General features: G+C 43.7%; 1 protein-coding gene and 3 long non-coding RNA genes across 8 annotated transcripts; 2 read left to right on the top strand and 2 right to left on the bottom strand.

Moving 5' to 3' along the window:
* Window positions 1-7,249: 7,249 nt before the first annotated feature.
* On the bottom strand, window positions 7,250-79,639 carry LOC134160990 (uncharacterized). Of its 2 annotated transcripts, none has more exons than XR_009963779.1 (3): window positions 79,450-79,639; window positions 8,949-9,060; window positions 7,250-7,968 (listed from the first exon to the last, which is right to left on the bottom strand). It is a non-coding gene; the product is annotated as an uncharacterized LOC134160990 (long non-coding RNA). The 2 variants fall into 2 exon arrangements; XR_009963778.1 differs by lacking the exon at window positions 79,450-79,639 and adding an exon at window positions 10,823-10,968.
* LOC134160989 (uncharacterized) lies at window positions 36,701-51,082 on the top strand. The gene is made up of 2 exons (XR_009963777.1): window positions 36,701-37,700; window positions 50,926-51,082. It is a non-coding gene; the product is annotated as an uncharacterized LOC134160989 (long non-coding RNA).
* Window positions 79,640-93,363: 13,724 nt separating the features above from the next.
* On the bottom strand, window positions 93,364-269,804 carry FGFRL1 (fibroblast growth factor receptor like 1). 4 transcript variants are annotated; one of them, XM_062613500.1, is made up of 7 exons: window positions 269,313-269,804; window positions 268,164-268,273; window positions 180,224-180,496; window positions 107,973-108,053; window positions 102,340-102,624; window positions 97,995-98,348; window positions 93,364-95,186 (listed from the first exon to the last, which is right to left on the bottom strand). In XM_062613500.1, the coding sequence occupies exons 2-7, from the start codon at window positions 268,222-268,224 to the stop codon at window positions 94,777-94,779; spliced, it is 1,464 nt and encodes a 487-aa protein (XP_062469484.1). In that variant the 5' UTR covers window positions 268,225-268,273; window positions 269,313-269,804; the 3' UTR covers window positions 93,364-94,776. The 4 variants fall into 4 exon arrangements, with proteins under 4 accessions (XP_062469484.1, XP_062469483.1, XP_062469485.1 ...); XM_062613499.1 differs by lacking the exon at window positions 269,313-269,804 and adding an exon at window positions 268,976-269,055; XM_062613501.1 differs by lacking the exon at window positions 269,313-269,804 and adding an exon at window positions 268,854-268,874.
* On the top strand, window positions 268,631-270,236 carry LOC134161011 (uncharacterized). The gene is made up of 3 exons (XR_009963787.1): window positions 268,631-268,896; window positions 269,015-269,098; window positions 269,892-270,236. It is a non-coding gene; the product is annotated as an uncharacterized LOC134161011 (long non-coding RNA).
* Window positions 270,237-288,358: the final 18,122 nt, after the last annotated feature.

Below are 288,358 nucleotides of genomic sequence, written 5' to 3'. Positions count from 1 at the left end.
CCTGTCTGGCAAAAAAAAAGAGAAAAATTGCATTTTTCTTCCTAATGTAATCCAAAACATTCCAAACCACAGACAAATATAATGGAAACACTGACAAGCCTTTACTCACAGTGTCGCTGAGACATCATTGATGATTTAACTGCAACTACAAACGATTAAATATGCCACTTCTAATAATTTCTTATGGCGTGGTATCTCTATAATATTGTACGTAGGGACATGTTGGCATGTGTAAAAACTTATCCCTACTAAGTGCATGTCAAGATGAAAGTGATTTCTTCCATACATCTCTATGAGAGACATGATTCTTCCTGGCAAACAGAGGAGGAGCAGCAAGATGAGTGAGAGATGTGACTTTACCTCTATTAAAAGCTTTAATTAGACAGATCTTGGAATACTATGTCTGTTTGTAGCATCCACATTTTAGTAAAGATGCTATGAGATGGGAAAGAGGTCGAGGGGGAAGAAAAAGATTTTATTGCAGCACATTTTTTTTCACAGCCAAAGAAAATAATTTATAATGAGGGATTTATGAAGCAAGTTCTTAGGTTATCAGAAGAAGGCTGAAAATAAAGGTCACAAGATGAATTAATATCAGTCTGTGCATTCTTTCACACAGAGAAATGTACTGAGACTAGCGGTCCCTCCACTCTTATGGGCAGAGGTGCAGCCAAGTTGAAGGCAGACATATTTTTACAGAAGAACAACTAAACCTAGGGATAATTTCCCACGAGAAGTGACTGTATTCCTCCACCTCCTGCTGTTCTTGGAAGTGTCTTCTGCCAGTGCTGCTGGAAGACCTGCAGAGAGCAAAGGCAAGTCACCAAACTCACTTGTGTGACAAAAGAACAAGCATCCATGTCACATGGATACACTGATACAACGGATGCTCTTCTCTCAAACCCCATGAACGAGAAGTCAGCAGCAAACTTAGTGCTCCTGTGTAGATGCAATAGTTTCAAGTCATAACAGTGACTCCGATGTTGTGGTCAAATCAAACTTAGGTTTATGTTCATACCCTTTTGGGCGGAACTGGAGGTATCCCTCAACCATTGCAAAGGAGTCCTTTAATATGGCCACCAAATAAAACTCAAGAGAAATCTTCTGAAGCACAAGATTTAAACACACACCCCACTCCATGCTTTTAAGGATTAACTTCAACATAGCGCAAAGCCTGCTATATTTCATTTGCCAGCTTTTTACCAAACAAGAGCAATCCTCACACCCAAGGAATACATCTTAGTCCTTGACTTAAAGACATCTGTAGTGACTGAGGCAATGGAAGAGAGAAATCCAACAATGACCTGTTTATTCAGTAGAAGAACAGTAATTTCTTTCTGTCAGCAACAGAAACAGAAAATCTTTGTAAGCATACACATATACAAGGCTACTGCTTCCAACCAAGCAGCTTGAGTGCCAATATTTAGAGATGGACACAGGGCTGCCTTTTATAACTGTTAAAATACTGATGCTGTTCCTAAATAAGGCTGTTATTTTGGCTATGAGATCTAACTGGAAAAATTGGCTAGACAATGAATGGGATACTCGTCTGATTTCTACATATGAATAGGGAGAGACTATAGCTCAGAAGGAAAACACCCATGGAAGTGTCTGCACTTTTGACAGTGCCTATTCTAATTAAATATTCATAGCACTTTGAAAAGGGTTGGACCAGTGTCATACAAGCAGTTTTCCATGTGTCTGCCTGGGGTGTTTCTAGATTTTGCAATTTCAAGCAAGCAAAGAATGTTGAAAATTGGATCGTTATTCACTTGTCCTCTGCTGTGGAAAAAACCCTAAATAAACTGGAGAAAACTTCTAAATTACAAACGAGGTCTTGTCAAAGGAACTGTAATGTCTTTTTCTCTATGTTCCAGCCTGTGATCAAGGGAAGTTTCCTGGCTTTGGAGTAATGTATGGCTTGTAGCAAGAGACTGCAACATGCAGCTGCTGAATAGGATTTCAAGTTAAAGAGATAAGCTGGAAGAAGAGTGCTGCCTTGTGTTTTAGGGGTGGGAACTGAGGCAGACAGGATGGTTTGTTGCAGATGATAGCAAAAGACTGACCAATTGTCCTGGTTTCAGCTGGGAGTTAGTTTTATTCCTAATAGCTGCTGCAGCGTTGTGTTTTGGCTTTAGTCTGAGAGCAGTGCTGATCACACCCTGACATTTTAGTTGTTGCTCAACAGCACTTACCCTGATCGAGGCTTTTCAAGTCTCTCATGCTCTGCAAGCGCAGAGGGGCACAAGAAGGTGTTATCCAGGTTTGCTGTTGATGGAGGTGCCTCCAGAGAGTGAACATTCCTCTCCCTTCCCTCTCATCCTATCCCACTGCTGGAGTGAGTGATGAATTGTTGGTTCAAAAATCACTGGTTGTTCATGCTGTGATACTGTAAATGGGAGCTCCAGGGCAGGTGAGAGGAAGCAGGAGAAGGTTTACATGAATCCAGAGCAGCACTGACTGTGCCTTGTACATCTGTGCTGGTATGACACTGGGAAATGGACAGGTTGTGCTATCACTGTGGAGAGTTGTCCTGGATCAGTGCTCTGACCCAGGACAACTCAATCACATTTGGAGGTGTTGCCCTGTGGTCCAGGCACAGCCCGAGTTTGCTCTGATGTGGTGCAGATGAGGGAAACACCTATTTAAATTGGGCTAAAGCCTTACACATCCTTAGAAGTCCTGTCACTGTAATTTGAAATACTTCTGTGGAACTGGACCCACGCTTCCCATGTTAGCAACCAAATGTGCACATCACTTGCATTCATGCACACTAAATCTGAAGCTGGGGTGAGAAGTTGCACTAATTTATTGTTCTTGCAAATCTGATACGCACTGCAGCTCACAGCAAAATAGAGGCTGTGTGAGGGACCAGGTTTTGAAAGCGTGGGCGCATGTGTGTAACTTGGCTGAAAGATCAATAAAGTGTTGGTACAATAACCACCATAAATATCTGACAGGTGTCAACATCAAGGTCTAGATTTTACCCACAGATGCCAGCACAATGTTTCCATTGATTAGCTGGTCTGTAATATAAACCTGGGTGTGGAAAACGTGTGTTGAAAAGAGTCGCACATGGATAATGCCAGGATTGCACTTCCTCTGCTTCAGTTGCATCAGTCAGGGCTGACTCAACCCACTGGAAGCTTGCATTTTTTTTTTTATCACAAGTTAAAATTAGGATGTTATTGTAAATAAATAAATAAATAAATGCTGGCCTGACTGTGGCTTGGAAGAGGATCATTATTTGGTTCTATCATGTCCTGGATAACATTCTCTGTCGATTAACCGGTCAGCAAGCAGCTTTAACCGCTATAAGACTCATTAAGGGTGTTAATATCTCTTGTATGTGAATATTGAACTGGAGGTTATTCTCTGTCTATTGAGCTACTTGCATTGTGTAAGTGTGCTCAAATCTCTTCTGAACACTCACGAGTTTCAAATCTTTGTTGCTATTCATGCATTTAAGCTGGGTTTGATGCTGTGCATCTTTTTAACACCTGTATGTACAAAAAGCCACCTGTCACATTTATGGCAGAGGTGGGAGCACAGATTGGATCTTGAGTCTGCAGTCTTATGTTCCAACTCAATAAAGCAGTTAACACATGCTGCCTCGTTTCATGATGGAAAAGGGTCCTGTTAGACCCATTAACTCTGCGAAGCTAATTCTGCGTTTGAAGTTAGCTGTGTACCATATCTAATGCCATACCTAATGGAAACTGGTCCTCAACTGCTTTGCTAATTATTCTCAGCCTGTGATGCTCACACATAGTCTCACCATTAATAAAAAGCACTTTCCATGGAAAATGCTTTCCACATGCACATAATTAATGCCCCTATCTTATTATCAAAGAAGTAGTCAGAGAAATTTTGAAAGAACAAAATTAGGTTGAATTAGATGCCAAAAGTAATTAGTTGCCTATCATAAGAAAATTAATAAAATGTTATAGAAGAATTATGGACATTTAGACATGGAGCCCTCTATCCTTTTATTTTGAAACGTGGTTTTATTTCGATCTCCTTTACTTTGCATAGCAGTAGCCTTTAAAAATGTTGAAATTAAATGATGCTTTTAAAAAAATAAAATATTTCAGTGAACTAAAACGATCATCTTTGGGATAATTTCTCCTTCATGTAGAATCCTGAAGTATTTGGGGTTTGCTTCGATTTGGGCAGAAACACGTCTGGAATTTCCAAGCTCTTTCACAAAGTGAAAGTCTGGGGCTTCCGTCTCCATGAAACTTTATTACAAAATTACTCAGTAAAGCCCAGAGAGAGGAACCAATGCATTTTTCAGTTTATTTTCCATTTGAATTGAGTCATGACTGAAGCTGTTCCAGGTCATATTGAACACAACTTCAGAATAATGGGTTTGGTTAAAGAAGAATTAGAGATTCAAACCAGTCCCTTCCCTAAAAAACTACAGGAACCTTACTAATAATTTAGTGCCGTCAGCCAACAATGATCTCCATCTAGTGTTATGAAACTGTGGTCTAGGCTGAACTAAGCCGCTCCAGTCCGTTTAATCCATTCGGCATTGAAATGACATCCTTACAATTAAAATATTAAAGAACTGGTTAGTTTGGGCTGTGTTTTTGTTTCTTTGTTTTATCTTACAGCAGTTAATGCACCCGCAGATTTGTACCCAACAGGAATAGTGTCCAGATTTTACACGCACAGGAAATACCCCATAAAGCATTTAATTAGGTTACAAATGGTTCTAAAGGTTGTTAATATTTACCCTGCAGATGACTGGCTTCCTCTGTTTGCCGACCTTGATGTGAAAATCGTTTTGACCCCATTGAGAATAATGGTGGTGATGTTTTGTTCATGGTGTTGGCACAGGGACGAGATAGAGGTGCCCTTTTATCAAGCCCCATGTCTCTGGTGAGTGGCAGGGTGACATGCAGTGAGTGACATGCAGTGGGTGGCTGGGTCTCACTTGTCCTGGAGAGCATCAAGCTTTGAGTGAGGGATAAGGAACCTGCAGGCAGCTGCTGGTGGATGCAAAACAAGAGCAGTGCAGCTGCAGACTGCAAACCTGTTCTGATCACAGTAGCTTTAATTTAACAGGCTCTTTGGGTGAACATTATCTGTCTGTTAGCAAGGAAACCCTCAGCTGGCCTCCACGCTGTACAGCAGCAGAGAAAACCCCAGGTGGGTCCCCAGCAGCCTCTGTATTTTGAGATGTAGGAGACAAACTGGTTTGGGCATTTTTATGTGTGCTGTGTGTTCTTTCAGGTTGCTTTATTGCCCTTGGAAGTGCCTCATCTTCCTGTAAAAATCAGAGCTCCCTGGGCCTTGTGCACATGTTGTGGAAGAGCCAAAGCATCACCATCAGGCACTTCTGCAGCCTCTGTGCTCAGCAAGGATTTCCTCCCAAAGCTATGAACTCTCACACCAGTGGGGATGGTGGTCCTGGTTTCACCATACCACCATGCGCCTTGGGACTGTTCACACTAACCTATCTGGGCTGTCACAATTCAGGGGGACCTAAAGTAATGTTAGAGGTGCTTTGGATGCTGTCTGTAGGTATGCTGAGAAGTGTGAAGAGATGGTGCCACGTTCTGTGTCCATGTTTAGTCCAAAAGAAATAGAAGACCTTTCCTAATCATTAGAGCAATGAGAACAGCCTTCTAGTCAGAGTGAAATAGATAAAGTGTCAAAACAGCCTGCAAATGAAGCACGAGTGGCAGTGGAGGATACTCATCATCACTTGGGCCTGTGTCAGAGGTGAGTGAACAAACCCCTTTTCACTTTTGTGCAAGATGAGGGTAGCCAGGTCGATATCTCTCATATCGCTGCCTGTAGGAGCAAAAATCTCTGACAGATGATGTCAGGGTAGTAATGCTGAGATGGTGTCGCTTCTAACTGTGGATGAGTGCAAACCCACCTGTGTTATTAGCATTTGCATTTATGTTTTAAGCAATTTCGTGCAGTGATTCCAGATCCCTCTAGGTCTTCAAGGTTCCTTTCTAGATCTCTGTGTACTGCAGCAGGTACCTGAAAATGATGCCACTTACTGTACAGTACATCTAGCGTTCACTCTGTCAGAGCTTGGCCATTAGGCAACACAGATCTTGAAACAGAAACTCTTTCAAAGAGGTATACTGGCCTCTCTGATTAAATGTGCACTTAAAATGCTATTTTCAGAAGGTTCTGGGGTTAAACTCCACAATTAAAGGTGTATTCTCTTAACAAGCAAAAAGGCTGGGGAAACTTGTTTCAAAGAGTGATAAATCACAGCAATAAATACCATTCCTGAGGGAGGAATGGAGAGCTTGCAGTACTCCACAGGGGCAAAGTAACAGAGACACTGGAAAGTGTAGTAGGCGAAATACTCATGCTGCCTTGGGGAAGAGGGGAAGGTGGCCTCTTAAATCCCTTCCTACTCTTTATTTCTGTGACTCATCCAGACCTGTCTGTAATGGGCTGTTGCATTGCAGCATTGTTAGTTTAACTTCTTTGTATCCTGAACAGCCCGTGGGTCAGTAAAAGAAGCTCTTTGTGCCTTTGGTTGGAGAGAATGGCACCAGGATTGTTCTTGGAAGAGGCCCAGGGAAAGTGAGGGGGGAGAAAGGAGTAAAAAGAAAATCCACAGAAAAGGGAAAAAAAAAAGGGAAAAAGGTGTCCGTTTCTCAAACCCTGACCTGCAGCAGAACTGCCATTTCCGGAGGCTGAACAGAATGTACGGACCCACCGCGCTCCCATGCCAGGCAAAGGGGGATGGAGCTACACATTGGCTGCACTGCAGTGCTGGCTTCCCTGGGAAAAGCTGATGGGCGGCCAGTTCAATGAGTACCTGGGTCTGTACCGTGGAGAGCAGTGCAAGCTGAGCAGTAATGCTTTGCTTGGCTTGAAGTAGAAGAAGCAGCCACAAGCAATAACCATTGCCTTTCACACGAGAGGCTGAAATGGCAGCATTTCCAGCAGCTGTGTTGTCTTTGAAACGTGCTGCAAACAGGCTGAATAAAACCTACCCTATGTAATTACTACGTCTCCTGATGAGGTGAGCCCTTGGAGAGCAATTTGGACCTCCCTTCTCTGATAAACTTTTTGCTCTCTGGTGCTTCATGGGTAAATGTGCTGAGAGAAGGAAACAGGTCAAATTGCTTGGAGTATAAAGAAGATCTGGGGTTATTCCAAGAAGAACAGCCAAGTCAGATGGGGACCATCTTTCTGGTAATGGAGTCCAAGCAGGGAATAGTCAGGGAGGAGCCTTATCAGTTCAAAATAACTTTATTCTCTCTGCTTCAGAGAACAATGCATTTATTTGGGTCAGCGATGACACTGTTAATGCTGGGAAGGAATGGTGGGAGGGAACGTCTACATGCCATGTTCCAACAGCCTTTCTTCAGAGCCAACAATGGACAATAGCGGATTTTTACCACCAACAGTTTTCCTGGAAAACTTTAAGGTTTCATATTAGATAGAAATGAGTCCTGAAATCTCATAGAAACTGAAAGCTTCATGGCTGAGAGTGAACGGGTGTTATAATTAGAGAATGAACACTACCCCCAGAAAGACAATGGAGCCAACAGCCATTGCTTCTTAAGGGCTGCTAGGTCTTCCTTTCCTCCTGCAATCACTGGACACAATAACGTGCCAGAACAAGAAACTGAGCAGAATATCATCAGAGAGATCTCTTCTTTCCTCTTCTGTTTCACAGAAATGTGTTGCTTTTCTGCATAAAAACAGGACAGCCTTTTGAGGGGGGGGTGCGGGCCTTGTCTTTCCTGGTGGCTGGAGGTTCTGAAGAGTGAGGTCCTTCCAGAACGTGAGGTGTCTGTGTTCCAGTTCCAGCTCTGACTCAGAAAATACAAATTCCTCGTTACTTGCAAGACAAAGCAAACAGAGAATAGTTCAGACGTCTTCCATGTTCTGTATTATTTCTTCTAGTGTGAATCCTACATTTTTCCATGGCTCAAAATAATGGTGAACATCTGCTTGGCTAAGATATCTGGGACACTGCAGGAAAGAGGGAAATATCTTGAGAGGTGTCATAATCTACATCAATCATGGATGTCATGTTGCTATGTTATGATTTCATAGTTTACGCCAAATTTCTCACCAAACCCCTCCAGAAATTAAATGGAAACACCCAAAATGTGGGAACCTTTCCCAGCTTCTAGGTCTTGGGCTGCATTTACCATGTGCGCACATCTGATTGCCTGCCGTGGTTTCCAGATGAGGGTAATATGGATAACTAGGCAACTTGGAATGGCAAAATGTGGTGAAGCTCAGCCTCCCTGCAGCTAAGACACGGCCAAAATCAGCGCAGACAGAGACGAGCAAATTGCCTTTGGCACAGATATGCTAATTGTTACAAACACCAAAACATGGATGTCTGTAAAAGATGGGAATTTGCCTGGTCCTCCCTCTGTTCTTCTCCTCAAATAAGAAATAGTTCCTACCGCAGATAAAGCCTTAATAAGCTGTTGTGTCCCTATGCCTGGTCTCCTTAGGTACTCATGTAGGTGCACTGAGCCATGCTTTTATCACTGTGACGTGTGGTATCTGTGCCCAACCACTGCATTTTAGCTGCTATCTATGTCAGCTGATCCAAAACAAAACGATCCAGCACAGTAAACCTCCTGGTTTAGGTCCCCCAGCACTTTTCTGCCATGGCACAGTAAGACCAACCAGAACCATGCTAGCCTACAGCACAGCAAGTCAGTCCTCATACCTGACTGCCATTCCAAGCTGCTCCCACCAGTTAGCCCTGCTGGCTCTACAGCTAAGTCATAAATCACATTTCGGAGCGGCTTTCATCTCTAAACCACATCATAAACATTAATCTTAACATCCCTGTTAGATACCAGTAGGTTCAATGGTCAAAATTTAATAACTTGCAGACATTCTATTATTCAAGACAGCAGTTTCCCACTGTGCAGAGCTGAAAGTAACCTGGCACATAAATGATAATATTTACTACAATAAAGTGTTACCTTATGAGAGATCCTGACCGATGTTTCAGGACATGCATCTGTTTGGATGCCAGCATTCAGAATTCTGTCCCCTGTCCAGAGTATTAAAACCAGGTGCTCAAATATGTGAAAACTGAAAAATAATAATTAAAAAATGACATTTTAAACCCAATACAGGTAAGCTAGATTTTGCTTGCTTGTGCTAGCAATAATCCATTGATTTCATGCAGTGTTACATGTAGAAGGGATTCTGTTCATGACTGAAGGAAAGCCATAACACCAGAAGTCAATCTTGGAAGTGTAGCTGGATGCCAGTGGTCATCCTGCGAGGCTGAAGGTTGGTCTAAGACAAATCAGATCACTGTGCAGCATCATGTGCAGCAATGTCCTTTTGCGAGGGAAAGGCCAGAGACTTCTCCAAAGTAAGAATAGATTTCGATGCCATATGTATAAAGCCATCCTGAGCAAAAGTCCACAAAAAATGGGGGTTTGGCATTCATTGGGTTGCAGAATGTTACCCAGCTGGATTTTGCTCACATCAAGCTAGCAAGCTGCCTTGAAAACCTCTACTTCTTTGATCCCAGTCCTAGCAATACTGTTGGACCTCTGCTGCACAATGAGCTCGAGGTCAGTAAAACATTCTTCAGTTGTGGTGGAAGCATTTAAGTTGGAATTTGTTAAATCAGGGGCACAATTCCACGGGTAGAAATTGAACTCTATGTGTGACATTTCTCTTCTTATTACACTTTCAAGTATTAAATCGCGCAGGTTTTTACTTCCATTAAAAACAAGTTGCCAGATTTAGCATTTTGTTACTTTGAAGTTCTTCTTTTATTCTCCCCCAAAGGGCTTTAACTTTCAGACAGGGTTGTCCTTAATATATTTTAAATGTTGGTTTTGAAACCTTACAAAGGATATGGCATTGGAGAAATTCAGGATGGAACGACTTTCTCAAGGGCAACAGCAAAATATCTCCATTTTTCTTCCACCTCCACATTTCCCTTCTGTTTCCAGTGTATTTAATTGGCTGCCAGCTCTTTCCACCTCCTGTACGCAGTTTAGCGATGAACTTTTAGGTAAGTTGTTCTTAGGATTAGTTCCTACTGAAACTGGTTCCAGAGAATTTGCCTCATCTCAGCAGCAATCTCAGTTAGCAACATCTGTGGCTGTTCCTTTGTTAACATAACCATAATTAATATGTTACTGCAACACTACTAAAATATTGAAAAGCAAGCCAAACTCTTATAGATCACTGTGTGATTTGTTGTAATGCATAAGAACAGGGAAGTCTCACTGTCTTCACTCAGTCTTCACTCTGAGACCCCAGACATGTGAGAAGCACTTAGCTGGGTGCTCCTTGATAGCTGTAGGAAGAGGGACAGGCTATGGAGAAAGTCTCCTCAGAGCAGCCAGCTGATTTGGTTTTATCATCACTTCAGACAGAGAGCTGTGGGAAATGCACAGAGAAACAAAGAGTACCCAAAGGGATGATTACAGACCTTCCACCTATGTGTTCAATCACAGGAAAGGCCGCAGACATGGCTCTGACTGCACTGGCTCTGGAGTCCATGTGAAAAGCATCTATCATTGCAAGGACATCCACACAGCAGTCTGCCATCTCTAATGCCACTCTCCTCCACCTCACTCATACAGTGCCTTCAAATCTTACTCCAGCTCCTTCTACATGATAAGAGGGCATAGGACCAGGGTTGATCATCACCTGGCTTGCATTATCTTCCATCTTCAAAGAGAATAATCCATCATCCTGTTTTTTCTTAGGTTATCCTGGCTTAGCCACAACCTTCTTGCTTCTGATGGAAATGTGAATAGAACTGTTGTGGAAATGGCCCACCAAAACCCAACTGGAATATATGTGTTAGTGAGCCAAGGTTTACCTTCTGCACAGCCTGGAAAGTCTTGAGCACCATCAATGACATGACTATAATGCCAGTTAGAGGAGACAGGAACTGCCATACACTTCTGGGGTGTTTCACAATGATCACCTCCAAGCAGAGCCCTTCTTTGCAGAGACCTCAGTGCCTGTACCCATTGGAAGATGACCTGGTAAGAAACTTAACTGAAGAAATCCTACTGACACCTTTCTTTCTATATCCTTTTTCCCCACTAGCAGTTGGGGAAGTAGAAAACTTTCTTTATAATAATCTACCCAGTAGCATTTCAAGCCTTCAGTCTCTTTGCAGCCACTGCTATCATTTCTATGCTGTACTTACGAAAAAATAATACAAATGGTTTATGATTACAGCAACATAGGAGAAGAAACAATTTATGGATGTACATATGTAATGTATGGATTACATATGGACTACATGGGTGTAATTCTTTTTTCTTTTAAGATGAAATATGGTTCTAGAGATATATAATTCCAAACTACTTTAAATTCCCCCAGGTAACATTTAGAGGGGGATGACTTTGCCTGGTGCCAGCTCTCAATTGTGAGATATCTTTACAGACTTACAGTGTATTAACTTTTATTTTTCTTTTTTTTCCCCAAAATATAGTTTATTTTAGGTGAAACTAACCCCAACTCAGAGAGCAGCATCTCTGCTTCTCAGGCTTGCCAAATCACATTTCTTTTGTAAACTCAGAAGTCACGTGTAATCTCCTTCTGTATCTAATTTTCCTTTCCCTTGTTATCCTCCTTAGTAAAGCTTTAACAGATAAATCTTTCAGTCTTTGGGTTGTTTGACATTCACAAGGCAGTGACAGCAGTCCTTCAGTCTGGACTTTTCCATAACTTCATATGAAGTTCAAGTCAAAAGTAAATGCACCAGTAAGTTTGCCTCACCTGATGGGGTAATAATTTTGGGGGGTGGAATGGTCTTTCTCATGTTTTTCTTCTCTTGCTTGATCTCTTGTTCTGAGATATCACAGATCCCAGGGGCCTCACTTGAATGCGAGGCTTGGAGCTTTGCACACTCACTGTGATACTAAATATGGCAAGAAGTGCTAAAGGAAAATTCAGCTTAAAACTGTGCAGAAGTAATTCAGCAAAGAAAGCTAACATTGCTCAGGTTGTGCTTTGTACAAAGACCCTTTATAGGCAGGATGGGATTATTAGCAATGTTTTCCTCTTACTCAGATGTCTGCAGTGCATCTCTTCTGCATGCTAAGACACCTTTTTTATACATGCAGGAAGTGGAGAGGTTGCTGAGCTGTTTGCTCACATCTTTATATACTTCCCTGACAAACATCTTCATGTGTCCTTTGTCTTTTTTAATTGACCCACCTGTGGAATGCAAAGGCTTTGAGCTACTGCATAATGTAGAAAATAATAAGAGAATTGATTAACATGAAGTATGCAAGAGTCTGAACAAAAGGCAGGAGGTGGAATGTGGGTGTTTAAGGTGGGAATGCAAAGTCTGAGGAAGAGTAAAAAATGTCAGTTTTTTGCACTTGGAAGAGAAGCTAAAGAAACCACATGAGAAGCAATAAGGAGAGAAAGGGGCCAGAGTTAGGGGAAGGTTAGATGTGGATGGAACTGTGCCTGAAGATTTGGGAAGACTTGTCCTCTTGCATCAGAAGCAGACAGAGCCTTGGCAAAGCCAAAGAACAATGTATCACAGTTTCACAGTATGAAGCAGGAACACCTGTGTCCAGGCGGGCTTTGAATGTCTCACCCAACCTCCCTGGGCAGCCTGTTCCAGTGTTCCGTCACAGCAAGAACTTGTGTTCCAGTTTGTACCCATTAACCCTTGTCCTATCATTGTTTGCCACTGCCTCTCCATCCTCGCACTCCCCCTTTATATATTTATAGAGGCTGCCTCTTCTCCAAACTATAGAGACCCAGCTCCCTCAGTCTTTCCTCATAAGGGAGATGCTCCACTCCCTTAATCATCTTGGTTGCCCTGCGCTGGACTCTCTCCAGCAGCTCCCTGTCCTTCTTGAACTGAGGGGCCCAGGATGTAGTACCACCCCATGACAGCAGAACTTCAGGATATGTGCTGCTCCTGCTCTGAGGCTGCCTCCTGCATGTCTCTCAGGACCCTTATGGTGAGCAAAGTGGTCCCACTCCCATTATTCTGTGGTTTCACAAGAAGACAGGGCTATAGCTCTGTTTTTCTCATGTCTATTTTAGGTGCCTTGCCTTGCAAGGGGTCAGAGAAGTGGTTTGCCCTGGGAGAATAGTAGCATCTTGGTAGCGTTCCTTTCTGTCCTTCATTCAGTCACTAATTCTGCTTACTTAAGTGTCTTAGTAGGTAGATGGAGCAAGGTTTTTTAACTGAAAACAACTCACCAAGCTGTGTGACCTGGGTGGTAAGAACAAAAAATATCCATGGGTATTTTTCACTGCCCCATAAAAAACGTAAAATTGCCTTTTAAGAGAGGAAGAACTGGAGAAGGAGCACATATGAATAATCTTCTTCAACAGAACTGGCCTTTGCATGTTGCCAAAGATAGGAAGGGGATCTTCCAAAAAGATTCAAATGAGTCGTCCCGACAAGAAAAGTAAATGCAATTGTTGTAATGATGAGTAATCGCGCTGGGATCCAAGAGCAGGTTTTTTGAGAAATGGCAAGGAAACCAGTTTGAATGAGGTTAAGGTTTTATAAAGTGACACACTGGTCCCTATCACTCAGGATGTTATCATCAGTCAAGGAAATTGCAAGCTCTTTCATCCTTTCTCATAAAGACTCTGGGGTTATGATTGTGTTGGTTGGATGATTATCTAAGGAGCAACAGTCAAGATTCCTTTTCCTCTCCAAGACTCAATTAGTACAGGAATGCTCTTGGTAACTTTATCAGATGTTTGTGAAAACATAAATAATAAAGTCAGTCCTAACTTACTTGTGTCCATTCTAGATAGTGTCTCAGCATGCTCTGATATGCACTCAGAATAGCTGGCTTCTTATAATATAGCTGCTTATCCCAAGCCTTTGATCATGTAACTGTGACACTGTCTGGAAGAATGAAAATAGCAATGCTCATCATTTTCTTCCCTGCATCTTTACTACCATTATCCACTATCCAGAGTGAGTTACGTTTTCAACTACTGACAACAGTCCCCATCAGTCAGCATGAACTGGCTAACAAGGAATCCCAAAACTCCTAATTCACAACCAGTCATCTCAGAGAGCATGCAGAAATGCTTCTGATAAATTAAGTAAACACCTTATGGTACCTTGACACAAGACAAGTCGATAAATGACTGAGTGAAGAGACAGTGGATACAATAAAATGGTATTTCCATTTTTTAACATGGTAGCTTTGCACCTTTTCAGAAGAGGAACCAGGGACTTCCTAACCTTTAGCTTACAAATGAAAAATACAGATAGAGTGAAGCAGTGAATTTAACCTCCAAGTCAGTATGTGTTAATTTCAGTTCCTGAGAGTGTGCTGTATCAAACTGGTCTTGACAGAACTTAATAGGAATTTTGGATATTGTACATTAATAAATAAGTCCTACCTTTGTTATTTTAAGTTCAGTGGTTTTCTTTAGTTGAGAAAGCCTGGACTCTCACTTGATTTATATGATGCTGTGTTAAAAAAAGGCAGTAATGATACATGTGTTATTCATGTATTTGGAAGTCTCAAAGGATTTTAAATAGATCTTGACATGTATGCTCATAAATCGTGTCTAAGGTAGACATTTTGGCAAACTGACTATGGAATTAATGTTCCTGAGACTTCCAAACATCATTGATCAAAAATACTTTCAAAATTATCCAGAACTCCAAACTGATTTCTTTTGAACCCACCTGTGTGTTCAGTGCACCATCTATCAAATTGTCTTCAGCTTAGAGACATGGTTCATGGGCCCAGGCTGTGTTTCAGTGCAAATTCTTCCCATCATAAAGGCTTGATTTCAACAGTTTGAGATGGAGCAGTTGAGCATGAGTCTCTAATGAAGCAATATAAAGAGTGAAATGTGAGTGAGTACAGAGCTCAGCATTCCAAATGTGTCTGTGTTTATGAGCTTCTCAGTGATGATCTTTTTACACCCAGTCTAAAGTGTGAAATGCAAAAGCTTTTGCAAACGGCGTGTTTACTTTAAGCAGTGAGCCACACAGTTTCTGTGGGATGGATTTGGAAGGATGCTCTTGGGAAGATTTGGAGAGGCAGAATCAAACACAGCGGTGGGCTGGCAGAGGGATTCTGGTTTTGCTTCGCTCTCTGTGTATGGGCTTAAACCTTCTGGACATTTTTCTACAAATCTCATGTAACTGTTAATATTATAGACTGTTTAGGGCACTAAGAATAATCATTCCTTACTATCTGTGTTGTGCTGGCAGCTGTTTGTAGCCTTCAGGTAAGAGTGTAATTCCAATAAGCATTGCTGCATTCTGGTCTATATGGTTAACCCAAGTGGGGGCCATGAGGGTTATTTTTCCTTAGGAAAAGCAGATGGCAACCTAATATTTCATTGGCAGAAAGCATTATTGTGGATGCAGCATTAACAAGACTGAAGTCAGTTCCCTTGCTTACAGTTCCAAGCCCTTTCCAGATTAGTCCCCCTCCCAAAATCTGTCCTTGATGTCTCTCCAGGTGTGCCACAAGTCATTCCCTACCTACTGCCTTTCTGGTGCTTTCTGCAGCTGGATATTTCCAGCTCTTGCAGACCAGCGTGCTATGCTTATCTCCATACCACAGCACACTTCCACTGTAATTTAGAGAAGATAAAGATTCAGTTATTTATAACAGGGTTTATATGTTTTTTCCCCTCGAAGGCCATTCTAGCTCCCACAGATCTAGCCAAATCTGATTCAAACCTTCTTCTTATGTGATTACCTTTTCAGCATGTGGAAATGGTCTTTCTGTGTATCTCTGATGGATCTCCATTATTTTTGCAAACTCTGCTCTGTTTAGCTCCTGGAGATAATTTCTTTCTAGTACAACCATTTCAGTCTCTGAAATGATACAAGAACTCTGCTTCTTGTGACAGAAACCTGAAATAATCCCGTGACATTTTTGGGGGTGACTGCAGCATTCAGAGTTGTCTTCCAAGTGTTATTCAGCCTGTTCTTTCTCATGGCTCTGCCCCCACCAAACAAAATACTTCTCCTACAGGTTTCCTGTTTGAATGTGTGAGAAACCTTTTATAAATTGGAAATATCTTCCTCAGCAGAAGTGAGCATTGTTTTCAGTTTTGCGATGTAGAAAGCTTGTAAAAGATCCACACTTCTGTGTTTCTTTTCAGGAACCACATATGCAGGACTTGAGTTTAGGCAGCAATATGGAAAATGCTGTGATGTATTTTACTGTCTTTCTGGGGTGTTTTTTTTTTCTATTCAAAGGAATGGAATATACTGTTCCCAGTCTTTTTGGGGAAGTTTGATGCATGTAACCACTTGAACTGCTATAGAACTTTACTGCCATGCAGTCAGATTGCTGGTGCAGAGGTGAGTGTGGGATTTCTAGATTCACAGAATCTAACAAACCATACAAAAAACTTCAAAACCAATGTTTAAAAGGCTCAGGACGTATCTCCAGCATTCGTGTACCTGTGTTTATATATTTCTTTCAGGGAGCACACATGCTAGTGCTTACTGTGCGAGGACAGTATTCACATATGAACAGAAAGGACTGGGAGTAGAATTTGATTTATTGCAGGGAAGTAAATTTCCCAAGGACAGCCTGTTACTTTACCTGGCAGTGCCAAAATCTATATCACATTTTCTGCATGACTTGTATGTAAAGTCAAAACCCCATGGAAGCCAAAAATGCCACAGAAAACTGTCTATTGAAAAATATTTGTACAACTGATTCTTCCAGAGAGCCTCTGTTTTCTTTCTGTAAGAGGAGATTTCTCCTTCCCACTGGGTTTTATTGCAAATATCTTCTTAAGCTAACTCACGTTTCTCTGCACTCACTTTCTTATTGACAGCCCACTTGCTTTGCCATCAGAGAGCAGTAGTGAAAATAAGAAGTTCTGCTCAAAGGCTTTAAAATGCTCCAAGGTATTATCTGGATTGAAAATAATGTTCTCAACGCGGCGGGCTTAGCCATCCAAAACCAGCTCCATGAGCCTCCCAGACGGCACGGGCTCTTTCCTCAGGGCAAAAAGCTGTCACTTTATATCACTACAGGTCTTGTTCTGGTGTATTCTCTCCTCATTTGCTGCATTTTCCATTTTTAAGAGCAGCACACTACAGCAGACGGGGTGTCCCCTATTCCTAAACAAACACATAACGTTCTGTGCTTCAGGCTGAATTGACCCCTGCCGCTCCTTCAAGCCAGCTCCTTCCTGAAGTTTCATTTCCCTCTGTCCAGCTCCCTGGGTAGAAAAGAAGCTTCCATGAAGACACATGATGCTCTGCCTGGCGAGCCAGAGATGCGTAACAGTCTTGGCCATGAAACAAAGAAATTTCATAACAATAACTTCTATCTGGTCCATTTGCTGAATTTTGAGAGTTTGCCAACTTTTCTCCTCAATCCTGCTCTCTCTCTTTAAAAAAATAATGAAAAAAGAAATTAAGAAATTCAGTTTTATTGTTTCCCTGTTATCTCAGAGAAGCTGCGAGCCAAGTCCCTTGTTGCCAAGGATGGAGCAGTCCATCAGGGCTCACGGATGCCATCTTCCAGCCTCCTTGCTACAGTGGGTCCTTCTCCCATTATGGAGCTGTTGACTGGAGCACCACAGCAACTTCTTCCATGCCCTGAGGTATCCTGAGACTTTCTTCTCTGATTAAAGAGGCATGTTTGAATTCAGACAAACATCTATAGACTATGTTAGTGTTTTATGCTTTGCAAGTCTTTCTCTGAATCAAAGCCTATGCAAGCCAAGGTTGCACAGGTCTCTTTGGACTTTCTCCTTGACCTAAGTTCTTCTTCTCCCATGGTTTCCATCCAACTGTGGCCTGTTATCTGTCTAGCTCAGACTGGTGGCAGATCTCAAGCAGGTTTAGATTAGCAATACAATACCTGTGTTGTGTACAATTTTCAAAGCAGGATGTTTAGGGTAATTCTGTTCTGACTGGCATGATAAAACCCCCAGCCAGCCTTTCAGGATGTGAGATTGGCTGAGTTGTGTACGCCTTCACAAAAGCCTGACTCTGAGCTGACACATGCCTTCTCTCTCCTGTGTTGTTTCTAAATGGAAGCTGGAGTACAAAAAAGTCACTAAAGTCCTTTAGATGATCCAAGTCCACATTTGATTTATTTAGAAAGCTGGCTTTTAATTTTTAATGTTATTTTTAATTTTCAGCTCCCTGAGCCCTGCTTCAGTTGAAATGCTTTGGTAAATTACAGCTGAAAAGGCCTCCCATTTTTTTGTGAGGAGCTCTTTATGAGTGCTGCATCATACCCCATTGCTCAGCATTATGTTGATCCATTACTGAGTGTGACTCAAAAGTCCCATTAAAAGCTGAGTGCCAGAATCTATGACAGCAGAGCAGAGGTAGAGGAATTACCTTCTAGGTTGGGGCTTTTTCACACTTCTGCCTGAAATTGCTAATGTTGGCTGCTGTTGAAGAAAGGATACTGTGCTACATGAATCTTTAGTTTGTCTTAGTGCAGCTTTCTAAATTCCTTTATATGTGCTGGTCAAAATAGTCTTTATTTTAGCAGGGTTTTTCAATCTGCTCAGCCTTTCATGCTGCTCCCAAAGACCCGGTCTCATTTTTATCTTTTCTGGGAAACTATGGAATTTTGACTCTGTTCCTTTTCAGAGGTCTCCAACAATTGTTTAGATATTGTTTTAATTATTTTCTGGCCATTGCTGAGTTTTGTGAGGACCTCCATTATTTGTTCCAGTTTGATTGCAGATATCAGTTCCACCTTTCTCTCCTGGGAAACTTCATTCCTCTGCTGATATTTGCCTGCTCGTGGCCAATATTTTTGGTATGCAAGATTATTTTCACTAGAAGGAGAAATTGGTAACAGGTATTTTTACAATGCAATAATGTTTTCTTATGGAGAATTGAGAGAGACCTGAAACAATGGGCTAGGAGTCAGTGTCCTTGGTCATAATGTCAAGATAGAATGCTTTTCGTGACATTTTCTACCTGCCATTGGTTCTTTCTGTGCAGACACATACAGGTCTGCCAAAATATAAGCAAAGTTCCTGGTGTGTATTCAGATCTCAACCAAACCACTAAAGACAGCTTAATAGATACATATGTCATCTAGATTAGTTATATGATCAGTAACTTCCATTGTTAAACAAAAAAAGCATTTTTTCTGCTCTCCCAGTTTCCCTGAATAAAGGCTGCTACCAGGGCCATCATCTTCATAGACATTTAGAAATGTTCATATATCAAAGATACTACCCTTTGAAGTATTGAATCTTCCAGCAGAATAATGAGAGAAATTTGCCTCTATCCCAAACCTTCAACCAACCTATTGGGTGCTGATAGTGTCTTAGGCTTATATGCCTTATTTTCCTATTCAGAGGTACTGAGATAGCAGTGATTAGGTAGCCATAAATCTATAGATAGTAGCATCTATGGAATGCATTTAGGCCTTTCACTGTAATCAGTCTAAAATTGCAAAACTACATTGTTTAATCAGAATGGTGACAGGCATGTTTTGTAGGTTACAAGCAGATACATGTATTTTTTTTATGCCATTTTCTTTGTACTAGAGGAGACACTCTGCAGATATCAGAGGCGGCTTGTTCTTTCTGAGCCTTCCAGTCTTTCTCTATTGAGCTTGTGAGAAATCAGCTCTGCAGTGTTGCTTCATCTGGAACAAATATTCCAAGGAGTCAGATCTGAAGAACTGTCCTTTGCATGTCTTTCCCCCTCCATATTTAAAAGCTTTGCTCTGTTCTAGATATGTAAGACAATTATGCAGCTATCAAAGAGGAACGAATTAATTCAACTAAGCAACAAGTCATTAACTAAGAACAACAATGTCATAAATGCACAACTGAAGAAGTTTATAAATTTGGAGTAATACCTTAACTTGTAGTGAAAATGTGAGTGCATGTTCGTGATGTAGGGAAACAAAGGAGTATTCTCTCAGTAATGTTTTCTCATGTAATAACAAGAATAAAGCCAAATTAATCTATAGAATAAAACAAAACTAAATCTATAGCTGTTTGTCTAATGGCAACAAGAGTTCTGTTAAAGTTTCCACCCTGTGCTGACCTGAGGGTTTGGATAGCTGAATGACGGTCCTTTGCATCCAGAGGTTTTGCAGAAAAGATGCTGTGTTAACTTCCCCCCAGGTCAATGCTTGCTCTGCTCACGAGGCCAAGCCCTTGTTGCTGACCCATTCATCTGCTGGTGCCAGCACACATTCATTCCCCTGCATGCTGTATCTCTGGGGTCAGCATGACCTGGGCTGTGGCTGCAACAGCAGCTCCCAGCTATCCCTGCCTGTTTGGCCCAAATAAGCCCTTTGTCACTGAAGCTCATATTTTTAATGCTTTAACCCAGCAGTTCCTTCTCTTAATGAATTTCTTATCTTGATCCTTGTTCTCTGCTTGCTTGGTCTGAACAGATACTTTTTGCTCAGCTAGTGAATAATGGAGGATGGTGTTTGGCCTCTAGCTCACTGATATCTCTGGTTCCACCCTTAACGTCCTGCTTGAGGCTCTAAACTTCCCCTCTAAACCCTTTCCTCTCTCCTGTGACTGTTTTAGGTCTCCTTCCATTTATTTTTTTTCCAGATTTTCAGCTTTATGTCCTTTCCCTGTTTTAGGATGTTCTTTTCCACCAAACTGTAAACCCTTCCTTTGCCTTTACCATTCTCTTTTGCTTCTTCAAGCCCAGAAGCACTTGCTCTGGGGATGGCTCTGAAACATCTTCTTTCTCCTCTTGTATTATCTTGTGAAGGAAACTGGCTCTGAACTGACACTGACCTTTTCCCAAGTGGCCAGGGCACGTGTTTGAATTTCAGCCTTTAAGTGACAAACATGTCCCAAAACACAGACAAGTTTTTTCTAAACTGTCATCTCTAATTGTTTTCAGATATAAAATACGCATCTCAAAACTCACAACTCATTAGAAACTGAAGGAACTTTTGGCATGTAAATATCGTGTTTAAATGCTGAGAGGAATCTGGCAGAACATTACTGCCCTACCTTTCCAAATGTTGCAAGATATTCTTGGCTTATTGCATATTATATAACAGAGCTTTTAAACACGGATTATCTTTAGAAAGAAAGTCAGTGATTACTGTCAAACCTCAGTGATGCATTAGCTGAAGTTGATGAGATGCGTTTGCAAAAGGAACTGACCAAGAGAAGGGAGAAGTAGCCAGCCTGTTTCGGGAATAACAGTGTTCTTAAAGATAAGTAAATAATACATGTGAGCCCACATTTATTGTTCTCTTGGAATGCTTTTTTCTGACTTTGGAATAAATAGAAATGTTGTTTACATTATGCCTGTCTGCTTTTCATAGGGCTAAGTAAGGACTTCTTGCCTGTCAGTGTAGCAAAACAATTGGTCCAAACTGGGGCCATGGCAAGATAAAATATCTCCAGTTTTCTGTTGGCAGTCCTGCCATACAAGCAATTTCTGAACAGTGTAGCTCATGTTTTTCTAGGATTTTTACTGGCATCAGGAGGAGACCTGTATTAGGAGCAAAGTTAAAGGAACAGACTCTTTATGCTTTTATTTGCTTGTGTATTTTAAAGAGATGCTATCTCTGAGTGTTAAGATTTTAGGCTTCAAAAAGAATAAAAGAAGTATCTTGGGTGAATAATCTCATGCTCCTTGTAAGGGTATTTGTGCACTCTAATCTGACATAAAAATCCCAATTTTAAACCTGCGAATACTTTACCCAGTTTCTCACTTGATTTATTATTACAGGTTTATGATTTCTGAAAGGAGTAAAATATATCCCAGTTCTGTTATGAATCTTTAATAATTTGATCTTTTTCTAATGTTTAATGTACAGGTTAAATGTGAGTCTAACCAAAACTCCCATTCCTGCTGGTGAGATTTTGCCCTACTTGTAACTAGCAGCTTGCCAAAGAATGTGGTGGATTCTCTGTTGCTTATAATCTTTAAATCAGACCGAATGTCTTTCCGAGAAAGATGCCCTGAGTCAACCGCAACTTATTGGAACTGGTTTAGGAATTGCTGGGCAACCTTCTCTGGGCTATGCTCTGCAGATGTCAGAGAAGGTGACTGCACAGTTTCCATATAGATCTTAAAATCTACAAATACGGGGTTGATCTTTGAAATACCAGGGTCTTAAAAAACTTTTTATTTTTTCATCAAGGAGCTTTAAAGGCCTTTGATGTGTTAATGATCGGAGTAGTCTGGCTAGATGATAAATCTCAGATGAAAGAAAGAGATGGTGAGTTAAGAGTTCTTTCTCACCTCTGCCTGGGAGCCATGGCACATCTTAGTAACTTCCTTAATAAACAGTATGTGTGTTCATGGGATTGGGCATGATTTTAATTGCAGCTCAGTAGGAGGCTGTTTTCCTGTTTTATGAAAGCTCCCTTGATTTTTCAAGATGTCCTCATGCTTTGCAGAGCTGATATTGTACCAGCCTTACAGCTCCTTCTAGCTGAAAGCCCAGGGTTTAAGACTCTGGGATTGTAATGTCAGTTCTTGCTCTGGGCCAGATGGATCTTTTGTCTTCCAAGTCTTTCTGTAGAAGCTGGGCTGGGGACTATGGACTGCTTCCTGGAAAAAGTCCATCTCCTCCTTATTTTGAACATCAACTCTATTCTGGACCCTGAAACTTTCCCTGGGGAAAATGGCCAGTGCTTGTTGGTGTAAATGTCACTTTTTATAATTTGATATTTTTCAGCAAACACCTTCCTCCACAAATAGTAAAATATTTGGTCAGCAAATTCATGGGCAAGTCTACAAGCAACGATCACGAAAAAAAGCTACACTCAGAGATCACGCAAAGCTATGATGCTTTAAGAATCTCAAGGACTTTGTAGACCACCAGAGATAATGAATCATAGCAACCATGGAGGGCAAGATGAAAACGCAACATCAACTAGAAAACAAATTGCATCCTCTCTCTTAAGTGCTCAGAAGTATTTTAATGATGATGCTTACATACTTTTAAATCAGAATTTTCTGTCAGTGCCAGTGTATACATAGGCGGAGAAAAAGGAACAAAAGTTTTTCTTCTCAAAACCAGATTTATTAAGTATAAACAATGTCCTTCCCAGTCTGTCTTCAGCCGCCAGTGCTAAACTTTAACTTGCAGAAAGTATTTAACATAATGTGTGTAAATATTATGTTAAAGTTTTCACGTCCTGTTTTGAACAGTGGCAAAAATTTCCTTTCAGCCTTTAGGTTTTCCACTAATTTCTTTCATATTAAATCAGCGCAGGCTAAAAAATCTGCTGATCAGATTTTAACTGAGCTTTATTGTAATGTAGTTTAAGTGGATGCAGACGGCTGGTTTTTCTTTTTCTTTAGTTTTTCATTTTTTCCCTCCATGTCTGAAATATTATCTGGGAGACCGAATTTCTTGTGGCATTAACATGAGAGTCTCAAAATGGGCCAAAAAAATAAATATTGTAAAAATATGTCATCCAAATCAAATACTGTGTGAATAAGGGAAACTGGAGAGGTTACAATTGTGGTTCAAGGTTTTACATGCAAGGTACCTCAAAAGTTAGCTAAATACATTTCAGATGGATGTGAAATGCAGAGGAAATGTGTTAAGTATCTTCCCTCGGTGAGATCTGGAGCCTGGCTCAAATAACAGCCTTGAAGGTCAAGTTCCCATGTGGTTACCTATGGGGTGATGAAAATAGGCTCAGATCCCCATCTCCCTTTGACAACAGCATCCACCTGGTAAAAAGGTAGAGGATCTGCTACTGCCTAACAGTGAGTGCATGGTGGACACTGTAATACTCATCTGCAATCAAAACCCTGAGGGTGCCCAAGAAGTATATTGCAGTGTACAGAGCCCTTGGGTTTCCTTACACTGGGCAAAAGCTTTAGCTACCGACTGCTCATGGTGTTTAACTGTATAATTGTCTTAATTATGTTAAATTGCACTGTGTAGTCCCTTAACAATTATGTGGGTTAGCAACAGTATTAAATGACAGAAGAGACATTAATGTAATCATAGCATTGTCTAGCAGAAGCATGAAAGTCAGTAAATACCAGGCTCTGCACAGGTTTCCCATGAGGAACTGCTTTCACCCTTGCACACACGCTGGCAACTGCATGAGACTTCAGCATAGGGGATGATCATTTACACATCACTGATTATGTGATATGTAGAAAGTCTTTGCTTATGGGACAGCTCTACCAAAATGTTTACTTTAAAATACTCATTGAACAGTGAATGTTTGGGCAAAGAGCTTTCACACAGTGGTTTTCATCAAAGTGCTGATGTTGGCTATCAGACTGAAGGGTTTTCAGCTGGTTTTGAGTATGACAGAAACCTTACCATTACTATCACTGAGCTGGTTCAATTCAGTATTCCAGGGCAGTTTTTATGAACAGGGTATTTTCAGGGTGCTGTTCTGATCAGCTCTTTGACCATATTGCTTTGCCTGGGAGCCAGGAACACAGCCTTGAAATGAGAATCTCAGCACTGAAAATCAAAGAAGATTGCACAGAAAATATGGGGTGTAAAATCTCAACCTTTTTTGTCTAGTTTGTTATTCTGCTAAGGTCTTCCTGTTGACTCAGTTACTGCAGAGCAGTTTCCTTCCTGCCCAGGCCAAGGCAACAGAGATGTCTATAGCAGCCTCCCCATCCGTATGGATGGACTCTTGCTTAAAGATGTTATAGGTATGAAATAGCACAGCCACATCGATGAATCCCATCTAATATTAGCGAAACATTTATTCTTGCTGTCCTAAAATGTTGCTAAAATCCAGAGAAATGCCCTTCAGTTAAGCTACTTGACTGTCTCTGCCAGCAAAACCATTTGTACAGCTAGGATTAATTTATATTATTTCAAAGTAATAACAAATTGTGGAGAAATATTTTTTCACTTAACCATCTATGGAAAAATCAGTGCATTCCTCTTCTCATGTTTGGGGGTAAGCTATAAATTAATTCCTTAGGTATTTATAAGGATAGCTCAGTGTGTGGGATTTGCTAATATACCCTCCTGAATTCTAGTTTGGGTTTCCTCTGGTGAAGCGAGCATGCATATCCCCAAGTAAGCCATCTGGACAGACCATGTTCAGTCTGAAGAATTTAGCACTCCTGTAAAGTTAAAGCATTCCTAGAAAATTTTGGATTCCCTTACAAATTATATTTACATTTTTTCTCAGTGTAAGTGTAGCCAAGAAGGACTTTATCTGGAAGAGGTCTCCCATTTATCAACTGAATACCCATGCTTTGAGTGGTGAAAAGGGCAAAATTTAGAAAAGCAAAGAAAATCTGTTTGCAAGGAAGAAAGAGAGGTATTTTCTTAAGATGGCAGGCCTCCTTGCATTTGAAGTCAGATCTTATAGGATATTTGGCTAAAGTTCAACATGATGTGGTTTGAACCTGGCTTCCTTCTGTAAATAAAAGGGTATATTCAATGGATAGACCTTACTTTAATTTGAAATTCAGACACAAAGTCCCTCCGGAATTTGGGGAATTGTGCTCCCAGGGTTCTGACCAGTAAGTTGAATAAGGAGGGAGCTGTATACAAAGCTCCAGGGTCTCATATTTTGGGTTGAGGACATCTCTACCATTTAAAAATCCTTCCAAGTGACTACAAAAAAGGTTACAGAAACATATTGACAAATGAATGCTCTGTTTGTATGTGGGTGTTTGTCATTTTAAATCTCAGTCTGTCCTCCCGACAGCACTCAGTAGTGCCTTTGACAGCACTCATAAAATGTCGCAGTTAAAGAATTGCTTTATCAGCCAAAACTATCTATTAAAGAAACTTGAGGATTTTTCTGTTGAATAAAATATTGTACTGCAAATATTTGCTCTGCTTTAACCTGGCATTGTTCCTGCTCTGAATCTATTGACACGTTGTAGCTTTGAGCTGTGTCTCCGTATTCCTGATCTAGTTTCTTTACAGAACGTATTACAGCAGCAATTCATTTGGTACTTTGGTACAAGTGGAAGAGTGTGTCAGCTCTATTGCTTTGCAAAATACCTTTGCTGTGGACACAGATCTCAGTGAGTGCAGCTCATTTAAAGCCAGAAAACTTTATCTGGTCCCAGCATTACTCAGCTCCCACATTTAATGTCTCCATCGGTTGCACTCTTGGCAATTACTCTTGTCCAAAAAGAGATTAGAAAAAAGGGATAATTTACTGTTTGAAAAAGTGATTTATTTTAAAGAACTAATTACTGCAGTGCACTGTAGGTGTAGCTGGGGAGGGAGTAAGGATTAGGAGCCTTGCCAGGGTCCCAAAGAGATCTATCTTAAGCAGCTCAATGCCTCATTTTGACTGCAATTTTATCTATGTGTATTCCACATTTTGGGTGTCTGCTGCTCGTTGTGGATCCCTCTGGGTTTGTGGCAGCTTCAGAAAACTAATAGTCAGCCTCAACCCCTGGGGTAGTTGGTAGTAAGGAGCACTTTGCTTTTTTTCCTCTGTAAGCCACAGTCTCCAGCCTGAGAGAGAGATCTGTACAGTCCAAGCTTTCTCTTGCCCTACCACTCTCCAAACTAATTTTACAGGGCTCATAGGTTAATTTACTTGTTAGTAAGAGACATTCCCTTGAGAGAATGGGCTGGATTCATAACTCCCATTCAAATCTGGAGTAATGGCTTTTGTCTTGGAAACCACTCTATTTTATGCTGCTGCATAACCAGGAGTTGACTACTGTGTTGATCTTTCCAATCACCATTCTAGTTCCAGCACATACTTGTATGTGTTCTGCAGTAAAATTAAAGAAAGAAACACCAGGCAAATAAAACAATTGCTAAATAGATGTTACCCACTGGCCCTGGTTTCACACTCAGGATATTTAAAACAAATGTTCCCTTGCTATTGAGATCTTGACATGTTTGTGTTTAGATCGTGGGGTCAGCTGAAATCACTTGTGTTCACAGTGATCCCTGATGAGAGATGCTTTGAGACACAGATTATTTAGACTATTCTCAGTATGGGGTACAACTCAAAGCTCCTTAGCAGCGTGACTCTCATAACAATGATATAACCCAACAGCAGGTTCTCTGACCTGCCAACACGCCCGTCACTTCCAGGGAATTTGTGCAGCTAAACAAAATATTTATGAACTAGTGAGAAAACAGGAGCCACCTGCAATGAATTTGTCTTTATTTTAAGGACAGAAAGCACTCTGTGACCTCTCCTGATTTCCTGGCATGTGGTACCAGGGTTCGTGTGGAAATGGATCCCATCTCAAGAGATGCCAACAGTTTTCTTTTCATCTTGTCTCCTCTTGACTTACCTCTTGTTGCTGAACCCATCTCTCCTTCCATCCCTTCTTTTCTTCCTCTTCTAACACAAAACCTTCCCAGCAAATCCAGCTTCCCCAAACAAGACCAACCATTCCTCTCAACCTAGAACAGTGTAGGAAGTTGCTCTTCCCTCTTGCCCAGTCTTAGATCACTTTGTCCTTGTTAATACAAACAGGAGCAGGTAGATGATGTGTCCTGAAGGAAGTACTTGGCTTTTCCATGCGTGATTCATTCCTCACATGTAGTATGCATCTTTTTCTCTAGACAATCCACCTTTTCCTTCATGTCTCTCCTTTGTGTGGTGCTTTGAAGACTGTCAAACCCACAGCTTGCAGTAGGCTGTACTCAGTTATTTGAGTACAATTCTGGCTTTATAACATGTTCTTACCTGACACCTCTCTCTCTTTTCTAGTGTCCAGCTAAGGCTGGCTTTCTGGATGAGAGTCACAATAATCTGAGGTGTTGTTTGATTTTGTTTATTTTAAATTTATTGGAATCGTTTCACCATCCAGGAAAGACTAAATCAGTCTTGGTAGGATCCATGGGGCCTCAACCCAAAAGAAGCAAAGAATTCATCCTCAGCCAGTCCCAATCATTTTAGTAGATCTGTGTTCTACCAGAACATGCAAATTTGGTCAAAATGAAACACTTCAGGAAGCATACTGTTTTTGTCAGTAATTTGGTTTAAGAAAATAGGAAGGAGGAAGAATTGCCATTCTGTTGAAATATGCTGTTTTAAAAATACTGCTATTTTGGCTTTGTTCTCATTTTAGAGAAACCCTTCTTTGGCATTTTAACATTGTGTTGGTTTTGGTTTTTTCCTAAGATAATCAAAGTAAAAATCAGAAAAAGACTGGTCTTCTGTGTTGAATTCTGAAGCTTGTAGGCTTGATTTTGAAAGAAATGAAAGTATGTATCTAGATCAACAGCAATCAGAATTTGTTTCAGCAGACATCTGCTAGAAGCTGAAAAGCTTCATCAATATCCCTATCATCTCCTGTCATCCAGCTCTGTCTGGGGAAAGAGGGACTGCGGAGGATTCAAATAACAAATTAACATGGAATCATTACGAGTAATTTAACTTTTGTAATGAAGCATTTTTACACGAACAATAGATACAGCTTGAGCTCCCTCCTTTCCCGCAACTGTCAAACATGCTTGTTTTCAGGAGGCCTGGGATGAAATTCAGTTTGACTTCTCGATAACATCTTTTTGGTATCAAAGCGAGTGAATGTGGCAGAGATTCTGGAAAACTGCTGTGCACAGGAAAAATCCAAACCAACTTTTCCATCAGCTTTTTATTGTCCCTGAATTTCTCTTCACCTCCCCTTTTATATCAAGATTTAAAGACTTTTCTTGGTTTAAACATTTAATCTAAACAACAACAACAAAGCTACTGAAGAAGACACGGTTTTATCAAAATCTGTTGATGCTGACAGTTGATGACTTCTGAGTGATCATTTTTAAGTGATCAGTGCAAAGTAAAGCATCTGACAACTTTTTCAGGCTGCACATGAGGAAATAGACACAGTCATATCAGTAACAACGGAAAGTGCATATCCAATTCTTCTTATGGCATCACAGTAAAATCAGTCCTTAATAATAACAGCATTACAGCAAGATAGGTAGTTTTATTATTCTTAACAGCATGGGAGAGTATGGGAGAGTATGGGACAGAAAAAGTCGATTGAGTCTGAATAATATCTGCTGTCCTTACAATTAAAAAATACCATTGGGGAAGTCCAGCAAGAGCAATGTATTTGTGTGTCATCCCATTATTCTGTCTGTATTAATGTGCAATTAAAGTCTAGCCACGTTGACGGAAGTGAACATTATTAGGAGTGAAAACTCACTGTGCCCCAGAAGTTTTGTTTCAATTCATAAAAGGATCTGGTTGTTTAATTAAGGATCAGAGGCAAAATCAGATTCATCATGTATTTTAATTCATGAATCAAGCTTTTGTTTAACCAAAAGAAAGAAAAGTTGTGATTTACTTTAGTGGCATGAGAGTTGGACAACCTGATCTCATTAGGACTAATCACTTTCCAGGAAACACGGAGCGCCCTGCAAAGTCTCACACAGCATCTCCCAGAAATGATCACTATTTTGCAGCGCTGAGCTCAGTGTTTAATGCAACTGCTGCAAGAATCTGTCATTAGCCATGTTAGGGAGGACAAAATGGGGACAGAAGGCCACTGCTCTTGTGAGTGTGGCAATCCATGCTCACAAAAATTCCTCTTGCTCATTAAAACCACAGTTGGCCATCTTACCCCAACAGAGGCTTGAAGGAAAAACTGATCTTTATAACAAAAAGAAATAACAGATGGTAACTCCAAACAAACAAGGAAGTTGAGCAGGAAGAGATCAGATTTGGAGAACATGGAGCACAGACATCTTCAGGAGCTAATACATTGGCATGGGAACAGTCACCAAAGGCAAAAGAGGGTGTCGTTGTGACAGTCGTGTAAGCCTTGGTGGGGATGGTTTTCCCCTGTAAACTCCAAGATCTAGTAATAAAACACAATGAAGTATGTTTATTTATAAAACTCTGAGAATTGATTTGCATGGCAGTCCTGGCAATGCAGGCAGAAAGGCATTGCACATGTTTTAATATATATACATGGAAAAATAAATATACGTATATATTGTTGCAGGGTATGCATAAATACAAAACCCCACACCTCCTGGGTGGGCTGCGGTAATTGACTTCAGCACATGTTCTTTCCCATCTTCATCTGCAATCCATCCGCTAATTTCTTGATCTGGCAACCTTTAGGCTCCAGTTAAGCCCTGTCTCTTTCCCCCTCCCCAGTGCTTTGGCATTGAAAGATCTCCCTACAAATCTACTCTGGCTCATGGTCCAGCAGATCAAAGTACTCAGTCATTGACAGCATTTGTTTATAGTAAAAAATGCCATAGCTTCATATCCAGATTTAGCCTTCATCTCTTAGTGCTGTAGAAAAGGGACATTTTTAGATATCGGTGCTCATTCCTGGCTCTCAAGTTATCAGAATTTGCAGTTGTAATGTTCTTATGAAGAGTGAATGCTATTTTTGGCCAGAATGAAGGCCCGTCATGGAACAAGCCATTAAGACCCCTTACTTTATTAACAAGAGGGTAAAAAATAGTCCTAATTAAATATTTTTCAGCTCTCCTAAACATTGCTAAAATAGCTCCTTCGCTATGGGAGGGGACATAAGCAGAGGGTGTCAGGGGGAACCCCTTTAGCTGCCTGCATAATTCATACCGCTTGTTATGTGCCCAGCCCAAAGCTCATCTGCTAAAAACCAGTCCCGCTCTGCCACATGCAGCAATTCCTTCACACTGCAGAAGAAACTTGGTGAGAAAAATCACTGATGCCCTTCAAAGACCTCAAGGTCTTAAAAGCTTAAGAGAAGCTGAGCTGTGCAAATGCTGGTGTAAAGACACCATTGTACAAACAAGAGCTGCATTCCAAAGACACTGCCACCTTGGATTTCCCTAAAAAGAACATTATAGAACATCTCTCTTATGAGGAGAGGCTGAGGGAGCTGGGGCTCTTTACCTTGGAGAAGAGGAGGCTGAGGGGTGACCTCCTCAATGTTTACAAATATGTAAAGGGTGAGTGTCAGGATGATGGAGCTAGTTTTTTTTCAGTGATGTCCAGTGATAGGACAAGGGGCAATGGGTGTCAACTGGAGCATAGGAGGCTCCATGTGAACATCAGGAAAAATTTCTTTACTGTGAGAGTGACAGAGCACTGGAACAGGTTGCCCAGGGGGGTTGTGGAGTCTCCTACATTGGAGATGTTCAAGGCCCGCATGGACAAGTTCCTGTGTGATGTACTCTAGGTTACCCTGCTCTTGCAGGAGGGTTGGACTAGATGATCTTCTAAGGTCCCTTCCAACCCTTAGGATTCTGTGATCCCCCATTGCAGCTGCTGAATTATTTAGACTGTGAATCCTCAGGACAGGCAATCTCTATTTTGAACCTTCTACTCTACAAGTCCTGCAGGCTCATGATCTCTTCTCCTAACAGAGGTATGGGCTGTATTGTTGCAGTACAGATTTAGCACAAGTTTTGGTTACTGTCTGTGTTGAATGGCGAGACAGACTCAGGTAATGACAGGTCCCATTTGCTGTCTATGGAATGGATATATTCCATACAGTTTGTTGGGTGCACAACAATGAGATCAATTAGGTTCCTAACTAGTTTAAGAGTGTTGAAGTTTTGGCCCTGGAATATATTTGAGCAGAATTATGTACTTAAGGGACAAAGCCACGTGCCATGCAAGTTGTTCCCTCTACAAGCAGAGTCCCATCAAAGTGCCACTGATGACAGCACAGAGAATGAAAACTACACACAGTGTTTCAGTGAAAAACAACATGAAAAAACACTTCTGTCAGAGAATAACTTATGTCTTTTTTTGCATAGATGCATCTGGAAACATTGTTTTCCCTTGAGTTTTGCTTTTCAGGTGAAGAGGATCAGGCCTGTAATGAAAAATGACTTGTGGAGGGAGAAGTAGTGTGAAAAGGTCCAAAATATACACAAGAAGGATCTAAAGCTGTCAATGGGTTAGAGGTAGAGCTGCACACTTCTGCTCCTATGGCAAGTGTCCCAAAGATGACTGAGAAGCTTTCAAACTTGAAAAAGACAGGTTTTCTTTGAACACCTGAGTGATTAACTTCTAAGAAATGAAAACCCAATGTGACTAGGGAAGTCAGAAGAGAAATGGTAAAGTTTCTCCTCCAACCCTGTGCCAAACACCGGTACATGCATGTTGAATGTGAACTTAAGCCCAATCCATAAGCTCCCCCAGGACAGCCTCTAATGGCCAGGACAAATAAGAACACAGTATTAGCTCCAGCACTCTTACTTGCAGTGTTCAGGGACATTTTGGATGGGGCTTTGAGCAACCTGGTCTAGTGGAAGGTGTCCAGGTCCGTGGCAGGGGTGTTGGAATTAGATGATCTTTAAGGTTCCTTCTAATGTAAAGCGTTCTATGATTCTGTGAACTTGCTTGTTGAGGGTCTTCATCCACATTGCTTTCTTTGCTAGCAAGCAGTGGTGTGTTGTTGGACCAATGAACAAGCCAGGCAACCGACCATTGCCACAACACCATGGGACTGGCAACATAACCCCATGTTTTTTAATGTCAGTCACCTAAAACAAAACTCATGTTGGTGCAGGGGAGCTGTGCACGGCCACCTGTTGAAATTTGTACGAGCTTTTATCATCGGCCAGATTTGTCTTTGGAGCAAAGGATACTCCCCCGTTCAGACCTTCAAAAGTTAAACTGGTGCTTAATGTTGCCAACCTCACCCTTCCTGTCCCCTCCTCACCTGCCTTTGATGGTAAGCCAGGTATTGTTTGGATGATTTATACACCCAGTTCTGTTTCTTCACCACCGAAATGCCATCAGCTATTTCTTTACCGGAGCACACTGTGTTCATGAGGACTGATAATTATGGTTGTTTTCCTCTTCTATAAATCCTGTGGAATTTATACTCACAGGTGCTCTCTGAAAATGCTGTGGAAGCAAAGAGTCACCATATTCTCTCTGAGTTTACAGCAGGGACAATCAGTGTAAGTGGGAAAAGTGCCATCTTCTTGGACGTGCACCCTTGAAAGAGACATGAGCACCTATATGGTTTCTCTCTGAACCAAGATATTGCTTGAGGTCTGAAGTGCCTGGGTTTATCTTTTCCATGTGCTCACATTCTGTTTTGCTATAACTTTCCATTGAATCATAGAATCATAGAATGATAGAATGGTTTGGGTTGGAAAGGACCTTAAGATCATCCAGTTCCAACCACCCTGCCATGGGCAGGGACACCACACAATAAACCATGTCACCCAAGGCTCTGTCCAGCCTGGCCTTGAACACTGCCAGGGATGGAGCATTCACAACTTCATCTTCTTCTGTCCTAAAACTGAGTCAAACCTGGAAATTCTATCCTACGGAAAATTCTGGCATTTCACATGTTTCCATTCCCAGTCAAAATTGAAAGAATATGTTTAGAAATTCCAGCTTGGAAAAAAAACCCCAACAACTATTGCCCATCACCTGAGCCATCCCCATTGGAATATAGCTGACATGTTTTTGCCAAACATTTTATTTTCTTTTTCTATCACAATAGAGAAAGGATATTTAAAAAAAATCCCTTTAATCTTTAACAAGTTAATCAAAATTGTCAGATGACCTTTTGTTTTGATAAAACAGTATTATTCTGACCAAAAAGCACTAAGCATTTAGCCAGAAGGTATAATCTAAGCCTATTCTTTTCCTCCCCTATTCTTTCCTCCTGTGCCAAATTCATGAACACAGAGACACGGAGGAGACCCACATTCTTCTAAAGGTCTTCTTGCCACAGAGAAACCCTTTGCCACAAAAATCCTTTCCTGTCAATAAGGCCATTCACTGATTTGACATTATTGGCACTCTCCTGCCTGGTAACAAAAGCCTCCATAAAGAGTCATTCCCAAACAGAGCGATTTATATAGTTTGGGAAACAGTTGGCTGTGGCCAAGATGCTCAGTCTGTCTCACCTACAGAACTGCACCTTCACTTGAAACCCTAGCACTTAACATTACACCTAGTCTGCTACGTTACATTCATCCTATGATCTGGAATACCACAAAACCCCAAACAAAATGGTGTATTGCTGCGTCTGTGAGAAATGCTGTGTAATCAGAGACATTTCCCAGAAAGGGCTGCTATCATTCTGTGCAAAAGCACAGTTGGGCTTTTTCTTTATGCTGGAGATCCTTTTGCCTTTTCCAAAGAGCATTTGGACAAGAGAGTTCAGGAAAAATAGAAGCTAAGACAGTTGCACTACACTTATAATAACTTTCAAATAGGATAATATTAAATGACATGAACAACATGCTAAATTTGCAAACCTGTGAACAATCACAATTTACTGACATACTCCACCCCTGCTGAAACATCTGAAATACACGCAGATCGTGACGCTACTTCCCACTAGCACAGTGATGTGGCCTTACTGCTCCTAGAATTGAGAGTGAAGGTTTAAACCTGACCGAAAGGGAGAAGATCCAGATAGACCAATTTTTGGAAGGAAAGGATACTTAGGAAATCATCTATAAACCATAATCATGAGTTTTCTCTCCAGGACATTTAGGTTAAATATTAGACAACTGCAATCATCGTTGAATACAATAGGAAAAAAGTGTACTAAACCTTGATAGATCCATTTATGTGCTCTTCCCAGTGAAAAAGCTGGAGGGGTGTGAAGTGATACCTCTCTGCCATGCTACATATTGCCCTGGCATATGGGTCTCTGCTGGTGAACCTTAGCGATTAAACCCGCTGCAACTTCAGCTTAGCCACAGTGCCAAGGACAAACCGGAGCATGAGGTCACTGAAAGAGAAACACATGTTCATGAGTTTGTCAGCTCTTTAGCTAATTATCTGTCAGATCTTGAAGCTCTCAAATCCTCTGGGGCTCACACGCAAAAGGAAGGTGGTGCCCTTCTTGTCCCATCTTTCAGCAGGGAATCCATGGACTTTCTCTGGAAGATTATCCACATGCCACATTCTGTCCATGCATCAATCACGTGCCATTATCTAGCTGCCGTTGGCTGGGGTCCTGTCTCCAGGGACTTTGGTAGAAAAGGCCCCAAATGACCTTAATGGATCAGGATCCAGTCTTAGTATGTAAGAAAAAAGCATCTCTCCTTTCTTTTTGTGTCATAATCCCTCACTAGGCACACATGGAAGATTTATTTTAATAGGAATTCTTTATAGATGTCAAAGATTACTTTATAAATGTCTCCAAAACACCTTTGTAGCCAAAGCACTTTATGTTTTTATCTCTCTCTGTATTTTTGTGTACATACACAGATATATGTAGCATAGGATCGCACAGTATCTAAACAAGAGTGTATTTTGGTTTTGTCAGAGCTCAACCGTAATACAATAAGAGTTAATCTCACCATTGAAAAGTCAGCTCTTCATCTAACTTTCTGTCTTACACAAATGCTATGTCATCTCCTGAGCCACGCAGGATGGATGATCAGCCATAGCATTACCAAACGAGGCCGCAAGCTATAAGCTGGCTGCAGCAGTGTGGTTGCCTGAGGCAGGGGGAATTATTACTTGCTCTGTGGTATCTGTCAGCATCTTGCCATGAGCTTTTATTCTATAGTTATGAAAAGGACCTGAGGCACAGCAGGCATTATGCATGATCTGCTGCATAAAAAAGGATCATGCCCTTATCAGTTTTCTACAGTAATTTGCTAAATGTCATTGCTCTAACCCAGGTCTCATCCTGCAGAGCCCTGGCATGCTGTGGTCCTGATAAATGCAGTCTGTCCTTCCCCTCACACTCATGTGAGTGTTTGCTCTGTCATGGGATCTTCTGAATTCTGGATGTCTGATAGGCCAGTTAGCTGCCTGCATAAATATTTTCACTTTCTTATAGTCAATGCTGAAACAAAAACTTTAACTGAAAATAGCTTGGGGTAGTTATCATTGTCTTAAAATTAATTTCATAATGCATTCTGTTCATGGACTCATTGATTAGTGCTCCTGTGCTGGCTTTTGAAGTTCAGATGGCAATATTGCTTTTGAATTGCAGAGTACAATGTTGCAGAGAAATAACATTTTTACCACCAGAAGCATTACATTTTAGTTGTGTTTATATCTGGAAGGCTATCCTAAGCTGCTCATGGAAAAGTAAAGCTAAACATTCTAGCTCAGAAACAGTGATACATGTTTATTGCTAACAGATTTGACTGTGTGACTTAAAGGGCTGATTATCATTGCTATCTACTTTTTCTGCATCCTAAAGAGATTTGAAATGATAAAAAGAAAATAGTAGGCTCGACTCTACCAGCTGCAGATTTAAGGAGAACATTTTAAAACCTCAATAAGAGTTTTAAATAAGAAGAAGGTGAGATCCTAGTTTGGATGGTGAGCTATTTTTGACGTTATTTGATGTAAGAACTCAACATGGATCTTTTTGAAATATGGTTCTTATTACCATTTGGACAAAGCACATTTCCTTTTCTTGATTCAATCATGAAAAAATTCCACTTACAGATAGTCCATACATTAGTGCAGCCTCTTTCACACATTACTACATCATAATACAGTTGGCTGCACTTGCCTCGAGCAGGTCCACTCTATCCATATGGCCTGGCTTTATTATTTCTTGCTCCCATCTGTTTTAAGTTACCTTCTTTGGTCTACTTTTTTCCAAGAGATGCTCTTCAAATATGTGCAGAAAGGCTGTTTCTGTGAGAAAATGTGAACAGGGGACTTTTCCACCCTCACATCTGTGCAAGGTTCACTGAAGTCAATGGAGCCTACTGGTGTAGATTTTGGCTTTCTGGAGTCTGTTAAACCCCATTTTGTCTGCATGGCCTAAGTTTGCATTGCAAAACCCTAGAGGCCTGGTTTTGAAATCCTTTATTCATATGAATATCCCTGCTGGAGAGCAGCATCTTGCAAAAAGATGTCTTTCATTTGCATTTTCACGTTCACATTCACCTTTTTTTCCCCTCCTTATCTCTCCCCAGAGGGTCAGTGAGTACTGAACACACCCTCCACGTGGGAGTAGTAAAGCAAAAGCCCTGAAGCTTTTCCATCCTTACAGACAAGTTAAACCATCAAAACCTAGATGATATTTCTACTGACTTCCACAAGCTTTTGATGAGCCTCAGCATGGGCTGGGAAGCCCAGAGAAGCAAATCCAGCTCACAAGACCTTCTACCATCCACGCTCACTAGATGGTCAGCCCATCAAAGCCACTTCCTTGTTAGGGAGTCCATAATCTTCTCCTTTCTTGTTCTCTCCTGAAACTCGATGTTCCCAACATAGTGATGCCATTTGACATTGCTGATCCCTCCTAAACACCTGCTATCAAATGCATCAAATCTTTTCTTGTCAGCTTGCGTAATGCCCCAGGTCTTTGCAGTATCAAGCAAAACTGATACCACACAGCTGTTGTAGAGCCTTATTTTTTGTTTTGCGGACATGTCACTGCCCCATACTTTTGCCCTTGAATTTATTTACATTGATCTTCACCTTATACTGGTCAAGCTTAAAATGACATCAGGCAAAATCCGGGGAGAGTGGACCAGAACTCTGGGAATGGGAATAATACAAAAACACGAACGCTGCCACGATTACGACTGACCTCAAAGAGGAAGGACAAATCCAGTGTTCCTATTCCTCAACAGACCCAAAGTCATGATTTAACCGAAAGCTTTGATATTTGTTTCCTCTGAAAGTTTCAATTTTTAGGAACTTTTTTAAACGTGATCGCTAGCCTTTGGGCTCACCAAAGAGGAGCCAAGACTCTAATACTTGTTAATAGCTCAACATGCTGTATTGTGAATCCCCTTAGGGACAGAAGACAGTGGATCTTAAATAACGCATTAAGGATGAAGGATGGGTTTTCTTTTTCAAAAGAGAAAACTTGTGATACAGCTGAATTTATTGATGAAGTTCTGCAGTGAAATTTAAAAAGGAAATAACAGAGGGGGGAAAAAGTGGAAGTAAAAGCTCTGTGCATAATTGTTTTCATTTGTCCAGAGGTAGGTAACACCATTTATCACAATTTCTAAACCACCTTCTGACTATTTTTAAGTTACATAGAAAGTCTAAAAGCAAAGAGACATAGATTGATCCTGTTGAGTTTTAAATTAATTTAAATTAACCTTTCCTGATTTGCTTTCTCTGCTGTTTAAACTTTCTTTGTGTGAGTGTGGAGAAACAATAAAGTGTGTCTGGATATTTGTGGAATAAATGGAATAAGGAAATAATTTTAAAATAATTGGAAATAATAATATGGAAATAATTTGAAATAAATTAAAAAAAATCTTTTGAAAAAGCCTAGATCTGTGTAGAATGTCTTTTTTTTATAGACAAATTTCAGGAAACGTCCACAATTGCACAATCAGGCTATGCCAGCACATGCAGAGCACTGCATATATTCATTCAAGGTAATATTATGCCACAAAATAAAGAAATATTCCTTCCTAGAATAGTAGAATTTTATGAGAAAAAATTAACACAATATGATCAGACATAAAAGAATATATTAAGCCTAAAGAATTAAAAAGTTTAACGTTTTCTCCAGTATTGAAGAGGGCATTAATAGGACATTAATAATATGAACAATAAATGTTAAAATGTATTTTAAATAATAATATCTAATATAACTACAATTATATAGTTACATTATATTATATATATAATACATAAATTATTATAATATCTTTTTTATAATCATCATAATAGTATTTCAACAGTAGGTTTGAAAATAACTGTTAAAACAAATATGCAAAAATAATTTTCAATTTTTAAATAATTCTGTATTACTAATTATTAATTATATTTTACATAGTATACTTATTATTTTTATTTATATATTTTAATATGTAAATGTAATTAATATGTATATTAATATGTATTTAATTTACACATTACATGCGTGAATAAACTGCTTGCAGTTTGCAAACACACCTTTCTGGCAATTAACATGAGACTCTGGGGTATTTTAATTTTTTCCTCATAATTAAAAGCCATGTGCATACAAACTATCCAGCATCAAATTGAGTCTAGCTGTAACTTCATAATTTTCATCTAATTCCTATTAACTGTGACCAGGCTCGTGTTCTATGAGAATCCTGGAATATTTTTATCTTCCAAAGGAATAAAGTTAGCATGCAGCTAAGGAACGAGTCAATAACTGCACTTGACAGTTCAACATGAGGAATTTTTCTGTGATCATTTTTTACATAGCTTATTCTAAACATTGTTTTTATTGTTTACATATTTAAATAAACATAAATGTAAATGTAAACGTAAATGTCAATAGAAATATATGCAAATAGAAATACAATTATAATTGTAAATAGGAATAAAATTATAAATGTAAATCGAAATACAATTAGAAGTAGAAATAGAAATATAAATATTAATATAAATATTAATGTATTAATATAAATATAAATATTAATGTAAATATTAATGCAAATAGAAGTATTAGTATAAATATACAGATAAAACATATAATTCAAACATAAGTGTGTGATTAAAAAGCACATTTGAGAAGCTATTCCTTAATTACAAGATGATTAAATCAAAGTTGAAAAGATTTACAGCCTCATCTACAAACCTTCTCTAGAGCAAAGATTTCTATTCATAGGAACAGATACTGTAAGTTTTAGGGCTCATTCTAGATTCTGGTCCTGACAGGAGACATAGACCCATCATGCCTGTTGGGATAAAATCTGTCCATAAGCAGTTATCAGAATAGTCCTATTTTTTTTGTGCTAGAGAACAGTCTTTGCCATCCAAGATTCAAGGGATTTATTCTTCTGAAGTTAATAAAAAAAAAATCATCTTCATTTGAACTTCTAAAAAATTAATTCAGATACTTGAGTTGCAGTTTTAAATGGGGGTGATTTAGGGGAGAAATAATAACTTCAGTGCAACTAATAATATGAGTAATCATAGAATCAACTAGGTTGGAGAAGACCACTACGACATCTCCGATTTGCAAGTAAGGATGCATCCTTTCTCTATGAAAAATGCACTTTTTTATGACAGTGAAATTAGGTTTTTAACTCTTCCAGGGTTGGCTTGTTTGGTTTTTTTTTCATGAAATGGCACTCTGTCATTAGCTGGTTAAATCCCACTTCAGCTGAATTTGCTTTGAACCCAAAAGTAGCACCGTAATGAGAAAACACATTTTAAAACCTTTAAAACATGGGCTGGACCCTTTACAGAATGTGTCTTTTAATAGCAACAGTGACATAAGATAGCGGTGCCTTTCAACTATGGGGCTATTTTTTGCCAAGATCATGTCAAATCAACTAAAAAGAGGCCAATTGATAATGAGCTTGTGTATGTCTGAGGTCATTATTTCTGGGCAATGAGGTATCAAATTCTGAGCAGCAGTTACCTGCGTAAAGAGCAGTAAAACAGAGGTGATTTTAACTAGAGCATTAATAGCATGCAATGTGATCCTTTTTCATTGAAATCATGAGGGTTTGGGGTTTTTCCTGCCACCCTGTTTCCTTTTTTTAAATGTTAGGACTCTTTGAATGTGGCCAACAGGAGCAGCACATCTCTGTCCCAGCCCCAGTCCATGACTGGCTGAGAGCCATCCTTGGCCTGGAAAGAGGTCCTGGCATCAGACAGGGATAAGGACAAGCTCAGCCTTGGTAGATTAGGGTATGGATAAAGGAAATACATCCCACCCCAAAAGGTGGGAGCAGCACAGTGAAGGTGGCACAGAGGGTCAGTGGAAAGACCCCTCAGTGTCCAGCTTTGGAGGATGACTGAGCTGAAATAGCTGTTCCACCAGTGAGATGAAGATGTTGGGCAAGAGAGCATGAGGCTCCATGAAGCTGCGCATGGGCAGACCTGACTGTATATCAGACTAACTGATTTCTGGTGGAAATGAGTTTGCAAACACACAGACATGTGGACACTGTGCCCAGGCTGAAACATATGATCTAGAATAACAGTAAAAGAATACATCTGGGCAGGGAATTCAAAGCTGTCCAGCTGAATTGTTTCCCAGGAGACAGGCAGCATGGGCAGAGGTCCTCTATAGAGGCTGATGCCCATAAAGCTGGTTATCTGAATCAGAGCCCAACTCCTCATGTGATGCCAGCTTTGATCTCCAGAGCTGATATCCCTCTTAGCTGAGCAGCTGCTCGCAGGGAATTTTCCAAGAGCAGTCTTGTCTCTGTTCGTTAGCCCTTCTCATGGCATAATATCATGATGTGTTGACTTTGGGTAGCCAGCTAGTGTCATTTAGGGAATAGTGCCATGTGTATGACTTTGTACTTCGCACAAGAAACCTGGTGAGCCAGAGGCAGATAAAGGGTGTAGTCAGGTATGACACCAGAAGGATGCAGGTCCCAACATTGTTTTGTTTCCATGTGAATAACACCAGAACATGTGTTTAGGCAGGGGTCACCCACAAAAGCAAAATACAATGCTCCCTGTCTTTCAAACTGCTGAAACTGTCATCTGTCTCAAATAGGAATATACGTTTTGTATTTACTTTTGGGCCACATAGGAAGCCACACTACAAAACCTCTCTCTACCAGTGAGCATGGGGGATGGACTGAAAAGAAATGCAGTAACAACTGGTCCTAAGCAATGGTAGCAGAAGGAAGGTCCATGAAAATGCAATCAAAGCAAATGGGACAAAAATTGTCAGTGCACACAAAATGCCATCAAGATAAAGCAGCTTCACCCATAGCTAGACCATTGATTAAACTACATAGGTATAAAGAACTCCAGCTCAGTACAAACTCTCCCTTCCCTATTCAGTATCCCATAAAGCTGTATTCACCAATGTCCTCTCCCTGTGCCAAAGACATCAGCAAGAGCTGAACCTTGGCAGTATTCCGCTCCAGAAATCACATGGGACTGGGACTGGGAGAGCACAGAAACTGGCTACTGTTCTGGATTCAGAATAAAGCTCTGAGGTCTCAAAAAGCAGATTTGGTGCCATTGCTCTTAAATGCAAGAGACATTAGGGTCAGCAGCGGGGATGCTGCAGGCAACATGGAGCAATTATGTTCTGTGAATTCTGCCCTGCAGAGCTTACTCAGGTGGACAGACTCATTAACAACAATTAACATCCCATTTCCAGGCATGGCTTGTAAAAGGGTAATCACTGACTCAAAGCTGAAGTAACATTTAAAAGTCAGGTTTACTGCACGTCCAAGTCAAACAAACCAGATCTGAGTTTCTGCAGACGCTCAGTAGTCTCATGTGCTGTTTCTGGGCAACAGGGAGGCTGTTACACAAACAGCTCCAGCGGGCTGAAACCATGCTTTATTCAACCCATTTCTGAGCAGTGCCCAGCTGCATTCTGCCTCCCTGCTTATTTATTATTCAGCATTAGGTGACCTTGTTACCAGAGCAGTTTTGCTTGGAAAACATTAAGGGGAGGTTCAGAAGTTATTGGAGCTTTCTTATCGCGTAGCCAACATGATTTCCTAATCAGTACACATCTGCCTTGCATTTTGTGAATTTTAGCACACTGTGGCCAGAAAAGCTTTTCTGGAGCCTGCTTGGTTGTTATACACTCAAGTCACTGCTGCTTCACATCCTGGTCCTCCAAACGCTCAAGTACTTGAGTTACTTTGAATGTCTAAGCAGTCCCATTAACCTAGTGGGAATATCTGAGTGGGTAAGCGTCTGCAAGATCCTAAATCTGAAGTGAGGCTGAAAAGCATAGGTGAAAAGGGGCCAGAGAGAAGGGAGGAGATGATAAAACCACACTAAGTAGTGAGCAACCTTGGGCTGTGAAATTGGGTGTTACTATTTAGCTCCACATGGTAGAACAATGGGGAACTTCTTGTAGCACAGGTAAGATAACAAACTGAGAAATGACAGAAGGAAATACTAGCTTTCAATCAAGTCCTGTAATACTCTCTTCATCACAAAACTAATTCATGCTGGAAATTAATCAAAACATACAACAAAGGGAACTGTTGTACTTCTCCCTAGCTATGGAAGAACAATACATGTGTTGGGTGATTATATGAGGAAAGAGATAGAGTGGCAATAATAGGACAGTTCTTCAGCACAAACTAGGAGATGTTATTAAATCGATTGGCACTGATTTTAGATGCTAGCTAAGACATATTATGGATTTAAAATGAAACATGACAAATATTGTTGGACTGGGGAGAACAGCAGCAGCTGAGACAGAGAAGTTTGTGCTCATTAGTCCTAAAAGCAGTTTGAGGTGGGGATTTGAACTGTGATATGTTTCTACTCCACCCTTGCAATCTATTACCAAGAAGTATTATTAAACCAGAAAATGCTGGTTAAAGACAAAAAAAATAGATCATTTTTTGTAAATAATACCATTGAACGCCTTCATGCTCAGGGGTATCATTGCTCATTCAGGGTTTAAATTGACTTGCCAAGATTAGAGACACGGCAAAATAAGCCCTTCCATTACTACAGGCAGCCCACCATGAGACACAAGGGTGTAGGTGTCAGTTCTGGTGTCATGCCCTGATCTGAGCTGATGTGACTCATTACTGCTCTACAGAAATGCAGTTTCCTGGTTGCTGGGCTATGAGCTGTTTGTCCTCTTGCAATCCTTTTCCATTCACCTCCCTTTATGGTATAGCAGTAGAGTTGAAGTGTATATTTGCTGGAAGAACACCACTGGCAAAGCCTGCCCAAGTCCCCTGCTACTTTCACATCCTAAAACCACAGTGTGATGAATTTAAATGGAAAAAAAACACTTTCTCCCTCACCTCCCAGACCAATCCAGATGATTGCTATAATAGAGACACTAAGAGTTAATGACAAATGTGGCTTTGATGGTGTCTGAGCCTTTGATGTGCCATCACATGTCAGTTTGTGGGTGCTGCTGAGCCCCTGTATTCGAAAGCCCATCAGGCAGGAGCTGGTGAGCCACGCCCAGAGCTACAGCTCCTGTCATTAACAAATGCAATCAGAAGCACAATTAGAATAGAGAATATGGGAGCAGAGAGAGCAGCAGCCTTTCAGTGGGAAAAATGCCTGTTTGCTGAAACGCTTTGCAGCAGCTTTCAGGTTTTGACAACCACCTGCAACAGTGCAAGGTGGAGTTTGGGAGGACCCAACAGCTTCACCTCTCTTCTGGCACCAAAGGGTTACTGATGTGTTTATGTATAATGGCCAGGATGTGCTGATTGCAGTTTTGTAAGGTTTTTTTTTGTAAGAGGAGTAATAATCTGGGTGGCTCCATGCTCAGGGGATCACATCTGGATGCCCTGAGGTGCTGAGCATCAAATCTTTGACTAATCAGGGCTCAGCAGAAATAAGCAAATTCAAATCCCTTCACTTATTTGTTTCTGCAATGCTTGGAGGACCCCCCTGTTAGCATGGGTTCATGATGCTGCCAGGCTTAGGTGAGAAACTGCCAGCTTCTGTGCGTTAACATAGATCTTTGTAGACTTTATGTTAGCAATTCTCTTGCTATCTCTCCTTTTCTTTCCACTGTGTCATTTAAGTATTTAAAACCGCTACATATAAATTTCTTTCGTGTATTTCCACATTAAGATACTTCAGAATCTTACACTTAAATTATCAATGACTTTGCCAACACACCATCTCAGACATGACTGAGTGGCGAAATATATTAAACTTAGGAGAGTACCTATTTCTCCCCCTGTCCCTCTTGAGCTCTGGTAATTCCTTATGTAAGCTCCTGGGCAACTCACTGTAACTTTTTGCACCTCATTTCTTTAATCTATTTCACAGAGCTCCAATAAATTCTTTCTCAAAATGTTTGTGTGCAACTAAAATCATTAGCTTCCTTTTGGGTGATGAAACACAAACTATTACCACTTATTGAGCCTGGTAATCAAAGATAATTTGAATATAATGTGGCCTCAAAATTAATAGCCCTGAAACAAATAAGAATCATAGAGTCTGCAGAAAATTACCATAATATGAGCACAGCGGGCTCACTTTAAATGTGTCTTTAGAAATAAATTGCGTACTAATAATCCTATTATTCAGTGGAAAAAAGAATCTTTCTGTGTTTATTAGATACTCTGGAAAAACCACAGACTTTTATAATACTGTTTCTCACAAATCACTTCAGTTTAATGACAAGATATTGTACTTCATCTCACATTTAAGTAAATATGTTTATTTCATCCTGGAGAGAGATTTTCTTTTAACTTTATAATTTCTACTAAGCTCATCATAGAACAACATGAGCACTGCCAAATGGAAATACATACCACACCCCCCCCCCCCGTACGTTTAAAACTCAAGGGTTTTTTCTTTCCTCCAGCACAGAAAAATACTTATTTATTCTGACAAAGAAGCAAAAGAGAGCGATCAGGGACACTAAATTTAACTGCTGCCTGAAGTCATAAACATCTGGTGGCTATTTTAATTGCATTGTGAACTAACCACAAAATGCTCCGCTAAAAGAATAGAAATATTTCCCCTGTGCAATATTGTATTTTAGAATTCCTCTCTTCTGAATCAATGTCAGACGTGATTACAGCACAATGAAGTCTGTGTTTTCATGCCTGCATATTGCCGAAAACGCCGCATACCCTTATTACAATTACAGCGTTACTCAAAGATTCGCAGACAGATGAATTATTCAGGTTATTGCTGCAATCGCTGACTTAAATATAAAACAGGACATTCACATCGTTGTCATTATTTTGCAAGTAGGTTAGTAGATTAGTAAGTCTGTATACAAATACTGGACATTAGAAAGCCCTCAGATAGTCACACAAGAACACAAGTTTGCGTATTGAAGAATGTATGCATATATATACACAAACACACAGATACTTGTAGAGATATGTATATACATATATGTAGGATGCATTTAGGAAGTAGTAACACAACCTACCTAAATGTGAGTAGAAATTGTTGTTAATAAAATACTTGCACGAGTTGTACAGGGACCTTCTAAATGTCTGTGCTTCCTGGGGAGACCAAATGACCTCTTTTTTACAGATACCAAGATCAAAGCTCTTGCTTTAGATACTCCAGCTGTCTCTCTCGTTGGCATTTGACATGCAACCCGGTCCATTTAAAATCAGGGGGCATGTAAACATTTTAACCCTTGGCAGCAGTATCTGAGAAAGATGGTAGCAATAAATGGTCATAACTGCCTGCGCCAAATCACATTTGGTGTCCTCCCTTTGAAGTCCATGCAGGCACTGTACCCTATGGCTTTGACAAAGAGCCAAGTCCAAAAAAAGGATGTAGGCTCTCGGAGCTGGCCGGATGTGGACTTTGGGATCCAGAGTGGCTCCGTGCAGCTGAACGGTTGCCTCCAAACACAATGCAGCCCTCCTTGCCTGACCTTGGAGGGTCTTTGCCTGCTTTGGTGCACTGCCTGCATCGCCCCAGCACTCAAATAGCTATTTTTTCACCTAAGCAGAGGGGCACCTTCATCCCTTGTGAAATCTCCTTTGGTGGGTGTGCACATGGGTAACGCATGCTGGCAGGATTAGACCCTGCCCTTAATAGTCACAGCTATTTTCTCTTTTCTAAATCACTGCCACAGGAGGGTGCCATTTTTCTGTTTAAGCCCCATCTGGTCAAGTCCCTTACTCAGAACTGAGCCACAGGGTTCAAATCCTTCTTGAGATCCATCATGTCCCAGAAGAGCAGGAGATGATGGATGTGAGCCCAGAAAAGGTGTCCTCGCATGCCCACACCCTTAATAAAGAAGTCAAATCAAGTTGCTTAGGATAAGCAAGCAGACAACATCAAAAAGATCCTATGGGCAAAAGCCCTTCTTCTGCAGACTTGTGGTCCTCACTGCCAGATTGATTTCTGTCCTATTTTTGTAAGAGAGAGGGTAATGGAAAACCAGCACCCACCTCTTCTCAGCCATGTTTTAAAAGAGTAAGACTCTCTTTCTTTCCAGGTTTTGACTAAACAGTGGTGAACCCCATCCCATTTGACTCTTGAAGCCACCTGCCTCCTGCAGCTGCACACCCAGATAAAATATTTTGGTTTGTCTGTGTGTTGAATGCCATTCTCCCCATGCAGGGAGCCCAGTCACTTAACCCAGATTCATTTTGGGTTCACGTGCTTAAATTTTTTTTCCCTTAAAATCCCAAAGTGCCCGAAGTGCCCCAGATGTGGCGCAAAGGCCCTAAGATGGGCTGATGTGATACTAGTTATCAGAGGGGCAGAGCAGACCTGTGGCACATAAGGTGACACAGAACTTGTTCAACACCACATGGTGCTTGTGGGGAAGAGGAGGAGGGCTCTGAAGACCTGGGTACATCCTCCACAGAGACACCCTCATTGTAAGGTGGATGCTGGAAAGTCAACTCTCACATTTATTGCCTGGGAGCAGAGTGGGGAGCCATGTATGTGGATGAGGTGATAGGATCTGGTTCTCAAGGAGAGATCCGTTTCCTTCTTGGAGAGCAGTTGATGTAGTCAGCTGAAGGGGCAGAAACAATCCTGGTGGCAGAAGCCAAAGATTTCCGTTCTCCAACCACAAAGCAGCTCCTACTGCACTCACCCATCTGCTTGGTTTCTGCAGACAGCTGAGTTTCAGGTACATCCCCCCCATTGCTCCTTCTGGTGCCATTTTCCTTCTGGACAGCCACTTCCATGAGTGATTTGTGTCCCCATGCCTGGACAAGCTAGTTAGATATCTACCCCATGTGACCTCCCTCCTTGGGTCTCTGCTGGTAGCAATCAGGCATCCTCATGAGCATCCTTGTGCCTTGGACCCACTGTCCATGCACAAATGTATCTAAACACAGACATTTTATGGAGCAAATACTGCTGACTGGTTTATACCCACATTGCTTTCCTTCCTGCTCTATTTTACCCTCAGAGATGCATCCAAGTTGGAAATTCCTTCAGCTCTGTGCATGTCTCCCCATTGCATGCGCACAGCCGCTCAGGTTGGGATGGTTTCTCCATTATTAAACTCAAAAGTACTTAAAACTACATTCAGAGATTAATTAGCAAGATTTAATTCAAACTGACTTCAATTGACTTTCAGCACATTTGAGTATTTAAAGGCAATGGCAGTCACTACTGATTGCAAATAAAGCTATTAGTGTAATTGTAAGTGCTGGAGAATATATTTGCATTCAACATCTATTGTTGGTAATCATGTGATTATTTTATACCAACAAAGATCTTGGCAAACACGATATAAAGGGGTCATTGAAAGGGGAAATTATAAAATAATGTTAACTTCTGTTTTTTTTTCATTATTCTTTCTTATAGAGCTGCAACTACTAAAGTGCCTTGTTAAATGTGGCTTAAGTGCCCACTAACACAAAATTTACTGTGCCTTAATATTCTTTTAAAAGTTATACTTGTACAAAGAGATAAAACAATCCAACTGCACTATTTCAGAGTTTAAACAAATACACTCTTGAGCTGTATTGGCAAGATTCGGTTGCTGTTAGCTGACTGTAATTGTGTCAGTGCATTTATTTCCACTTCCAGATGATGTTACAGAAAACCATCAGGGAAGGATTTCCTAATAGTGCAAGTGTAAGTGGAAATATTAAAAGAAACAGTATGCTGAATTTCTGTAATTAATACAGAGTTCACTACAGGTGTTTGTAGTCAAGAAGTTGAAGAAATAGCATGACACCTTTAGCATTGCTAATGTTCAGGAATTGCAACCTAACCAGAAAGACTGAAACCTGGATTCCAAGCGTACCAATCCTGCAGTTCGCTATCAATTGCTGATATGGATCACTGGTCACAGCTCTAATTGACTGATTACACAAAAGCACTTTGCAAAATCAAGACTAAGCCTCTACAAAGTATGAGCTGCAGTTCCTAGCCACTGGCCTCAATGGAGCTTCAAAGTTTGCATAGAGTCACCAAAATTGAATTTGCTGACTTAAAAGCAAAACTCGGGGGACTTGTCCTGTGCATTTACAGAGTTTGAAGGAATAATGAATAGAAACAGAACAGTGAAATGAAATGTTTAATGCCATGGTATAAATTGAGCAGCAGTGTTTAAAAATACATTTTGTGTCTGGCTTCAATTGAAAAAAGGATTTAGATTAGAATGGGTGTTAAGGTTGGAAAATCAGCTTTTGATTTGCCGATAGCAAAATTCAGATGAATTTCAGGAAAAAAAAAAAAGTTAGGACAAACTAGCATGCTTCTGGAATATGGTTTCATTGATGGGGCTGTTAGCTTGTTTTTCTTTTACTTATTTCAAAACTAATTAAATTAACTGGTACCACATCTACCTATTTACATTGCAATCTCAAATCTAATTCTGCAGAAGGCCTTGAGACATCTTTTTGTCTGTTGCCTTGAAAAGAGGAAGAAAAGCAGAGGCAGAGAAAGGGAAGCATAATCAATATTCCTGGTAGTAACGGAAGATCTGAATATGAAACTGCTTCGTTGTCACTGTTATTTAGAAACAAGCCATCTCACTTTCAGTGTGCGCTATGATCTTACATGGCAAATGGTGGAATATCAGATCAGGGATGCAGAATTTATGTCATAAATTAGTCACATCAGGCATAATCAGATTTTGTGTTCTATTTCTGCAGCACCACTCTACCCATTTCATGAAGGCTAGGTTATGTTTAAAAAGACCCTCAGTTTTCATGGACATTTCAGCAGCCCAAGAACAGAAGCCGTTATACCATTGCAACCTAATAAATTCTACCAAACCAGTAGGTTTTTCTTCTTCTTCTTTGGAAATTCAGAGAGGAGATAAATGACTTAAAATAACAAGGAGGAAAATTACCTTCCCGTAAATCTTTGTCAGCTTCTAGTTTATGGAAAAAGACAAATGTAATTTGGGACAGCAGATTTGTATTAAAATGTGACCCTTTACAACTGGAATGTCCATAACGGGTAGCAGTTGAAAGATCTGTTTTATAACCCCGTCACTTCTTTAACAGCCTTGCATGCAATAATTTCTACATTCAATTTCCTGTACATGTGTACAACAGCTTGCCCAAGGGAATTGGGTTCCCTTACGATCCTCTTTCTTTTCCTGAGCATTTGCAATTTTTAGCCAGCTGAGGAAAAAAAGGGAGAAAAAACCCTCAATATTTAAACCCTTCACAATAACATATACAGTATTCATGAAACAGTGAAGAAGTTTCTGCTTCCTGCAGAATGGAAAAAATGGCTTGATCCCACCAGGCTGTGCCACAACTCTGTCAGCTGGAGGACGAGCCTTCCTCACCATAGAGCTGTCCCTCATGGAAGCTGTCAGATCCAGATGCAAAATGCTGCATTCCCCTTTCCCTTTCCACCTTTTCCAGTTGAGAATGGAAGAAGAAAGAGAAGGAAAAAGAATAGAGCCAAACCCTAACAGCTAACAGGAATAGTCCTGAGCCAGCTACAACAGGAGATGGTAAAGATGTCATTCAGTTTTAATATAAATCTTCTTCACAGTAGTCCTGGATTGTCATGGCACACACTGTATAACTTACAATTTATTATTTGGCATGGGAAATCATAAGGAAATCCTTTACTTAACAATGGAAAGTGTTTTCAGCCCGTTAGATAACTGACACTTCCTTGCCTATTGTTGTTGGTTTGATGCGGAACTGCTGGAGGGAATCAGTAGCCCAGGCTATGCCCAGAGGACTCACTTAGACAACTGATTAATCTCCTCTGGATGTGTAGTTCATTCTGAGCAATAAAAATAAATCAACCATTCAACTACATAAGGAAATTTTATACACTTGGTTATCTCTGCTAACTAATGCTCCTGGCTTTTGGAGCTGGCTTTGGGAGGATAAGGAGCCTTAGTGCTTTCAGGAAAATCATTTATGCCCTCTGCTAGGCATGAGCATTAGCCTTGCCAGGGCTTTGAAGGGACGTGTCATGCAGCTCTTGTGGACTTGAGGTCATCTATCTTGTGGTGGATGATAGTACTTCCACCCAAACACTGCCAGTAGATGAAATGGTAGTCATTCCAGTTTGCGAATGTAGGTCAGTCTATATTTGAAACCTGCTTGTGCATATAGATCTGTATCTAGATATATGAAGTCTATAATATTTAACAGCTCCTCAGCCTTAAGTGTAATAGTGGTGCTAATGCTTTGAGCAAAGACCAGATCCATTTACGGTTTTGTAAAAAGAGGTCACCTCTCTTTTTGGCAGTGACATTCTCCTGGAGCAATTTAATGTCCCTTTGCCTTTTGGGGGGTGAGGATGGTTCCCAGCATTACACTCCAAGGGACCTGAAGGTGTAATTGAAGCACAGATGGTGGTAATAGCTCCAAAACATTAAGCACACTTTTTCTTTTGCTTTTCTTGCTTTTTTTCCAACAGACAATAACCATCTCAGAAATCATTCGGCCAGGCAGTGCTGCTCACTGCACCAAAACACAATAAGAAATCCAACAAAGACATCAAGATATTAATCAATTTTCTCAATTCCTGTAAAAAACACCTAGCAACAAAGCAAAATAAACTCCCATCTGGTTAATTTGCGTTGACACAGAAGATGCCTTCTTTGATTTGTTTTATTCAGCAGTGAAGTAAATGGGTCTTAGCTCTCTGGCTACATTATCAGTGAGAACATTAGCATGGATGCTGTGCCATTTATCTCCTGTGCTTTCTGACACGTCCTTCGTCCTGCTGTCACAACAGATATTTCTGCAGCTAGAGACATTCTGCAGTGAGTATAGCAACCCAAAGCAGGTACACCTACAGCAAAGGGAAACGGGAGACACAGCGCATCCTGAGAAGACAAAGGTGGTGGTTTCACCTTTAGCTCCTGGGAAGGCAAAACCATGCTGACAGTACCCTTTATACCACAGAAACTACTTCTGCACCTAGGAAGGGCATTGCTTAAGCAGCCCTCAGCAGTTTGAGAAGATGGGGAGCAGTGTTGTGCATGAAATGCTATTTATTTGCATCAGAAAAAGGAGTAAGCCCTGCTGTGCTTTACATTTCCTTAAATATTCTCAAAGATAAAGAGACTCCAGACACTTACACCAGGACCAAGGCACCAACACAGCATGTTTTGGCAGCTGTAAAAATGTTTAAGAGTTTTCAAGTGACCTGTCACAAAATCACAAATTGGTTGAGGTTGGAAAGGATCTCAGTAAATCATCTTATCCAACTCCCCTGCTCAAGCATGGACACCTGGGGTTGTTCCTTTCCAAGGGCAGGATTTTGCACTTCTTGTTGACCTTCATGAGGTTCCTTCTGGACCATTTCTCCAGCCTGTTGAGGTCCCTCTGTATGGCAGCACACAATCATCTGGCAAAGTGCTAAGGGCATTCGTTGCCCTGTCAACCAGATCATTAAGTTAAACGGGAGTGGACAAAGTTTTGGCCCCTAAGGTACTATTTCTGTACCTGACCCCTACTTTCTGCCCTTCATCTAGACTTTGTGTCACTAATGACCACTCCAGTTGTTCAGCCAGTTTTCAACCCTTTCAATACCCATTAACTGCCCTCATTAGTGTTCAACATCTTAGAACACAAGTACATCTTAGAACACAAGAATTGAGTGGTCAATGGCTCAATGTCCAGCTGGAGACCAGTAACGAGTGGTGTCCCTCAGGGATCGGTGTTGGGACCGGTCTTGTTCAACATCTTTGTCAGTGACATGGACAGTGGGATTGAGTGCGCCCTCAGCAAGTTTGCCGATGACACCAAGCTGTGTGGTTCGGTTGATACCCTGGAGGGAAGGAATGCCATCCAGAGGGACCTCGACACGCTTGTGAGGTGGGCTGATGCCAACCTCATGAAGTTTAACCATGCCAAGTGCAAGGTCCTACACCTGGGTCAGAGCAATCCCAGGCACAGCTGCAGGCTGGGCAGAGAAAAGATTCAGAGCAGCCCTGCAGAGAAGGACTTGGGGGTGTTGGTTGATGAGAAAATGAACATGAGCCGGCTGCAGTGTGCACTTGCAGCCCAGAAAGCCAACCATATCCTGGGCTGCATCAAAAGGAGTGTGACCAGCAGGTCGAAGGAGGTGATCCTGCCCCTCTACTCTGCTCTCGTGAGACCTCACCTGGAGCATTGTGTGCAGTTCTGGTGTCCTCAACATAAAAAGGACATGGAACTGTTGGAACAAGTCCAGAGGAGGCCACAAGGATGATCGGGGACTGAAGCACCTCCTGTATGAAGACAGGCTGAGAAAGTCGGGGCTGTTCAGCCTGGAGAAGAGAAGGCTGCATGGAGACCTCATAGCAGCCTTCCAGTATCTGAAGGGGGCCTCTAAGGATGCTGGAGAGGGACTCTTCGTTAGGGACTGTAGTGATAGGACAAGGGGTAACGGGTTAAAACTTAAACAGGGGAAGTTTAGATTGGATATAAGGAGGAAATTCTTTACTGTGAGGGTGATGAGGCACTGGAATGGGTTGCCCAGGGAAGCTGTGAATGCTCCATCCCTGGCAGTGTTCAAGACCAGGTCGAACAAGGCCTCGGGTGACATGGTTTAGTGTGAGGTGTCCCTGCGCATGGCAGGGGGGTTGGAACTGGATGATCTTAAGGTCCTTTCCAACCCTAACTATTCCATGATTCTATGATTCTATAATAGCCTACTAAGATAACCCTCAAAACTGCAAATCTTGCACTTAAAACTGAAGAGTACAGATGTTTTATGACCTCTTCCAAAGTGCCTGAAAGGTCATTCTGCATTGCACTGCTGTGTGATGCAGATGAGGCACTGGACACATTACACAATCAGATAGACTTGGTGCAGAGTAAGGGACTTAATCTCCACCTGTGCAACAAGGCATCCGACCCTGGTAGCCACCCCCATGCAAGGAGAGGGGAAAGAGTCAGGCATTTCTTTTAGGGGAGAAATGTGGCAAAAGGAGCAGAACGAAGGTGCTTTTAACAGGCTTGTTATCCTTCTAGAAAAGCAGCTTTTCAGAACAAGATGTTTTTTTCTTTTCTTTCTTTCTTGATGCAGGATTTCATTTGGTGCACTGCTATAATGGAGAGGCTCTAGAATGCCAAAAATGTCTCCCTTTACCCCTGTCCATAACACTCACAAGCTGTCAGTCCCCCTACTGTGAGCTTGTTTTTCATGTCAAGTGTAGTGCTGACCACTGGTGCTAGCTAAAGAACTGCAGCACTTGGTGCCAGAGGCAAACCTGCAACCAGACTAGTTACAGCTGTTGAGCTTCCACAGCGAAAGTCTCCCTTTGCGGAGCTGCTGGCATACAGCATGCATGTTCTCTGTACTACCCTATCCAGACCATCACACACATCCACATTTCCATGATGTTTTCAATGCAATCTGTGTTAGTCCCTTGTGTTATTGGGCTCCCAAAGCGCTGACAACAGAGCCTAGAATCCAAACCTGAGCCAGATGGACTTTTTTTTGCCAATTTTTATCCATTCACAATGTGCTGATTGAAAGCTGCATTCTGATGATCAACAGGCAAATTTCACAGGGTGGGTATATGTAGCTGATACACTAGCACAGCTGGCTGCTGTCTCGCCACCACATCTGGAGCCACCAAATTGCTCCCTTGCATGAGGATTCAGCTGCTGTCTCTACAGTTTGTACAGTCACGGGTTAAAGTGCACAGGTTTTTTGTGTAACCATATGGATAGAAGATGTCAAGGTCATCATTGCCAACTTCATGTCACCAGTCAGGTAGCTTGGCACCGATAATGATTGGATGTGTATTTACCAGGTCGGATCCTGAACAAACAGGGATAGCTTTCTAATGTTAAAAAAACCCCAACCCACCAACCAACTTGATAGAAGCTTTTGTTTCTGACTTTTAAAACATGAATCCTGAGAACTACAAATACTTTGAGGAGCCTAGGATCTGTTTAGGAAAGCAGCAGGGATTAAAATGCTTGAGTAACAGAGAGGCACGAAGCACCTTTTTGCTCCAAGGCCTAAAATGCTATTGATACAAGGGATTGCCAGCAGACTTACTCTGAGAAATTATTTATTCAGTTATTCTGAATTGTTACATTTTGTTCTGGTTGTGGATGCAACGGTGAAATTCAAACAGACAACTTACCCGTTCCACAGTGAATTAAACACTAATGTGCTTTGGAAAGCAATAGTGTGGGATGGTGTGGGATTTAGCAGACCTGGGTTTATTTCATGTTCATTCCCAAATTCTTTATTCATTTGTGGGCAAATCATCTTCTTAGTTTGAGTCTTCATTGCCTAACTATAAAAATATTTCCTTTCTCTGCAGTCCTGTCTGTTTAGCTTGTAAGTTTTCTCTATGTAAATACAGCGTGTAGTAGCATTGACAGGACTCCAATATTAGATGGCAATTCTAACACTATTGCAATAATAACTGTAGCCAGCTCACATTAAATCACCATATAGTTTATGTAGCAGTGACAGTTTCAGTGGAATTAGGCTAGAGAGAAATTTATCCAAGAGTCTTTAGCAGTGATTTAGACATGAATGTTCTTTTTATGTAAAGCGATAGTTGGAAGGATTAAGATGGGGAGGTTAATCTTTCCTAACGGCTAACTCATTGTTTTCTCACGATTCCAAAAATTCTTTGGTAAGAGACATGGTCTGGACAGCTCACCATGAGCAATTTTGGAATGGAAAGTTAACCGCAAAATAGTCAGAGCTGGATATCTTGCAAAACTCACTCAAATCCTGATCTCTTTCTGAGTCTTTCTTTTAAAGATGCCAGACACATTCCTATCCATGTCCAACAACTCTGTTTTCTGAAACAGGAACGCTTACACATACACGAGTATCCGCGCAGAGACACACACACTCAAAAGAGGCAACTGGAAATCATTGCCAAAGAACACGTATGCTGGAAAATATATCGATTAGAAAGCATGTCTTCTTATCTAACCTTAGCTTAGCCCTTGTTAGAAAAGGTGTTGCTTGAAGGGGAGTCTAACATCAAAGTTCATATTAATTAATTAGAAATAAATAATATTGTTCCTTTTCCTTTGGTTTCTGAAATGGGAAATCATTCCAACAAATATTTGGGATGGAAAGGAATTGTGTTGCTAGTCCTTTCCAGGAGGATAAAGACATTCTGTCAAAGAACTGCTGGAAGGCAACAGGGAAGGTGCCATAGCTCTTTCTCCTCTCCATGAATACTTTCTGACTTAAATCCCAATGTCTGGAACTTAAAATGAACCCTCTTGCTACTCTGCTAATGCATAACGGGTATTAGTCTGTTTCCAACCTCTGTTTGCAAATTTTGCCCTTAAATCCAGCCATGTAACAAGTTAATGAAAGCTTTTTGTTTCCAGTAGCTTTCTCTTTGGTCTTGCTGAAATAAGTCTGTGATTCAGCTTTGCGTCTATTGGACACCCTGTCTGTCCACATTCCCTCCCAGACACTTCTGTTACGGTCTTGCCATTTGGTGGTTGCATGGTCCTAGGTTCAAGGGACCCTGCTTTTGCCAGGGAAAACTTTCCTCCATGAACATTCGAGCATACTTATAGGCAAATATAGAGGGGGCTGGTGTTTTTTAGGGGTATATCTTTAATATATCAAAGGTCTGATGACTTCTGGGCAGCTTGTGGTCATAGGTGACCTGGTATAGAGGATGCTGCTCATGCTTCCACATAATCAGTTCAAACCATATGCAGAATACATTTAGGGACAGGATTTATAAAGCAGCCTTGTATTAGGCAACATCTGCCTCCATGGCAATATCCGAGTGGTACATGCACATAAATGGAGCAGTGCTAGGCCAGCTCTTGGGAAACAGCCAGAGTACACAGTCATGGGATGACATTTCTCAGTCGTGCCCCAAATCCTTATATCCTTCTAGAAGTGAAAGTCCTGTTACCTGGAAAATGTTACTTATGCTTCCAGTTCCTAAACAACTATTAAAAGGGGCTATCTCAGGTTATTTATGGCATAGCTGAAATCAGAAAAGATGGCTGTAAAAGTGCCATTGTGGAGATGTGGTTCAGGAGCAGCTCTCTTTGCTCTGTTTACAAATCGGGAGTTTTTAGCCTCACAAACTCAGCCAGGGAACTGAGATTTAAATGGGGTAATTTCTGGCTCAATAATCATTAGCATTACTGTACTTTCCTCAAGATAGAGTTCTCCATCTAGGCACAGATTTATATCGGTAAGATCAGAGCCTCCAGCACATAAATTCTGCACTGACTACATTTATGTTTCGAAAGTATCTCACTCAAAGGGACCATATTACATTGGAATTAAATGTCATTTTTAAATCAATGTGTTCCTGAATCAGTTTGGGCCAACACAGACATTACTGTTGATAGAAAAACAATCATTTAATTTTACTAGCTAATTCATTCTGGACATCATTAAATGAAATAGTGACCTGATGTCCTCTGAGACTGGTGGAGAGACAGAACAAATACAGGAGAGAAAAATCTTTGAAGCTTCAACTAGGAAGTCCAAATTTGGAGGATTTTGTGCTATACAAATTTGGTTATTGAGGGTTTGGGACTGAATTGTATCATTATTTTTTATAGTGCTATAAAATGAAAAACTCTTTTTAATGAATCTGGTTTCTAGCTGTCCCTTTTGGGTTGTGGAGTCCAAGCATACTGTGTGCAGGATATAATTAGCCTGATGTACAAGCTAGTGAAATAAATGGACTTTTAATGATGCTCAGGATGCTCAAAGAAAAGAGTAGCAAATCCAAAAAAATGCATTAGAACTGGAAGTCAACTGAAGTTGCTTCTTGCCAAGTAACTTTCTGGCTTCTACTCTTATTTTGTCTGTTTGTTTCTCCTTACCCCTGGGCCAAGGTGGCTGTGGGCTGAGGATGCTGCGCCTCAGCAGTGGTGGGGGTCAGGAGACCTCTGATATGCCCCCTCTTCACTGTGCAGGAATGTCTTTCAAGTTGCAGTCTTGCTTTTTTTCCTTGGAATAGAAAAACTCTTCTGGATCCCACTGACTTCTGCTTCTGGACCTTTCCCTTTAAGAAAAAGAAAGTTCTCACTTGATCTTCAAGAACTCTTTGTTTAGGAGATGTCGTTTTAAGAAAAACCTGTCTGAATGAAATGACTTCAGTTCTTAAGTGCACATAGTTTGTAAAGAGCGTAAGTTTTATGCTAACTACACACATCCTGTGGACGTTCATATTGAAGGGCCATCCTTCTTCCACAAGGTACTGAAAAAGGGAAATGAATCACAAAACACAAGCCTCCATGAGCTGAACAAAGTACAAATATCTCCATATCTTCGTTCAAAGAAACTTTTGGCTCTAATCTGTAGGTCCATTTGAACTGGTGGCAACTTTCCTACTGCCTCCAATGGCACTGAATTTGGCCCTTGGATATTTATGCGCTTAAATGGAGCTAATAATCCTTGGGTGAGCCAGGAGAAAGATCCTTCCAGCCCACAGGGTCATAGGGTCTGACTCTCACTTACTCAAACTTGCAAAACAACACTATCAAAAGCTCATAAACAGCAGCGAAGTTTGGAGGTTAAAAGAAATGTCTGATGTTTCACAGAAACCCAAAAGCAGTTGTGCAACTGCAAACACATTAAAGCATGAGTCAGACCGGCGTTTGGAGGGAAAACGCATCCCATGGTGGACAGATACAGTGGGTAGATGGACCACATGGCCCACTGCCATTCTAAACTGCTGCTATTTTAGATCTCTTATACATTATTTGCAAAACAACCCTTTCAAAATGACTTTTGTGCCATGAAGGAGGGTGTAACTTCCCTGTAGGTTGCGTTTCTGCCCCGGTTCTCATTATTTCTCCTGTTACACTCTCAGTTTTCTACTTGCCTTTTCTATGATTCTGCTCCCATTTTTCTTAACACTCCCATTTCTGGACCTGCCTTCTCCTCCCTACTCACACCTTCTTAATCCCAATCTTTGCAATTACTTGTAAGTCTTGTTACTTTTCCATCAGTCAGTATCCTTCAGTCCAGACAATCAAGTCATTTATGGAGCTCTGCTTAAATGTTGCTTTCTTCTCACCTGATCCCACACTCCATGTTTTCTTCAACTATGTGTCAGCATTGGTGCACAATTATTTGTGCTATTATTATTAACTAGTCTGGTACATGCCCATATTTATCATAGAATCATAGACTGTTTTGTGTTGGAAAGGACCTTAAGATCATCTAGTGCCAATCCCCAGTTTATGCTGGGTTTTTTTCCCAGCTCAATCACTACCCTCACTTACCGAGTCTTATGAACTCTTCCTTTGCTTTTCTAAGGAGCTTCTTTGTTAAATGCTCTTTTCCTAACCCCCTTTATGGATTATCCAACCTGGTGGAAGCGGAGTTGTTAAAGATCTTATTTGGGAAGAACTGGAAAAGTGCATGTGAATCATGACACTGATGCAAGATTGCTTCATAAGCAGTGTTCAGCTGGTCACCTTCTACTTACAGGTGAAGTCAGAATCCCCTTGCTCACCTCATCACACAGCTGTAAACCTCATGCACCTTATGACAACATCTACAGCAGTCAGTATGTGGGAGAAATACAATTTCGGCTCTAAAATTTTACACACTGTTGTTATGAACTGTGAAACTATGGCAGCTTTCCATTCAGAAACAGCTGGACTTGCATGTGGATGAAGTAAGTCCTGTATTTTACATCTATACTTGTCTTACCTACCATAAGGTAAGGGTTTCTGGAAAATGGATCAGTTGCTGCATTAATACAGAAAAGCATGTTGCTATCCTCAAAGTAAGTGTCATGGAAAATAATGAAATTATCATACATATCCCATGATCCATTTACATGTAGCTTTTCAAACCCAGCTTGGCATATTTTCTTGGAAAATGTGAGTTTTTAGGTGAATGAGCTGTTTAGTTGTTAAAATGCTGCCTTTTTGCTAAGCATGATTGAATGTGTCTTGGATGCCAATAAGTTTGCTCAGTGAAGAGAAAGACCAGACAAAACTCCTGGAGTGTTAAAAAGCTCCTTAGCTGTTATCCACCTTCCTGCTTTCCTTAAGCAGGCGGCCTGGAAGGGAGCTGGTTTGTCTCTCCTTGGGCATGGTGCAGTGCAAGGTTTGAGCAAAGCAGCTTCCAGCAGAAGCATGCTGGTTCTTAGCTGAGAACATGACTAAATTCGGTGAAGACAGAAATGACAAATGAAAGGTTAATATTTTGGCTCCAAGGTCCTTCTGGCAGACTTGGGATTAACTTTGGATGTGTCAAGAAAAGCTTTCAGGACAGACCCCAGAGCCAAACGTTTCTGAAGTGACAAGCAGTTTTGGGAAACTCAGCTGTGACATTCCCAGTGTAAGAAGGATCTGAAAACTCACCCTGGGAGAAATCAGGTCCCTTTGGAGGGATGGAAGGAAATACCTCTGTCCCCCACAGACATAAGGACATGGCAAGCTTGAACCTGTGTTCATTGGTGAGGCCTCAAAGTTGGCTCCATAGAGAAAAAACAACTCTCCCTTCCCCATAGGGCAAATGAGGTGTTCCTTCTGAAATCAGCGGGGTAAAAATAGTACAACTCAAAAGAAAGTCTGCCTCAAAAACTCATCCTTTTAAGGCTGTATTCTGGTTTGATATACACTAGCTTGCATCTGGGTTGTGTCTGAGACAAGTACTCTTCAACCTAAAACTAGCACTTAAATGTGGAGGCAGATCTTAGTAGTACATTGAATAAAATTGACACAGCAAATTAAATATTGCCATGCAGCTGGGCACGTAACACAGTTGTGAATCCTCTGCTACTGTAAGGTCTTCAAGGCTGGTCTGCCTTTCCTCCAAACTGTCTTATATAGCCTTGGGATGAGAACATGAACCTGAAATCTGGGATTTGAAAACAATATTCCTCCTCCTGCTCATCTCTCCCTGTCTCCCCTGACCTGATGAATATTTTACTGTGTACGGACAATGAGAAAGCTTTGTAGGGGTGCGTTGCTTTAATATCCTAAAGGCTATCTGACCTTGCAAACAAAGCATGAACTGATAGCCTAGCTTCAGGGGAACTGGAGGGGCTGTGGCCAACTCTGTATGGCCACATGAGTCACTCAGCTGACCCCAGAGGCCATGCCCCAGCAGTATCTGAAGCCCCCTGAACTTTGAATCGTAGGCAGGAGAGGGAGAGGAATAGCTGGTATGGGAATACCTTGAGGTTCATGTACATCACCAGGTACTTTAGCTTTGCCAGTGTTTGGCAGGTTTACTTAGACTTTCTGGAAGAAAATTAGGCACCTGCTGTGTCAGGCATTCACCTGTCAGAGCTCAGATTCAGATGGCAAAAACCCCAGGGAACTCTGCTACACCACCACTTCTCCAAGCGCCATAGTGCAGAGGTGCATGATGTGGAAGGTGCACACCTCTTCACACTGGTTTTTCAACCCAGTGCACTGTACAAGCTAATTACGTTTAGAATCATAGAATCGTAGAATAGTTTGGGTTGGAAAGGACCTGAAGATCATCCAGTTCCAGCCCCCCTGCCACGGGCAGGGACACCTCACACTAAACCATGTCACCCAAGGCTCTGTCCAACCTGGCCTTGAACGCTGCCAGGGATGGAGCATTCACAACTTCCCTGAGCAACCCATTCCAGTGCCTCACCACCCTTACAGTAAAGAACTTCTTCCTTATATCTAACCTGAACTTCCCCTGTTTAAGTTTTAACCCATTACCCCTTGTCCTATCACTACAGTCCCTAATGAAGAGTCCCTCCCCAGCATCCCTATAGGCCCCCTTCAGATACTGGAAGGCTGCTATGAGGTCTCCACTCAGCCTTCTCTTCTCCAGGCTGAACAGCCCCAACTTTCTCAGCCTGTCTTCATACGGGAGGTGCTCCAGTCCCCTGATCATCCTCGTGGCCCTCCTCTGGACTTGTTCCAAAGAACATTCCTTCTAACAACTCATCGGGACAGGGAGAGATGCATTTGTTAATCTGGGAGAAAATTTTGATTATTAATCCTTTGTGGATGTATCAGAGCAATAGCAACTCAGCTGCTGCAGCAATGCATAAGCTCCAGACTTCAAGTTGGCTGCTGCCTGCTTCTATGACACTCTCAACACTCAGCCTGTTTGGGTCTTTATTCACCCCCAGACATTGGCAGCAGAGCGATGGAAAACAGAACATGTTCAACATACAGGAGTGTTTACTCTTGTCATGACACAATTTGGGATTTTCCATTTAAGCTTGAAAAACAAACTCTAAACAGAATTTATTAGGAAAATGGTAGCTATGAGGTAAACTTACGCCAACAAATGCCAAGAGGTCAAACAGACGACGCATGACATTTTGGTTGAATATTCTGTGTGTTCCTAGAAGCAGTGTGAAAACTGGCTCACGAGGTACGTGCTGGAGTGTTATAGTGACTGGGGAATAGGGAAAGTCCAGAAGGTTTCTGAAAGCAAAGCCTTATTCTGCTTTGTAGTAACAGAGGTCTTTTCTTTATGCACTAAACCTGAGTGCTCCGAATGTCAAGGCTGGGGAATGACACCAGCACGGCCACGTCACCCACAGGAGCCAGAGGATGCAGGACAGGCTGGTGCCAGGGACATCCCCGCTCCAGCCTGGGTGGAGAATAACTGACTTTTTCCATGCTGCTTCCAAATAAAGTGGTCACAATTCCTTCCCAGACCAGTCCTAACCATCCCGAAGTGAGAGATTTGCAGTCGTTTCTCATGAAGATGCTCTGCTCTCATTTACAGAGGCAGAAATCTGCTCAGCTAGCAAAAGAGGAAGCAAGACTAATGGTGAAAGCTTAATATGAGGAAGAGGAGAGAAACCATCTTGTTTCAAGTAAGGTTCATGTGTTGTCCTTAACAATCAGGAACCTGTATGATGCATTTTTACTTCACTCAATTTTACTCACTCATTTTTATGTCATACTAATTTTTAGTCTCTCAGCTTGTTTTTAACTCCCTTAGTTGTGCTTTGAAGAAGACTTTCGCATGACTTTAGATGTATGATGAATATCACAAATCAGACCATTCCTCTATTTAGGCAGCAGCTGGAGACTGGGTAAATCCTGTGTTGTCAGAGCTCTGGCATTTCTGGGTTAGCTGCTGCCTACCAAAATCTTTCCCATGTCCATGTTCAGGATGTCCTGACATCATCTGAATAGAAATCTTTAATACATAAAATATCACAGGTAACAATAAGTCTTAACAGTTATTCTGCTTTAGCATATTCCAATAACTCTGCAAGACTAACAGTTATACATGTTATGTCCTCTTTCTTCCTATTCTGCTTTTCTTTCTTGGTGTTAATAATGCCATTTCCAGGTGTGCGTGTGCAGAAATTATTCTCCCTGGTTTCCACTGCAGCACACAGTGTTTGCAGCTGGTGAATAAAATGTACCGAGATTATGGGGGGAGATTAGAAGAAAGTCACCAACCAAGACAAACAGAGCACCCCAAAGAAGTTAAGTCTTAAATTGTGTAGAACTATTTTGCAGAGAGGCAACTCACTCCTCTCAGTAAATGGGGAAACCACTCATATAGACACATGCTATTCATAGAGTATGGATTGAAACCCCGTAATTCAGGAGAACTCACATACCACAATTAGGTGTGCAAGTTTTCATGGCTGTGATAACTGCACTGTGATGGGCATATCCCAACAGATCGCTCATAACCTACAAACGCTATGTTAACACTGCAGTGTGAACAGGGGCCCCTAGAAGATACCTCAGCACTATTCAACATTTTGCTGTGTATCTATCTCTCATATGAGCTCCAAATTCACACACTTTATGAGACTTAATTTACAATGCTGGAAAACTGGAAAATAGGTAAAAAAGTTCTTTACTATGAAAGTGGGGAGGCACTGGAACAGGTTGTCCAGAGAAGTTGTGGCTGCCCCATCCCTGGCAGTGTTCAAGGACAGGTTGGACAAGGCTTGGAGCGACTTGCTCTAGTGTGAGGCATTCCCACACGTTCTGTGATTCTATGTAAGGGTTTCCATTCTTTGGATGAATATTGAATTGAGATGCTTTAATCACTGGGCTACCACTGCCCCAAGTTTCAAGAGGTACAAGACTGCAAACACAGACCCATATTTAGCTTTTCCTTGGGGTTAATTAGGGTGGCTACCCATGTGTTAGCTGGTCTGCATCCTTTCTTAAATGATCTGTAAAGTATATGAGCCACAGTCCCCAGCTCAGAGGTCTGGTTTGCTCTCTAGCAGATAAACATCTAAGGTAGGTTCTTAAGTGACTGACCTTTTTCAGTCTAAATCCTTTATCAGTTCAAGCTCTGAACCTCCAAATACACCTACTGATTTGATGACTAGATTCAGGGAAGATCTTACTCCTTCCTGTGAAGGGCTGCATCCACATCTCTGCAACACCAGCATATATTTCTTTCAGAGACTGAGTGGTTGGGTGAGACATCCATCAGTGGCAGATTCAATTTTGAGTATGGTACATTTAGAGCTTTAGCATGTCAAATCTGAGTTGCTAGATCCAGCCACTGCTGACATGGGATAGCATAGAGCTGTAGGTCTAGGGTAAGTTGTCCCTGCCCATAACAGGGGGTTGGAACTAGATGATCTTAAGGTCCTCTCCAACCCAAACTATTCTGTGATTCTATGATTCTATGATTCTGTGACTCTGTGATTCTATGATTCTATGATTCTATGAACAGGATAACACAATCTGGTCCTCTCAAGTGCGTGAGAATAGAGAGCTTCCAGCAGAGCTCATATCCTGCCTTGGGCACCCTGGCCAGAGCTGGCTAGTGTGTGGAAGCATTCCTAACAGAATCCCAAAGTGGATCCCAATAAAAAGACAAATGGAGGTCAACGCGCTTCCCCACCCTGCCATTCTTTGATGCTAGTACCCCTCCCTCCATTCACCCACACAAACCCTTGATGTAAATGGGTCAAGACTCACTCTCCATATGGGGCAGTGCTTGCTATTTTTAATTTTTGAAAGTTAAACCAGCTCTGAAGCTGGATTAGTGGTGGCAGATCCCCCTAAACTATAGGCACGTAAACTGAGGGTGGACAGCTGCTCCGACGTTCCTGGCTTGGAATCCAACCCTTAAAACATACTAGATGTACATACATGGCTTCTTGGCTGCCCCATTTATGCCCATCTGTTATGATGGCACTCTGCCTGCTTAGAAGTTGGTCAGATCTTTGCCCTTGGGTACTATACCAGGCAATGATGGATATATAAGGACAGCCTGCATACGGTGGCAAGAGAGCTCTTCTCCAGGAAGTGCCTTCTCCTGCTATGGCTGAGCCTTGCACTCTGGTGCAGTGGTACATCCTTGCACTCCAAGCACACCTGTTTCATTACTGGCCTCCTAATAAGTAAGCAAGCCGAGGAGAAGAAAAGGGGCTTGTGGACTTCATGGAAAGTTTTGACTGTCAACAATGAGGCAGGTTGTATTACAGAGCATTCCCGAAATACAAGCGGTCACCAATGGGGACATCAACATGACAGTTCCACCCACTGCCACTCTGCATAACAGGCAACAGGACCAAGGGACAAATCAAATTTCAAAGGATTGCATACATCGGAGCCTAAGATACCACTTGTATATTTGCCTCAAGAAGAGAGCCAAGGGACATAACCCTTCCTGGTCTTTAGTAGGGTACATGATGCCCTTTCAGATGGGATCACAATGGCATTAATAACTATGTCGGGTGAAAAGTGGGGATTTTCTTCTGTTCCTTTAAGATATGTCCATTTACCTTTGCATAAAGTGGGAGAACAGCCATAAAATGAATACTGAGAATTTTTATGGCACTCACCCCCAATGTTTTTTTGCCAGAAACAAAGATTTCAGGTCTGTAGGGCAAGTAATACTTGGCTTGATACAGAAGAGTGCATGCACTGATCAGACTTTGTATTTGCAGTAACACTTAAATGTTACTGAGATTGAAGCCCTAGCTACTCTTCAGGACAGCTTCTGTCCCAGGAAGCATAAAATATAAGCACACAGTATGGAAGAAGGCAAAAGAAGAATATTATCCTGCAGTTAACTACCAAGAACTGGATAAAGTGCCTTATCTGTGCTCACAAAGTTTTATTTTAGCAAAGCCCCTATAAATCCCTCACTCTCACTTTATGTAGAAGTCATCCTAGTTTGTAGCTGTCTTGCATACATTTGCACTAGTGCAGGTTGGTAACATGCAGCACCTTTTTTGCTGCCTTTCTCTCTAAACCTTTTCCACCACTTCATGATTCTACTTTAAGTGCATTTATTTAGTCCAGCAAAAGGTTAAGAAAAACAGAATTGTTCTTATGTCACCTTGGGAGACATTGTTAGGGGAACACTTCCCCAGGATCCAGGATGCTGACTCAGGAGATCAGAAGAATGGTTCAGTGGATGGTGCCAGTGAGGATGCTACAACTCTCTCACCCTATTCTACTCTCCTGGTGGATCTGCAGCTATTTCCACACTGCCTGCAGAGCAGCTTCCAAACCCTGTGTGCGCTCTGGTGCCCATAGGAACGCAGCAGGTCAGTGCACCAGTGCAAGCGCGCTCCGGCTCCACCACCTCGAGGACAGGCGGTTGGCAGCCCTTCAGAGGCCATTCCTGCATGATGATACACATGTTCCCAGGGGTAGGTCTTGGAAGGGTAACTGAACATCTAGATCCTGCTGAAATCCTATAGTCTCCTTGTCCCCCAGGCCCCCATATAAATTGGGAATAACAGGAAATCTGTAGCTTAGAGGAGTGCTGAGGTGCTTAGATGCTGATGTAATTACAGCCATTTATGTACTTCAGGTGGACGGCTCTGATGTATTACCCGCGATGGCCCTCTTAGTGTCCAAACCAGCCTCCAGCTTGTGTACATTTCGCTGCAACACCCTGGCCTGCATCCCACTGCTAAGAGCTTTTTAGAGGGCGCTTGGAGACTTCCTGGTGAAACTACCATGCAGTCACCAGGATGAGATAGCGTTTTAATGACAGAGAAAGCCCACAGTTTTCTCACCACTGCCAGTGAGAAGCCCTTGGTGTGAACTCCTGCCTCTGGGATTTTGGTGCAGGGTGCTGACCCACTGACCTCTGAGCCTGGCTCAGCCCCAGAAGCCAGGAGTGGACAATGTATGCAGTTTCTGACCATAGGCCATTTCTCTCACTCTAATTAATTCTGACAAGCCCAGTTTCTCCTTACACATTGACCTCACATGTTCCCATATGAGAAAATCTTATTCCAGCTGCCATTGTAAAATCAGAAGTATTATAGTTTTTGTTCTTCCTTGCCAGACAGTGTTTTTTTCTCTAATTGGATCCATAAGAATGCCCTTACTCCTGAGATGAGACAGACTTTTGTGAAGACTAATGTTTGCAGAGAGGACCTAACCTCATTTATGCCTCACAAAGTCGTGCTTTTAATCCAGCAAGAGGATTTTACCATTGTATTGTCTGAATGAGTGATATGAGGCAGAAGCCACCTAAATGACCTGATAACTCCTGAGTAGCTCATGGCATTAAGTTTTCTTCCTAGAAAATCTTTTTTCATTCTCATCTGTGCTGGCAGCATTTTATGAGTTGCCCTCCTAACAGATGCCCTGTAAACACCAGTGGGTGCACATCTTGCTGGTGGAACAGCTAGAGCCATGCCTCTTGTGCGCACTCTGGCAGGACTTAGCTGGAAGTGAGATGCGTCAGTGTCCAGCATCTTCAAAGTTTATCTGGATGCACACAGGATGCACTTGGTATATTCATGTATACACTTGGGTACCCAGCAAACCATCCCTAACTTCTGGCAAAACATGTACCAGGTAGCTCACAGTAGACCTGTCCCAGCTTTTCAGCCCTTTGCTGTTCTTAGGCACAATATTCATCTAAAGGACCCCTCCTTTCCTAATGGTACCACTCTGTATGTCTGGACAACTGTGAAATGAAAAACTAGGTCATTCACACATCTGAACACCTGAAAGTCCATGTCCGGATGCAAATCATATCCCAAGACTTCAGTAGCGAACACAGACAGCAGCTGAGAGAGGGCTGGAGAATTTCAGTTTTGCTCCTAGGACCACAGGGAGTTTCCTATTCATTTTTGTGGAGCCAGGTCAAGAGCACAGATACTTCTTTTTCAAAATGCCTCCTACTCTTTAAATTATATTTCTGTTGGCAGCTGAGGGCTTTTGACCTCTCTGGGCAGCATGTTTTTTCCAGAAGAAAGTTTATATGTAGACTGACTAGTTCATTACCACACAAAGGACCGCTTCCTTGTTGAGAATAGACAGTACTTGAGCAGGGTTAAAAACAAAACCATGAAGAAAACTGGTCCGTTTTGGGCAGGAATTCATGGACATTGCCTTCGGCTCCGAGTGAAGTCACTGAACTGTTGCTTCTTACGGTGGCATAAGACAGGAAAGGCACAATACAAAGGTGCAATGTGATGCTGCCAGATGATTGCTAGGGTTGGAATCACTCCTGAATGAAAGAGCCAGAGAACCAAGACCTAAAGACTGCCAGTGTTGTCTGAACCATTTCTTAAAGATTTTATGCCAAACAGATCTAGAAGGGCTTTTAGAGCTAAAGTGGCTTTGAGAAACTATCCTACTGAACACTTGCATGTGGCTATGCTACAGCTTCAGGCTGACTAAAGAAATGATGCAGAAGGGAAGGGGGGAAGCACAGGGATATGTCCAGGATGTCTGCTTTACACAATACCTTCCAGAAGAAAGGCCAAGATTTCTAACTTCTTGGATGTACTCACCCAAAAACCTGCCAAAGTTTTTCATTCTCTGTGCTGTGAACAGGAATAAGGTAATGGTAACAGGAGGCAAAATTCAATTAGGTGGAACAAAAGGGACCTTTTATGGATTTTCCATCATAAATCCTTTACTCAGATTTTTTTTTATTTGGGGGGGGGGATAGCAAATCATAGTGTTTAAAGAAATGAGGCATAACATATAAACCAGTAATGGTGATTAAATAAACATAAATCAGTACTTAGTGAAAAGTTGGTGCAAATGCTATAGCAGCACAATATGTCATTGTCCTTTTGCCAGGAAGACTGCTTAAAAGTAATGGGTGAAAAACTGCTCTTATTTAGGCATCATCTAGGCACCAGATGGATGCCAAATAACATTTGGGATTTTAAATCACAGCCTACGTTTAATGCACTAAATTCAATGAATCTCAAGCAAGGGACCACTTCCATTCCTTAGACCTTCCACACTTTTTTCATGCTGACTTCCAACTTTTCCTGTCCCAATATGATGAGGCATTAAAAAGCATAAATCTGGGCTTTGTCCACTGATATTGAGGAGATTAACTTAGGTCCTACTAATGTCAGGGCAGCTGCTGCAGATTTAGACCCTGACCAGCCTCTTCACTACATCATTTTAGATTTTCCCCTGGCACATGTCAGAACCCTTTAATAGTATAAATATTGCCAGACTGATGTATGTATGCCACTGTATAAATCAGTCATGCATCTACATCAGAAAAAGTTTATCCCCTCCCCTTCAAAAAGCCCCAAGTAGTAAAATGAGGAAAGTGTCCATGCAGGACCTCTGTTTTCCTTCCTTTCCTCACCCTTAGGTACCAGATCCAGGAAGAACAGGGTCATGATCCCACCAAAGACTTCTGACAAGTGGCTCAGGTTTATCTGGTAGTGTTACCAAAGTCCTTGTGAGATCTCTAGGGGGCTTCTGGCACTGGAGTTTTCTGTCTTTCCCTACTGGACCAAGGAGGATGATATTAACAACATCTCCTACATCCCATCAGCCAGATTTACACTCCCCCAAGGGCCCCAAGAAAACTTTATCAGAGCCATGGTCTCCATACCACCCCCTTGAGCCTTTAAGGCCTTTGGATCATTGATTTTCTACTTCAGCCCCAGTCAGGAATTGGTTCACTGCTCAGCACCTTTTGCACAGCATAGTCTGCCAGATTCCCTGGCACTGCAGTCAGTCACAGAAGGTGATATGAGCACTGGCTATTTCCTCAGGTGATGAATGAACCAAAGCCATGGCCCCCAAGAAGCGTGCAGGTGTGGGGAGGGTGGCCCTGTTAATGGAGGCATTCAGCAATAGCCAGAGTGATCGTCAGCTCCATCACCATCATCTGCTTCTCTGCAATGTATATCCCAGTATCACTGGCATGTAATGAAACATTGAACAGTGCTGTCAGGAAGAGTGTTTGCATGGTTAGTTAATCACAGTGATTAGACCCTGAGAGCACTGTATGTCGTGGGGTTGATCTACCTTCAGTGATCTTCCACTTTTCCTCTGGGAGAGTGGTTGTCAGCAGAAAAGCAGAAGACATCTGGAGCTTAATGAGGAAGAGCTTAGGTCAGTGTTAACACAGGCACTAGGTCACAGGAGTGAAGTGCTCAGAGCCTTTGGCTCCATCTATACCAGCTGACAAACCAACCCAAGCAGCACTCTCAGTTGAGGCAATTTTGTTGTCTTTACTGTGGATTGCTAGAACAGCCCCACTGTCATGATTATGTCCAGGGCTGGCTAGCATTGCTGTAGACAGTTTTTGGGTGTAAGCCAGGAGTCAGCAGCTCCCAGTGAGCAGTTTTGTCATGGCCACCACTTGGAAGACATAGAGAGAGTGACTGGGATTATTTGGTAAAGTCAAGTCTCAGTGCCAAAGATCAAACGCACACTTATTCACCACTACATACATAGCACTGACAGTCAGCAATTTTGACAAAGAAGAGAATGGCTGGAGTCCTCAAACCATTTTTGCTATGCCAGCTTCTCTCAAGGCCAGGACATGTGTGACAGTCTCTTCAGTTAACAGCAGTGTCACAGAAGGTCCCATAAAAAGGTCCCATAAAAGCTGCATCATGGATGGAAATGCAAATGCACATACCTATCCCAGGTATAGCGACATCAGACTCATCCCTGTTTAAAGATGCAAATGAATATGGCCCAAAGCTTTCATCTGTGAACTCCGAGACCTGAGTCAAGAAGCTCCATGCTTTCTGACTGATGGAAAACCTGCACAGAAGCAGTGTTACTGGGCCTTTGAAATGGCTTTATGTGGAGGCTATGGCCTAGAGGCTGTGGAGGAGGAAGACCTCTCTATACCGTCTCTGCTTTTAGTCATATGATTTAGTTATAGGTAGTCCTGCAAGGAACAGGGAATTGGACTTGATGATCCTTATGGGTTTCTTCCATTTTGAAATATTCTATGATTCTATGTTTTCACCCCTATTGCCATACTGGGTCATGATAGTCCTTATTGCCCTCAGGTGAAAATGAAATAGGTCCTGCACTGATTAGGTACCTTAAATTTCCCTTCCCTGATGAAGTGAATATTGCAATGGGAATGTCTGTCTTCTTGTAGGTTCCAAATCCCTTAGGCAGTGCAGTTTTTGTACACAAAAACAACACATACACTGCATTATAGAAAATCAAGCCCCACAGACATCAGACGAAGGGATATTTTGCCTCTTCTCCAGGAGCCCACAGCAGCCCAAGCCTTGGATGGGGAGGATGTGGGCACACCAGTCACCCACCATCAGGCAGCATTTACTGGTCCTGCCCACAGGCAGAGACATGCTGGTCACACGTATGCAAGAGCTCGGAGGATGGCCCATGGCAAAGTCTGCAATTTAAAACCCATCCAGTTACATTCTTGGAAACATTCTTCCCTAAGTCAAACCAAGAAAAATATGTATTCCAAATACCAGGAGGCACAAGGAATTGCATCATTCTCCTATAGCTTCAAGGTTGCAGCGTGGCCAAAGAAGAAGGCGTGGGAAGGGCTGGATGCAAAACTACACCCCGAATTGTTACCCAGGAGGAGGTTTGGGGTCCTTGGGTTCAAGCAGGAGAGGTTACAGCACTGCACCAGAACTCTCCTCAGAAACCAAACCAGCATATCAGCCATAAAGATGGCAAGTGGACTTCATGCAAGACACAATCTTGCTCTCAGTGAAATCAGCGCCAAGACTTTTCTGATTCTTACTGAATTAAAGGCTCAACTAGAACCAAATACAATTTTGCATCAGTAGGGCCACCAGAGTTCGGTTGTCTACACAGCAGCACACCAATGCACTGGTAACACAGTGAGACCACAACAGACATGCAGTTATGCATCCACATATTCACACATTCACAGATGTATGGAAATATGTATTTATGTAAATATGTGTGTATGTAAATAATGGTTTTAAAGATGATGATGGAAGTAAGCTATGTACCTTTAAGAAGATGAGGGCTTCTTTTAGAAGAACTTTTTTTCTCATCTTTTCAAAGTGTGAACAAAAGAGTGGTAGGTTTCATTAATGTTCTTTTCTTGCAGTGGTCATTATTTGCAATTTCAAGAATAGAGATCTTAAAAAGAAAAATCAAATTCAACCTGTTCTTTAATCCTGCCTTTGAATCTCTTCTTTCTTTGTAGACATGTCCACTAGTCCTTAACCTGATTTACGTGATTGGTCAATTGTGAGTTAATGAAGGGGATAAAATGTTTTCTGGAATGCTAGTATAATCGACAAATGGCAATGACCAGTGACTGGACCACGGCCAAGACAGGAACTTAATCCCCTGAAGTCCAAGGGCATTGTGAAGTTGCACTGAAGTGGGAACTGAAAGAAACCAGTTACATCATTCCTTAGATTGGGACAAATGAGCTCACTACAGAAAGTATATTTGAAGACTAATTATATGGGGAGAAAACAATTATATGGGGAGAAAACAAGTTAGGAAGGAATGTCTCTGCTTCTAGACATATGTGATTTCAAGTGTGGTTTAAGGGGTTTAATCCTCTTCTTCTCTGGTAACATGTTACTGTTTGATGCATTCAGTGCAGGTTGTTTCTTCTAGGGGTCACACACTCTTGCCCCTTACCTCTGCTTTCCTTAATGATGCTGAGCAGTTCCTTCGCCCTCTCTAACGTTTTGCTTGAATTCTCAGTAGAAACACAAGATCTGAATGGTTCAGTTGCAAGGATTAAAGAGGTGGGTTTAAAATGTATATAACTTTCAAGTGTAAAATTTAAATTAGAACAGAGAGACAACCTTGCTTGCTGTGCTTTGGATTTCGTGTGAAGGTCAGAATTCATCACTGCTGGAGTCCTACTGAAGTTAAGCAGTTTTGCTACTCTATCAAGCCAAGGTTTCTCAGCCTGGATCTTTCTGGTTTTGAACACACACCTCAAGACATGTGGGTGACAAAGGATTTTCATGTGGTTGGTACACAGCCATTGAATTTAAAGGTTGAAACTATTCACATGAAGCCCTGATGGATGCTTACAAGTTCAGCACCTAGACAGGGACTGAAGCACAGCACCTGTGAGACCACCAGGACTGAGTTATCATGCTTTTGGTAGAGGGAAGAGGGTGGGCTACAGGCAGCAGACTGGTGATAGTGAGAGGAGAAGAGTCACTTTAAAGTATCTTCTCTGCTTTGGTGGGTATCACCTGCACTGAGGAGCTTGCCAGGAGGGAGGACAACCCATTTTTTGCCTTAGGCCCCTGGTTCTGAGAAGTTAGACCAGCTGTCCAGTTTGTTACACAATGTATGTTAGTACAAAGAGGTTCAGGTCAAAAAGGTTCAGTACAAAAAGGTCAGTCCTTCAACTAGGACTATGCAACACATAACGTTATAGGATATTGCAGGATGACCCCTGCACTCTGAACAACACCCAGATGCTCAGTAACATTTCCTCCTATACACATCATCTTCTCAGATCTTAGATCTTGATAGAATAAAAAAAACCTATAAACAAACTGAAGTGACAGAAACTCTTCATGGACTTCCAAGCTAGCACCCTCCCATGTGTTTCTGTGCCGCTTAGGCTCACTTTTCCTTCAATGAGTGGTTAATTTTTATACCATTTTAATGGTATTTTTCCGACAGGAGGCTCTGGAGAGCCAATGTTGCACATGCAGGTGGATTGTAAATTTGCTGGGGAAAGGGATGAGGTTTACTTGCTTCATTTGCACCTCAGACAGTGGGTCCTCATTTCACTGCTATGCCTAATTCATGTAATTGATGGTCAAGTAATTGAACAGCTTAAAACGCCTGGGAAGGCCCAGGAGAAGATTCAAATGGGTCCATTGCTTTTCTTACAAGAACAGTCGGGGTCTGTAATGATGTGAGCTTTGAAGGGAGCAAGAGATGGTGTTTGTGGTAATGAGATTTCCAGAGCCAGAGGACCACGGGGAATCATAAAGAAGAGAGTGAAGTGAGACATGAAGAGTGAGGAGAGATTAATTAGAGGCAAGAAACATCCTCTTGGTAGTCTTTAATAAGCCAAACCACTCAAATATGTAAGAACTCTGTTAATAGCCCATGGCGAAGCACCGGATGGGCCAGCACCACGGTCTACACCCAAGTGCAGCAGCTCTGGAGAAGTCCTGCTGCTCCTCTCACTGTCTGGCTCTGATCTGAATCTGCAGACTCCGAGCCTTCTGACCATATCCCCAATGGAGTCAGGTTCCTCTTCCATCTCCCCTGGCTCCTCCACACGGCTGTCTTTATGCTCCAGCCTTGCTCTGTGTATTGCATCAGCAATCTTGCCTCTTCATTAGTATTTCAGCAAGCTAATTGCTGTCCTCCCTTGAGCTGCCTGGATCACTGTATCTGCTCAGCAGCTGCATCTCTCTTGTGTTTAGGGATTTGTTGATTAAAAAGATTACCTCATCCAGTTTGACCCTATCAGCTCCAGCTTCCTTTGCTGCTGATGAGAAGCACATGCTGGTGGGCCTGGATCATTTCATACCAGAGCTCATCGGCAAGGCAAGGGGTTGGACAACAAGCAGGTGGGCTCTGGCAGTGCAAATTCTTCCTTGCCATGGGTTCAAGACATCCATAGGGACTAATGGTAACCACCAGCATAGAAAACTGCTGCTAGCTCAGGATCCCATTTAAGACAAGATTCAGAAAGGTAGCTTTAGAAGACATGGTCCTTCTAAAGAAAGACTGAAAACAATGGTGTTGGTTGGGTGAGGTCTAGGAAGTTAAGGGTAAAGAGTTGGTATTTAGCTCTAATTTGCTACAAAGACTTAACAATTATTGTAGAAATGCCTTGTGAAGAAATAATTCTTTTTATCAGGTTTGTGTGTGGTTTGCTAAGGACATCTACTAATATATTGCATAAATTCAGGACAGTTGTGTCTATATATCAGAGGTTTCAGATGAAGCTTTTGTTACTAGTCAGCTTTCCAACTGTCTGAATGAAGCTATATCTGATTAGGTTGCAGCCTAAGCTGCCGAATCGCATTTCCACACCCTTTTAGTCAAAGAAAAGGCCTGGAGGAGAGGTCCAGGAAGGTTTTATTTATTCCTTTTCCTTCAATCCTTAAAAGCTATGCTAAAGTACAGACAAGGTCTAATCTGAATTGGGTTTAAATCAGGACAATTGCTCTGAAAGACAGAATGTCCAGCAATAAATGTCTATGATACCTCAGTTCAAAGCCTGGTCCTCCTGTGTCAGGTTTTGCCATTAGAAACCTTCCTATGCAGTTCCAGCACTTGCGTACTCGTTGAGTTACAGAGCTTTCTGGTGTTCAGCAAATCTGATTCTTTCATTTGTCCATGATTTTTCCATATATCTTCTCCTCTATCATTTGGATCTAGTGTATCTGAGGTACTTATTGCTTAAACTGTAGTGCCTGAAGCTGAACAAAGTGCTCCATATGTCTTAGATATGCCTCTCTCAATTAAAACTATAAACTAGAGCTGCCAAGTGCTGACTTAATAACATATCTATTAATAGTGACTGTTATTGGGGAAATGGGAAGAACAGCAGACAGATAGAAAGAGAAAAACAGTATCAAATTAGACATTTCTCTGAAAATACACTCCAACTTAACCACAAACTTCAGCCAGATAACCTACAGAGTTATGGCTATGTGGGTGATAAGCCTCCCTTTAATTTTTGCACAGGAAACTGTGCTTCAGATTAACTTTTCAGAAGGGATAACAAAAGTGATTTACTCCTACACGCATAAAACCCCACACTAGCATGTTTGCTTATTGCCACGGGCAAAGTGCCTTCCAGACACTCAAGACTGCTCCCTTCTACAAGCGCTGTGCAGACCAAAGGCTGTTTTTGTTGCTTACTCGGCTGTAACAGCGGATTATTAAATTTGTAACAAAATCTCAGGTAACATAAATATTTAGAAACAGCAATCCAGAGGGATTAAACAAACACAGAGCCGGGCTCTCACAGGTTTTACCCTGTGTTGTTATTCAACTCGCACATTTCAGAGATAGGAAAACCAAACTGTGCAGTGCTGCACGGATTACTCCTGAAGACTAAATGCCCATACATATGGGACTAGATTCATGGGAAGGATTAAAGGATCAGTATTAGACCCTGTTCCTAAATCCTAATTAGGTAATTCCTAAGGATTGTAGTTCACAAACCCCAGCACCCTGAGCACGGCTCTGCCTAGTACCAGACCTTCAATAAAAGAAAACCCAGGAAAATGCTGAAGAGGAGAAATTTCATGTGGAATTAACAACTGGAGGCTTTTTCTTTAATCTAAGTGCTGAATCAGGTCAGTTATTCTTCTCCCTCCCCTCTAAAAGTACTAGAGTTGGGGTATCATGTGAAGACCTGTCCTGCACCAAATGTTAGCCTCCACATCTCTGACATGATACCCCCTTCAATGAAGACCATCTTAAGAGTTTGGGTCATTAGGACTTCGGGTGTAATCATTGAGGGTTTTTCATGCAGAAGGGATGGGGCTGTGGTGTGTTGGGGAGTGTAAGGGGAGAGGGACAGCCTTTCTGCAATAGACCACGGGATATGTACAATCATAGAATCATAGACTAGTTAGGGTTGGAAAGCCCCTTAAGCCCACCAAGTTCCAACCCCCCTGCCGTGGGCAGGGACACCTCACACTACTCACAATGTACTTTGTCTCTGTCTTGCTTTTCCCATCCATGGCCCAAAAAAAACCCTAAACTCCAGCTCAGAGTGGAGGGAGGCAGTTTTATGTGGTGAGCCACTGGGCTCATACACAATGAACCCTATTTTGGGTGGAAAAGCTTCAGTTCCAGCTCCAGAAACATGCTAGCATCAGGGGACTGACCAAGTTATAATTGAATCTCTTTGTGTTATTGGTCCCTTGGCCTTCCTAAACTGAAGCAAGCTACATTTGATTTCTTTGGCATCGTCTAGCATGTGTACTGCCAGCGTGTTGCCCTTGGTGCCTTGCGTAAGCCAAACTGGCCGCTTCTGTGACCTCTTGTTCCTTCTATACATGGAACATATTTCAATGATTTTATAACTCCTCAAATAAGGTCTCTTTTATTCTTAATCTGAATGCCCTGTTAACTTGGTTTTGGATCCTCTCCCAGTCTCTAGAATACCTGATGCTTTATATTTTGGATATACCGGACTGCCTGTTGCTCCAGGTTATGACAGTGTCTGGTTCATATAATTCTCCCTTTAGATGTTAGACTACTTATTCCAGTTCCCCTCACCACTTAAAAGAAAAAAAAGGGGGTGAGGAGTGGAATAAACAGCTTCCTTCGTAATTCTCAGTGCAAAAGCTGCCTACCAGCTCTCATACGCTGTCTCATCAGCTAGCAAAAACAAGAAGTTCCTCCTGCTGCTCACTTCAGCTTGTCCAGCCCATATAAATGGACTGATTTTGAATCAAGAAAGCTCATTGTGTGTTGTTTCAACTCAGGTCTAAGGGCAATGTTTGAGGCACGGGGTACAGAGATAAGGATCCCTCAAGCAAGAAACTGGCATGAGAAAAGACATATTTCCTGGAAACTGAGTTTTTATAAGCTAACCTGCTTGCAGGAATATTTGGGTAGAGAAGAATCTGCAGACAAAACAGTTTTAAACTAAGCTTTTCTATTTGCCATAATGTTCTCTCTATCTCTCTCTTTCTTTTTCCCCTTAAATGAAGCATCTCTTTTGATTCTAAACCACCTTTGAAATTGCAGTGCTCTCAACTTTTCAAAAGTTTTTCATTATCTTTAGATATCAGACCTGAAATAAGCTGCTCCCATATGCTTCAGATTAAAAATTTCAGTGGAACCAATGTGAAACTGGAGTGGGGAGAGCTTGGCTTGCAGAGTTTTACTTGTTCTTATTTATTACAGGAGGGGAAAAATGAAAGCTCTGAAACCTCTCACAGGATGGGGAACAAGTTTCCTACTTACTTGAGGGGGCCAAGTTCTCCAGGCAAAGCTGCTCTCGCAGCAAAACCAGCCCTAGTGAAGGTTTCTTTCCATCAACAGATGGAGAAGAAATACTCCCCTCAAATATAAACTGGTGATGGAGGGTATAGTGAAAATGGAGAGTAGAATTAGCTGAAGGGATTGACTCTTTCTCTCATTCTCAACTCAGCTTTCTCCTCTTCCTTCTGATTAATTTGTTCCTTTGTACATCTCCTGCTTAGTACTAAGAATGCAGGTGTAGCTCCTGTGGTGCTGGAAGATAAGGTGCAGTTACAATAAATTATAACAATTGATCCCAAACTTATCCTGCATTTTATGCTCTTATGGTTGCTTTCATCTTCTCCCTCTATCTCTGGCCTTGGCCATTTATTCCTTGAACTTCACCCTCAAAAAGGCCTCTCAAATCCTGAAACAGCCTCTTGCCTCTCCCTCATCTGCAGCTTTTCCAGTTGAAGAATCCCAGACCATGCCAAGCTGGATGTTTTTTAGGAAAGCCTCCCAGAGGGAAGATTCAAGTGTTACCCCTTGCTCTCCCCCCACTCCTCTTTACACCTATTTTTTCAATGGTTTGAATTCTGGGCTGTATCATCTCTGCAGCCAGTAAATTATCCAGGAATTCAGCATAAATGCATTCAGCAGCATGTGGCTTCCTATCCGTTTCTTTGCCATGCTCTACTGCAGCAGTCAGGAAAAAGCAGTGCTTTTAGCAGAATAAAAGCAGGGTGAGCAGCCCCAAGTGCCTTGCTGTGACGCTGGGAGGTGCTTAGCAAAGACTACTGGACATCCAGGCCTTCAGCTTCATTATGGACATAACTGATGAGTTTCTAAAGGGTCATGAGGTCTTGGAAGTGTGCACAAGTCTGTCTGCCACTCTCAGAAGCTTTTAGAAAACCAATGTCAGTCTCTGTTGAGGTGTTACCATTGTCAGGCACTGGAACAGGCTTCCAGGGAAGTGATAGAATAACCATCCCTACAAGTGTTCAGAAAACATGTAGATGAGGCCTTAGTAACATGGTTTAGTGATGGACTTGGCAGTGCTGGGGTAAAGGTTGGACTTGATGATCCCAAAGGTCTTTTCCAACTTGGTTGATCCTATGTTTCTTCGAAAGCATGCCATTACTTCTTAATTTCTCATCCCTTATGAACATTCTTTTTCACACAGATTATTCAATACAGTCTTTATTGCCTATCTAAAGTCTTCAGTCAAGAAAAACTCTACTAATTGGAAACCAAGGAGACCTTGGCAAGAGAGCACACCACTCTCCAACCCAGCAGCTTCAGCAAAGGCAACATGGAGCCCAGGATGACTTCCTCTACATCTGCTGAGGAAATTGCTCCAGGTAGAAGATATGACTGGATAACTCCAGGTTGTCCTCCAAAAGTCATGCCGAGGAAATTGCTCCAGGTAGAAGATATGACTGGATAACTCCAGGTTGTCCTCCAAAAGTCATGCCATGTTGGCAGAGGATGACTCACTGCCATGCAAAGTGGCATCGTGTGCACTGGGACCAAATGCTGCTTGCAGAAATCCCTGCCGTGATTTACATCCATAATCCTGGGCAGTAGAAAAGCTGGAGTTCCCACAGGAGTCCTGTAACCAGCCAAAATCATGGCAATGAAGAATGTGCAGTGACCAGGACAGGTCAAGGAAGGCTTCAGTGGTATCCTACAAGCACTAGGAAGATATCTCTAAAGCTACTACTAAAATACAACTCACTTTTCAGCTCTAAACCCTTTTCTTCACAGAGAGGGATTTTTTCTGGGCATTATTGCAAGGGTGATTCTGAAAGGGCAGGGAAGTGTGAAGGGCTAAGAGGAGGTCAGGGACAGAGAGACATGGCAACATGGGACTGGTCTGGACCAGAAATACAAGGCAACATGGAATGGAAAGGATTAGGTATCTTACCTAATCTTCCAGGTGAGGATAATATCCAGGTTTTCCAAGCCATCTCCATTTAGAAATAAGGAAAAGAGAGAATTGTAATCACTCTATCACTACAAGTCACTGATGTTCTGAAGCTTAAAATAATAGCCTGAAATCCCAAGTAAGGAAGCAATTACTGATTATAAATATATTATATAAAACATGTTTTAGAAAAAAATCCCAGTTCCTCTTTCCTTTTCTCACAAATCATTCCCTGAATTTTGTACAAGTATTTGCTAATCATTAACATTCATTTAAAAAAAAAAGAGCAATACCTTCAGGCAGTAGGATGCCTGTGAACTGTACTCTTAAAACAGCCTATATGATTTCCTAGTAAGAGCTGGCCACACTGTCATTTGCAGTGTCAGTGGCCAGCTGAACCTTGTGAAATGAGCTGTACTACAGCATGAGGTGTGCTAAGGGGTGAATGAAATGATTCTGTTGTCAGAAATTAGTGGTTAAGGACATGTAAGCACTTTAAGAAACCCCCAGAGGCTGCCGCATGTGTTTGTGAATATGTTATTGAATTATCTGATGAGCTCTGGGTTGCTATGGGAACTTGATGAACTTGGAGAGACACAAAAACGAGTCCTTTCCATTTGGGACAGTGATGTCTTTGGTCCCAAGCACATCACGATGTACTGTAATTATGTTAATGCCAACAGAGCAATGATATCATGCAAAGGCATGACAGGTCATACTTTTTTCATATTAGGAGAGAGAGCTGGAACATGTGCATATGTGTATAGGAGTCTGTAATGAAACTGCCATTATGGGGCCCTTGTGTGCTTGCAGTCTCATTTCACTGAGTTAAGAGTACTTACTTTTCTTAATGCTTGCTTAATGTGTTTACTTAAACATGTTTAATAGTCTATGGAGTCCATTCCCATTTACTGTTGGAGGTTTTTTTAGAGCATCACAGTGGCACAGCTGCTTAAGATACCTGTGAAAGTAATGACAACGTATTGAAAGGGGGCCTAAAGGATGATGGGGATGGATTCTTCATTAGGGACTGTAGTGACAGGACAAGGGGTAACGGGTGCAAACTTAAACAGGGGAAGTTTAGATTGGATACAGGGAGGAAGTTCTTTCCTGTTAGGGTGGTGAGGCACTAGAATGGGTTGCCCAGGGAGGTTGTGAATGCTCCATCCCTGGCAGTGTTCAAGGTCAGGTTGGACGAAGCCTTGGGTGAGATGGTTTAGTGTGAGGTGTCCCTGCCCATGGCAGGGGGGTTGGAACTGGATGATCATAAGGTCCTTTCCAACCCAAACTATTCTATGATTCTATGATTCTATGAAAGTCCTGGATGTTCAGGATGTAGGAGGGCAACCTTCAGTTTTGTAATGCAAATAAGTAAATGGGGAAACTGGAGGCACATATTAAAATAGAGCAAGCAGCCAGGAAAGTAACAAATTGCTTTATGTACACAAATGGAAAGAGTGAAGAAGGCCAATTTCTTCTTTCAGATGTTGCTCATTGTGGAAGCAATAAATGCCCAGTTTGGAAAAAAATGTAATAACAGTACAACATATTGCTCTCTGTGCTCCCTGTTCCCCATCTGACCTCATCATTATTGCATTCCTGGCAGCAAGCCAGCTTGGCTTCAAGGAAAAGGCTGGATAGGTCTCAAAAACCTCTGTGACCTGGTGGTTAGGACACTCACTTAGTCTGAAGGAAGGAAGGTCTAGGGCCCCTTTGCCTCAACAATAAACTCTTTCTTCCTAGAGGAATGCAGGAGCATGCAAACAGCAGCCATTACCAAGAGGAAAGGCAAGAGGTCCACACACTGGGAACCTTCTCTGGGTGGCCTTGGGTTGATGTGGCTGACTGACTGAGATTGTGATGGAGCTCTAGTTGGGAGATCACCGCCTGGTTTTACCATCACAGGCTGTTCTGACCCTGTCTGAAGACTAAAGCTAAGCATCAAGGGAAATGTCAGGTGAAGTTGCTGCAGCTATTCTCATTCATAGGTCAGTATACAGGAAACTCTGCTCAGTGACCTAGGGGAAGAGAGGCAGCAGAAGAGACTAAAAGCCTTGAAGCAGAGGCACCAAGCAATTGAGAATCCACCCTTAAACTGCAGGAATAGTAAGGGATTTTACACTCACCCCTTCTGTATTTCAGTACGGGGAGTCCTGCTGTTCCTTCTAGGGGCATATATATGTTAGAAGAGCAGGTTCTGGTGGCAAGGGACACAATGATCTCTTCAGAAGGGTCCCAGCTGCCTTTCCCTGTTGAGTGACACTCACACTGCTGGGCCTGGGGAGCCAGTGCTCATGCATGTAAAATCACTCTTTTCAATTTTCTGTTTCTGTAACATGACCTATTACTATACTACATCTTCGTGAGGCAGAGCTGTCTGGAGAACATCTGTTGCAGTCCCAGCTGTTCGGGTACTTCCTCCGTCTGATGTTTCAGCCCTGATATGTACAAATCACTGACAGTAATACATCCCTCAGTTCCTCCTACAAATCCCATTTTCTCTGTTCTCACAAGCAGGGTGGGAGGGGGGGAAATAAAAAGATGCTTTGCATGGTTAAATACAGGCTAGATGCTTTATTCTCACCAAATTGCACCAGTAAGGTCATTGTGGACTGACTCATACCAGACAGACAGTAAAAACCATCCCAGTGTTTATTCCCCTTGGAACCTATATAATTAAAGCTGCCCACCTGCTCCTGAACTTTGCTGTCATTTTTTGATGTTATGGGCAATGTGATACTCAGTTATTATCATAAACTATGTTAAGCTCTACCCACTATGGGGTTTATGACAACAATTCTTGAGAAAACTGTAATCCTCTGTGCTCAAGTATATCTCCTTGTTATAATGCTTATGATTCTTGGCTTGAGATGATGGCAGATGATGTCCATGAAAGACTTCCAAATATGGGTCCTGGCAAGTCGCTCTCTCCCTAGCTTGCCTGCACTAGATACGTTAGATGAAACCATTTTCAGACCATCTTTTCCAGCCTTTCAGCATAGCCATCATTCCTTTCAGCACGACTGAGAGATGTGGTAGCCTGTCCCAGGGTAATAAGGTCTCCCTCCTCTCCAAACGCAGCCTGCACATACCTGCTGAGGATCCAGGGGGGAATCGAGGTATCTGCAAGGAGGTAGGAGGGTCCAGGTTGTCACCTAAACAGCTCTCATACAGATTCACCATGGACTTTACAGTCGCTTGCCTCCTTTCCCTTCCTGGTCCACAACTCTTGTTCTCATCCCCATGCGAGGGGAAACATCAGGATGCCTAGCCAAAGGGTGCTCAGTGAGTCAAGATTTGGGGTAATTTACAGGGCTTTGGCTGGAAAAAATTGCAGGGATTGGAGTGTACAGAGCCCTTCTCCCACACCTTGAGTGAGAGTTACAACCCCCCTGTTATCACATTAAATGGTGGCAAACCTTTTGAGTGTGTTTGAAAAGGAAACACTGCTTGAATTTTGAGAGGTGTTGTATGAAGAGCACTCCGGGCTGTGGGTCCCATGCAGACTGATGGAGTTGGGATGTTTCCAGTGTCCAACATTTCCTCTTGGAAAAATGGTAATTATTGACTAGTCCTCCATACACACTGCACAGACATTGACAAAGACCAAAAACACATCTCCAATACTAAATATTCAACCAACTACATTTGAAAAAACATCTATCTTCTGAGCTCCAAACACTGTGGACTAACCAAAGGACATCAACTTGCAGTATGACAAGTACAAGCATGGGACAGCTCAAATATTAGACAGCCCTGGAAACAATAAAATGGGTTTCCCTATCACTCAATACTGGTGACATATTTATTAAAGCAACCATCATAAAATGATTACTCTAACTTTATGATAGAAAACAGTAATCATAGAATAGTTAGGGTTGGAAAGGAGCTTAAGGTCATCAAGTTCCAACCCCCCTGCCATGGGCAGGGACACCTCACACTAAACCGTATCACCCAAGGCCTCGTGTTTTGTATTGTAAACTCTCTTCATCGGCTTCTGGAAAATTAAAATCTACCAAGAATATGTCTTTATACTGAAGCTTTTTAGATGGTACAAGCACTGAAGGGTTTGGAAGTTCAATTTGAGTTCTGAAGCACCAAACATTTCAAAATTCAACACTACCTGCTTACAAAAAATCCACATCTGATACAGTTTTCCCCATACCTGTGCCTCCAGCTACAATCTTGGCAACAAAAACCTATCAAGATTAACAATCCAAACATGCTTCCAAGACAGTTGGGTCATCCACAGTTTTTGGAAGCAGCCACTTCTCTTCACTGCCAAAATATTGTCTATCATTTGTTGCCTGATACTCCTGGAGGGACTTACCCAGTGTTTATTAAATAATTTGAATCTGTATGGCAAAACTTCCATTTAATGCTAGTTGAAATATGAATTATTTATCATGATTCCCACCCCCATCCCCCCTTCCCCAGCTTTCTTAAAGACAACACATGGGTTTTGATAAAAGCTTCTGAATACTGGATGTGCATAAGCCACACACAACCAACTTTCTGTAGTAGCTGTAGGACAAAGGTTTGACGCTAACACCTCTTGCACAGTCCCTCCAGGATGTTCAAAGCATGTTTTCCCCTCATATTCCTCTTGCGCACAGTTGCTTAAGAAAAAGAGGGGAATAAAGAGCCGTTGCTCAGTGCTGATGACAGCAGCTGTCAGAAAGCTTCTAGCTTCTTAAGGAGAATGAGCTATTCTCTCAAATAGTCAAGTCTAAGTCTCCCAGTGACTTCCATGAGGACAAATTCAACCCGAAGCACACTGATGGCCTCCCTCAATGGCCGGGGAAACAGTTTCACTTTATAGACCGTGTTTTGGGAGAAGCAAGGTTAAGTCAAGGCCCTGAATGGCATAACAAACCAGCTGTGCCTTCCACTGACTGAGAAACAGGGCTCAGCTCTGGGACAGAGCCACCCCAGTGCGGCCACCAGTATCTTCACTCTGTCACCAGCTCCTGTTTGGGAAATAATTGACCTTGGTCTTGGTTTGCTCTCCTGGATGCTCTGAAAGACAGTCAGTGTCCTGTGATGCCCTGTGCCAAAGAAGCACTACTGATATAATGAGGAGGGTGATGGCTTCAGGCAGACTTTAATTTGGTGCATGGATCCAAGCCCAAATCTCAGCTCTTCCTGCCTTAAAAAAAAAACACTATAATTTCTCAGTATTGCAATATCTCTCCTACAAAGAGAGAGTAACAATTGCAAGAATTCACAGGGATGTAATAAGAATAAGTGGGCAAAGCTGGAAGTGTGGAGAGGCACTCAGTCATTTACTTACACAATGTGTATTATCTTTTCTCCTAAAATTATTAAACAAGTAGGTTATTTTAAAATGCCATTTTGACTTTGTTTGGCCTATGTAATTTTATGCCTTTGAGTTTGTAGGTGTCAGTTCTAGCAAAGATGGCAAATGAGATGACTAAATGCTGAAGGGGCTGGCATTTTAAATGCTGGCCACAGAGCCATGTTTGCACAGAGGCCCCAGCAGCACTGTCAAGGAACCAAAACAGCAAATGCAAACAGAGCTGTGCTGACTTTATGGCCCCTTACAAATCTTTTCTGGCATATGGGAGTATTAGGCCTTGAGGCACCAAAACGAGAGAAAAGTGTTTAATCAGGTCTCTGTGATAACGGGTTAAACTTGTCCTTGTCCTTGTAATGCAGCCTCCATTGTGCAGGCGCGTAGTTGCAGATAAACATCAAAATGTGCCTCTTCTGATGTCAAGCTGGTGAGCTCCGACTGAACCATGACATAGGGCACTTTGTGTCCCCCTGGCAGCATAAGGCTGGGGCCAGCAACTGGTGACAGGAGCCATGCAACGAGAGCAAGGGCTTGTGGAACATGAGCCTCTCAGGCTCAGTAGGATGCTGCAGGACAGAGCAGCATAAGGGAAGACACAACTCCTTGCTGAGGTCTTGCAAGATTTGGGGAAATTTAATGTAAATGGGCACTTCACAGTGTTGCTACTTATTTTTGTAAGTTTCCACCGCTGTGTTTCAGTGCCAAAGCCAGGCTCATCCTTTTGTTTTATGGTATCTGGGTGACAAATTTAGGTTATCTTGTTGGCTTTACTGCAACAGTAAACACCATTTGGGTCTTTCTCTCCACCCAGCTATAAAACCACCTGTGGGAAGTGGCCAGTTTCTCTTCTGTAGTAAAAGAAGCTCATGATTACTCTGTCCCTAACTTTGCTGCTTCAGGAGTGTGAATCTAGGTCTTAAAACACATCCAACAAGAAATCTGAAGAGGAACATTTTGCAAGGGTGTGAGTGACAGGATGAGAGGGAATGGCTTTAAACTGACAGAGGGGAGATTGAGATGGGATCTTGGGAAGAAGTTCTTCCCTGTGAGGGTGCTGAGGCACTGGCACAGGGTGCCCAGAGAAGCTGTGGCTGCCCCATCCCTGGCAGTGTTCAAGGCCAGGTTGGACACAGGGACTTGGAGCAAGCTGCTCTAGTGGAAGGGGTCCCTGCCCATGGCAGGGGTTGGAACTGGATGAGCTTTAAGGTCCCTTCCAACCCAAAGCATTCTGTGATTCTATGATCCTTATTTCTCTTCGAAATCCAGGCAAGGCAAGAGCATGCTTTGAATGAAAGGAGTTCTGCAGTGATGTACTCAAACAAAACTGCCCGTTTCAGGTGGCATTGAGTGCTCTGGTTTATCCTGGGTCTGAGGGCAGCAGCCTTCCAGGTTCCAACCCATGCAGACCATTCAAAGCAATGACTTGACCTTACCCTGGAAACCTCCTGCGACATCACCTCTCCCCCTCTTTTTTAATGGCTGTTTCTCGCCATTCATGATGCTTTCCACATTCACCTTCTGTCTTAGATATTAATGAAAATATTTTCATTAATGAAAAGATATTAATGAAAATAATTGATTAAATTATTTAAAGAAATTTTCAATTAATGAAAATATTTTCACTTTTCAGTATTAATAACATTAACATTGAAGTAACTTAGAAAAATTTGCCTTGACCCCTTACCCAGGTCCTCAGCAATATTTCAATTCCCAGCTCCCACCGGTTTCAGGATCTGGGCCTCCATCCTTATCTCTCTGATTAAATCATTTGCTTTAAAACCCTTCACCATTTCAACCCGATAAGAAAGCACAGGAAAACTGTGACTGTAAGCTTCATGAATATTTATTTTTTCAACAGTGAAGGAGCAAGTTTACCTAACAGCTTTGCTAACTGATTGTCTGCAGAACAAGGAAGTTATGGCCGTGTTAACGCAAGCAGTAGTTTATTGTTTTAGTAGACACTTCTTTTTCCTTCCTTTTGAATAAACACACTGCAGGGTCTGGGAGGACGCGTGCCAAGAGCATTACTGAGCGCAGCAACAGCCGAACAAAGCGCGGCAAAAGCACAATCCTAATCATAACAGAGCGAGAGAGTATTGTTACAAACGTTCTCTTTAGTATGGAAATGAGCCAGGGGTAATAAAAACACCATAAAAACGTCAAAATGACCGATCACCGCAAAGCATTGGCCTTTTTATAACCAAAACTTGCAATGAATGTAAAAAAATTCCTGTGTTAAGAGAAATGCCATTTTTACTTGACTTTATGGGTTGACTTCTCCCTACTTCGCTACACAAGTTAAATGACCGCAGAAGAGAACAACTTCAGAAGGGCATCAGTAAAGGTCTGATTGATATTAAATGGCACAGGAGCATGATGATGGACTCTGGATGGAAACAAATCATTAACCAGGGCACTGCTACTGCCTCTTTATGAGAATATGGGGCATATTTAGGTACTAATTGTTTGAACAGAAGCAATAAAACATAATGCTTAATAACATACAAATGAAGAGCTGAGTAACTCATGTAATTCCATCAGAAAAAGCTCAGGAGCAGCAGCTTGACTTTAATTACTCAGATCAAAGGAAAAAAGGCATTTTGAAGTCTGGTCTAAAGTGTTATTTGTTACTGCTTTCACTAAAGCATAGATCAGCTCGGATAGAAATAGCACTTTGGACTGGATTTAGTTATAGAAAATGGGAAAAAAATGAACATTCATTGCTTTGCTGATGTCCACGTGTACTGGGGGATATGTTTAATCCTAATTACAATAGACTGGCAGAAATGGGAAGAGAAAATAAAATGTGAAAGCTAAAATAAGGACAAATCAAGGTCACAGCTCCATGTATTGCTCTCAGAGACCTGAAGGCGGTAAATACACACAGAGGTGTCTTGGCTAAGCGCAAAGTGTAAAATGGGCATCCTCGTTCTTCGACTATGCAATAAGCATGTGCCACTTAACAGTAAATGCAACATGAGTATTTTAAACATGGTTTTATCAGCCATTATTTCCTATTTTCAACTATGACAATCCACATTATTGGTGGTGGGGTTTATGCTTGGGGTTTTTTTTTGACATTTGTAGCAAACCTTTACAAGCTGAGAATCTTGGTCCAAGAAATGCTTTGCTGCTAAGATAAGGTCAGGAGAAAGTCTGAAATACCTACAGCTTCCTAATTATCAGCACTTTCTAGCAGGTCCAGAGTACAGAACTGACCTGGCAGGTGACCTGTGTGCATCCCAGAACATTTGGATGACGAACCCTAATCCTGGCCAGCATGTTCTCACCCCATTTCTTTTTCTGTGAAATTGTTGCTGAGATCTATAGATGAGACCTGCTCCATAAAGCTAGGTGGTTTTGGGACTATGCCTGTCGCAACCTCGCTACATCCATCAATCCTGAAAGAAACTGAAAAGAAACCTAAAAGAAATTAGAAGAGGCTATATTTAGAGCAGATATAAGAAGCTCTTCCCTGTGAGGGTGCTGAGGTGCTGGCCTAGGTTGCCCAGAGAAGCTGTGGCTGCCCCATCCCTCGCAGTGTTCAGTCCAGGTTGGATGGGGCTTGGAGCAAGCTGCTCTAGTGGAAGGTGTCCCTGCACATGGCAGGGGTTGGAACTGGATGAGCTTTAAGGTCCCTTCTAACCCAAACCAGTCTGTGATTCTATGATCCACAAACACACACAAGTGCTCTCTCTGTGGGTCTTGCACCCCCTGGGTTCCCATGCATTTAGACCTGCAGGATCACTTTGGCCAAACTGTACAACACAACATATAACCCCTCATGTCTGAATGAGTGTGCTGGGGGGAGCTTTGCCCATCTCAGGGCTAGGGCAGGATCCTGGTTTCCTCTCATGCATGGCAAATAGGGAATTTGGGAATACTTACGCCTATAGTAACAAGTTTATGCAACTGAGCAGGCCATTAAGCGCATGTGTTAACATTCAGATTCACATGTAAATCCTTTGTGACACTAACTGCAGCAAATCCAGCAGGATTTTCTGAAATGCTACTGGAGGAGGGCTGTGTGTACACACAGGCTGCACTGCTGTTTACACAAGGGGTTCCTTGCAGACACAGTAAATGTCGGTGCACAGCCCTAGTTTGTATAAATAACACCACGACTGTACTAATACTCTGGGAAGTGCTGAGATCACGCAGTTACTTACAGTCTAGAAGCAAGTGGAGCTGCGTGTGCAGCCTGAACAGGGCTGCCATGTGCCAAATGCTGCTGTAAGCTCTGGGGTGCACGTGTACAGATACAGCTCCAGCCAGGACCAGTGCTTGCATCGCCTTCTCTCTGCAGCTTAACTACAATTACTTAGGGGCAGAAGGGACCACTGCATGACCCCATCTGGACCAGATGTATCCCTTTATCCTAATAACATTCCCCAAGCCTTGCATCTAAGCGAAACACACTGTCCACAAAGCACCCAGCCTTGTTTTGAAGATTTTGGAAGATGCAGTGTCTACCCCTTCCTTTGAGAGCTCCTTCCAAAATGTGTGTATTTCCCATTTAAATGTATCTGGCTTCATACTCTGGACACTAACTCCTGCCACATCTTTCTCTACCAACGGGTCAGCCAGAGCAAAGATGTAAAAACCTTGCAATGACTCCATGCATCCCATTGATTTCCCAACGGACATTACAGGGATTTTTTCCCACTGGCCTCTGCAAGAGCTGGAACGGGCTCTGTATGTGGAATAATCATTGACTTCGGATAATTTGGAGTCCTGAATACACTCAGCATATCCCATGCAGACAGGGGTGATGCCCAAATGGGAAAGCCATGATAAATACCCCATTAACCTTTGACCACATCCTAGCTTTTGCTCACCGCCAAATCCCCCCTGGGGTTTTATTCCAATATTTCACATGTCTAAAGAGTTTCAGACAGCCACAGAAATGAAGCCAGGGAGAAATATTTCCTCTTTCTCACCCCAAGTGTGCAATTTCTGTGCAAGGCTCTTTGGGTCCGAGGTCCAGGTCAGGTCAAGATGAAGTTTGGGTGAGGGCCAGCTTTTCTGATCTTAAAATGTCCCAGCTTGGACATTTGCTGCCTATGGAGTGAGCAGTGAGACACTCATATGTTTGCCTTGAAGGTGCCGGGCTCGACCTTGAAATCCCTACTCCACTGTAGGCACCCCAAAACTAATTGCAGTTTGGCTTCTAGTGCAACTATTGCGTTTAGCTCTGGAAGTGATCAAAAATTGTCCCTTTTCACTAAAAAAAGAGAAGCCTTTTCCAGTAGTACCTCTGGTAGGTCCATAGCACCTTCACAGAACAGCAGACCAAGCTGTGCCTCGCCAACACGTATTCCTGATGTGTGCTAACACATCACATGCACACCTTCACACACACAGAGCCATCCTTCCCTTCAAAACACAGTAACTTTACAGAACTCTGTCATCTATTAACACAATTCCAGGCTTTTATTCCTTTTTTTCTGCAGTTTTTATTACACAGCCACAGACATCGACACGCTCTTCCATCCCGTCTCATTTTGATGTGTTCAGTTACTGTATTTGCCACCAATTGAAAACCACAGAATCCTTTATATTTTCAATGCCTGATAAAAGTTTTCAGTTTGAAAGGGGCTGACTGAGCAAAGATTGTCCATACAAGGTTTAAAAATTGGCTTGGAAGGCCATGTTTGATCTGTAATGCAAATAGAATAAACAAAGAAGGTGAGTTTTAAGCCTAAAATTCCTTTGATCTTTGAAGCCCCATGGCTTTAAAAGCATAACCACCTTCCACATCACAGCCTGGCGTGTACATCTATATGTATATGCGTACATATAAAACTTCTGTGTTCAAAATAGGGTCAGTAGCTAACAGCAAGACCATGCTTTTCTGTAAACACACTCTGTTCATGGGTGAAGATGAGTCCAAATCTTGTCCCATTGAAGAAAAAACAAATTTAAACACCAACAGGACCTGACTGAATTTATTTAGACGAAGGAAGACTTTGCAGTACATGCAAGGCACAATCAAGCCCTGAAAATAAATGGCATGCAGTAGGGCATGGGATGGGACAGAGTGACTCTTAAGAGCACTTACAGGTACCCAGTGAAGGCAAAATAGTTCCTCAGTAACACAAATCCCACTCAGGTACAGCAAGCCAGTGCAAGGCCCAGACAATACATACAGCTCCTCTTAAACAGGGCATATGATGATATATTCCTAGGGGGAAATTTCACACCATTTTGGGTGCCCAAGAGGAGGTGCTTAAAGAGGGAGTTGTTATCCAAGGCAGGATGAAAACCCCATGCTTTCTGCAAATCAAGACCTTTATATCACCTCATATAGCGCATCCAGAACCATGGTTGAGAGCTGCTGCTGTGCTGGGCTGTTCCATTGCTCATGCTGGGTGGTTTACTGAAATGTTTGCCTTTGGAGATCTCTCTACCAGCATCATTAGACATTTATCTCTAAAGGCAGGAGCTTTAAAAGGCAGGAAGAGACCACTCCATCCACGAGCCATCTGGTTATATATGAAGTTTTTAGCTCTGTGATACAACACAATGGAGCTGGATCACAAAGGGTAGAAGGCACTGGTGGAGAGCATTATGCTCAGCATGGAAGACTGTGCTGCATAGGAAATGCAGGATTGCTTCTTTTAACCCACTAACCCTCTCTCTGAGGGTCAGTGATACAGCTGCCATCTAAAAAAGTGCCATAAGACAGTGTTTTAGGGTTTTCTTAGGGCTGAACCATACAAAACCAGTGTTTACCTCCACCTTTGAAGCTAGTATCAGCACTGCTAAGACAGGATGTGTTAGAAGAGCCCTCTCTCTGCAGCATGGCAGAGAGAACAGAGGAGGGCCACGGGCTTACAGGTTAATCCTGCCCTCTGCCATGCCCCAAATGCTGTTCAAACGTGCAGCAGCTTGAGAAGTATTGTGATCAGCAAGTAGCTTCTCATAGGCACGACATGAGATGTAACCCTTAGTGTCTCTCATGGGAATATCCACCTACTGCCTTTTTAAAATAAAGGGGATGCACTTAATGTATAAGCTTTTTACTTTTTTTTGCAATGAGATGACTCAATAAGCTAGAACCATTAAGAACTCCTGCCTAAATCATGTCTTGTATCCAAACAGAGCCTCCAGTGCTCACATTTGAGACTCCCCAAAGCTGAGGGGATGCATAAAGTTCAGCTTTTATGGACTTCATAGATTTGTGTTAACAAAGCTTAACTGAACCCTCCTGCTGAGAACAAAATGAATAAAAATAGCAACGAGTTGCTTTATTATAACCTCTACAGGAAAATCATCCCTGAAGATGGTCTTCCTGTAGAGGTTATAACATGGATTTCCTACTACAGCAGTCAGGAAAGCAGCAGTGTGCTATGCAGTGCTGTATTGCAACAGTGCCAGTTGGTAAACTCCATGTGAGTAGGAAAGTATTCCTCCTCTAATTCTGCCTCCTCCTTTTCCTTCTTTTCCTCCTTCTCTTCCCCTTTCCCAGAGTTATGGGTGGCTCCAGGCAGAACCAGTGCAGTGGGCAGGGATGGAGCCACTGATCCAGGTGGCTAAGGCAAAAAAAGGGACTTTTTGGAGCACCATGTACTGGTAAAGTGAAAGAGAAGCTTACATGTTTCACCGAGTTAGGGCCCCAGCTCATAGCGCTGCGGCTGAGCAAACAAGGAGCTGTTTGGTTTGCTGCTGATTCAAACAAGCCAGCAGAAAAATCACTGCAGGTCAACCCAGAGCAAATACCTTCAGAAACATTTAGCGAAAAGCAAAGCACTGTTTTGGTTCAGGTTAAATAGAGCGCTTCACTTTTAAACGGAGCAGCTGGTTTGTTAAGGATCTCTTTCGTGGAAAAGGCTGTGAGAGAGAAGTAGTTTCAAACCTAAAAATTAGCACATTTCAATTTTTCAGGTTTTTTTTTTACCAGCAAACTTGAAGTGAAATGCAATGAAGTGAATGCTGAACCTGCCTTCTCTAAAGAACGTTTTAGCCACTAAAGAGTTGGGTGCCTCTCTGTAGCATGCAGCAGAATGATGGTGTGAGCAGCTCCCCACACGCTCTTCTTATTGCACTCACCTCACCCTCCACTGGCTCCTTCAGCAGCTGCATTTACAAATGAAGTGTTTCATTTGCATTTCATATTTCCCCCTTCCCAAGCACCCTGAGGCCAAAGTTCATTTTACAGGCACACAAATTATTACGTTTTGATTTACTGAATTTGCTTTTTAAAAGAAACCCCACTGAAGGTTTGTGCTTAAAAAACTAATGCAATCTCCTTCCCTTCCCCTCCCCAACCCCCCCCCCCCCCCCCCCCCCCCCCCCCCCCCCCCCCCCCCAAAAAAAAAAAAAGCATAGTGAAACAGCTTTCCCTGTGAGCAGAAAACTTTGTAATGAAGATGACAAGGGATCCATGAGAAGTCATCTGGCCACTGCAGACCTTCACAGGCAGAATATAACCAGTTGAAAAGGTCAGATGGCAAGGATGGCACCAGCGGTACCTGAGATGATGCTAGGAGATTGCACATGGATAATGTAAAAAAGCATAGAGATAGATGACCCTCCAGGCTGGGAGAAGTACAGTTGGTCACATGCTACATCGAGCGTATTCTGAGCATGCCATCTATAGAACCTGGAAAAAACAAAATCTTTATTTTTTTTGATCAAAAATATGTATAGAAATGCCTGTTTTGAGGAAAATATCATACATTTTTTTCTTGTTTAACAAAATAAATTAAATATACATGACTTCTGTTTAAACTCTATATAGAATTACAAAGGTTTTATATTTGCAATTGGATTCATCTCCAGTCTATATAGGTATTTAATATGGTCCTTATTTATTTTCTCTTCTTTCTGTCTTTGCTGTTGTTTGAGCTGCAATGAAGCTGTATCATTTGCAAACTGTTATCTGAGGGGAGGGGACCACCACACACAACCTAGGTGAATATTTCTCAAATTCATTGTTTCCTACAAGCTTATTATTTCATTCTCTTCTTTTCTTACTTTTTTTTTCCTAATGTTCTCATGTATTTTGCATTGACATAGAAAATCCAGTAGCTTGTCATTGTGAGCCATCAGAGGACAGTGTGTTTTGCTTTCTTCACCATCAGCAGTTCAGTTATTATTATTATTAATTATTATTATTTCTTAAATATAAATATAAAGGTGTTCTGTACAATGTTCCTCTTTCCTTCTTTCCTTTTTCCTGGCAGTGGCACTGAGTCCTAGGACCAGGGGATTGGAGCAATTCTGGTTTGATCTGCAGAACACCACACGGGAATCATGATGCCTTCACCTTGCAGATACCAAGCCAATCAGCTTGGCTAGTATTTCAGACCAAATGACCGTGACTGAGAAGCATTCAGCATTTCATATTGTGAATAGAAATTAGATGTTCCAGACTCTCTTGTGTTATATTTTTGCCCTGGAAGAGGTGAATTGGTTATGTCTCCTGGTGCTTTGGCACTAAACCTCAGTCATCCAGAGTGGGACAGGTCTGGGGGCTTCCCACCAAAACAAGTGATGTGAAGCAGGCACAGGAACAGCAGTGCCCATCCAGAGAAGCACCATGGTCACCTCTTGTTCTTCTTGCTCCTGTAGCAACACAAGGAAGGAGGCGGTTGTTCATGTCCCTGTATCCTGTCTCACTTGTTGCCACCTCGGTTAAGAGATCCGGGAAGGCTCCGCTGTTGGAGATGGCTGCCTCTCTGCTGAGATCTGGAGTTCCTTCATTATTCCTTGGCTACATCCTGATTGCAATAATTAAAAACAAAACAAAAAAAATCTCTTTTCTCTTTTTGTCTTTCTCTATTATATATATATTTAGATAGATATAGATATATACACATATATATATACACACATACACACACGCATATACAATTATATATATATGTATATATATATTTAAAATTATATATATAATCTTTTCTGTCTGCTTTGCCTATTGCTGGCAGTGTGAGCTGACTTGGAGCAGTCTCTTCTGAGGTACCACGAGGAAAAGCCCAAACGAGCTACTGTACACGGCCACCCTCTTAGCACTGGTACTGAATGTGCTGGTGCTGATGGACTTTCCCTTCCACATGTGAGTGGGTATGGGTGTGGATGTCCGTGTAAATCTTTGGGTACATTTTGGATGCCATGGCAGGGGCAAGTGCAGGCCCTTGGGACAGTAAATGCTGCTGTTGGGCAACGTATTCCTCATAGTTTATGGAGGAGATGCAGTCTTTGTCGGGGACTTGGGAGACACAGATCCTGTCCCGGGGCTGCGACCGGTGCACAGGTGCAGCGGCTGGAGGGGAGCAGGGTTTCTTCTTAGTCTGGCAAAGCCACAAGAGGATTGTCCCAAAGATGAAGACAGCTCCGGCAGGGATGCCGATGATCACAGGCCAGGGCAGGCTGCTGGCTGAGGAAGGGGGTACAGGTGCACTCGGAGGTTTGGGATCTGGACATTAAGGCAGGAAAGAGACAGAAAGAGTTAATTAAGTGCAGGCAAAGTGGATTCAAAACAGATGTCACACTTGGGCTGGCTTTTGTACAGGCTGTCTGGCAACCCTGCCAGACCAAGTAACAAGGGAAAAATCAAGCCAGCACATGATGTTTGGTAACTGCTTTGCTTTTCAGTGCTCCTGGAAGGACAAACAACTAATTTTCTATGGTTTTGGGGTCAGGAGGGGAGCCTTTGGGGGATTTTTTCATTTTCTTATCCAAGCTTTAATGGATGCACTAGAGCCAGCCCAAGAGTTTCCCTAACACACTCACTCTGTGATGGAGTGGGCTTTGCTGCCCAGGCTGGAGCACTCAACACGTGTCAGCAGCCAGGAGGCATGATCAGGTTGTGCAGAGCCATGGCACGTTCCCCACTTACATCTGCCATATGTAGCTGTGTTTGTATGGGCTTTAGACACTCTTTAGTATCCCTGCCTAGCGATAATATAACTACTCAAGCAATGCTCTGCCATAGCAGAGAGCATGAATGTGGTGTTTTGGAGGTGTCATCTTGAGTTTCTTGTGTGGCTGGAAGGAAAGCTGAAGGATGGGGAAAACAGATGAGCTGGTGTCCCTCCTTGGTGTCCAAGCCACGGAGTCCACATGGCATTAAAGTGTGCATCCAGCTCCCTATGCCAAATGGGCTCTACCTCCAACAATCTCTTTGGAGACACTGGTGGCTTTCTAAGGGCAGCAAATCCAGCTACCAGAGGAGATAAGGTGCTTCAAACAGCATCTTTCAGGCTTACCTCCCCCCTCCCCTGTCTGCTGTTGGCAGCATGTACATCCTTGGGTAGCCTCAGCTTGGGTTAGCCTGGTAGTTCTCAGATTGATATCCTGATTTATAGACCCAAAAGGAGACCTGGGTAGGATCTTAGCTATTAAAATCCCTATCTAGATAGCTATCAGCTACTATTTCCAAAGCCCTGAAAAATACCTAGGCACTGGATTCAGCTTGCAGGGAGACACTCAAGAAACTTCTAAAACCACAGGCTACCCAAATAGCCCAATATGTTATAGTCAAACATATGTCAAGTCAAACTTCTTTAAGACAGTAATGTCTTTTTCTTTCCTTGACAAATAGACCTAGTATGAAATATTAAATATATACCATGTGGTCTCTTTGAAGTCAGAAGGACCTATACTGTTGACTTTAACAGATAAAACTTTGATTCACCAACACTGCAAATCACAGAATAATTTAGGCTGGAAGGGAACTCTGGAGGTCATCTGGTCCAGCCCCCTGTGCAAAGCAAGGCAGGATCAGAGAACTGACCCATCAATTGACCACAAAAACAACAGTGTTCATGATGGTTGGCAGAAATCCTCTGCTGGGCTGAAACGAAAGTGTTCTGATATTCATCCATGCTGCTCTTTGGAGATGTCTATGTCAAATCTGGTAGATTTACAAGCAAAATGGTGTTTTTAGCTCATGGCCTTGCAGCCACATCTTTGCTTCTGAGGGCAAGCTGGGTTCTCCTTCTCTGTCACTGCCAATAACAACAGGCCTCCAGGCTCTGGTTCTGGTATGAGGTCTCATTATAATCCCATTTAAATCAATGGAAAGTCTCCCACTGGCTGCAGTGGGAGCTGGATCAGACCCTCATAGTTTAGAAACCCCCAGAGGCTTTGAGTCATATCCCACCCACGCAGCTTTTCCTTGGGATTGACAGGTCTTCTAGTCGGAGTTTAGTCCCAAATCTAAGAGATACAGAAGAAGATGCCAAGAGCATTCTCCTACTTGGCAACCTGATGTCAGTATCTAAATTCAAGCTAGTGACTCTCGGAGGCTGCCTGAATGCAGAGCTTTGGCAATCAGTGAGCAGAATAAGCCATGCTGCCTTAGTTACAAGAGCATTTTCCCCACTACCTACACAGAAAACCAGCTCTAACAACCTAGGAGAATTAATGATTTCTGTCTCTCACTGGTGTCTTTGACTGCAGACACTACATTAGACCTGACATCTAAAATGAAGGGAAGAAAGGGCAGTAAGATTGATTTTTGTCCTAAAACAAGTGGATCTGAAGCTGGATTCACACAGCAAGATGAGGTAGAAAGAAATGCCCTTAACAACAAAAACTATCGGGGCAGAACTTCAAAATCAGGAGTAAATGGCAAAAGATGGTGTGCCTTAAAACAGCCTCAGTTGGACATGGCCACCAGCTCTGAGGCCTGTGGAGAGAAGGAAGCAGCTGTGAGTCTGGTGCAAGGGTCTCCAGGAGATCACTAAGCAAGAATTTCACTAATCAATCATTCTCTCTTTCACACTTACTATTTTCCTTTCCCTGTGACCGGGACAGTTTTTATTCTTCTCTCATTGTATGGGCCTGTATCATTGTCTCCTTTTACCAGTAAAAGCAATATAAATAAGAGCAAGAGAAAGGAGAAATATAAAGGAATGGGGTTGCAAGCTGTACTGCTATTCAGTAGCTCTCATGTCCTCCACCCTACCACGAAAGTGATGTAGTGCCTGCAACTGCAGCATCCTTTCCCAGCTCCTTTTCCATACAGGGACAGATCATTCATTTTATTTCACCTTGCTGGAATCATTATTCAACATGAAGGGAGAAAAGAAAACATCCTACAGAGGATTTCAGCAGGAGCTAATTTAATCTGGGTTGATTTAGTCTCACATTCATTCTTATCAGAATTGGGCCAGCCTAAATCAGCAGAGAGCCATGGAGCCCAACAAGCATCAGTGTTGTATTAATACTATGATGCAGACCATTGGTTCAGATGTGGGGAAAAAAAGGCATAACTCACCTGGCAGGACTGTGAGAAAAGCACTGCGGAAGCTGTAGCCCATGGTGTTTGCCCCTAGGCAAATGTACATCCCTGCATCTTCTTCCTTGGCTCGAGTAATCATCAATTTATTCAGGTAGGAGCCATCGGGCCGGGACCAGACCTCCCCCGTGGGCAGCACAACAAACTTCTGTCCCCCAACATCGATGGTTGAGTTGTACTTGCTCTCTGTGCCGTACTCCACCCTCTTCAGCCACTGGATGACGGGTTTGACATCGCTGCGGACTTTACACTGGAAGGACGTGGTCCCACCGTAGTCCACCGTCGTGTTGACGGGGTGCGTCCCTGTCAGGATGGGCTTGGACCTCGTCCTCTCTGCACAAAAACACAGGGAACTCCATGTTTGCCAATGTGTGATTGCCGGAACATAGGAAAAAGGTGTGGAAAGGATCAAAAATAATTGTCTTAGTCCAATTCCCTACACTAAAACAGGCTGAGATTTCTGCAAATCAATCCTGATATAAATGTGCCCAGCCTCTGCCAAAGCCTCTAATGGTAGATGCTGTCCAGTTTCTTTGTCTGAGGCTTAGCAAGTCTTTTCTCACACTCAACTTGAATCTTCCTGTTTTCTTTATCTGCATCAGACCTGGAGAAAAGTTTGCTCTCCATCTTAGCCCTTATATTTTGGAAGATTTTCTTCAGCCCTTTTATGTACACTGAACTCCTAAGCAAAAAGGGTCCTAGGAATTTTTCTGTCTTTGTGGTATTTTTTGCCCTCACAGGTCACTCAAGAAGCATTTAGATCTGGGTACTCAGTTTGTGGTGGTATTACTTGACAAGACACAAGTCACACCTGGCCTTTCTGCTCTTTGGCAAGTCCAGTCTGGACTGCTGAATTTCCCCGTTCCCTTGCTCGTATGATTCAGCTATGAGATGACAAAAAGGGCCATCTTTCCTTGTACTCCCACTTATCCTCATGTCTCAGGGACCATATCCTAGAGTAATGGGATCTTAATGATGTACTTTGACCTACAGGGTCAGAAGCTGCAGTGATCTTTCCCGAGTCTTGAACAGAGGAAGATAAATGGCCTGATACAAGCCAAAACGTCACAACCTATTTCAGGATTATATTTGGGCAATAGTACAGGTCTGAACACAAATGAAGACGATTATTTCACTGCAAATGTTCACTTGATATTGACTCTGATGATGTCTTATCAATGTTTCTAAGTATCTCAAAGGTGGGTGTAAGGGAGAGGAAGCCTTTTTTCAGTGGTGCCCAGGGACAGGACCAAGGGCAATGGGCATGAACAGAAACACAGGAGGATGCTTTGAACATCAGGAAACACATTTTTACTCTGAAGGTGAGCAAGCACTGGCACAGGTTGCCCCAGAAATATTGTGGCATCTCCATTCTTGGTGATATTCAAAAGCCATCTGGATATGCTCTTGGGCAACTGGGTCTAGGTGGTGCTGCTTGAGCAATGGGGATGCACCAGACAACTCCCAGAGGTCACTTCCAGCACCATGTGATTGTGTGATGCTTTGTCTCTTATCACCATGTCTGGTAGGGTGCAATTTACAGGTGAATATGACAGAATCTTACATATTCTTGGGCAGGACCTCAGACTTTTACCAGACTATTTACAAGTACCTATCTATTAACAGTCCACACCAGAATCACTGTGGCTACCCCAGTCTGGGGACAGTGAGGGGCAGGGTAAGACATATTTCTTCTCCTTTTGGTCTTCCCAATGTTCCCTAAGGACAGACAAAATCGGATAGGAAAAAGCTGCTTCTTTCACAGACTAACGGCAGGCTGTGGATATTGTCTGATTTTTGTCTGGGAGTCCTTCAGGAGATACCTGTCATCTCTGTTGCTGAGCCTGCAGTGAGAAAACTCTACTGAAGTTATCCCATGCCATATCATCCACTGCTGGGGGAGATGAAACTGCAGTCAGTATCAGTGAGGGATATCTTCACTCCATCCTTACCTCCCTGCTTTTGTTTTTCCTTCCTTCAGTCTAATCATCCCCACACTCACTCTGGAGCAAATTTTTGTGGAGGAAGAGCTCAAAAGGCTTTTGTCTTTCTAACCAATAAGAAATGTTTCTCACAAATCTTTTGCCTCAGCTGATCAAGGAAACAAGATGGTAGGAAAGGAAATCAAACGCAAGAGGCTCACAAGGCCATTCTTTCCAGCATGATTCTAAGCTTTAGGTTGTGTCAACACCACATAAAGTCAAAGGAAAAATCTATCCCCCATTCTAAGGAATGTTTGGACTTTTTTTGTGTTAGCATCAGAGAAATCAGTCACAGTTTCTAGACAAGGAGGTGCTGCAAACCCCTATCCTAGGCACAGAGAGAAATTATGGTATCACAGTGGGTGGTAACTGCTGGCAATCATCAACTGCTTTTGACAGCAAACACTGTTGGATTGAGCGTGTAACAAAACAGCTCTCACCAGCACTGGCTTTGGGGTGAGAGGAAGGAACAATGGACCCTCTTTCAAAAACTCAGGATACTTTCAATAATGAGGGCTGCTTGGGAAACAAAAATACCACAGTGGTCTCTATAGGCTTTGCCTTGGGACTACGAGTGGAATCACAGCTGGGGAGACTGAGTCTCAGATAAGCAGGACTCAGGAGTGGAGGCTCAGGGCAGCGGGAAAAGGAGGAAATTGAATAAAACCTGTAATGCTGCACAGAATGATGTTAAAAATAGAAAGATGTCTGAAAATTGCTTAATGCCCTTATCTCCTTGACTCTGCTTCCAGCTTTGGTTACTGTTTTCACTCCTAGCCAGCAAAAGCTAATGAAAACAAAGGTTACATACATCTTTAAGTTGATAAAAACCAAGATAAACAGGGACACAGAAAGGGGCTTGTTCCTGGCGCTGTCTGGTTTTGATGAAGTGAAAATGCCACAGCTGCCATTAGGATGGGGCTTGATTCATTTCCCTGTCTCTGCTCCTGTTTTTAGTGTAAACATATGTTTTTACTGTCTCCACACAGCTGCATCTTTATCAATCCCAGATGTCCAGCAGGTTTGTGCCTTCGGAGCCCAACAGAGCTCCACACATGTGCTTTTAATTCCTGCGATTCTAGAGAAAGGACTTATCAGAGAACGGATCTTTACCTTTAAGAACAGTCTTTCACACTGGGATAAACTTTCTCATGCTAAAATGTATGCACAGGCAGACAAACAACATGCTTTCCATGTGGCTGGAAATCGCTCCTCGTGCCCTTACTCATCATTAATGAAGGCTGTTCAGTCTTCCCTCCACTCAGATCATCTTCTCCACTTTCTTGAGTTGGCTGTTCTGTACATTTCCATGACTACTTATGATGATGTCATAGAAAAAGCACAATAATTTAAGAATAAGATCTCTTCTCTGGTAGGATTTGAGTGTAATTAACTTCCGTAATAACAGGGGAAACAGGAGGTTGGAGAGCAAGAATCAGGATAGCTAGATAGCAGGAAGGGCAGTTTACCCCACCACAATGCAGGGTAATCCCCCACAGCTCATCTTCTAAGGCTTGAATCTTTAAAGCTTTGTAGGCATCTAAAGACATAGATAGGACATTAGTGAGACTTCTCTTTTTTAGTATCTCATTTATACCCACCTGAACCTTCAGATGTCCAATTGTTTTTGAAAATCTGGCCCTAAAGCCTTGTCTGCCTAATCTCTCTATATTTTTACTAATTCCCTTAGGGTATTTCTCTAATGAAGCAGGCCTCTTATTACAGCTATCTAGACTAAATTTTCAGGTAAAGAATCATACAGAATGGTTTGGATTGGAAGGGACCTTAAAGCTCATCCAGTTCCAACCCCCTGTGCTGGGCAGGGACACCTTCTACTGAGCACTTTGCTCCAAGCCCTGTCCAACCTGACTTTGGTAGGCTTTGAATTGGTCAAGACAATTGTTGGGTTTCACCCTATAACCACTCTGATGGATCAGTCTGGGCCATCCTAAACATTTACACACACATACATACCTGCCATGGTACGTGAAAGGGCTTTCTCAGTTATTTCTCCATCTCCCCTTAAATTGACTGTTTTGGTAGTGTAAGACTGCACCACACAATACTTAACTTTTACCACACAGCTGCCCTTAGAGATGACTGTTTTCTAAGTATCTCTCCTTATTTCATCTACATTGCATTGTTGTTGCTCTGTGTTGACTAGGTGTTAGGTTTATTCTAGACTTTCAGTGATGTTTTCGCTGTCTCTGATGATGCTTTAACACTTCCCCATTTCTGTGTCCAGCTATCAGCACTGCACACTTGCCATCGCACTTTCTTTACCCAGCCAAGCCCTTCCCAAAGCTCCCTCCCTGGCTTTCCACCCTACAGGCTGCACTTACGGATTACTTCAACTTTGTACGTTGCATTGATTTCTCCGACTTTGTTAAACACTCGGCATGTGTATTTCCCACTGTCCTCTGGCTTCAGGTTCTTCAGGTTTAGTGTCCACTTCTTCTTCTTGTTCTCCCCAATCTCTTGGGGTGTGAGAGGCTTATTGTCCTTTAGCCATGTGATGTCTGGCCGTGGGTTCCCACTAGCCACACACTTCAGGCGGATGGAGCTGCCGACGGGACGGGCGATCACTCTCCGTCTCATCTTGGCAGGCTGCGTGAACCTGGGCCGGGCTGTAAAAGGCATGAAATATTGACTGTGATGAGGAAAGGGCATGCAAAGAAGGATGCTGCTGTCAAGTGTTATGGTGAAAGTCACTTGAGAGTGACTTTGGCAGCTTGACACGTAGCAGTGTATCGCTCATATCAGCTCAAACTGATTTCCTTTAGAAAGGAGACATTCAGCCTGATGCAATCAAATGTCTTATTGCACTGGCCGCAGCATTAGCTTTCTGCATAGCACAACCCTAAAATTTCTCAGTGTCTGTAAGGCAACAGCATCAAACCATCTCACAAAATAACACCAAAATCACATTGTTGTAGCTGAAGTCCAAATGTGGCCCCATAATCACATTATAATTGTTACCATGTTCCATGCCACAAATGCAAGCCCTTGGCCAAGACCAAAGGAAAAACCTCAGATTCCTGTCAGGCTGACCATTTTCTCAGTCTTTTGCTGGTCACTTGAAGCTTCATTTTCTGAAGATGTTTTGCCCCTTAGTTCTCACTGGCATTCATAAGACTTAAGAAGAGTCAACATCATTTCAATATGTAGGTAAGTCTTAGAAGTATGCCAGACTTTTGTATGTTGATCTGAACTTAAAAGTATGCAATTGATTCAGCATTAATTTATGAAGCATTCACACTGAAAGGCTTCAAAAGAAGCAAACAAACAATAAAAAGTCAATAAAACCCCCTTGAGTTTGTTCATTAGAAGGTACGCCATGCTAGTCCATCCCAGAAATTGAGAAGCTGAAGCAATAGATGCTGGTGGACAGAATCATGGGTTAAGATAGTCACCTTGTCTTAGCAAGGAAATCACCAGTACTTTCAATGGCAGTAACAAGAACACTAGAGAAATGAAAGGTCCCCACCTGGCAAAATCTGCCCCAACATTAAATCAGATTATGCCAGAATTCCAGGGGGAAAAGAGGTGGCACTTTCACACACTAGCAGCTTTACTGACACTGCAGAGAATCTTCCTGTGAAGTCATGAGTTGGTCTTACAAATAAAAATTCCATAGAAAGAAAAAGATCTTTGCAGAAACTTTTAAGACAGTTGAAACAAGAGAACATGATCTGTTGCAAGGCAACAGCTTGTCTAATAGTATCCTGTGCTAAAGAATTCAAAAGACATTACACGTTTCTCACAGTTACTTCAGTTATGCAGTGCCAGTCCAGGAGCACAGATGTGCAATCTCCTGCTGAGATTAACACCACTTCTGACTCCCACTTGGCACTCTCCCCCTACATCCAAATTACTCCTGCCAAATTCACCTGTCTTTTTATTTTAGCAAAGCCAGTTTCTCCTCCATTTCTACAACAGATTTCTCCACTTGCTTTTGAACCCTATTTTTTCTTACGAGGATGTTACCCTTCAGGCCCAAAGGACTTTCCCCCTGCATTTTTGCACTCCCCTTGTAAATTCTCCCTGATCTTTTCCTAGGGAAATAAGAGAAATAGGTAAAGAGTGGCCTGCACTGTGGCACACTGGGTTGAATTATGCCCACCAGCCACCGCCTTCAGCAATGGCAACTGGAAAGCCACAACCTCAGTGGCAAATAAAACATGAAAGCAAGCTGAGAATGCTCTGCTTCAGGTAACAAAGAAGTTAGCAACAGGATGGCACGGTGGGACTCTGTTAGAGAGCCAGCGCTTCTGCCCAAGGCAGAGGGCCAGAAGCTCAGGGATGTACATTATAATGGAGCTTTGCTGGATGGAGGAGGCTGGTTTGCAGCTTCCTCTCTCCAAGCACTAAGGAATGGCAATCATTACCCTCTGAGGTCTGTGAATATATCCCATAGCCCTCACCCCCCTGCAGACTTGCTCAACATCCCTCCCTCTCGGAAGAAGACACCCTTTGGCATACCCCTGCCTTCAGAATCCTTTTCTGTAGGGGGAAACCATCTGTCTCCACAGCCTTCCCTTGTCCCCTTGGCTGTCATTTTGGGTCCCAGCCATTTAATGTTATTTCAAACTCTTGCTCAGAAATGCTTTACTCTCCATAGAGAGGCTTTCATGTGTAATCTAATGAACTGGAGCAACTCCGGCACTGAAAGTCCTTGCCGTGACAGCTGAGCAGCAAGTGTGACATACTAACCCACTCCATAGGTCCTGCTGCGTAAATCGCTGGGTATTCCCTTGGGGGTCTGCTGCAAGAGGAGGCCCCCTCCCAGTAAAACCAATCACCCTCCCATAGAGACAATTAACCCTGTCAGAGCTGCATGTTGTGAGCAATGACATGCCGAAGTTGGAGTCTGAGCTCAGGGAAATGTGCTGATAAAGGCTGTCATTGTGGAAATGGAGTAAATGCTTGCAAGGTGCATGGAGACATTAGGAACCAGCCGGGAAATGGGTCTAAACAATTATCCTCTAACTTGGCAGTAATTTATTCTGAGATCAGGAACTGCAGGTCCAGGCTGGGGTAGATCCGTGCCAGATGGGATTCCTTGGATGGGACTAGCATATCAAAGAGCAGGTTGGAGACAGGACAGTCACACTGCTTTTGCAGAGTGAAGAGTCAAATGAGTGGTTCTAAGCTCTCACTTTACCTCTTCCCTGTTTCCACAGCCATATTTCAGAAGGACTTGGTATCCCTGCTCAGTAAGAGCGTTGTAACACAGAAACTCTCTTTCCTTCCCAAAAAGCCAGGCCTGTAACATTTGCTTTTCCTGCCACTGTGACTCCCATGAATCTGTCTGGAGTTTTGCATTCACTCCTCGTACACTGTTGCCCAGATACATATCAAACTACAGGTAAAGCTAAACTACTTTGGTTCTTTCTGTCTTCCTTTCTTCTTCTGTTAAAAGAAGGTGAAGTGATTATGTGGGCTCAAAAGCTACTCCAAGCTGTGTGCAATATGCTGAAACCAGATCCCATTTACAGAGGCCTGAATGTTTCCTTGACAAAAGCCTGAATTGCACAAGTTTAGAAAAGCCAGTTAACCCAAAAGGAGAAAGAGAGACACACACACACAAGAGAGAAAAAGAGACCCAGCAACCACAAAGGAGAAAGAGGAAGAGGCAGCAGTGAGAGAGGCAGAAAAAGTCTCTTTTGAGTGGCTGCTAGTAAATGTGTCCCCAAATCTGTGCCATTTACAGAAGTTTTGCTTGTTGAAGTGCCAGAGAAGGCCATTACAAAGTGCCTCTGTGTTATTTATACTTCACATGCTTGTTCTCCTCCACATCACTTGGCGTTTGCTTCACAAACATGAACCACACATTTGTACAGTATAAATTATGCCACACACAAGAGCAAGGGAAAACACAAGTGGATGGGGACAAAGAGGCAGTGTTGTGTACGGGTTCCTTGATGAAATGCTGTTTACCATCAAGATTTATTCAAGCTAATGAAAATTAAGTGAAACAGAAGGCTGTCAGCACAAAGACTGGGGAAGGAAATCAGCAGTCTCCTCTCCCTGGGGGACACCTTGAGGTGCATGGATTAGTCCCAGAGGCTCCTGTCAGCATTGGTCACACAGAGTGAGGCTGAAACATGTAGGGTGCTGCAATCTGCCATAATTACCTCTACACAGTGATGGTCAATACCACCTTCATGAGACTTATACAAAATGTGTCATGATACAACTGAGTGTAGAAATACTTTCAAGTCAGTTGTGGGAAGATGTGGATGGGGGTATCTATCTTTCCCCACATCAACTTCCTGCTGTTGATGGGGGCAGGACCTCCTACCACAGTGATACCACTGTATGGTGGCAGCAGGAAAGCAAAGTGGAGCTTTTTCTTATCATGCTTCTCCTCTCCCACTTCTCTAAGGCCCAAGACTCTGCAAACACAAACTTCTTTCACCTATTGTGCTCCACAGACCTGCAGGCACACACACTGACCCTCCCTGCACACCAGCTCACACGAGTGGTTTGCTGGAAAACACTGCTGGATAGAAAGGGCTTGTGTGTGTGGCCTGCTCCAGCATTTTTCTGCTTGGGGAGAGGGAACAGGAGGGAGGAAAAAGGGAAAAAGCAGAGGTGCAGGATCACTGCAGCACAAAGGACTGAGCCTGGGCAGATTAAGCCAGGGCACAGATTAAGACACAATCTGATATGAGATTGTTACTGCCCACTAATTTTAGTAGTGCTTACATCTTTTGTCATAACATAATTGTGGTATTGATCCATCATTCACCAGTTCTACCAGGAGTGCATCAGATGTGGCATGCAACATCTGCTTCTATCTCCACTCAGATAATGAAGAGTGGGGAGATGTTAGCCTTTCATTCTAGCAGCTGAATCCCTCCTGAAAGACTCCTGACCTGTAGTTTATCTAAACCATCCTTTCTCTACCTCTAAAATGTTGTCACCCTTTCCCAGAATAAGTGGAGGTTACCTTCCTCTCCTGGTGCATGTTCAATCTCAGGTGAATCTGTTAACTCAAAGCTATTACGGCTCTGCCTCCTCCAAGTGTGGTCTGGGCTATACCACAGCACACAACATCCCTTGTTTTCCAGCCTCTGAAGAAAACTGGCCTCAGCTCAAGTGATGGGGACTCATACAGTGAAAACTTCACAGGTTCCACCCCCCATCACTGCTATGAGGTTACTCCCTGGCCACAAATGTAGTACAAAACCACCTCCATATTACAAAATTGAAAGGAGGGATGTACTGCGAGAGCAGAATGGAAACGCCGTGCTTCATCTCTCGAGGTCATAAACTCACATTGTACTCCTCTCAGTAATGGCCAAAAGCTGTTTGGCATCAGCCTGACAACTTATTGTCCTTCCAGGAGTGCTTGGACCAAACACTGGACCTGCAAGTCTTGCGGTGATTCAGAACCTCTTCCAAGTGAGATTTCAGCAGTTCCCCAAAGCTCAGCAACAGCATCAAAATCCTATTCTTAAAAAGCCCAGGGTTTAGAGAAGTTCATGCAGGTGTCTAAAAGAGAAGGTAATTTTAAGAAATACTCAGCTTTGGCCTAACATTAATTCTCCTGAAGTGAAGTCAGACCTCCCCTTTTCCCTCAGTGGGGAGCACTGTTGTGTTGGCACTGAAGGCTTTTGGAATTATTGCTGTAAAAGTCAATATGCCTTTTATAGAGAGTCTATGAAAGCTGTAATAGCTGCACATGCAACAGAAAGTCCCTGCCCAGAAAAACAAATGCAAAGGAGAACCATGCTGGGGTATATGGCAGGGGGCCCTAGAGTGGATCATGGGCTGCCTTTTGTAGAAAGACCCTTGGATGGGATCACACCATGTTCAGCTAACGCTCTGTTTATTATTTGACCATCTTTGGGGAGAACTCGCTCCAGTCACTCTGCTTTTCCCTTCCTTCAGCAACTGAGAAATGTGCCACGTGAACAGCACTCAACCAAGAGCCAAGGAAAACACAAAACCATACACTGCTCCTTACCCCATTGCTTCCCTGAATGATCTTCATATTCTCCATTGGAGCCATCGGGTACCTGGCTGTCCTTTCCTGAGCTGGCATCATCTGCAAAGGAAAGGAAAGGGATGATGAGGGTATATTTAGATTAGGTATTCGAAAGAAATTCTTTAGTGTGAGGGTGCTAAGGCACTGGCACAGGGTGCCCAGAGAAGCTGTGGCTGCCCCATCCCTGGCAGTGTTCAAGGCCAGGTTGGATGGGGCTTGGACCAAGCTGCTCTAGTGTGAGGTGTCCCTGCCCATGGCAGTGGCTAGAACTGGATGAGCTTTAAGGTCTCTTCCAACCCGAATGAGTCTGGGATTCTCTGATATGATTCTGATGATTAAGCAGGTCTCCTGCAGTGCAGCAGTACAATAACAAGGGTCTGCATTTGCTCCTGGAGACACCATGCATCTGAAACACACTCAGCATACATTTGGCATCCACATCCTGGCACTTACAGCCTGGCCAGTTTAACGAACAGTTTAGTTTGTAACTTTATGTGCTTTTTGGCAGGCTACCAAAGCAATAGGAGATTAATCAGCATTTCATTAATAGCTGGCAAAAGCCTCTTTGTTTATGCTTACAGGTTGCTGTTCCCTAGGAGGAGCTGATCTGATGCAAATAATGGTATAAATCAAAATTACAGATAATTAAACCTAGGAGCTGAGGCAAGACTTATGTGATCTGTCACACAGAGCACAAGCAGTGGAATTAGGGCCACTAATTCACCTTTCAGCTTCCATACAAAATCAGGAAAGCAAGTAGGCCTGGGGTCAAATGAGCCCTCAAGGGATGCTGACAGCAAAGCTATGGCTGGAGAAGGCAACATTGAATTGAAAAGCTGTTTGTGTTTTGTTGTGGGTTTGATGTTTTCTGTTTTCATTAAGACCACCCATCTACCTGTGTAAACGACATACCACTTTGTCCTTATCACCCCAGTTGCCTATACCAGTACTACAGAGCAGCATCAACTCTGTTCCCAGTACTCTTAGGAGAAATGGAAATCACCAAAAGGCTAAACCTCCACCTCTTCAGCAGCTCCCACCTCAAGCTGCCACCGCGGCATGGGCACCTACAAGGTCTCTACATGGGTCAAGGGAGCAGGAGAGTGTCCTGAGCCTTGTTCTGCAACCCTGGTGATGCTGGGGGCCTTACACCTCTGCAGTGCCCAGACGTGAAGCTTTTTCTTCCTCCAGTAACAGCTTGACCTCTCCTGCACAAACACTCAACTCAGAGCCACCCTTCCTAGCTATGCATCACACCATGTGCACCTGAGGGACTTCAGGCACCTACAGGTGATGGTGCAGCAAAGAATGGCTCTTCCAAGGCTAATTCTCTGCTCTACAGATGGCACAGCCCCATACACCAGCTGGATTTAAGGTGAAGAGCTACGCACTTCTAGTTAAAGCATACTGAAGCGTGTAAAGTTTGATTTTCAGAGATAGGTCAGGTAAAGGCTGGGAGAAAGTTCACCTCAATAAAGAACTATTCCACAACGGTGTATAAAAACCCCACAAAATCAAGAGAAGTGGAAATACCTGAACCCCTCTAAACACCCAAGTCTAAAACCCATATGAAAAAGGTTTCATGAGCAAACGACAGGAAATTTCTTCCTGTAATCTCTGTAGCAGAGGAAAAACTTAGTTTATACATGAGCACCACCATCACCCCCCCCCAAACAAAAGAAAATGTACAAATAGCAGAACTGCTCTTTAGAAGCTGGTTTGTGCTTAAGCAGCATTTAGTGCATAAACACGTGTGCAGTCCTTGTGCAAGAAGAATGTGTGTTTAACCCCATCCTCACCCCAGTTTCTTGCTATTTTGGAAAATCATCCCAGCTCTTCAGCATGGGGCATTTTATGCCAACACATGCTCTGCTCTCATTTGCTGCTGTCCCTTAAGGGGGGAGGCTGTGATACCATATGGATTTGTCCCCCCTCGACCCTGGTGGACTTTTCCCTTCTCCTTGTGGTTACTTCGGTGCAGTTTCCCCTGGAGGTATGTACAGCTGTCACTTCGAGGGGAAAAGAAAATCGTCAGGGCAGCAGCACTCCATGCTCTTACTTGAGCAGCTCACTCCAGCTGACTGCCCCTTCCCACCTCCCTCTCAAACTCCATCCATTGCTGGAAACCCAACGGCTTTCCCTGGTGCCCCAGTCAGCTTCCATCCCAAACCATAGAGAAATGGCATAAACCACAATCACCCGTAGGAACATCAGCTCTCATGCAGTGCCATGAGTGCAAAAGCACCATCCAATCTCCACCAAGGCTGGCCTGTGTTACAGAGGAGGTGAATAACTCATGTGTTTAGCAAATTTATTTTCACAACCTTGGCAAACTGAGTGCAGGGAATACAAATACACTCATTCTGTATGATGGCTTGCATACGACAGATTGTCTCCTTTCAGTCAAAATACTGAATTGATTATCTTCTGGCACCTGCACATTTTTATTCACATAAATATCAGTAGTGCTATGAATTAAATCTCGGATGCTCTCTGACAGAGAACTTGGTAAGTCCCTTAGCAAAATTGGAGAAATATATTTATTGAGTAATGCAGAAGAAAGGAAACCTGTGGTCAGGGATGTAGGATTCCTGCCCATTGTTAACTGCTGAATATCTAAAAAGCGGTTAAGATGTTTAAGTGGCAATGTTCTGTCAATTATATCTTAATCCTACTCAGCTTGATGTACAAAGAGCAGTATATCCTCTCTTGCCTCCTGCCTCATGTTACAGTATGTCAGCCTATGTGCACTCCTCCTGCCTACACACAAGGAGTGACTGGTGTTCTCAACACCTCTTGACGTGCTGCCAAGCTTTTGATGTAAGTAAAATTGTCCTGAATCTGTTTGATCCTTTGAAGATACTTCTTCAGTTGTTATCCTGCCAAATCGCCAACCTGCGGAGTAACCCACCAAACCCAGAAAAAGACATCTGGGGGGAAGAGATCAGGACAAATAATGCTGAACTACGAAACAGATAATGTGGCAGAGGAGCAAGACTGAAATAAATAACTGGAATTATTCAGGCATGTTGGTTTGGATCCACTGGAACTCATTCCATCAACAAGACATAGCAGAAGTCTCAAGGAGGCGAAAATGTCATAAACATGGAAACTCATGAAGGGCAAAGCTGCTCCTGCCCATCTCCGGTGTTGTACACTGGGTGAGGGATGCTACAGCAGTCTTCCTTCTGACTGCAATATGCAGCGAACTGGGCTCTTACTGTACCTGAATGTTCACACTTGAGAACTGTAGGGGAAAACTGATTTATGAGACTCAGAAACTGGGTGAAACTCATTTTGGGAAGATTCCCTGAAACTCAGGAATCTCCAGTCAAACTTAAAAGTATGAGTGAGGCAGCAGAACAGCCAGTGACAGATACAGTGATAAAGTGTTAATCTGGGATGTGGGTGACCCAAGGTCAATTCCCTCTTCTGCTTCATTCAGAGAGGGATTTGAACCTCCCCTCTTGCACCTTGGGTTAGTGTCTTAAGCTCTAAACTGTGGTCTCAGAGAGACAAGAAAAAGAGCTTATTATTACATAAAGTGGAACAGCACTGTGGGAGACGGATATCTCAGGAAGACCTTTCAAATGGAAGGCCTCTGTCTAGCTCAGGTATCACCAAGATTCAAATTCCAAAGTTAAATCCAAAGTTAGTTCTGAGGCTGGATGGAAAAGAATCTGTCTCTCCCTGTTTTGAAGAACCTCTTTATACTTTTAAATTTAACATCAGGTGGCTTCCTAGTGTAGGGAAACACTTGAACAGTCATTCTAGTCCCTGTGCTAGCAAGGATGGGTACCTTCCTATACCACAAACATACCTTGGTCAGCTTACTCACTCCTAGGGAGGAACCTACAACACTGAAAGCAAAGCCAAGTTTCCCGAGAGTTCAGAGGCATCTGATTCAGCCCAAACCTGCAGCCTGAAGCATGGTTAATAGTGCCAGCCGTGAAGACCTGCTCTTTGCATTTCACCCCAAGCTTTACAAATGCAACTGGCCTGATAATATTCTTATTTGATAGAGTGGACCTGAGAAAAACGAGCCACATTCAGACGTGTATGACCAGCATACAAAATGAGTTAGTAGCTGGAATCACATGAGTCTTAGCTATATTCAAAAATGACCTAATAAGCGGATTTCTTACTCATGCTTTTGTCACCTCCCGCAGAGGCAGGCAGGTCAGGGTGATAAGTACACACAGAAAACCCAGCCTGCAGCCAAAGGGCAGCAGGGACCGGCTATGCAGCATTGCCAGCTTTGCTGCCAGCAGATTACCGCAAGAGGCAGGTCTAAGAGGGATGAGCTGCTGAAGTTTCCTACAAGCTCCCTTTTCTGTGACCTATATTGGAAGGTCATCCTGTACTGTCCTTCTTGGAGAGTATCACAGGCTTAGGAGAGCAGCCAGTTGGAAGACGAAGTGGAAAACCTGCCTTGAAAAATAATCACTGACTAATTTTATGTCACGAGTATCTGAGGCTAAGAAAACACACACATGATTTAGGTGTCCTCACTGTGCAATTTGGTTTCATGGTATTACAAAGCATGCTGGCTGGCTGAGAAACCAGCCTCAATATCACGTCAGGTGATAGACTTGGAGACATGGGACAAACTCATGTAGCCCTTTCCCTCCAAATACCACACCTACCCACACAAGACAGAGCCACAATTGATCCAGGAGCATCAGACCATTGCTCAGGAATGTCATCCCAGTGTCATGATGCCCGGCTGCTCTCCAGCCATTGCCTCTTTCTTGCTTCAGAATCTTGATCCCAGCTGGCTTCTATGTCTGAGATGCTATGGGACTGAGATGCTGGGGAAGTGTGGTGGGGCTGAAAGAGGCAGTCTTGGACTGGTTTTGTATGAGGCTTGATGTATCTGAGTGTATAAGGCCTTGATTACCAACGCTGATGTCATCGGCCAAATTGCCCTTTCTCAACCCAGAAAGCACGATGCTGTATTGGTATCTCCTGCCATGTGTGTTTTTGGTCTACTCCGTGTCCCAAAACAGGCTGGATTTCTGCAGAAAAGGGCTTTCCAGATGTAACTCCACTAATTGATGAAGCATTTTGGGGTCCTATGGGGCAAAGAGTACCTATGGGGTAAAAGAGTACCTATGGGGCAAAGAGGTCCTATGGGGTGTAGTTACAGTTTATTACCATAGCAGAATTGTTCCATGCCTTCTTACAAGTTAAAAGAAATGGAAAATTCTGCATAACTGTCCGGCTCTGAAGGAAACTGATGGGAATTATGCACAGACTGTTACCAAGCCAGGATCAAATCTTATTTACCCACAGACTCCCCATGAAGGCTTCGTGTTTTAGCCAAATGGATATAACTGGTTTTCAGGCCAATACTACGTGCTGAGCGTCCAACCAGGAGTCAAACCAACCATTTTTGAAGCAAAAAAATCTAGCTGTAATATCTCCCTATAACTCACAAAGTTGCTTTAATTTGTTATAATGCAAGGCCCGTCCCTGCTCTGACTTGATGGGACCGGCTTTGGAGTCTTTGATGTCAGAGGCCTTGAAAGCCCCATTTCACAGATGAGCCAGCTTTGCATAAATAAACAAAGTGACCTCTGAACTGGAGCCTGAGACCTGAGCACACTTCAAAGCACTGGGGGACGTGATGGGGGGGCAATGGGGAATGAAGCGATCAGCATGCATCATTAAGGGAGCCCCCGCTCAACGCAGCCACCGAACAAGGGGTGTAAATAAAAGGAGGGAGGTAAGCAGGGAGGGAGTGAAATGAGGGGGAAAGTGATGTAATCCTGTCAGGCTTGAACAATTATAATGAGGCTTTCTCCCATGGATGAATGAAAGAGATCTCTCTGTATGCCAGCTTTAAGAGTTGACTCTCGCATTTACCCAGATGCATCATATCTGCACATCATATTTGTTCCCCAATGTCCTTCACTGCTGCAGATGCCTAGTGAGTGACAAAACGCAAGCTGTTTGTGGGAGGTGGGTCTTGGGCCTTCCAAGGGGTTAAATCAGAATTTGTTCTGGTGAGCCTAACCAGTAAAACTGAGGGATGGGAACACATCATAGACTTAGACCAGGCGGTGATTTGACTTATTTTTCAACAGTCTTGATGGTGTAGCAGATGGAAGATAAACACACATGAAAGTAAGGATGATCTGAAAAAGTAGGTCTCTGCAGTTTATCTCAGATAAACTCAGGAATTTAAGGGGAAACATAACTTAAAGATAATTTTGCATTTTGTTTTAGGGAGTCCTCTGTTATCTTGACTGGCTCGTCTGACACCCAGATGAATGGTCCACGAGGTATGTATGTAGGCAGTCAGTAACAATTTTATCACTGGGTTTGTACGGATTAAGGCACTTGTTTTCCTCAGATCTCCTTAATGTGGATTAACACTCCAGGTTTCACTAGAATTTCAGCTGGTATTAACCCCCAGTGACCAAGGAAACATATCAAACCTATTGGGATGATTTCCCTTTCAAAACTACCAGGCTGCCAGCTGCCAGAATTTTATGGTTTCATCTTGTGATATCTGAGGTGTTTCTGGAGGACCTTGATCCTGACAAGTGACTATTTGGGAATCTATTTTTTTTGTTGTTATTGAATAACAGTTTTTAACATCTGTGATTGTAAAGAATGACTCTGCACAAACATACCCTAAAAGCTTGAAGGAAAAGGAACAAAACGTTCATTTTTGAGACCTTGTGATTTTTTTCAGCTTGCTTAGTGAAGTCTGTATTATGCCTTCAGGACCCTTGGGACTGGTGATCCATAGATGAATCCCAAGGCTGATTAGAAATCACGACAAAGATCAAGATGCAAAGTCCTCATCTTCATTGCTTCTGAATTTCCTCCTGTCGACGAGTTCTAATTTTGCAAACCTCCTCACTGAACCCTTTTGTCTGTTAAACGCAGACGGGTCAAAACTCCAATGAACTCATCCCACTAACACAAACCTGGTGTGACTCTTAGATATTACTTTGAATGTTTTTCATGGTTCATCCATCAAGCCTTCATCTCATGCTCACTATTCCTCAACCTGCTTACTATATTAACAGTGTCACCTACTGTATTAACAGTGCTATGAAAAGACAGGAAATGTGTGTAGAATTTATCTGGAAAGGCACAGTGAAAGCAAAGAGATCAGGAATATCTGGAGGGAAATAAAAAGGTCTCATGGAGGAACCCCCGCTCCTTAGGCCCAGCCAAACAAAACCCCTCAAGATGAAAAAGAAGAAACCCACTCAGAGGATTGCACAGCCAAGGAACACTCCACTTCTCTCAAAAAGAGCCCACAACAAAACCAACACAAACTAAAAGGTTACTGGTAGAGAATTTGCCTCTGTAATGGACACTGAAGACTTTACTGCCTACTGCCTCTGTCTCCAAAAATAACCAGAGGTATTGATATTGGAATTTCCTGAAAATGAAAATAAAAATAAAAAATGGTTCTGCCAGTGGTTTTTTGGTATTTTCAGCTCTGGCTATTTTCATGAAAATTTCCATGCAAAAAGTTTTCATGGCTTTCACTTGAGCCCCAGCACTGTTGATCTCTCTGTAAGAAGGATGCTTTGCAAAAGAAATGTTTGCAGCCCACCAGCCTCCTGAAACACTGGAGAGGCGCCACAGTCTACAGACCAAAGCTTCATAGTGAAGGAGCAAGACTTCTGTCCTCAGCTACATCAGTAGCTCACGTTTTTAAGTTACGATGATGTACAGGCTCATCCTATTACCTGTAGATTATGAAGGTCTTATACGGTGGTTATTGCTGCTCCCCACATCTCAACACACAGGTGAACATACATCAAAAGCAACTGCTTTAAGACCAAAAATACTTAACTCCCTTCCACAGAATGAATGAAGGAGGGACTACGGGATAGCATAGACATATTAGAGCCAGCTTATATTATGAGCTGGTACTGAGTTCATCTCTCTCCTCCCTTTCCTTATGCCCATGTCTCTGTATCCAGTTCAGATCTGCATCTCCTTTCTAACTCTTTCTCCCCCTTATTCCTCAACCCCTTTCCATAAAGTTGTGGAGGGAAAAGCCTTCTTGAAGATTTAGCTCTTCCCTTGCTCCTTGTGGTCTATTGCTACCCACAGAGCTCACAAAGTCATTTGAGACATTCTCAGCCATGGCACATCTGTACATATGGGTGCTCCAGCTTCTTCTGCAACCACACAAAGAACCACAATGAGAAATGGTTGGAGCTTTTCACTGAACCGCTGCAATTCCCTGGCCTACCATTATGACAATTACATTGAAAAGGCAATCACAGGCCTTCCACCATGTCGACTCCTCCAGACACCAGGACCTCCTGCCTGACTTCAGGTCTCCATTCCATAGGGGGCAAGAAAACAATTCTTCCTTCTTTGTTGTTGTTGTTGAGGTTACTTTTTACCAGCACACACAGACAGCAGCCCTGACAGCCCTGCACCACAGGCACCAGTCTGTGGTTATATTCTTGATCTACTACTGGAGAGGATGAAAGGGAGAAGAAATCACAGAAGACAAGTGGTTAGGCTTTTGCCTTGTCACCAGCACATTCTCAGCATGAAATCGTATCACCAAAAAGGCAGCAACTGCCAATCAGCTTTTCCAGACTTTGAACAAACTGGTAATATTTCCCACTATTTTTAATTGTTACTTGCACCATGATAGAATCATGGATTTCTTAGAGACAGGTTCCCACTATTAGACATTGGTCACACACAGCACAAAAGGCAGCCCCAGTTTAAAGAGTCTACTGCCTTGTCATTGCAGTCATTACATGTATTAAGGTGTCTCAAGAAACACATTTCTTAGCACCATCCGGTTGTTAGGGGAATGATGGTGGTCTTGCAGAGTTGATAAGAAAAGCTTAATTTATAACACCAATCACCCTATCTTAATTTATAATAATTTTATTGCATTCATTATTTATATATTTATATGTATATTTATATTTATATTTATATTTATTATTACTCGCAATATGTTTATTAACATATGGAAGAATTATGTGAATTTAATTGTTATCTGACAAATAAAGATGTTGAAATAATCCTTTACTTTAGAAAGCTACTTCTAATGCCCTAGTTAGGAGTGAGAATGAAAAGAAGGTCAGGTTGACATCTACCTCTCTTCCCTGACTGCCAAAGAGATGATGGAGGGGGCCTCAGACACATGGTTGCCAAAAATGAGGTGGTATGAACACTCCACTCAAGAACATCTGCCAAAATTCCATCTTCAACAATCATAAATTGCTTAGGGCTGGGGGAGGGAGGCATGCCACTGAAAAGACTAATGCAAGGTTAATGATAAGAAGAAGATTACAGCAGAGCCAAGGATAAACTGATAAGACCTGGCTCTCGGCCTTCTATTTTAACCACTATGCAGCTGCTGTTCCCCATAACGTTATACCTCTATCATTCCCCTTCCTAGTAGCACTGATCAATCTGTATTATTTCCTTCACCAAGACATGCAGGAACATCATCGATACATGTTCTATTTCCCTTCACATGTTCAAAATAGCCAGCACAAAGAAATTTCCAGAGGAGTTGGAAAGAGAGGTCATATATGCCAGTGACTGAGTACACAAATTATTTTTGAATGGTATGTATAATCAAACAAAAATAATCAATCATACTATCCTGTCCCTTCCAAATACTGAGTTAATTCCTTAGTGTGGAATTACCCAATCCATCATGATGAACTGGGAATTGTAGTACTGGACTTTACAGACAGGAATGTGGATCCAGCTGTTTCTTCAACAACAGAATAAAAATTATTGAAACAATCTTTATGGGCTTACATATATCACAGTCTTCTGGTAGAACAGTAAAAATAACTCCTATGGAAGAAAATGAAACATCTTATAGAGTATGACAATTACCAAACGAAGCAAACTCTCAGAGAGGACTGTTGCTTAACATCTTTAATGGGAAAAGTAAGCCCCATGTGAGCTTGCTTGAGGGAAGAAATCACACCTCATCAAGATCCATCATTAGCCTATTATGCTTTAACTTTGATTTCAAGAAATAACAGCACCTATAAATGGAAGGTGCTAAAAGATCAACAAAGGATGACAGCTTTTAATTGGATGTTACAGAACACATAAAAACCTTGTCTAAGATGTTAGTCATATTCAGTAAGGCACAGAACGTTGTCAGGGAATCTCTCTGACCACTATGCTTTATAGCATGACAAGAAGCTAAAGAAACTAACATTTTAGGGTCCAATCATAAAAGACAGAAAGTAGCCTCCGTGTCTGAAGATGTCACGCCTTTGAACATTGTCCCCATGTGCTGTTAAATACAAAGTGCCATGTACCCTTTACATAACATTCAATGAATAAATAATACACCTATACCTCTGGACCATTGTCAGACTAATAATAAACTACTTTAAGTAGCAAAATGTTACCACTTTCACAATTCTGTCCAAGAACAACTCTGGACAAGTGGCAATTTTGTTGGCTCCCAAAACAAACGGAATACTTGGCACCTCACCTAACGTGAGGATTAGAGTATATTACATGGGATAATATGAGCCTGTGTCTCGCCAAAATTAAACCTAACCTGATTACTTGGAGTAAATTACAGCTTTCCATGTGGGGTAAAACACAAATTGTAAAAATGGTTGCTCCACAATTAACTATATAATCCCAGTGCTGTCATTACAAATTCCTAAAACACTCTTCAAACAATGACTACTGTAGTACAGTCATTCCTGTGGGATGGAAATAAATTCCCTTGTGCTTTTCTGCACTGTATTTATTTAGTTTTTTAAAAGCCTGTCCTAGCACATGACCAGCAGTGTATGCGAACAACCACCAGTGTAGGACCAGAAGGGAACAAAGATAGAAGCTACGTAAGAAAACATGCTAAACACAAGGTTATTTTAGCTAGAATTCAAGAGCTTTTGGGTGCTCAGTCTCAGAGTTACTCAATGTTTTGGAGAGTCTGTGTAAAGTTCTCCTCAACACTCAGAACCCTCTACAGTCAGAGATGCAACACACCCCATGCTAGTGCACTTCATATCTTGAACCTCTTTTAAAGGTTTCACTGGGAAGAAGAAAGAATGTCAGAATTTACATGAGTAATAACATTTTGCAGATAGGGAAAAAAGGCATGAAGACCATACAGATGCATTGAGAAGACAGACTAGGGCTGCAATGATTTCAGTTCCTGTTAATGAACCACAGCTAGCAAACACCTAACCAAAGCTAGCTGTTACCTAAAGTCTTACATAGAAGATCCATCAATGACTTTTTCCAAGGAGCATTTCACCTTATTTGATATTTAGAAGCTAAAGTAGGTGCAATTTATTAGCTTTCTATGAAATTTATCCCATAAGGACTGCTCTTGTAGAGCACTGGCAGCCACAGTGTGCACCAAGGGTGCAAAAGGGAACATTTAAGTCCTCTATTCAAAACACAAAGAATATATCTCAATATTATCTGTGTGTGGGGGAAAACACTTATTTTTTACTATTAAACAGTGTTTTCTCCAAAACCTCTACTTACTCTAACAAGCACTGCAGTTACACAACATATTTTTTTGACTGTGCTAATGTATACTATTATTAACATACTCATATGAATATTGCATACTGAATGTATCCCACAAGCTGTTGGCTATTTTAAACAACAGATGTGAGAGGGATTTAAATGCCAATTTTAAAACTGTGCAGTTGATTAAAATCCTGTGAGCCATTCATAGATTGCCAGATATTCTATTTACACGTATTCCTCCCATGTAAGTAAAATACTTCAGGGAATACTCTAGACCCTGGCATATGGTTTAGAATGATGATAACTGATGTTGGAGATGCCACACAGACAACAGGACATATTATCTGGTTACATCTGTGTGTAAAATGCTTCGAGATTTTTTGATGGAAGGAGTTATGAATGCGTAAGGCTGAGATGTTGCATTTACGTCCCTCTAAATCATGCTCAGAGATAACAGGCGGTTAGAGCCCCATCAGTACAAAACCAAGCACTTTTATGAATGCATTTCATTGCATCCATGTGCTGTTATCCCCTTGGGTAATTATGACTTGTGGGTGAACCTTGAAAAATTGCCGAGGATCAGTTTAAAAGGAGAACTCCAATGCCAAAACGCATCCAAACCTTGAAAACGGAAACCTTGTGAGTACAGCCTGTGCGCAGTCAGATTGCGGCGTACTCACGGCTTACTCTGCTTCTCCTGACACCGGGGAAACCCCTATCCATGCCACAAATCTGACTGACTTCAACTTCTGCATCTGTACCCTTGCAAATCCCACAGGCCCGAAACTCCCACGCTCTAGAGCAGAGGCCCTGCCTGACAGATTACATGCAAATGTTACAAATACATCACAGGTTATAGCAGAGGAATGTTCGCAGTCCTGCAGACGCATTCAAGGAAAAGAGATCCAGCAAGACCCCTTGGTAAATACATCCCGAATGAGGGACTCTATTGTGCAAAAATGTTCCTAGTAATTCCTTCTGTTTTCATTAATAACATTAAATTTCCTGCTTCTGGGGTACCCTTTTGCTTTAACAAGCACAGCTTTTTGTCCTGTTCTCTGACAAACTGCACCACTGTAGTCTATTACTGCTATTTATGCTGAAGTTGTCTCAATGGACCAGGCACCCACATCCAAAATCAGCAATTTGCAAGCCATAATCTCATACCAGCCAGATTAATGCGACACCTGAGATGTGTTTTCTTTCATGATGTAGGAATCTGAATGGTTGAAAGTGTCAGAAATGCATGGAAAACCTCTTTCTGCTTCAGAAACATAGATGCAGTTGATTCTGTGGTGCTTGTAAGTGACCTTTGGTGATTTCTTTCTTGACAAACAGACAACTAAAATGGAATCAAAGTGCAATGGGCCAATGGTTTGAAATCACTAGTTAAAAAAAAAGAAAGGAGCTGTTTTCTTACTATTGGAAATATCTCATTCTGGCCCAGAAATAATTAGGGATGGATCAGTTATCTGGTCTATGATTTTCTCCGGCATATTATTTTACTCATGCCTTTCTTCTGCCTCTGCAGGGGGTGCTTGTGGTCATATTGTTCTTTTATTTATGGCTCACAGCCTTTTCAGTGGCAGCATGCACACCAAGGGCAGGCACAGGGTGGGAATGCAAATTCCTCATGAGGTAACCAAGAAGAGAAAAATGCCCCCAACCATGCCAAATCTTTACAAGAACAGCGGTTAAACAGAAAACTATACCCTTAAAAATAACCCCAAAACCTGGGAAACAACAGCGCTTCATTAGAATATCACCATTTGTATATTTACAAGCTTTAAATATAAGACCTGGCTCCCTTTTGAAGCCTAATTGGTTCTTTTGAATTTCTCTTATAAAACAGCGTTCATCTTATCCAGCTGATCCATCCCCCTATTTATTTTTGCTCAATGGTGACTTGCTTCCACTTTGAACCGGTCGCTCCCAGGACTGCTCTCTGGCTCAGCTTTCAAGCTGATTTCTCTGACAAGCTGGCAGCAATAAAATAACTCATTCCAGAGGCTGAGAGAATCACCCGCAGCATATACTGCGAGTATCGTCTGGCAGCAGTACAGAGGCCTACGCAATGGGAAGCCTGGGGTAAACCCTGTGCCGGGACGCATGAATGCTGCAGGGAGGAGGGAGGGCTGCGGGAATTCGACCAGGAATAAAGGCAGCATCATGGCAGTGGGATGAGAGGAACGCTGGAGAGGGGCTGCTCTGAAGAAGACTCATTGAGAAGAGGAAGAGCAACTAATGATATTTTGGATAGAAGCAGAATTTCCAAGAGAAGTAAGTTTTCAACCTGCGGTTTGCACAGCCGTGAGTGCTTTTGAAGGCTCGGGGAAGATAACTGAGGAGGGCAAGCCAAACAGCTCTTGCAATGATTTGATATAGTTTTGTCTGTGTTTCTGCTGGAAATGCTGGGATTCACAAGCTGAAAGAAGAGATATTTGTGCTAAACAAGTAGGGAGTCTTATAACTATGAAGCTCTGAAAAACATGAAAGAGCAGATCCCTTCCTGTTCAAAAACATAAAGGTAAACTCTTCAGAACCTAGCAAGAGTGCAGGCTTTTGGGTCATATCTGTGGCCAAAATATCATATTTTCTATATGAAAAATAGGCTTGAGATGCTACATCTCACTGCTGAAGTCACTGGATCTCTGATTGTCTGAGGCAGTCAGGATGCTCCTGTATCAGTATGACTTGCAATGGACTTGCCCAATATCTCACTGAACAATCATCAGCCTGTTGCAAGGAATTCTGACTACAAATCCCCGTGTACTTCCAAGCCAACCACATCTGGGCACAGATTAGTCACTGTTTTTACAGTAAACTCCTGGACTAAGATCTACTGTCTGATGCATTTCCAAGGGCTAGAAACCCCACTACCTGTATGCCCTGAATCTTGTGTTAGCAGCAGCCGCAGCTGACTCCCACAGGCTCCCTTGGAGTCCCATATAGGAGGAGGAAAGTCAGGGTGATTTGGCAAATCCCCTTTGAGATAACACAGCAGGAAAGCAGGATTTAACTGTGCTGGCTTTGCTCTTTGAGCACTCAGAAATTATACCGCTGGAAAACTGTATCGGCCTCCACATGAATCTTCCTTAATTTGACTTCTGGATGGTGTAACGATAATTTGTCGGCATCTCAAACTGCAAGAAGTCTCTTCCACAAGACCCTCTCATAACAGAGAGAGCTGGCCCTCCTGCACAGGCAGCTCAGCAGGCAGATTTCCACTGGCTCTGTTTAAACTTGCCCACATTGTCCTGGCCCAGTCTATATAATGTTCCTCAATCCCTAAGGATAGCCAAGGTCAACTGCCTGACCTGGGGCTAGAACGGCTCTCCAGAGAAGCTGTCTAGAAGGTGATGCACCACATTACCCCTTCACAAGCAAGAGCTAATGCAGCTGCTCTGTCAGTACACCAGAGATGCAAAACAGGCTTCATAATACATCATTCAATCATAAAGCACCACACTGAAACCTTTCCATTGGATTGCCAGGCTGAAGTTGGCTGAATTTGGGATTACATTTTAAATGAAGCAGGAAAGTGCCTCTATTTTATTTCCAAGCTACATGTTACTCAAGTGACCAGATATTCCAGATGAAAACTGTGTTGGAAACTTCCCAGAAACTGAGGTGTGGCATCAATTCCATATAAAACAGAGCAGAAGGCAGCTATCTCCTTTCCATAGCAAGAGTGGTTAGTTGGTGCCCAGCAGTCTTAAGAAGATTAAAGATCACCTTAATTTCAGAAGCCTTCTGCTCTGGCTATAAAAAATCTACAACTTCAATAATAATAATAATAATACTGATTGTAAAACTTGAATGTTTGGCTTGGATTAACACCGTTGCTACTTTATTCCACGGGGAAAGTAGTGCAGTGGGTTTGACGTGTTATCTCCTCCAGACAAGACGGGTTAATTACCCATTATTTGTTACAGTAGTTATGTTTTTGCCTGTTCCATGGAAAAATTACTTCGTTTTCTGCTTTATGAGCAATGGGTTAATCTTATCAAAAGAAAACGAATTACCTCCAAAAGAGATTTTTTTCTATTAGCCTTTTTTTAAAAAGAAAGAACATAAAAAAGTGAAAAAGCATTTTTAGGTACTGATTAAAAAAAGGAAGAAGTTAAAAAGCTAATTTGGAGTCAGTAAAGCTGGGGAACACATACTCACCTCCATGGGTAAACAATATATGACCATTGTGCTGGAAATATCTCTCAAAAGAGAGCTTGGCCAGCAAAGCCTCTTGCCCTTCCTCGCCTTCAAAGAGGAATAGCGGAGCAGGAAGGACAGCCTTAGCCAGGCTCTAGGTTCTTCTCTACCACCTTCCCTGCTGCTGGCCCAGGACCTCGCCTGTGAAACCAGGACCAATGAGTTCCCACCAACTGGGAGTAATATGAGGATAAACACAGCCAAATTGGGAGCCTCTCTGCTACAAGCACAGACGCACAGACAGGCCTGTTGTTGTGTGTATGACACTGTGTATAACTCACTTAAATTTACCATGCAGTTTCAACTTGCAATCCCATATTTCCTGTCCTAATCTCATATACAATGTGGGGTTTGTACTGTTAAAAAGTTTCCTCTGTCGTTGCTCCACAGCAATAGGCAAATTGATACCTATATGGAAGGCCAGGCTCTGCTTTCAGATCCATATACTGCTTCCACTGGTCTGAAATGGGAGTAGCTGGTGTGTTCAAGAACAACTGGTGGAAGCATAAGGCGTAGGTATAAGGCACAGAGGAGCTGATGGCTTCTCAGCTCTGCCCAATGCAAGTTATTTACTCTTCTTACTGCCTCAAATTTTTATCCATGGTAAATCAATTCTGCCTTTTCTGTTGTTATTAAGATTACATGTTCTTTGGGCAAGGGTTGACCAACCGCTCACAACCAGTTGTGCAACAGGACCCTACTATAAGGAGTTAGTAATACCTAAGAGCAATACTGGCATTCATTTGGAGGAGTGGCTAAATACAAACTGCTTTTAACAACCTGTATAGCATGACAGCAGCTTTACACAACTATCACAGGCCTGATCAAAGCACACTAAAGCCAATTAAAATGTTTCATTGGCTTCAAAGTAGAATGGATGAAGAGCATTGTTAGGGATGGATGTGACCAACACTGAAAGACCCAATAATCTGAAACTGCTCTCCAATGGCATATCCTCGAAGGGCTGAAATGGTCACTGTTGTATATTAAGGAATTATATCAGCAGGACTGAAGCAATGCCTTTGCAAAGAGAAAAAAAAACAAAAACAAAACCAAAAAACAATGTAAAGCACAAGCTGTAGAACATCCCAGCCAAAGGAACAATACAAATTACTTATGAAAAAAGCCTGGATAAAATTGCCACCTTCACCCTTCGAAGTCTCTGCCTGAAAACCAACATAAATCACACCGCTGCTGCACAGGGATATTATTGGATGGGAAGGTGAAATATCTAGTTAGCAGCAGCAATACAAAGAGAGGCGATGGAAGATGCAAAACCATCTGTTTAGTAACATGCTGCCTTAGGACAATGGATGTTATGTAGGTTATTTGTCTGAGTTCTTTGCAACCTGATTTGATCTACACCTTGGGGTTTTTTGAGCTTAACAAGTAGTAGGCCTTATGATAAATCCTGATCTGCATACATAGTCAAAGGCCCCATTTGTAATATGACCAGAAAGGTCGCATTCTTAGGGAACATGGTTATCACAGTTGCTGCTTTAAAAGAGAAGTATTGTTTGTCTGCACACTGTAGATAAGTAGACACTGGTTTGTGCTTCCATCATCTAACCAAAGGACAAGCGTCCAACATCATCCACCAAATCAGGTAGTACACAAGCATGCTACCATGTGCTACTGGGAAAGGGACAAGCCCATGTAAGATAAACACCACCTGGCCCTAAGTGTTTCTCTGTGCTTGTGATTCCTGAACACAAGCCACTCATCTTTGCCATGGCCACAAAGCACATTTCTAAGGAACCTTTTCAACCTCCTGCCTACCAGAGCTGAGAAAGTGACAAGTGCTTTCCCTTCAGCACGAAATATTCCCTGCAGGAATGGTGGACAGCGTGAAGCCACTCCAGCATGGGCAATTTACCCGATAAAAGAGTGACAATCTTGCAACAGGGACAAGAGTGGGAATGGATGAAATTCTGTTTGATGGAACTGAGCAGGCATCAATTAGTCTCAGAGAGGTGAGGATTTAATTGTCTAGATAGGAGGGAGACTGGACAACTAGTTTAATACCTCTCTCCTTTGCCAAGGTGAAAGATAAATTGAAGGGTTGCCTTTTTCTAGCAAAATCACTGCATTTCACAAGGGCCTTGGTTGCTGGATTTTTAATCATACATCCTCAAGATCTAAGATCAGGAACTGGTTATTAAAATGGCAGCAGCTACAAGTGAACACAGTTGACAAGTATAGCTCAGGAGGGAGGGGAGAGCTGGCTTTTATGTCATACATTACTGCTTCTGAGCAAAGAAAACATAACTGGGAATAAATTACAATGAAAAGAAACAAGCTGATCAAATACTCAGCACTGAAAAGATTGTCATTAAGAAGAAACTAATTTAACCAGCCACAGTGTAGTTCATAATGACACATTTGAGCTTCACCCTGTGAAAAGCAAAAGAGATGCTCTCAGAAAATGAATTAAATGCCTCATAACTTAGAGAACATAAAGGCAGAGAACATAAAAGTAGTGTAAAGTCACAGCTGAGAACATTTTGAGTATCAAAACCAGGTTCACAAATAGCAGGACAGAAAAGAGGTTTCTTTTTCTTACGTCTTAACTGTTGCATACTCAGCATGGAAGTAGATTCCTGCCTCCTTCACTCCAGTCTGACCAAGCAGGACAGCCCGGAGCCAAATGTGAGAAGTGGGGCATCACTGAAAAACTAGCTGCATAAAGACTCGCCTCAGATCCCCTGGGATAATCTAGCAGGTCTAAAGACTGATTCATAGTTCAAGCAAGGTTAGATTAAACAAACTCTATAGAAGCCAAAAACTATCAGAAGAAAGCAACAGAAAACAAAAACCAGTGCAGTTGCTTTGGAGCAAAGACTTTTGTATTGGCTGACTGCAAAAGCAGCCCCTTTCTCCAAAGAATGTTTGCAAACGACTTTCTAATATTGCAGGTAGGATTCTTCTCTAATACTGCAGAAAGTATTGGCAATGTAGAGAAGTTCCAGACTTCCCCCCCAAACCCCACCTCTGCTATTAATACATTTCTTGTCTTTCTGCCCAGATCCAGGTAAAATTCAAATCTACCTAAAAATGAGGCAGGTCAGACCCAAATGCCTGCCTCTATCACACTTACAGCTCCAACACTAACTATCTGCCACTGTCTGCTATTAAAGCACCTATTGACATTTTTCTCTCTGGAGCTATCTGCATGGTGGGTTTCTTCTGCGCAAGCATCTATTAGCACAACATGCAGAGTGCTCCAGGAGAAAAGCGGAAGGATTATGCTACAAACAGTTCAGCAGCCTTCAAAAGCCTTCACTATGTTAATAGCCTTTAAAGTGACATTTCAGAGCACCAATGGCACCTGGTCCAGCTGCTTGCGGCTCCACTTCCATCCAAACCCCTCATTGCTCATCTCCCAACCCCATGGGCCAAGGTGAGGGGGGCTTGTGCCTGCCTACTCAGTGGTAAAATTTATTGGAGAGGACACAGGATTCTCCTTTGGTTTCTTGTGCACATTCTCCTCTACAGCTGCTGAACGTAACTTTAGCAAACATCAAGGAGAACAGGAGGCTTTACTGAATTAAAATATTTAACATACTGGCTAGTCATCGTTCCCTTTGAAACCAATACCCATCTGGGATTTGACTTCATGAAGACTGCTACAGTCTTTCCATGCCATGTCCCAAAAAAGTTCAGAAGGGAAGCACATTGTTGTATACTTGCTATAGGCTCACAGGAAGATTTGGTTGGGAGTGTACATGCACACAAAAGCTTTTTATCTCCAGGGACCTAACCTTTGATAACTGTCATTGCAAGCATTTTATTTTGCTCACTTAAGTAGTGCTATCAATAACTGCCTTTTGCTCTGAAGACCAACATGGTCTGCTTTTCCAAGCAAATGAAAACAAATTAAAGACTTAAAACACCCATCGGTTGTTCACTTCAGCAATCTGATCACTATCGGGGCTTTTATTCTTTATTTCCAGAAGACCCTTCAGGCCAGATAATAGTTCCTCACTCCCTGCAACGCCGCACTTGAGTCCACAGCATGTGTATTTTTTTGAGAGCTTCAGTGAAATATGAGCGAGAAGCACAGATTAGAATCTGGCCTGGAATTACGGTTTGAACTCTGCAAAAACGGATACAGCAGGTCAAATTCTCCTCTCAGTTACACCAGAGAAGCATTCCAATGAAGGACAGAAAATCCATGTTTTCAGCCCTCATTTTTTCTAGGTTATTTACACAACCCGGAATGATGGAGAGTTTTTAGAAGGATTAAAATGATTTGTAAGAAAGCCGTGGCGAGCTGCATGTGTGCAGCTCATTGGTGCCTCAGCCGAATACATGACTGAAGAATAGGAAAGTGTGTGGCTCTGTGTCATTCAGGAGAAGTCAGATAGGTCTTACTGCCTTGCATGTCTTATGGGTCTCTGTGGCAATTCCTGGAGCTTGGATGAGTTCAGAGGAAGCTCTTTAGGCAGCACAGAGTTTAACAGGGGAGATTTTCCTGAAATACTTAAGATCCTTCAGTTCTTCTGATTTATTCTGCCTAACAGTATGATAAGATACACAGACTTTCATGTCACTGTGGCTAGATAGACACTGCTCCCCATGATATCTATTCTAACTGCATCTGTCATCACCCCATTGCACTCAAGACAAATTGTGGAGGCACACCCCCGAAAACAGGGAGAGGAACTTGACATTTACTTTTCAATGGGATGAAATGACACAAATGTAGTGGCAAAGAATAACACCTAAGGAGCCCTGTGCAACAGAGTCTAGTGTGGGAGCAATGCAAGGTATTTCTGATGCAAGGCACACAATAAAAGAGACATTTGGAGCCCCAAGCACATGTGGCCTTGAGTGGGTGCAAAGGTGAATTGAACTCACATGCACCCATGTGTACGTGAGAAAGGGAACTGGGCACAAACCTCTCTTGTGGTGTTGAACTCTGGTCCTGCCATAGATGGCATTTATTGGCCCTGTTCTGCTCGCTTACAGTGGACACACATCAGGGATAAATTTCATTCTGTGATGCTAAGCAGCTGGCCAATACAATAAACCTGCAAACTGTAAACACGCTCAGACTTCTTTTTCCTCCCCCCTCCCAACAGGTAATAACTTTTCCTTACATACACACATGCACATTGTTCAGAAATATTGGCTATATCTCTCCTGCTCCAGCTCCGGTAAGTCAGGTAATTGAAGCTTCAAAGGAGAATCATGGTTTAATGGAGCTGTGCTTGCCAAAGAAGACAAAGGACTTTCATTAGATTTCTTCCAGCTTATTTACATGACTTATCTTTTTATAAATGCCACTTCCTTCCAAAGTTGATAATGAGGTGCCTTGAAAACAAGAAAGAAATGGAAGGGTTTATTTTGTCGCAAGACAAGTGATTATTTTTTGATAGAGTATGTCTGGTCTAAAGTTCAAAAACAATGGCGGTAATAGTCTTGAGGCAAAGCACATAACTGTTCCTGATAACAGCTTACCAGGAAAAAAAGGCATTTTTCAGGATTCTGCATAATAGCATTGACAAATACCTTCCAGAAGCTGCTGTCATGGTTAATTTCTGCTCGAAGATCTAAAACCAGGGATGGATTTTCAATCAGACATTATTCATAACTCCTTTTGCGTTTTAATTCTTTCGGCTGAGTAGAGAACAGACATTTCCGAGACAGGAAAAGAACCATTAACATATGAGATTAACATGTTTCCATGCATTTCAGCCCTTGTCATTCTGACTTGGACACAAATATATACAGCTTCTCCACTGCGGAGTCCTCATAAAATCACAGGCATGCTGCTGTTTTCCTAAACTCTCTAAAGTGTGGCAATGAGCCTTGTCAATATGGAGATTTAGTGAGGGAAAAAGAGAATCAGAGCAATTGGATAATTTGAAATAATGATGGAAGTTACTTTCTAGGTAATAAGCAATCAAAAACCAGGCAAAGTGATTTGCCCTGATTTGTCAGTCAGCAGCTGGGATGCATGGAGATTCTCCCAAAACAACAGAAGGGGACAGATGATCAGAAGAAGGATGGAGCAAAGCATCCTCCCCTCTGCAGGGAGTCAGCTTCGGCACTTAAACTAACTGCTTCTTTATGGTTTGCATAAAGCCCTGACAAACAAGCACTCACCCATGGCATCTGACAAACTAATTTGAGTGTCTACCCGTGTGAATTTATCCTGAATAACTGCAACAGTTAAATCATGGCTTAGCTGAATCTCAGTTCACTTGAGAAGCAAGTTCTGGCCCCAGGCTTCTTGTTCCCAAACTTTTTCAATATATACATCAGCAAATGAACAGCTCGTATGTTTGGGTTTCATTCAGCAGCAAAATAAAGAGAAATTCCATGTCACGAAATAAAAACATTAAAGCAAAACTATGTCTAAAATAATTAAACAAAAATAAAAAGCTCGAGCATACTTGGGCAGACAACCTAAAAATAGTTTCCAATGAGATTCTCAACATTTCTAAAAATAAAAGCTGTCATAATAAGAGCATGTTGCAATAGCAAATCTTGCTGGAAAAAGTTCTGAACCTCATGTCTGTGAACTGAAAGAAACTAAAGGAAGAATTTTTACAAGTCACTTGACTCAATATTATGGTACATTAACCTTGATTTTTATTACTGCTTAGCATTTTTGCTTTTGAACCAGACCAAACTCCAGAAATCCAAGGGAATACACATATGGGGGCAGGGAGTAGAGAAACAGGAGGATTTGGGTTGGAATCACTGCAAAAATGCACTATGAGTTCTGTGCTAAAACCCAAGAGGGCTGTCATTTTATCTTATTAGCTCCATCCACAATTAAAATGCAACTTTCTCCCTACAGGCTAGGAATCAAAACTGTGTCTGAGAACAGTGGGAGGCACAACCCAAGATGGGACACAAGCTTAGACTCAGGGCCCAAGTCAGCCTCACTCCATTCAGGACTAGACTCAGGATGAAAGTAACTTTCCAAACCACCCATTTAACTGACCACCTCTTATACAGTGGAATATCACATTTGTAAATAAAATGGCTGAAAATAATAAAAAAGGTAGCTGCTCTGCCTTTGCACTGATGGGAAAGGCAGATGTTCCCTGTAGCCTTACTCACCACAACAATATTCTCAGTTTACCCACCACCTTCTGTTTTATGGCTCACCCTGCGGTAAAATACTGGAAGTCAGAGCTGTTGGTTGCTAGTATGAGCCTTGTGCTGGTGTTTACAGTGCCTCATACCAGCAGCCCTTGCTGGAAAACACTTTGGAAAAATATGAAAAACATTCTCCAGTCATTCCAGTGGGAACCCATGAGAGCTCTGAATTAACCTTGGCCAAAAAGGAAGCAAAAAGGGAAACAAAGAAAACAAGTGAAGATAGCATTTCTGATAACGCATTCAGTTTATGTGCCTAAATCCTGCCCTTAGACAGAAATTGGCAACTGAGCTGCTAAACAAATGCTTAAGCAAAAGGATTTGGCACCCGTGTTTCTAACCACAGGTCACTGCAAAGCAAATCACCTTTGCTGCTCTTCGCAGCACTGGGAAAGGTCATTTCCCAAAGATGCAAGGCCCTAAGGGTGCTCTAAGTGAGCCAGAAGACCCCAGAAGCACTGCAATAGAGCACGAAAGGCAGCATGAAGAAGCAGCAAAATCAGTTCATCTCAGTCTCTTCTGAAGGCAACTGAGTATTTCTACAACCTTCCAGGTATGACTAAAAGCTGCTTGTATTTTAACGAGATGCCAGTGGTGTGGCGGATGTCCCAGCCTTTACAGGCTTCCTCTCACCTTGTTCATTAGGAATCTAATGATCTCATCGCACATTCATCCTGTTTCACAGATTTAAGCTATGCCAACACAGTGTGGATCCTCTTTCCCACCCCGCTGGCACACCTTTGCATTTGTCTGCAATCAAATGTCAATGTGTTAACACGGGAATTCTGTAGCATAAATGTTTGAATTGTGATTGCTCCTAGTAACAGAGCGAGTTCCTGCACTGGTTTGTGTGAACACTGTTCTTCCATATCGTGTAAGATCATGAGTAAATAGGCGGATGCGTTTTAAAGAAGCCAGATTACAACAAACACACTGGCACCCATAACTAGGAGGCAAAACACTAAAAGGTTAGCCCAGATTTCTTTAGTCAAACTGACATGAGTTGTTCAGCTGTGGCTCATCCCTAGTGGAAATGCAGCATATGCTGAGTATTTCAATGATGCGGTGAATGCAGTTAGCACAGAAATGCAAGGCCAGAGTAGCACATGTTTGGTTTTACATGGTCTCATCTCGAAAAGACTCCCATCATCTTCATCCCATCTTCATCTATCCCAATAATTTTTAAAGATGCCTAAACTGCCTAATGGTCAGCTGTATATCCCCTTATCCATAGAAGTGTGCATCCATTTATCAGAAGAGGCTACACACAGGTGAAAATAAACAACTACAACTTCTAACTTGCCCTTGTTTTGCTCCTAATTGGAAGTATTCTTTGTATTACTCATCTGTGGCTCTTTCATTAAGCTAAATTATTTGGATGCCTTTATGTAGGCATGGTGAGGCAGCGAGACCGGACCTCCAGGCCCACCAAAACTCCCACTGCTCCAGAGGAAATAGCTCTGAGAGCATCTGTGCTTGGAGTTGGTTCCGGAAAAAGTATCTTGCCATCAGCCCCATGGCAATACTGTTGTTGCCAAGCTCTAAGCCAAGATACGGAATGAGTGGTGAGCTGAGACCCCCGGGAAGAGGCATTTGCACTCCAGAATCAATGTCTAACAACGAGTTTATGCCATGATACCTTTTCCAGAAGTTTCCAAGTGCTCGTGCAAGGGAAGCAAAGCAGGCTCCCCAGTCAGCTCCCTGTGCCAGCTAAAGCTGAAGCAATTCTGCATTGGATCATACTCCCCTGAAAGAACAAAACTATTTTGGTTGCAAAAAGAATGCTCCGTAGGAACAGCAGGAGGCAAACCCTGGTGCCTTGACTTGCCTGTTATAGTGATGAATACTCAGCCAAGGTTCCCGGCAAGGACAGAGGGAATTTACCTGCACACAAAATTCATGTTTTAGCCCTAAGGGACTATTGATACCTAAAAAAAAAAACCCTCTGCCTACAAAGCAGGAACATTTGGGAATCAAGGGGAAGTCTGAAAGCTCCTAACGAAGGGAAACATTTCTATGGAGAAACTCTTCAGTGCGGGCAAATTAGAACTGGAAAAAATCAAAGCTCTGGAGGGGTTTTATGCAACAGTAGCCAAAACCTTGAAAGAAAACATTGTTAAAGGTTCGTATTTTCTCTTTTCTTCGAGGGGACTGTTTCTCCTGGAGTGGCCTACATTCTCAGGCCTGAATGCTCCCAAATTAATTGCTTTGCATCCTCTTCCCTCCCCCCCCTTTTCTTTCTCTCTCTTTAGCTTAGTCCCAGGCTGGTGGAGTCTTGGCTGGGGCCCGTAATGAACTGGCAGAATGATAAAGAGATGCTGGGTTGAAGGGAGGTGGGGGACCCAAAGCCCGCTAATAAGACCAGGATCCCCTACTTACGCCGTGCCCCACCGCAGGGAAGCCATTAAAGACCCACAGAATAGAAGAGAAAAGGAAGAAAGTTCTTACACAGAGAGACATCCCCTCCCCGGGCCCTCTCCAGCACTTGTTCAGAACAGAGCTCTCGACATGGCTAATCCCTCCACTGCTTAATGAACTACAAGCTTCCCTTTCACTCGGACAAAAGTTTCTTTCCTTTCTCGGGCCTAATCGCAGACAAATGGTCCCCCCACCATGATGCCTGTTAAAAACCCATTCCCTTTTTTGAGGCTGCGAGGCAGGAGGAATGTCACTGGCAAGAATAGGTACCCTTGAAACGAGCTCCTTCTGCACTTCTGAGAGATAAGTGGGAGATGACATTGGAGCTATAATGGAAAAAATATTTTTGCAAGGCAGCATCTGTTGTTTCAGTGGATGCAGCCCCATTTTTGTTCCAGAATGCTTCTGTGCATCTGTCTATATCTTTTCTGTCAGTGAAACAATTACCTCCCGCCCGCCCTCCCTCTACACACACATATATTACTGATAGGAATGTTGTGGGGCTGCACAGTAAAACTGCCACAGCCTGTGCTGAGTTTCGTACAGGCAAAAGCTTACTGCACGAGAGTAATTGCTTTGCTTCCAAAATGAAATAGTAGGCATGACTTTTACAATTTATTACTTTACATGTGTAGGATGAGCTTAAGTATTGCCAGTTCCATACAGGACAAGGAAGATATGCAATCTAATTGACTATAAAACAGTGGAGCATCCAGATTTTATTTTGGGACATATATAATTATCCTTATTTCAGGATAACAAAGAGGGAAAGTGTTTGCAGCTCTCACTTCTGCCAAGCAACAATATACCCAGGTCATTTACACATAAACGATACAAAGTGTTTAACCTTCCAAATACAGTATGAATATTTCATCTTGGATAACTTTTTAAAGGACCATTCTAAGTTAATTTCCCCAAGTTTATAAAATAGACCAGTATCAGAGCTGGGAATGTGCCAGGCCTGCCAAGCCTCCCTCCAGAGCTATGTCCTCTGTCTCACACTCCTGTGTGACAAGAAGATGTATAGGCTTTAAAGCAAGTAGGGACTGTTTGAACATCTAATCTGAACTCCCATCTAGTCAGTGCTGCTGTATTTGGCAAAAACATTTTCCAGGAAAGCTTCCAGAAATAAGCTGAAGACATCAAAAGGTGGAAAGTCCATCCTTCCCCTCGGCACTTTGTCCCAGGGGTTTTTCACCTCCACTGCCTGCTAGTTTCTACCTTGCTTTTGTCCAGCCTCACCTTTTAGCTCTTATATCGGCTTATGCCTTTCTTTTGCTAAATTAAAGAGCTGTTTAATACCCTGTATCTTCCGCCCATGAAGTACTCGCACACTGCAATTAAGTCACCTCTCAATCTTCCTGTTGATAAGGTTTACAGCTGGAGTTCTTTAAACTTCTTTCTTTAAGGCCCTGTCTTCATCCTGTCAACATTTTTGTGGCCTTTTATATAGCCCTCGATATATCAGTGTGCTTTTTGAGGCATGGGCCTGTTGGTTGTGAGCAACATTTCTCTATCTGATCAATGCTATTCACACGGCAAAACAACCTACTGCTTCCGACAAATGAGACCACATTAGCCCTTCTGCAATGGCATCATTTACATCAATATACAATCATTTTTAACATACAGAGAGAGGTACTCAGCATATAAAAATGCATTTCTGCAGATCCTTCTTTATTTCTATACCTGAATTGAGGAAAAAAAGCAGACTTCATTTGTTGGCAAGACAGTATTTAGTTACCGGATTTGACTGGAAGGGAAGAGAGAAGGAAAAACTCCCAAACTTATCCCAGCGCAGAGCATTGAGACACACGCTTCTCTATGCTCCCATTAGGAGCAGGTGCTGGAGTTTGAACCCATGTGTTAGTAGACTTCATATCCAGTTGGTTTATATTTTAAAAGGAGAAAAACAATAGCTGTGTGTGGATTACATGAACAGTTGTTAATCAGTTAAGACCAAATGCTCACAATGGATAAGTTTGCATCAATGAACAGGTCAAATAAGACCCAAAGCATGTCTCTGGGCCATCACACATTCAGCATGTCCTTTCCTACTACAAACCAGCGCAGCAATAGTAACTGCAGCTTCCTAACAGGCCCCTCTATAGATACCCAGAGTTTTGGGTATAGCACCAACAGCCTGTTCAGAGTGTCACAGACACAGACACATTTTCCCCTGCAGTATTACCAGCAGCTCTTGCTCCTGCTGCGATCTCCTACAGCTATACTTCTGCCTGTGCTCTGGGTAGAACCAACAAATGCAGAAGCAATTGAGGAGATGGCAAATAGGAACACTAACACGATCAGAGCTGTGCAAAGCAATATCACATCACTGTGTAGTGCAGAGGAAAAGCTGAAACACACTGGTGTGAATAGGAGCTCTGTGGCTCTGAGCCCACCTTGAACAACCACATTTATCTAAAACAAGGGTGATGACATGCATTTGGACCAGTGAGGTTTAAACTGAACTAGCAACAGCTATACAGGAAAATGCATTTTTGACAGAAGAGGTCTCTTCTAAGGTTATTTCCCACTACTACACTACTGAATTATGGCTCTCTTAGGAAAGGCTCTCCCCATTCAAGTGGCAGAGCCCCCCTGGTATCCACCTTACTCTAGGCTTTTGCAAAAGTAGCTCAGAGCTTATCAGCACTGACTTGCAGAGTTCACACCACAGTCTAGGTAAATCTTTGCCAATGTCTGCAAAGCACCTAGGATGTGAGAAGTGACAAGTATTACTACTTTCAACTGTGCATTTCTGACTGCCCAGAGCAGGCTCAGTTTCAGAGGGCTGGATTCGGTCCTTATTTCTCTCAAGCTTGTCTGCCCATCAGTACTTGCAGGCTCAGGCATAGGAGGAGGGGACCTCTACCCAGCAAATCAAGCAGCTACAAAACAAAAGGAATCCCATTCAATTATTTCCAGCAAGCGGATTAAGCAATGAAAGCGACATATGAGTCCTTTGTGTGGTATTTTTGCAATTATGTCCATTTTTCCTACATTACTAATATGCTACTAGAAACCAGACACCATGCCCAATAATGGGAAAACAAGACAAAAGACTGGAGCCAAGAAGGGAAGAAACAGAGTGGAAAATGCAAAACAGTAAACTATTCCTCTTAGCAAATGTTAAGCACCAGCAAGGGCACACTATAGCCAGGGCCCCCAGACTAATGCAGCAATGAAGTAGAAGCAAAGCAGCAGATGGTGATGCAGCAGATTAGAAATTGCTACCAACTGCCTGTCTGGAGAGCTTTGCTTGGGAATATCGACTTGAGGGTAGAGCAAAAGCCAGTAGTATGAGACATCAAAACGTAGGCATCCTCGAAACAGAAAGGGACCAGGCTTCACAGAGATTTAATCTGCCCATGTGGAGTCAATCCTGCCAGTGCCAGGGAAAGCAGACAGAAAGGTTTTGTGAATGTGTTACTAGGAGAAGTTAATTAGATCATGTTACTGTTGTGAATCAGTGCAGCTGCACCAGCACCAGCAGACCTAAGTCGAAACGTACTATCTGAGATTTAGGCTTCAGGCACCAGGCAAAAACTGATGAAGGCGATTGTCTTGTGATGGGCTTACAAAGGAGTGGGAACGAAAAAAAACACCATGGTGTATATATGTCCTAGTAGGAAACACTGAAAAGGGATTGCATGCTTGTGTTTTGTTTTAAAGACCTCTTGCATACCCTGACCAGGTAGGACTGGAGCTGCTCTGACAGGTATCATCATCTTTCTTTGTCCTTTCAGAGCCTGGTGTGCTGTGTGCTGAACTCTCCATGTGTCCTTCTGCTTTCTGCCCTCAAGGATTCAATGTGTTAAGACTTCTAGTACAGATATATAGTGGAAGAGTTTTGAGCATACCAAAGTGTTTATACAGTGCTCCTTTCTGTGGAAATCAACCATAAATTCTCCTTTACCCATCTATCCCCATTGTCTTCCAGGTGTAATTGCAGAGTGATACATTAGCATTTCCCAATTAAAGTGCAATTACAGAACAATACATTTCTTCTAAAGTGCTGATAAAAAGAGATGTACAACATTTGAGGGATGATTACTGTTGACTGCTTGGAATAGTGACAGCAGCACAGCTACTGAGAACAGAGAGTATTGCAGCACTCTTTACTGTGCAGTAAGTGTCTAACAAACTATTTCATTCAGAATTTCATTCACAAGGTCACCCTCATGTTAAATGGTTCTCAAATAAATTCCTGTTAACTACCAGCAGCTGCTAGGATATCAGTGCATCCCTAACTACAAGGTGACAAACAACACAGCTAAGCATGAACTAAAAGAGGGCAAAGGAACAGACTTTAGACTTCACTGGGTATAGCCTTTCTCTTGTACGGCCAGAGGTATTTTCCAAAGCAAAAGTTAGATGAAAGCTTGGGAGGAGATCTACTGTATCAGGATGGGTGAATGTGCATGTATGCATATATCTATCGCTGCAGTCCTCCCAAGGACTCAAAGTGCCTTCTGCAGAGGGATACAGTTTCTTTACTGGGTGATGTCCAAGCATCAACTTCTGTCGTTGGCTTTAACTAATGAAACATTCTGACAATAAACTGCAGCAAGTTGCATGTCGCATCCATCGTGCTGAACCAGTGTGTGTTCAGCACACACATGTTTAAAAGCACATTTTCCTCTTTGAGCCTGTAATTCGATTCAGTGGGTCAGTGCAATGTGTGCTAAATGGGATGAGAGAGTCTTTCACGGTATCATTCACATGACCAAAAGATCTGAAGCGAATCTATTAAACACATTATGTTATTCCAGAAATTTAGCTGTGGAAACAAGATCAGGACCTGGCTTATGATCACAAGAAAAATGCCCTTTATGACCTTTGTCTTTCAAGAGTGAGGGGAAAATTCTGCCACTTGAACATATATAAGGTTTACTGATATAGATTTCAACCTGGACCAAACAGGACCTAATGAGCGGGCCAAGTGTTAAACTAAAGTGTATTAGTATCTTACACCAGTTCAGATTTGGGGCTCCAGTTGTCAATCCAACCAAATGTTGATCTCTTTCTGTTCCAGCATCTTCCAATCAAAGCAACACAGACTTCCCAGTCTTTCTTGGGAATGCAAAGCTCCAAGTGGCCTTGGAGTTTTACTGTATAATACCTATGTGCATATACTTTAGAACTGCACCATTGCATTAGCATGAGCCCATTAGGTTTATGAGAAAGTATCTTCATAAAATTGTTTTTAAAATAGAGTGAGAAAGGGATTCTCCTCCCATAAATGCTGCCCCACACTCATGAAGGAAGCCCAGTCCCCTGCAAGGTAGCTGCTCACTGTTGTAGAGCAGAGATACAAGGTGAAATACCTGTCTAGTTCAGCACTAACTCTTTACTGCCACACACACATACATACAAATGTTATATATAGAGACAAAATGCGTATTTATATATGTCTGATAGATTTGACACACATGAAAACATTTCCCCTTAGTACAGCTGTTCGGAAAGCTGGTATTTTCTCATTGTATTTGTCAACAAAATAGGATTTTGCTGGGAAATAAATAAAGCACAAACTGCTTTTCCCAAGACAACTGGCGACACGAGCAGCAAGACATGTCACCAACTGCTGCCACGAGGGACAGTTAGTGGGTCAGATCCTGCCAGCGATGCCATGCAGTATACCCCACCAGTGCACACTGTGAGCTATGGGAACGGAGCAGTCAGGGTTTATTGGCATTTCCATGAGGAATAAACCCTGATTAGACTGGCCAAGGCAAACGTTGGCCTGGCCTCCCACCTGCCACAAAGGTCAAGGCTGGTGGGGCCAAGTGCTGGCTGTCATCTGCTGAACCTGTGCCATTCCCCACGCAGACAAGGCTCTGCTTTTCCAATACACAGTGACAGCCAGGCCTGGCAGATGCTCTCTGCTGGTGATGCCAGGACTTTCTCCTTGGCTTGGCTTCTCCCATTTGGATGGGAGTCATCTTTAGCAGCAGACAGGCTGACGCCTGATGAGGACTGCCCTGCAGGCAGGATGTGACCCACTGGCGATGACCAAGGGCTCCCTTTTCGATTGCCTCTGAGTCCATGCTCCAACCCCAGAGGCAGAAAAGAGACAAGCCTGTGGTGCACAAGGGTGCTAGGTTTACTCCTTGCTGAACAGCACATGGAGGCAAGAAATGTGGTCACTCCATCTGCTGCAGAGAACTCCAGTCTATAAATGTCCTGGTTTTGGCTGAGATACCATGACAATAAAGAGCTGGCAAAGCTTCTTTTACAGCCACTGCTCTTTGTAATGAAGGTAAAATAAATCTATTAAATGAAAACCTGAATTATAATGGTCTCTTTACATCAAAAGAGAATTTAGTACCTTTGTTGCTTCCACAATAATAATAAAAAAAGAATCACTTTTCAGGAGGCACAAGTTAAATATTTGTCTTCTTTGCTGATAGAAGGGGTGAGGTTTCTCTTATCTGCTGCACAAGTAATTTGTGCATGCTCCCCTCGTGTAACACTACCCCTCTCCACCATCAAAGCAGTGTGGGTAGATTTTAATCACTGCCCTTACTTACTCTGCTTACAGGCCTTGCTTTAGAAGACAGGTCTCCCTTCAGAGATGGATTTTACCACCAAATCCCTCTTTTCAATGACACACCCACTGCACAAGATCACAAAGAAAGGAGATTGTTCAAACACAAAACCACAACTGTTTGATCACAGCAGTGTTATCACTTATAAATACTGCAGAATCTTCCAAGTCTCCAGGTATTTATGCAAGCTCTGCTCCATGTCTTAAGACATATTATTCCCTCTTCTCCAAAGAGAATTGACTCAAGCTGGGAAAAAGAGAATGCCACTTATATGCATAACAAATAAATTATACTCCCTTTTTTATGCATTAAAGATCTACTTAAAGATTAGCACAAGCCAACAGCCAGGATCTAAACAACCTCAGGTTGTGAAAACACGTGAATCTAACAGAATTAAGGACAATCTCTAGTAGCATATCAGGAGTATACCCTGCAGAAAAAAAACTAGGGACCTCTTCCTCATCTGAACCAGACAGAATTTCTAGCAGTCTTTCCTTCAGGTTAAATGGCTTTCTGGAACATTAGTATTAGTTCTGCATTATTTCTGATGCAAGCACCATGCAAACCTGTAAGTTCATAGAACTGAAAGTGGAAGATGGAAAAATTTAGGGACGAAATATACAAAATATCTTGAAATAAATAATGCATGGTTATAGCCCAGTGACCTTAGAAAGACCTGTGTTAGAAGTATGCAAAAGTGACTAACACAGAGTTCTTGAGACAACTTTGGGGATGGAACAAACTGAAGAACATGGAAATATCCAGAATTTCCACTCTATGGAAAGTTCTGACATTTCAACACTTGTTTTATATCCTGGGTTTAAAATGTTTACACCTCTTAATATTGTCTAACGAACCAAAACATCAAACTATCTCATTTTCATGTTCTTAAATCCAAACAAAACATGCTAATGCTCTAAAAAATTCAACAGCCTATTTTCATGCATTGGAAAAGCCCCAAATGCTTCATTTCTTGTTATCTTGACACTAGACTGCCTTCTCCTCCTCTTGCACATTGCCTTATGGGAGCTGTAGTTCCCAGCCATACTTCATCTTCTAATAGGTATGCAGAAGGACTGATTCTTGCAATGGATCAAACAAGTTTGGGCAGGAGATACAGGTATTGCATTATGAAAACAGCCCATGGGAAAAAGTGTAGGACTGAAGCATAACTGCTGGAAGGTGCTTGCTGCATTAATAGAAGCAACTTAATACCCTATTGAACTGACTCAAAGCAAAGTAAATTGAATCAGATTCAATAAAATAAAATATTTTAATTTGAATCATGCATACTTAAATAAAATTTCTTTGGGATTTTCGCAACAGAGGAGCTGATATTTTTGGCATAATCAGAAGTTTTCTGAATTAATGGATTTATAATGTTATGGAAATTTCATTTTCCATTTGAAAACGTCACTGGGAAAAAGTTTCCAGATAGCTTTCACAAACTCTGTTAGTTGAGGCCTCAATCATCTTTCTATTCACTGCACAATGGCTAGTGTAATAGAGGCCCGCCTTGTGCTGAGGCTCTTAGAAATTACCTTGTTTCCAGTATAATTAAATACTAGAAAAAATACACTCCCATTGCCTTGTTTTGTAACAGCTTTTTTGGTTTCTTGTGACATACTTCTTTCATCTCCAAGTCATAAGTCAATTTGAAATTCATGAGGTTTCTTGCATTGCCAGATAAAGAACTTGTCTTTGGATCATGAAAGAAGCTGGCAAGGCTTACTACCCCTGGCAAACCTTTTTGAACATGCCTCAAACGCCAGATTTACTATGAAAACACCCAGAAGAGAAGCCTCGCATTGGTTTATTTTATACTTCATTGACACAGCACCAAATAGGTCCACTCCTGTGGCTAGCAATTCATAGGCAGGAGAATAAGGGGTATGTTTTTTGCTGAGCTTCATTCTCATGGCGCACACCTACTCCTCCAGGCAAGAGAAGTTCTTTTCTGGGCCTGGAGGAAAGTATTTGACAGTAACTGATCAGGACGAATGGCTGCTGTGTGCCTCTCCAAGTCACTGAAATGTGGTAACGCGCCATCCACAGTTTGTAATACCACAGCTTAAAACACATTAGGAAAATAGCCCGATCAATAAATCCTCAATGAACGCTCCAGCACATCGCTGCTTTATCAAACAACAAATGTGTCACTGCAGTGATTGTTTGATGTGAAATCAGGTGGAACGCCTCATTTGGAGAGCAGCCCGGTCGGCCTCTCTGAAAACGATCCCCTCCGCGCCATGTTAACGAAGGCCGGAGCGTGAAATCCAACCTCGCATCTGCGCTGCTGCAATCTCATTCTGTGCCCGCTACGTGTCAGCGTCTGTTTTTATTTCCTGGCACCTTGAGCAAGTGTTGGAGACTCTAAATAATCAGTGACACGCCGACACTTTGCTGGGAACAAGCACCTGGACGGGAGCACGGCGTTCATTAAACCGCAACACATTCACCCTCTGCACTCTTTTCAGTCCCTTCCTTTCTTCCCTTTACCACACGATTACTCATGTGCCTGCTGGCAATGTGAGAAATGGAAAATATAGCATGCCCCACTGGCCTAACAACTGGACCATGATTCCAGCAAAACTCTCCTCCTCTAAGGTCCCTTTTATCCTTTCTGCACTGCACATTTAATAAAACCACAGGCACACCTTGGTCAGCTTCCTCATTAGAGAAGATTAGGCACTTATTTTTTCTTCACGGCATTAATCCCAGGGATGCTATACACAGGTGCAGTCAAGCTAAAAGGGCATGTGTGTTTTGCTTTAGATGAGAAAACAAACTTCAGGGGAAGTTAACTCCATCTACACAAAAAGCCTGAAGTTTTGATGCGCATCTTCCATGAAGTTAAACTTCAGAGAAGGAAACTAACAGTGTCCAGCATGATGTTCTTGAGACTTCTAAGTGCTCTCTTATCCTGTATAACTGCTCACTCACCACTACAGCATGACTAGGGAAGGAAAGGAGGAGACATTCTAGTCAATCATTTGACAGACTTGAGGAGGTAAATTAACATTGAAATCTGTACTCGTGTAGAAAACAAAACAAATGTCCCTTGTGTGCTTGACTGGTCTAGCCTACACCATCTGAGTTTGTAATAAAATACAGACGAACTAAAAGTATTACTCTTTACAAATGAAGAACCTAAAGCGGCTTTCACTTTTAGCTTCAGATTCCAGTTTCTACAGCTGATGAATCAACAGAGAGATGCAGAATTAACTTGTGGGTGATCAGGAAGTTGCCGGGAGTCCTCCCCACAGGATATGCTGAATTAGACATCTACTATCCTCCAAAGATAAACCTGTGTCTGGAAGGCTGGAGGGATTATAATGGCTGCGCCATTCTGCACTAAACATCTCCAGACCATGTGAAGGAGGAAGAGAGATTTACAGTCTTTACCTACAGCAAGTTCAGCCCAATTTGCTGGGACAACCATGGGGATTTTTCATAGAGCATCTATTTTCAATGGCAAATCATTCCCTGCCATTAACAAAGACAATGACTGCTCCTTAAGCCTTTAACATAGCATTTGTTTTGTTTCAGGGTTTTTAAAGAAAAAAGAAGTTTCCGGAGATTAGTTGAAGTATTTACTAGGGCACCCCATGCAGCCTGAACTTCCGTAGTGGCAAAAAAACCCTGTCTTGGCTGAAATGATGTGTGAAAGTAATACTAAAACATTAAGAAAAAGCATATATATACAGGTTCCTTGAAAAGCAAGAAGATTGATGAAAAATGCCATTAGTCTTTAAAAAACACAGCCTGCAAAAAACTCAAGTTAAAAGACTGAAACACCAGGGACTCATCAAGCCAACATCAATAATGCAGCATTTAAAAACTCATTTCTAGTTCAGGATAAGCCTGCTGCTGTATGGGGAAGGAAAAACTATCAGTACTAGCACTGAAAGGACAGAAGCAAAAGCAAACTGTGGAAACTGTATATAGAATCATAGAATAGTTAGGGTTGGAAAGGACCTTAAGATCATCCAGTTCCAACCCCCTGCCAGGTGCAGGGACACCTCACACTAAACCATGTCACCCAAGGCTCTCTCCAACCTGCCCTTGAACACCGCCAGGGATGGAGCATTCACAACTTCCCTGGGCAACCCATTCCAGTGCTTCACCACCCTCACAGTAAAGAACTTCTTCCTTATATCCAATCTAAACTTCCCCTGTTTAAGTTTCAACCCATTACCGCTTGTCCTATCACTACAGTCCCTAAAGAAGGACTGTATGTCCTGAGAAGAGAGATAAACGTTAGGGCATAAAGTGCATCATCCACCAAATAGGTGACCATTTGGCAGGTCTATGCAGTGTGCGTGAGGCTGGAACAGTGCAAAGCTTCAGTCTTCAAAAGCAGAGACATTAGGGTGACAGTTCAACTTGAACTCTCAGGCAAAATCTGTGGCAAAGCCAGCTAATGCATTATTTGGATACAAGGAGAATATTACAGAAGTGGATAGGTGACCTGACTGTATACACAATAGTATCTCAGAATTCTGGTTCCAGACTTGAGCAAAGTGAGCCATTAACAATTAAGAGAACAGGAGAAAACACTTGAAAGCATTAAAGTACTCAATATATCCTAATAGAAAGAAGGCTGAGAAGAGAGTCCCCTTAAAAGATACTACTACATAACCAAAACATAAAACTGGGGCCTCTGCAATCTTGGTGAACCAGAGGATATATAAGCCACTGGTGATGGAAGTCACCAAATGACAAAGGAGAATTTGTAGCAGTATAATTTTTACGTTTCATTCAGCAGCATCTTCACACCCTTGAGTAAACAAGTTTTCCAGCCTTTTCCTGGACACATACATAGATGTAGAGCTGTTATGTGGGACTGAAGAAGCTTTTTCAGAGCAAATCTTTCGTGGGTTCTTAAACCTGTCACTTTTCATTAACTTCCATCTTGGCAGACAGCAATATTTAACCCTAATTTCTTACAATAAATAATTTTAAAAGGCAAAACCCCAAAAAACAAAGCCAAAAATTTCACCATTTTTCCAAAAAAAAAAAAAAAAAAAGGAGCTTATGTAGCATAGGTAGCAATTGTGATGACATTTGGGTTTATCCTTTAATCCAGTTTCAAACTTCAAGCTAGAGAGTGGAGACGGGATGGTTTGAAATTCATGAAGCTGTTTGATTTTAAGGGCAAATAAAAGGCAGTTAGGCCAATAACACCAAATTTGCTGTACAATGCATAGTACGCTGGATCCAGATTTTATACGTGCCCTCTGTGTGCTTACTCTGATATAAACAGTTACAGCAAACCAGAAATATGTGCTGTCTGTGCAAGATGGACTGGAATTCTGTCCTTGCTCATGTCCTGATCTGTTCTCACAAAGAAGTCAGCAGGACCAGCCAAAGGAAGAGAAGTTCTCAAGACAGAAGGTATTTAACAACAACAACAAAAAAACCCTACAAAATTTGATCATGAAGGAGGAAAGGTCATGGAGAGCAGAGTACACGTCTTTATATTCTTTGTATCATATTGTAGTGTGTGACTAGCTTTTGTCCACTAACTTAATCAGGAAGACATATTTTAGAGGGTGACAAGTAAGAATGAATACAGTCGGTCTTGTTTTCACACAGGACACAGAGATTGGCTTTGGATGTCGTTTGGAAACATCCATTTGCCAGGCAGAATGGCAGCCTGAGGGCAGGAGGCTTCAAAAAGGGAAAAAATATATATCCCCAAAGTCATCTAAAATACAGGGCTACACTGTCAGCTAGCGTAAATGAATGTAACTCCACTAATGAGAAGGAGCATCTGTAGTATAAACCAGAGGAAGACCTGTCCCTGACAGACTGAAATTGTGCCCTTGGTCACATCTGATCTATTCACAAAAGTATGCATGCCTTCTGGGGCAAATTTTACTATCTGCTCGAGTTTGTTTGGGGAGTATGTGCAGCTATGTCTGCTGGGAGAACCAGGAGGGGCAGTGGGAGTGCTCTGGCATAAAAAGCACTACATCATTAAACATCTCGAGAAGCAAATTCCACCCTCGGCTGCACAGAGGACAATTAACCCCATCTGGAGCTCCAGACAATCAATCCAGTGCCCAGCTCTCACCATTCTTGCTAGAGCCATGCTCTCTCAACACCGTGTTGGAACAAAATAGGAACAACTTTGTTGAAACAACCATTCTACCATAAAGCTGATCTGCCTGCTAAAGGGGAATGCAACTAGAAATAAAAGAGAATTTATCTGTCACGAGTGGCAGAGAGCTCCAGTTCAGAGCAAATTCCTTGTCATTTACGCATGCAGCTCTGTGTGGTTTTAACCTTAGCATAGTTGCTGGTAAGTCAATAGTAACAGAAGGGCTGGGGGGCAGAATGATTTATTTTTCCTTCTTGCTGCTGCAGAGCAACTGCATATTTTCCTTGTCAACAGCTGTGGTTCATATCCACTACAGAGATAGGCAGAAAGAGGAAAAATACCCCACCCAATAAACAAGAAGTAGGACTCTGAGAAATCGTTGTTACATGTTGAGCATGCCAATATAATGCTATTCACAGTCTTCTCTCTAGGTCACTAGAGATTCCAGTGTCCTTTGTCCAAGACAGTTGCTCTTCCCCAGGAGCCTGTGCAAGTCTTCGTCTTTCTGCTGTTACTACTGCTAAGCCCCAATGGAGGTTTCAACCAAGGAAGGGTGAACAAGTCCCACTTGTGCACCTCATTCCAGTGCCTCTGCTCTTCACACCAAATTATCACGTGTATGTCGACCCTCTTCCTTTGTATCCCTCTTCCACGCTTCTTTACTGCTGCCTTCTATGTGACCGCTCCTGTCTGTAATTACTTCCCAGTCCCAGTCCTCTAATGCCTTCCACACGCTTCTGCTGGGAGGTTTTACTGCTGGTAGAATCCACAGGGATGCATAATCTCAACACTGACATGCAGTGACATTCCTACTTGCTTTTTACCGTCTCCGTACACAGCATCTTGTTTATGGCTTAGGATGTTGGCAACTCCAAAAGAACAACTCTGGCTACACTCTCTTTTAGCATAAAGGCTCATAACCAAACACATTGGAGCTGCTTTATCTATCACAGCCACTGCTTTGTCACAGTAAATAATCACTGTCTACCCCACTAGCAAATTAAACATGGAAATCTAAACTGCTGTGAATGTGATGGCATAGAAATGCTGTTTTGGCTACCGCAGCTCAGCCAATGAAGGTTTGCTCATTGGCTATCACACCACCATTGTTCAACCAAAGCCTGGGATTTTAAGTTGCCTGAATTTAGCTGTAAATTCACTAGCACTTTACTGGCATGAAAATACAAATGAATTCAGACTCAGCCCTCTGCCTCAGCTTTCTTCTGGGTAGGATAACAAATACCATCAGCTGTCTATGAACACCAAACGCAAGTGCTGACCTAAACCTTCACCCCCCATCTGAGCCAAACTAAAACTGTATGCAAGGGGGAAGGGAGTCCTTGCTTTATTCCAAAAAATGTCTTGAATGATTCTGGCACATTTCAAGAAAGCTGATGTCCCAGTTTCATGATAGGGGCTGTTCACTTAAAAGTTAATGAGCATTTATGTTGTGATAGTGCCTTAAAAAAACCTCTGTCAGGTCCCCACCGTGTGTAGCACCCTGTAGCCAGCTGAAACACCAAATCATTTTACCTGGCTGAAGCTGGGAAGGACAAGAAATGAAGGTAACTTAATTAGAGTAATGGCTAAACCCAAGCAAACCTTTTTATATGTGCAGTTATGAGCTGATTTTTTTCTGTAGAGGAGCCCATAGAAGTTGAGGTCAGTAGAAAGAACAGAAATTGTCTTCCTTCACCAGCAAGATATTTTTGGGAAAAATAACAGACTATCTGAGCTTCTCAGAGCAACCATGCTATCCAAGTTTTTCAGTCTGAGATCCCATTTCATGTGTGTAATACTGGCTTCATAAATGGCTCTTGGAGAAAATCATGTTACAAATACGAATGTATCGGGAACAGATGCAGTCCTGAAGAAAACTAGCTGTTCTCAGGTGGAAGAATAGAGCACCCAGACCAATTTCAATATTCATCTTCATAAGTAAATAGCAAATAGTGAGAGTCACAGTGGTCCTGATGCCAGGCTGAAACCTGACTTCAAACTAAACGCTGTGGAAAAGCGAGCAGCCCTGCTGGCATTTCCACAATGCAGGTTGGAAGGAATGCTATAACCACTGATTGACACTTGATTCCTTCCAAATAACCTCCAGGAGTTGCACAAAAACAACATCTCTCTGCACCCACTTGCCTTCCACTCCCGCTCACCAGAGAAGTACATTGCATCCTCCCAGATGGGCTGTAGTGTGATACTGGCACCTGCACCAATGAGAACAACAAAACACAAAACAGCTCCTGGGCTAGGCACCGAGCTCTGCCTACGTGCCTGGAGCCGGATACTTCCCTGCCTGGCTTTCATAATGCCAGATTCTCTTTTGTTGTGCAGCACGTCTTGCACAAGGAACCGTGTATCTGCTTTCATTCGCAAAGGAAGATCACCCACAGAGCGGGACCTCCATGTATCTGGAGGGAAATCTTCCTCTTTCACTTGGTGGGCTTTATGAGGGCTGTCTTCCAGTTTGCACAGCAAACATATGGCCTGATCCAAAGGTCATTCAAGTCAACAGAAAGGCTCCTCTTGACTTCTATATACTTTGGCTCTTGCTGCTCTGGAGAGCTAGGAACTGTAGTCTTCATAATAAGGCTCTGGGCCAAAAATAGGGTCGCACACATGACATGACTCTCACCCCAACCCCATTCTCACCCCCCACCTGCTTCTACAGGTCACAGCTTTGTAGCCACAGGAAGATGTTTACATCAAGGTCCTATTGACACAGGTCAGAGTTCAAGGAAGCCCAGTAAATCATGAGTCTAAATAGGGTAGAGCTGGGGCCATGCAGAGGAGAGAGGGGAAGTAATGAGAGCAGAGCCATTTCTTTGAAGAAGAACAAATGTGAATGTTTACAGTCCCCCGGTGCATTCTCCCCCTGCTGAAAACATGTTCAGACGTTGGTTGGCTAATCTGCCTTCTGAGAAGTTGTGCTGAATGGCAAGGAGCCCTATTTATGCCATCAACAAGATCTTAGCCTATGCTTCAGTTTACTCTGCAAAAATCCTAGTGGCATGGAAGGGAGCCAGAACATCAGTCCTGTATTTTCATATGCACTGTACCAAAGAGGCTGAACTATGCATTGTGTATTCCCAAAAGTTTGGTAAATCAGACTTAGTCCTGGAACAATGTGGGATCATTCTCAAAAGGGAGAAAACAAAAAAACCCCACACAAAACCACCAAAACCCCAGTTAGCAAACAGGGCACCATCCTGTACTCAACAACAGCATATAGTTTAACAACCTTTCACAGACCTTCTTCATTTATCACTAATCCGAACGCATCTTCTTTTTCCCCAGTAGAGGATGTAACATCCAGCTCCTTTATACCTATGCAGTTCAGAGGACCTCAAAGGATATTCCCACTGCCTGTAATTACTGCAAAGTGCATTAGCACTTTGTCATTCACTGATTTCTTCTGCCTCATTAAGACTCCAGGAGTGTCTGATGAGAGCATTTAATTAGAAATGAGTCAAACTGATAACAAGGCCTTGTGATTCTTCTGCTCACCTGTTTGTTGATCAATAAATGGTAAACTCAAGGAACTGAAGGGGATAGTCTAAGACAAAACGAGAGGTGGAACAGTAAGAAGGGAGAGCCAATGTCCCTGTATGGGACACTGACTCAACAAAATCAGATTTCACACTGAGATCCACATAGCAAGGGTGGACACAGTGTTAGAAACACTTGACCTTTCTTTGTTTTAATAAAAGTCAATGCTTGAAAGACATCTGAAAATCATTGTGATACCAGACAGTTCTGTACACAGGGATAGGCTTCTAAAGGGAAGTGTGGTTTGCCTGCTGGGCTCCATCCACTTAGCAAATATAATTCAGCCTGTCTTCAGCACAGCCTCTTTACTGATGCCTCATCTACACTAGAAACTTTATACTTGCACACCTCTATTGCCAAACCCTTCCTTGCTCAAAACCAGAATATAATCATATGCCCAAAATCTTGCTATTGCTAGTAAAATTGATTTGTTCCAGCTGCATAGCTAGTCTTAGGCTTCATTTTCTCTGCAAGAAAGTCCCAGTAGAGATTCACACAGAGAAAATGATCCCCAGGTAAAAGCAACATTCATTTGGCTTCCCTGACATAACGCTGGCTGATACCACTTTTATTAGATGGCTCTTTCAGCAAAGAAACCTTGTGGGCAGTCAGCCTCCCGCTTCTGCAGCTTTCAGTGAAATCTCCAACTTCCTTCAGTCCTTCACATCACAAATATTGCTCCTCATCAAGTTTCTTTATAAATTGCAAAGGCAGCTACTGTGTTTTGCAGCAGACAGGGGTAGCTCTACAGCTTTGGTGCTCTACAGTCATACAAAGCCTTGTCCACAGAAGCCAAATGGCTCCTCTCTTGAGGCAACCACAGAAAAACATCCGTGGGATGAGCCTGGCCTTTGCTACATAACCTGTACATTTAGGTGTTGTAGCTGAAGGTCAAAAGGGATCACAGGAACATGTATACCAACTGCATTCCTATCACATGGCATAACACATTGCCTATATTCTTCACAGGAAACGCAAAAGTCTTTAGTTAACACAGCTTCCAATTTTGAAGCAGCTACACCAAGCACCACAGTGAAAGCCCAAGCACTGACTCAGTTTGAGAAGTTAACTGCCTCAGATAAGCCCCAGTACCAGCAATATCCCTGGCTGCAAACACACACAAAATTAAGTACCTTGAGAGATCCCAGCCAAAAGCACTAAACCAAAATCGATGACTCCTGCTTTGGCAATGAAAGGTCCTTGCCATGTGAGAAAGGCACAGAAGATAAGATATTGAAATCACTGTGCTGTCTCAGAAATAAGACAAAAGCCCTTCATTTTGTTGGTATGGTGTACTAGATTGGGCTAGAAAACAGCATAATATGAATTATTTTATGGCAGTAACTATTTTCCTTATTCTTTCCTGAATTTCTTTTAGGTAACCTGTGAATTTTAACGATGTAAGATCACAGTCATTACAATGACCGCTGTTTTTGTAACTTACTATTTATTCTGTAGCTATTGTCCAGGGACTCCATTCAGGCCATGAGACACACATCCCAGGAGCACAAAGCACAAGGTGACATGGATATGCAAACAAGCCTTACACCTTGTTTGAGTTGTTATTGTTATTTTCTTGTTAGGTAACTAAACGTAAGATGCAATGGTATCAGTCATCCTTCCTGGCACCAGCCTAGCCACATGAGTGATAAGCAACACAGCCCACAGCATTGCTTTTAGCAAAGGACATGCACAATTCCCTTCTCTGGCTACCTGGAATAATATACCTTAGTCTTATCTGCAAAGAAGAAAAGCATCTTGTTAGCAAACATAGCTGTTAGCACAACATTCAACATAATTTGTCCCTGTGAACAACGATTATTGCTTTTAAAAATGCATGAAGTGATCTCAGGTATTTCACAGAAACCCAAGTTAGTGAGTGGTTAATATGCTTAACTGTGTTTTGGAGCAGGAGCTCTGGAAAGTCAAGGACAAGCTTATCTCTCTATCTGCAAATCAGAGATATCTTTACTTCTGTTAAAAAGAGTTGGTTGCAATATTTGGTTGCTGAATTCTCTGCTTCTTTCAGAGGCAATGAGCTGCTGCAGGTATTTTTGATGACTCTCAATGAGAGGCAGGCAGTCCTCTACAGGTTTGGATGAGCATCCAGCACAGGGATGAAGTCCACCAGCTGCAGCTGCTCAGACAATTTTCCTAATACCATCCCATGATGCAACGTCTCCTCCTCAGAAATTACTCAGAAATCCCTGCTTACAAAAACAGGACACAGGAAAAGAGTTTTCAGGACACCCAGGACAGGCTGGCATAGCCACAGCTCTGTCAAAATATGTGTCCCTCTGTGGGCATAGTAACGCTCTTGCGTTACCATGTTCAGTGAAGCAACCTGCCATGTTCCAAATAAGCACTAGCTGCAATTTTCCCCGTATTTTGGAAATTACACCGGGTTTTCAAGAGTCTGGCAAATTCTCAACACAGCCCCTAGCTCTGGTGCAATGGAAGAGTCCTTAATCCAAATGGTATAAAAGGAAACAGTTGCAGAAACTCTGAAAATAACGGGTGATGTTGGGTTGATGGCTTTCTAAATACTTATTAAAATCCTCACTTGCCAGAGGAACTAGCTTAAAGGCTCTATTTAGAAGATCTTGTCAAAGAAAGCTTCCTTTTATAGGGCAGCTTAGTCCTACCTAGAAAAGGATGTCATTTTATACTCATTTGCTTAACTTTTAGCTATTCCCATACACACACATTTTTTAAATGAGAGACACAACTGGGCTACCTCCTAAACCTAAATTAAAGCATCATAAAAAGCTTGCAGAGAAAATGCCAGCTTTGTGCCTAGTAAAAAACAGCGTAGTATTTTCCTGGCACTGTGCAAATGACTGATCCAGTGGTTGTTATCTTTGCAAAATGCTCAAACTATGAAATTCTTCATTGGTTGGCAGTTACCAGAAAGTCTTGGGCAGAATCTGGCTTCTGTGATTTGAGCACTGGTTAACATCTGTCATTGAGAAAGGCTTAGGATGTGCTGTCTTCTTTTTCGGGAATGCAGTGAAACTGAAGGAAAAACTGAAAGCATGAGGAAAAATCAAGTGAACAGAACAACTAAGTTACTACTAGTGAAGTGTTCCTCAAGTGCCTTGAACCATCAGACGTTAATGTGAGCCTGTCTTCTTGAGGATGATTAGATGATCTCTTCCTGTAAGTCTTTTCCAGCTCTTACATTTATGATTCATCCCTCTTTTGGGCAAGACATAAAACCAGTGTGTTGATCATTCATCATCATTAAAAATCTCACTGCGTGTTTCACAAAAGCAAAGATGTTTGTCTTAGCCAAAATTCCGATGTGCGTAATTCCTGCGCGCTGCCTACCTAAATAACTCCATTCGGTTTGAATTGCAGAGACATTACTCTGGAATATGCTCTAATCAGAGGAAACAACCTCCATTCTTCACTTTTTTCAAGGTTGTGCAGTCATTTACCCAAAATGGATATTGATTGATTGATTGATTGATTGATGGCTTGGATATAAAACCCTATTTACACACATTGTATTGAGTCCTGCTGGGTAAATTATCACACAAGATACTGTGAAGGGGAGAAATGAGCACTATGTGTGAAGCAAACCATGTAGGACTGTAGCATCAAGGAAAGAAAAACATTTTTCAATGCACAACTTCCTTCTTGCTGCAAAGCTACAAACCTTCATGGTGAGTGCAGGGCACAGCCCTCCCTGGACCGGTCTTTCATGGATCTCAGCTTTTCTGCCCCTGCTTTGAGTTGGGTTTGGTCAGAAAGACCTTACAGCCATGTTACACTGTTCAAGGGGACATCTTCTATGGAGGTATTTCCCTTACTGTTTTTCTTATGGAAATGTGAATGGATTTTAGCACAGAAGCCATCTTTCCACAGAAATTTCTGGTTCCACCAAACTCCAGGATATGCTCAGAAAGGAAGTTTGTAGCCTGCTCTCACAATGACTATTGCTCTAGGCACCATTGTAACTTGCAGTAGATCTGAACAAATGACTGCATGTTACTTGGAAAGAAACAATTTGGAAAAATAAAACAAACCAAAATACAAATTAAAGTGGGAAATATCCATCATAGTCAGGGTTTAGGTTATACACCTGTCCTGGGTTCAGCAGTAGCAGTCATTTTTCTCCTTCTTGGTAGCTGGTGCAGTGCTGTGTTTTGACTTTCGGCCTGGGAACAGAACTGATAGCGATGTTTTGGTTTGGCCAAGGACTTTGTGAGCGTCATGCTCTGCCAGGGAGGAAGGGAAACCAGGAGGAAGCAGAGACAGGGCACCTGACCCAAACTGACCAAAGAGGTATTCCATACCACAGCACGTCATGCCCAGGATGTAACTGGGGTTAGCCGGAAGGGCTGGGAGACTGCAGGGTTGGAGGAGGTATTGGTCGAGCTTGGTCGGGCTTGGGGGTCGAGTGATCGGTCAGCTGGTGCTGAGGTGTTGTATTCTCTTCCCTTGTTATTTCCTTTATCATTATTATCATTGGTGGTAGCAGTAGTGATCTGTGTTATACCTTAGTTACTAAACTGTTCTTATCTCAACCCGTGGGAGTTGCATTCTGTCCGATTCTCCTCTCCGTCCCTCCGAGAGCAGGGGGAGGGCAAGAAAGGGGGGGGAAGTGAGCGAACGAATTACCTGACTGGGTTTAAACCACGACAACACCAGAACCTTCTAAATTGCAAAAAGACTGTATCCTCCATATTTGGGCCAGGTATGTGTGCATGGAAGCACCCTTGTCCTATGTCTTCTCTTCACACTGAGACATTATAGCTTGCTTTAATATACTTTATAATCCTTCCTGAGTGGAAAATTTTAACACACAATACCTTCTATATGTGACAGAGAAGTTTCCTGATGCACCAACAACCTATCTGCACTATGTGTGCTGTCAATAGTAGAAAGCCAAAGCCAAATCAGAAAGGGACATCAACTTCTTTGCAATGTACCTACCTCAGACCAGCAGAATGAAATTCATAAAGAAAATATTTAGGTTCCATATCAGGAAATCAGAAAAAAAAAACCTCTCTGGCAGTGAAACAACATCTATTAATAAGTTTTGGGAAAGGAGAGACTTCTGACTATGGCACCTAGACTTGTAACACAGGGGCTCGGTTTCCAGTTCCTATACAAACTTCCTTTGGGACTTCAAGCAAGTTTCCTCACTGAGTAAAATGGGACAAGGGCTGTCACTCACCATTTGTCTGTGTAGTTGACTTAGCCTGTAAAATCATAGGGGTGAAGTCTGTTTCTTACCACATGTTAGAAAAAGGACCGGCTCAACATGGCTTTGCTTTCCAGTTGCACCTCTGAGCACTATCATATAAATAAGAAATGACCCAAATGTATTTAAAACTGTTTGGGACACAAATAAAAAATAGGCTGAAGGGAACAAAACAGTAATAATAATAATGATAATAATAAACAAAACAACAAAATCAACACGTTTCTTGCAATAAAGGCAAATGATGCTGTCTGAAGAAGAAAAGACCGATTCTGCAGCGGGACAGGCAGAGTGCGTAGCCGGGAATGGGCAGTAGATTCCCAGGATTTATTTCATGGTGTTTCCTGTGCTGTTAGCCACCACAGGAGCAGTAAAACGATATGGAGAAAATGCCATAAGTCCAGTTCTCCCATGGTGTAATTCTTGGATCCTGAAAAATACCTGCGAGATGTTCCCAGAGACAGGGAGCACATTTTGAAACTGGAGAATCAAATGCAGGCTTGGCATACTCCCAAGCAAACGGACAACTCAGGCTAGACTGAAGCCCAAGGGAGCGCAGGAGGCAGCATCCTGCTTTTTATCAATGCACTTCCGGCCATCACACCAGCACTCTTCAAATTAAAGGTCTGTAAAAGCCTTGAGTTCATAAACCTCTACCAGGTACTTCCATGTCGTACAAAAAGCTGGGTGACAGAGAAAGGTAAGAGGAGAGAGAGGGAGGAGAGGTAACGCACTAAGGAAATCAAATGCCATATGCCTGACATAGGCACTCAATATTTACCTCAGTTTAAAACTTAAGCAATTTTCCCTTTCAGTCCTATCAAATCACCTTCTTAATCATAGGCACTTGTTATTTTTCCCCAAGGACATGAACACAGCAAGTAAAACATCTACCTGAGGAAAAGCAAGGTGTTGCTGGTGTGACATGAATTGCTGCTGAGGGTCTGACCTGAATGAGAGCTTGAGCCCCGGCTTTCAGTAATATTTAAGACATGAATCTGCAAATCACTTCTATTTCTCTCTTTGCGTCTTCTCATTCAGCCACTCCATAGTAAACTCTGAGATAACCAGAACCCACATTTCAGTAAACTCCTTAGACAGGAGAATCACAATGAAAACCTGAGCTCAGCTGCTTTTGCCTGAGCCTGAGAACTGCCACTTGAAATAAGGGGACTTTTCCAATTTCCATTTAATTATTTCTGCAAGGAAATTGTTTTAGCAGAAGCTGCACAAATGCTGAACCTTTTGCAAGCTGTGAAGATCCACAGGAACTGAAGGACTTTTCTCCCATGACCGTTGCATTGTTTTACACAAGAAAGGATGAACAGGAGGTCAAAAGCAATGCAGGAACAGGAGCCTTTGGCCAACTTTGTGCACTGAGGCCTGAGGAAGTCCCACTAGGAATTCACTCCGCATTATATAGAACAATATGGTTTCTTTGCAGTGTCCAAAAATCCTGCCCCACCTCCTCAACAGTGGCACATAGGCCCTAGAGCAAGCAAAAACTGCTTTAAAAGATTTCATCCTGTGCTCTGGCTGAAGTATTAAACCAGGCTTCCTTCCACCATTGAAAGCTCGCTGAAAAAAAGCCCCTAGCTCTCCACAAAGACAATATCCAGAAGTAGGTCTTTGAATTCTCTCACATCCAGGATAGACAGAAGCAGAAATAAATGACCCTGTCTCAAGAATTCCACACAGAAATTAAAAGAAATATACTTTTAAATAATCTTACGTAATTTAAGTGTAACTCCCCACTAATGACCTTCTTTATTGCTAAAGAACTGCAAAGTATTATTGTTACAGCGTTATTAAATAACAGTGTGAAATAATTCCAGATGTAATGAGGATGGAAAGGAAGAGGGTGCCTCACGCTACTTCATAATTATATCTTCATATGACTTTTTCATTCCAGCTGGAATATCCCATTCTGTGTCCCAACAGTGGAGGTCTGCAGTGCCTTGCACACTGGAATTGCTCAGATGAAGTCCATGATGAATAATAGTGCTTTTGTTTCAAACGAGCTCCAATTCCCATGGTTTCTTTTGAGATCTGTCTCCCCCTGCACAGATTCTATATTTTGCTGACTTTTCCTTATATTTAAGCATCAGCCAGCAAATAATTGGCAGCAATTGTGGGACAGTTGCTTCTTCTCATCTCCCTCTTGCAAGGAAAAAAAAGGGGGAAAAGGAATTTAAAGAGACAGGCTGCAAGAAGCAGTGAAGCTTAAACCATACACTTCAGAGAGCATGAAGCTATGAAGTGGAAGGCTTGGGGAACTGGAGAGATGCAGCACACCTCAATATCTAGGTTCTCCAGCAGGCTGACTGAAGCAGAAGTTAAGGGTAATGGACCTGTATCACAGAGCTCTTAATGACTCCCACAGTCAGATGCCATCAGCACAACTTCGCTTGGGACTCCCCATCCCATGGCTGTGTGCAGGAAGGGCCAGGGGACTGAGGCAGTCAAGCTGGAAGAGCATTGACTTGGCAATTAGGAGACACACAGGGCATCCTGAGTGGGATTGTTTTTCATGAACACAACATGGCCTAAGCCATTTATCTGCTGTTGACCCTTTGGGAACCTCCAACAGTAAACTGAGTAAACTCAAACAGCTGAAGATTTTTTCTTAATTTGGCAAAAATTATAGTGCCCATGTTTTCTCCCCTTGCATTTGCAACTCTTGAATGCCGCTAAGGTCTCCAAGCCAAGGAATCTGGGAAGTCTAGGGCCATGCTGTAGGACCATGTAGGACTGTCCTCCATGGAAACATGAATACACTGGTCAGATACTTTTATTTGGATAGATGATGCTCTGAGGAGCTTTCTAATGCAGTCCTGGGTGCCAGCAAACTTCATCTATTCCTAATCAGACTCAGCCCTCCCAGCATCCTCTGTGGGCACAGAAAAAGTGGTGGTCACAGAGAAGTTCCACTTCTGTCCTGGATGATGGCTACCCTGTTTAGATGTCCCTTCCACCTCCACATGTGGTCAGAGGTGTTGCTCTACCTCCATGGTGCACAGGCGGCATGGAGGAAGAAGAAAGAGTAGGGGAAAAGAGGCAAAACCTGGGAGCCAGCGTGGCAGGATGAATCCAATGCCTAGGAGACTGGGGAAAAGCTGACACAGGGATCTCTACCACCTTAGACTTTACGGGCATGAACTTGGGCCCTTTATAATCTTTCACACAAGAGCCTCTGGGACAAACTGTCTGGCTTATTCACCTTCCCACCTTACTCTCTTCCATCTTCCCTACTGCCATTAGACCAAATGAAACCCTAAGAGTCCCAAGAAACAGCTTTGCCATTGCTCTGGCATGAATACACTGGCTGCACAGAGGAATGAGAGTTTAGCCTGGAGACATAAACCCAAATATACAGCTGTGTACGGTATGCTGAAAACTAACCCAGCACAGAGAGCTGCTTTTATGGGCAGGATTTGTTTTTCCAAATGGGATTTATTTAAAAGAAAATTGAATGGTTATAAAGAGCTCACTCTAACAATAACACAGAAAATGAATCCAGTGTTCCGTGCCGGCTTTGCTACACGGTACAATCCAGATAGAGAAATCCTTTTTAGAGGAGCCTGGCAGCAAATGACCTGCCCTGCAAAGCAACCCATGGGAAAGCTGGCTAGAAACTGGGACTTTGCTAATGACTGAAGTGAAGGCAGGAATTTCACTGGGGGAGGGTGTTGCAATGCCAATGTGAGGAAGTGGCTATGGTAACACCCTGTTTCAATAACCTGTATCAATACACAGCAAGGCTCTAGCAGACAAAAGGGACTTCCCCCTGCAGGAAATTGTTGGCGTCTCTATTCCCCATTTCACCATCTTTGTCTCCAGGACCCCTTAAGTCCAAAGGTTGCTTATTTTCCCTTAATGCTCCAGCCAGCTGTATAAAACTGCCTCTGCACAACCTTGTTTCAATTTTCATGGCATTTGGGAACTTACCTAAGGGTACCACAGAAGGATTTATCAATAGAAACATGATGCTTTAGGTTTCAGAATAAGGTGTCCATAGCCTGCCCCACTGAGTTCCTTAAAACAAAGCACTAGGGACCTTTGGACCCTCTACAATCCCTCTTCGCTACCCGCTTTTCCCAGTGCAGTACAATGTGCTGCTGCTTCCTTTGTCCTGTTTGTCTCTTTCAGTATGTGTCCCAACAATAAACTAATTAATTGCAGTTTATCTGACTGTCTGAAGAATAGAAACAAAAATGGTTCAAAGCTACACAGGGGAGGTCTAGATTGGCCATTAGGAAGCATTTCTTTACTGACAGGGTGGTCAAATCCTGGAGGAGGCTTCCTAGAGAGGCGGTCAATGCCTCATGACTGTCAGTGTTTAAGAAGCATTTGGACAATGCCCTTAATAACATGCTAACTTTTGGTCAGCCCTGAATTGGTCAGGGAGTTGGACCAAATGATGGTTGTAGCTCCCTTCCAAGTGAAAAATTCTATTCTATTCTGTTCTGTTCCATTTAATTTTTCATTCCATTCCATTCTAAATATAATTAGCCACGACCATTAATGTTTCTGACATAATTTGCTTCAGAACTAAAAATCTACTTCAGTAAACAGCTAACTCAAGAGACCATCAGATGTCTTCAATCTGGGGCACATCAAAGACCTTTCTTCTCCAATTAGGCAATGGGCTTCATTCAGTCCTGCTCTGGACAGTAAGCCATGCACTGTTGCACAGATGTTTTCAAGTCACAAAGCAGAGAGGATGCAGGGACAGTTTTTATAGCTCTTACTGGAAACCTATTAAGGTCATGATATTGAGAAAGAGCACAGTATGGCCTTCATATTTTAAGCTTTGGAAATATCAACCCAAGAGTTATAAGATTGTTTATACTGGAAGCTGGCTACTAGGCAGCTGCCAGGGTAGAGCTAATCAAGGGAGCGACTGGTCTATTAATCCTGACATATTCCCCAGCCCATAGTCTGCCCGCAGCCTTCCATGCCTGCTCCGCAGTCAGCATATAATCCAAGAAATTCCGATGAAACCTCAGAAGCAACTGGTTTTTTGTGCTGTTCTGACCATATCAAGGTCCAGGCAGGGAAGAGGCAGCTGGTTGTTTAACTGTTATGGACAGAAGTCTGGAGATGTGGATTATCTCTGGGAAAACCTTTCCTTTGAGATTACCTGATCCTTTTCCAGACCCTCCAAGAGCTTCAACAACTTCTTTCTTGAGAGACATCTTTTGCAGTCCTTGCCATAGATGCTTTAGTTTTAACCCAAGTTAGCTCCCATCTGCTTGTCCTAGTGCTCCTACTCCAGCACTGCCCCAGCCTTCACACCCCACAGCCTGGATAACACCTCCAAAGCACATTGGAGCATTCTTTCCTTCTCCCACACTCCAAGCTCTGTACTCAGCAACCATCCTGCACCTGAAGCATCAATCTCCATTGCCTCAACCTCACATTAGCAAAGATCAATCTTTTCCCCAGCAAAACTTGATGACATTATGAACTGACTACGGGTAAGTCTTATGCCACATGTTGGTGCCTAGCCTACCAGACCCCATTCTGCTTTACAATTATGCTAAAGGAATTCAGATTTCAACAGCAATGCCAAATATGCTTGCCCACCCTCAAGCAAAGTAGATTTCTCCTCATTAACATGCTGTGCTGATATCCCAAGCTCCACCTTGCCATCAAAAATATGTGATTCTTTCATAGGTTATATGAGGATTAATTCACTCAACATTGTATAATACTTTGAAGGCATATGACACCCATGCAAGTGATAAGTTGCAAAATGCAGTCAAAAGAGGTGATTATCCCTCTGTATTTAGTGCCACCTCGTCTTGAGTACTGCAATTTAAGATGGATGTTAAGGTCCTTAAATGCATCCAGAGAACAACAAAGCTGGTGAAAGGGCTGGAAGGAATGTCCTATTCCTGTAGATGACTTGCAAGTAAAAGTTTCTTTTACCATTGCATTGGTGCGAAAGCCAGTGTAGCCCAGTGCTAAGGAAACCTTGTCACATAGCTACCAGTGTTAAGGAATTTCCCTTACTTAACCTTTTGAGGAACAAGAGGTTAACAGAAAAGGTAAATTGTAAATCTTTCCAATTTAGAAAGTGGGACCTTTTCAACAGCATTTTCAAGGAAATCTACTGCCAGAGTGTTCCCGGAATTAAAATGGAAAACCTGACACCTTTAACAATTTCCTGCCACTGTATAACTGTCAGCATCGCATGGATTTTATCAACCCCAATGTTAAATTTCAAGGTTAGGAAACCTTTGCATTCATATGCTTTTGGGTTGTTTTTATGCAGTTTTCTTTCATCTGCAGCCCCAAGATACCAGGCTGAGGAATTCTGGGAAAGGCAGCGCTGTGATTTCTTGCAGGTTCTTCCTTTCCCTGTGGAACATCACGCAATAGAGCTGAACAGGAGACTTTTGGACTACTCTCATGATCCAAAACAGCTCAAATCTGTTGCCAAGTGCTAGTGAAGAAGCAGACATCATTGATGTGGCTACTACTTGTCATGCAATTAAATAAAGATGCCATAAGACCCCTTCAAGGACAAACACTGTCCCTCTGGAAGTATACAAGTGGCATATCTAAGATCCAGGTAGGAAAGCAATACACAGTGGTACCCAGTAGCTAAATGTCAGAACCAGGATTAAAATCCAGGTTTCTTATCTCTTTGCCTCATGTCCAGTATGCTGTGCACCCATCTCTGGGGTAAAGTGGAAATTTGGCTTAGCTACCTGTGTGAACATAATATAGGGTAGGGAAGACTGTGGTGCAGTTACAGTCTCACTGGGTTCACACAGCTTTTACTATCATACCAGCCTAGACAAACTGTTTTAAAAAATCACAGCTTCTCACTTGATCTCTCTCTCATATGCTCTTAAAAGTCAAATCAGCATCACCAAGATCACAATGAACATTGAGAGTCAACAGCAAGGATAAAGGTCCCAGTATTTTACTGTTCTTCTCTGTTTACTATAGAAGTGCTGGCTTTCTTCTTCAGGGCTGTTCTAGGGTACATCAGCCCATTTCAATCACTGTGAAGACATTCACATGCCCAGAGATGCTGAGGCACGTGATGATTTGATCATTTGATGATGATTTGATGATTTGATTATGATTTGATCAGTTTCAATAACTACAGAAGTATAACATTATAAACACAAAGCATCCCCCAAGCACACATGTCACTATAAGGAGAAAAGCAGAAGAGCTAACAGGAAGGGAGATCACTTAGGGTGAAGAGACTATCACTATAGAAAATGTTTCTATGGTGCCGTGAATGATTTTAAAGCTATCCTCACCATCCCCCACAATACACTATTGCTTTAATTCATTTATTTTTACAACAGAAAGAGCATTTGAGACAGGAGAAGGCATTTGGCTCAGCTGTCTGCTCCCAGCCTTGCAAAACCACAGGGCACTCTCTGTATTCCCACCTCCACCAATGCTGGGGAATGACATCACCTCTGCTCCAGGGCACTGGCCGGCCAACAAAAATAACTGTTACTGACCAAGAGCACTATTGCAAGGAATATTTTTGGAACCGTGCTCCGCATTCCTCCAAGTCCCCTGTTTCCTAGTCCAAACATATCATGGCCTAAAAATTCCTTGCATTTTCTATGCAGTGTTTCCTTTGGGCTTGCACAATGGAGCAGTTCTTCTGCTCAGCAGCACTAGTGTTCTGGAAAGGGAAGGGGGGAAAATAAAAGGATGAAGCACTAAATAACCCTAATGGCAACCGCAGGGGCCACAGTGTTATTTTTAGGTCACAAAAATGATGTAGAAGGCAACGGAGTCACCTCAGCTTTACCTTCCACTGCCCTTTACTGAACAAAAAGGCCAAAGAGCTCAGTCATTGCTTCCATGTGGTGGTAAGGGGGACTCACCTATGTCTGTGGCAAAGACACAGCTATTTAGTAGGGTTTTGCATGGAAGGAGGAGGCCAGGAGGATGTGGCATCTCCTTCTGACAGCACCTCTAGGTACTGTGCAGAAGTAATGCAGCCCCAAAGCCTCCTCACTTCTATGCTCAGCTGCCCTTTGGCTGCAAGAGACTGTGCCTAGGATATGCAGCAGCCATTGTTTTCCCAGAGGAAAAGAGCAGAAGTTCCCATCAGGGTCTGCTCCTCCCAGCATCCCAACCAAGTGACAGTGTCAACTGCTTCCACTCCCATGTTTCTTGGTGCATGGACATAAAGTCATTCTGAGGCTTTCCCACTAGCACGCAAATGATTTTAGCAAAATGTGCACACCTAAAAATATTCCAGCCTAAACCAAGCAATGGAAAAAACTTATTCCTTCTTCAAATTTCCACAATTTTCTTTTTCTTCTTCACTGGAAGAAAGCCATTTTCCTTATTCTCAAGATAAAAGTTATGGATGAACTTGCAGGGAGAAGTTACACACACCTAAAGGGTAGATCCATTCCAGCCCTGCTCTGTCCCAAGCAGAACTATTTACCCAGTGTTGGTACAAACTTCTATTTGAATAGAAACAGAGGCTATTAATCAACATGTGCTTTACTGGCCAATGCTTTGTTTCTTTTTTTAGCTGCCCTGATAAGAAAAACAATGCAGAGAAGAAACTAATAGGGGTCATAAAGAGGCCACTTATGCGCCAATGTACTGCACAAGGTTGAGAGACTCCCTTTACCTTTCTGTACCTCTGTTACTCAACCAGTCCTTGATCAACTTCACCTGTTCAGACTACAAAGTCTGGGACTTGCTTTCTGCTATGCCCTACTCTTCCCACACATAGTTGGGCCTGAAAGCACATGTTTATTAAAAATCATTATATTTTTAAAGGCGTTTAGATGGGCTGCACATCCACAAGCAGACCAGTTGCCATAAAACTGTTTTCAAACACAGGGAGGCCAAAGAAAATTCACTCTTTGGAGTACTACAACTGAGAGATGAGGAATGGGCTGGAGAAATCACTATTTAGGTGGAACTAATGAGCAGCAACTAAAAGTCAAATAACAGCATAACCCATAGCCCCCTTGTGGGATAGTCTAAAATGGCTGTGTGTGTCTGAAGCATTTCAAGGACTTTCACTATCTGCTTGGTCTACCACTTTCACAGCTCAGATAAATCACTATTTTCTACCACAGCATTCAGCTTGTTGCCCAGCAGAATGATTCCCCAGTCATAACTTCCAGTGACACAGAAGCACACAAAATATGATCTCTTTTATTAGGCTAATAAAAATTGGAAAGTATACTGTATAAATTTTACAGACCTCTAAGGTCTATCTTCTGTAGGGGGAAATTGAGACTTCAGGCTACTGTTGGCACCATAACAAAGATATTTATCAGCTGCCTTGGAAAACCCACCAGATAGAAGTCACCAGCAAAGCAAAATAACACAACTGTAAGCTTACCTGAATCTTTCCCCTCTGTGGAGCACTTTCATGGTACGGTTTCAACTTGCAGATGAATTCTCCTAGACCCACAACGGAAAAGGGCCAACCAGCAAGAAGAACTCTTCAGCCTCCCCAAGCAGGCAACTCTACGCTGTCAGAATGCAAACTGCAAGGACCGTATGGGTCCCACTCGTGGCTCCTCTGCATCACTGTGCTGAGGGTGCGAAAGTGGAGGGAAGGAAAGGGAAAGATTCATGTGATTTTCCCCAAGGAAACCAAGGTTTTGAGCTAATGCTCATATGAAGGTGAATGACTAGGCAAGGAGTGGGCAAGAGGACCTCTTGATTCTCAGATTGGTGAAAGTGGGAAGATGCTGACTATGGGTCCCAAGGGAGAGACTGTGCTTTGAGCAAAAGCCAGGAGCCTAGCAGAGGTGACCTGGAGACCCAAACAGGCACTAACTGAGATTACTGAGATTCCCTCAAGGTTGGAAGGAGGATCCCCTGCACCAGGAATTCATTTACTTCTTTCAGTATAGCTCTTGTGCAGTACAAAGCAGAAAATGACTGCTTCAGAGGGCTCTCTGCAAAATCCATTTCTGTTTGCTTGTGGGCAAAACCTCATGTCTGAGACAGGTGAAATCAGGCACTTCAATATATGCCCTTGACTCCCAGAAAGTTCCTAAAGACCCCAAACCTCATCCAGTTTCTTTGAGATAAGAGGCAAGAATGGTATCCTGAGCACAGACCTGAGCAAATGTGTTTTCATGTGCCTTAGTGGAAGGCTACATCTCTAAAAGCAGTCATGGTTTTGAATTAAAGGGGCATTTTTCTCCTCAGGTTGTGGGGTCCAGAATGCCTGCCCACATGGAAACACCTCTCCTCACCTTCATTTCAGTGATCCACTGAGCTGCTTCAGAGGGAGGAGGCAGTGATTGTGCAAATAAAACCACCCAGAGACCATCAGGTTTTGCTCCTCCAGTGACAAAGGAGGTCAGAGACTAGAGGGCAACATGAGCATGACTGAAAGCCAAAAGGTGCTTTTCAATTCCCCCATGATGACAGGTAGGTTGGATGGCACAAAGAAATCTGATTCTTGCCAAGATAAGCAAGCTTTTCTTGGCCTTGAGAGGAAGAATTCTCTAGGGCTTTCCATCTCAACCACTATGGATGTGTACAGCATTGACCACTTCCCCACTCCAGCCAAGCCTCAGGGAGAGATCTGTTGCAAAGGGAAACAAATAACGTGTCACAACAAACATGGTGTTTGTTGTGACTGGCTCCCATTTATGTAACTTGGGACTTAGTCCCAAATTCATTAGCCAATTTTCTCTGTTTCTAACAAATGAACAAACAGAATCTCTCCCTGGATGTGCAGAATGGAGGGAGACTGCAGTAACCCTGACAGGTTTGGGGGAAACAGAGAGGAGAAGCTCTATTGAGACAAAATTCCTCAGGTGAGATTAACCTAACTAATCTGAAACATCCCATCATCACAGGAGTGAAAGGCAGCCACACAACCAGCCTAGCCCAGCTTTCTGAGATGAGGAACCCATTCTCACAGTTTAGTGATAAAAAACCACTGTCTTTTCAGCCCAGTTTCAGTGCTAAGAGATGGAACAAACAGACCTGGCTCATGACATTGACATTTGCTCTGCTATCATCATCAGCTCTATCTGATAGGATGACACTACTTAAGCTGTGGTAGCCAGAGGAAATCCAATGCTAAGGAAATGGACATTCATTTAATGTTTATCTAGGATCAGCTCCACCAATGAATTCCAGATGTTGGCTTTAATTGTCGCATTCTGGTATGTTTAAGCAGCAGGAGTTCGTAAGGCCGATTTGTAAATCAATCTGGCAGGCTCATACTCAATCCCATCTTTGCCAGATTCTCTAAGTAAGAAGATGCTCTTAAAATATTAAGTGCTTAATGTGTCTGCAATGCAAAAGGAAGGAATTCTTTAAAATCCCTCCCCTGATGTTCTTCTCCTTTTGCTCCTTCTCTCCTTCATTTCCCTTTGCAGAACTGCAAGACAAGCCATTCCCTTCAGATGAGTCTGATGAATTCCAGCAGTCCTGAAGCTAACAAGGGCAGGTATTGGGATGTTACCCTGCAACACGGGCAGAGCACTCTACTTATCATTCCATCATTTGCATACATTCCTTGTGAGTAACTCCACTGATTTCCTGACACGACCAATGTCAACTGCATGTGTGGACCACATCCAGCAGCAGTGATCCTGATATTTGAGCCTGAGTTTTCTTAAAGCAGAAAAAACAATAAAAATTGATTACTGCAACCTTGGGACTGTCTCAGGCCCCGGATTCATGTTCTTATTAATTTGTATTTAACTGTTACAGCAGTTACAGCTCACATCCAGAGGTGGCACAGAAATGTCTTCCATATTCCGAATCCCAAAGCATCGTACAAGCTCTGAGTTAGACCCTAGCAAACCTTGCCATTGTTTTCTGCTCAGCATGACTTCACACAGCAGCTGAATGTGTTGGACTGGTGTTAGAGGGATTGCTGATTGCAACAGCCAACTTATGGCCAGGCCTTGTTTGCGGGAGAGAAAAAATAGCTTCAACTTAAGTAGTGTCCCTACTGACCAGGGCAGCCAATAGAGCTCATTAAAATTGCTTTAGAAACCTGTTTTCTCAATTTCCTTTCAAAACACCTGCTTCTGAGATAGCTCCTCGGTATTCAACGCATGTGCACCCTACTTACATTTTCCCAGGAATGTGTGCTTAGTACACACATTTCTCAAAAGGTGTCACCGGATGGGTAGGTAAGGTTTCAAAAGCTTTCAGTACGGGTAATACTCATCCCATGGAAGTTCATGGGAATTCTTCAAAAACGATTGACCCAGCCTCGGCTGACTGCTTTTGAAAACCTCCCCTTTATCTTCCATCTTTCACAGCCCCCGAGATAAAGTGCTGTAAGTTTTAGTTTACCGTCCTCCTTTAAAATCACAGACCTCTAAGTGGGGTCTACTTCTTCCCTCACTAAGAACATGAAAAGCATTTCACTCGTGGCCTCAGTCATACCATATTTGAAGAGAAGCTTGAGAAAAGCAGTGACTAAAAATCTACCCACTACTTTACACTCTGAGCAGAGACCAAAGCATCACCAAAGAAATGGTTGTATCACCTCAGCAGTGATTTAGCATTTGAGACTGTGGAAGAAGTCCCACTGCATTACAATAGCAAAGCCCCCAAAATAGGCAGGGTGAAGTGAGTACGCTTGAAAATACCTTCCAAGTCAATGGGACCACATCTAAGCAAGGCACAAAAGCAATGCCATCCCAGTAAGTTAAAACATTACCACTGAGCATCCAGCAGAGCTGGGGTGGCACCAGGTATCGCACCACACGTGAAATATAAGGCGGGTCGGAACTCCATAAAGGAATAAGAAACTGGTTATTTCCCCACAGCAAACAGGCTCCCTGTGCTAAGTTAAAGAGCTGATATGGGGCTCCAGGGAGGTAGCTGTCAATAAGAAAAGCAATAAAATACTGTGAAAAAAAAGGCTGCAGCAGAAATAGCAGGAATTGTTATTTCAGTGAATGGCAACGTGTTGGCTTTCATTCTATCTCTGTGGCCCATAGCATATGAGCAAAGATTAAGTGATTTTGCCCCAGACACAGAACAGTGCTTTCTTCAAATACCAGGTGGGAAGGATCTAGAGAAACTTATTTCCCCTTCAGGACAAGCCAACGTGGCTTTGAAGGAACAGAGATTGCTGTCATAGGAGCTGCAATATTCCCTCCCTCACTGCAGATGCAGAAGGGTGGTGAAACTGGCCCCCAGTGGGAGGCCTGTCCTGTAAAGTGTGGAGCTTTGAACACAAGAAAGGCCAAAATTTCCTAAGAAAAGCTAACATGGGTCAAACAAACTAACAGCAATAACCACATATAAGGCGTAATTTCTGTATTTAAGGTTTAACAGTTTAATTTATAGTTAAGTATGTCCATGACCCTGGTTTTATCTAGAACATGGGTAAAATATATCCAAATCATTCCTGTCAGAGATTGGAGATACACACGAGCTCTGACAGTACCGAGGATGTCAGGTGGCCAAACTCCTTTCTGATGCAATTCCACCGATCTACCCCTGAAAGCTGTTGCCCTTCTGTTTATCATGGCAAGGTTTCAAGGGGCCATCACAGAATTCTCCATAATTATTCAAGGATGGAGCACCCAGAGAACAACCTTGTTTTGTTTGAAGGTCACATAGACATGTTTTCACATGGCTGTGATTACAGCTCCTTGAACACCTCCCCAGAGGCTCTGAAAACAATCCCAGAAGACAGGGAATCATAGAATCATAGAATGGTTTGGGGTGGAAAGGACCTTAAGATCATCCAGTTCCACCCCCCTGCCACGGGCAGGGACACCTCACACTAAACCATGTCACCCAGCGCTCTGTCCAACCTGGCCTTGAACACTGGCCAGGGATGGAGCATTCACAGCTTCCTTGGGCATGATGGGGTCCCCATAGACAAAGCCAACCAATCCACCAGTGTGAGCAGGATGGGTTATTTAGCTGTTATTTAGCTCCCATCTCAGGAGCATGCCTGTCAGTACAGGAGGAGCACATTTAGCACCTTGCCTGCATTTCAAGCTGAAGGCACAGATCTGCTTCTCAAAATTCACCCTCAATATTATTCACTTCCCACAAGCGAAGGCTGCTGCATCTTCCAAGCCTCTTTGAAGGAAAGGGGACTAATGAAACCACACTCAAACCAAATCAGCTCCCAAGAGCTGGAAAACCCCCCTTGATGTCAGATTCCCACAACTTCCTCCTGGGTTGGAGTTTCTCTTGCCAAAGCACACCCAAAGGCTATCAGGAGAAACTGCAGTGGGTTTGCAGTTGTCAGGAGACACTGCAAACAGAGCACAAACACTGGCCTGTGCTGGGACTGGGGGGGGTGCCATTCCTCTCCTTGAAGAGATTCCTGGGATTGCTCGGGAGAGCGCAGCAGACAGGTTTGGGAATCCCAGCCTGCGTCTGAAGTGAACCCAACTCCAGTCCCAAATTCCCTGCCAGTGAACAAGGAGGACTGTCACCAGCTCTTCCCTTTCCTGTCAGTTACACATTCAACAAAGGTAAGATGAAGATCCTTGTTTACTTCAACGGAAATGTCACCATCATTTATTCTACCTTGAAAAAACCAACACAAACCCAACACGCCAACTCACACGGTTTCTCTTTAAGAAGTGAAACATATACTGTTGGGCCAAAGAAAAATCAGCAAAGAATTCGGTGGTGGTGCTTTTTCCAAAACAGATTAGTTTCGTAATGGAGGATTTAATCCCAAATATTTCCAAGCCTTTTGTTGACAGTGAAGCAGAAAACTGACTCATCTAAAGAGTTCAACTGACTTGACAACATTTTTCAGGGAAACAATGAATTGGAAGTAAAAAAAAAACAAACCTAAAACCAAAGTCCATAAAAGCCCTATGTGTCATTAGGATTGTGTGATAAACTCAGAGGTAGTGGTTTGGTTGGCATGAAGAGATCAGAAACGCATCATATTCTGCATTTGTTTGACCTTTGTAGTGTGTCTGTAAGAAAATTATATACACTCACAGGAACAGTGAGATGAAAGGAATGGAAAGAAGAAAAGAAGAAAGACATCAACTGCCTTTGTTGCAATGGAAAATCAAATAATTTGTTTCCCTTTAACTGACATGGAATATTTTCTGCACAGTCCTGTTAATGATTTAGCTCGTTATTGAACAACAGCATTGTTCTCACTGTTTGTCTCCCTATTGTTCTGCCACTTGCAGTAATTTAAAACAACCCAAAAGAAATCACAGACAGATGCATCGCGCCGAGGACAGATGTATTGACCCATACAGTGCTTTACCAGCTAAGCTTGCAAGGTATGGTTATGTTCTTTGCTTTTACTAGACGTTAATAGAAGGTTCTCTTCAAAACATTAACTCAAGAGCTGCAAAGTACATCATGGGAGTAGAAAGTGAAGGGATAAATTCTATGTTATCTGATTCCTTTTACTGCTCAGAGGGGTTTTATTTCTCCCCTCTTTTCCCTGGCTTCAGTGCAAGGAGCAGGTTCCACCCCGTGAGTGCAACCAGAGTAAAACTGACATTTTATGAGTGGAAACAGTCCAAGGATGGTGGCTTATGCTCTTAACATCCTGACATCTCAACCTCTGCGAGCAGCCACGGTACTGCTTCCAGTGGCTGCAGAACACCTTAAAAAGCAGCACAAACTGACAATGAAAATAAACTACAGTTGCAGCACTGCTGGAGTCTGGCAGCCCTTAGCAAATACAGCAGCGTCTGGGTGTTAAAATACATAAATCTGTCATCATTACCAGGCTAAGGGGTCGTCATCCTATTCACAGAATAAAAGAACTGTGCATAATCAGTAGGGCAGGGAGTTCAGAACAAAGTACGCCTTTTACAAACTCTCAACTGCTGATAGATGGATGTTTGCAAGGGACTTAATGTCTTTAACAGGGTACATTTAAGAAGGAGTGTAGGTTTCAGAACTCCTGGGATTAGTGCTTTTCCCCCCCCCCCCTCCTCTTTTCCAAATTTATTGCCAAAAGTATATAACATAAACACTCAGGTCTTCTCACCATGAAACCCACGTTATTATAAAGGAGAATCAACAAGTGTTCTAGCACAATGACATTATTCATCAAGCACAATGTAGAATACGCTCTTTCTCTCCTGAAACAAAAATAAATCTGATTTAAAAATAGGTTTAGACACTAATTGCCAGCAGTTTTGTTGGTTGGTTTTTTCCTTCTTTTTTCATCTCTTTTTTAATGTTGATGCCAAAGACAGCACAGGAAAGGTACAGAACCAAACCCTGCAGGAATGTAAAAATACACCTCCTGAAGAACCTACATTTTAACAAGCAACATACCTGCATGCATAGATCAAGAAGCAGCATGTGAGCAATCAGTGGTATGTATGTGCGTTTACACATAAAGGGGGAGTCTCCAAAATCAACATTGAAGTTTCACCTTATAAAATAGCCCAACTTGGTGCTGTTCTCCCTGTAATAAATATTATACACTGCACCTTCATTTACAAGTGTGCCACTTGTGTATTTCTGAGTTAACTGGTATCAACAGGTCTAAAATTTGGCTAAGAACCAGGTAACTGTGGTATTTATTGGGCAAATGGAGGACAGCAGAGCTATATGATCATAAAGTCATGGAATGGTTTGTGTTTGAAGAGACCTTAAAGCTCATCCAGTTCCAACCCCTGCCATGGGCAGGGACCCCTTCCACTAGAGCAGCTTGCTCCAAGCCCCTCTGTCCAACCTGGCCTTGAACACTGCCAGGGATGGGGCAGCCACAGCTTCTCTGGGCACCCTGTGCCAGCGTCTCAGCACCCTCACAGGGAAGAACAACTGCCTAATATCTAATCTAAATCTTCCCTCTGTCAACTTAAAGCTGGTTCCCCTGGGCACTAGGAAATGGGGCACAGTTCTCTCTGGAGCACTCTGTCCTGAAGACACTGTGTCGATGAAACTCAACTCATCTTCAGTGGTCCTCTGAGGCCAACAAGGCCACGTTAAGTCCTTCACTCCCAGCCTTTGGCAAGCAATAGAGGGATGGAGAACAAGTGCCAAGGAAACACTATCAGGAAAAGGGGAGTACAGTGGGGAAGTCAACTGAAAGATCCTGTTACTTGAGGAAGACGTTCATCTTGGACGGCTGGCAAGTTGGTAGATATCTCAAAACCATTGATGATCAGGCATGCAACTAGCTTGATGGCTTCTCATTACTTGGGGTGCTATTAATCAAAATACTCTTAAATTCTGCAATCACAGCAGATCTTGACTGGTAATCTAGACCACCATCTGTATGCCTGCTTTTCACACACATACATGTCACCTGCTTTGACCAGGGACTGCCTTGGCTTTACTCACAAATGCAGCATCATAGATCCATAGATGTGAACAAATCAATGGCTGTGCACATCACCATTGCTCTGTCCACACAGGCTGAAATGCTCTCCAATAGATGTATGGAAGATAGTAACAAAGACAACTCTGGTTCAGGGGACTGGGGCACCTCCCGTATGAAGACAGGCTGAGAAAGTTGGGGCTGTTCAGCCTGGAGAAGAGAAGGCTGCGTGGAGACCTCATAGCAGCCTTCCAGTATCTGAAGGGGGCCTATAGGGATGCTGGGGAGGGACTCTTCATTAGGGACTGTAGTGACAGGACAAGGGGTAACGGGTTAAAACTTAAACAGGGGAAGTTTAGATTGAATATAAGGAAGAAGTTCTTAAAGAAGTTCTTTCCTGTTAGGGTGGTGAGGCACTGGAATGGGTTGCCCAGGGAAGTTGTGAATGCTCCATCCCTGGCAGTGTTCAAGGCCAGGTTGAACAGAGCCTTGGGTGAGATGGTTTAGTGTGAGGTGTCCCTGCCTATGGCAGGGGTTTGGAACTGGATGATCTTAAGGTCCTTTCCAACTCAAACTATTCTATGATTCTATAAAGTCAGAGGCGAAAGATGTTTTTAGCCTCAGACATACTGACAAGAAAAACCTGATATGTAAACCACAAACTCGTTGGGATCAGAGGCTAATTCTATTAATATCATTTAACAGAAGGAAGCTATAAATTGCTCAGATCAAACGCGCTTTTAATGTCAGCCTGCCCAGTATTGTGTATATTGTTTTTATTCCCAAACAATATTCATTCAGCAAACAGAGCTGCAGCTTACTTTTTGCATGGGTGTAGCAGTCTCTACGCACTCCAAAGCATCTGCAAAGGATTGTGGGCTAAACACATCCATATGTCCTGCATGCCTCGAATTTCCACTGGCTGCAGCTCTGGCTTTGCCACAGTCTACCACAGGATGGAGTATGGTGGGAAATTATATATCCATACAGATATGTATGAATTTCATGCTTACATCCATGGAAAAAAAATCTTTTCATTTCCTTTAAATTGTGAACAGGTGTTGTCACCTTCTTAACTTGGCTTCTATGTTACAGCTTCACGAAGGGAAAACAAGAGATCAGCTTAAACAGTGCTGCTTTTGTTAGCCAGAACATGATGTATTGATAAGCATACTGTAAAGTTTGTTACAAAATCAAATGAAACTAATAAAACCTAACAAAGATCTTGTAAAAACTGTGGACATTATACAGCATTAGCACTGAGTTACATTATAGATCTGGACTTGGAGCAACAAGACTGCTGCCCAGCTGTGACTTTTTCAGCCTTTTACACCCATTCAGTGAGAGCCATCAGTCAAATCACCTGGTGCTACATTTTTGATCAGTCATTTTTAGGATAGTTACAGCTAATACTGGTGCTCACATCATCACCTTTCTATGGAGAAAGAGCTTTTCAATAACAAATTATTATGGGCTGTTGTGACAACAATCTAAGGTAACACCATCAAAATGATGAAAACTAGTGAAATCATTTTTCTGCAGCAACCCAGGAAGAGTCGCTGTTTCATTTTGGAGCATTTCTCTCTCCTTCTTCCCTCTCCCAGACAGCGGACATTGTCCAAGACTCAACATACTGCATATGGGGACAGGACTTTGTTGGGCTGTGAGTGGGATTCCCCAAATGAGGAGGAAATGAAGCACCACTGAAATTCAGAGGATAGGAACTCCTGATTGATTGCTTAGCATACTTGTGCTGTTAAGCACACCAAATCTGGCTAGGGTGTGTGTTTTATGCCTACGTTAATAAACACCCAGAAAGAAGAGCCATTGACTGGGTGAGGGCATCATTAGTCAATGATGAGTCACTTCCAGTGGAAAAGGAGCTTCATTTCCAAGTGAACAAGTTTCTAGCTATGAGTTTGCACCAAAACATGGCAATACACACATTTTCTGTACCAAGGACTTCATTGATTCCTCTAGTCAAGGGAATCATTTCATGCATATTGACAGTCTCTTCCCACAGGCTGACATGCAGGACCCCCTCACTTAGTAACACAACGAAGACAGGTCTTGTTATGAACCTGCATCTCCACAGAGGGGTTACTGTGACCTAGTGACACCACACCACATGGGGACAAGAAGTCCTTGTGCAATGATTGCAATTGTTAGGCCTCGAGTAGTAAACTAAGGCTCCCAAAGGCCAAAAACAATCTGAGCTTTAATTAGCAACATAACCATTACTAAGCATCAGTGACTATGGCCAGATCCTCATCTGGTGTTAATCACACTGCATGCGCACAGGAGGCCACCAACGTAGATCCAGCTGCCGGATTGGGGCCTGAACAAATTAAACATGAGAACTTTGTTACTGTTTATTGTCACAAGGAATTCTTCATTTCCATATAACAACTGACTAATCATCATTAGTCATGATTATATGCCCTGTGATTGTGTTAACGGTCCCACGCTGGATGGGCTGCCTTTCACACTTCGGGTTGAAGTAAATGCGCTAAAGATGGATTGCTAACTCCATAGCACAACCAGCACAAGCTACACCATCTTCTTTTCAAATGCAAATATAGCACCTTTCCCCCTTTTTTTAAGAGTTGACTCATTCCAATTTTTGCTTAGCATTAGCAGTCCCTTGGTGCACACATTGCTGACTCAGTGTTGATTCACATCTTCTTGCCGAGCACATCTCTCTCTGGTCCCCAGAGTTTACTAAGAGGCCAAAACCCAAACACCAATGAATTGGTCATGCTTTTCCAAGATGGCTGGAGGCACCTGACTCTGGACTACAAATGTTTTCTCAGCTTTTGCACTGTAAATGAGTTCTGAGACATGGATTGATTACTTCATTGGAGAGCTGTAATGCAAACCATATTTTACTGTACTTGTGATTTTTTTCGCACAGTATTTTCTACTACTGTGAGCAGAAAAAAAAAGCACATTTAAATAAATACCCATTCAGACATTGCCATGATTTTTTCTTTTTTTTTCAGGATACTTATGCTGACTGTTAAAAAAAAAGAGGTTATTTTAATGCAAATTTTTCACATGTCTGTTATCAAAGAGAGCTGTCTTTGGACAAGCTGTAAAAAAAGCATAAAATAGCAGCTGGCTCAGCAGGAAAAAGCTACTTTAAGAATAAATCATCTGATGTCAGGGAAGATTCTCAAAGCAATCAATTGCAGCAGACAGACAGCAGACATTTAATGGTAAATTTGATTTGTTTGAAAATGAGATGCAGCTCAATTTCTGAAGAGCCCATCAGAGGTTTAGGACAACAAGCTGCACTTTTCCTCCTGCTCTCTGCATCAAGATTTTATCAGTCCACAGCCCAAATGGAGCCAAGTGGCTCAGTCTCTCAGAGGGCCAGGCACAAGAGGGTGTATGGACTGGATGGATGATGGGTTCTTCACCAAAACCGTCCTCCAAATAAATCCGAAGAAAAGCAAAAGCAATTGCCACAGTCAGAGACATGGGGCAAGAAGGAGAAACACTGGAGCAGCTGTTCCTTGGATTTAAATGTTGATCTTTCTTGTGCTGACATGCACACAAGCAAGATTTGTCTTTGGCAGTTTACAAACCCTAAGCAAAGCAAGAAGTCGACAGTGCAAAGACAATCCCAAACCCTTCTCTTGTCGCTGCTTCCTTTTTCTTTGCTGCAGAAGGTTATAAGAAACATGCAGGCAGATGCGAAAATAGAGAGCTGGATCTTTCATCACTTGGTTGAGCAACTGATGCAAGATGAAGTATTTACTGGAAGCACCTGTAGCAATAGCCCTGCATGTTGCAATGCTGGCACACCTAGCAGGACTTGGCCCATAACACTTCTGCAAGTGAAAAGTCCTCTGTGTTGAGCATTAGTGAAAGAGGTCATTATGCTACAGCATAAATATTTACTAATAGTCCTTCCTACAGCTGTTCACCAACAATCTTCCTTTCAGAGAATGACCAGGCCTCTGGAACAAGTGATGCTGTTTATTATTGCAATAATAAACAGCAATTGCAAGAGACGGCAGTGAAGGTTGTCCAGCACTTCCTTATTAGAAGACTTTGTTTTCAGTTATTTATAAGTCAGGCGAATCTCACCTATTTAGGCTAAGATTTCCCAGGATGACCTGTTGGCTGGAGCGTGTGATGGCTCCATATATGAAACCTCAGTTTCTCTAAGCTGGCCACAGCCTGATACAGGCTTCAGTTTTGCATCATCACATGCTACTTTTCTCTGCAAAGCATACCTCCATACAGCACACAAGGTGGGCAGTTTTCAAACAGTGAGCAGCTATTCAAATGCTGTGTTTCTTCCTCTTTGACCTCAGGCTTCCTTTTAGAGCACACTGGCAAGGGAGTTTTATTCCGCAGTAAAGAAACCACAGGTTTCAACCAAGCATCTAAAACCCAAATAAAGTAACTTTTTCACACCTGCAGATCATAAATCAGCTCTTCTGAATTGATTCAGCTGGGGAAAAAACCCTTAAAGACAAGATTTTCATGGGCATCACTGTACAAATAACTTTCTGGAAAGGTACAGCACATTTGTTTTGATGAGCTACAGATAATTCTCCACAAAAAGGAACTATTGTGCTTAATAACTGCACTACTGATTTAATACTGATTAAAGAGAAGTTCCTCTTCCAGCATTTGTAAATCTGTCTGCAGTGTAATTGGCATCCCAAATCTTGTGGTAAGCCACAAAAACTATTAAGGCTGGCTAGGAGAGGAAATTGTAAATTTGACTTATATTGGTTATCTGCTTTTACTGGCTTACATTTCATGCAGGGATGTATTAGAGAAGGATTCCTTGGATCTTTGGGATCCAGGCCCCATCATCTGAGAAGATGGGGAAATAAGCAGGGCAGAAACCAATTGCTGCCATCTGGGTTGGCAAAACCTTTGTGTGAGAAAGAAGATCAAAAACCTAGAGAAGACTCCCTTCCAACACAGCAGCACAAAGATGCTAAATTAGTAAGAAAAGAGTTTAGAAAGTGATGGAGGAACAGTTTTTTAGGATAAGAGTTAAGAGGTTTAGACTCAACTCTGAGCCACAGCTCATAGTTTATGTGGCCTTGGACTAATCACCTGGTCTCTCTTTGCCTTAGTTACTGTTGTAAAATCACAGTAATCTGTCTCATCCACACTTGCAGACTGAGAAGTTCTCTGTCCAGGCAACATGTAGGTATGTCTACCAGACATGCAGAGGCAGACTTAAGTTTGCTCTGCTCATTCCCTGAGCTGGCTGCTTGCAAGCAAGATCAGTCATGAAAGCCACAAAGCAACATTCAAACAGGCTTATACCAAAATTAATACACCTCACAGAGACCGACCTGCAACGGAGACAAGGAGCACATCTTTGCCATGTCTGCCAGCACCCATTAACGTTGGTGGAACCATTGCCCTTCTTATTCCTATGTACCATGTCACAGTTTTTGTTGGTTCCCTATACAATAACAGATTACAGAGCTAAGATTAATAAGAGTTGTATAGCATTGAACGCAGGCAGAGAGGCTCAGGGCTGCTGAACTTTAGTCTCAGCTTTTTGTAGAACCTTGGGTAAACCTTCATCTTATCCTGTTGCAGTGTACACGTGTATAACACAGGTGTGACATTTCCAGCAGTGTGGCAGAGCTCCGTTAAAAGCATGTAGGGTAAGTCCAAAACCTTTCAATAAGCTACTGTACCAATTCCAAATATTATTCCTTAAGTTTCCAGGATGTTTTAATGTCAAAAGAGTTTTATCTTTTCCAAGGTCCAACATTTAACAAACCCTTTAACGCTATTCTAGATTTAATATCTTAAACACCTTTCCCATGTCTGACACCTGCATGGGTTTACATGTTTGGTGTCAGCAGTAAAGTTGGAATAAGAGGGCTTTTTCTCCTTTGAAGGAGTGGGAGAATAAAGAGGCCATATGGTTCAAAAAGCCACTCAGCCTAATGAAGTTTGTGCTTTCTGGGGCACAAGCAAAACAGCTCCATCAATTTGATCTTCATCCTCAAAACTGACATGCAGTTGGTTTTAAATCACTGCCTCCTCAAAAGTCAACAAAGGATTAATTTGCTCTCAACCAAAAGCATTTTCACCAAGACGAACACAAGCATCTGGTCAACACATTAAACGTTTGGGTCCCTTGAAAGAATAAGTCAGTGATACCTTGTGTTTACTTGCAGACTTTGGCAAGAAAGACAGTGAAGGAACATTTGTTTTCAGGGGAAATTGCTCTAGTGAAGAGCAATTGGTCTGAAACATTACATGAACACATTCTGTACCACTGGAGAAAAGGGACATAAGCAATCCATCGAAAATGGTTTGAGCAGCAGCAGTGCACAAGGGTACACAGTCAGTCAAAGAAGGAAGGTGCACAGAGGCTAAGAAGTATGGGGGTTAAGCAGCATTACAACAAGGACGCGTGGAGATGAATGATAACCGAGCCCATATGTCTGCCACACTTTTAGTTTAAAGTTACCCTTTTCTTGGCACTTGGTGACCAATTTTTGTTTGCATAGGGCTCAACCTCACACCCACAGCAGACCAGCGGGAGCTTGCCATTTCCTTCCATAGCTGCCCGATGAGGCTGTAAATAAGTAGTGTTTGCGCCCAGGGCTTTTCAGTGCCAAATATAATGAACACTATTGTTCTTAACACAATTAAATTTGATAATCCCATTTCCCCAAGCAACTGAATTGGAGGTTTTGCCTCAATCTTTCCTGAATTCTAGTCCAACTTTTACCCTCTGCTTCCAGCTTTTCCCTTTCATTTGTTTCTGTTGTGCTACCAAGAATAGTCAGAGCCTTCTTTGACTCACAGATACCTCAGTGCCTCTTTGCCTTGGAACAACGGGATGTGGCTTGGGCTCTGAGCTTTACAAAAGATGCTGGATGACACAGAAGTTCAAAACCTTTGGCAGCCTCCACATACTGCAAAAGCACAAGCAGGAGTGAAGCAGGCTCTTGCAGCATTTCTTTCTCTTCACCAAACCATCTGGAAAGCACGTCCAAAATAAGTCTGTATAGACATGACACTTTATAGATTATATCCACTTTGTTCACTGTAGCAAAGATGATGAACATGTACAGGAAAGAGATGAATGAGAAAAAACAAATCTGCAAAGCATATAAACTATAAGATGGTTTTTGTGGCTCTCTCCCATTGATGCTACAGGAGTCATGTCACGAGAGGCTTTCCCTCACCTAAACATCTCTTTCCTGATAAGACTTTCACATTCTGGTCTATTTCCCTTACTGCCTTTGTAGCAAAGTGCATTCTCCAAGAATCACCTTGTTATCAGGTGATAATCCTCCATCAAGCAGCACCAAGTGTCTGCTACATGCTCTGAGTCCATAGCAGCACTCCTACTGCAAAGGGGAAGAAGGAGAAACAGAACAAAACCAGGCCAAGTGCCAACCAGTAGGCAGATGGCAAATGCCCTAAACTCTATCCTCTCTTCCACTGTCTGTGAGAAACAGAACGTTGTAGACCATATACTTGGAATGCTAACGAGGCAATAGGATGAGCAATACGTAATCTCACCCCCTGCTTTGTAACCCTCTCTATTCCCTCAGCATCTTTCAGCATCACATTCTCATCCAGCTCTTTCCCTTCTCACAGACAAGGACCAATGAGCGTATTTCCATGACAGGCACAGCAGCAGAATCTCTGATTATCCAAAGAAGCATCTTTGGGGCCTTCAGGAATTCCCAGCCCAGAAGATAACCCCAAAATCCCATTGCCAGGCCAAGCAAGCCCTTTGAAGATGCTCAAAAGCACAGCCTGTGAAACCATGGTCACCAAGACAGGATCTGACGCTTTTTTAATCCTGCCTCCATCAAGGAGATTTCTCAGGAGCTGCACATCCCTGGGTCATATGCCAGCTCTGAGCTTCATTTCAACCTTGATATTATTATTCCCAAAGACACCATGCTTTGCAAAAGCTCAATGCATGGATCTTCCAGCTCTATGCCTTTATACGGGTGCCTCAACATTTGTTTTGAGAACTACAACAGCAAACATAAAGATCAGCGTGACCTCTCCTTATCACACAGCCTTTCCTGTGTGGAATTCATTGTGATCTGGACCCTAGTGACTATTGCATCATTCCTGTTTATTTGTAACCTTTGGCACTGCGTAATCTTATCTGCCTGCAGCTGGCTGCAGCAGAAGATGTGCAGCAACATAGCCAGCTCTGGCAATCCTCAAACACTGGAAAGGGCCAGTTAAGAGTGGAGGTCAGTAAATGATTAGCAAAGCAAATCTACAGTCACTGACAGCTACACAGAAATCAGCTTGCTCTCATACCCCAGAGTAGGTGAAGCCTGGCTTTTCTCCAGCCCTACTCACCAATCACGATGAGGGTGTAGTTCACATTGGTGCTGCCAAAGCCATTGGTGGCTTTGCAAATGTAGGTCCCCGCATCCTCACTTTCCACCTCCTTAATTTTCAGCCCTTGCTGAAGGATTCGGAACCTTGTCCAGCCGCTGTGGATAGTGCGGCCATCCTTCATCCACATAGTGAGGGGTGGGGGGTCACCCTCCACTGGGCACAGGAGCTTGATGGTCCTCCCTAGCCTCACGGACTGGCGGTGAATCACTTTATCTGCAATCCTTGGGGGGCCTAAGGAAGAACAGAGAGAGGAGAAGCTGTTATTGCTTTTGCTAGTGAGCTGTTATTGCTTTTGCTAGTGACATAGAACTGATTTAAAGACAAGTCATCAATCAGGCTATTACACTGACTTTTACACAGAGATAAAGTGAAAGGTGCTTACCAAAAATCACTTACAATCAAGGCTAAAATACAGGCAATTACAGAAGGATAAAACAACAGAGATATTGCTTTGTGCAAGACATGAAGCTGTAGCCTTGCCATCATCATCAGCTCATGCTAATCCACCAGGGAAGCCTGATTCTTTGCTTTTCCAAAGCACCCTCATTTTACTATAGCAAGGAGGAGGCCAACACACAAAATGTTCAGCTGTATTTGGTAGAGCAACTGTAGTTGTTTTAAACTCAACACCTATCCTGAAGGCAAAATTAGTAACAGCACTGGCACTTAAAACAAAACACTGCCCCCTCACCCCCCCATGTTTCAATCCTTTCATGTTGTATGTACAGTAATTCCCCTTAATAGTCACCAGATGGTTTTTTTCTGAGATGCATGAGCCTGCAGTTGTTGGACACAAAGCATTCATTGGGTAGCACTTCACCAAAAGACAGCATAACCTGACACGTTAACATTGCTTACAGTCCAAAAGAGGGTATTTTCATAAACTCCCTTAGCAACCCTGCTGGTCTGACCCAACTGACAAATATTTGTTCTTTGTTAAACGTGATAATTTCATGCAAAACAGAGTGTCCCTGGAATGCCACAGAGTGAGCACACTGTTTGCCATTCGATAACAGGATGCTCTTGGATAGGCCAACACTCAGAAAACAGAAGTGATAAAGATTCCAGCAGTGGGAATGGTCCCACAGCTGAATTAAACGGGAATTTCTTCCCAAGGCTCTGAAAAGCTGAAGCAGTCTTTCTCCTGCATCTGCCTTTTCTGCCTTTTCATTGCACAAGTTCCCCACACAAACTGCAATAGCAATGCTCTTCCCAGAACAACCTATTAATGGGTGTGATAATAAATGCTCTGCTCTTGCATAAGGACAAAATGTTTTGCTAAGGATTGCTGATGCCGAGTTGCACCCAAAACCCACAAGCTGTTTGTGGGGTTTGGAACCGTTCCCTCATGTTTGACTCCTGTTCCTAGTGTTTTGCAGCATTGGACTCACACGGGATAAGATACAGAGCTTTTATTTGCACTTCCTCATGACTAATTCCTGTTATTCCAATGCCTGTATGAATTTTCCCCAGCATGACTAAGGCAGCACATACAGTCCAGCTCCTGAGTGACTACAGAACTGCTGTGGCAGTTACTCATGCTGAATCTCACCCATGAATTTTGCAGCTTTGTTGGAGAGCAGACGTGCTGCTCAAGCTGAGAAGAGAGTCATGAACTAGATTGAAACTCATTAATTATTTCAACTAAGAGCCTAGTTAAACCAATGGGTCTTAGACACATTCAGATCCTGATGAACTACTCAAGACCCAAAGTGGGCATCTTGAGAGTACTTACTCTAAAGAAGTCAGTCCCTGGCAAAAATAACACTCATCTCTGTATTACTCCTTCAGACACCATTGGGACCGCATCTTGAGAGTGACAGTGCCCTCCCATACTTCAAGGGCACTGGCAAAACACCATGAGAAATCCTGCCCATCCAGCAGCGCACAGAATCATAGAATCATAGAATAGTTAAGAGTTGGAAAGGACCTTAAGATCATCTGGTTCCAGCCCCCCCTGCCATGGGCAGGGACACCTCACACTAAACCATGTCACCCAAGACTCCATCCAACCTGGCCTTGAACACCGCCAGGGATGAAGCATTCACAGCTTCCCTGGGCAACCCATTCCAGTGCCTCACCACCCTCACAGTAAAGAACTTCTTCCTTATATCCAATCTAAACTTCCCCTGTTTAAGTTTGAGCTTATTACCCCTTGTCCTGTCACTACAGTCCCTAATGAAGAGTCCCTCCCCAGCATCCCTATAGGCCCCCTTCAGATACTGGAAGGCTGCTATGAGAACGTTCCAGCTCTGTGGATGGAGAGATAATGCCAAGATTCTTTGAATGCTGATCTGACACAAGTCATGATGCTGAGTGTTTTAAAGAGAAAATCCACCCATCGGGAGGATGGTGTGTATGTGTCTTTGGCTTTGATAAAGCAGAATTCACCAACACCATGTGAGGATCCAGCCCAAAATCCTGCTACATTTCCCTACATAGTGCAGCGTTCCACTCAGTGTAAAGGAACAGAAATGCCCAGACAATTCCACGGCCTTGTTGAAATTCTGGGTTGGCCCTTGGAGAGGTCTTTCTGCCTTAGAGCCCTACTAAACCAAACCAGACTTTAAGAGTAGCTTCATTGCAATCTACTCGTGAGCCAGGATACTACTCCTTGCATATTCAAATAGCAAAAACAGATCTATAATTAGTGCTAGGGAAAAATGTTTGGTGCAGGGCAAGCAGGGACATTGGAGAGACAGCACCCTCCTCCTGACTTGGAAGCCTGCTGTAGCTCCTTCAAAATCCTTTTCCTTCCGACATTCAGGTTGACTCCTGATGAATTCTGAGACCCGGAGGAATCAGATAGTTTCCCAGTCACGTCATGTGCCTCACTGGGGCAGGCTGCAGAAGCAGCTTTCCCGATGGCACCAGACTTGCTTCTGGATCCGTCACATGTTTGGGTCAGCAGGAAGATTGGTTCTCCCAGGTGCCATTTTCCTTTGATTGACCTTTCATTCTGAGGAATCACTGGATCGTGCCCTGTCACAGGATCTATTCACAGACCTTTATGACATTTAGGAAAGGCTGCATTTCTTAGGGCTTTTCTGTCTGAAAAGAAACACACCAGCTTGGTACTCTGCAGCCCTTCATTAGCCCCTCAAGCGACTTTATCAGGATGAGGAATAAAAATCCACCCACCCTCCTTTTTCTTGCTTTATTTTGCCAGATACAGCTGCATGCACTCCTCAATAAGGTACAGCCTCAGGACAAAGATGCTAAAACCTTTCTTCTGTTCATTTGGTGCTGTAAATATTCCCATTTTACTACCTAGCATCTTTGCCTTAATAACTTTCTGTGCAAGCAGTGCTCTCTCTCTGCAACCAGAGCTTCAGAGGCCCTGGCAAGCCAGTGATAGCTGGGCCTCCTGTAGATGGCTAAGCAAGAATAAAATGTTGATATCGTCACGGATCTCTGTCTCTCTTCCTAATGTACAGGCATCCACCGGGTCCTATTTCACTACGTATCCACACGGCCCAGCCCTGCCTTGGGACTGCAGCAGTGACAGATGAATGCTCTTCAAGTCAAAATATACTTTGGCACATCTCCCCGCTCTGCACTGTCAGTATTTAGAGGGGAGGAGGTGGAGAGGGGGAAGTATGCTTTGCAAAAAGGCCCTTCTCCAGCATCCCCTGTGCAGTGGTGCTGCTGACACAGAGCTGCACCACACAACATACCATGAAATCCCGCACTATATGGTATTCCCACTCTGAATCCACATATTAAGCTGCCCAGAATAACCCAGGTTACCCTGGAGTTTAGTTGCCTACGGCAGCTCCATCTTCTGCGATATGATCAGAGCAAAAAGACACAGAAAAACTATGCCGAGCACCCCAATTTCTCATGTGCACCACTGATACTGAAGGGAGCTCCTCATCTTACAGAACTGTCCCATAATATGCCTATAATATTGCCATAAGAGCAGAGCGCTTAGGAGCTAGCAGCCCTGCCATAGGTCACTTTGGGTGTCCATTGGTGGTGTCCCCCACAGGACTGGGGCATGTGTGTGCTCACAGCTGAGAGCAGAGCCCGTGGTCATGTAGAGTGGATGCACTGCTATAGCTAATTACAGAGGCAAAATCAAAGGAAAGCAGTTGCTGCTTCACCTTCAGCTGACAAGGAGGTAAAAGCAGGCTGAACCCTGACTGCTGCCAACTTCCCATCCCTTGTTGCTGCAGGCTGCTCTCACGTGCTCTAATGCAGCATAAAAAAGCAGATGCAATTACTCCTCAAGCAGCCAGTGCCACAGCCTCAGCCATCCTCGGCTCTAACTTTGTGTTGCATGTGAGCAGAAATGATTTAACATACTTTGAGAGCAATGCCTTATGGCCATTTGCCTTGTTTGTGGGTTACGCATCAGGGCAGCCCCACAAGAGCTGGATAGCCACACCACAAGGGATTGTTTACAAACCTGAAATCATAGAATGATAGAATAGTCTGGGTTGGAAGGGACCTTCAAAGGTCATCTAGCCCAATCCGCCTGCCATAAGCAGGGACATCAGGTTGCCCAGAACCACATCCAGCCTGGCCTTAAATGTCTCCAGGAACAGCACATCCACCATCTCTCTGGGCAACCTGTACCAGTGTTTTACCACCCTCATTGTAAAGAATTTTTTCCTTACATCAAGCCTGAATCATTTTGTTAGACCAGGTTGTTACAATTGTGAGCTCATATATCTACCAACACAATTTTTTTAATGCCAGTTTATACCATCTTTCTGTCTGGGGGTGTGTGTGTGTGTGTGTGTGTCATGAATTGCCATGTGCCTGCACCCATGGGGCAAAGCTCCAGACTGGATCCTTTCAAACCATAGGAGGAGAGAGCAGTGCTCGTTAGCCCTGCTGTAAATCCTGGAGGAGGTGTCCTACACCATATTCCCCCTTATTTCTTAGCCACTAGGCAATGATTCTTGAAAAAGTCAGTCTTTAAGTGCTGAGAATCTACAACCTCTCATGTTCCTGGAAGCAACAATTACTTCTGCAGCATTTTGCCATGGGATATGTGAGAAGGGGTCAAAAGCGAGGCCCCAGGTAGGCATTCCAACAAAAGTGCTGGCATGGATTTTCACACATTTATAGTCAGGAAAGGAGGGGCAATGGTGGGGAGAGAGGGAAAACAACCACTGTTTCTTGCTTCCACTCTTGCAATTTTCCATTAGGCAAAGGCAGCTCTCTATGGCATCAGTGCACTGCTCAGAAACATGCTTTAGAGCCCCACCGTGTTGGAGAAGAGGCAGCTGACTTCACAGCCTGTGCGACCAGAAGGAGCTGTTACTGTAGGTTAAACCCTACCTCGACACAAACCCACCGTGCACAGGTTTTCTTCAGTCCCCCTTGTCCTCAACCCAATAGTTTGAGAGAATCATTTGTTGGCTAAGGGGGAGGGTGGGGTTTGACATCCATGGATGTGACTTGGGAAGAAGTGACGGGAATGCAGCTGCTTCCCCCTGTGGCTGCTTGTTCTTCTTTCTCCAAATACAAACTAAATATAACTTTGCCCCATCACATTCAAATCATTTTAGTTACTAGAAGGGATCATGCCAAAAGTTCCAAGGGCCAGGGTGCAATCAGGCTTAAAATATAATTTAAACCTACATTTTCCACCAAGTTATTTTCTCTCTTGTAGGTTCCCCATCCGCAAATACATGTAAGTAGACCCAGAAAGAAGCCATCAAGCCCAGCCAGATACCAAGCTTTCTGTGCAAGATCGTATAAGCCCAGTCAAACATTAACAGGGAAACGCTGTGATCACCTCATTTGTTTTAAATATTTCTGCTCATATACATGCAGACAAGTGTGCAGATTTATTCGCCTCATTTACAAATACAAGCAACTGGAATCTCCATTCTGTTCCATTATATAAAAGACAGATCCTACACCTGTCCTACTGAACAGCTGGGCAATTTTCAATTTATATCCACCATCCTATACCACAGAAAAGCCCCACTTGCTGCTCTGCTGCTGACTCTGCTTTACCAGCATTCCTGCTCTCCCACCCAGTGCTTTGGAAGGGATGGTGGTTGCCACTTCTTGGCAAAAGGAGGTATGTAAAACCCAAGATAGCCAATTTGCTTCAGCAAACAGCTATCTCCGGGAAGCAGCAAAAACAATTTCTAGAAGTGTATGTAAGACACACCAGAGGAATAGCCTGGAGCTTCCTGTCCGTATTTCTCACAGTCAAAAACACACACACATGTAATTATATTTTCCTGGACTGCATTGCAAAGTTCGTGCACTCATTCAACTCATACATGCAGTAAACATGATTTATAGCTCTGTGTGAAAACCCTCTAGATATATGGTGTTTTGATAGTGACTTGAACCTAGCACTATAATTTAGTAACACCTAGCAGTGAAAGCTAAATGATTTCCCACTCCACATTCCTAACTTTCCATGAACCCCTTTTACTGCTAACCTGGGGAGGAGATACTGCTCCTACAATTGTTTGGACTTAGCCTTGTTACTCCTTCAACTAAACTGCATGCAAACATCAAGCTTCACATATGGTGAACGCACCAGCACTGACCCACGTCCTATGAGACCATTTGCCATGATACAGTTCAAAGTGAACTTTATTAACACATTAAACATAATTACAAAGAGGAAATTCCAAGGAAGGTCAACCAGCCTGGACAGTTTCTTGGAATGGAAAGTAATTTATAATATCCACATACTGTATTGTAAAGTTTATACAGAAGTTAAATAAGTTTTAAGAGTCCCATGGGTTATGTATACTTTATTATTTAATACCAAACACATTCACTTTCTATGGAGATAAGATTTCTTTTGAAGTGCTGTGTTAGCAAATTAGCAAAGTCATTTGCCATGAAGCACCCAAACAGCTCATCAATGCACGCAAGGAATTAACATCATGGACTGGGGTACCACAGAGAATGCGTGTCCTATGAGGAGCATACAGCCAAGCACAGAAATCTTTCATTATGATAGTGAGACAAACGAGTTGGACAACAGCCACTAACCAAACCATTTCTTTGGTATAAACACAGCCTCTTACACCAGCACTTGAGGCAATATTTGGCCTTCACCATACTCATTGCTGTAAAAACTGATCCTCCAAAGTTCATAGTGCAAGGTTGTTCACATCGAAGTTGATTTCCTTCACCTCTCCCATCCTTTGAATGTACATGGATGGCTGGAAAGGACTATCTAAAAGCCATGCTTTAAACTTGAATCCAGGGTTGGCTAACTATTGGTCATCCATTGCTAGAAAGCTGGGCTGGACAAATCCTGGTAGGAGTTTAACACTTTCTACAACAGTTTAACCCTCTCTGCAAGACCAATGTGAGGATTATACACTTACACATCATTTGTATTGGTATTCAATCTGTAATGACAGATCAATAGATAGAGGCCTCACTACACTGGGGGCTGGACAAAACGCCTACCAAGAAGCAAATCCTACAGGGAAGGGCTTACAAAGCAATGATGGCAAGCGCTTCAGTCAACATGAGTAGGTGTTCCTGAAAGAGGAACTCTTGGCTCTCTGCACAGTGGAAAGGCATTATATGAAAAGCAGAACTTATAAAATTCTTTGTGAGAAAGATAAAAGGATGAATGTTTTGCTCATGTATACCATTAAGGAGTTGAAAGGACTGGTGAATCCAACATCTTTTCATATGCTCAGAACAAAACAGTTCTCATTCCCCAAAGGTACACACTAGCCAAGTAAAGTAGGGGTCAGCGTAGGGGTAACTGGGCCAAATGCTTTGCTATGTGACATGAGGAGATCAGATTAGATGAGCTAATGAGTCCTTCTTGATTTGAAAACATAGGCGCCCACAGACAAAAACAATGCTTATCAAAAACAATCAAAAGATTAAAGAAAAAAACAACAGCAGCTCTGTGAAACAGAGACTCTTAGAGAGGAACACAAAAACACCACAAGTATTTGCTGACTGGCCCTGATGACTGCTCAAGCTTAGCCTTGGGAATAGCGGACTATAAGCAAGTTCTAAGCTTGGGTTACACAGCTGAGCCCAACAACCTGATGGAGAAAACAGCGTTGTGGATTCATTTTACAACAAGCAAAGTGACATATTTTCTCTTTCTTCCCTACCTCTGAGGTAGCAGCTACTTTCCTGATGAAATGGATATTTATTGATAGGACAAGAAGTGCTTGCCATATTTTTACATGAGTAATAACTAGCCCCTTGGGTGTAGGCTGCCAGTAAATTTTCTACTCTAGATGTTCCAAAAATAAGAAAAATAGAATATTTGGGAACATGCTCCATTTAATTAAGTGTCCTGCACATGCATTTCACTGAGATTTAATAAAATAGTTATTGTATCTTAAACAATTGGCACTTGATTATTGCATAGATTTATTGCAGTTCAACAACAGTAGATGAGATGCGTATCTCTTACATGGATTTTAAATCCTTTGAGCATATGTTTTCAATATTGAGTTGGTATTTATTTAACATGAAATTACCATCTTATTAAATTAAATGTGTATGGGTGACATTCAATTGCAAGTGTTGCTGAACCTTTTTTCAGCAACAAAAATAGTAACTTTATCCCTTAGGTTTTGAGGTAGCAAATGTAGAGGAGAGTTAGGATTACTTCAAATTACTCTTGAAGAAACAGACTTGATATGCTAAAGGGTTTCTCATCTAGTGTGGAATAAAAGATATTATTTATTGTTTCTTAAGTGCTGCCAGTGGGCTTAGCGTGGGCCAGAAAAGAAGACTAATATTCCTACTCTAAGGCAAAAATTATACTGACGGCGCAGTTCAGGTATGCAGTTCAATGGATAACCAGAAAACTCTTCTTAGAGAAGACGTAAGTACAACCAAGGTGTGTTAGCACACATACCCATAATCTGCCTTTTTCATTCCCATTTAGGAAGACAAACTCATCTGAACAATAGCATTCCTAATGTGCTTTTTCAAGAGGCGGCATTAAAACACGTTTTCAAGGTTCGCAAATGAAAAGGCATTTTTTTAGCCTCCTGTTTCCAGGAAGGACAGACTGCCTAACTCTGGAAGAAAGCTGGAAATCCTCTGTCTTGAGAGATGCAGGAGGGTCCAGAACCCAATTGAAAATCCTGCCCCATATCCCCCACCTAGTCTCACCAAACCTAACCCGACCCCCAGCATGCCCACCACAAGTCACACAGGGGCCATTCCTGCCAACATAAGGCATTTGTTTGCCTCCCATAATCTCTGGGAAACAATCCAGTCAGGCAGCTCTGAATTAGCTTCTGGGGTTAATCTACCCCAAACGCTATTGTACTCTGCCCTTCCAACTGCTTCCCAACCATGCAAATCCTGCTTCACGAGCCCAGAGGATTTCCCAGCCAAATCACCCACCATCTCCCAGGACTTTCAGCAAAACAAACCAGACACTCTGCAAATCTCAGTTTAATTCACTCATTTCGTAACAAAAACTCCCCTTCAAGCCACCACTCGCAGCCATGTTCCAAAACCCAGTGCTTCAAAGACAGCCTTTTACTTCTGAACCAATCTGCTCTAGTTTTTGTCCACTTCTTTGTTCCTCCTGCCTACGTGCAGTAATTTGTTGCCCAATCATTTTATTTGAATAGCTCCAAGAAAATAGGATACCCAAGTTCACATTTGGAGGCATGGATTCCCCTTGAACTTTGGTAGTCAATATTTAACCCAGTCAAAGCACAGTACATAGTTTAATAAGTAATTAGCCGTTTCCCTTACAGACAGACGTTTGTGTGAGAGCTGCACAAGCAGGAAATTGTAAGTGTCATTGTTTATGTCTGCAGGGAAACAGAAATCACGATTGTTGATTTCGTGCCATGTTCGGGAATGATGTGAATGAAGACCTTTAAATAGCTGGTTTGCCTTCCACAGTGGCAAGTCTTTGGCCATACACTGACACAGGAGCCTTTTTCACTTGCATCCAAGAGCTTGGTTTTCCTCAGAATATTCTCTAAAATAATTTTTTCTAGAAACTTCTCTCTAAGGGATGGTTGGAGAAGACTTTAAACTCTTCCATCCAGTGCTGCTTCCTGCTGGCCTTTTCCAATAGCCACAATGGAAAAGGTGTGATTATGGAATTAAGGGCTCAGTAAAAAAAACCAACTTGAACACTCACTCTCAAACAGGAGACACTGCCAAAATACCCATTAGCCTTTTGCTGCTGGGAAATCAGTGGCAGTGCCCTACATGGTAAGGCTGTTCTCTTTGCTCTGCCCTTGTCACTGGGGGCTTCTAAGTTTGGTTACCACAAAAACGTGGTGACAACTGTTTGTTGGTGACCACAAAGAGATAAACACTCTGGTATTTAAGAACTGAAGATATTTTTGGAGGCTTCTCTAGAGCACAAAGCACTTCTAGCTGAATGACTGCAGAGCAGACCTGGTATGGAGTGTTTTGCAGAAATGTTTCTCTATCAGAAAATAACTTTTTTGTCAAGAAACAAGAATTTCTCTGGATTTCTCTTTCAATATTCTTTTTCTTTTCAGTTTAAGAAATCTTTTGCATCACAGTTTTGGCAAATTAAAATGAAACGTACAAACAAAATAATCAACTTTTTAAAAGTATATTGATTAAGCGATAATAATTGGGTTGCTCTACCCATAAAATAGGAAACCAGTTTGATTTGAGACAGCAGCACTTTAAAATTCTGCCTGGAACCATTCAACATTGCCCTACCAAAAACCTCCAGTTCATGGTATGTGTGATGGAAATGCTCTATCCAGCTTCCTCCAAATTAAACTGTCACCAGAAGGGTCTACCTTACATGTGCCTATATTTGTGTTTTAGTTTGGACCAGGGATGTGCTTTAAAGTGATATATTTTTTATCATCCCAACCAGTTATACTTCACATCATGAAACAGTTTTGGTGCACATGAACTGAATTGCTTCTATATGAGATTGAGCTGCAAGGAGTGCTCCAGTTCCAATGGGCATTTAGTTCATAGCAGTAGACTAGCCTATTCTGAAGTGAAACACCCCTCTGTAATGGGGGTACCAGGTCCTCAGCATCAAATGCTTTGCTTTACTGATCCAATCTTTGCAAATCCCACCGGTTGCTAAAGCAGACACAGCCAAAAATTGCTAGTGGGGTTCCTGGTAAAAAAGCAGAAGCTCTGCTCTTGGATTTCCATTAATGAGCACTCAAACTACATGACCAGACTGGAGCTAATCCAAAATAAACTCCCCAAATGCCTCCAGTGTGAACATCACCTCCTCAGCACCAAATATTTTACTTTAAAGATTTGCTCCTGCTGTGCCATTCTACAAGCTAACGTAGACACACCTGTACAGCTCTCCCACGAGGGGACCATACCTAAATGCATTTTAAAAGACAGTGTTCACAAGGTTGATTCAGTGAAAACTTACATTTAAACTCAAGAGACGCCCAGTCTTCTGTATAGGAAAACATGGAAACCATCGCTGAACTCTTATAGCATTCACATCTGGTTCCTTGCTCCCCAGGCACTGAAGCACACCATACCTGATGTAAAAGCACATGATACCTGATAGTACTGCCAGAAGCCAGGACTTCTTAATGCATGAAGCCTTCATACCTGCAGAATATTGTCAGATCTCATATAGGAAACAGCCTCAGCTCCCAGCCATACCCAAAGGAAAGCAGTAACCTTTCCTTCAAACGGATCATACCTGGACCAGTGCCACAGCACAGTGTAAAACACACAGTGATGCCTGCACAAGTCCATACACAAGTGACCTGCTGGCTGTCAGTTATCATTGGCACAGTCTGAGGGCTCAGCTGGTGCCTTGGACAGAGGCTAGTCCAGATTTCTGCAGCCTGCCTGTGACTGGGACAGCTTCAAACAGATCCATTTCCACTGCTCCTGCTTTTCTACATGCTGGTTTGTTCACAGCGTTAGTGCACTCTTGTGTGGACTTTATTAGTTTTTCTAGCAGGAGTTAGTGAAGACTTGTTGCTTTGTTAAGCTTACTATATCCAATCACAGCACCACGGTTTGTGCCTAGGATTAGCAGGTGCTTTTCTGGACAGCCCCAGGATTGTTCAGCAGCTAAGATCAGATAAAAATCAGTGTATATCACGTCCAAAGCTCTACTGCACCCCGTGCTGCTCAAAAGATGCTTCAGTTCATCTGGAGGAAGGTATTCTTCCTTAATCTCTATTGCACACCAGTGTGGCATATCTCAGGATGGATGATGTTACCAAAACGGTATCTAAGTATATTCTACCTAAACTGAAACACTAAAAATAAATATTTAAAGTATAAATCCATTTAAATTCCCCAAGCTATCCAAAGGATTTGGAAATAGTTCACCTTTGCTGAAGATCCCACATCGCCTGCCTTTTATCTCTATAAATCTGCATGAATAGAAAGATGATGCTAATTATTATGTGACACACAAGCAAACTGCCAACCCCCTGTTATTAGCACAGCCTGTGACTGTCAGTACGGTTGCTTTATTTGAGCTGCCCAAACTCCAGCAGCTACACAGCTAATGAGTGTTTTGCTGACATCAATTGCCCTGTAATTCCAAATGACGTCGTTGCAGTGGCGGGCTACGCACTGACATGTAACATCATATCTATCAGGTAGATAGAGCTACACTGGATTATCACTGTGCACTCCTATTACCTCACAGTCTGGTAATGTATGGTCCCAGCTACTCTCTTGCAAGTGTGTGTGTGTGTGTGTGGAGAAACCTGGAGAGCATAACAGCTATCTAGGAAAAGCTGTGCATGGAGAAATATGGTCTCCCCGCGTGATTACATAGCTGCTTTATCCCCCACTGTGCGTGCGTGTACCAGCACACGCACATCCCATCAGCTGTCAGCAGGAATTCCTGACTCCAGATTAAAGCTTTGCCACTGTCTGCTCAGCTTGTCCTGGTCAATGGACATCAGAGCAAAGCGTCCACTCGCATAAGGATTTCTGAACTTTGCTCCCAAGAACAGGAGTTTTTACTGTTGCAATGACTTGAACTTGTTCTTGAAAGAAGCCACATCAGAAATCACTCTGTGCTGCACGCTGGCATTTCTAAGTGAGGAGTCAAGGGGTCAAAACCCAAGGTCAGAAGAAAAGCAGGCGTGCAAGACCCCTTGCTGTACCTGTGGCTGAATAAACCAGCACTTTCCTAATCAGTCACTAATCCCCTAATCTTTATTGCATGTAAATTCCGATCCCTTCCCAACGGCTGTGCCGCGGTAATCTCCAATCTGATTACAGGGAAACCCCATTGGAAGACTCATCGATAAAAAATGGAAATGTGTAAAATCAATTTGTTATAGATCACATACAGTGCTGCACACCCCTTCAGATATCAAAGAACCGCCATCATATAGCAACAAATGAAGGGCTGTTAAAAACACTTTTTTATCTAATAGCGCGTTTGACAAAAGACAAAATTCACTTCTGAAAACAAGGGCACTGTTTTACACACAGTAAACGAAGGCAGGTGATTAAGGCAGAAAAGGCAGTGTAAAAAAGGTCATTATTTAAGGCCATGCTATAGAAACGTGAGGGCAAAAGAAAAGAGAGTCTAGATGCACACAGCCTCACAATGTACTGGTAGGAGCTCGGACTTAGCCAACAATCTCAGCTTTACCTACAGGAAGTATGGCAAGGGTTGGCATGGAGTGGTTGGCCAATGAATTTACCATTTGGTACTCACCTTGATAAAAACCAACAAGCAAAATGCTGCAACTTCTGATCCTGAGCTACCAAGTTTGGGATTAAAAGGCCCAGGAAGTAAGGACCACAGCTCTGGCTCATCGGTAAGAGCCTGGGCTTCATCACTGCTAAGCACAGTGGTTCTCAGTTTTGAAAACAATGGAAAATTCATAATTTTAGATAAATAAATTAGCTTTGCGGGATCTTTCTTACACTCATATCATTTTCCTACAGTAGGAAGGGAAGCCAAAGCCTCCTTTGTGTAACCCCCCAAGCAAATACAAATATTAAACTAAAAGAAAGCAGAGGCCAACATAACTTTTGTGTTTCATACATTGAGGGGAATTTGCCAGCATTCACCATTTTCTTTTTTAAATCTTGTGATATTAGGTGCTTGTTTGTTAATGTCTGTTTTCTGAGGCCATAATCCCGAAGGAGAATCTCCTGTTTATTTGAACATGAAAAGAAATTTGTGTCCTTTGTTATTGTGGGGAATCACTAAATATGCTAAAACCAGGAAGCAAATAAAAGCCAATTCTTCATGGCATTTATGCTTTTTAAACCTAGGGTACTGGTTTTCTGGGGTTTGACCCAGGAGTGCTGAAAACACAGGATTAGTAATGTGAGTGTTTCCTCCCAGTGCATCCCCTGAGATTTATTTAACCTTTTTTATGACATGCATTCACAAAAAGCTATACCGGCTGTGGGATCCAATAGCTGTAGGGTCTAATATAGCTTATGCTCCATTCACCATAGAGGAGATTATAAGCAGGTGTCTCTCCTAGAAAAACTGGTATGCTACAATCAACAGGAAGCTGGCTCATATCCCCAGATGTTTGTCATTATGGGAAGGAAGGAGAAGAGGGACGTTAGGGTCAATAAAACCACACTGCCCCTCTTGTAGCACCTACAGTCCAAGAGGGACTTCAGTAGCTCTGCTGTGCCCTTGATAAAAGTTTTACAAGACCTCTGCTCCAAACAGCCCTGAAATCAAAGGTGTGTTTACTTAGCCTTTGCTTGCTGGGCTTTAGGATAGTGCAGGGAAGATCAAAGCAGAGACCTCGTTTAACATGTCCAAGTACACAAACGGCAAGTCTGTTTATGTTGGATTCCTACACACAGAGTGTGCTGCTGTCTGTCAACACTTCGGGCTCATTTTCAGCAATATTGGGTGAGGAGGGAAATATTCAGAAAGGCCCCACAGATTCTGGTCCTGCTGAAACAGAAGTGGAAGTCAGAGCAGAGAGCTCTGCTTTCAACTGTGAGCGCCAAGGTCAAATATGAGCTCCTTGCAGGATAAAACAAATAGACCTGTGGTCTCTGCTGAAGTGCTATACCATTGAGATGCAGCTAAAGTCTGCATAAAGAGATGGAAAAGACAATTATTTGAGTCCCACCTGTTGGGTTTTTTTTTGGCCAGCACACAGTGAGACTAAGGTAATTGGTTTGACATTGGTAGGAGATGACACCCCATGCACCTTGTGCACAGAAAGAGGTGCAATACCCATCAGCAATTCACATTCTCCTTCAGTCTCCCACTGATGCTTGTACAACCCCACACTGGGGATGTAGCAGTTTTGTGTAGGAGTGAGCAACAAATACCTGCTTCTTCTCTTGGCTTCCCAGGGTAAAACTTCATAAGGAGTAAAATATTATAAGGAACATGCGGGGAAGACCACACAAACTGTAGGCTGGAGGAGCTTTGTTAGGTCTCCTTCCCATCCATCCTACTGTATTATCACCAGGACTGACACTTTAAAACAGAGACAAGTAAAGGGAAAGAGAGCCCAATGGTTAAGATACATTCTTAGGTCCTTGATTCAAGGCAGATACACAAGGTACTGAAGTGCCACAACTACACAAAGGGACAGCTCTCTCTTTGGGATGCTCTGGGGACAAATGTTAGATTGCCAGGCACCCTGTGATAACAGGGGTGCAGGTGGGTACCCAGATAGATATGTGAGCTTCAAGACTTACTGGAGAGTCTCCCCAGTTTTGCAGTGACGTTTTCCCTAACCAGGCAATACACCCTGCTTCGCTCCACCTCATTCCACTGCCTCTAGTCAAAATCCTCATCTACACTGTTAAGCTGTTCCCTCCCCCTCCTCCTGGCTCCAGTATCCAACCCCTTCATACACTTGCAGACAGTTATTGTCCCCTCAGGTGTCACTTAGCCAAGCTACACATATATTTACAAGTAGCTCTTCTAATCTTCTCACATAAATCAGTGCCCCCAGTTGTCTGATCTGATCATCCGGGCCTGTCTCTCTCTGTCCGGACAAAACCCATGCCTGTCTCCCTGACATCTCATGGAAGTCGAGCTGTCAGCTCAAGCTCAGAGCTCTTAATCTTCCTCCCCCTCCCCACCTCCTGCTTTAATTGCCGCAGACACTGCTACTGTCCTGCCTGTCGCTCAGGCCCACATCCCCAGTGTTATGTTTTACTTTGCTCTAGCTCTCCAGATCCTGTGAGCTGCGGAGTCTTCCTGCAGCTTACTGATAAACCCCAGCCTTGGCTGTCCCTACACTCACTTGCATTTCTCATCCAGGCTCCCATCATATTTCATCGTGACTCCTCTGCTCCAGCCTTGACGAAGCACACTCTGGCCTCATTCATATCCATTTTTGTAGGCACTGCTCTGGACACATCTGCTTCTCTTCACGTCTAGTTCTCTCCTTCCCTGCCACATCAAACAGTTGCTACTTGTCTTCACTTCTCAAGGATCCTCCTGGCCTCCTCCTACCAGAGGTCTGCCCTCTTCCAACTGGCCCAGAAGTCCTGGCTTTCTTCTCATTTTTTTACAGTTTTCAATGAAAACCATAGGTGTTTTCTGCCAAGCTGCCTGCCCTGTGTGGGAGCTCTTCATCAGCACCAGCTCTCTCCCCACACACTCCTCCTTTAAGCTTTCCTGCACCACGTACCCACCATCACCGGTCAGCAACTAAGCTCTGGTGGTCCCCATGGTCAACACCATCCCACTGCTGCTTTGCTCCACCCATCTCTCCATCTTCCTGCCATCATCCTTCACCTCATAGCAATTTGGGCACAGCCTCCTTGCTGTGTTCAGACAACACCTTGCACAGCGGGGTGAAGGCCCTGAGCACAGCGGTGACACACACACAAATCATGCTAATCACAACAGCTTCACTAGCACCTCTTTGCCGATTACCCTCATTTCTGCATCCACAGCATTAACGTACGATTGCATTTTAACAAGCTTCATTAGCACATCGCCTAACACAGCCTGAGCACCCAAGGAAACCCCATGGTGCTTCTTTTCTGCTCAATATAATTTCCAAGGCTTCTGTAACCTGATTTGTTAGCAATAACCTCAGGGCTGTAAAGCTTTTCTTCTGCCATCCAGCAATTAAGGAATAATTTGTCACGGAGCAAGTCAAGCTGCAGGGCAGGAAAGCCCTGTGCAGTACAAGGAAGCTGTGTAAACCGTAGCCCTTGGTGCAGGAACGACGAGAGCATCCGTCCCCTCCTCCTCCATTAGCCAGGAGCCTGTGCTCAGCAGCAGCTCCTGGAAATGCTGCACAGCCTCCTAAGTAATTCAACTCTTTGACCTGCAGGCAGAGAAATGCCTATATATTCTCTGCACTCCTTCCATCTTCCACTGATGATGTGGGAAGGAATGGGAAGATTCAGTTCATGAACGATTGGCTACGAGACTGGTGCTACAGGCAGGGCTTTGGATTCTTTGATAATGGCTGGTTTTATAGGGCACCAGTCTGGACAATGTCAAGTGAGAAAGGTTTGTCTCACAGAGGCAAAAGGATGCTGGGGCACGAATTAGCAGGGCTCATTTGGAGAGCTTTAAACTAGATTCGAAGGGGGATGGGGTTGTTGCTGGGCTTGCCCCAGTGGGGCAGCGCTCCAGAATTAATGAAGACTGGGAGGCCTCCTATAATCCTAGGGTGAAGTCGGTGTGCTCAGCTCGCTCCCTGAAATGTCTGTACACCAATGCGCGCAGCATGGGAAATAAACAGGAGGAGTTGGAAACCTGTGTTAAGTCAGGAGACTATGATCTGGTGGCAATTACAGAGACTTGGTGGGACAGCTCACATGACTGGAATATAGTCATGGAGGGCTATGTCCTTTTCAGGAAAGACAGGCCAGCCAGGAGGGGTGGTGGGGTCGCTCTTTATGTGCGGGAGGAACTACAATGCACCGAGTTCTGTCTGGGGACAGATGATGAGCGAGTTGAGAGTCTGTGGGTGAGAATTAAGGGGCAGGCTGGCAGGGGGGATACTGTTGTAGGTGTCTGTTACAGACCACCAGATCAGGGTGAGGAAGTTGACGAGGCCTTCTACAGGCAGCTGAGAGAGGCCTCACAGTCACAGGCCGTGGTCGTCATGGGGGATTTTAACTTCCCTGATGTTTGCTGGAAGGACCACTCGGCAACCCAGCCGCAGTCCAGGAGGTTCCTCCAGTGTGTGGATGATAACTTCCTCCTGCAAATGGTGGATGAGCCGACCAGGAGAGGAGCGCTGCTGGATCTCATCCTCACTAACAAGGAGGGTCTGGTTGAAGCAGTAAGGGTAGAGGGCTGCCTTGGTTGCAGCGACCACGAGATGGTGAAGTTCAGGATCTTGTGTGGTAGGACTAGTAGAATACCAAGTAGAATTGCAACCCTGGACTTTAGCAGGGCAAACTTTGGCCTTTTCAAGCAATTGCTAGGGGAAATCCCATGGGCAAGGCTGCTTGAAGGTAAAGGGGCCCAAGATAGTTGGTTGACATTCAAGGACTGCTTTTTCCGAGCTCAAGATCGGAGCATCCCGACACGTAGGAAGTCAAGGAAGAGGGCCAAGAGACCTGTGTGGCTAAATAGGGAATTGCTGGGTATGCTCAAGTGGAAGAGGAGAGTTTACAGGTCATGGAAGGAGGGGCTGGCCACTTGGGAGGAATATAAGGCTGCTGCTAGGGGATGTAGGAAGGCAGCTAGGAGGACTAAGGCTTCCTTAGAATTAAACCTGGCAAGAAGGGTCAAGGACAGCAAAAAGAGCTTTTTCAAGTACATGGCAGACAAAACTAACACCAGAGGCAATGTAGGCCCACTGATGAACGGGATGGGTGCCCTGGTGACAGAAGATACAGAGATGGCAGAGTTACTGAATGCCTTCTTTGTCTCTGTCTACTCTGCCGCAGGCAGTCCTGAAGAGCCCTGTACCCCTGAGACCTTAGATGAAGTCAGGTCGACGGAGCGACTTGCCTTAGTCGATGAGGAATGGGTTAGAGATCAGTTGAGCAATCTGGACATCCATAAATCCATGGGTCCAGATGGGATGCACCCGCGGGTGCTGAGGGAACTGGCGGAAGTCATTGCTAGACCACTCGCCATCATCTTTACCAAGTCCTGGGAAACGGGAGAGGTGCCTGAGGACTGGAGGAAGGCAAATGTCACTCCGGTCTTCAAAAAGGGCAAGAAGGAGGACCCGGGTAACTATAGACCGGTCAGCCTCACCTCCATCCCTGGGAAAGTGATGGAACACCTTGTCCTTGGTGCCATCTTAAAGTATATCAAGGATAAGAGGGTTATGAGGGGCAGTCAACATGGCTTCACCAGGGGGAAATCATGTTTGACCAACCTCTTAGCCTTCTATGAGGAAATAACACGGTGGATGGATGATGGCAGAGCGGTGGATGTGGTCTACCTTGACTTCAGCAAAGCCTTTGACACAGTCTCCCACAGCATCCTCACATCTAAATTGAGGAAGTGTGGACTGGATGATCAGGTAGTGAGGTGGACTGCGAACTGGCTGAAGGAGAGAAGCCAGAGAGTTGTAGTCTATGGGGCTGAGTCTAGTTGGAGGCCTGTAACTAGTGGAGTGCCTCAAGGGTCAGTACTGGGACCAGTATTATTTAATATATTCATCAACGATTTAGATGAGGGAATTGAGTGTACTATCAGCAAGTTTGCTGATGACACTAAGCTGGGAGGAGTGGCTGACACGCCAGAAGGCTGTGCTGCCATCCAGCGAGACCTGGACAGGCTGGAGAGTTGGGCAGGGAATAACGGGATGAAATATAACAAGGGAAAGTGTAGAGTCCTGCATCTGGGCAGGAACAACCCCAGGTTCCAGTATAGGTTGGGGAACGACCTGCTAGAGAGCAGTGTAGGGGAGAGGGACCTGGGGGTCCTAGTGGACGACAGGATGACCATGAGCCAACACTGTGCCCTTGTGGCTAAGAAGGCCAATGGCATCCTGGGATGCATTAGAAGGGCGGTGGTTAGTAGGTCGAGAGAGGTCCTCCTTCCCCTCTACTCTGCCCTGGTGAGACCCCATCTGGAATATTGTGTCCAGTTCTGGGCCCCTCAGTTCAAGAAGGACAGGGAGCTGCTGGAGAGAGTCCAGCGCAGGGCAACCAAGATGATTAAGGGAGTGGAGCATCTCCCTTATGAGGAAAGACTGAGGGAGCTGGGTCTTTATAGTTTAGAGAAGAGGAGACTGAGGGGTGACCTTATAAGTGTCTATAAATATATAAAGGGGGAGTGTCACGAGGATGGAGCCAGGCTCTACTCAGTGGCAAACAATGATAGGACAAGGAGTAACGGGTGCAAACTGGAACACAAGAGGTTCCACTTAAACTTGAGAAGGAACTTCTTCTCAGTGAGGGTGACGGAACACTGGAACAGGCTGCCCAGGGAGGTTGTGGAGTCTCCTTCCCTGGAGACATTCAAAGCCCGCCTGGACACATTCCTGTGTAACGTTATCTAGGTGTTCCTGCTCTGGCAGGGGGATTGGACTAGATGATCTTTTGAGGTCCCTTCCAATCTCCAGCATACTGTGATACTGTGATACTGTGATACACCCTGCCAGCGTGCACTTAACTGTGGCTCTGTCCCTCCTGCACTTCTTTGGACATTGTGCAGAAAGTTAAACAGCCAGTTGCCAAACCGTATTGTTGGCATGAGCTATATAATGGAATAGGATTAAGAAATGGGCTGCAAAGCTTTTTTCAGCAAGTTTTATGAAGCTCCAAAACATAACTGAAACTACCATTCAAGAAAAAACTACGCTGGGAAGAAAAATATTAGTATCACAGAATCACAGAATGGTTTGGGTTGAAAGGATCTAGTTCCTTAAGATCATCCAGTTCCAACCCCCTGCCATGGGCAGGAACATCTTCCACTAGACGAGGCTGCTCCAAAGTCCTGTCAAACCTGGCCTTGAATGCTGCCAGGGATGGTATCTTAAGAATAAGAATGAACAAAGTTAGGTAAGGAGTTTGAAACACTTTACATGCCTTGAACTCAATTTATGTGCATTGCTATCCATGATAGGCATGAGGCATGGTACTCTGGACAGACCAGAGCAACCTCTGGTGCATATTCAACAGGATCAGGATGTGACCCTGGGCAGTGGCTCCCAAGGGACACACTCCACATTTCAACCATCATTTGTGGTCTGATAATTGCTCATGTCACCATGGAGAGATGCACAGATATACACTGAGGAGAAATCGGTCTCACATTAGATAAAAGAGGCAGCTCTTACACCTATAGAGTGTGAAAAGTATTTCTATCTGGATAAACCTTTGCTAGCTTTAAAGTTAATATTTTCTCCAGTTATCTCAGTGACACAAAAGCTAAACGCTTTCCCAAGCATTCCTGGAAAGATGCTTCCTGTTTTGGTGAGGCAGAGAGGGTATTTCTAAGTAAAAAACGATCTGACTTTGCTCATTGTATATTAAGCCCAGTCACAAAACCAGAAGTAGTTTTGCAGATGGAGGTTGTTGCCTGATTTTTCCCCCCCTTAACGTCCATAGTAGCCAGATTAAGGAACTGCTAGCAAACCTCAGTCACTGTTTCCAAACCATACATAAGGAACAGCATAGCAGGAATAGAAAGGGTATCAACTGCTACAGGGCCCCAGACAGCTGTCTGTGAAAGCAGAAAACAGGGGGTTAATGGTTCTTTTATACTTTTCTTTCAGTATTTGCAGACAACTGAGGACTGGTATGGAGATCATTGATCACTGCTGGAAATTCCTCATGCAAAGAGGCAGTCTGATCTCGTGAAGTATGAGCAGCACTCAATTCCCATTAATTTAAAAGGAGATTAAAATTGTCCAGTGTTTTGTAGGAAACTTTAAATCTATGGACAGATATAAATCTATGGACACTATACAATTCTAAATCTCCAGACACTATTAAAAGGGTTCTCATCCAGCAAACGCCTCTCACACCTCTATCCACGTTTTGTAGTCCTTCAGCTTATGCATGTAATGAAGAAAGAAACCCAGTTGCTAACTATCTGATATTACAACAGGACATTCTTCAGGAACGGGTACTTTTCACATCCTACTACCATTATTTTAACATTTAGAGGTAGAGGAAAAACTTCACCCATCCCCACCTTCCTCCCCCTTAACCAGACAAACACGGCATTCAGCTCGTCTGAATTCAGATTTTTATTGGAGCTGATCCAGCAACCAGAGTGTGTTGCTAGAAGCCAAGGTCCCGCTTCCTTCAATACACCTCCTTCATTCTGACTCCCTGCTTTTGTACTGCTTTGGTAATCTCAATCTGTGGTCAGGGATAGGATAAAATTTCAGCTATTTCCCCCCTCGGAACAGGGCTTGCTCTTAAATCAAAAGCCCTGCACCCTAAACCTCTGGTTAAGTACTTAACTATAGGCAAGCCTTTGAAATCATCACGGGCTTCTTTTTTCTCCCTTTTTTCTTAGATATAGCTCTGAAAACCACAGAAGTAAACCAAGCTTTCAGGAATATCAAAGGTATTCAGAGGAAACTGGGGGATGGGGGCATATAGGATGGCTCCACAGTGCTTTTTTTGTCCTGAAGTAGATGGCATTACCAGTCCCCATCGAGAATGTAAGATTTCCTCCCTTATCCTCCAGGGCATGAGAAAATATTGTTAACTCTTCTGGAAGCATTAGGAGCAGACAGCAACTGGAATCCAGGCAGAAGTCACATTTCTGTCATTGCCTTGGTAAATGACCTGCACCTTCTGCACAGGTTGGTGTGGGCTCTCACATACCTTCTACTACTGTTTGTATTTTCCTCTCTCTCTGTTTCTCCTTTTCCCCCCCATTCCCTCTCCTCTATACAAATAGTAATTCAAGAACCACGATCAACCCTTTGCTTGGCTTCAGGTCTCTTGCACGGGCTGAAGTTACCTCCAATTCTCCGGCATGGTTCAGGGAATTTATTTATATTCCATGTTCTGGAGATAGACCTCATGTCTTGCCAAGGGCTCGCCTGGGTCTTACAAAAGGAACACTGAAAAATATTTATGGAACCTAAAGTGAAACTCAAGACACTGTTAAAATAAAATTTGCCTTAGTATTTTTTTTTTTTCCCAAAGAATTGACCTGGATTTCTTGGCAGAAAGACTAATCCAAATGCTATTGGTATCTTAACAGCTCACAAGAACCACATGCTTCAAATAAAGCCATTACTAGCAGACACAGTGGTTCAATTAAGCAAATATGAAAATAGACACTTCATCCTGCTTTAACTAAGTGGGATCATTTCACTCCTGAATCCAGACTGACAATGAAAATGATACAATATTTATAGGGTAGCTTTTTATCCTGAAAGATCCCACAGGATTACGCGGACCCCGTTTCACACACTACAGAGATGCTGCCACTTCCAGCGAGGAGCTCACGAGCTTCTCCTGCAGCCCCAAGGAAGGGCACATGGCAATTCAGAGCGAGGAGCAGAAAAGAATTTCACATTCAGCTGAAACTATAGAAGGGGATTTAGGCAAGCAGAACGGAGATCGTTTAGACTGGAGCACATCCAGCACAGAGGAGGTATAGTACTGCAGTGCTTTAAACATAAAACTTACATTAAAACAGTAAAATGTTCTGGTTTAAACAATCCAAAAATCAGAATTCAGGGCAGAAAGTGGTACACCACCTTGAAGGTGAAAAGTTTCATTCTCTCCACTTCATTTGTGCATGGGAAATTCTCTAGAAGATGCTTTTGCTCACTATTCCCTTTAGGGAACAAGCATAAGGACTACAATACTTTGCATAGCTGCCTGTTAATGTAAGGATGACACAGGATACTTTCTGATATAAAGGCTTCAAAATGTTTCGGCCAGTGTCCTCACACACTTCATGGAGAAGAAAAAACTGGGTCCACCTACACCACACATCTGATCACAATGACTACTGCCAGGGTCCCTGCTGGCATCTCTACCCCTTTTCACATTAGCTACATTGCAAATGTAATGCAGCCCAGTATGGAAACAGCACGACTTGTGCAAGGCTGCCTTGCAAGGCTTCAGTGGCAGCATCAGGAATCCAGTTTTGACCCGCAGTGCTCTACTGTGACAGTCGGGTAATGCTTCCACCTCCAGGAAATGCTGTCTCCTATGAAACCTTGGCCATGAATGAGGAGCTCAGCAAGCCTTGGAGTTTTCAAATACTATGCTAATAGGTGGACCAAAAATATCATGCTGAAACAGGGAAAATCCACCATTCTAAGAAGCAGGCACAGCAACATGACACAAAGTCACATGGGGATGCACCATATGTCAGCTGTAACTGTCATTACCGCAAGGACTGGGACTACTTCAGCATGAAGAGTTCAGCCTGTGGATGTGCTTATGTAGCCACGTCTGTAAATCCAATCAATGCAAAATGCCACGTTTAACTCATTTTTCTTCCCCCCCCCCAAAATGTCAGTGTCCTTCTGATTCAGAGTCACATCTGAGAAGAATCATGGAATCATTTAGGTTGGAAAAGACCTTTGGGATAACCAAGTCAAAGTACAGACCCAGCACTGCCAAGTCTACCACTAAACCATGTTCTTAAGTGCTACATGTCTTCTAAATACCTCCATGGATGGTGAAGAGAAGCAATTCTGACATTCTTACTGCAAACATCCCCCCAGTACAGAAGGGCAAAAGAAATATGGCCGTGCGGTGAGGGCTTTTGACCTGGCACAAAGTGTGGAGCTTGCAAAAGCCTCTCTGCAGAGCAATTAGCAGAAAGCACCAATCTTATAAAGCTCCTTTCTTTTCTACAGCTCATTTAGCCTGAAGTAGAGCAATCAAGGCTCTCCTGGCAGGATATCATATCCTCAATATGTAACTACTTAAAGGAAGAGGACAGCTATTGCAGAGAGATGTCCCAGGAGAAGTAATCATTATACAAGTGAAAGGCATTTCTTTGGAGTAACTTTTATGATAATGTGAAGCTGGGTTTTTTGGGAGGCTGGCGGGGTTCTTTTTCCCCAGGACTGGAATATGAACCTTTCTTTCACTAGTGAGCAGTTGTTCACACACCTAATTTGCTGTGATTTAAATGAAACCCTTCAGGCAGATAATCGTGTACCAGCAGGAGGAAGGGGCTGACTCTGTGACCCTAAAGCTTCCAGATATGGCACCATTTTTTTCCTAAAGGAAAAGGGAATTGGAAAAAGCAAAAAGAAAAATAGTCTTAAGAGATGAGCAAAAATGAAAGAAGACTCTATGTAAAGGAGGGAACTTCCAGGGGCTCTACAAACTGCCTGTTCTCTCATTTATGCTTATTTTAGGGGGGTTCAGTACTCACAGAACTTGTATAACTGGCAGCAGGGAAGAAAGCTCATCTATACAGAGAATGTGCATTTCCCTGCTGTGATGGAGAACCTGTCCTCAGGTATGATGGAGGAGGAGGATGCAGAGAGGTCAGCCCTCTCCAGCTCAGGGTCCCACAGGACAGCAGAACTCCAGCCCCATGCAGCAGTGCAGAGGAAGGCTGTGAGATGTATTACAGCTAAACAGGTAAGGAAAGCAGGCGCCTGTCATGCCAGCCCCAGTGGGGTGTTCTGGGAGGCGCATTGGACTGAGGCCACCAGCTCAGAGGCTGTTTTGGAGCAAGAAACCCTCTATTTTCACTTCTTCTGAGCAAGAGGCAGATGGGACTAATGGGCAGCAGGCTGAGCTGGAAGAAACAATGTGCAGCAACCTTAAGGGAAAGCAGCCCACATAACCCATGGGACTCAGGATTTCATATAGAAGTGACTCCGCTCCCCTCTTCCTGTGTGAACACGCTGTTCACAGTGAGTAAGCCTGTGTCATGCTGCAAGAAACACACCCAGCTTCAGAACCTTGTGGATGGTGAACGTTTGCAATGCCAAACTTGGACCTGCAGCGCAGGGCTGTGCATAGCCCAGACAACCACGTGCCTGTGAGCTTTAGGCTGAGCACTGGGACAGACACCCATGAGAGCACGGTGGTAAGGGCTTTGCACAGATTAGCAACCAAAATGTGTGCCTTGGAGGACCTCTGGCTGGTGGCCAAGGTGGAAAAACAAGAAAGCATATCCTCTCCCTCTCACCCTCCCAGTATCTTTAGGAGAGTCCACTTCTGTGATTGTTGCTGGTGCATAGAATCATAGAACAGAATCATAGAATAGTTAGAGTTGGAAAGGACCTTTAGATCACCCAGTTCCAACCCCCCTGCCATGGGCAAGGACACCTCACACTAAACCATGTCACCCAAGGCTCTGTCCAACCTGGCCTTGAACACTGCCAGGGATGGAGCATTCACAACCTCCCTGGGCAGCCCATTCCAGTGCCTCACCACCCTCACAGTAAAGAACTTCCTCCTTATATCCAATCTAAACTTCCCCTGTTTAAGTTTTAACCCGTTACCCCTTGTCCTATCACTACAGTCCCTAATGAACTGTCGCTCCCCAGCATTCCTATAGGTCCCCTTCAGATGCTGGAAGGCTGCTATGAGGTCTCCACGCAGCCTTCTCTTCTCCAGGCTGAACAGCCCCAACTTCCCCAGCCTGTCTTCATATGGGAGGTGCTCCAGTCCCCTGATCATCCTCGTGGCCCTTCTCTGGACTTGTTCCAACAGTTCCATGTCCTTTTTATGTTGAGGACACCAGAACTGCACACAATACTCCAAGTGCAGATACACCTTTGCTGATAACACACATACATCAACAGCATCATCACTGCCTAAGTGCTCCTGTTAACCCCCCTCCCACCAAACTGTGACACTGTGCATGCCCAACAAGCTATTCCTGCTATGGAAAAGAATGGTGACTGTTGGTGGGAACAGAGGCAAGGTACAAAGAGCAGGGGGCAAAGAGGATGTTTAAATAATGTAGCAAATGACTGAAAATATCAAAAACTATCTATTAAAAAATAAGAAAATATTTTAAAATATTAAAAATCTAATTTTCTAAGTCAAAATGAAAGAATTTTGTAAAACTTAGCAGTATATACGTATATACACGCACACATGAACAGCACACATAACTTATGTTGGCACACACAGCCTACATGTGAAAATGCATGCATTTTATCCCATAGCTCTGTGGATCAGGACATGTCACCACCCCACATACAAAGAAATGCATGTGTGTGCACTGCCACGTATTTCATGAAGGCAGAATTGGGATAGCAGTGTTTTAGTGAAATGAATGGCACTACTCCACAGCCACGAGGGCTCTCGCTCTGTATCTTGAAATACATGGCCATTTTACCACATGCAGAGCCTACTTTCTGCAACAGCATGACATCACCCACCCCACATCCAGGGAATAATCCTGGCCTTGTCTGCACTGCAAAAACTGGCCTCCTCATTAAATAGAAAGGGCTGCTCAGCCAGTAGCAGCAATAGCAGTGCTTGAATGCAAGACTGGACTCAGCTGTTTTTAGTATTGGATCATCTAACTCAGCTTAGAGTGAGTGGGGTTAGGAAAAACACTGGGAAAAATCCCATACCCTGACACCCCCCCCTCAACAATAGCCCAATTGCAGCAGCTGCAAGGAAAACGAGGGGGAAATGGTTTTCCAGGCCCCAGGGATGATTTTTATTTCTGGAATTTCAGAAGGAAAATTCTCTTCCAAAGAGGATTAACAAATAATAATGAAAAGTGAGGATCTCAGCAATTTCTCAGTATGTTAATCTAAGAAAATTTTTGTATCTGGTCAAATGTTGCATCAGCAATTTGGGAGTGTTTCATTTCAATCCTGGCAATTGTTATTTGGTTTTTTACCTTTTCAAGCTTTTTTTGGTAAAAAATAACCTAGATCACAGATAAAACCCAAACTACTCCAAATCAGAAAATGTTGGTTTTCATTTGAAGGACATTAACTGCAATCACAACCTCCCTGGGTGAGAGACAATTTTACTCCTTCCATTCTTTATTTGTACAACAATTAGCCTGTCCTGATCCAAGATAAATTCTCCCAGGCACAGTTGTGAAACAGATTAAAAGAGCAGTATGTTGGGGTTTTTCAAATGAACCTGAAGAATTACCAAAATCACTCCAACACTCAACATTTCAGCTATAATGAGCCAGCAACTTGCACTCCAAAAATCTTACCTCCAAAAATTCTCAGCTAGACCCAATGGTGATGTAGGAGCACCCTAAACTTCCATGCCTTGCAGCAGTTCATGGGTGTTATGTTAACCCATGTGCTTCTGCAGCTGTGCATTGGCACAACCACCAGCTACCCTTCTTAAACACAGAATACAGAACATTTCATGCACACTGGACTTTAGAAAAGTAGAAGTAACCCCTTCCCCTAATGGCAATGTCAATGAAAGATGCAATGCATTGAATTCTTTCATGTACATCACCAATAAGCTGTAACGTAGGGCTAGCTCACCATGTCAGCAAACAAGGAAGAAACGCACCAAGACCTCATGCCAGATGCACCTTATCATTTCCCTCACATGCACTGACAGATGAACACATCGGTAACGGCATCCCTTCCCTCTGGAATGCCTGTACCTCTCAATTCCCTGCCATGGGAAGTGACACGCTTGCAGAGTGACCTACTCTCCACCCTGCACAGCACGCTATCTTGGCATAGCCTTCAAGACCTTCCATCCCTCTGCACAAATGACTCTGGTCATTCAGATAAAAGCAGAGGGAGATGAAGAAGCACTTGTGTCTGGAATTCCCTGAATTTCATTACCAACCACCGAGGGCTCAGCCTAGGCCAAGCTCTGTGGTTATTGCACAGCCATGCTTTGATTCCTGGATGATCAAGTTACATTCACCACCACCGGTGAGTCTTGAGGCGTGTGATATAAGCGCAGTGAGGAGCAAGAAAACAGCTCCCATGGTGACACTGAATTGAACTCACACAAACGGGGTGGCTGTCACAGCATCCCCACTGTGACATGCACTGCTATGGTACTTCTACTGCTCTTGTAGCGCTTAACCTATGTCAACTGCCTCCTGAGCCATCCCCTTCAAGATGTGACAGTGACAGACATCTAATTCAGTCTGGGGAGGCGTGAGACCCAATGCCTGCCCTCCTCTACCACTTCCCTCCCACATCTATCCACTTCCCTTGCTGCTGCGTTATGTCAGCCCAAAAGCTTCTCTGGGGAGGAGAATAACAGCTGGTTCTCTCCAAACCATCTCATACAATTAAAGGAAAACCTGCAGTCAGTGCTTACATGCTTTTATTGTTGACAAGGCACAAGGAGGGTGAGGAGTGACCCCAACCTCCCACGGCTGTGCTGACTTTATGGAATTCCTGAAAGAAGTCAACTCAACAAGAAGGTGCCACTCACAGTCCATTGTAAACATTAGGGCTCCAGTAAAACTCTCTGAGATGCCAACTTTTCACCCCAAGTTCACTATATTTAGTATGTTTTCATGAAGTTCCTTCTGAAGTAATGAGGTAACACAAAGAAAAAGATGAACATTAAGGAATTTTTTAGCTGTTGTGGTGACAAGCTTGTGGAAAGCTTGAGAATTTGAGCCCTGAGCCAGAGAACAAATAACAAGAGCCCAAATGGGAATTTTAAAATACCTTACAATATCCTCTTGAGTGGTGGAGACTGAGTCATGGTTCTGGGAAGGACAATGTTACATCTTCATCATCTGCTGCAGGACTTGACTAGGACGAAATCAGAGGTTTTCTGTAACCATTTTGAGCTGCTGTCTATTCTGTGGAGAGGATGGTCCCCAGCAAGGAGCAGGGGAGGCCAGCTTGTTAAACTGGCATTAAACTAATGGAATTACAAGGCTTAACAGCCTTCATTGATCAGGACAAGGCAACACATTTAGGTGTCTAAGCAGATTTAAGCATTTACCATTAAACACGTGAGTTTGAAGGCTTGGGCCTTAACTTCTTAGTGTTCTTTCTTCCACATGAAGTAGGTAAAAATCTAAATCTCTGTCTCACTACAGCATCATGAGGTTATTCTAGTGCCTGTAGCGTAACCTGAAAGTGAATCAAATGGGCGATAGCAGTGTGATAACTAACAGCCAGTAAGGGCAAGGTCTGGAAAGTGCATTTTGTACTAGGGACACACCAAGCTGAAGGAAGAAGAGCAGGGGAGGTTTGACCAATGTTTCTCAGCAATTCCCCAAGTACAGCTCCTCTTGCAAGAGGCCAACTATACTGACACAGGCACTACAGTGCAAATCTGAGATCAACAGATGGGCACTTGAGCAGGTCAGGGCTTTAGTGGTTAAAGCTGTCACAGGTCACTTGCAGACAACATGTCAACTATACTTCTTACTGTCCCTTAACCCTCCCATTCCTTCCCTCTCCTCTCCTCTCCTTCCAAAACATAAGTGGCTCTTCTGGAGGAACTCACAAAACAGTTTTCTGATGTTTACAAAGCAAAGAATGATACATGCTGAGGGATGTAGCAAGTATTCATCTTCCTCTCTGAGCCTTTTCACACACATACAAGCAGAGCACAGGCTCCTATGGCTCCAAGTAGTATGTGCATTACTACTCCTCTCCAGAAGAGTCAGCTCAGCAACCTCTGTAGAATCATAGAATGGTTTGGGTTGGAAAAGTCCTGAAGATCATCCAGTTCCAAACCCCTGCCAGGGGCAGGGACACCTCACACTAAACCATCTCACCCAAGGCTCTGTCCAACCTGGTCTTGAACACTGCAGGGGATGGAGCATTTACCACTTCTCTGGGCAGCCTGTGCCAGTGCCTCAGCACCCTCACAGTAAAGAACATATTCCTTATATCCAAGCCCATCAGCTTTTAGTCAGGATCCTACACAGCTTGTTCCATCAGCCCCCCTTCTCTTTGAACAGAGCCCTCAAGCCTGCAGCAGCACAGCTATAGCCACCTAGAAAGTATTCACATATACCTTGTTATTTATTAACAGAGCCATATATTTTCTGCCATACGTTTCTCCTTTGTACAGATCATGAGGCCATTCAGCTCTTTGCCAAGCAGACCTCTCAAAAATACAGTGTTTAAACTAAAAGGGCCTTTGTCATTGTGCAGTGCTGTGCAGAGGAATGTTCCTTCCCTGCTATATATTGTACCCTAGGTACAGCAATAATCCTTATTAATGGGGAGCAGTGACATTACTGTTATTACCCCAGTGCACAAGGAGCAGGGTGGGAGCACAGGTTCATTCCTGAGAGGACTTTCTGATAGCCTGGATGTGGCAGGACACAGTTGACCCCATTCAGACAGTGAACAGGGGTTTAGGCCTGGGTTCATCAGACCAGTCTTTGGATTTTGCAGGAGACATTGTGCTCTGCTCTGCTGAGCCCCTGCTCTTGGATGTGAAATTGCTCCAGAGGAAGGGCCATAATTTGACCGAGCTGGCACACAGTGTTCCACAAAACTCAACATTTCAGGCATTAGTCATCTGCAAACCCTCACACAACAGCAGTTCAGTTTATGAAGGAAGGGATTCTTTTCCCTTAAAAGTCCTCAGTAACAATCACAAAACCTAAAATGCCCTCACACGGATATGAATCTCAGCGGGATCAACCAGGCTACTTCCACCGCTCACAGAGCAGGAGGCAAATGGCACTTTGACTATCAGTCATCTTCACTACGTTCACAATGAGGAACAGGGAGGGGGATTTGCAGTAGTGCCGGATGGCCTGGCAGGCACCACTAGTGCTGAAAGACGACGGGACTTTTGCTCCTCAGCCAGCCAGGAACTCCAAAGACGTTCTCATTCAGTTGCCGTTACTGCAGTACACACATACACAACTGCTGTTAAGGTATCACAAGCCTTGGCGGAGGTCAAAGCTGCCCGACTCGTGCTACAACTGCCTGCTTCAAACACAAAGTAGACAGCTTTCTAAAGGGTTTTTTTTATCTAAACACAACTTCAATTCTGTGCCCAACAGAAACGATACAGAAATTGCTGTGAGATTTGTGAAGCACGTTATGCAAGAGGTCGGCTGAGATTACGGCACAAGTATTTCCCAGCTGCCTGCTTTTCAGTCAGAAGCTGCCAAACTGAAGAAAAGTACAAATTTGGGATGAAAGTAGATCAAAATTGATATACTGTAAAAAACTTCCTAGGTCCGGGATGGAAATTTATGTTTCCCAGAACATCCACAGCCTAGATCACAAAAATCTCAGTGTAGCCCTGTAATAAATCAGTGAGAACAAGACTTAGGTATTTTCTCACAGTTCTAGTGCATGCATAGATGCACCTCTACAGTTTTTCTCTCTTTCTGGCCTGAGGAATACTGACTTTATAATAATAAAGAGCTCCAAGAAGTGAGACTGGGAAAGTGTCACCTAAAACTAATTGGTCTGGTGAGACCCATGATCTTCCTCCCATAGAATAGGTTGGTGCATTTTTCTGTCTCTTTGGGTTTTTTCCTTGCCAAAACACCACCTAACTCCAAATACAATGGAAAAACTGAAAAGCTTATTCATAATAAGGGAATTCAGATGATCCCTTTTGACTTTCAAGTCCAGGAAAGATGTTTCTTGCTTCCAAAAGGCTTAAGTTTTAGTATCAAACTCTTTAGCAGTTTTTATAGGGGAGCTCCCCACAGTGCCAAATCTCAGTTAACGTAAGATGCAACAGGTAGTGCAAATCTGCAAAGGGGTAGGGGTGAGACAGGAAGAGGGCTACTATAACTTTGCACCATGAAACAAACAGAATGAATGAAGCAATTAGAACTCTTAGAACTCTTAGAATATTATTAGAACAATTAGAACTCTTAGAACAATTAGAGCAATTAGAACATTAGAACTCTCCCTAGGTTACCTGGGTTTTGTTTTTCTCTGAAGCGTCAACAAGATGAGAAATTAAGATATTTAGTTACAAGGTTTAAGTCCATGGTTCCCTTTACAAAGGTATATTCACCCTCCTCTGCTCTCAGTAGGTTTTTACTGAGCAACTGGAAGATGCTATTTTCAAAGCCAGGCCTTGAGTCAGTTAATTGTTATCCCTCTTTGTGTTGCCTTTTTTATTTCAATGAAAACCAGCTAAAGGTTTGCAGGAAGGAGCCTCGGGGCTGCAACAGATGTGATGAGCCACTTCCTACAAATTAGAAAAGGAAAGTAACCCCCTCAGGTTAATTATGGGGAGAGGCCACACATGGAGCTGTGTAATGAGCCTGTGGGATGGAGAGAAGGCAACTGCTCCGTATTGGATTTCAAGAGACAGAGCATGAAATCTCTTGTGCTGACTACATGCTTTCACACTGCAAGAGCAATGGGGGGACACAAGCCATACTGTCTGGGGCAGGCAGCAGAGTTAAGGAGCACTTACATTGTTCAAGCACCCTCTGACAACATCTCTTTGCGTACATGTCTTCCCAATGGACAGCTAAAAGCGGTGGGATCAGCACATGGGGCTCTGCACCTGCCTCCCTATTTACACAGGTGCAAGGTGGTTGGAAAGCCATGGCCAAGGATTAGAGAGTAAAGACTGGGACTTGGCTGACCTGGATGTTGTTTTCCTGGTGGGATGAATAGGCGTAAGTCCTTTCATCTTTCTCTGCCTCATTTCCCCATCTGTATAATGGAGATGGTGGTATTTGTGTTCTTTCATATATATAAAGTGGTTAGGTTTTCACTAAGGGAAAGCACCAGAACAGTCCCAGGTAACATCATCACCAGGAAACCCTGTGGGAGTGCAGGTTATGGCTTTTTTTCTTTCTCTTCTTTTCCATTCCTGCCTCCCCAATAGGTTGGTCCAGGCTTGTCTGAGCCCATGCTTCATGAAACCCTTTTCTTAAGGGTCATGTCACTTTAAAAAGTCACAGATGCTCGTTTAAAGCAAATTGGTGTAGCTAAGCAATTGTAACTCAGCCATGAAGCTTAGCTGAAGACTCAGCCCCATGTTTCCTTCAATTAAAATATACATCTATGTTTAGGTTAGCATGACCTGACAACAACCCCAGCAATGACAAAAACAACAACCTGGAATGAGCCAGCTAGCAGGCCTCCAAGATTTATCTTAGGGAGGGGGAATAGCTTAATGTTTACTTAAATATAATGTGCAGATTGAGGAGTTAAGTGACAGTTAATGGGTTCATCCATAAAGAAGGAGAATCCTGGCAAAAACTGGGCTACAGCTTCACCTGGGAAGGTATCTCTGTCACCAGGAGAGCATTGACTGGGATCTAAGCAACACTGCACAGGCATAGCTGAAAGCCCTACTGCCAGGATGGCCACATGAAGAAGCAGGGATAAGTAACTGCATGTTTCAGTAAACTCAAACAGTGGCCAGGAGAACTGGAAAAGCTCAAGATTTTCAGTCCAAAAGGGACATTTTGTTGACATTCCATCTTGCAGGGAAAAAGAAATGTGAAACATTCTGGGTTTGTTCCAGTGCAGAACAGTAGTGGCTTTTTTCATCTCAAAAAAGCAACAGATCTGCCATCCTTTGGACAGCTGAAATCACAGCCTCCTCCTGTAAAATCTTCCCCGTTGTATACACATCACTTCTGATGCTTCTGTTGAAACTGTGCTCACAACTGAGGCCAAGAAGAAAAGTTTGAATCATTGCAAACCTCCCATTAAGCATGACCAGAGCAGAATAATACACAGCTCCCTCGCTGACAAAAGCACCAAGCAGTGCTTGCGGCAGTGGGTTTTCATCAACACCGATCACTTCCAAGTACGCAGGAGGATATCTCCACAAACACACTAAAAATGACTACTGGTCAATGAATATTTAATGCCTTCCAATTTTTTCCACACCCAAAGACAAACAAGCAATCTCCAGACTTGAACTGCAGGTTTGCATGTCATCTCCTTTCCCATTTCTTCCAAAACAAGGCATACCAAATCCACCCTCGTTTCAGCAGGTGGATTAGAGGCTAAGTAAAACTGGTTTTCTTGAGCAGGATTAGCTTGAGGTGCTTCTGAGATAATCTGTCTGCCTTCCAGGCACCCTCTAAATACTTAGAGGCACCCATTTGTCATCACTGCTGCATTATCCTTGCAAAGCGCATCATCCTTGCACAACAGAGCTACCTGATCTGCAGGGTGCGAGTGTGCATGCCTATTACTTTGCTTGTCTATCTACTGGGGAGAAAAATGGCTTGTGGCCTGCATATTTCAAGCTGAACACCAACACTGCTTAGACAGTATAGGGAGGTACATTGCTGAACTCTGGCCACCATGTCCCAGTGGTCCAGGACGGCACCCAACTGAGCTACAGGAACATGGCATGGTAGGTCTTCAAAAGAATGACCCTTCAGTAGGACTAATGAGCAGTTTCAGTTTCTTAGGCACGAACAGCACACCCAGGCAGTTATCAATGTCCTGTTAAGTGCAACAGGATGGCAAGGCAGCCTGGAAAACCAAAAGAAACACAGCAAGTCTTGTTTGTACTTGTACCACATTTTCGCGGGCTCAAAGGATTTCTCTGAGATTTAAACAAATAACAGGATCAGAAGGTTTTAATAAGCTCCCACAGGCTCATCAGGGGCTCGATCCAGCCCCTGGTGCAGGCAGTGAGTTTAACAAAACTAATCTCCAACTTCAACACAGTTATCACGATTTGCACCAGCTGAGGATCTCTCACCCTGACTTTAATGGGAACATGACCAGGCTGCTTGCCAGCACTTTTGGCTTTACTGCAGGAGGAGTGACGTTCAGGTATGCGTGACCACTCACCATCAGATTTCTTTACAATGACAAGCTTTGAAGTCAGAGCGCTTTGCTCTCCTTCCATAAACCATTTTCATTCAAAACAATAACTATTTAAACGGGAGCCTCACCGAAGCCATTTCAGTTTGGTGGGTTTTTTTTACTCCTCTATCAATGACAAAATATAGTTAAATCACAAAAACAGAGACCTGCCTGCTCCATAGGACCTATTCAGCATGGGATGGGTATCTGTCTGGAACCCAGGACAATATCCCAACGTCAAACCACATCCATTGGTTTCAGCACTACGCAAGAAGGCACCAGTGGCTTCACCCAGTATTACATTGAAACACTAGAAAGAATCAAATAGCTGCAAACCTTGTTAAGCCTGGAAGCAGAACTCACTATAAGTTGTCTTTTCATAGCCAGCGGGGCTGCTAGAGGCTTGAATGTGATTTGTGGACCTCATCCTGCCTATTCAGAGCAAAAGATAACACCTGCGGGAAGCAGGCGAGAGGTTAAAACCTGGTACCCCTGTGTTTTGCTAAGCGCAGAGCTTGGCACCAGAACAGAGGCTGCAAACAATGGCAGGAGCATTGCGCCTGTTTTCTTTTCCCCTTAAAGTAACATTTTTGCTGCAGTGTCATCTTTCTGCTCAGCCAAGCAGGCGCTCTGGGTCAGATCAGCTGCGTGAGCCGTCAGCAGATTTTGCTCTGGCCCTTTCAAAAGATCTTCAGGCATTGTCTGAAGGAGCCAAATCAGTGGAAAAAAAAGAGAGAAAAAAGAAGTCGGGAGACAGCCCACACGTTTCACCGGTCAGGCGCTCGCATGACTGTGAAATAATCAGCATTCTTTTGGTGAGATGTAGCAGCTTTAACCAGCAATCTGGCTTCGCTCTCTGGAAAACAGTGTGCTGTCTCGAAAAGAGCTAAACCCGGGGTATTACAGCCTGACAGCTTCGGAATTCCTCAGACCTCCCGTAGGAATTGCTCACACAAAAGAGCAGGCTATTCCCCAGGGATGGGTGTCAGGGAAAGAGACCCTCTGATGGAAAACCCTAAGGGAAGACATACTTCCATTTATACCATCTTTTATGTTTTGGCTAAGTGGCTTGTTTATAATTGTTGGGTTTAGGCGAGGAGAGGCTTCACCTCTCCTCATAGTTCCTGTAATGCAGCAATAAGAGCTTTGGGGCATGTTGGGTCACTTCCCAAATAGAGGGGAGAGGAGACAGTTTCTTAGAGTATTTCACGTATTTTGGCAAGCATCCTCCAGCTGACATGGACACAAATAGCAGGGAGGACAGTCCCACTTTGAGAGCCTTTTGCACAAACCATACCCACTTCTAGGAGCCACCATGCACCAGCAGAGCAGGGGGAGAAGAGGCACTGAATAAAATCCACCATTACTTGCCAGGGCCTCCATAAAAGAAACAGCATTTTAAAACTGAAGCACCATTTTTAAAATTAATCAGCATTTTAAGAAATTTAAGCATTTTAAGAATAATTTTGCATAATTTAAGCATTTTAAGAAACCCTTCCTATACAAAATATCTTGCTATCCCAAACGAAAGTGAGGAGTTACATATGGGACTTCCATAGCTAATAACTACCAGGAGTCCCTGTGGTTATGGCGAGAATCAACAAGCTGTTAAGACCGATGAAGACAACATTCTAATTGCTCATCATTTTGCCAAGCAGGATTATTTGGGCTGAGCCTTTTCCATGCTTGAGATATGTAACTACATTCTTACGAGAGAAAAACAGTAGGAGAACGTCTAGTTAGGAATACTACAATTTGGCACATGCAGACAAGTTGAATTGAGGCAGAAAAGGACATTTTCTGCAATTCTTTGTTTTGCAGCCTTAATGACTTGTTTGATGTAATTTTAGATAATTACAAATAGATTTAATGGATGTTAAGTGAATGGTAAGTGAAGGAAAGGAGTTGAATTAATCATTCCTGCACAGTAAATAACAGATTATGGTCTTGATTTCTATTTGTAGGGTACTAAAAGAGTGGCCTTCAAGCTGAAGCTCTCCTTGCTGCCTGTTCTCATGTGAACTTCCTCCAGTTTGCACTCTAGTGAAAGACAGATAAAATCACTTCTAAACTGAGACGGAGGCCTGAAATGCAAGTCAGAAGAAGAAGTCATCAGAAAGGGGTCTTCATGCAGATTGGGCAGGTTATCAGGTCTTTACCTGCCTGGTAATCGATCCTGGTGCTTGATCAAGCTTCAGGAGATGGACCCAGCAGGAGCACAAAGGCTCTTTATTCTCTCTGCTCATGTTGTGACTCTGCTATAAAGCCTAATTCGCCAGGAAGGGCAAGGTGCTGCTGGACATAGGGCCTATCAGGTAACGTTAATGTTCAGTCAAGATATGGACCTTGTGTTTGAATGAGACAGACAGTCTTTGAAGAACATAATCTGTGTTACCAACAATGGCTGGAGTGAAAGGAACTCTCTCTGGTTACCTTATAGGATGGACTGGTAAAGCATAGTTGGGTTCTTATCAAGATGCTGGGTTTGGGGTTGTTTTAATCATCGATTCACATGGTAATGGCTGTGAATACAAAATGCAAGGTCTTCAAAGGGAGGAAACATGAGAGGGGTATAGCTTTACCCAGTTCATGTTAAGGTTGCACACTTTTGTTCTGTGTGATTTTTCTTAATACATAAACCCTGCTACCTTTGCAGGGATTAATCCTAAACACATCTTTTCAGATTCCCCCCAATTCCAGCTGGATGCAGGCTCACCAGCAGCAGTGAAAAGCAGCAGCTCTCCTGGGGTGCTGTGTTTCTCAGATTGACCTTAGCTCTGTTTACCCTTGCTTCAAAAGTTTGGGCCAATGTCTGATAAATAAACTGGAGTACTGGGGCAATGGAGACAGGGAGGGGGAGTTAAGAACAAATGGGATTGCTCTGAAATGACAGAGAAGCTAGAGGAGCTCTAGGGATATTGTTGCAGGTCAGAATATAGATGCAGTTCCCTTTGAATCAATAGAAAGCTTTCTTCTGGCATCTCTAGTCCCATTTTGAAGCATGCAGAACATACCTGCCCAAAGGTAGTGTTTCTAATTCAGATTGAAGCGTTCTTCAAAATACCAAGCCAACCCATACTGTGATATCTTCTTTTCCCCCTTCATTTGCAGGACACTGAAAATACCCATGTACTTCTCTCATGCATATATTTGTGTCTTCCCTCATACAGTAAGTTTAAGAAGGGCAATACCTTATATTTAAGATAGCAGAATCTGTTTCCCCTGCTAGCTGGTCAACCCAAGCTGATAGTTGATATCAAGCTAACCAACACAACAGCAGCCAGCTGTCAGCATGGGGGCTAGAAAGGTATTTTCAAAGCCAGTGGTGAGCTCCTTCCTATACAACATGGTTTAGACCCACACTACCAGCAACCACAGAGTTTCAAAAGCCATCACAGTTCCTCCCTGATACAAGAGGTGCCTGACTATGTCCTGCATTGGACTTTCAGGCTGGTACCCAGGCCAGTGGCCTTCATAGCATCACTATACTGCAGTCGTGATGGATCAGATGTGCAGGTATTGTCTCACATCTACAGCCTTTCTGATCTGAGCATCTTGCATCTAGACTATTATCTAGGCACTAATACCGATGAGGCTGCATAAGAGTGATCCCAGCCTCATGCAGGAGGCTCCAGTGTAGACAACATATATGGGAAAGCCTGCAGCTTCTTAAGTTTTCAGAGGATGCTTTAGCTGTGAGGGATGACATGTAGCAGCCATATTCACACCAGGAAGCCACTGACTGCAGAGCATAGCATTATATACCGGTAAAGCACTCCTTAAATAACTGTATCCTCAGTATTCAGCATATGCTTTTAAACCATCAAGGATTAACATCCCTTAAAAAAGAAAAACTGGGTAACATGAGAGCAGATATTCCCATTATCAGCATACCTACATATTTTTTAATCCCAAACCAGCATGTGGCCCTGGTACTATCTCATGGCAGTATGCTCCAGAGCTTATCTAGAATAACTTTGCTTTTCACCACCTTCAAAGTTCCCTGAATCTCTCCTTGTTTGTCTGTCATGCTGCCTGTGGCTTAAGGGACAGCTCTGTCCATACTCAAGGCATCTGAGAAACATATTTCAGCTGATTCAAAGAGACCATCCAGAAAAAAGAGGTCAACAAGGCCCTCCTTGACAGCAAGCTGTCCCTTTTTCATACACAGCAATAGTGAATCAGCACAGCGTCATCTAAGGTGAGTACCAGTCCAAGAATACAATCTCAGTTCTATATAGGGTTTTATAGCACATCTTGAAGCCTTGAGCAATCGAAGGTAGGTAAGTAGATAAGAATATTGGGTAAAATGCAACATTTCTTCATCAACGATGCCAACTAAGTGGGAATTTGCTTTTGATATGAAAACTGATTTTCTAGACATGAAAAGGTGGTGCTGAGTTTGAACAAAGCTTCACTGGCTTATGCCAACCATACAGAGAAGTGACAATGAAGTGGAACTCATCTTGTCTGAAAACACCTCACTGAGATGAAATGATCTGCAAGCATAAAGAGATGGGGACCATTAAGGTGAGTTGGTCAGTCACTGAGCAGGAAATCACCTGGAATTATGTTATAAAGATCAACCTACAGGAACTTTCCTAATAGAGTTCCTCCAAAATGGTCCACAGGGTAAATCTTGCTAAAGGATATCACTAACAGTTTTGGTACCAGAGCATAGCATGGTGTCTATTTCAAAGCCTCCAATCCAATCACCACTCCAAATGCTGACTTGGACACCACATCTCTCCAGGGGAAGCCAATTACAGGCAACCTGGTGTTTTCCAGTCAAAGTATTTCTGTGGAGCATCATTATACTTGTTTCATACCTGAGAAACGCATGCACATGCCGGTGATGGCACAGACAAATGGGATTTCTCTAAGCTCAGCCAGGAAGACTGATTCACAAAGATTTAAACCATAGTTTGTTACACACCAGATGAGAAAGGTAACCACTAAACCAGTCTTTCCCCTCCCCTCTAGGTTACAAGTCCTTTAATTCCTTTCCCAGACAGATTTCAGGTACATCAATCCCACACTGGGATATTTAAGGGTTAAATAGAGCTTACAAAGCCTTTTTATTGCTGATGGTAAGGAGCTTGAAGTATATTGCAAACAAAATCAATAAAAATTGCAAAGGAACCTCTATCGATAACTGTCACAGTGAGAACTCCCTGAACTCTCTTTGGAGTCAAAAGCAGCAAACCAGAAACCTAAGCCTGTTCAGTTCACCTTTAAAAGAAGAAAACCAGAAGAAGCAAGGAGTTGAAATCTGTGTCACTCGATAGCTCCTGGCAAACCCTTCTTGGCTTTATGGTTATGCTTCTAAATCCTCTCAATTTAATGGTGTAGGTTTCCCTAATTTTAGATCACAACTTAAGGCAGCTCTGCTTTTTTCCCCTGCATTATTCTTTAACCAGACAATGGTCATTAAATTTCACAGCAAAGGAGCAAGAATGTCCTTTAGATTAAAAAAAACCACCGTACACATGGACTAACTAATGGCTGGAGAAAGGAAATCACTCCTAGGGGCTGACAGACCTCTTCCCTTTCCACTTCGTTGGCTCATAAGGTAGGGCTGGTGCTGGGACTCTCGAGACCCCAGAGGTGTCAGAATACTTGGCAGTAAATGGAGAAGTTGCCTTGGCAAAAGTCTCCCATAGAACACAGGTCGCCAATAGGCCTGCAGAGAGTGTGGGTTGACAATGCTTTGGTTGTTATGTATTATACATATTATATACTATATATTATATAGTATACATTGTATGTATTTATTATATATTACATATTACATCATATATCTTATATATTATAACCAGCTAACCACCAGCTTAATGCAATAACCAGGGTAAATATGGCACCTCTGCTGCCTTCTCTGTGCCCAGTTGAAGTCAGGCTGTGGCAAGGGGTCTCTGCACCAGGAGGGCATGCTGTCTGTCCTCCAGATTGTCTTGATACAAGAAAAAAAGCTTATCATAATCCTCCTGGCAATTAGAGCCCTGGCTGGCTGTAAAGTGCAATGCATTTATCAAAACCTCCTTTGAAGGAGCTGAGGGAAGTGAATTTGAAACTGTTGGGGACTGCAGGAGTAAGTGAGCCCAGCTGCTCCTGGGGAGCCTGAAATGGGGCAAAGAGAGGCAGAGGAAGGAGAAAGAATTTCCCTGTCTGGGATACGCACGTTTTCCATCAGCCTGTTGTGAAAGGATAAATAAAACGTTATCTCTCTCAGTGTATCTCATGAAAGCTCAGCTGATAAAAGCTGGCATGCTCTGGAGGCTCTTCCTACAAGGGTCATGCAAAGTTAGCCACCCCTGGAGCCCTAAATCATCTCAAACCAGGCTGCTTCTCCCCTCCTCTCCATCAACATGAGAAAAACCCAAACTGTTAAAAAAAAAAAAAAAGACTAAAACAGAAAAAATGAGAGAAAGTTGCCAGTTTTGTGCAGCCCCAGGAGAACAAAACTGACAGATTTGCCTTTTTTTACAACGTGCATCAGCACCAGTTTTCCAGACGTGATTCATACGCAGTGGCATGTTGAAGGCGATCATCTCACCTTGCCACACAATGTGGCCCTGGTCCAGCAGGGTAAGGTGGGATTCCAGCAGTGCAGTCTTGTAAAAACCATTTAGGCAACAGGCAAGAGTAGTGTTCCCAGACCTCTAACACCACACACTGGGTATTGGCATCTGATTCAATTCTCCAGACCCCTTTCATTTCCCACCTAGGACCTGCTGCTCTCTCTGCAGCCTTACATTGCGCTGGACATTATTCTCCCTACAGACTCTGGACATCAACTTCCCCCTCTTCCTCCTTACAAGTTGTTTGGATAGAGGGCAGGGGTAAGAACTGCTCCTGACTCTCTTGATCTGCTCCCCTCTGTCTGCTGTGGGCATGCAACATTTTTGGCCACAGGACACCCTCCTTCTCTTGGAGCAAAGACAATCTTCCCTCTAAGCAAAGACCATATCGCTGGAATTTTATGCTGTAATGCATCCCCATGGGGTTTGATGTTGTAATGCATCCGCATGGGTCTCCCCAAGGCAACAAGGGAGGGGAAGGAGTTTAGTGCAGCCTGTGGTGCAGTCACCAAGGACTACTAGTGCTCTTTGCAGGAGTGTGTTAGCACACACTCAGCAAGAGAAAGGATGTGAGAATAGGGAATGAAAGCCAGGGAAGGATGGGAGGAAGCAGATGGGAAAGGAAAAATTAATTAAATTGTTCTGAGTAAACTGCAGAGAGTGGGACCCCTGTGCCATCCCCCTGCATCTCCTGCCTGCACAGGGTGAGACTTCTCTTTACTCCATAGGCACGCACAGTCCCATGCCCCCTACCAAAACAGCTTCTCTCCAATCTTCCTTTGGATCCTTCATCCAAACCCACTGAACAATCATTGTTTTGAGTATTTCTTTTAATCACTCCCAAATGCCTTTCCTTTGGAGGATTCTGTCCAGATCCCAAGCCAGGATCCCCACTGAGGTAAATCAGATACACTAAGGGGGCTGCTGATTTAAATCTAGTGGAGATGCATCCTCCTCACAGCCAGCTTCACTCCCTGTGCTCACGCGTGCACAAGCCTTGTCTAAAAAACTCCTGGTGCAACCTTGCAGTGCATCCTCCCCTGCACAGGGCTATCCTTGGGATTTAAGGAATGTGGGCATTATATTGCTATGAAAAGGGGCACTGTGCTGCATTTATACACGGGAAGGTTGCAGGGATGGGAGCCAGGGTGTAGTAGCCTTACATCTGTGACAACGTTACAGGGGTGACAACAGCAAAAACACTTTGATCAGTCCCGGAGTACAAATGCAGGTTTATATTCTTGCCATCTGGCACAGTATCATGTTAAGAGCTGAGCAGACAACAGGGGCTGCTACCACGCAGTGCATTATATACCAATAAAAGCTGAATGGATCTACAATAAAGCAGACTTTTGAAATAGCTGTGAAAGGAAAATCTAGGCCACTAAGTGCTGTTAGAAACAATGTCCTTATATTATTTTTTCCCTTCCTTTACTATTCTCCTCTGTCTTGCTTCTGCTCTTGGGATTCCTCTTCCCTCCCTTTTCCCAGCCCCGGTGGCTGCACAGAGAGCTATCAAGTGAAATGCTGAACCTAAACTAAAAGTTGTGTTCATTTAACAAGCATTAACTAACGGTCAGGAGGGGCAGACTGGCAGCTGCCTCCACAGCTGAGGCCAACCCCCCTCCATAAACCATAGCATCCCCATGAATGGAGGAGGTGGCTGCAGTTTCTTCTTTCCTGCTTCTCACTCCCCTACTCAGCACAAAGGCATACAAGACCCACGCTGAGCCAGAGACCCATGGATAAAACCCTGGACTTCTCTAACCATTGCCTTTTGCACTTCTCCAGAGCTTCTTCAGCGCACAGAGCTCAAATATTCTCTGGACCTTACCTATAGGAGATATAAACTCCCAAATACAATCAAGCCACCACTGCTCAGTGCAGCATTGCTCTGCATACATCTCAAATGCCAATGCCTTAGCTCAAATGTCTTTCATTAGAAACCAAATGGACACACTCTGCCCTGCTCTTTCCACATGCCAAGAGCACATTTGCTCTGACACATGCAGTAGTGCCTTACACGTCATTTGCGCTGCAAAAAGACCGAGTATCCCTCTGATGGGGACCAGCAGGGAAAACCTCTTACTTCACTCGTGAGTTCACCATAGCTTAAAGATGCTTTCCCAAACTAGTAGCAAAGTCAGGAAGAGACTGCACATCCTGGCTCCCAAGAACTGTTTTCAACACTAAGAAACCTCTCCTGCGTTACTCAATTCCACAGGCCATAGACCTCAACACAAAACATGTTTGGAACTGCTCTTCACAACAAGCTGTATAAACTGTCTCAGCTACGAATTCATCACACCTGTTGAACGTGGACAGACATGAACACTTAAATGCCAAGATTTACTCTCCAGTGACGGACTGGTGGAAATACCATGGACAATGGCACATCATCTAAGGGACCCCATGGGATCCCTTCTCTCTGTTTTGAGTATGTATTTCCCATTAAACTGAATATTCGCCAGCAATTAGATGGAAGTAAAATTTAGCCTGGAAGTTAGGTCTCATTACTAAATTTTCCTATCAGGAAATACAATGGTCTCAGAAGGGAAGCAAGGGAAACTATCACTCAAAACAACTGAACAGGTTGCTAGACTATGCCCCACAGGGAAAAGATCTGGTCTGGCAGGAAGACCCAATAGCCCTATTCTTCCTCTTTGGCATCTGCAACCCTACAATTGTTCAGTCATTTCAATAAATCCTTCAGCTCCTCTATCAGATTTCATTTTTTTTCATGGGCTTAATATGGCCCTAAATGGGTTTAATTCTCAAAAGTATCACTGGCCATCATTCAGGCCACATCTTCACCTGCAGTTGCAACTCTGAGCTTTCCAAACATGCTCAGCACCCAGACGGTTATCTTTGGAAAGTCCCAGAGGAGGTGGTATTACTTTGCCAAGACTCTGAAGTACTAAGGGTATATTTGATGGCTGCCTGACTCCTCAACAGGGGGAAATGATTGCATGATGCTCTTATGGATGTTAACACTGTCAAAAGGGCTAGATACTATTTTCCCAAAGTAACTTGACCCATTTAAAGAACTTCTCCGGGAAAGCCAGTTGAGTATCTCTGACATCTGCATTACCACAGACACCCTGGTATTAACCACCCCCTTTATCTCACTGTATTTCTGTTGATAGCTAAACTATGCAGTGCAGTGGTTCTGGCATCCCAGCAATGGCTAGTTATCAGGAGCAAGAAAGCACGAGGTCTGGGAACTCATTGAAAACATTCAGAGGCGATATGTGAGGGACTGGGAGAGATTAGACAGGGTTTGCTGGGACTCCAGGAATTCCTGCAATTCAGGAGTTACACGGAGAGATTTCTTTTTTGCATGGCACAGCAGCAAGCAGGAAGATAGAGTTTCCATCCCTCTTTAAAGCTGTTTTCCCAAAACTGTCACACTTACACAGCTTCTCCTGGCTTTTCTCCACTGTTTTAACCAGCTGCAGTACCCAGGGCAAGTCCTCAGAGGAACAAACCCTCATGTAAACCACAGAGGCTCAACCGGGCTCTCATTTCACCAGGAGCTAGACTTTGGAGCCTGACTGACAGCACCCACAGCTGCCTCCCCAACAATTCACCACTTTGAAAGGCCTAATTAGTATGAGGCAATTAGTTTCAGGCAAAGAAGGTTTGAAAACTAATCTGTGTGCGTAAGGTCAGCAATCCCAGGTTTTCTTCAACATACTTTTTGTTTCTCTGCTGCTGAAACAGATCCCAGAAAGATGATGTAAGACACCTCAACTAGGCAGATGCTGGAGATTCAGGGAATCAAGTGGTTAAATGCACTTAAAGATGCAACTTCAGCCCTAAATGCTTCTGATATAAACTGTGGAAGTTTCATGGATGATGCTAATTATCCTAATACCTTATCTCCCTTTCCGATACACCCTACTCCCCTGGTTTGCCAGGGGAAATAAGCAAGACAACACAAAAGCAATGCAGATGTACCCACAACGAGGTCTTGCAGGAGTTGCGGCTACACTGATTTGCCACTCAGCTCCCGATCATGGGCAGCTGTGAAAACAAGGCCACTGGGAAAGCACCACGTGAGGCGAGAATGGAAATGCCAACACAACCCCAACGTAAGAGCAGTCCATCTCAGCCACAGACACTACAGTGGGACTTTTCCTGCATTGTTGTTGTTTTCCCCCAAAATAGCCTGTAGGATAAAGGGAGCCAGTGATTAGCTAAGTGCCATCTCCCCTGATATGTGCTTGCCCATTATCTGCTCCTGACACCTAATATCTAATTGCACTGAAAAGCCCCAGTAGGACAGCCTGTTCTAAAGGGGCTGAATAGACTGACTGGGAGGGGGAACAAAAAGAAGGAAAGCTTGCTGGCACGTCCAAGAAATGAAAAGGCTGCACTCCAGCAGGGTTAGGATGTCAGTGTGGGGATTTCAACAGCAAGAGTGCAAAAGGTTACTTCTAGGAAAGGTTGGCTACCTCTCAGAAGCACATCCAGGTTCCAAGCTATTGGGTCTGGTAAGGTTTCCTGCCTGCAAAAAAATAGCCACATAGCCACATACTCTCTGTCAACAAGACCTGGGCTATTCCCTCTTTCCTTCCTGTTTATGACACATCTCTTCAAGGACGCCAGGGAGATCAGAGGGTCTCTGTGCTCCAGAGAGAGACAGCTCCTGCCTTGCCTTCTATGCTTACAGTCTGCATAGAAGAATCAATAGGAGAAAGGAAGCATTACCAACTCTCAAGGAGGGTTTTTCTGCTATCTTCTTTTGGGGCATTTTGGGGTTTTAAAACTGGTTCATTTCACTGATCCTATTTGCCAAGCACACACATAAACAATCTCACCAGCACAACATCAAATGACCAGGGATAATAACGAAGGAGGATGGATCTGTGTGGCAGAGCCCAGTTCCCCCATGCTTCAACCTAGAAGGATGAGCTTCACTTGCCTTTCCACCATTCAGTAACCAAGGAGCCAGCTCTGGTGGTGGAAGAGCTACATACTGAGTCCTGCGGGCTATTGTACCTTCAAGGTGACTGTGAAAGCTCTTAAAACGATGAAGGCTGCCCCACGGGACACCAGAGGGAAGGCTGTACACCTCCACAAGCACAGCAAGCAATGCACAAACACATACTGCACCAGCTAGCGCAGATGTGAACTGCCAGAGAAGCTGTGGCTGCCCCATCCCTGGCAGTGTTCAAGGCCAGGTTGGACACAGGGGCTTGGAGCAAGCTGCTCTAGTGGAAGGTGTCCCTGCCTGTGGCAAGGGTTGGAACTGGGTGAGCTTTAAGGTCCCTTCCAACACAAAACATTCTATGATTCTACGAAGATTCTATGATTCACCCTTCTTCTCTCTCTTCTTTTCATTTTACTCTCATTTCAGCTTTTATTCAGGAATGAGGTTACAGTTTTGACGGTGAAAGTTGGAAGTGCAGAGTCAAGTGTCACTCATTCCCCCTCTTTCAAAGGTACATTTTATTCAAGACCAGAGATTTGAACCTGGAGCTTCATATCTTGAGCCAGCAACCTGGACTCAACATGATGGGCACCACACTGCCTTGCTCTTCCTCTTTCTTGGCCTCTTGGGGCACCTCGGCTTATATTTTCTTCAGAACTTCTACTTCTTCACAGGTTTGTTGGTCTCAACAAAAACAGTTTCAGGAAAGCTTCACTTCACAGAACTGTTCCCGTCACCTCTAATGATGACTTAACTCTAAGTACACATGAGACCAGCTGCAATGTTGTGCAAACCTGGTGTGACTCTGCTGAAGTCAGCAGATGTGTCCAGATTTGCAGCGCTTTCTTGGAATGAAGAACTTTGCCTTCTATTTATAACATACTTCCCTGCTAAAGAAACAGCCTTAAAATGGCCTTTGCTTATTCAGTAAATGGTTTTGAAAAAGAAACAGAAAAAGACCATCAATTATCAAAAAACCTTCCTATGCAATGGCAAAAAATAGCTTGTTGTCCAAGTTTTTCTGTTACGATGACACAAAGCTGGAGTCATCCTGATCTGGTCATGAACATGAGTGCACATTCACTCTGATTTAAACAGGCAGCAGAAAGCTGTTCCCATGCAATAATACACAAATATGCCAGGAACTGGTAATACTTAGCTCGATCTGACAGCCATGCATGCCATCAGACCAGTATTGACGATAAATAAAGATAATGAATGAGAAACTTGTGTTTAGCAGACTGATTAATAATTAAAGACAGACAGATGAAATCTGTCAGCACATGGAAAGGATCCACTAATCGCACTGCATGTAGGTTGAAGAAATGGACAGCTTTGGTTTTCAGAATGACAAACTTGTAAGAAGTTTAAAGTAATGGTGCTTATCCATGGCTGCAGCTCCCTCCATGAGCTGGGTGATGCCAAATCAGCCAGGCACCTTTCAGGTGTCCTGCCCCCTGTTCCTCTGCTCTGCAAGGGAACCAGAACACCAACAGAACCCCCCCTCTTTCATACTTAGGTTTTCCTCCCATTAGGCAGGTGACTTTCCTGTTGACTTAACTCCCTTTTCTTTAATGTCTTTCACGTTGATCTTTCCAACATAAGTCCCATTCATATTTAATCTCTACCTCTATTTAACTTGTCAAGGCTCTAATAAATGAGGAGAGCACTCCTGGCTGAAGGTTTAGCTCTTATCTGCTTGGTCCAAATACGTACAAGGAAGTGGGTATATACTTCAAATGACACAGCTCATGTCTTGGAGGGTGCAAGTGAGATGCAAATGCAGGCACCCCAGCCACACAGCAGACCCACACCTCTTTGTATTGAGATAGACGCCAGGCTCCAGCACCCACCTCAGCCTTGCTTCACATCCCAGCTAATCCCCAGGGCGAGGGAGGGAACCTCCAAAGGGTGAAAATGACCACTTAGTAGCTTAAGTAATTTCATGGAATGTTGGAGCAAGTTCAGAGAAGGCCGTGGAGATGCTGCGAGGGCAGGAGCAGCTCTGCTCTGGAGCCAGGCTGAGAGAGCTGGGCTGGGGCAGCCTGGAGAAGAGAAGGCTCCTGAAGGGGAGACCTGAGAGCAGCTCCAGTGCCTAAAGGGGCTGCAGGAAACCTGGAGAGGGGCTTTGGACAAGGGCCTGTAGGGACAGGCCAAGGGGAATGGCTTTAACCTGACAGAAGGGAGACTGAGATGAGCTCTTAGGCAGAAGCTCTTCCCTGTGAGGGTGCTGAGGCGCTGGCACAGGGTGCCCAGAGAAGCTGTGGCTGCCCCATCCCTGGCAGTGTTCAAGGCCAGGTTGGACACAGGGGCTTGGAGCAAGCTGCTCTAGTGGAAGGGGTCCCTGCCCGTGGCAGGGGCTGGAGCTGGATGAGCTTTAGGGTCCTTTCCAACACAAACCATGCTGTGATTCTATGACTTTATGACTGCAGCAGGCTGGGAAGTGGGGCTCACCACAGTCTCCTCTCACCTTGGAACAAGACCACTTTAGAGGGCTCCTTCACCCTTTTTTCAGGAGCATGGACTGATCCTACTCCCTTGGCCTTAAAAGAGCTGCTTTGGCTGTGAGGCCTTATTCATCATTGCAACATCTGCAGAAATCGGGCAAACCCCATAAACACCCTTTAAATGAAAGTGTAGGCCACCCGATGGGACAAGAGCCATATCTGAACAGCTGAAAGGGCCACAAACACCAGAAAACAAGGCTGCATTTTATAAATCTTGCTTGTATTTGATGTCACTTCCATCCCCTTTCCCCTGAAAACCTTGGTGTCCTCATTGCACACAGCCCTGCATCCAGTTCCCATTGCCACCAGGACCGTCCCTTCTATCCCATCTGTCACCCTGCCCTGTTCCATCACCCTCACCACTGGCACTGGCACTCCACACACACACCATGCCCACCTCAGGTTTTTATCACCAACATGCCCTACCCACCGCATCATTCTACATCACACCCTACCTACCTATTGCAGCCAGTCTGGACCACTATCTCATCAGATAAAGCACAGCAGACCCTTCTCTGCCTCAGCTGCCAACTTTTCCTCCTCCAATCCCCACACCAGTAGGCATTTATCAGGAAAAATTCACCTTTGAAGCCAAAAACCCAAGCAGGGGCTGGATGATGGGAAGAGGGGGCCCTTTCCATCCATGCTTGTCCAGATGCTGCGGCAAGTGCCACTATCCTAGGCTTGGCTCCCTCCTCAGCCCCAGACAAATGTGGCTTCCCTCTTGCTATTTAAAACCCATCCCAAGACCAGCACATGGTGGTTTCAGATTAACAAGCTGGTGGGCAGTGTCCCTGTCTGCTGTGGGGTGTCCCCATAGCAAAGCTGCTGCTGCCTCTGTGTCACACGAGTCCCTTTATTTACTGCCAGCTTTGTCTGATTTGTTAATTTAAGGAGGACCACCTCCTAAAACAGATCAGAAGCTCCAATTCCAGGGGAGAAGCAGCTCAGCTGTGGGTATGTATTGCATATATTTAAGGGTTTATTGCATCTACACGTCCCCTCTCAGTGCACTCTACCAGAATAGCTCTTTATCTGCAGACACAGCTCATTGACCTGGGCTGAACGTGGAGCCTGTTCCGAGGCGGACAACACAACCGAGATCATTTTGCTCCCTGAGTTGTGTCCCTCTGTTCAGCCCACTCCCCCTAAAGCCCACATGCTGCTCAGCCCACAGGAAAGAGCACAGAAACCCTCCTGCCATCCAGAGGTAGGCAGAAGGTGGGTATTTTGCTTCATACACAGTTTCAGAGATTTTGAAATCCAGACTGATGTGGAGCAGCAGCAACACCTGAAGTGTGGAAATTGCCTTAAGAAAGCCTTATTTTCAAGAGGATCATTCAGGTCTGAAGGTCAGTAAAGACCACGCAACTCTGTGAGGCACTTTCTTATCAATGCAATAGGACTATGATTTCTGATGGAAAATAGCTCTGTCCCTGATTTCACTTTACTCTCTATATCTGTGCTAATGTAATTACATAAACAGAAAAGAGAGAGTGTATATTTGTCCTTCTGCTACAGGCAAGAGTCATTTACAGTGATGCAAAACAGGTTAAAGCCCTGTCACATTGACACAGTAGGGTTTTACACCATGATTATGACAGTTCCCCCAAGGTCCCAGGCAGGATGAGAGCCCTATCAAATGAGGCATGGTATAAACACACCATGCAGTGAAATGACCTGGCCACAGTCCCACAGCAGGTTGATTGCAGGGGCAGGAATCACCCAAGGGCAGGTCACCCCAGCCTTCACACAGGTTTGCGCAATCGCAAGTAAGCAGTCACTTTAAAATCAGACTCACTATATAGGAAAACATGGTTTTGGGACACCATGGGTCCAGACATACATGCGAGGGGCCTCCTCTTTACAGCTCACAGCTGCACTCATGCTTTCTGTGGCAAACCAGGACCAAACCAGCACCATCAGTAGATGGTGACATCATTTAATATCTTTGCTTGCTTAGTGCACCTGGCCAAGACAAACTGCAGGTGTTTTATGTTGATTCGGGATGCAGGTGAAGAGTGCAGTGCTCTCAGGATTTAGCTTTACAGCAGGATGAGAGGCCTGGGGAGACCAACTCTGGGTAGAGGAAAAGAAATAGCCACAGAGAGGATTAACATAAGCAGTTGGAAGAGGATTGACAGTGGTGGAGCCTGGGTGATAAAAAACAGGCATAAAACACAAACTGACTTCAACACTCAGAAGGAACTCCAAAAACCCCACAGGGACATGGACGGACATTTATGTCATCCTTACAAGGCAGCTCCATGCAGATGGGGGTAACCGCTCAGGCCACAAACATCTGAAGGGCTGAAATGACAATCCACAAAGCCAGTGGATGGGGAGACCCTCAATTACAGTGAGTGCAACCTCTCAGCAATTTGTAGGACCACCTTGGTATTTTGTACCAAATACGTGTACCAATACACGCCATGGAGTGTATTCTCCTTTCCCCATGTCCAGTGGTGGCAGCGCAGTGATGAGATGACAGCATCTCTTGGGTAATGCCATCAAGTCACAGCATGCAAAGAGGAGGGCTGGAAGCTTTAGGGGCAACTTGTGGGGCTCCACCACCTTTGTTACTTTCTAAAGTTGTTAGTGCATGTAAATCAGAATAAATCTGATTTAAAAAGAACAGGAATTGTATTCTAACCCTGAGAACTACTCCAATTAATGGAAACACCAGTCTAGGATTCCTAGAAGACAAGCTGCATCCTAGGTTCAAAAGTCATCACGGTGAGTCTTTGGTGGGCAAGATTTTGTTTCCAATCAAGCACTCATCCTTTTTAAGCACCCCTGTCAAACAGCAACCTCATCCACAACATCATCCAAGAGGCTTTGCCTTGCTTATTCCAGTCATACATAAACAAAGAATACAATCTGCTTTTGAGGATTTAAAGTCTATGGATCTTGCTGTCAATGTTAAGGTGCTTGGCTGGTGCCATCAGCCCTGATGTGCCAGGTTGATTTCTTCTTTACCCCCTAATATTTTAGAAAGAGAGAAAGCATTACAGAAGAGAAAAGTGGGATTGCTTTTGCTTGCTGTTAGGGAAGGAAGGGAAACACTTCTGGTTCAGATTAGCAGGGCTGGATAATGACAGAGACCTGTCGCTATGAGCCCTTGCATTTCATCAGCACATGAGCTCCTTGTTGGTGCACTGTCCAGCCCCATTCCAACCATTAAAGTGGTGGCATTTTCAGCACTGTTTCACTCCAGAGGCTGTCCTGTAGGCTCAAATGTCTGGAGCTATTTACACTGCCTATCTTTACCCTCCTGTGTAGTTAATGGACAGAGTAGACACCACTCCGAGGCCTCACTTAGATACCCAAATTAGATGCCTACAGTTAGATGATACCTCCACTTTCTTACACACTCCCTTTCACGTCCTCCTCACACTGACAGATTGGTGCTAACAAACCCAGGCATCCACAAAACTAGGTGTCTCTTCTCCTAGGATTATATTACCCCAGGAACAAACTTCATCCTTTGCCTGGGAGCTATGGTTCAACTGCCTGTTGGCTGTCTGTATGCACAGATTATCATAGAATCATAGAAAAGTTAGGGTTGGAAACAAAGAAAAAGGCTCATCGACTTCCCTGCACTTTCATGCACATTAAAAAGAAGCCATGGATGAAGTGGGGGTTGGAACTGGATGATTGTAAGGTCCTTCCCAACCCAAACTATTCTATGATTCTATGATTCTAAATGCAGGACCAGCCTGCTGCACTCAGACACCTGTGTGGAGAGGCAGTGCCTTGCACACAGGGGTTGATTTGCACTGAGAATGGGAGGAGGAGAGAAAAACCACTCTCCAAAGGCTGCCCAAGCGGTCAGCTTGCCTCCGGCGGTCTCGCTTTGACACATTACACACTGGATTTGGGCTGTGAAGCTTTGGGTTGCAATACATCTGTAAAAGAAACAGCCGCCATAAAAGGAAGGGGGAAGGCTCCGGTTTTCCTGCAAAATATAGCCAGCAGGAATTAGAATGTGAAAGAAACACCCTCCAGGGTCTTCATAGAAGCTGTAAACCCAAGCAACTGTTTTGCCAGGTGTTACTGTGCAGCGCCTGCTGTTAAAGTGACTCTTTGCTGGCATCTCGCCTGTATCATCTTCCTGGTACCCCTGAGCCCAGTGGGCAGACAGCACCGCGTGGGGACAGCCAAGGGAGGTGATTACCCAGCGCTGCTCAGCAAGGGCTGGACCGGCGACAGGCTTTGAGCCTTGTCCATTAACTACTTTGAATGAAGTGTTGTCGTTTCCCAGCTGGGAGCGGGAAAGAGCACGGTGCCGCTTCCTGATGCTGTTGTTTTATTTTGCAGCGGCTTCCCCTTCCCGCTGTCTGAATGTCACAGATTACTTCACCGCTGTGCGAGCCTCCAGGGCGGGAGCAGAAGGGGAAGTGCTTTCCCAAAGCATCCCCAGTGCCCCAGCTGCTGCAGGGAAAAACCTGGAAGGGATGGAGGGAAAAACTCACCTTCTAGGATGCAAAAGCCATGCTAACGTCCGCAGACACCCATGGTTCCTGTTCTTGCTCCCATCTATTTAACCCCCCTGCACTAAGGCTCGCGGTGTCTTGCTGGCTCAGGAAACACAAGCCCCAGGCTGCTTTTTGGAGCCTGTCAGCAACGCTCTTTTGTCAAGCAGAGGCCTTCCTGTCAAGTGATACAAAGTGCTCGCTCTCCTTTTCCCCTTGGGAGCTGCACACGCTTCCTCCCGCAGCAGCCCCAGCCTTTGTCAGCCCAAGGGAGCAGGGCGGCTGGCAGGATGCCCGGGTGTCTGGCAGGGAGACGGCTCTGTAGGTCACCACCGCGTTGCATGCAAAGGGCCTGGGCAGGAAAGGAGGTGGGGAATTTGGGGGACCAGGCTGGAGAATGGCAGAGATCGCAGTTTGGATGAAGGGCAATGCTCTGTGCATGGCTTCAGAGCAAAGCAATTCCTGCAGCCATGCAGGATTGATGCCCCCATGCTAGGGACTGACCTACTGCAGGACAACATGCCACAATGGGAAAAGCAGCAGTGAGGACTACATCCAAAGCAATATATATGCTACTTCCTGACCCTTTCCAACCTGACTAGTGGCAGGCAGAAAACCAGAGGGTCTATGTGATCAAGTCAGAACAAGTGCCGCAGCCACATGATTTTATGTAGTTTACAGAAAGCTCATTCCCACAGCAGGAGTAAGCTGTCCAACCAGCACTGAACTGATGTACTCAGAACTATCAAGAGTAACTAAGAATAAGAAACCAAAGAGCCATGACATGATTTCCGCAGTGATGCTACACAAGCTACAGCAGCAGCAGTGAAAATGTCAAATTCTCCAGCATATGGGAGAAGCTCCTTTCAGCAAAGCATCCCTGTCTTCACTTATCTTTGAAACTTCTTTTGCCCATAGCCCTGTTTTGGGGAATTGGCTCCATATCAGCAAAATTACACACTTAGATTTGTACCCTGTACGTTGTACACACAAAATAAGTGAGGCCAAATCCAGTTCATTCTCCATATATTAATAACTAGCATGTTCAGCCCTGGGTAAAGAGCCGTGGGAGGGAGAGCAGCAGTTTGAGCTGGGGTGATCTAACACCGACCTACAACACTGCCACTATCAGGTGCAGCTTTGAGCAACCTGGTCTAATGGAAGGTGTCCCTTCCTAAGGCAGGGGGTTGGAACTGGATGAGCTTTAAGGTCCTTTCTAATCCAAATCATTCTGTGATTCTTGTCCTTGCTGCTTGGTTTAGAGAAAGCTCTTTCCTGTGTCTTGCATTTGTAAAGCAGAGACAAGGGTGCCAACTGCCTCTGTAAAGCATTTTAAGACCTCTCCACTACAAGGTCCAATGCCCATGAATTTCAGCAGGGCAGTGGCCTGAAGAAGGTAGAACACAGAGCTCAAAGGGTAGGCTGACACTACTAAAATAATTCTTTGCTTTAAGACAAAAATAAGATGCACATAAAAGTATTCTGCTCAATGTGTTCATTCTGAAAGAGATGGAAAGTGCTTTCATCAGTATGCAGAGAAAGGATAATTAAACAACAGAGATTGAGGCAGCATGGCGTGTCACTGCAACAGCATTGTTTGTGGGTTCCCCATTTAATTGTCAAATCAGAAACAACTGTCACGTCTGTGACATCTATTAACAGTTGAGTATTGTCAGAAGCAACTAAATTTACAACATTTTCGGTTTTTAAGCTTAAATACCAATTTAAAATCATTGGAGAAAATGCAAAAAGTCAGACTTGATGGAAAAATTAGTGTCTCAAGAAAGGCTTCTTCACCAGTTGCAAGGGGAGTCCTGAATCACATCCTCCTATAAGTAATTTTCCTTTTACTTACACTGCCAGAAAGATATTTCATTTTAATAGACAACACCAATAGAAAAGCCTATGGCTCACGTGCATCAGAACACCAAGAGTAGAGGACCACAGCAACAGCCTGGAGCAATCTTTGGTATAAAGCTTCCAGCCTGGGGGGCTCTGCAGAACAGGCAGTAAAACCTCAACCTGTATCAACTTCTTTGTAAAAGGATTGACTCTCAGACCACTTTTAACTCACCTAGCCTCCTCCTGCACCCACATGAGACAACCATGAGGGGAAAGTAGAGCAGTAGCGGTGCAATGCACATTGGCCTAAATCACTGCTGTGGCTGATGTTGGTTCTAATTAGGGCCAGTTTATAACAGCTGCTTACAGCAGCACTAAGGAATGGGTAGAGCACTGCTGGTAGGTGGTCTGGGGCAGCAGGCAGGTAGGACCACTTTTCTCATCAGTGGTACCAGCTTGTGAAGAGTGTCAGACACACAATCACAGTCGGCTACGGTTTGGTAGTGCACAGCACTGCTGTGCAGTAATTCAGGCTAGGAAGGATTAGCCACCACACAGCCCCATGGCTTCAAGAAGCATTTAAGCAGATAGGTTGCATTAAATCCCATGTCAACATGCAGCCTCTGGGTCTGATGTTCGGATTGAGCGAGTGAAACTCTCCCCTGATCTCTGAGGTGACGGGGAAAACACTATCCTCACATCCCTCAAGGCACAAAGAAAGTCTTTTCGTTCTCACTTCTTCTTTTCCACCCCTCTCAAAGCAATGGCATTCCTCACCAGCTGTAATCAGCATGCACACTCTCCCAAAGTGCCATTTAATACCGTCGCACAAAACAGCAGCGTGACCCACTTTGGGTTATTATGTGCAATAATTGCAAGGCACAGCAGCCCCAGCCTGCCAGGCTCCAAGAGGCTTTCTGCAAGGGCACTCGCTCAGTTCTCCCTTTCCATGGGCTCTCAGCTACATGCCTGAGAGGTGGACAGCATTTCTCTCCATCGCATCCACCCCCACCTCCACTTAATTTCATGCTTGGACTGTGACTGCACTAACAGGGCATATCTAGTTTCTCCCTCGTACGCTGATTAAACCGACATGGTGCTTTGCACAGTCTTTCACGGACTCCTTATCTCAGTAACAAGAGGGAGGAAAATGCACAAGGACAACTCCAAGCAAAGCAACACTGTCTCTCCTTTTCTGGCCCTGGCAGGAGTCTTTTTGGACTATGGTGTGCACACTCTTGTCAGGAAGCTGAGAGGGAAAAGTTCTGACGGCTCAAGGGCTTGTCAGGGCAGGCTGGTCCACGGTAAACAGCAAATTCTGGAGGTCTATTTAACAGTGTTCTCCAGCCTTTTCACTGTGTTTTTGAACCGTACCACATTGAGGAGGTGGGTAGAAATCAGAGCCCTGCAAGAGATGCCCTGGAGTCGGGGGAGTGGTACCTTTTCCTAGCACAATGCATGCCCATGAAAATCTGGATCATGGCTGTATATGCAGGGCACTGGAGCCCCAGCTGAGTGCTGCTACTTTACATCAGTTCAAAATTCACTACATTGGTTTTAAACAAATGATTTTCCCAATATTCCCTTCTTGTTCCCCAGGCTGCGGTGTTATTGAATGGATTCCAGCAAGCTGACAAAGCTTTTCTGGAGAAACATCTTGATTTAGGACTACGAGAAAGAAAAAAATGCACAGAACTATTAAATCAGGGGGGTTCATTTTCCTTGCGTTTCCAAATGGTGGTAAAGGAAGGAAATATTCTAAGGCCTACAATAATTCCAAAGGGAATTGCCACCGTATGAGGATAAATCAGTGTCAGAGCCATTGTTAGACAGAGATGGGAAAGAACTCTCCTGGGTTTAGGGTCTTGAGTAACTTCATACATAGAATGCCCAGGGCAGCACGAGGTACCCCAGGTCATCCATATGGAGCTGGCAGTTGGGACACCGAACCTATGGGATGCCTATATTCTTGGAGGGTAACAGAGCCTTGGCTAAGATTCCCCATGTACCAGCCAGTTATCTGTGTTTGGGAAACCAAATAGGAGCCCAGATTTTCACAATGCAGCTGTCTATGTTCAGCTCTCTGTACCATGAGCATAGAGAGACTCTGTTCATCTCCTCATAATGCAGGCACTTAAGACAGATCAGACAATTCCCACACCAGGTCTTCTAGCCCATAGCCCAGCATATCTCCTCAAAGACCCCGTTTGACAGGCTCTTCAGACAGCAATAGAGCAATGACTGCAGACACTGTAAAATAAGAATGGGCTCCGACTCAAAGCCTTCATCAATCCTATGATCTGAAGCTCTAAGACCCTTGGAAAATGCAAATGCATAAACTTGCCTTTCTCTCTTGCCTCCTTCTTGGGCTCTAGCCAGATACAAAACTGCTTTGGTACCATAAGACAGGCTTTTCACTCCTGATGGGCTTGTGAAGCACTCACAGCTCCTTTCAGCTCATACTAGAATCATTCAACACCTTTACAAGTTCCTTGGTTTCTCAAAGGAGCCAGCCCAGCATCTCCAGAGCCACTTATAGGAGAGCACAATGCAAATATAAAAGAACAGATTCTGTTTCCAAGCCACAGGCTAGAGGCTTTGCTTACAGAACCTCCAAATCCATCACGAGCATGTTCACTGCCTTTAAATCCCTTTGCTATAACCCTTGCAAAGGCGGCAGCACCTGGAAGAGGAACGAGGGGAGCTGATTTCAGATTGATTACCTGCGATATGCCTCACTGATGCAAAGGCACCAGCTTAGACCTCAGCTTTCCCAGCAGTTCCTTTGCTTTGAGTTTGAGAGAGGCTTGTTGTACTCACACACTACTACAGGTGACATTTGTTCAGTTTAAAACAGGCTGTTTTCAGGAGGAAATACCTTTGTTTGGCATGGGTTTTCTGATGGGACCAGAGCATTGCAACTTGCTATCACAATCGAATGGATCTAGGCCAAGTGGGTTATCATTCCAGATAGCCAGCCTGCTGGAAAGTGCTTTCACACACGTACACACACACACAGAGCTTGGCTGGGCTGGTTAAAATGCTGCAGCACTTATTGCTCCTTGAGGCCTATGAGTTCACTTCTAGGCTCCAGGCCAGCCTGAAAATCACATCACCTACATGAGCAGCAAGGTTGTAAGGAGATGTTTGTCAAGAAAACAAGATCATTCCTGAGCACCATTCCCCACAGGAGACATCTCAGCAACCCTGAAACCAAGACAGTAACTACTCAACACGTTGGGGACTATCCTGGGAGAGATCAGCCAAAAAATGACTGTCCACCACCACTAGTGAGAGGGTTGTCATGCTGGGGGAGAGAGCAGGAAGCACCTTCTAATGCCTGGCTCTTTTCTGCAGAGAAGCAGAGAAATTTTGAGTCATACTCCACCGCTTTTATGTCAAGTAAAAGGGCCAAAGAGGCATATAAAGGCCATAAATCATTTGTGCTGTCTAGAAAAGACAGCAGAGCACAGGTAGTTACCTTCCAAGGGCCTCCTTGCAAACACCAGCACAAGGGGTAAGGAGAGGATGCCAGGTAATCACAGGATGGTACACTCAAAGAGTCATGGAGCAATAGTGCATGGCCTTACATGGTCTACAGGGCACCTCATTTACAGATATGCTTCCAAAGGAGATGATTGCAAACCACCATGGGTCTCTTTCCCCCACCAGAGCAACACATGATGGGCTGACAGCAAGGCAGAGAAATGCCCCTCAGAGCTCAGGATTGATCTAAACACAGAACAAGGTCCCTTTCCCTAAATCCTGGCAGGGATAGTCATACTGGCCCTTGACAAACCCATCCCGCTGTGTCCTCCCTCTGGTGCATCAGCTTCAGCTGGATCACAGTGGGGTGGGAACTGGTTCTGAGACATGAGGGAGGATTAGGCAGCCTTGTCAGGCCAGATTCTGATACCCCACAAGCACATGCTATCACTGAGGAAGCCAGTGGGGTTTGGATCATCATATGGGGATTAAATTTATGCTAAAGACAAGCTATATTAAGAGCAATCCCCTACTGCATCATGATGTAACAATCTGCATGAAAACAGGTATTGATATCATCAGGTTTCCCATCTCTAATAGCCATCTTATTCTTACTTTGTTTTAATTCTTGCTGTTAAGAGGTAGCTCATTATTTGGAGGGGGGGGCTGGTTATGCTTGTTTCACATTAAATCGTGGCAGCCATGTGCAGAGAAGCACGGCACTTCCCCTCTCCCACCGGGTAAGCTGCAGCACAAAGGCTTGGGGCTGATCTCACATCCTCTTCAACAATTAAAAGTCAAGGCCAGCAGCACAGCCAAAACTTGACACGCTCTTTAGAGAACAAAGGTCGCAAGATTGAAGTCTTCACTCCCCGCTTTGGCTGAAGCGGCATGAAACATCCTCTTCAAAACCTAAAGGCAGTTGAATCTTTATCAGGTGATGATGGCTTTTTGGAGAATAAAGACGACTGACCTCTGTGTCTTCCCTCCTACTGTTCCACAAGAAACCTCTGAGCCACCTAATTAGTATAAATCATTTTCCAGTAAGTGCTCCTGCCCCATGACGGCCTCATCAGACACCAGGTCCGGAGATAAAGTTCCTGATGGCCGCGATAGCAGCCAGGTCAATGCTGAGTATGACGGTTGAAGCAAGCCAGAAGCCGGATGGTTACAGGCTATGGTTGGCTCCAGCTCCCTAAGGAGCAGAGCAGGCTGAGGTGGTCATTGCAGAGCTGCAGATGTGACCTCCAAAAAGCCACATCACCACCGGGTCAGGGGACATGGGGCTAGAGAGGACAACAGCTGGGTAGGAAACGAGCCGAAGAAGTACTGCATTAGAAACCCCAGCCCTCCTGGTGCTTGTGCATAAATAGTGTTTGAAAAATTAAATCAAATAAAAAGTCATTAAATGGTTAAATGGTTAATTTCATGGCTGCACTTATAAAGCTGACAGAAATCAGTGCAGCCACAGGGAGGCCCTGCCCAAGCCTGACAACACCAACACCTCTCCCCCAAGAATGAGGCTTCACTAAGTAATCTGGTTTGGGCTAATTTCAGATTAATCCTCACAGCACGTTGCTTGGTCAGCCCAGGAGCCTCACTCTTGAAAGACAGACTCATAGGACAACAGTCAAACATCTTCTTGTCCATCATGGGGTAGAGCTGACATCCATCCCAGAGAGTCTCGAGGTTCTTCTTGATCATAGTCCCCTCTTGAAGCTCCCTGCTTCATCCAGCATGTTGAAATTCCTGTTCAAAGGAAGCCTCCAGCTTAAGGAGGCTTTGTGTGCCTGGTGAACAACACCTAACATCACCCCAACTCCACCTTCTTTATTCAAGGCAAGGATGACCCATGAGGAGAACCTACAAGAGTGGTCTGAAATTGCCTTGGGATTCATAGGATTCACCTTAACTCCTTCCCACCACCTCAGGCTCTGGAAGTGCAAACTGACTGCATTTCCCCCACACTTTGGCTTGCTTCTAGCCTATCTCCTGTCCCAGCACAGAGCCTTCCCTATGTTCCTCCAGCAGCCAGGGAAAACCCTCAGAGAAAGGGTATTTTTAGGAGCTGTTTTATCCTATCAATTTAAACAGCAAGTGGCATTTTCCTATCATTAGCCTAACAAAAATAGAAAGCTCAAGGCACTGCAGAATCAGACCTTTCACTTCCATGGAGAACTCAAAGACCTAAATCTGAGCTCTTTCAAGCTCAGCCTCAAAATGCAAAGATAAAACCAAGCAACCCCCACCAGCACCAAGAAGACATTTACATTAGGCTATGAACTTGGAGAGACCTATATCCAAAGGAACACTACAGCAATATCAAGCCAAGTCTTTCCTCCCATCACGGTGTGGTCACTCCCTAGGTACTCATGTAGTAAGAAGGGAGAGTCAGGTCATTAATCCAGCAGAAAATGTTCTGTTGCATTAGTGTTATGAGTTGGATTGGCCCAATGCAGCCAGAGAAGTGTGAGAAGGGAGCAGGCAGCCAGCAGCAGAATAGGCTGTGGGGAAAGAAGGGCCTTCAGAATGAAACTCACCTGAAAATATGATTTTTACATGAAACAGTCTCTGCTGACAAACAGTTCTTTATCCCAGCACGGCAAGCTGCTAAGGCAGAACTTCCCTCGTGCAGTTCCCTGCTTGAGATATGCTGCAGAAGCCAGTACTGCCTCCGTGTGCCCTATTTGCTTGGGGATTAAGACAAAACATTTCTAGCCATGTCCTTAATTAATAAGTACTCATTTCATGCATTGATCTACTCCACTTTTACAAAGCCAAACTCAAAATCTTCATCCAGTACCACTAAAGTGAGTGGGACTGCAATGCCTGGGTGCAGGCAGAACCACTCCTCAAAGTGACTTCAGTGCTGAGGCTCAGGAAACAAGACTGATATAACACGAGGTACCTTTGATCAGGTTATACTAATTGATGCTTCAATTCCAGTACGTATTTCTAGTTTTGAAAACTTTCTCTTCCCTTAAAAAAAACATAAGAGGGGGAAAAATCCCAAATTTTCTTCAGTTTTCTTTCATGGAATGCTAAAGAAATTCTAAAAGATGGATGGATAAAGAGGAATAAGTTTAACTCTGGAATCAACTGGATTAATACTGCTAGGGTCCTGCATCAAAGTTTATCCCTAGAAATCTGGATTCAGGTTTATCAGACATTAATTACCTACATACATATAAAAAAAATAACACCATCTCTCCCTAAAAATCAGTGATTAAAACCCAAAATTGATAAAGAAGTCACAATGGATGAACACACACATGCATTCACACTGCTACTTACTAACCACAGCCCCTAATAGGAGATAATGGAAGCTGCTTTCAAATGAAACGTCTAAATGGGTCTAGAGCTTGTTTTCTCCAAACTCAGCCAGGCATTACTGCTGCCACAGCCACTTTCAATCAAGCTTTTGCTGCAAAGCAAAACAAAGGAAGAAGTTAAATCCATGGGAGATTTCCAATGAATACTTAAAAATCTTTTCATGGGACAGAGTGAGGGAACTCTGTACCAGCAATGACCTCAGAAATCTGGTGCGTTCACTACACTGCAGGCTGTTCCCTCTCTCCACTAGATTGTAATTAGCTAATTCAAGGCCTTGTATGGAGGAGGAAAGAGTAGTGCTTAAGCAGCAGAAAGTTCAGCCCAACCGGCTGTGTGCTTGGAATACCATACACAAATACCAAGAGCCTTTTGGGGACTGTCATTTTACACAGTTAAAGGTAGACAAACGGCCACTTGGAGCTTTTCAAAGGACCACGTACACTGATCGTGTACCCTTGCATGCAGCCGCAGCAGCTCTTCTTATATCGTTATGTCTTTAATATCTTGTTATATCTTTAGGCATTGGAATAGGCTGCCCAAGGAAGTTGTGGCTGCCCCATCCCTGGCAGTGTTTGAGACCAGGTTGGATGGGGCTTGGAGCAACCTGCTCTGGTGGAAGGTGTCCCTGCCCATGACAGGAGGTTGGAACTGGATGCGCTCCTTTCCAATCCAAACCAGTCTGGGATTCTATGATTCTATGACCAGATACATGCCCAGATTCGTGCATCACACATACACCTTACAATGCCATGGGGATGTAGGTGTGGGAAGAGGTGCCGCCACACTGTACATGTGCAGATTAGTGACCACGCAGACCACAACACACAACCAGAGGCATTTTCCCTGCCTGCCTGTTTCTCCCCCATAAGCTCCTTTCACCCGTCTGAAGGAACAAAGCCAGTGGCTGACAGATTCAGCAGAAGTGCCTTGTTGCGCAGAAGAAAGAGACACTTTAACTCAGCTGTCAATAAGTTTTGCCCATTTACATGTGTGCAGAACACTTTGAATAAATTACGTTTCCAGGATTTAGCTCCACGACACCGGCCTAACAAAAGCAGACTTACAGCTCTGGGTGAGGGCAAGGGGCCGAGGGGGAAACACATTTGCACAAGATAAAACCCCTTGCAGAACCGTGAGGGCAAAATGGGTTGGTGCTTTTCTTTGACGAGTGTGGCTTTTACATCACTTTCAGATACATTTTCTGCTTTAAAAAGATGAGTTTGCATCAAACAGAGATGAGTTTGCATCAAACAGAAAGAGCCAGTTCTAAGTATGGTCTCTGTGGGGGTGAGGATGGTTTTGCTTTTTTAATTATAGATCCAATGAAAGTAAAAATGATGACAGACTCACGGAGTGCTGTTGATGTCAGGTGGAGATGTGCCCCTTTGGGGGTCAGATTTTACTTGGAGAGTGAAATCTGCTTTTTCCAGCTTTTAGAAGGACCAGCAGCCAACAAGACAGTGGCTGGGGTTTATATGTGAAATATGCACACATACCATAGAATCATAGAATGATTTGTGTTGGAAGGGACCTTAATATCATCCAGTTCCAACCCCCTGCCATGAGCAGGGACACCTTCCACTAGAGCAACTTGCTCCAAGCCCTGTCCAACCTGCCCTCGAACACTGCCAGGGATGGGGCAGCCACAGCTTCTCTGGGCACCCCGTGCCAGCGCCTCAGCACCCTCACAGGGAAGAGCTTCTTCCTTATACCTAATTGGAATTTCCCCAATATTTAGATTTATATGTCCCAGATGACAACTCTTTATTGGAGAAAATTTACCTGTGGGGAGTGAAATGGAGGAGGGTGCAGTCTCTTATACCACTTGCAGGGCAGGAAAAGCAACTTTCTCCTGGACCGGTGCTATACCAGAGGAACAGCTTCAGCATTTTGCTAAGTAAGAGACCTAAAGAGGCAAAACCCACTGGGGTTAAGTCAGTGGAATTTGTGCAGAAAAATATTGGGAAATGAGGTTTCCTGATTATTGAAAGGAGACTATCACATGCCAGCTGCTTCCCTCTGTCTTTACTTGCCTGCAGGGAAATAATTACATAGACTGGTGCTAGAATGGGTTTAATCAAACACAAGTTTGTGCCCCCACAAGAGACTAAGTAGATGAAGCTCCCAGCTCTGTTCCAGGCAGGACAATCCAGCCACTCTAACGCTACACACTGATCCTCACATCCTTCAGATTGTAATGCCATGAAACAAAGCCTGGCTGCCTTCCATGGCTGTATTGCTCAGTGACTTTAATAAAAACAAGTGAGGTAAAATAGCTCCATGAGGCTGGATGCTTAGGCAGGTTCCCCATGAAAATGACAAGTGAAACAGGTTCTGTGGTGCTCCGATGACAGCAGTTTGGGATGGGCAGCCAAAAAGAGCTAAAAAAGGCATGATCCCTTCCTCCTCAAAGGCAGCAAACCCGAATTCCTGACCTCCCTGATATGAAAACCAAATACACTGAAAGAGAAAGAAAAGGAAACCACCAACATCACAGCTTCATGTTTATATCAGTGGGAACACACTGAACCTTTCTTCACCGCCTCAAACAGATGAGCGACTCATTCCCTTCACAGCAGCAACCCTCACAGCCACTGCTACCAAAAGGAACAACATGAAAATAGGTATCCATCTCAGTTAGGTGAGTTCTCTGCCCCCAGTACCCACCAGCAAGCAGTGCTTGACAAATGATACGGGAAATCCTTTGGAAAACTTCTTATTGCCATCCAAAACGGCCTCTCTGCAATTACCACCCTAAGCCAGTCAAAACCACTGCCAGAAGCGTGCTGATTTCAATGTTAATCTTATCTGCAGGAGAGTATCCAGGGCATCAGCTTTACTGGTGTTTCCAGGAAGAGGAGCCCTAATCAAGCATTTCTGTCTGTGAATAACAGACAAGGAACGTCTCTGCTTGGGCAGTAGCAGCTTGTGAAGAATTAACAAAACAGTGTAAAATCTGCTTTGGAAGCAAGGGAGAGCTAGCAGAGGGTTTGATTGCTGCCTTATCAGCCTCAAGTTGCATGAGTAGAGCTTTAGATTGGGTATTAGGAAGAATTTCTTCCCCGAAAGGGTTGTCAAGCATTGGAACAGGCTGCCCAGGGAAGTGGTGGAGTCACCATAGAATCATAGAACGGTTAGGGGTGGAAAGGACCTTAAGATCTAATTCCAAGCCCAAGGCCCTATCTAACCTGGCCTTGAACACTTCCAGGGATGAAGCATTTACCACTCCATTGGGCAACCCACTCCAGTGCCTCACCACCCTCACAGTAAAGAACTTCTTCCTTATATCTAACCTGAACTTCCCCTGTTTAAGTTTAAACCCATCACCCCTTATCCTATTGTTTCAGTAGCTAGTGAAGAGTCCCTCTCCAGCATCCCTATAGCTCCCCTTCAGATACTGGAAGGCTCCTCTGAGGTCTCCACGCAGCCTTCTCTTCTCCAGGATGAACAGCCCCAACTTCCTCAGCCTCCTTGGAGGTATTTAAAAGATGTGCAGATGTGGCACTTACAGATATGTTCACTGGTGGACCTGGCTGTGTTAGGTTTACGGTCAGACTTGATCTTGAAGGACTTTTCCAACCTAAACAATTCTATGATTCTATGATTCCACCAGTACAGATGCTGCAAGGACAAGGCTGACCCATGAACAACCTGTCACTCCAAGCTAGCCTAACCAAATCTGCAAGGTCAAATGCAGCCCTATGGAACTGGTCTGCCGTGCTAGATACCAATCACCCAAAATGGAACTCTCTGCCTAATATACTGAAGGGTTTAATTATTAAAATAATTGGAGTCATTACTGATTTCCCTCAAGCTTCAGCTCCTGCAGCATGGCAGTAATGTGAAAGCTGCAGTCCAAAAAACCCACATGTTTTTAGAGAACTCTGAATGTGCAGCAGAAATAGTCAAAGAACCACAAGGTACTTCAGGTATGAACCTGAGCCTAACCAGCCCCAGCTTAGTGACCTGACCCATAGCTCTGGAAGGCACCGAATGGGTCATGTTGACTTTTTACTAGAGAATAGCCCTGAAAAAGAAAAGCAAATGTTTACAAGCTCTTTTTCATACCAACTGGGCCTGGTCATTCCCAACCAAACCCCATGATCCTGTATGGTCAGCAGCCTGAGTTTGTCAAGGATAATTGCTAATGTTGGGATGGCTGCTCCTAAGCAAGTAAAAGCACTTTCAAGTGTGTGCATGTATGCAGATTTGCCATGGCACTTCTTAGAGATCTGACAACACACAGTAAAGGGTCAACAGTTCTCTCTGGAAGGCTGCAAGATAACGCTCCCTGCAGTCAAAGAGACTTACTTATTTTGTAGGCTCCTTATCAGTTGTTATTGTAAGTAAAGCAGTACTATGTCAACCGCCCCTTCGTTTTGACCTCACCATGGGCAGGACCCACTAAGATCCCATGGAATGTGAAATAATCATTAATACAGGCTCCGTGGCAGTGCTAATAAATCATACAGCTCAACATCTTTTAACAAAGCAATAAAACTCCACCAAAGACACACCAGTAAACTGCACATAGGAGAGCTCTTCCACCCCCAGCCTCTTCCCTCACATTCCAAAACTGTGGAAAAGCAGGAGTGAATGTTGGCTCCCATTCTCTAATCCCCAAATCCCCAATTACACCAAGGGAGCTGTAGATAACACAGATTTAAGACCCGGAAAGAAGCTTCTTCCAGAGGTAGAAGAAAGGTGTTAAATCAACAATCCTTGGTAATGGATTCATTTACCATGACACTTCTCCATGTGCAGACATTCAGGCAGCATAATGTCTATAGACCTTTGGCCTCCCATGCAAGTCCTTAAGAGAGGGGTTTGCTGGTACCTGGGCCTTCTGCAACGAGCTGAATTTCATAGCATGAGGAGATTTGCCTGTGTAAGGAAGTGGGCTGGTTCACACATTAATCCTTCCAACACTCACTGAAGCCTGAGGGTGAATGCATGTTTATTGGCTTAAAATTAGCCTTTTCTTTACCACTTCAAAGAAACCACTCCTGATTTCCACCCGGACATGCTCAAAAACAGACTTCATCAAGACTCCTTCACCTCTACCTTCAGACACACAGACTGCAGGCACCTGAGTGGTCCCTCACCGCCCTTTACAAGAGTGAAAGGTGCTTTTAGGGTATGATGCATCTCAGTCCCATGCAGGTATATCCCGCTCTGCATCATAGCAGGGCCTGGACAACCTTCTCTCCTTCACACTGCCAGAGGTACCGTCAAGGCTCTGCACAGTACACTTTTTATTGGTGGCTTTTCCAAACTGCTGCCATGATTTGTTGCTCCTTCTCATGACAGTGAGGCTCCAGGCCACCATGTCTACCTTTTCTGGTTCACACGAAGCAGAAGGTGTATCAACCCTATACCTAGCCATGGTGAAGGCCACCAAGTCCTCTGTGTGCACCACCAGCCTTGTCAGCAAGGGCAGGATTTACAGCAATGAATCAGAGAAGAAAGTTTTGCTTCCACCACGCACAACTCCTCCTCCTTAATCCAGCTACAATCCCTCTGCTAGGACACTTAAACAAATAGTCATGTTTTCAGGGTCACTGGGAAATGATGTTGTTTTCATCAAACAGAACTGCCTGAACCTGATTTACTGTTTTACTGTACATCCCGCCTGTGCTTCACAAAGAAAACACCACACAAGGTTGCAGGTCCTTGAGACCCTCCTGCTTGGCCTAATTTCTTCATGGTGATGACAAAACCCCAAGGGCTATTAGTCCTTCCCACTCTGGGTTATAAACTGATCACCAGGGGGGAAGAAAAGCACCCCTTCCCTCAAATACATGTAATATTATACACTTAGGAGCAATCGGCTTGTGTGTGAAGCTCCTAGATGCAGTTATTTGCTGACAGTGACCAGAAGGTACCATGGGTGAACTGTGATGTGTCCTCAGGCACCCACACCAAGCAGGGAGGAGTTGGGGGCTCTGGGCAAGGGTGGTCTAACCTCAGCAGAGGATATCAGGGAGCTAAGGAGCGAGCTAGAGCTCAACCAGGCTCAGGCTCGGAATAAAAAACCTCAGTGAGGACTTGCCTGTGTTTTAGCCAGAGGGTTTAATTACTGGCACTGCATACAGATAGATGAGCAGTAACCATATATAGCATCACCGCTGACTATCCTAGGAACTTAAATATGGCCAGGACTCAGCTCTTGGATTCACCTAAATTTAGGTGTCTAACTCCCATTGTGATCTGCAGAGAGATGGTCAATACTAGCTCAGTGCCCTGCTTACTAACATCTCCATCCACTTTGAGGGCAGATCAGACATCAATACATAGAACACTGAATCTGAGAACTGAACACCTCTCACAGTGCCTTGGCTTCATGCTGTAGGACCGTATTTCCGTGTGTGGTGGGGTGAGCCCCATGGAGGCTGGAAAAAACAAAGGAATCCCCTGGAGCACCTACCCCATGTGTAACCACCTTCTCACACTCCCCAGTGGTATACAGGCTCCTTGCCCAGCCAAAGACCCATGCACCAGCACAGCTATATTATATAGATTATTACATAATTATATAGATTATATAAAATCCATATATATAATCTATGTATAGATTATATATAGAGATAATAATCTATAATATAGGTTATTATAGGAAAATAACCTATAGGCCTACAGGTGCAGGGGGATCAGATCTACCTGAGCAGGAGCACACAGCCAAGTGCATGTTAAGTCTGCACCCTCAGAGTTTATCAGGGATGTACTGATGCTCCTTACAGGCTGCTGCCTGCTTAAGAGGGGAGCCCTGTGTGCAAGCAGCGGTTTTCAGTTCTCGTTCTCACTAAATCCTCAATCCAAACCTTTCCCTTTGGCTGGAAGTCTGCAAACACTAGCAAAACCTTTCCCGTTAATCTTTCTTCATCTCACTAAACCAACACAGACTGTCTGTCTCCAGGGAAGGCTGTCACAGGATATGGGGGAGGAATCTATCATTTTGTAATGCACGGAAATATAACTTACATTTATCAAAGGCATTTTCTCTAAAAAACAAGTAGGCAGCAAAGATAGGGAGGCCAAACCCCCATTGCCTTCATTGCAAGCTACTGTGCTAAGCAATGGTCTGAGCAAACCCAGTTAATTTGATATGTAGATTGCACAGATTAGCAATTGTGTTCCAATAGTAAAGTCCACCAGGAGCCCCTCTCGCTTATGTTTCTGTACAGCTCCTCATTTGTCACCATAACACATAACAGCACCTATCTAAATCCCTTCAATTTATGTACTGCCAGGTATGCGTCCCTGGCTTCCAGCAGCACTTTCTAACCAAGAAATATGGAGAGCTCTCAAAACTTTAACTCTGAAAACTCTCCAACGTCTACACCAGCTGTAAAAGCAAAAACCTTGACGCTGAGGCATCAAGTGGCTCAATTTCACTGTTATCACCGAAGTTTGGAACCAAACTGAACTGTCCTGAGAACACAATTTCTGATGGGCTTCACACTTCAACCATCAGGGCTCCTGCCCCCTCCAACACCTCTGGCTCGATCCAAATTTAACTCTCAATAGGATCAGATCCAAATGTGCCACCCTGGGCACAGTAACAACCCAACCGAGGGGGGCACAGAATCATAGAATCACAGAATGGTTTGGGTTGGAAAGCACCTTAAGATTATCCAGTTCCAACCCCCTGCCATGGGCAGGGACACCACATGCTAAACCATGCCACCCAAGGCACGTAAGGTGAAAAAACCTCTGAAAGCTGAAAAATGCTGCACTATCTATTCCTAGAGTAGAAATTATTCTTTCAGCCTGATGAACACTTATCTCCCAAGTAAAATTGCCTGACCTAGAAGTACATTGTCAAAATTGCATGAGACTCTAGCGACATTTATTTTAAAGCCAGAGATGCCCCTCTAAAATGAAGAGGTTTGTAAAGCTGGAAAAGAATCACAGTGATAACAGAGGGGTAAGGAAAGATTTTGGGGTGGGGGGTGTACTGAATCAACTGAAGAAACATGTTCTGCCGGCTAAAATAAAGAAAGCAAGATGTCTGATGAATAGTTCTACTGATAGTGAATGGATTTCTATATTTCTACAAACATGAGCACTTCATAAATACCCTGAAATATTCTGTCATCGCCAGACAGAACATGCCAGTTTTCTATAAATACAGACATCTGGCAGTGGTTTCTTCTACTGTTATGGATTTCTGGTGTGAAGAATGCTACTTTGTAAGCAAATGTATGTTGGAAATTATTTTCATATGCGACAGGTTACATTAAAGAGCAAGAAAGATTTGCTGGGCAGAAGCGCGTAACAAAAACACTGTGTTCCCATACTGCTCCTGACTCACTGTACGAGGTTGCCTGCACCATACTTCAGGCATAAAATACACTCCTCCAAGCAGTGCTGTGAATCCTAATTAAAATGTGCTCACAAATTGCATTGAAACTTGAAAATGATACTTGGTGTTTGGCGTCATAATTCCAGCCATGGAGGGAACATCACTGAGAAAACAGTAAGTATTCAGTATCAGTGAAGAACAGCATGTGTGCAAACCTCCTGAGGGGTGTCACAAGCAACAGGCAGGTATAGAAAACCCAGGGCTATAGGGGCTGTACCACGACTGACTTTTCTTTTGGTAGGATTTCCAGCCAGATCTCTGTCCTGGTCCATGATGCAACCATTCACAGTATTGCATCAGGCAGAGAGAAAGCTGGGGACATACGGGGTCACTGCAAAGATGTGAGCATGGGGGGACACACTACATCACCTGGGCTTGCTCAGGCTGAAGATGGACAGTAATCTCACACTCCAAGGGTGACAGAAGACATCTTTGTGTAAGGACGAGGGTTATGCTTTCTGTCTGCATCTGCCTTGCTCACCAGGCTCCCTATAACAAAATCATTAGCATCAGCAGGTAAATCAATTTTTGGCTGCAAAACTTTCCTTTCTGGTTAACATAAGCCAAGTGTAAACAGTCCCTCACAGGTTAACAAAAGCCAGCAACCCAAACAGGGATAACACCTCAAGAAAAGGGGAGCCAGAGTTGGGGGGAAGTTGAAAAGAAAATGAATCACAAGCTTTCCTCACTTTTGCCAGTGATCAGGCATTTAGGGTGACTCTGTTGCTCCTCACCCCCTTTAAACCCTGGTTGGGGTGAATATTTTCCAACTGGAGCCATCAAAAGAGCAGGACCCAGAGCTGCTCTCAGCATCCAGCCCCAGCTGCCCATCTTCCCCTTTCCCTTCAGTAAACACCACTAATTCACCAGCTCCATTAGCACTCTTTTTTTCTCTCTGAAATCACCCTGAAAGCGTTTTGGAACCAAAGACAAAGAGACCCACTAAACCCAAAGTCTCCAGACAGCTCTCAGCATGTGTCACAGACTTGCTTAAAAAATCCAAATAAAGACAAACCCAAGGAGCCTCAATACCCTGTGTTATCTTTGCAGGCTGGCTGCAGCCTTATCAGCTCTGACAGAAACCAGCATTGAAGAAAAATCCAGTAGCCTTTGGGTGGAAGCTGGTTCCTAAGAAAACACACAGGCAAATTGCTGGAAGTTGGTACAAGAGGAGAGGGTGAGTGGGTAAGAGACGGCCTGAAAGCCTTCACCATTAGCTCGCTGTTCTCCATCAGGAAATATGCTGCTATGCATGATCTTTATATAATTCACTTCTCAGACTTCACACCCACTACTCAGGCCAAGAGCTACAAGGGTGAACAATGACTCAAAATGCTGCTTGATCTCATTAGGGACCAGTGGAGTCCAGGCAAAGCCACCAGCTCTTGGTACCAGGTTTTGAAGCACATCAGAAATGGAAGACAGAAGATCACGTCCAACACTGGTGTCAAGTACCACTGTCCTGATGGAGAAGGATAATGATGTCTTTTTCCCCACCCTCACTTATAATAAAGATGCTCTTTTCTGGATAAACTCTCCATGGAATAACGTAAAGAAGAGGCCCTTAGTGACATGGTTTAGTGGTGGACTTGGCAGTGCAGGGGTAACAGTTGGATCTGATGATCTTAAAGGTCTTTTCCAACCTGATTGATTCTATGATTTTTATCACAAAAAGAAAAGCCCTGTTTGCTCTCACACGTAACTCACCACTCACAGATTTTGGCAGCCACCTTGCACAGGAGCTGGACTTTCCCTTTGCAAGGTTGTGAGGGTCCCGCTCTTGAAAAAGGGATAAAACAGTCATAAAACTCCTTTGCTTGACATGAATTGATGGGCAGAATGAGCTAGAGAGAGAAGAGCTGTCTCAAGGCCAAGGGCTGCTTTTCAGCATCTCACTTATAACATGACAGAGGGAACAGATGGGGGGAAGGCCGTCTGCCTCTTGTCAACCCCAGAGGGACGGACGGACAGACAGATGCTCCTCAGGGAGCTGCCCTGGCACTAGAAACTCCTCTGATACAGGGTAAGCGGCTTTCTACCACTGACCTGACCTTCTTTTCCCCAAAGAGTCCTCACAAATCTTCCTCAACAGCCAGCAAAGCTTGAAGTGACACAGCTGGGCCCCCAAAATGTCCTTTTTTCCCTTTTCTTTATTTCCAAGTTTTTCCCAAGGTAACATTGCAGGAGAGCCAGAGGAACGAAGCAAAGGGAACTGCAAATGTGGAGGGTGCAAAACCAGGCTCAGGCCCTCACACCACAGCACCCAAAAATCATAAAGCAGACTTCAAAATAGCAGGGCTGGTTTAGAGGAGTCATTCAAAATGTGCTTTGGTTCTTTATTTCCCTCCTGGTGCCTAAGCAAGGTTGATGCACGCAACTCTTATTTTCTATCTACCCTTCAAAATCATCAAGGATGAAACGTTACAGGTTAGGTTCTCTTTTTCACCAACTGAAAGCCAAATTATTTCCCAATTCCATTCCCAGAAAAATCATTGTATGGTGAAAAACCCAGCATCAGAATCCTTGTGAAACAGTTGCTACCACTTCAGCCTACTCTTAGTTCCTCTGTATTTCCAATAACTGTAGCATACTGTGTAACACGTCCTCAGCAAGTGTTTCTTCAAATACAAGCAACGTTCAGGAGCTTAAAAGTAAGCATGTGCTCAAACACTTGGTAAAAGTGGTGTCTGAGATCAGAATCTTCTGCAGGTACAAAAGTGCATTGAAGTACTTGGGTTTGTACTTCCCCTTGAGTGCCTCCAGTGTCACACTGCATGGGTTTCAGTGGATTCAGACCAGGATGAATTCAAACTGATGTGTCATACACTATTTTCCTTGTTTTATTTGATTTTAATTACTTCTTAACAGCCCTGCTGTTTGAAAAATCTCTCTCAATTGAGGGTGTTGGTTCTGCCTAGGGCTGCTTGGCCCTTTTCCACTGAAATGCCCTTTCAACAACCAGCCACCTCAAGCCTTTCCAAGCAAAACCAAATCATTTGGAAGAGCCTCTTTTTCTGTGCCTGCATGAAAATTTGCCCTTCTCAACCCTTTTCCCGTCCCCTAGATTTTAGGCTGGCTTTTCTTTGCACCTTTCCAGTAGGGAATAGAAACCCATGGTGGCTCCAGTGGGATGTAGAGCAATGTTTGGGAGCAGTGGGACCTTAGAATCGTAGAATCATAGAATAGTTTGGGTTGGAAGGGACCTTCAAAGATCATGTAGTCCAACCTCCCTGCAATGAGCAGGGACATCTTCAACTAGATCAACCTTGTTATTAGCACACATGGAAGCACACTGCTGCTGCTGCTTATGATTATTATTAATTATATTCATGTATTTATTATTAATATCATGCAATTACAATAATAATGTTTTAATAATCTCTGTAATTGTTTCTTTTCATTTGAGGACTTTTGATAGTTGTTTCCATAAAAAACAAGCATGGTGCAATGCCCAAGTCTCCCTAAAGCCAACGATGAAGTTTGTACCAAGCAGAGAGGGGATGACTGGGCTTGCAATTCCACATACAAACCACATCAGGTACACGGTGCAAGCTCCTCAGCCTGTGCATGAATGATACATTTGCACCTATTTCACCTTGGGCACTTGCCCAGGGTTTGGGCACAAGATTATCTGTCCTGTAGCATAGTATTGCAGCAGCAGCGAGAAATCCTTATCAAGGCAACGTCTGCTTTGCACAGGGTGGTACAGGTGAATATGGGATCTCTCTTTTCTCAGGTTTATGTGGGTAAAATAGAACATTGGGTCTGGTTTTTCGAGGGGGCCTTTGTCAGAGCAAAACTAAGTCTCTATACAAAGAGCTATTAGTAACTTACATTGAAGACTATAGCTGTCTCATTCATTCTGGGTTTGACAGCCCTCAACACAACAAAACAGCTTTGATACAATCTGGTGCAATTGGAACCCCAATACTGGAAAAAATCACACCAGCTATAATAACAACTTTGCCTTACACTGTGTTCATGCTATCAACCAAAACCATTGCTCATTTGCTGACCTGATCCAAGAGCAGTATTAAACATTTTAGGTGTTGTAGTCCTCCTTGATCTCTGCCTTAACATCCATCTTGTAGCAAAATACCCTCCAACACATGCCACAGACAGAAGGCCCCGCTCTGGTTTTAAAGCTGGGATACAGCAGAAAGCTTACTCAATTATGTTGGTGCATTTTTCATCTCCCTCAGACAAGTTATTCATTTGCTGGTTGGGTTTTTATGCATTTAGTATAGGATCTATATTACTTTGCAGAGCTAAAACACCTGCAAGTATGCAAACAAAAAGATCTAAATCAAGAGGCCATCGAAAGCCACTTATAAATAATAAAAGCTTATTCCTCTCTGCTGCTGTTTCAATCAGTGTCCCTTTGAATTCTGCACTGCACATTTCTTCTTTCAAACACTTGTCTCAGTGGAAGTTCAATGCCAGTTTTCCTTCTGGAGAAAGAAACCCCAAAGATGTATTTTCAACCTCCCGGCTCAGCGTTTCCCAGATATTTTGAATCAGGGACTGCTGCCAAGATTCACATTTTTCCACAGATCACCGCACACCCTCACGCTCTCAGCAGAAATCCATCGTGGTGACACACAGGGATGGACCCTGGAGCGATTCTTACTGCTCTGTTCTTGTTGCCTTTATTGCAGTCCATGCAGTAAGTCCCATGCAAGCATGGGAACCGGTGTTTGTCCCTCTTGCATCATCCAAGCCTGAGAAGATCTGGCAGATTTTAAAGGATATTTAAATTTAAAAGCACATCCCTGCTGCCTATGAAGAGTTATAATTACTTAGTACCAAGTTCTGATTTTCCTGCGTGCACCAGACTTCAGTCTTCCATATGGAGTAACCCCAGCAGCCTTAATGTAGATACTGAGACAAGCAGCAGGACTTCCCCCTCTCTACAAAAAGCTGGATCAATGAGCAAAAGCCACAGTTTCTCTGGGATGTAGGGTCATGATTCATCACATCAGACATGCATCAATCATCCCCAGACAGAACTGACCCACCACATCTCATAGGCGAACATAAACATCCTCACTCCAGAAAACCCCTACAAGCATTGTTAATGCAGCCCTGCAGTTTTCCCTGTGCAGCCGACCTGCTCTGTTCCCACATGGAATGTTTCGCACAGATTTTTTTTTCTCTGCCTTATTTTGGTAACCCCCTGAAGTGGTGTCAAAACTCAGGAGTCCCCATAGAGACAAAGTCAAGGCCGGGGGGAACCTGGCTCCATCTCAGGCCACATTCACCTTGCTACCAGGGTTGATGCACACTGTGCCTGGACCAGAGGGAACTAGGACACCAGCAGCACCGGTTGCAGCCTGTCTTTGCTGCTGGCTGTGCTCCTGATGGAGCAGTTCCTTCCTTGCTTGTTTGCAGCAGGCAATGACACAGCAGGGCAGCAAAAGCTGACAGCATTAACTTCTGTTTCCCAGCTCCCCAGAATGATGCTTCTCCCACAGAAGCCAAAAGCAGAGGCCAGAGAAAGGAAGGTTCCCATTTCTCTATAAAGCAAGCCAGATTTCAAGGGAGCACTGAGACAAACAGAAAACTGTCGTGATACGGAGTATCTCACAAGTAATCTCACAAGTACTGTTCTCTGACGGAGCAGATCCAAGAGCGCAAGCCAATGAGGAATAATTACTGCCTGCTCGGAATGGCCCAAACCACTACTGGATGAGAAGCTTCTACCACGGTAATATGCACTTTTTTCCAATGGGATCCACCAAGGAAAGATCCAGGATCCAAATCTGATTTTCCAGTGTCCACATTCACTACCCCAGGCACTGCATTTTGCACTGTGGACACTGCTGCATTTTACATTCCTAAAGGGTCATTTTATAAATGTTCACATAAACACACAGTCCTCCGTGAGCCCTCCTGCCATAATTGGGAATGGAAAAGGCTTGCTGCCTGTGGTCACGCTGCGACACCCCACGAGCTCAGGCCATGCTCCTCTAACAATTTAATCCATCACATTCTTTTCCAGGTTGGCTTCTTGCCGAGGTTACCTCCCAAAACACTGAAAAGCAAGGTCAGAATTGCTCTTATGCCAGCACAAGGGAGTTAAAAGGCTGGGATCAGAGCAGGACAAGGACAGGACAGTGATGGAGTCAAGTTCAGTCATCTTCAGCTGCCAGGAGATTACACCTGAGAAGCATTTACTGCCAGGATCCGAGTGGCTGCAGCTGAGCTGAGAAAGGGAGGGCCCTATTTGTGCCACTAATGGCCCAACTTAGCAGGGTAGAAATCAAGTGCTTGACCTTTCCCAACATCATGTGAAGCAAATGCTCCATATGACATGGTTCCAGCATTATCTACCAGGCACAGGTGCATGACTGCAATTAGAAATGACCAGCATTTCACACATAACAGCACCTTTCAACCCGACTCAGACCATACAGAAACACTCCGTGGCTCAATTACCATCTTCTTCCCACCCAGCCTCCCCAGCACCTTGCCAGCTCAGGAAGCACCAATAATCATAGAAACATGGAATGGTTTGGGTTGGAAGGGACCTTAAAGCTCATCCAGTTCCAACCCCTGCCACGGGCAGGGACACCTTCCACTAGAGCAGCTTGCTCCAAGCCCCTGTGTCCAACCTGGCCTTGAACACTGCCAGGGATGGGGCAGCCACAGCTTCTCTGGGCATCCTGTGCCAGCACCTCAACACCCTCACAGGGAAGGACTTCTTCCTTATGTCTAATCTAAATCTCCCCTCTTTCGGTTTAAAGCCGTTCCCCTTATCCTATCACTACACGCCCTTGTCAAAACCCCCTCTACAGATTTCTTATAGGCCCTTTCAGGTACTGGAAGCCGCTCTAAGGTCTCCTCCATAAAGTCTCACATCTATTATCTGGGAATTAAATTGGAAGTCACAACACCTCTCTGCATCCTGGTAGAGCATAACCTTGGCATTTGGTTTGTCCCAAGACCACTTCTCACCCCTACCCCTAAATCAACTTCCGCAGAGAACAATGCTGCTGGTTTGTGTCCACAACAGATTTATTCCTCCCTTCCAGCAGCTCACACCGCCTGTACCTTCAAGGAACAGTAGCTGCTCAAAGCGAATGGTTCCTTCTGGTTTCTGGGAATAAAAGGCTGCCCTCCATAATCAGGGTATTGTTCTCCCTAAATGGACCCAGACTCTGTAAACACGCTCCTCTGCACAGCACTGGGAGGGCAACTGGGAGCGTGTGTACGCGTACATGGAGGGAATGTGTCTTGTTCTAAATCCCAGTAAATTATGTTAATTCATTTCCTCTGCCTAAACAGTGGTAATAAGCTTCGGGAAAGGAGGAGGAAAAAGTAAACAAGAGCCAATTACAAATAGGTGAGGGGGAGAGGTAACTGAATAACTCCACCAAATGTCTCCTTTAAGGAAGGACATTCACGGTACAGCTTGGATGGGCTCCACGCAGCCTTCCCTTGGTCCTACGGAAGGTATAAATGTGACCATAACAATTTCTTTCTTTCCTTTGATAAGTTTTCAGCCCATTTGCACAAGTTCCATCTTGGAAGCTGGGAAATGAGCCCCCACGAGTGCCCTGATACATCCCTGTGGGGCTTTGTTCCACATGTGATGCAAGTGCTCCGGTGACTGAAGCCAACACGAATAGTCAGAGCATATTTGTAATGTTTTCTAACAGGGAAATAATTTCACTGAGCAAACTACCACGCTTTGACTCAACCCCCCGATTAGCACAGTTTGAAAACAGGGCAGCATACTGTTTGGGGAATTAACTTGCTTGACCCCAAGTCTATAATGGCACTGAAATAATCTGAGAGTCAGGTGAAGTTGAAAAACTCTTGGAAGACCACACTGAATGAATTTACTGGATTTATTGGATTTTCTAGGATAAAAGAAAAATAAGCCTCAAACTCCACTTAGCTGGTCTGTGGTCTTCAGGAAGACAAGCTTTTTCTCCTGATACCGGAAGAGGAATGCTGCCTATGCTGAGCAGCATTTTGGGGGAGCTCCTTTTATATATAGATCTTTCTTCTTCACTGGAAACTCTCAATAAATAGTAATAATTATTATAAATGTGCAGGTCTATTGCTGTGACTACTTTTGAGTACACCTTGCTGTTTTCTTCCTTGAGATTAGCAGTAAAACATGGGGGAAAGGGACAGATCCACATCCCTGTCAGTAAAGCTACAATCCTCCTCCCAGCAGGAATACAGGGGAGAAGAGCCCTGAACTCAACTATTCAGTTTAAATATCCTGAAAGTACTTCACCAGCTGCAAAGGACTAGTCTTGACTTTTCCAATGAAATTCCAATGACAGGAATAACCCTGTATAGATCACTACCACAAAATACTGCTTGAAATCCTCCAAATCCTCTGGCCTTCCCCTGCTTGAGCACGCAGGGAATCAGGAAAAACATTCTGCCTTCGTGATACAGGCAGGACCTTGCTTCGGTCTGGATAAAACACTGCCCCATCCCTTCCTTGTGGCTCCTCCAGCCCCTGAGCAAAACACCCTGACAAACCTCAACCGCTTCTTTGTGCCTCTTTGTATCCCTGAAACAATAGCTGTGTGCTGAGAGCAGTGGTAAACACTTGCAGATAACAAATCCGGCAATTAGGAATCTACTGTCCAAAGCCAGTTCCTTTGCATATGCAAATAGCTCCCTCCTACGCTTAGGATTCCTTGTCCACAGAACCTGTCAAGGAACAGTAATCACCTGTCATTAAGTCAAAATCTCCACTCTCATTAGTCTTTAACAAAATTAAACCCAGCAATACTGCAAGTCTGATTGGTTGTGAACACCAGGAGGAGGAAAGATACTCATCAGCTCTCATCTGTTAATCTAGTTTTATATTAACTATTGCAGATCACAGTCAACCCTCCCGTGGCTTGGTGCCACACTATAGAGAGCTGAAACACAGCCTAGTTTTACAAGGGCCCAGTTTCTCCTCTCTAGTGAGGTTATAAATTCAAATCCTACTCCCAGCTACTCAGCCACAACTCACTGAACCTAAAGGGACGAGCACCACCTTTATAATGGAGAGCAATATCCGACCCTGAATATTAAAATACGAAACAACTTATCAGAGCACAGAACCTGATCTCCATATGATGGTGGAACTGGAAAATCTTCTCCCAGTTTCCCACTCTAAGCCATCCCAAGATACATTAAACACTTCCTAACATTACTTGTCTGGCTGAAGAGACACTGATCCAACCAGAAGGTGAGTGAGATGGCCACAGCATTCTCTCTTGGAAGGCTATCCACACTCTGAAGGAGTCTTAGCCACTAGTTTTACATTGACTGGTAGATGCCAAACAAACGTTCTTCCTTCCACAGAGTCTGCAGTATTGCAGGGGAGATGTTCTACAACACCCAGAGATTTATCCTGTTATTCATTAACCCTTCATCCTTGGCACACAGTTCATACACCTGTAACTCATCTGACACTTGTCATTGCTTAACCAGTGTTAACACACACATTTAGCTGAGAATAACCCCCAAGAAAAATAGTTTCCTCAAGTACTCCAACGCACACAAGTCTATTATTTGAGAAGAAAAAGGAGGAAAAGAAACCAGGTTGCGTTGCTGCAGCATCTGCAGCAGCCTAACTCCAGGAGTTTTGCTTTTTCAGCTGTAGGAGGCTGTTGGGGCTGAGTAACTGTCCCTTCTCCCTCCCTTTGGGGCTGACTTATCCTCACTTCTGTCTATAAAAAGGAAGATTTAAATCCATACAAGCAATAGTAAAATACTAGCTACTACAATGAACCTCCCTTCCCCTTTTACCACAGAATGCTTCTTCTACTCAAAGTCGGTTAAGCATCACACCTATATGTGGGGACATCAGGGAAAAGAAATACAGCCCAGATTTGTAAGAGCCGCATCCCAGCCTCCTCCTCAGAGCACACATGCTGCCCACTCCAAATCCTCTCCCAAGGCTTGGCTGCACCAGGTCTCAAGAGCAGCAGTTCTAATTCAGCCTAGATTTTCTCTTGGAGGTTGGCTAATGATACCATTTCCATCTATGTCCTCCTCCAGCTTTATTCTCCTCTCCAGATTATCTTGTTCTGGGCAGAACGAGCAAGCCTGCAATTGCCAGGAAGAGTCTGCACAACTCCAGGATCAGACTCTTACCGTCACATCCATTCAGCAGGCATGTGTGAGCAAACCCAGCAAGGAGAATATGAGCTGAAATGCCTATTGCACAAACCAAGTCCACATTTCTGCATTCATCTGCTGTTCCTGTGGTTTGATCTAGCATGCACATAGTACTGACAGCTCCTAAAATACCCACCAAACTCACCACCACCCCAAGTGGCACCTAGGGTATGACACCTCTTGCATTACTCACTTCTCAGTCACTCGACAGAACAGCCAATATTGTGTAAATCTGTCATAAAATAAATTAACCAGACATAAGGAGAAATGATTTCGGGTCCCATCAAGCTGGAAGTCACTCGCAGAGAGGCTAAGAATAGAGGTGCAGCGATCCTGAGAAACATTAACCTGCTCTGAGAAGCCTCTGTTCCCAATTTACATTCTTCTTCCCTTAGTGAAGCTCAAAATTAAGTTTGAACACTTAATGGAAGTAGCAGCCTGGAGTTATTGGCTGAATTTCTCCCTGAAAATTGGCGTGGTCGGCATGAAATAAAAACGTTAGGTTATTCGCAGCGCTGCTGGATACCGTGTTTCTACAGCGATACAATGGGGAGACTGTGTAATCAGGGCAAGCAACCAAGCTCTATGCAGCCCGTGTTTATTTGACTAGGAAAGAGAGGAAAAAAAATAAGGGGAAAATCAGAGATGTGAATGGATTCAGCAGCAAACGGCATATATTAAGTTGCTAAAGAACACTCAGGCCAGTCTTCAGCCCCTCCACACCTAGCAACACTGCCAGAAGAACAGCACCCTTTCTTTTGGGGATAAACCCCTCTTGCAGTTAAAGCAATGCATTTCCAAGCTGCTTTCAGCCCTGGCAGTGCACCACCACAGTGGGCAGAAGCAGTGTGTTTCTGGAATAAAAATATGGAATCCAAGCTGTCTGGTGAACAAGGCAAACAGCAGGATCCAAAGTACCTCACTTAACCCACATCTGTCCTGCTGTTGCATGCGGGGGATCCACACAGAGGTTGATATAACAAATAATCTATGTAAGTCATCCTTCAGAGATGGATCCAGAGCCCAGGGGAGTGAGTAGGAGTCACTGCACCTACACTCAGAGGCTCTGAATCAGGTCCTAACCTGTATAAACTGGCGTGGGCAGCATCTGCATATCTCATACAACATCGGGGCAGCAGGATCGGATTATTCAAGCTTACCTGTGGAAATGTTTTGCTCTTCCCTTAGTGCCACAGCTACCAGACTCAACAGGCTTGCATCAGACAGAGGTGCTTACAACTTCTACATGAACTCTGGCTCTACTCTTTAAAGAAGTCCCTTACATGGAAACATAGAATAGTTAGGATTGGAAAGGACCTTAAGATCACCCAGTTGTGTCACCTTGGTGCAAAAAATTAGGGCAGGTCAATACAGGTAAGTATGTATGGGGGGCATTTATTATTAAAGGAAGCTCCAAGTCAAGACTGATTACAGAGAACAAGGAATGGAAATCCAAATTAAACATTCAAAACAAGATCAAATGCATTTCAGCTTGATCAGCCCACCAGAAAAGACAGGAAGAGGTCAGACAAAAGACAAACTCCTTGAAACAAGACAAAATGAGCAGGTTCATGAAAGAAAGGGGAGAAAGGAGCGTTTCCACTGACTCCTGTAACACTGGAATATGTTTGCACGGACCCTTTGAGCAGCATGATTTTACATTTCAGTGCAGGCGCAAGTAGAAGCTGCATGTCTCAGGAAAATCAGAAAGCTCCACTGGTTCTTCTCCCACTGAATGAACAGAGCTGTGACTAAAGGGTGTTGGGGTGGTTTTGTTTAGATTCAAACTAGGCAGAACGGGACTTCTGCATTATTATTCTCTTCTTTGAATGGAACGTTTTATCTCTTCCAATAATTAATCCAAAAGTGCACAGCCAGACAGTGACCTTCTCCACTGCATTCACGCTATTCCCTAACGGGTATTCTGCACCCAGATGTACCAGTGTTGCTTGTCGCGAGACTGTCTCTCTAAAAGGAATTATTAGATGGGTCATTGGAAAAGATCAGCTGTACCAGGCAATTCATGCCAGCTGGCAAACTTCATTTTTAGTTAATAAATCAGTACCAGTGGTCCCAAGCCTTGCAAAGTGGGCTCCTTCTTGCTAGCGAGTGTCACTTTGGCTTTTTAGATTTGAATGACTTCTTCTTCCTGAATGACTTCTTCTTCCTGTAATTTCTCAAGCACCACCACATGGCACATGAAAGTTTCTCCTGTGGCTAAGAGTCAGGCTTTGGAGTCCAGCCTTTGCTGTGTACAAGTTCATCACAGGGAAGATGTATTTTAATTTGCTGTTTGCAGCTTTTAATGAAGGTCAAAGCAACATATGGACTTGGAAAACAAGGTTATAAAAACTTTAAGGAAAATCTAAATTTATTTGAGCAATTTGCTGAGTTTTGTAATATTGCTAATAAAATAATAAAATAAAATCAACCCTCATTTTCCAATATGACGCATGCTGTATTTTATGCTTAAACTCAGCCACAATTTATAGTGGACGATGGAAGAAGGGAGGAACCAGGGTTTAAGAAAACAAGGAGGATTTTCTTAGGTCGTCATGTTGACTCTAGGTACAAATCATGCTGGCAGGTTATTCATGAGCAAGTTCCCCAAGAGCACCATTCAAAAAATGCCCCAAGCTTAACCAAAAGATATGCAGTGACTTACATAAAGCCTGAATCAGACTGTTCAATCTGAACTTGCTTCTCTTTCACAAGTGAGAAATTACCTAATCGTTATACTTGGTAACAACCATCCAAGGAGTAAAACAGAAGCCAACAACCATCACTCATCTTGTCATTATTTATCTTTTCCACGCTTAACACCATTCACTCTTATAAACCCCAGAGTTACAGAGTGGTAAATATGTTCACCAGAATGAAGAACTCATCTCCCACGAAACAACAAGAACCTTCTAGTATCCTATTCCCTTTTCTCCAACATTCAGAGAAACAAAAATGGCACATAACATTATTTCTGCAGAAACCACTGTATTTGGAGGTGGCCCCATCAGCAAAGTCCCTGTAAAACATCACCCAGGTTTGCAAACCAAGTGTCGCACAGAGAAGTGCCAGAGCAGAAAGCAATTAAGGTCCCGTTCTTCCCCTCCCTACGCAATGCATTGAAAACGAAATCAACATCCAAACTAATTACTTTCCAGCAGAATATCAGTTTACTCACTAAGAGGAGTTGCTGCTCTTACCAAAAACTCCTGAGCATACCATGTGAAATCTTGTTTAAGCCACGCGACCTAGCCAAGCACATCCCAATGTTACCGTATACGGTCACCAATGTGAATACGATGGCAACTTGACAGATTTGGAACAAATATTGTGTTGTGTGTCACTGAGATAATATGGGCAGGAAAATACCAGATTGTATTACCTGTATCCGACCGGAGGTGTGGGGTGGTAGGAGCTACATTGCTGCGGGACATAGTCACTAAAGGTTACTGAGCCAAGATGGCATTCACCCCCGCAGAGGAGGGCCAGGGGAGGACACTGAGGACTTTTATGCCCAGTATAGGGCTGCTTGGAGAGAACAGGGATGGACTGACAAGAGGGACGAGCCACCGGACATTCACTATTATCTTGGGTTGAGGGCCAGCACTATCCGGTGCAGCTGGCAACTGGGCTGAAGCTGCCACCCTATGTCTTGGCTGTCAGCCGAAGGCATAGTCACCCTTAGGAAACCACAGCATGCAGGTTTTGTTCTCAAAGAGTGGATTTTGAGCACATGGAAGGTCTTCTCTCCACCCTCAAGGGAAAGAAGGGGCTTGGATATCTACCAGAATAGCTCCTGAAGAAGACTTCTTTGGTACTGGCTCTCAACAGGAGATCCTTAGCCTAAAATAACATTGGTCACTGAGGAGTTATTCCAGATTAAGGTTTTTGGAAGAGTTATTCCATTGCATTTGCAGGTGTAGACAAGCCCTTAGCCAAGGTCTTTAAATTTCAAGCCTGAAAGCATTGGTTCAAACTTAGCCAGACCTATCTTCTCCTTCATCCCTCCAGACACAGCAAGTTCCGCACCTGGACCTCTAAAATCAGACCTGCTCTCTGTTTTGTGTGGTTACTTTGAACATACTGCCTCTTTCTGAAGAGTTTATCTTGGTTCGCTAAGATATCCCTTTCCTTGCAGTGTTCTGTGCATCAGTGATGTGACACATCGGGTCACAAGAAGGAACAGAGTTGGTAGGCACAGCTCTGAACCGGGAAATATGTCCCCATTTGCCGGGAAGGAAAGAAAAAGCCCAAGTTGCCGCATCAGCCCAATCACTCATCTCTGCGGTGCCCTTTGCCTTAAAAGGCATCACCTAAATGAAGATGTAAAAATACTACAACATAACATTTAATGCAAGATTGCAGCTGAGCACTCAACTGTCAGGAAATAGCAAAGCCAGAGCGCGTGGGCAACTTCACTCTGCCCCCTTGTGCAAATGCACTATGGCACAGCCCTTCCCCAACACCAGCACGCCATCAGCTGGCTCCAAGTTAACATCCTAACTCCAGCACAAGGTACTTTTGCCTTATAAGAGTGCAAGAGAAGGACCAGCGCTTTCACTGAGAGCCTCCTCAGCTACCTCCTTCCCTTGATGGCAAGCCAGCAAGCACCTATTTAACTTCTGACACCTCAGATCAGAGGCGTTGGAACCGCTTTGGGCCACACACATCTCATTTGCAATCAGGATACAGGTATTAAAAGCTGTTTGGCCAAAAACAAAGAGCCCTTCTTCCTCCAGAGGAAAGCCTCACAACCTCAGGCTGGGATTTGGCCCATGGACTGTCTGTAAAACCTGAGCGACTGAAGCAGGTAACATTTATACATCTCCAGTGGCCGAACCCACTGTATGAGACATGTGGAAAAAATCTGCAGGCAGATTAACAACCCAGCACGTTTTTCCAAGAATCTGAAATCATCCCAATGTAAATATCTAATTACTGGGGATATTTGACAGCACAAAATAAGGCTGTCATCTCAACTCCGCGCACTTACAAGTTTGATCATCCACCTACATCCTCCGCTATCAAAAATGCTCTCAACCTTAAGAAGGTCCAAAGCAGGGTTTAGAGGTCAGGATTTTGTCTATATTTTACAGCAATGACACATTTTTCTTCTTTAGCTCCTCTCTCTTGATATCAGCATGTGAATGAATGACAGTTTTCATTGGTTTTAAACTTTATTTTTACACTGTTTTTTAAACCCGATTTCTACATCATTTAAACTATGTTTCTATACTGTTTTTGAAATAACCAGGATCATCTCTCCATCCACTTGTAGGAAAGATTTTTTTCCAGCTCTGAAAAGAGTTCAAATAACCCAATTGCCAATATGATCCTATCAAAGTTACATTAAAAAGACCTTTCCATAGGAAAAATGATGTCCCAAAATTACTGGCTGTTAACTTTCTATCGCGTCTTCCCACAACAGCAGCCCAGAGCACTTCATTTTCCAGGGATAATAAAAGAGCTTGAGCAAGACAAGTGCAAACCAAATTGAAACAGGGTCAGCCAGGAAAGCAGTAGATGCTCCGCTCACAACAGAGACAAACATCTTTTTGTCTTCTCCTGCACACTTCAGATCTTTTCCCGGAACTCCACCAACTTCTCAGGTCCATTGCAATAATGTACATCCATGAGGTCATCCTAATTCGTACACTGCTGCCCATTGCCTACAACTTAAACTGAGTCTCCATTGTAAACCTTGCCTGGAATTCAAGTTTGCAGGACTTACACCCTATATACTGTTTTCTTTTTCATTCAGCTTCCAGCCGAATCGTTTTATAGCGCTTTTGCCTCCATAAAATATTTGCTTGGGATCCAATGCCAAGAAGGAAAAAAAAGCAGCACACTAACCAAACCTTGGGGGTTTTAGAGTAATGCTCCCCCTGTCCTTTCCTACCCTCAGCCCCAAGGTTTATTTTTGGCAAGTTACTGCCCAAGCAAAGGGCAAGTTTAAACCTTTTAATTCGCAACTCCATGGCACTGGGTGATTTAAAGGTCTTTCAACAATTCATGCAACACTGATACTGTTGGGAATTGCAGCTGGAGAAATCTGCATCCTAAAGCCATATCCCATTCTCCTGGAACAATGAAGCCCCTCCTTTGTGACCGGAGCTGAAAGCATGGTTTCTCATTCAGGCTTTCCAAGGACAGCACCCACCAAGGTACAACACAGGCGAGAGCGGAGGAAAAGCCACAGCTCCATCCACTCTGATCCCAGAGCTTTGCTTAAAGCACCTTCCCATAAAGAAACTTCATTTTTCCTACCCCCCTGTCACTCCCAGGTCAATGCACTTCAATTTGCCTCTGGTAGGGTAACCTGTTTATTGAAATCTGATCAACTGCTGGAGCCCCAGCGTTAAAACACGCTCTCGCTGTTGGGAACTGTCATTTGTCTGTCACCGGGGAAGTTAATGGATGTGTTTGTTTAGGTTGCGAGTGGGAATATACAGGGCAGAGGCTGGAGGGATTACAGGAAGGGAGAGGTATTTCTGATCCACAGAGGAATGCAGTTGCTTTTCTTTAAAATTGTCTGTGTGGTTTTAACACATGCACAAGAAAAGCCCCTGGAAGTTCACCTGCACCTAAGAGACCTCAGCAAACCCAGAGCAACCGCGCTCCATCCAAACCAATGGCCCTGATAAGCAACGTGCAGAGTTCACGCCGACAGCACCAACAGCAGCTCCCTTACGGGGTCTCTCTGAGGGCACCACGAGTGCTTTTGGAGCTTAATCCCAATGGAGTGGAGGGAAGAGTGCGAATTGCAGAGCGCGGGCTCCTTACCTCTGGCCGAGTCCGAGAACGCGATTATCCCTGCTAAAAGGAGCGCGAACTGCAATTCCATTTTGAAAACCAGATCCCTCCGTATCGCACAGGCTGCCGTCCTCTCAGACCTGGAGGCAAGAGAAAGGGAGAGCAAAGTAAATACTAGGGGTAGAAAAACCCCAAACTGCCCACAACTTTGCAGAGTTTCAAAACCCATTGCCAAGACTTAAGAGCAGAAACAGCAAATGAAAGAGCAACGTACTTGTAATTCATTCCTTGGCGCTCAGCAAGTAAAACTTTGCCCTCCTCTCTGCTTTAACCTGATATAAATCAAGAACCCACTGAGGCCAGTGAGCTCCTCTAAGTTTACAGTTAATGCATAATTCTTTGGTATCCTGTACAGAACCAGTCTGGAAGGCAAACAAAACGCACGCAAGTGGCCATAAAACAAGATTTCAGGTTAACAATTTGCGGAGGAACTTAGGGAAGGGGGAGGAGGAATGTTACCTCTCCCATCAACAGCCCAGAAAACTTTGCGTTGCTGCTTCAGTGCCCCTCAGACAGGCTCCGCTGTGGGTACGCGCCTTCCTCCACTCCGCAACTTCTCTGAGCAGCACTGATTTTTCCTCTTCCTCTCCCCCCCCTCAAGTCCCACTTGTTTCCGTGAGCTCCAGAGGTGCGTCCCAAAGCAAAACCGCACTTAATTACCCAGCTTCTTGAAGATGCCTTCGCTGCGATACAGGAACCCGGGGTAGATCAGGTTTTACATTAATTACACCCTGTTCTCCTCCTAAAACTCTCACTCTCTAAACACTGTCTGAATTCCTCACCCTTGTAAACTCCCCGGTTTAAACACTCCGTGCCCCCAGGACACACAACAACCCGCGTACAGCATCCAGCAAAGCAAACACGGACGCTGTGCCACCAGCTCCTCCGCTTGCAGCGCGGAGCCGGTACGGAGGAGAGGGCGGGCGGCCGGCGGGGGCTCCCCCCGAGGCGGCAGCCGGGGCGCAGCGCGGCTCAGCCCCGCGGCGGCCGGTAACGGGATATTCGGGTCCGGGAAGGGAGGCTGGGCCGGGGGCTATGGAGTGGGGGGGGGGGGGCACACCCTCCAGCTCTGCGTCAACTCAAGCGGGGGTCTCCCGGCCGGGTTTGGGGGGCACTTACCTTGGCTGCTACGGGGCTCTAGCACCCTGCGCTGCTGACGCCCATCACCGCCGCTCGCCGCCTCATGTCTCCGCGGCCACGGCGCCCGGCGGGGCGCTCCGCCGCCGGCCTCTACCTCATTCCCCCCCCTCCTCAAGGGGGGGCGGGAAGGGGCTGCCCGCTGCCTTCGGGGGTGCCCTCCCCACGGGGCGGCTCCCCCCCGTTCCACACCGGCTTTTTACCAACCACCCCCGTTCGCCCCAGGGGCGATTTTTAGCACTGGGACGAGGAGCTCAGGGAAAAGGGGCGGAGGGGGTGGGGGGAGACCTTGTAAATTATTTTTCCTGCTTTCCGGGTCGGGCTGAGCGTGTGTGTGCGGGGAGGGACAGCGGGGACCTGACATTAGCCGCCGCGGGATGCCCGGTGATGCCGTCCTGCGGCTCGCCCAGCCGGAATCCCGTTTAAGGAGCGAGGGGAGGAGGGGAAAGGGGCTGGGGAAGGGGAGGGAAAGGGGGGGTTGGGGAAGAGGAGGGGGGGGGGGGGGGGGGGGGGGAAGAGCCGGGGCGAGAGAAACAAGCGATAAAGCCACTTTCCCTGCAGGGCTTTGTGGCTGTGGGGGCCGAGCCGCGGCGGAGGGCGGTGCGGTGCCGCCCCGCTCCAAACTTCGCACCAATCCCCGGGAGCTCCCGCCCATCCCCGCCGGCCCGCGCCGCGCCGCTGCTCCCCTTAACCCTTCGCGGGACCGGCCGAGGGCGAGAAGCGCGGCGGCCCGCGGAGCTCCGGCGCAGCCCGACCCGCAGACAGCGACCCAGTGCCGAGACCCCCTGGTACCCCGCGGTGCCGGCCCTGAGCCCCGCTATATCCCAGAGCATCCTCTCCCTTAACCCTGCATCCTCTGGAGCGCACCGTAACCCCAGTGGTGGTGGAGATACCCCCCCCCCCCACCCCCCCCCAAAACCGCTCCTATTTCCAATGCAAGGAGAGCTCCCCCACCTCCTTGAAACCCATCGCTGGGGTCGTTTTGATCTCTCGGCTGGGATGCAAATCATGCCAGAAAGAGACGGGACTGAGCTAAACTAAACCAACTGGAAAATAAACAGTGGAAGCGTCTGCTGCTATGAATTAACTGTTACTATTATTTATTATTTACTTCCAAACAGGACGCAGCTGATGCATCCGCTCTTACAGTGAATTTCTGTCTTCACAGGGTAAAAATCAACCTGGCAGAATTCACCAAACAGACTAAACAAAATGACGAGAAGAAAAGCTGCCTCAATAGCTGTGCTTTTTGTACAACGTTATTGCTGATGCTGTTGTTTATTAGATCTCTTATGTGATATGTTCCAGCATGAAGGCCTCCTTGAAATTTAAGCTGTCCCAATGCTGATAGGCACCCAGAGAACCCCTAAACCCAAGCCAAGAAGTAGTTTGAGCATCCATCTCATCTGTTTTGATAGGATTATGAAATCACACACTCTGTTGTTATTATTATTATTACTAAATATTTTTATTCAGTGTTTCCTGATAGCATTAAATCTTGATATACAAAATCAATGTGAAAAAGCATTGAAGACTACACATACGACTCCCCTGAACCAGAAACAGACAAAGCAGCTGACCGTACTGTTTTGATATTTTACATATTTATATCATCATTTTCAACATTAAAGTTAATTCATCTGAGAAATCCCAGACTGACTACTCCTCCAACCAGGCAATAACTTCAGCCTCATTGACTTCAAAGACAGTGTTGACTGAGGCAAACCTTCAGGACTTGACCTACATGGTCATATTCATGCCATGGATTCTGATAAAATCACTCCCAACTTGTGCCAGAATGAGAGCTCGACCGCAGGCTGCATCTCAAGGGATGGTGTGTGAAGCATTTCCCAGCCATTCCACCACGAAGGAATCAAGGACTTTGTCTCAAGGACATTGCCATCCAGGTGATCCAGCCCCAAAACTGTTTGTACAGCCTTCCGTTCCCATGTGGACTGAAGTCTAAAGCAGCCTCAGTTCTGGCTCAGATGCAGGATGCCGGCCCATCATGGGTGGGCTTCCCACCATGTTAGAGGGCCTTACTGAAGAGCTCCTGCTCCTCGCCTTGTTTTTCTGGTTCATGCACAGAGACTGAGGTTTAATTCCCACACAGACTATGGCTTTCTTATCACAGACTGTCGAGAGACTGGGGTGAACTGTCTGGTCCTGACTCAGCTCCAGTCTGGAAGAAGAGACCATCTTCCAACCCAGGCTGTGGCCAAACACAGTGTCAAGCATTCAGCTCAGGTCGGACTTAACAGATAAATATCCTCTGATGGATCCACTCCTTCCACCCTCTCTTACTTACTGAAAATCCCATGTGTGCCTTTGTAGGCTCCAACATCTCCCACTGTGGGCATTTCTCCTCCAAATAAAGCAGCAAAATCCCTCCTGCATCCTTTCACCAGCGGAAAGTTCTGAGAGATGAAGGATTACAGAGGTGGTACATAGGATTTTCAAAGGCACCCAGGTTCCTGAACACCTTTAGATCCCCCTTAAACTTTAGGCATCGAGAACCTCTTTAGGAATCTGACTCCAAGTGATGGGGCAAAGGGATTACATGGGGCAAGGAACGGAGCCCACAGCTTCCATACCCCAGGTTTAAATAACCAGAAAATAGCCCCTACTGCCTCCAAAATGTCAGCACAATTACTTTTCATGCTGGGGCTTGGGAGCTCATGACAGTCCAAAACCACGCTGTAGACTCCATCCATCTCATTCCCGATACTGCGACAGAGGAATAACTGTAAAACACTGATACAACAAGAACAATTAATATTCCTGAAACAGCTCCTAGTCTATAAGGAACTGAATCTCATGCTGTTTTCCCGACACTTCTACCTAAATAAGGAAACATGCAGAGCTGTGTTTTCCCTGGGCTGGCTGTAATGTGCAGGATGATTGAGTAGTCTGAAAGTCAACAGCCCTGCTTTGCTCCTGCACTCCACAGTCCTCAGACAAGGCTGTGGGAATACAGCTTTCTGGAGCTGACAAACAAAACGGAATGCTAAGCAACCAAGTACGTGTCTCCAAGTGGCCTGAGAAGGAGCCTAGCAGTCCATTTGTATCCCACTTGTCCCCAAAGCCCTGCTTCCAGACCGTGGCTTTTCGGGTTTTGCTTAGCTGTGATGGTCTAGTGAGCATCCATCCCCAGAATGACTTTTCCTCATGTGCCTGAAACCACCATTTGGAATCTTTCCAGCTTTTTTGCCTCTTTTCTCCCAGGAGCCACTCATCTCCATCATCACAGAACTCCATTTTTCTCCCTTCCATCTTGATTCTTTTGCCTTTTACAGAAGACCTGGCAGACACAACACCTCCAGGCTCTACTTCCTTAACCTATTTCACTGATTCTTTTCAAACGGTTGAATTCCCCCATCACACCCAGCAGGCTGAGGGCTGAGGCCATTCAAGTGACTTGGGTTGGCAGCGGTGCCTTGCAAGAGCACGAGGCTCCATGGCACGGGTCCACAGGGACATGCCACCGGAGCAGAGGGTGTGCAGGACCGGGTGGCTGGGCGCAGCTGACGGAGCATGTGAAGGTGATGGAAGGGCACGGCCAGGATTAGGTACATTCTCCCGTTTATGCAGCCCTCCTCGTGTTACCAAATGGGAGCAGCCATGTGGGGTCAGCCTGAGCATCCATCTGGGATGAAGGGATCACTCTGGACATGAGGAAAAAGGTAAATAACATGATTAATGGGGCAGATTTCCCTGGGTGGATCAGCTCTGGTTAAGCACATGGCGTGCAACAGGACAGCACGGAAAATGTCACAACCAGGCAGACATGGAGCACAACACACACCTTGCCATCTGCACACCACCAGAGTCACTGTGCTGATCCACTTGGGTCTGTAGTTAAGGCTGAAACTGTGTCTTTCAGAGAAAGCAGTGTTTTGTGAGAGTTGAATCACCATCTCCCCTATCTGTGGTAACCAAGATCTATGTAACATACAGAGAAAAGGTATGGGCAGATGGAAAGATGAACCAGGGTGTTACAGTCTTGAAAGCTGTATTTTGTTCTTAGCCAAAAATGACTTTTCTTCTCCTCACATATACATGTATTCCCTTAGACTATGCTTTGCTGTAGGCAGCGTTGCAAAGAAACAAATGGTTCATCATATGCATAAGGTTGACATTTATACATGAAGTGTGGATGCCATTGTCAGGCAGAGAAGATGCTAACAGGGTTAACTGTCCTGTCCACCAAACCTCAGGTTCTGTGCAGGATGTGGTGAGGTCCCACTGCCCCATGGCCCTTGCACTGGGGCTTTCAGGGCTTTTTGAGGGCACAAATGACCCCTCTCTGAAGTACCACCAGGAGAGGGTTGCCAGCATATCCCCTGAAGATCAGTCACACACACACTGCCCAGCCTCACTGTGCCTGGAGAATGTGCTTGGATTCCTCATCGAAGCTAAATTTGCACATGATGGCATCTGCAGGAAATGCTTTCCACCATCCCCAGTTGGCCGGGAGACCCTATCTCTCTTGGCCAGGTTAGGCACACTGTGTCAGTGCTCCCTGGCACCAGGGAAACAGGACAGCCCTGAGCAGGGTGCGAGCAGCGTGCAGGGAATGCCATCCCAATGAGGAGCAGCACGAGTCCCTCACGCTACCTTCCCAGGAGCTGCCAAGTGAAGTTCAAAGTCTCAATGTCCACATCACACTGCTGAGCAGCTTAGTTCAGGTCGCCAAGATGGATTATAGCAAAGGACAGCTCTTCTCTCTCAAAGGCAAAGAGAGCCAGAGCATCCCAGGGCAGTCCTAAGAAGTATAAGCTAATATACCCTTGGTGACAGCTTCAAATATAGTACCATAGACTCATAGAATGGTTCAGGATGGAAAGGACCATCTAATTCCAATCCTCTGCCATGGGCAGGGATGCCTCACACTAGACCATGTTGCCCAAGACAGCCTTCCCTCCTTTAAAAGTGTGTATAAGAAGGTCCCAGTATAATAAAACAGCATAATCCATGCAAAATTCTCCTTTCCTGCAGGACAGGTGATGCACAGGGAAGGGTTTTAAACAAGCAATGCAGATGGAAGAACACAGAGAAGGTTTTGGACAAGCAAGTCCCAGGCTTCGTGTGCTTTTTGTCTGGCTTCTCTCAGTAGATCCAAGAGTAGGTATTAGGTCTCCCAACAAGATTTTGGGAATTTTCCCTTCCACCCAACCACTATATCCCCATGACTGCTACAACAGGAATATACCACATCTGGCACTCAACACAACATTTCCACACTCCTGCAAGGTGCTCAGCGATTTGGGTGAGGAATGCAGTATAAAAGGTTTGTGTCAAATTGGTCTGACTTCTTCTAAAAGAACTGTACTCCTGCTTTCTTTAATTGTACCTCATTCTTCTTCCTCACATCCCTTCAAGCAATTTGCTTATGCTCTCATTCTTCTTTTCCACTCTTAAACGTGTGCCGGTAGTTCCCTTACTCAGCATTTGCTCAAACTACAAGTAGTTAAAGTTTCCAAATGTTCTCCATAAACACATCCTTCCTCAGGCCCCTTATCCTCTATATCACTCAACACTGGTTTCTTGGAGTCAGTCTGACACTGATGTATGAAGGATTTGATTTTGCTTTCCTTTTACATCTGGCTAGGACAAGAATAATCCCACTGGAGCCATTGGAATCGTTGTGAGAAAAAATCTTGATCAAGCCAGCAGACTCATCTGTGCAGCAGCTCTTCAGTCCAGGTAGTCAGAGCTGAAGGCTGAATATGCATCCTTGAATCTAAACACCTCATCTGGGGACGTGACCACAGTTTTGAAGGCCTAAATCTCCTACTGCTCCTTCACATCAACCTCCCATGCAAGGCAGTTTGTCTGTACATGTTGATGCTGGGTTTAGCAAACAGATGTAGCAAACACGAAAGGAGAGATGTGAAAAACAACAAAGAAAAGAAGAGGGATAAAAAAAGCCCAGGATCAGCAGACAGAGTGAAAACCAGCAATGTCAAGTAGTAGTTGCTGCACAGACGTGAGGAATGTTAAGGGAAACTGTTTGGGGATTTATGTTCAAAAAAATAAGACAACTTCCCAAACTATTTCCTTTCAAATCTCTCAGCATTTTCCATAAATTCCATGTGCATGTGTGGCGCTCTGATAACATACAAATCTGCATGCATAAACTGTTTTGAAATGTTTGTCCAGTTCCATCCAAAAATGTGACTATATATTTGTGTTTTAATTGTCAGCGATAGGATATTAGGCAATAGCCACATGCAGCATGTCAGGGGCACTGGCTCAGCGTAGGTGGTACTAGCACAACCTCCCCCTTTCTGGCTGAGTCTCCATGATGAAGGGAAACCAAATTATCTGAAGGAAGAACCTGTAAGCAGAGTGCAAGCAACAGCACAACCCTTGTTCTCAGTGACCAAACCAATAAAGCCAATTCAGGTTCATACAAGTGCAACCAGGAGCAGAAATTTACTGGTTTCCAGGTCCAATGCCAGAGTTTTTTGCAACCCTACAGAAAAATGAAGCCTTATTTGGGGGGTTTGGGAGGAGATTACACTTTGCCTCAATCAGTGTTGTTTGAAATGTCTTTCATTTATTAACATTCTTGCTGAAGCTGAACATTAGTTCCACTTTAACAGGAATATAACACAGCTGCATTTTCTGGATGGGAACACCACCAGAAACATGTTAACTATACAGTCGACAGCTATGCCTTGTTTACCCTATGCGTAAAACCATCCGAAAACAATCCTCATTGGAAATCTCATTGCTTTTCATATCTGTATGCAAATAAAAATAATAGGCAAGGCTGGCATGGGATGCTGGCTGAGAAATGGGGTGGAAGGACTCTGCTGCCCTACTGAGTAGTGGGATGGGGTCAGACATCACTGGGTGAGGATTTGTGTCCCAAGTGACAGTGGGACCTCAGCAGCATGCTGTGCCTTTGCCCGGGAGCACTGGGTGACGAGGAGCCTCTTGCTCCATCCTGCCTGGACTGGCAGGAGCTTCATTTCACCCAAGGTGTGCTGAGAAAGTCTCCTTGGTTGGATCTCCCCCAAGTGCAGATCCAACCAGGACAGGCTGCTTTGGTACAGCAATAGCGTTTGCAGGGAGATGCATCCATATACTCAATGCTTTTGCTTTAGGATGTTACTCCTGGACATGCACTGTTCCTGAAGCAGATGCCACAGGCTGGGTGCTGGCTTGTGGATGGCTCTCAGCCCATGCAACCACACCAACACAATGGCTCAGCCTTGGCATTCCAGGACAGGCTGGGGAGGGCTCGGAGAAACCTGGTCTAGTGGAAGGTGTCCCTGCCCATGGCAGGGGGTTGGAACTGGATGAGCTTTAAGGTCCCTTCAAACCCAGATCATTCCAAGGTTCTATGATTATTCATGACAGGGAATCAGCTACTGGGCTCCCTGCCCACTTGCCCACAGCCCAAGGAAGACAGATACAGAATCCACCAGGATGTGATGCACCAGAGCCTCCATAGGAGATCCTCCTTCCCACCCTCCCTAGGCACAGTCAGGGTTAAACCACACCAGGTCTACTTAGGCTAAATGTTAGAGACAGCCTTTCAGTTGGGCAGCTGCCCCCACAGCCATCCCCATGTGAAGGCAAGAGCAGAGAGCATACTAAGGAGCCCTGGAAACATGCAAGGGGCTGCCAACGTTTGCTGCCAAACGCTTTTATCTTTAGACGAAGATAAATCTGTTGCTTACTTAACTCAGCCTTTATGAAACCCATAGCTCTGGTTTTCCAAAGTAACAGGAGCAGTGTGGGGCTGGCTGTTGTCCTGGTGAGCAGCAGATATATCCAGGGTTGCTAGAAGGTGACAGCGTATCTCGCTAGGAAGATGGCTAGAGAGTAAATCGTATATCAAAGATATAAATAAGAACTTAACCTCTGCAGGCTGAAGAACTTATCTTCTCACGTTTCTGTAAAGTGCAGGTGTCTGTTTACTTGGGAGAGCAATGAAGATATAACATTAATAATGAAGAGCCAAAAAAAACCCTGCTTCTCAAGAAAGAACAATGAAGAACTTGACAGTCTTGCAACACAAGGCAGAGGTAACACACTAGGAAAAGAGCAGAAATGTGCCATAAATACCTAAGAGGGTGTCCTCGGCTGTCACCCAGTTTGTAACCCAAGGCCAGAGGGAAGAAAGATGCTGATGATACAGGGTGCAGCCCCCACTGCAGCGCTGGCTCTGAGCCCCAGGTTCTGCTCACCAGGGTGCTGTTATTCATGTTAGACATGGCTGTGAGGTCAAACAAATGGATATCATCCCAGGGTTGTGGTGTGGAGCTTTGGGGTGAATTTGGGCACTGCCTTCTCTAAGAGGTCCCAGGTTGGACTGACCAGGATTGCCCGTTTCCCCGGACTTCCAACAAACCTCAGACTTCCTGCAGGAATGAGCTAGACTCTACCCTCATTTGTTTAGTTTCTGCAGGGATAGGTGCTGCAAAACCATTGACTGGGAACAGCAGCTCCCTTCTAGCTATAAAGCTCATCAGTCGCAGTAAATGCTATGGAGGGTTTTAATACTGGAGTTATTATCTAACAAGAATATAGCTCCTTTCTCTGCCACCCGTGACCCAGGCTGAACCTGTTTGGCCGGTGTCATTGTGCTAGTGTAATTCAGTGGAAAAGAGATTGGATTAAACAGGCAGCTCCGGAGGAGTAAATAAAAGGAACATGCTTTAGAGGGTAAATAGACAAGTCTGGGTATAATGGAATAACTCCTGGCTGTGCTAAATCAAAGGGAAAACAATGCCCACACTAAAACCTGAACAGGGATGTTTGCAAGAAAGAGAACCCAACAGAACGCATAGGGGAGCAGAGGATGTTCTGGGGGTGTCCCCAAATCCACACTAGAAACAGTACCAAAAAAATCCAGAAGGTATAGAGGGAAAAAAATGAGGAAAAAATCTTTGCAACAGCCAGGTTTGTGTGGGTGAAGAAACCCAGTTTCTGAATCATCCATGCAAGTTTCCTAAAAGGAGTGCAGAGAAAGCTGGGTTTGTTCTGGGTAATTCCTTACTGATTCCAGACCAAATCTGTTCAGCAGCATACTTATCTCACTGCCAGCCCTGCAGTTCAACCTGTACTGGTGGGTCAAGCCCTCAGCTTCACCTCCCCTTTTCCTTTAAGGATGTTCCAGTGAAGTCAAAGGCACATTTGAAGGCAGTAATGGGTTTTTCCTAGCACAGGGGATCCTACAATAGTAGCCAGCAGGACGATGTCCCCGGGCAGGAGAGGGACTGGGAGGATTGCCTGCTCCCATCCTCAGCATGGAGATGCCCACTTTGTGAATGGCTAGCCGATGGCATGAACCATCCAAAGCCACTTGATATGTCTTCCTCCACAGGCTGTTTTACCCCCAGCAAGAAATTGAGGAGAGGATGATACAAAGATCACTACAATCCCCCCCCGCTCACTACTTTTTTATACCCACAAGAGCCCTGCAAGAGAAATGGGGCACTCACCTCTCTGCAAACAAAGCAAAAATGAATGGTTTTGTGCAAGTCCGAGTCTGTTTCTTGTTGCGTTCATACATAATCCAAGGAGGATCCTGGTCTGTCTCCATCCCTTCATCCTTGGGTTGCCCTGCAGAGAGCAAAGGAAAAGACTTGAGGATCAACCCTCATCTGGCTATACGAGCAGTAAATATCCAAGTAGGGTAAAACATATGTGGAGTAGTTTTTCAGAGCTGACATCCTCATTTTCATGCAGTGGCATTAGAAAAAGTACATTGTGAGTGACTCGGGAACATTTGTTTCCCATCAGCTGCAGAGGAAATTCTCTGCCCTTGCAAGGTGCGAGAGTCCTTCCCATGGGAAAACAGGACAATGAATCTGGGAGCCAAAAATGAAGCTCTCTTTCTCATTTCTACAGTGACTCTAGTGTCAGAGCTTTAATGAAGAGTTTTGACAATATATAGCATATTGCTATACATTGTTGGCTCAGCTTTATGGATGTATTACCTCTTCTGTGCTAGCAAGGGAATAGGGATCATCATTTCAGTTGAAAACAGACACACAAGTGCAGCAATACTAAAGACATCCAATTTTATGGAGTCATTTTCCTAACCAGACCCCAAATGTCTTCTTCATAAATCATTTGCTAATATGAAAAGGATAAGAACTTTGGAACACTTTTGGGTCCTGATGTGGCCATTAATTGAGAGACCCAGATTACCGACACAACCACCCTTACTTGAGCATAGCACTTGAATGAATGGAGAGAAGGAATTGTACACATTGTAAAGCTATACAGTGCAGAACAATTCTTCAAGGAATACCACATCCTGAGCCTTAGACATGGAAATCCAGGCCAGGCATTATGGAAAAAAATAATATATTTCAAGGCCAGGAGGAATTACAGGAATAATCCAATGTACCTAAACTCAGCTGTATTTTCCAACAAAGTGGAGTAAGTCTGAATCTGTCGTGTGCTCCAGCACCAAGGTGAGGGACTTGCGTTACAGACACCCAAGTCATCTGCATGAAAGGTTCCACTTCAAACAAAGAGATTAAAAGCAGAAAGAGGATTAAAACTGGAGGTCAGTATTTCCAAATCACTGACTGTGACTCCAGGTGGGGAGAGCCATGCTGGTTAGTGTGCTCTGGCAGGGCACACAGTTCTATCAATCGCAGTGCACAGGGCAGATGGGCATTACATTGATGCTATGGTCCCTCAGAGCATCCTGCTTTCATCAGCTAAGCCTTCCTGTCCAGCCTCTTTTCATCCATCTGATGTTGGTACTCAAAGAAACCGATACCTTCTTATATTCAGCTCTTGGCAGGTTGGTTTGCATCTTCTGTCTCTGTGTTTCCTTCAGGAAGGAGAGTAAGAATGTAATAACATTTAGTCACGGGTACAATCCTGAGAGAAAGAGAGTGCAGGTTCTTGAAGAAGGTGATCTGCTGTTCCCATCACTTTGAGGCCCCTTTGGTACCACTCTCTGCATTGGTACTGCGCATTTAATTGAAGCCAAGGCCTCATTGCACTATGCAGAAAGGCACATCATGGCCATGCTAGAGAACAGTTTGCAGGTATGATTCTGTAGGAATCCTTCCACACCCTCAAACTGGTTGTCTAACTGGGGTCGCTGGAATCACATGCATCAGACCACTGAGCTATGTACTTGGTTAAGTCAGACAGCATGGTTTTATAGCCCTGACAAAACCAGATGCCAGATTGCTTCAGAGCTAAACACAAACTTGAATGCTGACATAGCTCAAATGTTTCTAGGAATGAACCACATACTTTAGAAGTTTATAACTGGTTTACCAATAAAGATGTTCTTAAAACAATCTCAGGTGTGCAAAAGGCAACTGAATCAACAATTTATTCTGGGAAGACCGGTAAAGACACAAGGTACTTGAGATGTTTGAAACTGTAAGATGAAATACCACGAATGTAATGTCTCCAGGCTTACATGTGAGTTTTCTGCATAGAGCAAGGGTTACCTTTGGATGCATCTCCTGCTCTGTTGCTCTGTAAGTACCTCCATTTGATGGAGAAGCAAGATACACTGGCAAGTTCAGTCACTTGTCTGAGCTCTCCCAGTCAGCTGCAGCTCTGGAGCCCAGACTCCTTGTCCTTCATGAGCCTTTGTGCTTCATTATGAACATTTCCCATTTCATAAAAGAGCAATATTAGGTGTGAGAACAAGTCTGCCTACAACACAGGAGAGACCTCAGGATCGCAGAGCAACCAAGCTGAAGGGCTTTCACTGGAGGAGGTTTTGCCACCAAGGCCATAGCCAAGCTTTGGCACAGAGCATGCATAAGCCAGATGCCAGCCCTTTTCCTCTAGCTGCCAGTTCAATTGTCAGTCCCATGCAGGTTCCTGATTTACAGCAAACCATGCCACCATTTTCCAAGCTGGAAGTGAGAATGCCTGCATGAAACCCTGGATGCCACTGCAGAGTACAGGACACATGGTGTGAAAATGTCTCTTAATGATGCTTTCATTAGGGCAAGTGGCTGACACCATCCCCTAACACAGGGAGTTTGCACAGAGAGCAAATGTGAGCACACAGGTTAAGGTTGGCAAAACACTGGTCAGGGATGAGCCACAGCCACAGAGTTCATCTCCAAGTCCATTTTTTTCCGAAGCTCAGGAGCATTTGGGCCTGGAGCTGTTTTTCAGTCTGTTGGAGACAGAAGTTTTCATAAAGACACTGGGACACGTGCTGCTTTGGTTTCTAGTGCCTGATCCAAATACCTACATGAGCAGATGCCACTCCCAGCATCTTCCTCTTCCCCTCCTATTGTCCTGACATGTTCTCATCAACTCACTTGGGTTAGTATCATGTTTAAGGAAGTTTTGCAGACACTTCTGAACTTTGCCAGGAATACATCTCCTCATCTCACTTCATCCTGAATATAGCCAGAAGACTACATGTTTGTCTAAGCTGTTGTCTACCCCTTGCTAGCCATACCCCTACCTTATCCCAGCATTAAGACAAAAGAGAAAGGGAGAAATAAGTGCTGCCAGGCCTCAGTTATGGATGAGTAACAGGTGGGTGGTTTATACATCTGCTGCTGAACCCTCCTGGTGGTGCAGAGACATCTCCATCGGACGCAACATGCCACCACTTTGCTCCTTACAACCGATGTCATGTGAACTGAACTGTGTGATTTCCAGGGCCAGGTGAAAAGTTACTTAAGCCTTATGTGGGTAAGTCCTCTGAGACGCAGAAGTGTTAGGAAGCAAAAGGAAAAACAGGTAAGAAGCTCTGCATAGAGACTTCCAGACCTGCTAAGATGGGCACTGATCATCACTGGAAGGCCCGAATAATTCAGTGCAGACTCTGTGCAGTCACATCTCCATTGTGCTCCCAGTGCATGCCAGAGCTACCTCATTTTTTATTAATATCCGATTATCTCCACTTGCCTTCACAGATAAAAGAAACATTGAAAATGCCGACACTTACTTTCAATTCTTCTTTTCTTACCCATGTCTCCCTCTTAGCTGGTAGGTGCTGCACAGCCTCTGTTTTGCCATGTATAGGAGTAGTGTGTGAATAATAAATAACGATGATATGCTTTCAGCCAGCAAATAAACCCCATATGTGTCCTCAAGTCTCTCTTTTCTCTTGAAGAATTCATGCAAACATTGGTTCCAGAGACTGTTATAATCTTGTTTACTTGTCAATGCTTGGAGTGAGCATGTAATTACAGTTCCACTGTAAGATACTTAACATGTAATTCAATGGCAAAGAGCTGCCACGTTATTATAGTCTTCTAAGGTTGGATTTATGCCCTGAAACTAAATTAGTCCCAACAATTTCTGCTCAGAGGAGGATAATTTAATGCAAATATTATCAAGCCCACTCCAAAGAGCAAATTTCACCCAGATAAGAAAAAACACAAGTAACTAATTTATCTTTTTTAAGCTTTCTTTGCCACCAGTTCTCTTGGACTCGTATCTTCCTAGATAGGCAAAGGGTTTGTGTTTGAGTAGGGTGCAAAAGTGCAATCAAAGAAACCTTGGGAATCAATTCTGTCCTTAGAGACAGACACAAAACCTCTGCAACACATCTCTTACAGTGATACCCAATGGTGCCACTTCAATGTCAATACTGAGCTAAAAGAAGAAGAAAATTACAGGAGTATCTGGCCTTTGCTCACTTATTCACCCCAGTGCAGCTATGATCTGCTGTTAAGCTACTGCCTGTCATGCCATCACCATCAACAACATTAATTGGGCCCTGCCTTTCAAATAATCCATCCTCAGCACCGCAACACTTAGCACTCCTAAGGGCCTGTTCATACAAGACTCTCAGAGGGCTTTACATGTCCTGGCTGCTTAAGCAATACAATGTGCCTAAGAATTTGGTCAGAGGCACAAGAGGGGTAGCTGTGTTTGCCACAGTAAAGCTACACACTTGCCTATGGCCACAGCTGAGGCTGCTCAAGGAGGAAAGGGAGGACTCCTGCTCTTGGCTGTGTCATTTTCTGCATGCCCAGTCCCGTATCTTGCTATGAGCCTCGGTTTCCCATTTGTAAAAGGAGCTTTGGGTTTTCAGTCGGCAGCGTGACACCAGCCATGGGACCCCTATGGTACGAATAAGCTATTTACAGCAATGGAGATGCCTGGGTACTCTTCACCACCTTTCAGCAAGGTTGCCCTCTCAAGCCATTCCCTGACTCTTTTAGCTCCTTGCCAGCCCTTTCAGTATAAACCCAACACAGGCTGTTCTGTGTTGTGTTGCCCTCTCAAACCTGAAGCTTCTTTTCAACCCTTTTAGCACAAACCCAACTCAGGCAGCTCTGTTACAAGGCGTAGGGGCCACAACAAGGCAAAGAGCGCACAGGAGTCACACGAACACGGGCAGAAAGCCCCTGAAGCTCAGAGGAAGGAGTACAGAGGAATGAATGCATCACGGGGAGCACGGGGGACCCCACGCTGCCAGCAAGCCCAGGTGTGCACCGGCAGGCAGGGAGAGTGTGGCCGTGAGCTGGTGATGACAGTTCAGGGTCCCTGTACATGAGTTCTTGGGGTCCCGCATGCATCTGTTGGGGGTTTGGGGGATAATTAAGCAGGTGGGCTGTCCAGCGTGCCTGCCAAAGCCAGGCCTGCTGGAAGAGGGTGTAACCCTATGGAAACCATGCAGGCGTGTGGATGTATATGTGATATCCTCACCCGTGCATGCACACAAACACATGGGGGAGAGGGAAGAGGCAAGTAGCTTGCATGCATTTTCAGAAGCACAAAAAGACCCCAGGAAGAGAAATGTGTGATGTGCAACGCAGAACCTGAGAGCCACTATACCTTCCCTTGGAAAACGCTTCATGGTTTAGCCTTCTTCTTTGCTGTTCTCCATTCTTATTTAGGAAGAGCGCTCTGATGGGCCGCCAGGATAGAAAGGTTCATACAACGGTTACATTGTGCCATCTTCTGGTTAAAGGATGTGGACTCCCTCTCTGCTTAACTGCAGCACAGAAGAAAAGCTTTCTTCTGAAGCTTTCAAGAAGTGAGATCTGGAGACAGCTCTGCTGTTGTGGTGTAACAGCATTACCTGCAGAAATGAACCGCAAGCACAAGGCAGAGTTACTGAGGATCATGGAGATGTAGGAGCTGTCAAACACAGCCCTGGTCTGCCAAGCCTGCTAGTCTTGCCTCCAGGAGAAACGATGCTTCAGCATATCTCTTCAATGTGACATTGAGATACCCGTATATCCATTTGTCCATCTGTGTGGCCATGAGCCACGTGTAGGCAATGAGCAAAGGCAAATGAAAGTGAAAAAGAAAGTAGACTCAGCAGGGTCCTCAGAGACAAAACACGCTCATCTCTCTACGAAGGAAGATCATAAATATCCATAAATGCATTAGGACACATGTTTGAAGCAGCTGCCAATTACTCATCTGGATCATGAATATGGGGAACTGGATGTTCCCAATCCACCCTTTGCTGCAGAAGAGCAAAGCTACGCAACTGCAAAGGGATATGTGATGTTGGAAAAGAGCTCTTCAAGGAGAAATAACTGGTCTGAATGTGCAAGCCTAGGCTTGATGTGAAAAAATTAACTGATAAACCCACTCGTTTTGCAGCAGCACAGTTTAGAATCCAAGTCTAAAACATGGCCCCTGAAAGTAGAGCAATTTCCAGCACTGCCATATCACGCCCAGCTCTGAGCTCACTTGCACCAACATAGCTCACTGGATTTCGACAGCAACGTTTCTCCACCTCCCAGGATCATTTCTGAGAAGTATGTGTGCAGGATGATGAGTTCAAAAGGAGCTAATTAGGCACAGATTAGACAGACAAATTAGAAACAACGACTTCACTAAATACTGGTTAAACAAACACAGCTTCAGGGAAGATCCATGCTAGGGATTGTCAGCAGCAGCACTTGAGTGAGCTGGATGAATTAGGTGCACAGCCGTCCCCACCAAAAAACTGGCATGTAATGATGTTGCTACAGGAAACAGTACGAAAGGATGAAATCATCTCCTGTTCCAAGAAGGGGAAATAGCCGCTGCATTTCAGGCACTGCAGAGTACAGGACCTGACAGACTGACGGCTGCAAGCATTTGCTGTCTTAGTAATGATATATTATTTGTCTGCAATGAGCTTTGCAAATGTGTTTAGTCTCGAAATGTCTCTTTATAGTGCACTGAAGTTTCAAGTAAATCAGGATGGCAATGAAAGCATCCTGATGATGTTACAGGTATCAGCCAGCACTGCACTACCATTTCAATCTTAAGTGGGAGAAGCAGAGAGAGCTTTGCAAGATTTAGATGACTTCAGTCTAGTCTGCCCACTTATAATCTGCCTACACTTACACGTATTGTGTATCTACTTGCCCAAGTCTGTCATCTTGAGGAGATATGGGAACACGTCCAGATTTTTAAGTCATTTCAAAGGTTTGTACCCTCAGTGATCTGGCACATGAGCAATCAGGAGCTTGGATTGCACCATGCTGCAGGCCAGTGGTACGTGATGTCCCTATGGAGAGCAGGAATATGTTTTCCAAGGATAAGTTTACACTTGTCACCACCAGCAGAAGAAGGATTTTGGACGTGAAGTTGGATGCTCAGTGGACTGAGATGAGAATTGAAGTATACAACCATCTCATGGCAGAGCTGCTGTTATCTAGTCATCTCCCAAGAATGAGCAAGTCCCTCCCTACAGTTGCATCATTGCTTGAACACATTAGTAATAAAATATGAGGTGATTTTCCTGCCTGCAAGCATACCAAATATCAGTCCTTATATATCAGGTTTTAAACCTTGCAGCAGTTTGATCATTTCTATGCCTACATTTCTTAGCTTCCACAGGCCAAGAGCAATTAAAACATTCAGTACGGGGTCTTTCAGGGCTGTGGGCTTCCAAGAGCAGCAACCTGAACTTGCATTTATTTCATTATTTACTGCAACTTTCACATTTTCTTTGGGCTCATTTCTTCCCCAGATCTGGGTTGTTGTTCATTCATTGCTGCCACACTTCTCCTCTCCACTCCAGCTTGGCTCTGTCCTGCTCCACTTTTGGCACCACAAGGTTTTCTGCCAGGTCATCAGCACTGATGAAGCCAACCGTACCCTGGGCTGCATCAAAAGGAGTGGGACCAGCAGGTCAAAGGAGGTGATCCTGCCCCTCTACTCTGCTCTTGTGAAACCTCACCTGGAGCATTGTGTGCAGTTCTGGTGTCCTCAACATAAAAAGGACATGGAACTGTTGGAACAAGTCCAGAGGAGGCCACGAGGATGATCAGGGGACTGGAGCACCTCCTGTATGAAGACAGGCTGAGAAAGTTGGGGCTGTTCAGCCTGGAGAAGAGAAGGCTGCATGGAGACCTCAGAGCAGCCTTCCAGTGTCTGAAGGGGGCCTATAGGGATGCTGGGGAGGGACTCTTCATTAGGGACTGTAGTGACAGGACAAGGGGTAACAGGTTAAAACTTAAACAGGGGAAGTTTAGATTGGATCTAAGGAGGAAGTTCTTTACTGTGAGGGTGGTGAGGCACTGGAATGGGTTGCCCAGGGAAGTTGTGAATGCTCCATCCCTGGCAGTGTTTAAGGCCAGGTTGAACAGAGCCTTGGGTGACATTGTTTAGTGTGAGGTGTCCCTGCCCATGGCAGGGGTTTGGAACTGGATGATCTTAAGGTCCTTTCCAACCCTAACTATTTTATAATTCTATGAACACATACACCCTCAGTGTGTTTTGCAGGATCCCACAGCTCATGGCCTTGCTCTCCTTTCCCGGAGAACAATCCCACTTTATCTCTGCCTCCATTCTCTACTCTGATCACATCAGGAGTTTTAGACCCACTGCCATCACCTGCAATACCCCAACATTTCACCACAGAGCAGTCCCTGCCACCAGATCCCTATTCACCATCCCTGGCAGTGCTGCCTGCTCTCAGCATTCCATCAGCCCATGAATCTCCTTGATACCCTCTGGGACCAAGAGAAACAGCAAGTCCCCAGATGACCGGGACCTGGCCTGGTCTTGAAGGCATGAAATAAGAGTCACCTCCACTACTGACCTCCTTGGCACCCTGCTGCACCCTGGGGAGCTCACCAATAGCAACAGCTCCCTCCTCCTGGATAATATATAGTCTGAGCAAGTGTATTTTTAACCACTTAGTATTTTTGTCCAGTTTCTAGTATAGCACAATATCAAATACCCTGCTGAATCCCAAATACATGACGGCTGCACTAGGTTCACTGCACCTACTAAATCAGAAAGACAATTATACATTTGCTTGGCATGATCCATGTTGAATACACCCCTGTTCTTTGCTGGCTGTTGGATGCTTTTCTACTGACTGCTGCTACACAAACTCCTCCAACACTGGGAAGCCTAAGCCTTCCCCAAAACAGACAACAAGGTAATAACACAGAAGATGCCAAGACCTGATTTCATGGTCTTCTTAAAGACAGGTACCATATTTATTTGCTGCCAGCCTTCAAATGCCTCTGACCTGGAGATTTATTGACTTAATTTTAACTGGCAGGTTGGTTTTCTCACTAGATGCCTGATCCTCTCATGTTGTCCAATTCCCATTGACAACAGAGAGAATTTTGGCTGATCAAGGGCTAGAGGACACAGCCCTGGCTTTTTCCAGCTCCCCTGGGTACATTTCAGCTGTTGATTTATGTGAGAAATGGTCAGTTTGCCTTGGTGGAGAAACAAAAACACCCAAGTGCAAAAAGAAAAAGCGACTGAAGACACAACGGTCACGTTGTTATTGAAATGTTCTTCTCGCTTCAGAAACAACAGTCTGTGCCCAAATGAAGTGATAAGTGGGGGCAGACATTAAGCCAAAATAAACCTCCTTATCTTGAAAAAGAATTCAGCTTCCTAAAGCCAACCTGGATCTGATCTGTGTGAACAACGAGAAAAAGTGCAAGAAAGCGGAGATATTTCTTAGAATAATATTACTGTAGGACCCAACAAAGAGTAAACTCTGCTCGTGGGACAAAAGCTATTTACAGTCAGCACTGACACTGTGCCCAGGAGAGGTCAGAGGGAGAGCAGAACACTAACCCTTCTACATCTTGCACGTTTAATTTACAAACACAGGCAACCATCCT

This window comes from Pezoporus occidentalis, unplaced genomic scaffold (genome assembly GCF_034315485.1).
Source record: "Pezoporus occidentalis ecotype Australia unplaced genomic scaffold, CSIRO_AGI_Poc_V1 ctg168, whole genome shotgun sequence".
In the NCBI taxonomy this organism is placed as follows: Eukaryota; Metazoa; Chordata; class Aves; order Psittaciformes; family Psittacidae; genus Pezoporus; species Pezoporus occidentalis.
Note: the sequence above shows the minus strand (reverse complement) of the source record. Positions and strands in the feature narration are given on the sequence as shown.

Excerpts from the sequence above, each read along its gene's own strand:
- FGFRL1 (XM_062613499.1), bottom strand. The coding sequence starts at position 269,040 with ATGCTGTACGCGGGTTGTTGTGTGTCCTGGGGGCACGGAGTGTTTAAA. Across the intron at positions 102,625-107,972 it reads TCATTCAGGGAAGCAATGGG|CCCGGCCCAGGTTCACGCAG; the intron begins GTAAGGAGCAGT and ends TGCCTTTTACAG. Across the intron at positions 95,187-97,994 it reads TTTTCTCACAGTCCTGCCAG|ATCCCAAACCTCCGAGTGCA; the intron begins GTGAGTTATGCC and ends CTTAATGTCCAG.